We start from the raw sequence: 244,388 nt of genomic DNA on the forward strand, positions 1-244,388 counted from the left end.
CCCGGAGAGAGAGAGAGAGTAGTTATTGATGCCAGTGTTTATAGGTGACGCTTTCTCATGTGCCATCAGTGAGTTTGGAAGGCCCTCGAGGGAATCGTTGCGCGAAGCACACAGATGGACGCATCGCGAGGGTCACAAACATGAGAGACGTCCACGTAAATAGGACCATTAAAATGCTTTGATGTAAAAAGAAAAAAAAAAATCAATAGTCTGAATGTTAAATAAATCAAAACATCAACTGCCGTGGCATTTCTCGAGCGTTCTCATTCTCCTTTTGCCAAAACTGTTTGCGCTGTTGGTTAAGTAAAACGTGCAAGCTGACTTGTTTCTGCATAAGACCGTCAGTGAAGACGTTATCGTAAGAGTCAGCAGTGTCCCCCCCCCTCAGGCAGCCCCTGGGACGAGTCAATTTGTCCTATTCGGGTAGAGGACATCACTGGCGTGACAGCCAGGCAGGTTGGCAGACTGAAAGACATCCACGATATCTGTTTGCAATGAAACCCAAGGAGGCAGACACTTTGGTCGAATCAATAATTTACGAAGAGCAACCTAAGCAAAGTTGGACTGTCCGGGTGTGACAAACAAATGGGAAAATAATCAAATCTATATCGTTACCAGAGTCGCTTCGCACACTGCCCTTAACCACAACAACAGCCTGAGAGATATACGAGCATCCCATTGGGACAGGACAAGTCAAATAAACCTCCAGTTGCACTCATGGATACCTCCTAAAACGGTTCATGAAGGTGACTTCAGCCAAGAAACGTGCACGAGAATGTTTTAAATGTGGAGAACATTCAAAACAGTAATAATGAAGGAATAAAATTAGTTAAATGGATCCTAACGCGGTTGAGGTAATAATGACTCAAGATGGGCATTTGACTAAATTTCCTTATAGGACTATGGGAATATTTGGCAACTGATTAATAAATTATTTTTAATGGGGAGCGAATTAATTAGGATGAATAATTCATTTGAATTAGTCCGCGCTCAAACATGTTTGTTTTGTGACAATCGGACTTTGTCGACAGCAGCTTGAAAATATCACAATACTAATAATTAATTTAGTTTGTGAGTTTGTCAACTTCCCAGACCGTATTCTCATCCTGTACTTAATTTCGATGGGGGTTTGGATACTGCACGGGGGTCAAACTCCAGGCTCGGGGGCCAGATTTGGCCCGCCATATCATTTTTATGTGGCCCGCGAGGGCAAATCATTCGCAACTTCATGTTTCTTGCAAAAATACCAAAATTGCAAATTGAATTCAATTTTAATAACTTTAAAATATTGCTTTTTTTTTATACCAATCACACTTTTAAAATGGATTGAACTGTAGTTGCATAAACAGCATTTTCTTGGATTCTGATTTTAAAAATTAAATGGCCCACCAAGGGAAACCAAAACTATGACGCGGCCCGGGAGAAAAAAATGGTTTGACACCCTTGGGAGACTGCGTAGCCACTAACAATCAATGTCCTGTTCTGTCCTGTTCCGCCTTATTTTCTTCTCATTACATTACTGTGCCAGATAGAGCCCTACTCCAATGTAACACTTTTAGAACTTTGTGGGTTTTTCTTTCCTCTTCTCACTTCTCTCCATCTCTCCTCTCTAAAACCTCGTTCTGTCCGACTGCATTTTCTAATAAATATCCATCACAATCTAAGTAACCACAGAAGGAGTGTATAAAAATCCGAAAAACTGTTCTGGCATAAAAAGAACTGCAGATCCTCTTTTCCACATCTACACCACTCGTTATCATCGCTAATTACGAGGTTTGAATAAAGCCCCGTTCCACGATTTGGGCTTTTACTGTTCATACCCACAAAACAAGACAGATTTTGGCGATGCAAAATCAAACGGTGACCAGTCGCTTATCTCCAGCATCAGTCTGCTTCCAAACTGTATTGTCATGCAAAAGGCTTCCCATCTTATCTCCAGACTATTAAACATGTCGCTTTCTATCTTGCAGCACTTGCAGTAATCTGCTGTCCATCCGTCTTTCCATCCAGTCCTCGCCTGCCGATCTACCGCTGTCTGGTTTACTATTACTGCCACATAAACCCGTGCAAGATTTATTCAAGTGCTAAATGAGAATAATGACATAGCATAGGGGGAAGACTAATAAAAAAAATCTGCTTGCATGTGACTGTGTAATAGTTGGGATGGGAAAGACAAAGATGTAGGATTGGTAAATAAGAAACGAGAGCACCGGCTGACTCATCATGCCCTTTTTTTTTTTTTTTATTCAATGTTTGTCAATAATTGAGAACAAATGTGTGTGTGTGTGTTTATGTGGCTTGCTGGAGTCCAACGCTTCCCGCTGACTCTGACCTTCCGATCCGAGCAGGCAGCCCAACCCCCCTGACTTCCTTCCCTAAATCCCTCCATGTCATCCGTCCCTCGAGCCATCCATCATTCCCTCCATTCTCCGTCCTTTTGTCTGTCCTCTATTTAATCCACCGGTCCGTCTCTTTGTCTAACTGGATGATACTCGCACTCCTTAATCATGGACAGGGGCTTCATAAATACGTCATCCATCACAGTCGGCAGGGCTCGCAAACAGCAAACAAACACGATTGATCGGGCGTGGGAAGTCATGCGGCTTCTCACTGCAAGAAAAAACAAAAACAAAAAAACAACAAATCCGATCTATAACAGAAGCAATTCAATGAGCTTCACTTGTAGGAGTCCCTTCGTAATAAATTTTAGGCGCCAACAGTCAGCAGGAACAAGAAAGTCAGCGAGGTGAGTTCTTTCCGTTTTTTTTTTTTTTTTTGCATATTGTGTTTGCGCATTCATGTTGGGCCTAAGCAAGACATCCGGTAATTTCTTGTCCGTGAGGAGGTGTACATTTGCACAAGCTGTTGCCGAGCAAAAATACGCCAAAACTAGCGTATGTGTGCCCCCCCCCCCCTCCAAGTCTGATTGTTTAAACTGTGCAAATACACACAGCACTGCAAAGGCTCACTCATGCTGTGTCCGTGGAGCATTATGCATGACAGGGAGGTAAAATTACAAATTCAACATTCGATTTATTTTTTGGGCAGAAGCTGAACACGGCAAGAGAGAAAAAAAGCGATAAGAACATGGGTTGACTGAACAAAGAAAGTCTTGCAGACCAGAGGCCATAGATGTGCACGATGTTCGGAATTGTATCAGAAACACGAGCTGGTGAGTGAAGCAGAGATTCGAGTGGTGATGTCGCAATTATTTAAAGTGCTTAATCATGTGATTCAAGATGCGGAAAATTAAATTGTGGTTATGACAAATATTATATTAAAAGTCACATTTTTTTTTAGGGTTTTGTTGAGCAGTTCGGTTTGGAAAATGTCAAACAAAATTAAATCTAAATCTAAAACTAAATCATTGACTTCAACTGCCGCATTTCCGAGCTGTACGATGTCGCACTTACTCTCGCCCCCCCATAGCACACGCTTTCGGATGCCAATCACTTCCCACTGTGCCCCCTTTGTGAATGTGCATGCATTAGTATGGGAGAGCCAGCAAAAGTGAAAGGATGGAAAAAGACTGCAGACAGTAAAGTGTCACAGCAACAAAAAAAATATATATATTTGAAAGAATGCGCACAGAATACGTCTAATCCAGAATGCGTGTCTGGTTTTAATGCGTTTTACTCAGTGATGTGTGAGTGCCTAAGGTGCTAATAAGTCTGTCCGTCCAAAGGGATTATGGTTTGTTTCATCAGCGCAAGGACTACTGGGTGTTTGCCGAACACTGCATGATTGTACATCACAACAAAGCATGTGTGTGTCTGAGCTGAGGCGGAAGAAACAGATGGATGGGTAATGGCTAAGTAATGCACATGAGCCCGGGTTTCATCACGCGTACAGTACGGTTTGTGGTTTGACTCGGATCCGTGAATATCGACACGCATGCGCGGAACACGTGAATACAAATGCACCGGTTTAAGAAATTGTGTTTGCATGCATGTGTGCGCGATTATCTGCATGCTTGCGGGAGGAACGCGGGTGTCCCTGGAAATGTCAGTCAGTCTACTTGGGATGTGGTGGGGATCGATGTGTTTGAGGGAGGGTGCAACAAATGATAACAAAATGAGGGAGGCAGGCAGGCTTGGGGAGCCAAGCTGGCACAGGATCGCATGCTGCAGCCAGGGGGACAAGCGCGCTCTCCTCACGACAGGTCCCCCTCAGACAAGCTGCGAGTACAGAGACAACAGCCGGCACACACACACACTCACGCAATATCATACATGTACTCGAAATCAGAAAGGTAAATACATGCACTAAAACCAAGCTTGTATTGCTTGAACAGGAGTCTTCAATCCTGTTCCTCAATGTCCTGTCTGTTTTGCATTTCGCTTTGCTACGACACACCTGATTCAAATGATCAGGATAGTTATCCAGCTTCTGTAGACCTCAGTGGTTATTTGATCATTTGAAAACAGACAGGACTGCGGACCTTTGAGGAACAGGATTGAAGACCCTTACGCTAGAATAAGAGTTCGCTTCTTGTGGTTTTCTTTTCTTTCTTTTTTTTTTTTTTTTTTACCTCCTTGGTCGGGTCAGCGCCCTTATGATTCATAACACACTGACAAACATAAGCGAAAAATAAATTAATGGATCCCCGCTTTGATCAAACCCAGTCCCAAAATTTTATCTTGTCTATCTCCACAAAGCTTCATGCAATTTTGCTTCATCTGAGAACCATCAAATTAATCCATCAAAAATCTAACCTCGTGTAAAAATGTATTGGCAAATGGTACACTAATCTAACCAAGTGAGAATTCATCTAACACGCATTTATAAAACCCATGTATGGAATAAAACCTAAACAAACAAATCAATGTGGATCTCATTTAGATATAAAAAAAAAAAGGTTGAGAAGAAATGTACTTGGCTGATTGGAATACATTTACCAGCAATAAATCCCAGAAATGTCATCTAAAAAAAAATTATTCCGCAATATTTCCTGTCAAGGTCCCTTTCATAATAAGAGTGTTTGTTCATCGACGACGGGTCACCATCTTTTCATTTTCTCTACTGTTCGACTAGAAGAAGTACATTTCTCCAAGGTTAAGTGGGGGCAGATAGCTCTATACACATATCCCACATCAATTTTGAACAGATGGAAAGTTATTAGTGGAGGGCGAATTGGGTGTGGGGGGGGAGAAATGATTTAGGGACAGCAGGGCAATTGCTACACACTGGCCTCTCACCTAAAATGGATAATTTTTTAACCAATCCAGTGTTTGCAGACAGAGGGCAGTCAGGAAACAACCCTGTGGGTATGTAGTCGTAATAGTTAACTAAGGGTTTATTACATAGTAATGTGCATCTATTTGGCGGATAATTCCAACACTATCTAAGAGGGAGGCCGACAGAAATGAGGACGTCAGATCATGCGAGGATGCAAAGTGATTAAAGCCGGAGAGCCAACCTGTTCTTGAATGCATTCATGTCGACCGTATTTAATGCATGAGTCTGGCATGCAGGATTCAAAGTGGGACAAGGCGGGCGGTGGTAATGCGCTCTCATTTGCATGTTGAAGCCGTCGTCTCACTGGCTGTGACAAGTTCTCTCATCGCTACCCTCCTCCGCGTTTGTTTCCGATAACTCTCGGCTCTGCGATTCGACGCGGCCTCGGAACTTCTCTTATTAACACTGACCTTTTGTTAAACTTTGTTTTCAGAACCCTGAAGCTTCCATAACTCACTTGTTTTACTTCTACTCTGTGACGCTCATTCGTTGTTCAGCTTCTTTTCACTCTTGAGTCGCCGCCGCTGCCTCCTCTTTGCGCGCCGCCATTGCGTATGAATTTGTCCGACGCTTTTATAACTCATATTTTATGCATTCAGCTCTCTTGCAAAGCGACTCACAAACAGCACAAGAATTCCCTGACAGTTCAGTCTCCCCAATGTTCATCTCATCCACACTCATAATGACCCGTTTGTCTCTCGCTCGCATTCTTTCCTCGACCGCTTCTCTGTAAATAAAGGCAGGAGATGAATGAACGGTGACTCCTTAGCCTCCACCCCGCTCACATATTCAAAATCCACGATATTTCATGTGACAATAGGTCTGCATTTACATGAGAGTGAGTGAGAGTTTTCTGGTGAGTCTATTTGCGTGCTGTCTTGCCACATGTTGCTTGGCAGGCTAGCCAAACAAATATATCAGATGCCCTTCCCAAAAGAGCACATTAGATCCCCCCCCCGCTCCCCCCTCTCCCAGGAGAGTGTGAATTATTTAAAATGAAGGCAGGTGGAAGAGATGACTAACAGAAGTCGGGGGAAGAGATGGATGGGGAAGGATGGAGGGAAGCAGGAGGACCAGATGGGCAAAGCGGGCACCGAGCCAAGCAGATCTGGTATATAGAAAAAGGGTGAAAAATGTGGTGGCGAGAGAGTCACAAACATTTTGGATTAAGGAGGCAATTATTAATGCATTTTAGTCAATTGTTAAGAACTTCATGAAGTCAAGAGGCAAAAGGACGGGAAAGTTGGTTGGCAGACTTGTCGTCTTTAAAGCGCATATAAACGCGTGTCAGGGGGTGCAATATTTTTTGGACATAAGTATCAGAGCTCATTTGGCAGTCAACTACTTTGGCCACAAGTACCCTAATTCAAATGCAAATGGTCAAAAGAGGGCCCTAGGACCAGCTTCCGTTTATGAGAGATCGGGCCAAGGTGGGGGGGGGGGTCACTGAACTTCCGAATGTCACATCTGACTAGCAACTCCTTCTGTCTCCGTTCTGTACATCTGCGCTCTTATGTTGCCAAGTATAATCGAATCCTAAATTTATTTGCGCTCAGCTGGAATTTCTTAGTAAACTTACTTCAAGTATTACATCTAATCGTAGCTCTGCAATTTTAAAGGGACGCTATCTAGTTGTTCGCTGGTTTGTTGGTTGCTAGCTTGCTCCCGACTCAAACTCAAAAGCATAAACATTTATTTAGTTGAAAAGACAATTGACAGACGCTGTTAACGTTATGATAATATGCGCCAATACTTCACAGTTTTACCCCAAAAATACTTGCAGGCAGAAACTAGCGAAACAAAAGCTCGACATAGCTTTGAAAGTAACAATTGACTCAGAACAAGATGATTAAGAGAGAGTTAATGAGGTCACGAAGGGGGTAGAATGAGTGGAACACAGGGTACAACTTCAGAAAGAGGATTGTGCACCGGTGCCAAATCTTAATCACACAAACACCGCCAAATAAATCTCCAGCTTCAAGAGCAGATTTCAACCAGTTAACCTGCCTCTCCACCCGCCTCACCCTGCCACATGGTCCCAACAGGAGGGCAACGCGAGGGGGACGGGTGGAGCGGTAATAACAGCTTGATGGATAGGCACACTGAAAAAGTAGGAAAAAAATCAAGAAGAGTGGAAAGACGGCAAGCTCGCTTGAAATCAAAAAGTCGACATCCCGGAAGCGGTCGAGAAGCGTACCTGCAAAAATTAAGCGAGCACTTCTGCAGCGTCGGGAGTGCATGGGGGGTAAATAGGTCAGCGAAGTGATGAAGTGAAGTGGGGAAAATAAAAAAATGGGAAGAAGAGCGACAGGAAGGAACAGCAGGGTGGCCGAGGCGCCAGGAGCTGGATTGTTGAGCAGCAAACAACAGAAAGATAATAAGAGAATGTGCTGAAGGCGTGCTCCACACTCGCAGTAATTACACAACAAAGAGCAGGCCGCCTTAATTAGAAAAAGGAAGGAACTCGCGAGTGCGACAGAAACGCATGCACGGAAAACACGGCGTTTGCGAGGTGAATTATTACATAATTTATTTTGCCTCAGACCGCAGCGGCTGGCGGTGGTTCATCATTTCATAATGAGACCGGAGAACATGTGTGCAGCCATCAGTGTAAAGCTGGAGATATATGATAAAGAGCGCGCACGCAAGTCTTGCTGACAGCCAGTAAAACGACGAATAGCTCGCCTCCCTACTTTGTTTAATTCGCTATTCTTTTTTTTTTTTTTTCTCTATTTTACATCTTCATTTTACACGCAAGAAGCGGCGCAGGCGGATATGCAAATTTGCAGCTATGTCCTGCCGCATGTTTGCGTCGACGTTTTACTGGAGGCTGGTCAAGTGCCGACGCCGCCGCCGCCGCGACAGGGAGAAGCGTTCCTTATTCATTAACAGTCGACGAGATAACCTCCGTGGATCCATTCCTGACATACTGTACATTCATTTGTAGTTATTCAATTTCAAGCATCACAAGAAAATGACCCTGAGCTCTTTAAGGCCACACACATTTTCTACAATTAGCGGGGGAGCCAAAACCGAGAACGCGAAGGTTGCAATTTACTTTGTTTCTCAAGAGATTTCAATCCGAGGCCTTTCGAGCATGTTTTCACAGAAAGCCTTTGATTTCAAAAGTTTTTTTTTTTACAGCTCGAGTCACAGAGATAACTTTTAAGAGTTTTGTTTTCACTCGCAGCCAGTTATGCGAAAATATTTACCAGCTATAATTTGCAATTGTTGAGCGGGCTTCGTACGTGGCTAGCTTGCGTGTTTAATATTAGCATAATGCGACCGAGACGATAAGCATTTTGTCATCTCATCAGGTGCAAATTGCTTCACCGGAATTGTCTTCATGCATTGACTTTCACATTATTTCAACTCACATCGTATGGCTTACCGTGTTAAGGCCTTCATCCTGGAAGAGGACTCCATCTGTGGTCCCTTCTCAAGGTTTCACATTTTCCTCCCAGAAGAAGGTGTTTCGAGTTTTATCCTGTCATTAATATTTGTCAACTGTGTCGTTTGCGACTTTCTTGTGATTAAGGGCTATTAAAATAAATTAGAATTGCAGTAATCCAGTGTTGCCGGGACTGACGTGACTGTTACATCGCATGGGCTAGTAATCCTCTACTAGACAACACATCTCACGCCGTTATCGGTAGCTACTCACAGGCTCGTCAATATTATTGACCTGTGTTGAGACACTTGGTGCGTCTTACGCTTGCTTCGTTAAGCACTTGAGTACGGTCATTTTTTTTTAGAGTTTTGTGTAGGATGCTCGAAACGTTTTGGAGACTGGAATTTCACGGTTGTATAGGAGTAGAAATGTATCTCACTGGGCTTCCAAATAGAAAAAATGACAAATGCACAGAATTGACAATGCTTTCCTTGTCTTACTGATCCGGAAAGTGTACCTAATGGCGTGTCTGAGTAGAACAAAAAAAAAAAAAAAAAAAGAAAGCACTCCAAGTCCCAAAATGAATAGAATTTGGTGCCAAGAGAGGGAGACTGATTCAGAGTGAGCACTTCTTTTCACTCGCTAAGTTTCCTCCGCTGAACTGTCAGCTCTCCCTTTTGTTCCGACTCGTGAAAACAGCTCATTCAGAGACTCAAACATTTTCTATCCAACACCGCATCACACGATCTCTCAATTCTGTTACCACCTCCACAGTCTTAGCAATGGCACATCATATATCCATTTCAAAATCGTTTATGTAGGCAACGCATCAGTAGATTTGATTTTTTTTCTTTTTTTTTTTTTTTGTACAATCACCTGGCGGGGTGATGCTTCTGCATTTTATATCGGCTAAGTACCACACAGGCCGCACAATCGCCTGCCCATTGACAACAACTCCCACGTCGCGTTCCAAAAACAAAGCAAGATGAGCTGCGAAAGCTTTCACCGCGACAGCCAGGAGATTTCACTTTTTTTTTTTTTTTTGCTCGTCATTTTCGGACTCTTTTTACGTCAGCCGCCCTCCGCACACCACACATGAGTGGGAATGTGTGTGCGGGTGCTTTTTTTGGCTGGATGTAAATGGCAGAAGTGAAGCTGTGGTTTTCAACCGAATGAGGGCACAGTACATTAGTCACCATGTTCACACACAGAAACACACGCACATTCGGATTGTGACGCCTCGCATACCACGTCTTTGGAGATTTGCAACAATGTCTTTGGGGGCGTTTTTTTTTTTGCATCTTTTTGAATGCACACGTATATTTTCGCGATATGACTGATTGGGTGAGGCAGCTGTCATTGCTGGTGGCTATCCGGCCACCGTATTGTTAATTAAGAATTCTTCTTTATTTGCCACGTTATAATTATGTATCGTAAATTCCTAGAGAATTGCCTTGCAGCCTTATTAGATGAAAAAAAAATCTCCAATGGATTTATATCTACTCCGTTCTTGTAATGTGTTATCGTCATCAAACTCCAATACACCAAACCCGCCTATTAGTATTTAATACAACAAAAGGGAATTACAAAAACTCCGGTTGAGTCAAACCAACCAGCGCTAAGCCGACGTCCGTCAGCTAAAGTCGGGCGACGCCCGCCCTGGTTGGATCATGGCTTATAAATCGGTGCTATCCTCTCCTTCCAGGGATGAGCCGTCTTTTCTAATGTCTACGTGTAATTACGTGATCGCATCGCTATTCCGTGTCAAGGGCGTTATCAACTCAGCTGCTGCGTGTGCATGTAGGCTGCGAAAGCTGTAGCACACAAAAAGTTGATACGTTTCTCTTTATTTGACCTAACAGCCGAATTTCATATCTGGAAAATAATTTGATAATAATTGAATTTTTGAAGGAAAATCAGCACTATTGTATTTGAGAGGATGTCTTTGTTCTGTGGTTGTTTCTTTATTCTTCTGTCTCGCATTGTTGTCATGTAAAAGAACGTTTTTTGACATCAATAGACTGTTATATCTTCCACGCAAATCATCTTTTTTCAATTGGCCTTCCTCCTGACAGGAAGCTCATTGTGGCTGTTATTTCGTTTTTCAATCCAGGCTCATTTTCCCCAACGTTGTTGACGCATTCCTACCTTCACAGCTGCTGTGTCCCTCCTCGTAACCTGCACTGCAGCTGCATTTCCCAATCGGGACCAGCCATTCCCCTTCGGCACTGCAATGCATCCTGGGGGGGCTGTCGGCGTCCACCTCGGAGTTGTTGACGCAGCTGCCGCGCACCTCGACCAGCGTGGAAAAAGCCGCCTCGGCTACCGTGTCGGGAAAGATGGCCAGGTTCTGGACGGTGGCGAGGCAGCGCTTGTAGTACACCCGCACCGCCACTAGAGCTACGCAGGCTCCAACATCCTGGAACGCCAGGTGGAAGCCCCGACGGTTGAGGTGACCAATCTCCCGAACCTCGGTGTTCAGCTTCATCTTCCTTTCACCCAAATCACCCTGCGTGAAACTCTCGTCGGCAGCGATGGTGTCAATCTTAGTGTAGCGGTCCTCTCGGGTCACGCCGCCGAGGTCCCGGTCCGATTCGACGTACAGGAGGTTGAAGGTCTCCTTACAGGTGCCCGCCACGCCGGGAATGCTGTTGCAGTCGCGAAGCGTGAACTGAAGTTCCACGAAGATGCGCTGGCCGCCTCGACGTGCCACCCATCCGGTTTGCAACCAGTTGTTCTGCTGGGTCGGCTCCATCACATTGCACACTTGATAAGTCCGGATGGGCTTGTACTTTTCATCTACACCGCTTATCTCCTCCCACTGGAGTGGAGAAAAAAAAATAAAAATAAGAAACAATTACACACAAACTTGTCATGTCAAGTTACCTTTTCAAGCTTAGAATTAATCGGAAAGATCACAATCTTTGAATATTTAATATGATATGGTGCGTCTGAAATTATGCCTCTTATGTTATGGCTAGCGACTAACATGGCAAATGGCGGACCGAGATGCAAGAAAGCGGTGAGAGGAGTGACAATAAGAATTTTTTTCTCCAAAAACCAACAAAGGCACACGGAATCAAAAAAAAAAAAACTTTGTCAACAGATGTCCACAGAATAAGCATCAAAGTAACAAAGGGGTCCTATTTTCGTAGAGAAGCGTAAAAAATAGCTCATCTTCAGTTTAGTGAAAGTACAATTTCAAGTGACAAGTCTAGTTTATAGTGTTTGGGAATTACGATCGGAAGCCAACTTGACATTATCCGCAAGTGGAGATCTTGCAGTTTCTTACAAACCTATTTTGTGCACAGACTCCGCCATGTGCACTGAATTTAAAGCAAATGAGGGATGGCCGGGAATCAGGTCCACAGTGTTCACTCCCACAACGGCGCAAACGGCAATTTCTAACAGTGACAGTCTATAAAATTGCAAAAGAACAAAAATAAAATAAAATCCACCAGTGCACACTGAGCTTGATGTAACTGACAGGAAAAAGACAACTGTGAAGTTGTAAATATTCTAAAAACTTATTGACAAAAAAAAAAATACTACTCAAAATACGTGCATGAAAATTAATAATTTGGTCTAAGATGCACTATGCAGTTACAAAAGAAAATTTCAAAACCACAAGCCTGGTGTGTGGAACCTTGACAGATGGCTTCAATTTAAAATCCTGAACTGCTTCAAAGCGCGCCGTTGCGAATGCACAAACATACCGTATTCTAGATGGACAAGTATTGTGAGAGCTGCTGGAAATAAAAGCGGGATAAAATACGGAATCATCACCTCTGAGGGCACTCAACCTTTATTGACTTCTTTTGGCTAAGCTACACCGGAACAAAAAAAAAAATGTCCTCCCCCCAATATGTTCTCACAACGCTGTAAGCATAAAATTGTCCAAAATACGTCGCTAAGATGAAGAATCAAGATTCAGTGTGGGTCCAGGCCCAACCTATGATCGATTCATTATTGATGAAGCGTTCTTCTCCGACTTAGCGCGGTCGAGCAGCAAAGCAGGCATTGAAAAAGGCTTGTTAGTGCCGCTCTCGCACTAAACAACACCACAGCCACGGTGACAAATGTTCTTTTCAGAAGGGGAGCGATTGATGCATCAATTGATTCTTTCATCGAGCGGCCGATCTGACAGGCAGCACGACAAGTGGATGCAATCTCGTGAAACTTGTTGCGTTTGCGCTCGGCCTGCCAGCAAAATGTTCTCTCCGAGAGTCGAGCGGGTAAATCGGAGGAGGAGTGGATGAGAAACTCCATCAGGTTCTTGTGAGCCAACTCGTGTGAATGCAAAATGAGTCTGGAAATCCTTTTATGGGGTGCTAAATTCAGAATTTAAGGGATAATCTGAAAATTTGTTCATGACCAAAATACGGACAAAAATCAAATACTGTCACAAATCTAATCCCATTACGGTTTCTCTTTTCTTGGAGCTAACACCTCTGAGATTGGAAAATCTGATGAGTCGGATTGCAGAGCGGGACAGCTGTGTTACGAAACACAGCAACCCAACGAGACATGTCAACAAACACGGAAATAACAAAAGATGCCAACTCACCCCATTGGGGGGATACGAAGTCCAACCCAGCTCTGCCTGAGTCTCTTTAGAATTCAGCAGCACCACTGCAGGAAGAAAACACGTTGATTAGATAAATATGTTTGTTGATGGTGCATGACAACCCAAAACAAACACACAAAAAAAAAAGGATTCTACTCTCAACTTTTTAAAAGTGCAATATGACAAGCTGCAACCGGACGAATAAAATACGGATCGTTGACTCCGAAGCAGGCTTGTCAAAAATGGACCTATTGTGTTAGTTTATTATTTTATTGTTACCTTTTAATAGCGTCTGTTGAGGACTTTATCGTCATTGATCTGTGCCCGTTTAATTCGATTTCAGTTGCGTGGTTGTGCGCCCAGTGGGAAAAGTCCCAATTTCCAGCTCCATGGACAGCTCACAAGGCATCGTGAAAATGTCGTAAAATAATGACATTGCGACGTCCTATTATAAGTGAGCAACACAATAATAAGTCTCTTCCTACATTTTAGACCATCACATTCATCGGATGTCGACTTTGGCACGGCAAACACACGGTTATATTAAATCAAATTGTTTTTAATGTGGATTTATTGTGAGCAACACATTATTTCATAAAAAGACGAGACTCTATTTTCGTAATGATAATGAACATTTAAGTAACAGTCATGATGTGAGGTAACTGCCCCTTTAAGAAACTCTGACAGGTCTTAATACTATAAATATGAATTTCAGAGGAAAATTTTCAATTGTTTTGGGTGAAATGTTAACGGTTCAAAGGCACCTTATATTGCCAAAAGTGGGTTATATCTGCCTAACTTAGTTACTTTTATTTTATTTAATCATGTGGTTTAATTTCTGAGTACAGTGACACATTGGAATGTGTGAATAGCAATAAAAAAAAAAAATCTGTGTGTGTTTTCAAACTAGCATAACTCATACAGAGGTTGTGAATTTTTCCCAACACCTGCGGCCTTGAGGCAATACGCATGACAGCTGGCACCCGGGAAAAAAATATTCTTAAGGACCCTTTGCACGGAATTTTTTACAGTCTTGGGGGGGAATGTTTTCAAATCAAGCTTGTACATGAGCTGCTTGCCCGCTTATATTAGAGTAAACAATCCTGTGGACAAATACGTCTTCTGATATGAATTGTTGCATCTTAAATCCATGAAGGAATCGATTCTCTTATCACACCATGTGCGGGACTAAATTTTGATTTACCATAAATGCGTTGTATTGATGCAATAATTCAGGGGTTTTCAATCCTGTTCCTTGAGGGCGAGTGTCCTGTCCCTTTCCCATCTCTCCCTGCTGCGATACACCTGAACCAAATGATCAGAGAATCAGCAATGTCTGCAGAAGCGAGATCTGATCATTTGAATCAGGTGTGTTGCAGCGGGGAGAGATGGTAAAACAGGCAGGACACCGGCCCTTGAGGAACAGGATTGATGAACCCTGTAATAATGCATATGTGTCATTTCCACTTATATATGGGAGAATCGAGTTTTTTTGTTGTTGTTTTTTTTAAGTGGCTTTATCCCTACTTCCCAACCTGTAATTTTGTCAAACAAGCAAAAAAAAAAAAATCCCAGCGTTAAAGGAACAGCAGTTTACTTTTTATGAGGACAAATTGCTTAGCGGCTATTAGGAGAGTTTTTCTCTCATTTTTTTTTTTTTTTTTAAGGTCGCCCCTAAAGCCAACCGCAGAGCCTTGGCTAGAGCGCCGAAACTTGAAGCAATGACGTGCCGTGAGAGATCATTTACTAAACACTTAACTTTATTGTTTTTGGGTTAACACCAGCGGCTGCCCAAAGCATGCTTCTGTGCTTAGCAGATAACATGGAGCCTTTTGGAGGAGATTAGAGCGGCAGAGGGCAAGGTTGCAGGAGAACTGCTGAGGGAAGGCTGAGGCGAGACACCGGCAGAGAGAAACTCATCAGCAAAAGGGAAGGGGCGAGGAAAAAAAAGGGATGAAATGGAGGAAAGCTGGCAAACAGAGATGAGGGCGGGGGTGTGGGGGGGGACGTGAACATGAGCGCAAATGAATGAAGACATTGGTTAAACGCCAAGGGATAAATGTTCCTTAGTGAGACGTCATGTCGGCGACTCTGAGGAAATAGTTGGCACGATGATCACACAATGAATACAGAAGTCATGTAATCACAGTCTAGTTAGGCACACAAATGGCTCTTTGGGGTTGGAAACATACAACAAGGACTAGAGGCAGTAGTCCCAAAAAAAATAAAAAGGTAAAATGGGACATCAAAACAGAAGAGACCCAAATGGACAAAATGGGAGAACATAACCAAGGACATCGTCGCTCACTTTATTAGCTATGAGCAAAATAGCGGCCATGACTAATTCAAAGGTTGTTTCATAAATAATTGCTCATCATTAACAGCGATGATTTGGAGAGGAGAGTCGTCTTTCAGACTCTGAATCCAAAAAAAAAAGAGAGATTTTGCAAGACCCACAAAAAATATATTCTCATTCTCAAAAATGTGGGAGTCTAACTTTTTATTTTGGTATAGGATTCAGCAATAGTTCCAAGAAATTTAACAACTTTACCCAAAATCTGGAGATTAGTAAACAAAAATATCAAGAAAAATGCAGAATTAGATACCGTATGTGCCATTAAGAAGTTGTCATTGCTATGCACATTGAAAATTGAAAAAAACATTTTTTTAACGAAATAAAACAATATAAAAATATGAAATATAATGAACGGTTGATCTTAAAAGCATTTCTTTCGATATTAACGGCAAGGACGTTTTCCGGAAGAGGAGAAAGTCGAGCAGTCATGTGAGAGTTGTAGTCCACTTAGTTTCTGTCTCACGGAAGCGACGTCATAAAGCAGCACTCAACAAAAAGGAGCTCACCTGCTCTTGACATTTAACTCAGCCCGATCTGAAATGCTCCATAAAAAGTGCTTACTATGGTCTATTTTTTAATATATATTGAACAGGTAAAACTCTTAAAAAAAACACCAAAAAAAACTAAATCTAATTAAAACTAAGTGTTTTTGAAAATAAAAACTAAAACAAAAATTAATTAAAACCAAACTAACACTAAAATTCCAAAACTATAATAACCCTGACACACACACACAATTTCTAATTGATTTTTTTTTTTAATACAAAACATCAAAATGTATTCCGTGCACATTAACACAAAACGCAAACGACACAGCGGTCTCATCCTATCGTATCAGAATATATATTTAAATATTGTAAAAACTGGATATAGCGCTTGGGCGCTTTGCATTGCAGATGCACACTATAGCCAGACTAAAACAATACATCCCATGAGGACATTGCTTCGACGGCGCAAGACTCCTCACAACCCTCGGGACCTTCCGGGATACGGTGACTTCAACATCAGCTAAAAAGTTACTGGATGTTTGTGTCAGCAGTTTTGCGGCGCAGTTATCATTGTACAAGGTGAGGTGTGTGGATTTATTATTCGTATTCCATATCATATTCTCCTGAGAATTTGGCAGCAAATGAAAACTTGAACATTTTATTACGTTTAAACAAAGATTATTTTCCAGTAAAAGAGGCACGCTAAAAAAAAAAAAAAAATGGCAGCTATGCTTTGCTATATTTTTTTTATTGATTGTACAAAAGGTTAAAATATATTCTCACAAAGCCCAAGAAGGATTTAGTATACTCTTGATCCAGAATATTTTTTTGTTCTTCTGAGCCTGGTAATGAGTAAATATCATAGAAGTCTACTCGCAAGTTCCAAAGTTGAGACGTCGCCAACAGCAAAGCGCTCAAATAAATCAAAGTGCACCTTCTTTTTATGTAACAAACGCTTTCTTTTGCTTCCATTGCAGGCGGCTTTGTCGCAAGGGGCACATTTCAAAAACCAAAGGGGCCATTACACTTTCCGTTTAGAGGCTTTTTGGTTGTTTTCACCACATAAAGAGGCGAGGTTTTTACCCAACGTGATGCCGTGGAGAAAGATAGCTCTCTCTGGTGAAACATAGCTCTCGGTAACACAATGATGCCCACGCTAACAAAGGCAGACGGCTTTAATCCATCCCCACTGAAAGGGGCTCATTTTTATAATTCGCCTCTGTAATATTCTATAGTTTCACGCTGGGATTAGCGCCCGGCATTGGCTGTCCTCCCCGTGACCCACAGGCTACTTATCAGCCAGTCGACACTGAGCCAACTGCAGAGCTGAAAAAAGCTGGGGCGAGAGCACCGAGACCTGGATAAGCAGAGTCTGCCGATGCGTGGTCGGGCCAGCTATTGTCCAGGTATTATCCACTCCCCAACAACGGAAGAGTGGAAGAGGGCAGGGAGACTTTTGGAAAGGCTGTATATAATATGAGAGCAGGCAGTCGAAAGAACGAGACGTAAAGTAGTGTGGTGACCCTCAATCTTGGACTCTGACAAGAAATTGGGAAATTTGCAAAGTAATATCACTTCACAGAACATTTCAGTTTAATTTGTGTGCTCATGTGTCTTGTAATGAGTGGCTAAAGAGATTTAGTGTAAAGAAATCCTATTTTGAAATGTTGGCAGAACACTCTCAGACTTAATTTATCTGAGGTAATTGTCGAAACAGAAATGTGATGAATGGAAATTCACAGCGGTTCAGGTTCAACTCAGAATGATGAAGAATAGGGATGGAACGATTCACTCAAGGAACGATTCATTTTCCGATTAGGAGTTACCAATTTTGATTCAATTCAAAATCTTTTTCTTAACGAAATGAATGACATTTTATAACCAAAATTTGCTTTTATTTTTACATCTACATTTCGTCCTTGTTATGAAACATTTTGTGACTTTACAAAATAAAACGAACATGATCTCAGCATTTTTTAAATAAATGAAATATCCTTTTGCGATTCTTACATTTTTTTTTACATTGATTAATATTTTACGCAGCTCAAAACGATTTTATATTGGTTTTCGATGAATCGTTACATCCCTAATGAAGCATTTGATTAAAAAAATGAACATAGACCACTCAGCATGCTTAAAGACCCTGTAAAATAAAAAAAAATAATTGTCTTGTGAATTTAACAAACCGCAAAGCAATGGTAACACCATTGGTAAATTTGAAATATTTAATTGATTTAATTTAATAATATCAATCTGTTTCTTATCTTCTGAAATCATTGTTGATGAACATGATCCATGATTTTAAAAACATCATTCATGAATTGACTTACTGGTGTGGTCATTTTTAGATCACGCGCAATAACATGCATTTTAAAGCTTGGCAAGAAATCTGACGAGTGGCGTCAGCGTCTTTAAAAAAATCTATTTACCCAGTGCAGTTGTGAACAGGTAATAAAAAATATATATAATTAAAAAAAAAAATCACTCATCTGGCCAAAGACGTATATTTCCGACAATTCCAGTGAAATCAAATCTCTGAAGTCAAACCTTCACCGACATCGAGCCATTTAAAAAAAACATGCATCACGCATACAAGATGAATAATCGAGCCATTTTCAGCAGGATACTGTTGATGCCTGAGGACGCTACTTATTCACTTGCCCCCTAAATATTGAAGACAAATCAGACTTGAGCTCGCTGCGAATTTACCGCCATTCTTGAGCGCTACAGAAGCAGGCTGGCAACATGCAGACCCGGGCGGGCCTGAATCTTAGCACTTCACATGAGAAATTATCTTCCTGTTTACTACACTGCCCCGCTGCTTAAAGACATGGGAGGGGAGATAAGATGCAGCTGAACAAAAAGCAATACAGTAATACAGTAGTGCCGAAGAACAGATAAAAAAAGGATAAATGGATGGGGGATATGAAGTGTCACATAAAAACACAAACAGGCACATAAAAGATAAATGCGCTGTATAAATGGACACTGGCGCAAATCAAGAGCTTGCACGCACGCGCTATCTTCTTCGATAAATGGGGACAGGAAACCCACTTTGTCTCACGCACACACAGCAGGTCCATAATAGCAGCTGTAACAGCAGAGCACATTAACTTCAAACTGGGCTCTACCGTTAAAAGAGTCATTAAACTTTCAACTTGTGTAATGTGACATACTGTAAAGAGACTGGGCTGTCCTCTCTCTGAAGTCCGGCATGCAATTAACTTCATGATGAATGGTCGTATCGCCGCACGCCGCGCGCGTGTGTCTCTTTATCTATATAATGCGCTGAAATAAGCGGCTGAGGCGTGACACAACATAAGGGGGTGAACAATGACCAATTTCATCCCGGCTTGTTCCACAATAACGTTTGCAATTATGGATACAAGTAATTACTAACAATTATCTAGATTTGTGATGTTAACTCATTCACTACCAGCCCAAGTGGAAAAGAATAAACTGACTTCTATATCCGTCAATGGCACTGAATGAGTTAATTGTGGTCTGGGGATATAAGGTGAAGTCGACTGTGATGATTTGGTGCAACGGCCAAACGGACGGTGTACAAACATTATAATCTGTCGTAATGATATCGCACAAAGCAAAGTCAAAAGAGTGTTTTTCATTTTGTTTGTTGGATTTTTCTTTCAAATATTCATGACTGTCAAAAGGAGTAACCCCACCGGGCTAAATATGTTTGGCTTGTTTTTGCAAATTGCATTTGATCTCATCACGACTTCAGCGGTTATCATTTAAATAAAACATGAAACAGGAAAGTGGAGATTATGTTTGGAAATATTAATTTGAAGGAAATTAATCAAATAGAAGGCAAGGATGGAGGGCGATTATTTTTTTATTAAAGAAGGACGGAAGGGTAAGGTCAGAAGGGTGTCAGTTACCAAACTGAACAATTTTTGGCTGACACTATGATGATTCTCTGACAACCATTCAGTTTTTCCCCAGTGGCGGATGTAAAAAAACAAACTACGTTTATTTTGACACACTGTGCATGATTTGAGAATCCAAACTGCAGATTTTTTTTTTTTTTAAAAACCCAAACCCTGTTGAAGTGCTTAGTAGAAACAGACCTGAAGAGACAGGCAACCATTCACATAGGCACTAACATCTACAGGCAATTTAGTCTCTAATTAACCCAATTAGCGTGTTTTAGTGCAAGGGGAGGAAGCGGCAGCAGCCGGAGAGAACCCACACAGGCCTAAGGGGGAGAAACTTAGCAGCAGGTTCGATGTAGGATGCACTTCCTTTGCTTCGCGCCGCTAAACCGCTACCTGCAAAATGCTTTGATTTCAAACATGAGGGATTCTTTTAACGTTAAATATTTCATGTGGAAAACAGCAGCCACAAACGGGTATCCCACCGAATACATTCGTTGCCTTGATTTGTGCAAGGAGCTTCCGAGACCCAGTGGACGAAACGGTCCGTAATCGTCCTGAACTGAGTCAAGTACCACGCGTATAGAATTCAATTATTTTCACTCAGAGCAGAATGAAATCGTTTAACGCTGTTCCGTGTACTGGCCTTTTAACTGAGAGCAAGCGAGAGTGATTACAAAATTAAAAAAAAACAGAGGCGACAGGTGCGACTGTGTGAAGAAGCAATTGAGAGCCAAAATAAGTATCTTAAGTTGCGTTTAATTTCTCTTCAGTGTGACTCCGGTCCGAGCTGGTCTATGAATCTTCCATTAACAATAGTGTTGTTTTTTTTGGGGGGGGGGGCGGGGGACGCATCTCGATGGGGCAGGGAGACGGGCTGCTGAAATGCAAGGATTCTTTAAAAGGATGAGGATGGACGGGGACGAGGACGCAGAAAGATTATTTTGTGGACGGGACCCGCAAAATAGGTTCAAGTGCCCATTTATTTGAAGCATCATAGCCACGCCCCTCAAAGTAACACCCAATATATTTATTTTTCCTTCCCTCATCCTTCTGGTAATCTCTCCATGCTTAAAACCGTCATTGTCCTCGCGTCCACCCACAGTGCCAGTCCTGAATCTGAAAGACCACCTGCTAAGACTCCCCTTCAAGGGGGAGGAGGAGGAAAAGTGGCGATAAGGCGACTGGGCCGTCACGCGGGGGCGCAGGTTGCAGTCGAGGGAAAGAAAAAGAGTCATTGAGTGATTCAGAATATGTTAGGAGGAGGGAAGTAGGAGTGGAGAGAAACATGAGTCAAAGTCAAACAAGTTAGCGTTCAAACCATCACCGGGCGTGACATCGGAGTAGCTCACGAGACTTCAGACCAAGAAGCATCAGAATTGCTCAATCGGAACTGAAAAGCATTCTGGGATGCATTGTCGCTGTAAGAAATGACATCATTCCAACAGGGAGACAAAAGACAGGACGGCGAGGGCTTGAGCAACCAGAGGCCAAAAGGGACGAGTGTTTATTTGAAGCAGTTAAAAGGTTGTAATTAGTTGCGTGGATTAATATAGTGAAAATGTCAAGAGAGCTTCCGGATTTTATTACAGCTGAGTAGACGAGGACGGGCTTGAGGTTGCTGTTTCAACTGGTGTGTTTTCCGGGACTGTTAAGAATGGAGAAACTCCGGACAGTGCTTTGAAAGAAATCACTGAAATATTCAGAGTTTGATGCCACGCCAGGCCAATGTGACCAAGTCCTCAAATATAGACAAAAAGCGACCAGCGCGACGTGATTTCGCTCCATTATAAGCAGCACCGAGTTCACGGATGAGTTCCCAACATTGTCACAGGCCATTTCCGCCGATTTCTGTTCCCGCAGCGAGAACTTCATGAATCAGCAGAGCTATGTGAAGAAGAATATCCCAAAGAAACTTATTGGGGAGCCTATTCAAATCGCCAAAAGCGAAAGGAAACCATGAGTTCTGTTCTGCATTTGCATTAAGGTATTCATTCCGATGTGATATTAATAAAGTCCTCCAAAATAATTATTTTCACAGTATAACGAATTGTAATATAGTCCAAATTAAATTGCCTTTGGCTTCCGTGTGTTTCATCAAACGCAATCCAAAATCTAAACAGTCCAAATAACTCAGTTTTCATGTGAGGGCGACATATCTTGGTCCGGCAAATATAATGGAAAATAATTAATTATATAATAATAAAAAATATAAAAAATAATAATTATATATATATATATATATATATATATATATATATATATATAATTATATAATCATTTAAAATATATATATATATATATATATAATATTATTAATTATATAATAATTATATATTATGATCAAGATCATATTCCGAGCAAGAAGGTTGGTGTATGTCGATTGATAATCCGATCGGCGCACATGAAAACAGTTATTCCGAAATTTTCCCAACAAACCGTGTCGGCGACATCATGCGCGTTTCTATGATTCCCGGACGCTAGTCGAAGCAGAGCGAGCGAAAGACATGGCTGGACTGAACTGAAAAGTGCCAATCCGTGAGGAAGTGTTGAATTGACGCAATAGCGCAAACGACAAAAATACGGGAAATATATAACGCTAACTTATAAAGTAGAAATGGACGGAACGACGTTTTATCGCCACGGAAGTCGCGACTGGTGTTGGCTATTTCTTGAACGATTCTTTCAAAAAATCTTTTCAGTGAATGTGAGTGAACGGACTACTTCCTCAAGTGAATCGTTTCACTCAGGAACGCACATTTTGTCAATTTTTGCGATCAACCGATAAGGACGAGGGATTTTACGGAACATACTGCCACGCTATCGGCGCTCACGGAATCAGTGAGGTCATTTCCCGTTTGTGAACGATTCAGTAAGTGAACAAGCTGTACTGCCATTCTCGTTTTTTTTATGAAAATAATGATAATATAAATACACAAATTCCAATTACTACAACATCAGACTGATTTTTTTTTTAAACTCACTCCATCCTTTTTGATGAACTGATTCTAATAAGTCAGTTCACTTAACTCATTAACTGCCATTGACGGCTAATGACGTCAAATATCCATTTTTCTTTTTTTTTTTTTTACTTGGCTGGTAGTGAACAAGTTAAAAGAACCGTCATTCCCTTCATTCCTATTAGCGACAAATTATAAAATAATATTCCGGGTATATTTGGTCAATCTGCGCATCATGCATGAACACAAATGAATTTGTTCAGGGACCACGAAAAAATAAATTTCCTCCATGTAAATATTTCCACTGAGTTAAAACATTCTTCATTTTTGATTAGCAAGTTCATTCCCCCACCCGCCCCCCCCCATTGCATCATCAAGAGCCTGCTGACTTACTGTGTCTCTATCTGGTACGGCAGCTGCACCGAGGCAGACAGTGACGACAGTCAAAACATTTCATATTTAATTTTTATTTAATTATTTAATCTTGAATTCATTTAATTGATATATTTAATTAAATTATTTGTTATATTGCATTCATGCGTGTTGTCTCCAATCTCGTTGTACAATGAGTACAATGACAATAAAGGGAATTGTGATTCTGATCCCTTTCCCCCTTCTGCTTTACAAACAGCCTCCACCACATAACAGGAAGCTGGCCTCGTTCCACAACCTTTCGGAGGAACTGTTAAATAATACAACTTTGCGCCGCCGCACGACTTCCTCCCAATGCCGTCGATTTACAGTCCAGCCTGCTGGGCGGGCGTGCAGGTAGCAAACTACATTATTTAAGCGCACACTCATTCAGGCGGCTATCTCGACAGGAGCCTGCTGAGACCCAAAGACAACATAGTGACGGGTGCGTCATCATCTCGCGTTATCATTTACAACACCTTCATCCGGTTTGTCCTCACGCTTTCGTTTATCGCACGCTGGCCTTCTATACATCGTCGCCATTGTTCCTATCTCGCCTTTACAATCTGTTGCCTCAAATCTTTTTCCTTCACCAGGCTTCCTTAACATTTTCTTCGCCAATCACCACCACTCCCTCCACATCCCCTCCTGTTGGTGGAGCGGAAAACTCAAAAGTTTTCTGCTGACACAGTCTTTTCATGAACTCATGAACCACTTTAAATTAAAAAAAAAAAAGTGCTCTTCAACAATCACCTCACCCACCTTCAAACTTTTCCCTCGTGTTTGATCAATTTTGTCCCCATGTTTATTCACTAAGAGATAAATGATTGAGCAACGCCTGCAGCTGCGCGGACGCACGGATGGAGGTCGAATGTGCATACAAAACACAAAGTCACGGCGCAATTTGAATCTACCGACGTATTTTAGTGTTTTCCGACAAAACCGCCTCACGAAAATTCCCCGCGGGGTTCCGGAACTGACATTAGGCGATCGCATATGAAGCAACCTCGAAGACCTCCCGAGCTCTGCAACTACTTTCCGACTCTACTCAAGCATTAACAATAATGATGCAACGTTTCCCCCCGGGGGGAGAGAAAATAAATGTGTATATAATATTTGCATGCACGCATCATTACTTGCTTTTCATTACTTGCTTCTTCCTGGCCCGTTAATGTAAAATACATTTGGCTGGCGATGCGACGACTGCTGGGCTGCAGCCCATCCGCTAACAGTCGTTTCCAATAACCTGTCTTGAAGCTAGAATAGCGAGATCATATTTTGGGGAAAGAAAATGTCAAACTAGGTTAATATACGAGTAATAGCCATCTGGTGAGCATGTCAGTAAGAGTGGATTATTTCACCGGCGTCATCTTTAAACCGGCTTCACTTTTGGGCAAAGCCGATATTTGGAGTGACTCATGTTTAGGAACGCACCAAGTGCACACAAAATGACACTAAATCCTTTAATGCTAGGCTAGCATCAAAATGTCATCCGGCTACGTTAAAGTTTTTAGAACAGATCTCTAGAGGAAGAAAAAAAAAAAAAAAAAAAAAAAAAAAAAAAAAAATATATATATATATATATATATATATATATATATATATATATATAATTTTTCCAAAATGTACGTGGATAAATTACCAAGCATTGACTCCAACAAGTCATAAAAAGATTTCCATTTATTTTGCTTTCCGCTTCATCATCCACGTCATCGGATTTGACTTCCACGGCTCCGATCTCCGCCTCTCCTCCGCGTCATTGGCTAAAGCGACAGCGGCTCTTCACCTGTACGCATATCAATCATTTCTACTTTTTCTCCTTCTCATCCCGGTGGGGTCGGCGCTACGTCGGGAGATGCCAAAGCTGTGCTTCTATTATCTCCCTCTTTGATCCATGCTACATCCATCAACAATTGAGGGGAAAAGAAAGAAGGCGGGACATGAGAATTGGGCGAGTTGAAGGACAGGAAGATTGTACTCAAAGATAACATTAGTGAGCAACTCTATTGCGGAAGGTTGGCAGAAGCGATGCAAAGAAGAAGAAAAAAAACAAGACTTAAAAATGATGGCGAGAGGGTGGTGGGTCTTCAGGGGAACATTTGTCAATAGCCAGTAGTGTGACCTTGGAGATCGATGGGACTGTCAAGGCACTCAGTCAATAGCGTCTATAACTAGCTGCCAGAGAAAAGAGACGGAGATGGAAAGATGGTTTAGTCGTAGCGGTCGATCGGACGCACAACCTTAGAGCCAATCGAGGTTAACTCCAAAGGATGTCTGTGACGTAAAACGGATGTTTGTGTTGTAAAGTTAGCATAATTCTTGAAGAATAACGGTTGCTAGCAAGTAATAATATTATAGCTGTGGTACTGTGATATTAATTTATAGGTAGGGGCGGGGCGCAGGGCTGCATGATTAATCTCTTTGCGACCGAAATCGCGATATCTTAATCGTCCAAGCTTTTTTTTTTTTTTTTTTCCTGTCATACTGAGCAAAAATAAACAAATAAATAAAAACGCATCGGCTAAAATGGGGTTTAAAAAAATGCATTTTCATTGACACCATGATACACAAATACAAAATTATATTTGACAAGTAGTTTTGAAAAACATGAAAAAGAACTGCCCCCCCTCACAAAACTCTTTACTGTCCTTGCATTATTACAATAATTTAAATAATAATAATTTTTTGAGGGTATAATAGCATTTTCTGTCATGTTTGCAAATGTCACTGTAAATATTGTGAAGAAAATCGCAAATCAAAATCGCAATATCTGTCAGCTAAATCACAATAGAATTTTTTCCTACATCCACCCAGCGTGGCGGTAGATTGCGATCGTCACATCACATTGGATCCAATCAGAAAATGTGACGTGTTTTATGCTACACAAACACAAAATAAGCAAAAACATTTTTTGATATATTTTTAGCCCAGCAAATAATCACATTCTTAATCAACAGAGCGCACACACATTGAACACACTGAGGACTCTCGGTTATTAATAATCAAGCCAAATAAATAATGCAGACTACAACAGCAGCAGTAAAATGCGAATGGTCGGAATGCCAAACTGTGCCAAAGCGCAGCAGAGGAAGCAGCAGAGGAAGCAGCAGGTCAGTAATTAATGAAATCAACGAGGCACTCTAATGAGCGCCATAAAGTACATCCGGAACGGATAAACAGCAACCCAACGGGATGAAATACAAAAAAAACAAAAAAAACAGGTAACCCACACAAATCCTCACAGTATGCTCCCAAATATAACTTATGTGCTAACGCAGGGCTATGCAAATGCACCGGGAAAAAAAAAAAAACGATGCAAATAAAACAAGACAAACACACTTTAGTCAAAACACACACAATTTAACAAAAGCCTTTGCGGCCCCGTGGGAACACGCAGCCGGCTTATGGCCCTCATTGTTCCACTAGTTGTTTAGCGCCAAAAACCACGTCTCCCACCAGCCATTATTCCACGTAATTTCTCCACCACCAACTGTTAATTTGCTTATCGCCGGGCAGATAATAGAACAGAATTAATCTGCTAATACCTCATTTTTTTTTGAACAGACCAATTCGGGTGTTTGTGCAAACAGCAAGAGCGGTTTCGACGGCGCATGCTAGCTGACTGGGAGGATTTAATTATCAGGACTAATTACTTGTTTTCCGCTAACTGTTAACCACAGGTCTGCCGCTCCACTTCCCCGGGCGGCGACGTCGGGAAGCTGCTGCCGGCTCCATTGGAGGAACAGGGTGGTGAGATAACGCCACAGGAAAACGGGAGCGCGTCTCGGCATTTGCTTGACATTCCGATTCGCCGCGTGGTTGTCAGTCAGCTGGAGTGGCAGAGCGTCGTTTGGCAACGGCGGTTGGTCACAGTGAAAGAAGGGTGATTAGAGATTTGTCACAGTGCGTGATCACGATTACGTAGAGACTAGAAATTTGTAAAACTAGTTGTTGAGGTTGTTTGTCTTAGCGACACGAGTTCTCTCGTATCAGAGGCTGCATCCGAAGGACGATGATGTGAAAGTCGCCTTCTCTAGCGTGTTTTCAGGATGCATCGGGACCATCCGTCACTACCACCCAGACTAGGCTTCTGCGATTAATCGAAATTCAATTACGATTATTACAGCAACGATTACAAAATTGGCATAATCGTAAACAAAAACGATTGTTACATAGAGTATATATTATAATATATAAAATATTGTTAAATTAGTACTCATTTTATAATGTTTAATATGATAGTGAGTAGACTTAAGTTCAAAATGTGGGTGTTCTATTGAAAAAAATGTTTTAGATGTCACAACAGTTCTATGGCAATTAAGAAATGTATAGCAAGTGAAATGTTGGTTAATTTTTCTTTATTTTAAGATAAAATAAATTTGATTTGTCTTAATGTCATTTCCATTTGTACATCTTGTTTTGCACCCCCAAAAAATAATAAGAATAATCGTGATATCCATTATTAATTAAATAATCGTGATTAATTAATTAATATATAATTTTTAGAATATATCTAATTTTATATATGTTTTTTTTTTTTTTTTTTTTTTTATAATGGAGCACCCCAAATACAGACTGCAAAAATTTTGGACCATCAATACGCAGTCTTTTAAAAATATTTTCCTGGAGACTTGAAATATTTATCAAAAGTTGAGTATCAGACAAGATCATTTATCTGGATTTATTCTGCAATTTATAAGTTTAAATGCAGCGGAGTTTCATGTGAGCAAATACATGTCACCATTCATTTTTATCAGAGCTGAACATCAAATCTTAGTTTCATATTTGGGATTTGCCTGTTAAACATTTGTGAGGCCGCGACAAGATCAAAATGAATTCAATCAGATCCAATGATTAAACATTTGCTATAGCCAACACAACCGTTTGGAACGTGCTGATCCTGAAGAAGAAAGAAACCACAGATGTACTTCAGCAAGATATGTCAAACGGTAAAAAAAAAACAGAACCAGCTGATGATTAAAGCTATGTGGTAAAGAGTGCAGGTATCAGAATCATCTGGTTGCAGAAGACTTCACAGACAAAAAGGCCAAAAATTAGACCGGCCATTCGGGTAAATTCACTCATTTTCCCCAAAATTCCCAATGGCCACCCCACCCCAGACGACATTATATGAAGTGCATAAAAAAATGTTTAGCATGCAACATGCCTGAATGAGTCCCTTTTTTCTTTTTTTAGGTTGTCTTAGTGTCGCTGATGTAATGTTGCAAAAAATATTCTACACATAATCCCTGAACAAGCAACGCCATCATCATAACTCACACGCTTTGGTGACGCAAACTTAGTCATGACAACCGTCAGGACACACCGACGCGTCATTGTGAAGTGTCAGCGTGTTCATTTACGCGCATGTTAGCGGCTTGGCAACCGGCAGACACTTCACATTTTACCGCGTCCATCATGGAATGAGCAAGAGAGCAAATGAGTCATGTGAGACACTCGGCCTATGCCGCAGCGGATAATTAGAGTTCTCCAAGGCAATGCGCACACAGAGCAAAGCATGTCCAGTATCAACTCAATGAAATGATGACACATAATTAGCCCTTCGGAAAGATGTCCGAGAATGTCATTCATCTCCAAATTAATCTTGGAAATGAAATGCAATTCATAAAATAAGCCACAACATTTGTCACTTGCAACATTACGCTGGTGCCAGTCATGTTTTGGAATCGCAACAGGCATGATAATGGGTTCATTGATCGTTAAGAATTTAGTTAATGAAGTAGAAGTAATCGTTGATTAATCGAAAGTCTGAAAGCATGTGAGGCATACGCTACATTAGAGTTCCGAACATTAAAAGGGATATTTTTTCCAACAGAATGAAACAACTATTAATTGATCGTCAAGTTTACTTGATTAAAGCGGCTTATGTTCATCCTATTTTTGTCGTCTAAACTAGGGCTGCACTATATATCGAAAAAAATCCATATCGCGATATTGGCCGATGCAATATGCAAAGATGTGCAATAATTTTCTTTGAATTGTCTGCTTTTATTCGAATTTGACTATCAAAGCAAAGCTAAATGTTCATTTTCACACAATAGTTGGAAATAATCGCTATAATAATCGATATTGCGATAGTCAAACGCCATATCGCATGTTTTTCAACATCGTGCAGCCCAATTCTAAACAATCGCAAAATTAGACGATTTCTCTCACAATTCTTCTGGATTTTAAATACGATTTCTTCACATTGAATTCAAATTGATGCAAAAAAAAAAAATATCGACAATCTGGATCAAACGTGTGTGAAACATCAAAATTAGGATTTGATTTGTTTTGTTTTTTTTCAGCATCATGTCTTTTACCATTGCCGCCACAAAACATTTGGGTCAATCCCTAATATTTTAAATCTGATGAAGACATTTTGTAACAGGAAAAAAAAAAAAAATCCAGGAGGAAAAAAAAAAAAAAAGCCAAAAAAATCACGCAAGCTGCAACACAACAATTCTCCGCCTCTAACCTAATGCCCTGCCGTTGACTTGCTGACCTCGGACATGACCTCTCAAGACCTCCTTGGCACCGCCAACCCTTCCACGCTGCATGGAAATTAAAGGTCAACCCTGCAGGGTCATCGACCTATCAGAAGCGTCCGCATAGCTCAGCTTTACAGGAAGCAATCAGGCCACCCAGAAGCGACATTTTCGATTCCATGAAATGTACGCACGCCTTATTTTGCAACCAGGGGGAGCCTCCGGGTTATTTCGCAAACCTTGTTTGCAAATCATAGACGATGGAATGACTAAGCCATTTGTCACCAGGTGCTTTAGGCATCTGAGCGCAGATGGTAATAAACACCCAGATGCTGTCAAATGTTTACGGACAGCGTTTAAGAAAGCCCAACCACGGCGGCGCTGAGCAAAAAGCTTTGATTTTTCAATTTAGGATCTTTTCTTACAAGCATCTCGTCGTCAAAAAAAAAAAAAAAAAAAATCTCAACTGTTTGGCAATTAAGACAATTTTCTCGAGCATTCTGGTGTTTGTAACGACATTTTGATTGGGGGCGGCTACAATGGGTTTTAAAATTTGACAGAATGCAGATGGATGGAATGTTTTGGTATGATAAACCACAGTATTTAGAAAACAAAACATTTATTCATTTAATTTGTTTCAAGTTTGGCGGACCGGATTAAAACATGTAACGGGCCGCATGTGGCCCCCGGGCCGTAGTTTGCCCAGTCCTGGTAAAGCGGGATGGCATGAGAGGTGTGTGCGTGGCGGGAACCAAAAAAAAAAAAAAAAAAAAGAAAAATCAAGAATCGAAGGTGATAGAAAATAAGCAAGCGACAAAATTGCAGAGCGGCGGTCGAGAAAAACAAAGCGAGTGACGGTGATGCGGAATGAGAGACCAAGAAGAAGCCGAGCAAAGGAAACGGCCTCGTCTCCGGATTTGAATTGAGTACCCATCCCTCACGGAAGGGACGAGGCGCAAACAACGGGCGATTCCGCGGCGACACCAAACACGAACGCCTGATTGAGGGCAAATTAAAATGCAAATGCAACTCTTCCATTTCTTTTTTTTTTTTTTTTTCAGATTCCACCTGCGAGATAAGCAAAGGACTTCTGTTCATCTCATAAAGTGTCGACGGTGTGTGTGTGTGTTTATGCATTAATGTGTATATTTGTTTGTCTACTTTAGAATTAGAGAGGACGGGAGGGAGGCAGGAGGTGAGGTTGTATAAACAGATTAGATTCGGTATTGTCCTCCCCCGAACTGCATTTCAATCGTCGTCCTCCCCGCCGTTTCTTCCGCCCTTGTCAGGCAAGCTTAGGACGGACTTGGACCACAAATGCAAGACAGGAACATTTTTAAATGGAATTTATGAACTCATTCAATGCATCGCCGATGAACGGAGCGTTCCTAATTTAAACTGCCTCCCGTTTGGCGATGTTGGTTGTCGTTTCACCGCATGAACTCAAAACTTTCCAAGTCACAGGTCAGAAAACAGATTCAACGGTTTGTGGTCACATGACCTCGCCGACCGGAAGGTTTGGAAGCACAGTCGAGGAAAAGGGCAAATGTTGACGACGAATTGCTGCCCGGTGATCCGATTGGTGTGCCTCAGTCAACACCGAATGGAGAAAGTATAAAATGCAAAACCACAACAATTGAGGAGAGTAAATGATAGCCTACAACAGAAAATAAAAAGCTAGAAGATGATGAGCAAAACATCTTAACAGTCAGAAGCATAAATTTACAAACTTTGGGAGCAAGCAAAGTTTTTTTTTTTTTTATGTCCACTCTTAAATAATTGTGCTGAAGCTAACATCGTTACGGAAGGTTCCCGAAAAATCTCTTACAGGAATTATAATTTTTTTTCTTATTTTTTTTTTTTTTTTTTAAAAGCCGCCCATGCCCAAAATAAATAATTAATAACTCACACCACCTGAGACTGCATATCATTCCAGATTAATGCAACAAATTCTCTCTCTCTCTCCACCTCTATATCACGCTCTCTCTCCCACACTCTCTCACTCACTCTTTCACTGACTCTCTCTCTCTCCCACACTCTCGCACTCACTCTTTCACTGACTCTCTCTCTCTCTCACACACTCTCTCAGGAACTCTTTCACTGACTCTCTCTCTCACACACTCTCTCAGGTACTCTTTCACTGACTCTCTCTCTCTCACACACTCTCTCAGAACTCTTTCACTGACTCTCTCTCTCTCACACACTCTCTCAGAACTCTCTCACGCACCCTCTCTCATTCTCTCTCGCACTCTCTCACGCTCTCTCTCTAACTCTCTCACTCACTCTAACTCTCTCACTCACTCTCTAACTTTCTAACTCTCTCACTCACTCTCTCACTCTCTCTCCAATTCTAAAGTCTTGAGTGTTGAAAGCACTGAAAAAAAAAAACAAAAAAAAAAAAACGATTTCACCACACAAGCCGCTAGCCAATTTGCACTCATGTAAATCTGCACAATCCCTGCCAATGAGGAGAATTCATTGAGTGCTTTAGCGGCATTTAGCGATTTAATGGAAGGCTCCTTCAAATGACCTTCCAGCAAAGACCATTACTTGAACTCCTCTGAACACACACACACCACTATCAACTTGAGACTTCGTCGACGTAGGTAATTCGCCGTTAACTCCATCCACTCCATCCTTGAAACACTGCTCGCTTTAATTGTGAAAGAGTTCAGAGAATAAGAGAACGGGAACAGATGGGAAGAAAGACTTGAGAATGTGATCAAGTCTTGCCGCCTCCTGCGCTAAAACTGTTTCAACCTGACCTTGAGAGAACATCCATACATGCGGAAACATGTAACACATCACTCTTATGCAGAAGTCGATTTTCCAGCCAGCAAAAAAATAATGAATAAAACTACAAGAAAGAATGACTAACCCCCTAATTTAACATCAGGTAAATGAAAAATAGCGCCATCACACACACACACACACACAAAAAAAAAAATGGCACACCTCCATCAACCTCATAATAACCCTCGGTAACCCCATTTAAATCAATTTTTCCCGTGAAAAGCTGGACTTAATACTGGAGCACACACAAACACAAAAAGGCAGCTCGGACTCGCTAAACACACCGCAATCGTATTCAATACGAGGCCGAATCAATTACAGCAAATTTAAGGCGGCCCTTGCGAGAATGAGCGGCGTGCACGCGTCATCTAATACTCAATACGTCTGCAAATGTTGTAATAACCGTAGATATTGTTTAGCTGTACGCCACGGCGCGTGCGGTTACTGGAAAAAACGAAAAAAAAAAAAGTGTAATAATGTCAGGGTGTAGACACGGAAGGAGACGCAGAAAAAGGATTTAGAATAATAGAAATGAAGCAGGTGAAAGAGAGATTGGCTGATTTGGTTTTGATGGTGCTGATGGAAGCTTTTGAAACAACATTGTTGCCTTGTCTTTTAATGGTGGAGATATATATATATATATATATATATATATATATATATATATATATATGAATGTTAAAATAGTAAAAAAAAAATCTAAAAGCGGTAAAAAATCGATTTGAACTGCTTAAAATATGCATCGCTTTAAAAAATAAAAATAAAAGAATCGATATGGAAATTTTGATCGCAAAAGGATTCGGAACGATATCAGCCAGATGTATTGTACATTTATTTTCATGTTCAATTCTGGCAATAACAGAACACTAATGAGACGAAAATGTCGTTAAACAGTCAAAAGAATTTGTTCATTTTGCATTTTTTTTCTTATAACGTCAAAAAAAAAAAATTGCTCTTTGGAACAAGGACAAAACGCAGATGTTAAAATAAAAACACATTTTGGGTATGAAATTAGTTATTTTGGAGAAAAAAATAGATGAAAAAATAGAAATGGAAAATGAAAATCTATTCGGAACTTTAGTGAATCGTTACATCCCTAATATATATATATATATATATATATATATATATATAATGTAAAAGAATAAAAACATTTTGGTGATGAAATTAGTTATTTTGGGGGAAAAAAATAGACGAAAATGTTTTTATAGAAATCGGAACTAAAAATCGATTCGGAACTTTAGTGAATCGTTACATCCCTAATATATGTGTACTATTTAGTATTTTTCTTATTATCAATATATTCATGCAACAATCCATATTTGGACATCACCAGAATAAATTTTCCTCCAGATCCATTGAACACGATCCACTTGTTTTTCTGGATGTTGGCGTAGGATTGTTTCTCCCCCCCCCCCCCCCCCCCCCCCCTTGTGATTCCAGGCAGAATAATAATGACAGTTCAGCGAGATCTCCGTGCATTTAGCAATTAGAAACGCAGCAGGCACTGGGAAAGAATGCCTTTCATGCTCCTACTGTTGTGTTGACAATGACTCGCTTTTTCTGCGCTGGTCCTAATCAGCATCATCTTTGATGTGCTGATTGGCCAAATAGCGTCGTAATTGACCGCCTTCCTAAATAGCCTCTTGACCAGCTGCCGTAGAGGTGACTCAGTCACCCGACATCCGGCCAGCTGGTTATCGGACTAACCAATTGAGCGGCAGACTAATTGCCTCGCAAACAGGAAAGCAACATTTACGGCAGACGGGACGCCGAGGCACGGGAGGGGCGCACCTCGCCGACCACCCCGCGCTGATGACACTGATTGCAATCACTGCCGAGTGTGCATACAAAGTGCACGCTAAAGCACGCAAATATTCACAACCAGGTCCCGAGGCCAGGCGCAATCAGAAAGAAAATCGCAGGCAGCCGTCAACAACGTTGCGTTCGGAATGTATTAGGGTGAACCGTTTACCGGTAAAATTCTAAATAGATAGCATTATACTTTGAAATTGCCGTCATTAATATCGGATTTATCATCTCGGGGAGTAGCGATACAGCGTGTGCAGTCAAGTATAGACGTTAGCGATAGCATAAGCAGCTAACAGGATGAAGAGAAGTGTTATTGATATAGAGATCGTCCGGATAATTATTTTAAGTAATCAACAAACGCCAAATTTGCATTTTTTCTTTTTTGGTTTTATTTGCATATCACTCGCAACGAAACGTAATGATCTTCCTGTACATACTTATATTGTAACTTTATTACCGTCGGTTTTCACACACTGTTAGCGACATTTTTATACGTAGTTTTGATACCTAACGAATTTTCTTTTTTTATGCTGCACCTCTACCGCATTTTTCTAACAATTTTCCGATTATGTAAATTGCATAACTAACACAAATAATTCCGGTTTGAATCTATACTGAGGGCACAATCGATATTTTTGATCATAGCCGTGTTGCACCATTACCAGTAAAGCCAAACAAATATCAAATAATTTACAGTAGCATGTGTTGAAGTAACAACCGGCGGTCAGGTGATTTCATTGTTTTCAGTTTCACTTTTGCGTGACCCCGGAAAAGTGGACTGTACACCCAAGTCGATAAAATCCTTTGAGGAAAAAAATTTATATAACAAATAAAAGTCAAATTCTCGCTGTGGGGGAGTACATCGAAAAGCATTTCCGATTATGCTCAACGCAAATAATCGTTTCTGTTCCAATGAATGATCTTGAACTGAACTGAGTTGAGCCCAAGGCCTTGCTCAAGGGTACTTTGAGGGTAAAACCTTTCAATTTTCAGACTTGTTCATTTGGTCCACCATTCGATATGTGCATACAAAGACTCCGCTGCACTTTTTACTCACTTAAGCTCTGCTTTAATCCAAAAGGCCATTACAGAATTCTAATAAAGCAGGTGGAACAGGTCCCACGCTGCTCCGTTACATCCTCTCCCACCTACTGTGCTCTCAGCCCTCTGCCCTCGCCTACTGATAAACTCAGAAGAGTCCAAGAGACGTAACCTGCCTCGCCCAGTCAGCCTTATTACATTTGCTTGTTTGCGCCTCACCGGCCACTAACACCCTTTCATTATGGATAGTCATCGCCAAGGGGTGCTATCGCTTCAAAGACACCCCGCTTTCGTCTTCCGTGTCCATGCTTGCGAGGGTGCAGGTGGAGGTGTGATGAGGCGGATGGGCGGGCGAACTACGGGGGGCCGGATGTTGGTCAGGACGATTATCGTAAAAAAGCCGTGATTTATGTATTTATTCATCAGTGTATTAAAAGGTTGGGCAATTTTCTAGGTCGCCGACCAAAACCCGTACGGTGAGGAGAACGGCTGGTAAAGACGATACTTATACACGGATATTTGCGATTGTATAAAATGGAATAAGGATTGTGGCATATGCATACGTTGGCGTCTGTCTGCTCCGCCGGCTGCTGGTTAATGAGTTTGAAAGGTCAAACACCCCTCAGGAAGATTAATGGGGGTTTCCGTGACATGAGGGTAATGGTTTATGAGGCCCTGCCGGACACATTTCCAACATGACAGTCATTACCGCTGCTCAGCGGAGACGGGGAGGACGGATTACAAGCAAACACAAAGACGCGCTAAACTCCTGCGCAGCAGCATTGGATGATAAAAAAAAAAATACACTTGACGAGTGTCTGTCAAGTTGACGCAGGCACCCGCCAGCAGTGGGGCCGATTCCTCGAGCGTAATGCGACCCTTTTGGGACCAGGTGAAAATCAGAAAAGTGTTTAACAAAGCAGGCCATCGCTATTCGGAAAGTCCTGAAATAAAATTGAGGATATAAGTAACGGGTAGACTTATAAGGGAAACAACGGCATTTGATGAAAGATTTTGACAAAGCTACATTTTGATAATTAGCAAAACGAATAGGAATAAGTACAGAGCCAAACTCATTGCGGAAGAAAGTTTACCGTATTTTCCGGACTAGAAAAATAGAAAGCCAGAGCTTTAAAAAATGCAAACCGCTGCCGCTTATATCCAGGTGCGGCTTATAATACGGTAATTAACTGACAAGACAAATATTATGTCGTCTTACATTTAGAGAATCTTCTTAAATCGTGGATTCAATCGGAAGCCAGAACAAGAAAATACCCGAACGCGTAGGATGTAAAATATGTTAACACGCTTGACATGTTTCTTCCTCCCGTCGGTTCAGGACTTGCCCAGGCGCAGCTTGTAAGTTCTGCCAATGTGTCGAGTTCAGAAACGGTAAAGGAGAATCAGTGGACATGAAAAGTACATTATGAGGTCATGTTCACGGGTCGGCTAGTCTCAGACAGAAGAATAAGGCGGAGTTTTACGGAGAAGTTTTTTTTTTTTTTTAAGCATAGCTGTGTTATATTGTGAGACGCACAAGCTCAAAATTATGCACATAACGTTTGAACAAAAACCTTCACTTGTCAGCTCGCGTGACTGTTGCATAACGAGAGCTGGACGACGGGGCTCGATTTTGCCCGCTGCGGCCAGCGGCGTTAAAACATGATGGATGACCTTGCCTACTTTATCCAAAATGAAGCGAGAACACTAAAGGAAAATATTCTGCTCGCTTTGTATAAAATACAAACATAAATTTAGAGCAAAGGCATGATTTGGTTGTCAAACAGCCATTTTTTTTTCTCAAAATCGTCAAATCTTTGACCATTCCGCAAGGATTAATTCGGTTAGATTAGTCGATCTTTCCCAATTGTGACCGCAATTTTCGGCCACAGTTGGCCTGACAATTAATTTAATCATTTTCTACTCCGGCAACTATATTTGATTGAAGAAAGAAATGCAAAGAGCTTCTTAGCAGGCTTCAATAAAGAGTGAGTGAGTGCAGCCTTCAGACTCAAGAGCGACTTCATTAGATCAACTAGTCTGCCTTTTAATATTCAGGCTTGAATGACAGTTGGGGAGGAGGCAGACTTGCTTTGTACTCCTACAAAAAGAAAAAGGTACCGTATCAGTTTTTTTTTCCTTAGTGGGGTTAACTTTAGTCATGAGAAACACTTTCTAAGGATATGAGTATGATGTTATTTCTCTCGGATTATTTAACATTTGCATGACTTTTAAACAAACTACAAAAAGTTTAATGAAGATGAAGACATTATATGTAACTAATAATAAGTTATAATTGGGGAAGTAACGATTAGCTCAAGCCTTGATTCGATTTTCGATTTTCAGTTTCCGATTTTGATTAGGTTTGATTTTTTTTCAAAATGAATAACGACTTTTATAAGTAAAAGCTTTTTTTTTTTTTATTGAAACATCCTCATTGTCCTTGTTACAATTGTTTCTTGTAACTTTACACAAAAAAACTTGAAAATGAACGAATCATTTTGGCTGTTTAATTATATTTAGGGATTAACAGTTTTTTTTTAGAGCCAGAACTTATAATGAAAATAAATTAAGTTACACTAGAATTGACTGTTCATTAAAAATCCTTTTCTCATTGAAATGTCTATACCGATTCTTTATCGATTTTTCACGTCGATGCCTACTTTCGATTTGAAATTGTTTTCTGATTGAAATGTCGATACCAATTCTTTATTGATTTTTCACGTCGATGCCTACTTTCGATTTGAAATCGTTTTCTGATTTAAAAGTCTATACCGATTATCGATTTTTCACCTCGATGCCTATTTTCGATTTTAAATTGTTCTCTGATTGAAAAGTCTATACCGATTATCGATTTTTCACCTCGATGCCTATTTTCGATTTTAAATGGATTTTCGATTAATTCTTAAATCCCTAGTTACAATAATTCTAAAAATAATAAACAGACCACCACCAATGCCAAACGATCCTTCCTAAGGCATTTTGCTGAAGATCCCAAAATGCCGTTGTGTGATTTTGTCCAATACAGCCGCAACACCCCCGCCAACTTTTCTCACACATGCACACCCACGCATTTTGCCCTCATCTCTGCTTGATTCGTTCTCGCCAATCCAAGCATAAGTGCCTGCTGATGCTATAGTCTTTACCAAGAACAAAGGGCCTCACATCAACTTATTGGCTTCCAATAGTCACACAGCGTCTCCTTTACACGGATGCAATTTGTCAGTCTATCAGTCTCAGTCGATGTCTTCGGAGTGGACTGGGAAGTAAATAAGGATCTGGCTGTCCGGCTACACTGACTCGGAGGAACACACACACCGTTTGATTACACGCAACATACAGGAGCAATGACAGAAAGCAGAGGTGGCACCTTACAATTCCCTTAACGCACTTGGCGTTATTCCCCGTACGGTTTCACACCTCAGCAACTCTTTCCTCAAGCCCCTAATTTTTGTTTGAAGGCCCGCTTTCGTTTTCCTCCAACTGTCCGTGATGTATTGACGAGACAATGTCGTGCTGCTGCGCCTGTCATCAGCACAAATCGCTTTGACCTTTCATACTCGCAGAGGTCAGAGTTATCGAACCGAGCGCCCGCACACATAAATGTGCAGAACATCCAGTCCATCCGACCCGGGTGAGTGCAAATAACCTTGCGTGTATCGCGATTAGTCCCTGTTGATATGGAAAGTGCACGTCTCAGCATTTGTCACGCCAAAGCAAGATGTCACAACTTTATTTTACAATAACCTCTAAAACACTTGGGTTTTTTTGGCCACTTGGGGGCAGAAGAAACAAATTGTCAACATAAAAGCGGCAGAGCCTTTTAGAGATCAGCTCCGTTTTGGCACATTAAGATATGAAGAATTCAAATGTATAATTCTTTAGTGCACAACGGATGTGCATGGTGCAACTGCCTTAAAAGGGTTGAAGTGATCCGCATCAGTGGAGATGCTTGCAAAAGACAAGAGGTGGTTCACACATATATGCAAGTAGCGAAAAACTGCAATTTAAGTAAAATTATTGGAAATCAGTATATTACCATGAGTAAATATTATAAAAATTGAAAATGATTAAAAACTCAGATTTGGTTCTCATTTCCCTACAGATTTTACCCCGCCTCATTCTATGTGCACCATGCATGCCACGGAAGATAGAAATGCATATATTCAGCGGCTAAAAATATTCCCACAGTGGGATCATTTCTGTCAGATGAGAGCAGATAGCGAGGCTTATGGAAATATGCTGCAGCAAAGATGTCCCCATTGTGAGAGTGAAAGATGGCTGAGCTACAGGCTCACCTATGCACCAACATTGCTCACTGCAAACATGGCTGAGGCAAAAACCAATTACATGTTGTTTTAAGCTTTTGCCTGTTAGGCCGTCAAAGTAGAGTGAAACCTCGAAAATGGGATGGAACGCGAGCTAAGTCCCACATTTAGGACTTTGTTTTCACAGGGAATGCCCCATATATATATGTATATATACACACACACACAATTCCACCATAAGGCCAAACAATGGGAATTAATGTTTCGCTGTGCATCCTGTTGGAACCCATCATCTGAATTCACGTGACAAAGGAGGATTGGGCCGCAGATCCATACTGCATAATAAGACTGCATGTGAACAACAGCGCATGCAAAGCCGGGGAAAAAAAAAAAAGTCCCTCAAATGACTCCGGCCTGACAACTGAGGAATCACTGCAAACCGGTCCCACTAACAGCACCGACACAAACACAGCCTCAATCTCGCCAATCCTTGCCCTCACTGTGTGCTTATTGTTCTGCAAGCCGCTCGCTTCGTGCAGAATGGATGGGCGGACGAGGCGGGAGGTTGGGGTTGGGGAGGCAAGAAGGCATGTGGAAGTAAATGAGAGCCCGATGAGATGCCAAGGTGTGTTAGTGGTGAGGTGTGGGGAATGAGAAAAGCAGCCTGAAAGGGAGGGGAGTGGCTGGATTGACTGCGTTGGGGGTGATGGTTGCCGCCCGGCTTGGCCACCTCAGTTGTGTTAGTTTGTTGCTTCTGCCATATAACATACGTACGCTCCGACACAGCCGACACGTGCAAGACAGAAAGTAGGGAAGCAGGCACAAATAGGCCTGTCGTTAAATGGAAAATGCCTTAAAATGATTACATTCATTCTTACAAAGTATTGTTTGCAGAGGGGCGAGAAAATGACATACATACCCAAATGGTTAATGAACACGGCTCGCGGGATTGAGGAAGATTTTTTTTTAATATTTATTTTCTTTGTAGAGCAATTTTGCCAATCAGTGATTTTTTTTTTTATTCATTTTTTTTGCAGGTTAATCCCATGGATTTTTATCATATAATCAAATTATGACAAGATAATGAAAAAAAAATTGTTTTTTTTGTTTAGTTTTTTTTTTGTTTTATTTTATTTATTTTTTTAAAAATCAGCAGCTCAAATTTTTTAAAAGTTCACATTGTGTTGGCAGCAAACTTTAGTTTCTTTCTGACTTGGAAAAAAAAAAATCTCTCCTGGAATATAATTTGGACGACATTTATTGAAAAAAACCTCAAAAGTCAAAGTGAAAATTCAGGCCTCTATTGTGTAAACAAACAAATAAAATTATTAATAAATTAAAAATATTTTATACTATATAAATATACTTTTAACTTAATTACGCCATTCCTCTTCGCTCACGTACCTCATCACGGATGAGATTTAAATTCTGGTTTCAGTTCACTTTCCGCGTTTGATTTTCTTGCCAGAATCCACACACTTATTGTCATGCTAGATTCAAAACTGAAAAGTAAAAAAAAATAAATAAATAAATTTAAAAAAAAAATTTGATGTGTCCGCTTTAACGGCACACATGAAAAGTGTAACGAATCACCGAAGAACTTAATTGCGGGTTTAAACACGCTAGCCGTGTCCTTCTTAGCTTAGCTTAGCTTCTCCATCGTTTCTTCCGACCTTTGTGACACTTCATGACACTTATTAGAAATGTACCTAATTCGCCGCGACACAGGCGATGATTACCGACTTCGGAGTGACTGTTAGGCACAAAGGCTAGCTAAAGCTGTCGCTAGCTAGCTCCATCCGCGCGAGTAGCACGGAGCTATCCTCAACATCCCGACTCCTCGTGGTTGGTCACGTGAGCCCAGCGAAGCTTTTATGGACTTCTGATACTTTTTTTTTTTTTTTTTTTTAACACTTGTCCGTGTCAGAGTAAACATAAAAAAAAATCCATTATTTCTTAAACCAAGGAAATTAGCTTGTGCGCTTACTCTTCAATGTTCATCTCCAAAGAAAGATTTTCTTGGAAAATGACTTGACACTCCAAACTCCTGCCGCTGAAGTGCAGGCTTGTGTTTGCGCAAGTGCGTGAATGCGTGGAAAAGTGCCTCTTTAATTGCTCCCCCCCCCCGAACATATGTAGCCACATGTGCGTGCATGAGAGATCTCTTCAGCAGCAGTTCGGAAATTGTTACTTCAATCATGACTGCACACGAATGTTTCATGAACGCGCTTGCGTGCGAGCACGGCATGTACTGTATGTGATCAAGTGCGTGCGTGGATTAAATCCTCAGATGCACATGCGTTTGGGCCGTGACATAAGTGTGTCAACGACGGCATGTTTTGGCATCTGTGCAACTCAATATGATTGCAAACACTCACCGGCCACTACGTGAGGCGCACTTGCATGATCTGATGCAATTTCAGGCAAGATTTTTTTTTTAAACTCTTTCATTGCCATTGACGGATATTTACGTCATTTTTACCTGAGAGTGAATGAGTTAAATGAGAGGTTATGTGACGTATGAAATCAGATATATTTATGATGGTAGTTGCTTAAAGTGGGGGTGAAAACATCTTACTGGGACGCGCTTTGAAAATCGGATTTCACGAGGAATTTCAAACTCATTAGCAGTCCTTGACAAATATATTGACGGACATCATCATGCTTTTTTCCCTCCACTTCAATATATTCAAACTGGTTAGGGATCACTTTCTCTGCTTCACAAGCCAGTTTCCAACACTTTATGTGCAATGCTTAATTTATCGTGCAGACCTGAGCAGTTTTCTGGTTCTTTCACTTCTCATCTTTAGAGGAGCAATACAAAAAAACGTAAATCTCATATCAGCATTCATAAAATCTCTTTCCATCACATTGAATTGCTAAAACGCAACATAACGGAGCGACCGCAATTTATGGCAACCGCAACAACACACTGGGGGGGTGGGGGGGCATTAGGAGTACTCCAAAGTATTTAAACCGGGAATAAATCTGGAGTGAACAAGAGCAGCGAACGCATCATCGGCCGGTGAGAAGACAAAGAAACCAGTTGCACAAAGATGCGGGACGAAATCAAACCACGTCATTGACGCCATCTGATTTTTGCCTGCAGGAAACAGACTTTGCATTCAAATGTGTCCTCTTTGATTTAAATACGCACTTGTTGTCTTTCTGGCAAAATTAAACCTGCAGCAACAAACTCATTGCAGTCGCTATTTAACACAAATGCCTAAAACTGATTCCTGTCAATTACGTCCACAAAGTTGACTTGAAAAAAAAAATTAAAAAAAAAAAAGCTTCTCAATATTAACTACATGTGCACCTGCTTTCTCCAAACACACAACAATCAGACATGTGTCTCTTGCACGCCACACTGCCAGTTTTGCCGTCCAAATGTGTCAATTAACTCCTTCCCCATACCTTCCTCCGCGTGACACTCTTCCAACGGATTCAGCAAGAATATCCAAAGCAGCGAAATCATCGTTTTACTGAGATCCATGTTTGTCTGGCCAGTTCCGCGGGGCTCTTGTCATCTCTCTCCAGTCTGCCCGCGCGTAAAGCTCCGCAGCAGAGGCGCACTCCCGCTTGATGGGAACAGAAGCCGTCTGGGTAAACAGTGCTCGGATGTGGCAGGCGCGCGGTCTATTTAATACCTCGGGGGAGGGGTTTTGTGAGGAGATTGACAGCTCAGCGGTGCAATGATGGAGGGGGGGGGGGGGGGTGAAGCAGAGCGTGCGGGAGCTTCGGCCAATCACAGGGCAGCAGACGCCAGGTGTTCCTACTATAGTGGAGTCCTCCACAGCGTGACTTCGCGCCACTGCTACTGAAATGCACTCATCAGGAAAATGTAGAAGCTATAGAAAGCCGATGAAGTATTTAAATGAACTGAAATGGATCGTTGAAGCAGCTGACAAAATAGACCTGTGATTAAGCACGCTTTATATATACAGTCTTTTTTCAACTAAATCAATTTATTTGTTTCTTAACACCCAAACAGAAAAAAAGTTACACGACTTTGACATGAATATTTATTTATATTCAAATCTGTTATTTAAAAAAAAATTGCAAACGCAATTTAGTTGTCAAGAAAACTAATATTTACCTTATTTAGTCGATATTTTCTAGCTTCCGGGATGTCATGCTGGACTCCTGTTTGGAGGAAGAGAAAATTTCAATTTATTATTAATTATTAGTGGAGAAATCGTTATGTGTGTGGTGCAAGGTTAACTTAATTCATTTAATTTTTTTCCAGTTAATTTTAGTTTTGATTTATTAGTTTTAGCATTAGTTTTATTTATTTTTTAATAAATTGAGTAGTATTTGTTTATTGTGAAATAAAGTTAAGAAAAACTAAATTTAAAAAAATCATTTAACGGTACTGTTTTTAAAAAATGTTTTGTTTTTGTTGCTTCATTAATTTTTTTAAATTTATTTGGATTGGACAGATTTCCAAATTCAGTGGAGATGTGTCACATGGGATTCCATTTCACGTGGTTGAAAGGTGCAATACAAAAATGTCCTTTGCACTGCAACAAAGTGGAACTTCTCTCATCTCTTTATCTGTAATTCACTTTTTAATATTTATGCCAAATTAATTGGGGTTGATATCCATGCATGTTTACAATATGTTGAGTATAGAATAAATTACATTGGACATTGAAGTTTTTATACTCACATTTTATACTCACACTGCCACAAAGTGGAAACTGAATCCAGGCTGCCTAGTCGGCAAAAAGGATTTTTTTTTTTTTTTGCATTGCACTAAGCTGTGAAAAAGATGCAATAGGTATGTAACACTATGTAACGGTTTTCTAACTCAAATTTTTATTCACCAAACAGGAGCGGAATTTGATTTTCTAATGAACTTTTTCCAATCAATCCGACAACAACAAGCCAATCTCTAAGACGATCCCTTTCATGAGACTTGTCCTTTCCTCAAGTGAATATTGACAGAATGCGACATGAAGTGAGAATACACGTTTGGCATATTCCCAACCAAGCGAATATTGAGCAACTCTCTCAGCTTTGCGCGCACCTCGTGAGAATCAGGCGAACGATAGAAAATGCTGTTTCAAGGGTTTGCATCATGTGGCAACGCTTCCAGGTCGGCCACTCTGTCTCTCGCTGTCATGCCGACGGAACAACTTTGCACTGAATTGATTACTCACAGAAGTCGCGCACTGATCGGCATGTCAAATCACAATTTTACAAAGCGAAAATTTGTCATTTGAATGGAGATTAGGGCTTCAAAAATGAACACTTTAGCATATTCATTTCTTGATTGGGAAGAACATTTTGTTCAGGTTCTTCACCTTTAAGAATTAAGCATTTTATTGTTTTCTGCTTTTGAGTTAAATTCGCCCTCACAAAAAGAAATCTGCCAATGAATCACTTTAATGCTATCAAACCTCGGCAGTGTAGCACTTCAATTTGGACCACCAGCCTGTGAATGACAGCTTCATAAAAAGTCTATTTAGTACACTCCTTTTAAAGCAAATCTCCCCAAATCTGCACACGCTAAAAGAAAAAAAAAACATTTGAAAAATGGGCACTGCTCCTCCCTTTTGCTTCCTAAGCAATCTCACAGTCCACTATTAAGGTTGTCACCCTGGCACCGATGGATCCCTCTTCTATCTACTCTATAAAGCTCACATCCGTATGATTATACATTATGGGCCATCATCCTGACGGATCCACCCCAGTGGGCGGGCGTGTGGTTTTAGTTCTGCAAACTGAAGAACCCCGTCCTCTGCTCCTCTATAATGGTGATTTAGTAGCGCCGAGGCTAAAGGGTCCGCTCGTGACATTCTGATCCGGCTCACCTCATATTCGTTATATGGACACTTGGTTGGGATTGTGTTTTCTGTGATTTTCCTGCTTCTTCCACACACACACACACGCACACACACACAAAAGCCATGAACTTCACAAGATAAGAACAATTTTAGAAAGTCCAAAATATTAAGTCTGTTATTACTATGTTATTGCATTTTGGCAAGCTACCACAGGCGCCCACCCCCCACATTTGCGACGGAAAACTCACGATCGAGACAATTGGCCACCATTTAAAGAATTTAAGGGCTGGAGCACGTAAATGTGAGGCGAGAAGTTGAATGGAGATGAAAGCAGATTGAGTGGTGTTGTTTCATAAACAGTACGATACACGTCCCAGGTGAATTGTACTATAGCTGTTATTCCCGGAAGAGGACCCGCACTTAATGTGTCTTGAAGATGTATACGCCCACTCATACGGTGTATAGAGTACAGTTCACTGATAGTATAGACACACACACACACGTCCCATGTTCGTCTGAAAACAATGGAAACACAGTGTTTTAAATTTGGCGTCATTCCACTACTTTAGTCTACTGGGTTTGCGGTAAATTCTCACAGGCTTTATGAGCTGATTAGCTGCAAGGCATTAGTCACAATCACACCAACGTTTAATAATAAAATTGGGTCACAGATATGCCTCAACAATAAACGGACTGATTGTTTTTAATTAACGTAATATAATTTACATTTTTTTTTTTTTAATAATCACAATTTATGATCCCTGAGTGGATTTATTCACTTCAGACTTTATTTGTGCAAATGAGAGCATAACCTTGACGGGTGGTTTGGTTATAAATCAGAATTTTATATTTGATATCGACATAATCCATGATGCGAAAGTCGCAATGGCACTTTCAAAGTCTTCCAAAGATCCAAATAGACGCTTAATTTGTTTACATTCATCACATTTGAGAAACGACGAACAGAGAAGACCGAGCAGTGTGCGCTGGTAAAATGCTAAAGAGCCAATGGGGAAATTACCGCTAATGAGTCCTTGTGATGAAATTAGTTGCGGGTTACAAGAGTGTCATCAAGGTCATATAAATTTTGGCAAGCACGCTCACTAACTACACGCCATCCTAATGTCACCGCAGACATTAAAGGAAAATTGCTTAGATGTAAAATGTTCCGTATAGATCTTTGCTCGCTGCATGTGAACCGAATCCAGTTCACTGTAAGGAACGGAAGCTTAATCTGTTTTCTTTAGTTCAGAACAACAAAAATGTCTCTGATTTCACTCAATTCCAGGATATGTGCATGGTGTTCCAGGATAACTGCGCTCTCAATACGTTGAATTCCAGGATATGTGCATGGTGTTCCATGATAAATGCGCTCTCAATACAAACATCACTCGTTCTTGCATATGCCCAGACGAGTGAAAAATGTTTCGACTTTGCAGTGTCGGCCAGATGTCCCAGGAGACACGGATGGGAATTCATCACCAGAGACGTGTAATTTTTGTCACACACTCCCTTGCACACACAATCATGCATATGAAGGGACGACCGTGTCATTACGGGACTAGTTGAAGAACTCGGGCAGCATGTGGAGGTCGTTTCTAAGAGCGGTAGAACTCTTTGGATAAACCCCATTGTGATTATTCAAATCAACATGTAAAGTGATGACCTGCCACGTGGCATTGGAGAGTCAATGCAACACAATCTGTGATTATCAAATTGCGGGAAATATGACTTTTGTCCTCTGCTAACTCAAGTATACCTGGATTGGAGCTGCTATTTTTTTTGCCATTTTTTGTCAGTGACTCTTAGCCTCGTTTATGCTTTTGATGCATTCTGTTGAACTCTAAATCAACCAAACGGAGATTCTGGTCTTTGGGAAGTGGTGGCTGTGTCTTGTGTCATTTCAAAACACAATATCATGAGCACAATGCGCGGCATGTCTTGCACACTGTGTAATTAAGCGGCTACGCAACACGGGGGCACATGGTGCTTTGATTAGATTAGGGATGCTCAAATCAAAGTAAGTTTAATAATATCTCTTGTGTTGCAATTATGCCGTATAATTCTCCGTTCGCTGTAGTCATAGAGACATGCGCATAATCGACTCGCCAAACCCTCCGAACGCTCCGCATAATGAACCTCAGCAGATATGAATCGTTCTTTCTCACCCTCTCGATAAGTCTGCAAAACATCATTATGGGAAATCTGGAGTAGAGACAATAAGCATAAGAAAAGGCATTGAAACAAATTGATGAAACAAATGTAGGGAGAGATTCGACTCGAGAGTCTTTGGAATCACACATTTAAGCGTTTGGATCATCTCACAGGACAGAAATTCCTCCACGGGGGGGGGGCGAGAAGAACTACCTCAATTGCTCGCGGGTACCAGGTTACTCTGAGGCCAATGCTGGGAACTATAAATAGAGAAGTGACAATCATCCATCCATTTTGATTACTAAGCAAAGTCCAATACAAGTTACGGTTTTGAAACGACTCAAGCGCTTCCTTATATGCATGGCAAGTTGAAGCGTTCCCCTATTTGCAAGTGCAAAACCCACAAGAAGAAATGTCAACATCCTTTAGCGCCACTCGTCAACGTCAAGCATGCGTGCTGACGGTGCTCAATTTTGTTGGGACAACAGCGCTTATTTACATAATTGATTGGACCGACTGCTTATGGAGCCGGCGCCGAGCGGAAGAGAGGAGCAAACACCGTGATGATGACATTTGTTCTAGCGAGAGGATAGCAAGCTGTCTGCCAGATTAGCAAAATGTGATGTAAGGTGAGCAGGCCGAACGATGAGGAGCTAAGCGTATGCAAATCCAAAGTGGAATATTCATGTTCTCCTATTGGGGTCCCACACTCTGGGATCTCTCCAGGCGAGTGAATGAAAAATTGTTCCACAAACTTTCTCTGAACTTTCTCTACCCCCCCCCCGTTGGCATTAAATATGGAATACTGTGCTGTATGAAACCAGATTGGGGATATGGTCACAGATGAATCGCGTCTTCATTTGGGGATCTTGTTTAAAGCTGTCGAATGATGGCGCTTCCCTTTTTTTTTTTTGTTTACAGAAAGAAAACTTGATGCTTTAGCCATGGAATTGTTGGTTATTTGGAAGCGAAGAAAAATAAGCAATTAACGGCAAAATTGTGTATTACGTTACACGGTTTTAGGAATTGCATCTACATGTGTACTGCTTTCAGTCAATCAGTCTCCACATTACAGAAACATTTTGTTCATATTGTAATTCTCCCCAAAAATTCTCTCATTTTGTAATGATCAAAATCTGATTTATAATAAAAATTATGTTTAACGTTCAAAAATTTGCATTCATGTTCGGAATAATTGGAATTTTTGGTGCATTTTCAGAGATGCTTAAATTATTGCTGCTGTTTTCTCTTGATAAGGCAGCCTCGCTCTTTGTGATGTTCAAGAGGGATCCTTCTAAAAAATATTTAAATATTAAATTCAAGCAAAGCACACGAAAAAAAATAAATCGGCACCTTTATGTTTAAGAAAGAAAAACTCAAGAGTTTACGATCTGAGGCTGCATTGATTTGCACTCACTGATAGCTAAAAACAAAAAACCCGACTTAATTGGCTCCTATGAGCCGTGATCTGACTTGTATGACGTTCATATTTTCCTTTGTATATTTTTCTCAAAACGATTCATATTTGAGGTTAATTTCAAGTACGACTTTGCACTTTATGATGACCTGACGCACAAGAGAATTATGTAAATTCATCACTTTTTTCCAGAATATTTTTTTTCAACTGCTGCTCCATTTTTACACATTGATGTAATGATTTCTTTTTTTTTTTTATTATCCATATTTGTTTCAATGATTTACTGTGACTAAGCAGCGGCGCGCCATGCTGCGTTGAGAGTAAAGTTACTGTCCGAATTTTCCCAAGTCGCACTGGACGTTTATTAATAAAAAATTAAAAAAAAAAAAAAATCAAAATTAACTATCTGATTTTTAATACTAATAAGCTTGTTAGGTATCCAAGTTCTCTAAACTTGACGCATCAACATTTTTTTCCGCACTCACAATCTGCCTCGATATCACATTACCTCTCCCGCCACAGGCCAAAACATGAATCTTCATTCAGAGTGATTTGGACAAAGACGGAGAACAGAAGCAAGACGACACCAAAAACTGCAGTGACTCAGTGCTTGTAATATGATTTGTCATTCCCTCCGCTCTCTCTCTGATGCAATTACGAGACGGGCCGCAGCCGACGGTGTCAGCTGAGATGGTGGCCCAAGATAGCCGCAGCTGAGCACAAACCAGGAAGTGTTTGGCCCGCCTGCGATCTGTCTCTCCAGAGTCAGGCCCATCAGTTGTGGCAAGGTGACAGGTGCAAGAATTCTCAAATTCTTCTCATTATCAAGTTGTGTTTTGCTGGACAATATGTCATTTCAAGTTGCTGGTTAATGTATGCGATGATTAATCGGTGTACATCCTAATGCGTAAAGCTTGTCGCATACATCACTTTGTGTGGTCACGGTGCGTCCTGTGGGGAATGAAGCGTCTGTTGCACGCCACTTTTTCCCAAGCCTTTTACTGCGGCGCCCATCTGTCAAACAGCTAAATTTCTTCCAGGCTCTCATTAATTCTGCCACATCAGTCCCCCAATATGTACAGATATCAAACATTCCTATATAGTACACCGAGCTGCAACAGACACGCCATTCTGCCCTGAGAAAGAAGACTTACACTTTTTTTTTGTCATGTTGCCTACAAAAGCAAATATTAAAAAAAATAAATAAATAAATAAATAAGTGATGGGATGGTTTCATGACTTTTTTTATTTTCTTTTTTCCCCGCAATTCTCACATATTATACTCACTTTCGAGAATAACTGAAGCTTTATTAGCAGTGACATAACGAGGATTGGTTTAAATGAAGATGATGGTAACGGCACTAAACAAGCTGGTGTGGGAGGCTCTATTTTTATCCAAACAAGGGGGTGGGGGGGGAACAAGTAATGACCTTTGGGTTTGACCTCTTTTATGGAGTCACAACTCCATTAGGAGCCAGAAAGAGGTGGCTCCTACAAATTTAGATAATACATTTTAAGCAAAATGTATTTACAGAACAATTAACGAGTGACAAATCGCAACAAAAGCTGCTGGCAACGCAAGCGAGGAGAAAACTAAATAAAACTCCCTAGCAACCTGCACGGGGAAAAAATGACAAAATAACTGGAACCAAAATAATCGAAACCATGACAATTGGCTAGCTGCAAAAAACAGTTTGCTAACTATGCAGCAGAAACGTCCAATTAGAGGGGGGGCACTTGTGACCCTGGAGAACATTCTTTGTTTGTCGCTGTCCTACAATAAAGTGTAATTGCGCAGTCACTCCAGTAGTTGGCAGCGGCGCTCTCATTGCCCATTGTGCGCAGCGAGTATTAACGCTACGGTGTAGGTTTTTTTTTTTTTTTAAACAAAAATGCGATTATTTATAGTTCCGGTGGAGAGTGCGTGGTGGGGTGGGAGCGTAAATTATTTGCTTCTTGCTCTGGGGGGGCGTAAAATTACTGGATTAAGAGGTCCTCCAATTTGATCAGTTTTCTACTGACGACCAGTTTCCATTGTTTTAAACCAACTAGTCCGATAATTATTTCAATAAAAACAGTCTTGTATCATTCCCACCGAGATACTTTAATCCCCAAATGATGACTTCCCTGTTGCTGAAAGCCCCCCCAATTCCCACCCCTTTGGGCCCCCACTCACTAGTACACATCCTCCCTGATTTATTCTATTTCATTCTGTCAGTCCTCTCTTTTGGCTCCAATCTCCCCTTTCCCCCCCGCCACAATCGCTTAGCATCTCTCTTTTCTTCTTCCATTTCATCTGTAAATCCCTGTTATTGCCAATCCTGCCTTTTTGTTGCGCTTTCACATGCATAGCATCCCCCCACAACACCCCCCCCCGACCCCCAACTTCAGCTCCCTCGCTGACTGGTGGCTTAAGGGCTAGCTGGAAAGCCTGAAAGCGCTGCAGAATAGATGGTAGGGGGGCAGGATCCGATTGCCATGTCTTTCCCGCTTGGCACTGGCAGCCAGTAGCAAACTGGAAATCTAACCTGGTCCCAGTGCCAGGGTTTGGGTGGCCCTGCTCAGTTGACCCCCATAATGTTGACTGAGAGGGGGGGGAACTGAACATATCTAACCAGAGGGTATGGAAACACTCACACCACCACTGCATGCAAAACTGCACACGTGGGCCTCATTTCCACGCACATACCGCCATCACACGCTTTAAGTCCACTCGCTGATGAAATCGTCCCAATGACACAAATCCACATGCCATTTTTTGTTTCATACACCCCCTCCCTTTTTTTCCGCCGCTCTTTCACTTTGCCGCCACTTTGTCGCACGCACGTACCGTACATACTGAATATCCTCCTTCACTCAACTTAATCCGCGTTGATCCTGACATCACAACAACACGCTATCGTAAACCGATAATCAAACTGCCCAGTTACTCATATTCTTTTTTTTTTTTGGTCTTTGAATATGTTGTGGATTTTTTGCAATGGCTCTGCACTAGGTAAAACACACAAAGATACAATTGTCACTTCAGACTAAAATTGTTTGATTCATGATACTATTGGTTAGCACTGTAGAAAATCGGCAAACGGTTCTGTTTCTAACTCCAAAAGTAAAAAAAAAAATTTCTTTTTTTGCGCTTCTCTTTTAAAATCGACTAATCTCTATTTGACATTTCAGCTGTGATAGAAGCACTCGTCGCATATAATTGAATGGCACATCCACAACATGTAATGCCGTGCGATGATAAACGGCTATTAGCAGCTTCTCGTCCGACATCGTCGTTAAAGGAAGAATTTTAATCGTCCGGCTCTCGTGCTGCATCCCATCCGAGTTGATGTCGCTAATTTTGTGGGCATGCGAATACATGTCTTCATTTGCAAAGACCTAATTGCTTCGCACGCCCCCACAGGGAGGTGAGTGGTGTGGTGGAGGCAGGTGAAAGTGGATGGATGAATAATGAATCCACTTCACCGCTATGTTTAAACCTCGCAACCCCCCTGTGAGCTGACCTCAGGAGGGAAAGGCACGCATACCATTCCGGGAGTATTCTCCGTACTTCATACCTCCCTCATACTGCTTTTTATCTCCTGTCTCTTTTCAAATTCTGTACAAATTTAGCCTTATAAGTCGCGTTTAAACAGTCCCAACAAAAATTGGAGACTCCGAAACACCAAAAAATGTGAACATGCTTATACGCAGTCTCTTTGTTTAACTAACACGAGTTTCATATTCCAGACAGTCTGCACTTCCCTCTGCAGTCGAGCGATAACGGCTTGGCCAAACACTATAATCAACGAGCCAGAGAGGTCATTGGCTCACCTAGGAACACAGCAGCAGAAAAATGCTTATCTCTCCCTATCAGCATGTCAACCACCCTCACCTCCACCTCATGCTCCTCTCCCACCTTGCCTTCAACCACTTTCCTCAAAAGATTGTTGCCCTTGCCTCCTTCACCTCTGCAAGATGCGCACGGGTGTGCGTGTGTGTGTGTCGCACAGCTCAGATTGCTATTCCATTTGAATGTGCGTGAGGAAGAAATACGGGGAAACGATCTAATCCCGTAAAAATAACAGAGGTGGGAGGAATCCCATTCTCCACCTGCCATTCCTGGTCTTGGCAGGGAAATGGCAGGCATCCCGGCGCTGGGATAAACTGTGATAACAAATAGCTCAATCTGCTCCGTGTCTTCATCTGTTATTATTTGAGCACACAGCAGCAAAGTCATGGAATTAGGATTAATGACAGCATACCTGCTCAGGTATTATCAGGGAGCCTCTAATTTGAATATTCACACACAACAGAAGGATCATGGGGCGGTTGATTTCCTGAAAAGGAAAATCAAGGAAGAGGGCTTCGTCACTCATCCAGCAAGTAATCGCTGCAAAAACGATCTCAGTGTGTAGTCAGTGATAATTGTGGATATTTACAAGGAGACTCATTTTTGACACCTGGAGAGGATAAACACGGAAAGTCGTCTAAATTTTGTTTGTAATAAACTCACTACGTGGGGCTTTTTGGCTTCCTCATTATGTCACGTGAAAATATACTCCCGGCATTCCGGCTCTCAGGGACGAACGCTTATTTAGAGGACGGAGCCTGAAGGACGGAAGTGGGTTTTCGTCTGTTCCTTTAATGGTTGAACCAAACACTGACCAACATTTCACTTTAGAAACACGCCCTGCCGGTGAAAAGACGGAAGCACGAGAACTTTGTTATTTTATGAATAAGGGCGGAAGGACGATGACGGACCGGCAAAAAAAGTTAAAGTGCCGATATCTGCTGCACAGACTGTGTCACATTTCTTCGCTTTGGAGTCTTTAAGGGCTCTTTTTAAAAAAAGCAAATATCATCTGTTAAACTCATCGAAAATGTTCCAAAGTACAGTAAAACCAGAGCATCATATAACGCCGAATAAAAAAGCCACATTTTCGACTGCTGCAAGTCGTGACATACTAACTGAGATGTGCAACGGAACAGTCATCTACATGGACACTGAGCATTTGTCATCCATCAACGAGAATGGACAGTCTGCTGTCATCACCTCACGGGGGCCGTCAATTTCATTATTTCCGTCTCCGTCTGTCTCCCGCTCTTCCGTCCTGTCTTTCATCTCATCTTGGGCCTCACACTGACCTAAATATCTCCTGCTGCATGTGACGAGTTTACGTAATGGGGAAGAGAAGACAGGTCACGGAAGGGTGTAGCAATCACAAACACAAAATGCGACTATGCCATCATTCAGACACACACACACGCTGCACAGTCAGAGTAGCGCAGGTGGAAGTAATCTCCCATGAATATTCTATCCCAGCAGTAGCAAGCCATTTTAATTATCAGCCCCTCCCCGGCCTCGGTGAGGTCTATCCCAGGTAAATTAGCCTCGGCAAACATCCTGTCTTCAACCCAGCCAAATTCAATATGATGTCAAATAGAGCTCAGCGGCCACCACGCACACACAAAGCAGACACAAGTGTGCAAGTAAGAGAAAAAGAGTGAATGAAAAAATATAAACTAAGTGCCAGCCGTACAATAAAAAAATCAGACCAAGTATTGCAAAGGAACTACTGTTTGCTATTCATCCAATTTCTACCCGGGTTTGTCCTTGCTCGAGTCACAGGTGACCTGCACCAGCTGAGTGGTCGAGAGGTGGGAGTGCACCAGGGCATGGTTCTAAGCCACCCACAATTTTATTGTAGGGCCGTGCATTTCACACACCATTTATGAGACCACGGCTGGACCAATAATATACAGAAACACACTTCCACAGGACTGAGTGAGTGTTGGACGACCTAGCTTCTCTTGAAAGGTCTGTGTTGAACATTGCCTCGCAAGTGTATCTGCAATTAAATCCACATTTTTCCCTTCTTCTGTCATTGTGGTTTAAAAAAAAAAAAAGCAAAAATATATATTACATTTTCAAACGGTCGCCAGTTGCGACTTCGCATAGCGCTGCCCCCTCACGAGTGAAATCCAATCACCTTCAGGCTCAATGAAACCAACTCGTGATCTGATTGGCTATCGCAACTGTCTATCATCTCTGAAAGCTCATTGGCTTAGACAGAACAGAAATCTGAAAGTCACGGAAGTCGTGAAATCTGCCTGGCAACACGAGCTAGCTGAATTCTGATTGGATAAAAACTCTCAGCTAAAAATACAACACTAGGATATAATATGACATCAATGTGATGAATATGATCGTGATTTCTCAATTATGTTAGGCCAGCAGAGAAGGCCTTGATGACTGCTCGCCACATATGCAAAGTCCAATGGAGATTCAGATCCAGTACACACCGCCATCAATTATCTTCTACTTGACGAATCGACCATGACCTGCCTACCCAGACTTTCTTTCTTTGGCCTACTGGATAAAATAAAGTGCAAACAGACATGAAGCAAACACAAACCTCAATATTTCCCCTTTCTCAGCGCCAAGAGCTCTCCCAGGAGTGATTATGTCCGCCTACCCCTGAGTGGTGCGACTACATTTAGACCTACTAATGAGCTGCTCCCTGGGTTTTCTCCAACTCTGCTACACTTCTAATCACAAGGACATCCAGAGTCTGATCTGCAGAGACCCGCCTGCTTGGCAGTTGATTACCATAATCAGGACTCATAAGACAGGTATTTAATTAGCCACCCTAAAGAACAGAGGTCTGGAAAGTGTCTACCGTGGGCTTGGTGAAATCATTTTACAGGGAAACTCATTCATTACTACATGGACCTTTAGAAGAGGGCAGAAAGGTGAAAATTGTTACGCCTTTCATTCCTATAGTTAGAATTCTTCTCTTACCTGACCCTTTGTCCTGCCGTGTGCGCCAGCCGTAAATCCCAAAGCAACCCTGAAAATGAAAAGAAAAGTTGTAGTTTATGCGTCTTAGTTTCTCTTACAGGCCTTTCTGGAAACTGGTGACTCCGTTAAGATATTCAATCCGAGTCAGATATTCAATCCGAGTCCACTCAAACAATCGCACTGCCCATTTTAAAACAACTGTCAACAGAATTTCATTGCAACATAACAGCTAATAAGGGAAGTCGCGGAGAGTGTAAACCGCCTGGAGCTGTTTTGATTTCCCTCTGCTCCGAGGCCCCTCCTACAATTGTCCAGTGTTTTACTTACAATTTGACAAGCATCAATGTTTCAAGAAGAAATGCCGGAGAATTACAAAACATTTCATACCTGTTGATTTGAGTATTTATCCATAGTTTATTTGGAATTATATACCGACCATACCTAATACGACCACTACTCTAGTACGACACATTTGCAGCATCATGCAAATTGCCGCCAGTGGTGGCAATCTATCCGCAATGACCCCCTCCCCTCTAATGTCAGCTGACATGGGCTTCAGCGCTCCGCAACACTGCACAAGACAAGTCGAATAGAAGATGGATGGATGGGTGTAAAATATCGCTTAGTTCCGCACGGGGGATAAACTGTTCCGTGACTTTAATTCTGATGAATATTACAATGCTTTACATGCGGATGGTCATGACTGTCAAACTTCAGCTCCGATGTGGGAGAGCAAAGTGGTAAAAAGGACAATGGGGGTGCTGAGTATAACGAGTGACGGAAAAGTCACTACTTAATTATTTATTTAATGTTGGCATGATCTGATTGGACGCTTTTATGCTCATCAATTTCAAATCTTTTGTATTACACACAATATTTAAGGCTATTAAGGCTTGAAAAATTGCAACGCCACATAAAATTATTACTTTAACGCATGAGAAAACGGCATTACTTAAAATGATTAATGTAATGATCAGTAAATCCTCCATCAAGTGTATCCAGTTGGTCCAAAATACTGCTGCTCACCTCTTGACTGGTACTCGAAAGAAGTAACATAACTCCTACTCTGGCCTCTCCTCACTGGCTCCCTGTACATTTTTGAGTTCTTTTTAAGATTTTTGTTGCCGATCACTCTGCTTGGAATGATCTTCCGTTAAATGTGAGGCAAGCCCTTCTCATTTTCAAAAACTACTCTAAAAACACATTTTTATTCTTTGGCTTTTGACTCAGCATGAGGCTTGTTTTTTGTTTTTACCGTCTTCATTAGTTATTTGTTTTATTGTTTGTTGTTTTATGAATTACTTTTGCTCCATTTACAGCACTTAAAGTGCATTATAAACAGTTAAATTGAGATGTATTCCATCATGAATAATCTTTTGCCACCATCTCTCTACAATACGACTCGTTTTTTTTTTTTTTTTTTCTCCCTGCATGCATCTCGTGCTCGTGTGTGAACTTCAGTTCAAGCAACTCAAGTACGTCAGCGTTGGCATGCGAACACGAGCCACCCTTGAGTGCAACCGATCATCTCAAGGATTGTTTGTTTGCGTGAGTCAAAGTGTGTGCGCGTAAAGCATCTGCTCTCAATGGCCCGAAAGCCATTCAACACAACGCATCCGAGCTCTGCCGTTTGTGGATTTCGCAGCTTGCATGCATACATGTAGCCCGTGAATGCCATTTGAGGCGTGCGCATGCCCTAAATATTCCAGCAGGAAATCCTGGAAAAGAGTTGTCGTGTGACACCCACCCATCCGATGTGTTATGGCGTGTCGTGAGACCCCGCTTCTGTTAGCGAGTCGGCTGATGACTTTCCATTTGGCGTAATCCCAAACTCGCTTAAACCCTAAATGACAAATCCGATGTTTTATGCATAGATTCACATATTCTATACGTTTCTATATGGATTTTTTTTTTTCGTTTAAGTGATACAGTAGATTGATGCTTACATTTGACAACAAAGCAAATGCAAAAAATTGACCAACTAAAATTGCACATCTCAAAAAAATAGTTTGTTGGGCTTTTGGGGTTTAAGCAGCATTAAAGTCTTAAAAACACTTAATGCTCTCGTTGGGTGGTGACATGCTACTCTGTGGAAATAAAAGGCTGAAAATTAGGTCACTGATCATGACATGTGAACATGCTCGATTTGACCACAAACACTCGCTTTAAGATTGCTTCATGCAAAAAAAAAAAAAAAAAAGGAAAAAAATTTTTTTCATTTCAAAGACTAAATATGTCTTTATATTATATCATAACTGGCACTGAGACTGAACCAAAGTAAAAGTTTCTGGTTACACAGAGGAATCAAAATTTGTGATGGGAGCCAAAAGTGGGATTAGAAAACTCGAAGACTTTCAAATAATCACGGGAAAAAAAAAAAAAGGGGTGTGAAGCCAACAGGAGAGTGAGTTGACAATCGCAGTTCAGACTGGGACAGCTTTACAACTTTTGAATTTTTAATCAATGTTGCCAATTTAAATGAAGACCTGAAACAGTAATGGACGGTCAATTTATTGTTAGGTTCATGTAAATTTTGAAACTTGGAAGGGTTCGAATAACTTTTAATTATGGATGTAGATTAACCTTCAATAAGGGGGGGGGGATGATAATTGACTTGATTGATCAATTTTTCCCACTGGTGAAGATGTGGCAGTGACAGAACATCTAAAGAAATCCCCCTGGTATTTCATTTGGAAAAAAATAAAGGACAGCCTTTCATCTTGCCGAGCACTGAAAAGATAGCCATAGGACGGCTGGACTGGACCGGAGTGAGAGGTTGAAAGCAGATGAGACTTTAAAGTAGCACAAGATTGCACTTTAGGTCCTTTTTTTTTTTTTTTTTTAACCATTCAAAAAGAGAGTGTGGGTGTTAAGTGTGAGCACAACAACTGCCTCGTTATTTGTTCCCCATCAAGATTGCAACTCTTATCCTGCCTCCCTCCGCCCACTCGTGTTTTACAGTCATTAGTGCAAAACACCGCATCAGGTCGACAGTGCCAATCCCGGTTTCCGCTTTCACCTTTGTTTCTCCAACACGTTTCCATATTCTCCTCTCACGCCCTCGCTGGCAAAGCACCCATCCGTCGGTTAATCCCGCAGGCTTTTAAAAACCATCAAGCACGGCCATTTCCCGCCTGAGATTAGGATGGAACTGGTCTCATTAGTGCCTCATTAATGGCATCCGATAGCGCTTTTGACAGAGTTAGCACGGGTAGAGAAGGAATATTTTCTGTTAAAATGACTCAAAGGACATAAAGGGATTTGTAGATGCAAATGGTTCTGTTGATATATAAGAATGAGCTCCGAGCACCTTGTTATCCGGAGCTGCATCTTTTATTGAATGTTTGTATGTGTGGTGAGCTTCAAAAAAAAAAAGTAGCAAAGAGTGCGCCTCTGGGAGGAATGTATACATTATTAAAAACTATTAGCTGGGCAGGAGGGGAGGCAAGCATGGTCTGGGATATGAAGGAATATTTTTTTTTTTCCAGTATTCAAAAAGTGGCCATGTGCTTCAGACGGAGGAAGCTCGAAAGAAAAGACGAGGGCACGTGCACACGTTGGCCCCGGAAGCTCACAATTATCCTTGAGCTGATGACAAGTGTGTAACATCCTTCCTAATCATGCGTGATTCCTTGTCATCTGGGATCCCGCAGTAATCAGTGAGTCTTGTTTACACAAAATGAGCCCAGTTCCCAGATGAATTAGCTACCTGACATCGGTGACCGACCATCACACTTGTCGTCATTGTTGTGCAGTCGCTGCCCTATTAATGAGCTGACTAAGGGTTGTTTATGAATGTCACAAGAGCTAACCCAGAATTGTTTTTTTTTATTTATTTTTTTTATGAATTGACTAAGAATTGGCAGCTCGCCTTGCAAAGAACAAACTTCATAGTTTGCATTGGCCGTTTAGCGTATATTAACATGAATCGTGACTTACAGAGGTTAGGTTTACATTTTGGAACGATTTGCTTTGAGATATATTGTAATTGTACTCTAAAAAGACTATATATGGTTCCAGAAAAACAAAAAATTGTGATTAAAATATTCAGCGTAAAAATTCTGAATATTGTACTCTCAAAATGGTCTGTTTACTCGGATGTGATATCGTCTTTTTAGAGTAAAATGTATTCTACTTTACTATGCAGCGCTTTTTCCAGACTTGTTGGTACGAGCCCCCCCTCCACACATGGTCGCATTTTCTCCGTAGCGACAGAAATTAATGTGAAAACGGGGCGCGTCAATCAATGTATTAAAGATAGGCGCGCTAAGCGAGTGGCAACGCAAGATGGCCGCCAAAGTCATCACTTCTCGCTACACAGTAAATTTCGTAGAGCACATTATATTCTAAAAAGACTATATTTGTTCCGAGTAAGCAGAATAAAATTTGAAAGCAGCATTTTCAGCGAAAAACATGCAGAAGATAAATATTTTACTTTCAAGTTTTACTGTGCTCTTCGAACAAAATGGCCGTCCACTGAGATGTATAAAAATGGGAGGATTTTGTTGCTTACTTCAAATTCCACAAACATGAGCTGATCGATTCCAAGTGCTCTTGTATTTTTCTCCTCTAGCCAATCATGAAGTAGACTGAACAAATTATTTACATGTGTTATCCACCAATGCTTTTACTTTTACTTTTATGTGATCGACTTCCGCAGCTTGCCAGATGAGACAGCGATTTGGTCGAGCCAAACAGCCTGCAACTTGCCGAACAGTCCGTGTTGTGCCAGCGGGGATGTCAGCTGCCCTGGCACCCCTGCTGTTTTACTGGAGTAGCTTCATTAAAATGAAAGATGTGCCCCAACGGCTGTGTCAGTTTGATTATTTGTTTCTCGTGCTACCCTCCATAAACATGACTCATGCTTTCCTCACAGCAATACCTCTAATCTGGCCGTTCCTAACCTCTCTACCCCTGCATTTGTCCTGATCTCATTTTGCCAAAAAGCTTGACTTCTACTTTTGCACAAATACTATACGCACCAGTTAAATTGACAGATTTTGTATAACTTCATGATACGGTTGCCCAATACCTAATATTATAAGAATCACAATGTTTCATCATTGATGAGTTATTTTTGAGAACAGGCCTGCAGGGTGCAGCTTTAGTTATACAGCAGATTTCAGACACAACGTGCTTCACATTTCACAATTTAAAAAAGTACATTTACCAACAAATTAGTTTGTGAGTCAATGTTTTTTTTTTTGTGTGTGTGGATGAGGACAAACAATCCAGAAAATAATTACATTATAATAAGTATAATAATTATAATTATTATTATATGCATACTAATAATTATTATAATTATTATAATAACTATGATTATTATTATAACTTATACTAATTATTATAATATAATAATAATTAGTATTATGATAATTACTAATATTCTTATTTTGTAATTATTATTATAATTATTACAATAATAATTATTATTACGATTATTAGCGTTGATTGTCTTTGGCTCATTGTTTTTGTGGGGTTTTTTTTGTTAAAAATGAATGGTAAACGCGGTCAAGTTATTCAGTTATACTATTACGTAATCAGCCTGAAGTAATGGAAGACTGATATCTAAATCAGTTTGGGTCAGAGCAGCAGAAAGCGGTCCTGAACAGGCCAAATTCAGTTGCCTTAAGGCATTTGGCCTGGCACCCCCGACTGTACAGCCGCAGGCTTACTCTCCCCCAATCTAAAATAAATCTTTCCCTTGTGCAATTAGTAGCCGAGGCCTAATTCTCGTGTCCTCAGCTCCTACCGCCAACCCATTAACCCATGTAGGCCACTGCTGTGGCCGTCTGCAATAGAAGTCAGCAGGACGCAGCTCGCAGGCTTAACATAGACAAAATCCCCTCGCACATCAATGTGTTTTACACCGAGCAAGCTCATGTATCTGCTGGCACTGCAGGGGTTGAGACGATGCTGGTACCATGCCAGCTGGGACCGTCATGCCAACTAATGCGGATGTCATGATGCATGTCATCCATTTTGCATAAAAGAGGCAAAGCCGGAGTTTCACAACCAGTGGCATTCACAAAATCTAAACATATTGTTTTAAAGTGCGACTGTAATTAAAGTAGACAATTTCCATAAAACTAATACTTGTTCAATGTAATCGTGCCATGTCCATTGTATGTACTAAATATTTTAATTCTGACATTTGTCAGGTCTCCAGTGCCGAGTTCTGCCAAGTGAGTGTTGCTTCAGTTGTCACAAACAATCAGCAGAGACATCGATGAAGATAGAAAAGGCTTTGGCAATACACTGCCTCTATTAATTAAATTCATTCCACGGTAAAAGCTTCAACTGCAGATTTTCAGCAACTGCCGTGTTGTTCCTGCTCTAAAAAACAAAAAAAAGAGAAATAGCACCCATCCATTTTCCAGCTAAAGAGCTGCCAACTTTGTCATTATTGACAACCGCTGAATAGTTTTATTTCGTATTCGCCGAAATGGTCAGTCAACAGGTAGGACACCCACCGCTCCCCCAGTTAGACAAACAACTTATGTTCGGCGTGGTTCAATAGGGCAGAGTGATCAAGTGAATTATGGCGAATAATCACACGGCGCCAGCAGCCGTACAATAACTGCCAAGCTGCAGCACCTGTTATTGAATAATGACACAACTAAATGCAAGTTCCACACCGGCTGTAATTTATCATCGCCCATCGACAGGCAAGCTCACAGATGAGAGTGAGGGAACGGAAAGGCAAAGAATCAAGCCGGGAGAAGGTGAAGAAAGAAATGCAGAGGCATGAATAATGGAGGGAGTGCGGCGTGTGTATTCCCAGAGCTCACTGAATTACTCTCACTTTGCAGCATTTAATCAATGGCTCTCCTTCTATATTTTAAATGCCTCTCTCCTTTCCCCCCCTCCCTCTGTGGCAGTTTTCATTTGTGTAGCAATATGCTGTAATATGAATGACCTCCACACACACACACACACAAAATACACGGGTGCTATGAAAGCAAAAGCGGGGGAGAGGTAATAACATCTTAACTTTTAACTGTGAGATGAGTTTGTGGTCTTTTGAATTCTTTACTTCTTTGCTCTCACTCATCCATTACTTAGGCCTCTTCAAGACAGCATCATTTATAACCAGCTTTTTTTTTTTTTTTTTGGGTTACCTCTTCAGCTGCTTTGTTGTTTGGTTCTCTCATGTCGCAGCGACGCTTTGTCAGAACAGCCACAAAACAATAACCCGCGTGAAATATTGAGCTCGGGTGTAATGGAAAATACTTCTAATTATGTTAAATACATTCTCTGTTTTTCTAAGACAATATTTTTTCATTTGTCGGAGTGCAAGCGCCACAAAATACTAAGCGGTAAAATTAGCGAGGAGGGGAGTGGTGACTAATCTGATGCGTTGTTGCCGTGAATGTTCTATTCATTTTAAGTCAAGGTACCATCAAAATGATAATTCTATATATATATATATATATACATATATATATATATATATATATATATATAATTAACTATTATTTTATTATTTATTATTTTAACTCATTTAACTCAGTTTTATTTACTCCAAAAATAATTTGCATACTTTTTATATATAATTTCAACAATAATTTACATCTTTAGCACCTCATCTAAGAACAAAACATCGTGCTCAAGTTACCACTGGGCCTTACAAACCAACACTGCTGGAGTGAAAACGCCTGTAAACCTGACTCACTTTAGAGCGTATTCAAGGATCAAAGAAATTTATTTGAACAGTCTTTGAATTAAAATATACTTATTTGGTGTTTTTACATGAATTCCAAGATATTATTCAAGTAAATTAAAAGTTACAAGCGTCACCAAAAATTGTTGAAAAATGTGATTAATCTGTGATTTTCTTTCTGCGATTATATATATATATATATATATTATGTATTTATTTTTTGCACCGTATTTTTCGGACTTTAAGGCAAAATATATACTATATAAATACATAAAATGCTTACATTTTCATTTAAAAATCAACTGTGCACCTTATGTATGGATGTCAAATCAAATTTGAAGAAACTTTACTTATTTGCAGTCATTCGCCTTTTGTGCCGCCCTATATATGGAAAATTCTCAAAATATACCCGTACGTTGAAACTCAGCCTTATAATCTGATGCGCCTTATAGGGTAAAACATATCCTACGCGCACACACAACCTCCACTGCTCATCTACAACAGCATTCGACAAAATTGCGTTAATTAATGATGAGAGGGACACATTGGACACATTACATCTCTTTCCTCGGGTTCTCTTGACCTTTCGAGACGAGTAACCAACCGTCTAATAATACCAAAATCCTCAAAATATAACCACATTAAAGCATAAAGCATGTATAAATCTCTCTGTTCTTATTCTCGGAGGACTGCGAAGAGGCCATGCAGAGTTCAGCGTAGGAGTAAGATACTCCTGCTGCTGGATTTTCCTTTGCCGGGCTCAGATCCTCTACATCGTGAGAGAGTAAATTAACAAGGCCGCTCATAATTAAGCAAGTTTATTAGCCCCTAGGGAGTCCCTCCTCCGCGTAAAAATCCCATCAACCCTTATTTATATCCCTTTCTTCTTCTTCTATATCCTTCAGCCGAGGACTGTGCAATTTTAATCATGATTACATATTTAAAAGAAATGCGCTTTGTGCGCCACCTTTGTGTCCGTAGGCACACGTACGCAACGGTTTGTCTCACGCGTGAACGCAAACACCACACGCAGGTTTGCATGGCTACGAAGAAACGAGCAGCTAACGATGTGCATCGGATCACCTCGAAGGTTTCAACCCCCCCCCCCCAAAAAAAAAAATCACGCCTGTCATCGCACATCTCTCTTTCTCTTTCAATTATATATTTATCTTTGTTGTGGCGCACTGATGCGAGGAGGTAGATCTGCCGTTAATCCGAGCCGCAGATCCACCACGGATCGAGCGTCCTCCTTATCCGACGATCAGCTTCACTTCTCCCCACACTGTCACCATCAACGATATTCGTCCTGAGGCCTATGCAAATACTTTTATTTCATTTGCGTTGGTCTGATTGTGTGTGTGTTTCACCTTCAGTTGTGCCGACAAGCTGCAAATATGGGTGGAACAATCGGTTTAACTATTTTATACGAATGTGCTGGTAGAATGTTTTTTTTTTTTTACTCTAAAATTGTATTTGGTGGTTAAAAATTTGCAATTCCTCAAAATCAGGCTCATCTTGTTCATGTATTATAGTTCCCTGATGACCAAAATTATGCCGCAATTTGTTTTTTTCCGGCATATTCTCATTAATTATCATAAATTTTTTACCAAATTTCACAGAATATTGCAAACTAAAATGCGTGTATTCAGCATAGCAATTTTGTTTTCTATTACGGCATATTCTAATTTTGTGATGAGAAAAACAACACAAAACAATCAACCATATTGTTTGGTTGCCATGGCAATGACAAAATGCTGTTCTCAGCCAATACGATTTTTTTTTTTTTGTCAAATCACTCCATGTCCATTTTTACAAAATAACATATAGAGAAGATTAGCGATTTGGTATGGATTTTTTTTCATATTTTTTTTATTTATGACCTGTTGACAAAATAATCGTAACGATCAAGAAGTATAACAACCCTTAAACTTAGACAAAAAGTTTTATCGACGTTCTAGAATCGCCACATTTACAATGATGTCATGGCAAAACCACAAAGTACTTTCTCCCACTTTCTCCAGATGCAATTAAGCCATCAAACTGCTGCCTGCCAAGTCTGACGCCGAAACACAGAGAGAGTTTGTTAATGAATTAAACTAAAAACACAACACGGGTTAGTGTTAATTGGCCCTGACAGCAGTTCTAACCAGGTGATGTTTTTTTTTTTCCATTTCGTAATTGCTTTGGAAAGAGTTACATTGTGACGTGCCAACACGCCTCACGACATATTCCTACGCAGACCCAATTTGTGGAGAAAACACGATTACGAGGACGGTGAGCAAGAGAGGCTCTAAGTGGAAGGAGAGTCAAGGGAGGGACAAAAAGGAGTCGAGGGGGAGGGGGGGAAGAAAGCTTGGAAGAGCACGCAAGCAACACGATTACGGCCAACCTAAATGCTCGCCGTGAAAAAGGCTTTCAGCACGCACCATACTTGTACAACAACGGTTTAAACCACCGAAAAATCGGTATAATTGAAGTAAAGTGGTGCCTATGAAAAGGAAGCAATTTCCAAACATTTTTTTTATTGAATCATTTTCTGTATTTTGTTTGAAGTTGGAAGCACAGTTCTGCAAAAAAAAATAATAATAATTTCGAAAAATGAGTCACCATGGAATTTCACAGCAAAACCAAAAACACCTTTACATACTTGTGCATTCAGAAAAGGGGAATTTAAGAAACCATAAGCGGTTTATTTTCTGCATCTTAAATATAACCAAGTCCTCCATGCATTATGTTTGCAGCTGCACAAGCACGTTGTCGCTAATTGGTGTTTGCCGATAGTTCGCAGCGAATGTGACGATAGCCGCTTGTTGCTCAAGTGGAAGCAGGTGGACCGCGAGGCGCAAACAAACCGACTTAACTCGCTTCCAAACAAGCACAAAAGACCGACAGCATCTTGTCCAAACAGACGAGCAGAGGCGTTATTGCATTTATCCAAAATAGTCAATGAATGACTCCGCAGTGTTTACACCAGAGACCATCTGGTCACATTGAAACAGTCCCGTTGCCATGGTGATCGCGACAGCATCCCTGCTGATACAGGGAAGAAAGACCGGATGCGGAGATTCCAAGATTCCAAACGATACTATAAAAAAAAAAAAAACGATTTTGTTGTGTTTAAAACCACAAGCCATCTGCGTGATTCGGTCCATTACGTTGACCTTTCGCTTGTGGGCCGCCAAGGCAAACCCTGCGATAGAGCATCTCGTTTTTATTTGAAAAAATCAGTCATGAAAACAAGCCATGTGGGAAAAGGCCATGCCTCGCTCGCCCGCCCCCCCCTCCCAAACTTCATAAAATAACTGCAACACAGCAAGTACCGCTGCATGAAAAACAGGTCGCCCCTCCCGCCTCTGCACTGCTCCCTCTGGTATTTTGGTTTAGTACTTTACCCTCGGGATTCTCTGACACTGCTGTCTGCTCCTGTGATCCTTTTTTTTTTTTCTCAACAAAATCCCACCTCAAATGCAGGTTGTAGTCAAACAGCTGCTGTGTATGTGACAGTTAATTTGTGGCCCTTGTCTTCTGATACACATGCGCTCTTGTGGAGCAGTAACATGCTGTGAGCTTTCAATTAAATCCACGGGAGAACAATTCACATGAATGTGTCAGCCGCATCTTTAAACACAGTGTGAGAGACGATTACATATTTCCGTTCCGGCCTTGACCACATACTGGCCTCAAATGACTCCAAGCAAAATGAGATGAATGTATCGGGATGGCATTGGAAAATAAACACTGGTCCTGATTTATAGTTAGCACAGTGCACATTATTAACACTAGAACGACGATAGCCGTCATTTTGACGGTTTTTAAACTTTGATGCTCCTGGCCTTGATTTTTTACATTTCATATCAATGATGCATTTTTATGGTGATAAAAACAATTTAAAAAAATTTGTTACGAGTCATTATTACTATAAATACGGCATTCCCGTCAATTATCATATTGCATGTTGCACTGGGACGGCGCCGCCGGGTTTCCATAGCAACCCGCGGCTGCTTTGAGATTTGCTGCTGCTCACCATGATCTATAAAAAAAAAAAATTATTGAGTAGAGGAGGCATATCAACTGTAAAAAAGTCCACCCTGGCCAAGAGGAGCTGTGTCACGTGTAATAACATAGGTGTTAATGTTATTTGTGATAGTTATGACATTGTGGCCGAAACATACCAGGCAGTCAAAATTAAAAAAATTAAAAAATATACTAATAAAAATTAGTTCATATGGTGCTTGTTGAGCTAATTCCCACATGGAATAAAAAAAGAGTTCTGTACTATTTATTTATTTTTTGTTTTGGTACTCACACATTTTAGAACAGCGAACAGGCACGGGACATAAGGCGCTCCAAATTGGGCGTTTCTCATTCTTTTATATGACATACTTTACATTAAAATATCCTCACAACATATTTGTAATAACCAAAATAACTCGAGCAGCAAGCCCTAAACATTTTAGTCGATTACATCATTGCCAGGGAGCAACCCGTCAAAAAGACGGCTACGGTAGTTCTAATAGTTTCAAAATCCTGGTAGTCTTAAGCAAAACATAGACCAAAGTTTCTAGCAATGTTTTTAGCATTAGCATTCCAATTCCCGAGAATGGATGGACGCTAACCCGAAATCAACCACGAAAATGAGTGAAGCTTGTGTGAAAACTCCAAATTTGTAAATCTTTCTATCCAGTGTTAAAACTCACCGGGCTCACTTCAGCACAAGCTCGAAATGAAGTTCTAGAAGTGGTTTTACTTTGATTGTAATGAATGAATTTTGCCAAAGGCAAGACGATTTTACAAAGCACATGAAGTATAAAAGGAAATCCTTTTTTTTTTCTCCCCCCCCCGCTATGACTTTTTGGTGAACCCTCAATCATCTGACTCTCCCGGGCAAAGCTCGATTTCCTCCATGGGTGAAGGGTGTCTTCTATCTTACCATTGACAAGCACATAATCCCCTTTAACGTGCGCACCGGCACACCACTCGCCACACTTCTTTCACCTCTTAATTTTTTTTTTTTCCTTTTCGCGAATACTTGGCTATTTCCTCTCGTTTTCACACCAACGCCACCCGGAGTGAATATGCGTAAATATTTAATGATATAACCACTGCCGAAATTTTTGCAAGACTGGTTCACAAAAGTGTCAATTTTAAAACTGAGGCACCTTTGCGCCGAGAATTTGGGACATCAAAAAAAAAATGTGATCCAATGATAAAACGTACTCCGAGATCACTTGGAGGAACATGATAGCTGTAAAAAAAAAATAAGTAAATAATGGTTTGATTAATTTTGCGTCATAAAGAAATGATGGCGAAAAATTTACTCAATTTGAATAGAGCGTTAATGTCTAAAATGTTGTCGCTGATTAACAGCTCTTCAATAGTCACTTCAACAATGATAGCGCTGCAATATTTTTTTAATTCGTCAAATCATCCGATTGTAGTAATTAAAGAGTTCCATGATTAATAAAGAAATTTAGTCAGTGTCATGAAGGAAATGATTAAATTATGATTATTTTTTTTTTTTAACATTGCCCTCTGATTAATTCTCCCTATTCCCAATCTGTACCTCCTCCCTGTGAGCTTCCAATTGAGATGCATTATTGTTATTTTAAAGTAAAAAAAAAATGTCCAAGCGATGACATATTTACACACCTCAATATGTAAAACGTAACACCAGTTGATCCCCCAAATTTAAAAGTGCCAGAATGTGTCCCAGTAATGACAAGTTATGTTGCATCCTTTACTACTTTAGAGGCAATAAAATGTGTACTGTGCATGCTGGATTGAGTTTCTATCAATTTTCCAAATTGCTAAAGAAGCCCAAACACCCGAAAGAATCATTTTGAAGTGACTGAACGGAGGCGTTACAAAGATTTTTTTCCTTCCAGTTGAAGCACATGAATGAAATGAATGTGAGATTGAAACTAATTTAGTCAGTCGACGTTTAAGATTTTATTGTAACTCTCAGAGAAGTCATACCCGGTGCTTTGCACAGATTGCGATATTCACTTATGACAAGCACATCTGAATTCTCTTATGTCGATGTGGTGAATATGTTTTGCTTTTTTATTATCATAGCAGGGATTGTTTGTAAAATACATCAACAAAGGAGTCATTGCATTTGCTTAGAAAAACGAGGGCCTTGGATTTGGCGCCTTAACAGAGGTAACGTTTAGAATTTCCGTAATTCTCTCCCTGACAAGCTCGCCAAGAAAGCAGCAGTCAGGTTGACGGACAGCTGTACATTTTTAGCCTTATATGACTGACCTTTAAAAACGATCATTCCCTAAAATGGGTTTTTAATTTGTCAAATATGGGTAAATAGCACCTTTAGTCTCAAGCTGTATTTTTTGGGGGTGTTCATAAGTAAAACAGCTATTAATAATAATATTAATAATAATAATATATTGTGAGGTTGGGGTTTCTTATATGACAGTGAGAATAAAGAAAGACATTAAATATTACAAAAAAATGGAAGAAAACAAAATACGGCATTGGTGGAAAGATATCCAAAGCAATAAATAGCCGAGTGAGAAAAAAGGCCTACTTTAGGATGAGCACTTTAAGGTTACCGTTTCATTCCCTTTCAAATACCAACAAAGTAGTAGTGTGGCGGTGGAAGGGGAAGAGGAGTTGGATTCTGTAAGAAGATGAGTGGACATTGAAGGAAATGCTTTTTTGGCACACAGTATCCCACGGGTCTTTCTCTTCCTCACTGTTGTGGAACTTGATTGAGCCCAAGGATTTCAAGCATATACAGGTACATTTAAAAAATATATACGGGACGAAACGACACAAAGCCGCCTGAGCAGTGCCTGATCCCAGTCAAAGGCTCCACAAGAATACGTCTTCACTCCAGATCAGCTGGAGAAAGAAAGAAGTGCTAAGGGAGAAGCTCAAAGCCCTCCCTTGGAGGAGCTGAACGGATAGATGCGCCGACATGAAGGAAGATGAAAGTGGGATGGAGGCAAACAGAGAGGACAGCAACATCAAACTGTGGTGGCCGCTGATGTGGTATGCACAGGAATTTGGACACTGAAATGGAAAGAGGTCAAGAGGACAGATGGATGCTCAGGTGCATTTAGAGTGGTGGGGGAAAATGAAGTGAAGATTTTTTTTTTCCCGTATCAAATAACGATGGAAGTAAGATGGTTGAAAGTGTGAGTGAAAATCAACAAACGCATTGTAGTCAGTTTTCAGAAAATAAATCCCAACGATAATTGTGTTAAAGCCATGTTTTGCGTGATTTAACCCAAGGACAGGGCATGACTCCTTCTTGTGACTTCCGTTTTGTTTGTGCTCCAGACACTCATTTAACCAGACTTGTTGGTCGTATTCTGAGTTTCATTTTCGAGATTGCACCGTCAGTCTTTCTTAACCGTCGCGCAGAAAAACTGGAGAGAAGTGCACCACCAGGTAAACGTGTGTAATTTAGAAAATATTTTACCGGCAGCATGCTGCTGAACCTCTTTTATTTATCAAATCATGTCCCCCAGACCCAGGCTATTAAAAGATACACACAGAGTTTGCTGCTGCTGCTGCTGTTGTTTTTTTAAGCTGCTAATGTCTTCAGGGTGAAGTAGACATGCGGGAGATTAGTTGAAATCAACATGAAGATGCTTGAACTCCACGTGAACCTGAGCGTATTGAGGCTGCATTATCAAAATATGCTTGGGACCGACATTTTCCAAAGTTAATAAAAAAATAAATAAAAAATAAAAAAAACAGTAAACAACTCACTTCTCCAGCTCGTTTGCATTTGTGTCACTCACATTTCCTTGCTATCTTATCCAAACACCTGTAATGAGGGCTCCCTGCAGCGTGAGCATCAAAAAACATACACGCGCACTGAAGAGACAGAGAGGAGGGGTTGAATTCAATGTCAACCCAAACCTTCAGTTCACAAAGCTCAGGGAAAAAAAAAAGCTGAGAAATAAAATAAGCAGATTTTTTTTTTCCTCGCAAGCAAGTAGTCCCAGAGGAAAAAGCATGTTCAATTCACAATGGGACGTGGAATTGATCATTTATAAAAATGAATAATTATAGGTGATAAAGCAGTGGACACTGCGTACACCGTAATATTCACGTACGGTTTGATGCTGCATTCGAGACTACCGGGAAGTTGAAAAACCTTACATGCTGAGAACAAGGTAAGTCCAACAGATAATTGCAAACATTTTTTAGCAACCAGGATGACGTTTTTAGAGAGTTGGTAAAGCTATACATCTTGACGTCTACAGTATACAATATGATTGACGATGACGCGAGTATACACGTTACGGTAGGTTATACTCTAAAATATTTTATTTTTATTCTTGGGGGATGTGTGACATCTTTGTGATGAATCCATCTCACTGACACATATTTTTCTGAAGTAGGAACATTAACTTCCAAGACATTTCCCCCCAAATCGTACTTTCCATAAATACGGTACGTAAAATAAGCACGTATATTACCTACAAAAGAAATTAACTTTCCATGTACCTTTGTCAGCAGGTAAGCCAGACTGCACAAAGCAAGACTGTTTAAAAAAATTAATTTTCTAAAGGGATGAGGGCAGGTGTGGGCAATTAATTTTGCAAAGGGGTCATTTACTGCATGTACAGAACGATTTTGTACTGTGAATGCACATTAAGGTACGTATAGAGATTCTTAAAACAGTGCCTTTAAACAGGGCAACAACTTTGCTAATTAAAACAGAACAGAACCAAGAGAAAAAAAAAATCAAGTTTATTCAGCGAATTATCTGAACTATAGAGCGCCCCTAGTGGTGAAAGAAAAATCCACAGAAAAGCCGCACACATGTATTAGCCGCATGGGTCAAAATATAGGAAAAAATTTGCGACTTATAGTTCGGAAAATACGGTGATCAATTTTGTGCACCATCTGTTAACCGCTGGAAAAATAATTGCGCGCAAGCTCTGTGGGAAATAAAAAAAAAACACACCAAAAAAATAAATAAATAAATCGCAATTATGTTGCTCAATTGGCAACAACGCCTAATTCACATCTGTTATTTATTTTGTTCAGAGCTAATTTTTACTCTAATATTACAATAACCAAATTTCAAAAATGTAGTGCAGCCACGCTAGATTGTAGCTTAGCTCGCTTTATCTATGTCATGCATTCAGCAGACATGTGACCATATCCACGCGAAACTCCTCCCCCCCGTCGCCTGTTGCGTTGAAAGCAATTATTGCGGTGCGACAAGTACTTTATTTGCATCTAATTATCTGCTTGCTGAGCGGAGGTGCACACATTTGTCTCTTAAAAGGAAGCTGATTGAGCTGCTCACTCTTTGTCGAGCCCAATCACTTAACACAATTACAAGACGCGCCAGAGTACGTACTCATATTCGCACAAATCACTGCTTTCGCAAAAGGTTACTTCAAATAAAGTTCACGTTTGATCTGTTCACCACTTTCTTGAACCATTTCACACAATGAACGCCACGCACACATTCTACAGTGTCCGAGTGGTGCAGACCTTAAAGAATTTTTACAAAAATGAAGGGATTTAATTGTTTTCTTGCCTCGAGCTAAACAACAGGCATTAGTCACAGAGCTTTGAACTGTACACCAAAAAGAAGCTTCATGGTAAATTGAAGTGCTATGAAGTGGAAGTTTATGTATGTCAGGGTCATGTTGACCAGTGGAGGGGGGGATGCTGGAGCCCTACAATCACATTGCTGCTGCAGGAGGTGGTGAGCGGAGAAGGCAAAGCTCTCAATTTTCCACTCGATTTATTCCCCAAACTTCACTTAAGGTCACAGGCTTTGGACAGTGACCGAAAAGGATGCTCGCAAATGCAACCTGCCAAAATGAGTGTCCTGTGAGGAGTGGCTCGGGCTCACCAAACGGGGGGGGGCTGGGCTTCAAGAGCTCAGACTCCGGAGTGGTGGGCCTCACTGACATCCCGATGACAGCGGACAACTGCGACTACAACACGAATCTGTCGCTTAAACAAGCGGGTGAAGGTCACGCGTGTGTTTGCGAGACACGTGGATATGTTTCGTTTCTTACTGTGTTCTGTTCGCTGCTTCAAGATACAATATGTCCACGCAAATATAAGCATTAAACATATTTAAATATTTATTAAATGACAACGGATTAAATACTTATATGAATTTTCTTGACAAGTCTTCGTGTGTGTGTGTGTCTGGGGCTCTCGCTTACACGCTTATTCATAAAGGAGTTAAAGTGCTCTTTGCATGAAGCTTTTAAGTTGTCACGCCCAATTAAAGTACACGGCAAAACTCACAAAAAAAGCAAAAGAGAATTTCACATAGTAGATGAAAACAGCCAAATGCTCAACCAAACCATATGATGGTAACAAAAGTCTGCTAGCTTAATGCTAATATATTTGGTGCTAATTTCGCACCCAGTGCAAGTCTGGCTCAAGGCGGCGTTTAAATCTGTGCAGGGACGGGCTAGATTACGTCAGACCCGTACAAGTGGTCAGAACATGACATATTGGGAAAAAAAGGTAGTTTGCGCCAAAGTGGGGGTGAACACAGTTGACTTAATTCACTGCCAATCGACGCGACTTTTTGCATTCCCTTTAAATATGGTGAGGCAAGTTGAGAGTCATTGAGATGGCGGAAGAATAAACTGATTTTCCCGCGTCCTGTGGCAGGCCGAGGTGTGAAAAGTACGTTTGTAAGGAACTGCAAGCAGAACACGATTATGCTCATGCACGGCGACCTTCGAGGCTAGCAGGTAGAGATCTTAACCATTTCACCACGGCCGGATTGAGGAAATGGTCATCAAGTAGTTTATTGGTGAAGTGACGAATTTCCGAATATAACACAGCAAAAACTATATTTTTTCCTCACAATTTTGTTTTTGCTATATGGAACTCAATTTAAACTTATTTTGTTCCAGTAAAACGGGCAGATAAAAAAAACACAAAAAAACAAAAGTGGCTTTAATTGCAAACTTTAAGAATTTAAACATCTTAGTGATTTTCAAGTGCACTCCTGGTCAGCCTCGTGCCGAACAAGCTTCAAGTGTCAGGCCGTGTCAAACCGAACAAACCACCCAGCCGTGCAAAAATACACACAAAAAAAAAAGCCCAAAGGTGCAGCAAGTGACGGCTGGCTGGACAACTATTGTGCATGTTCTCTCGCTACCCATGTTTTGTTGAGCTTGACATGATTCCCAAAGCCAACGTACGAGCATTTAAAAAGATGCAAGCGGTAAATGTCTCTTCTTGCATGATCGCACACGCTCGGTACAATCACAACTCCTTGACTAAAACCATAACGGGTGTCCTCGCTATTTCTTGAATCAACAATAATGTACACACATTTTCGTAACAGTGCGTCACCTGACTGACCATGCAGAACTAACACGGTGCAACATCACAAAAAAACAAACTCCACACAACAAAAGCGCGTTTAGTGCCTTCGCAGGTATACGGATTTAATCGGAGTGTGCGAGCGGATTTTCTGCGGCCCTCAGAGGCACCAACACAAGAGTACGCTACATTAAAGCTTTATACTAATGGAGGAAATATTGAAGTTTGTTCATGTTTACATGAAAAAGATGAGAAACAAGAGGTTTTGGGACCCATTAAAAATATACGATTAAGCCGCATTAGCCGTTTCATTTTGGTGTTCTGATGACCGCGACTCGAGCGAGGCCCTTGACAGCATCCTTATTTTCCTCCTCTGTGGCTCCGCGAAAACGCCGATTGTGTGTGTGGCTGTGTTGACTGAACAAAAAGCTTTGGTCACATCCAACGACAAAAAACAATTTTTTTCATTATTTATTAGTGACAGACCGATGTGTTTTTTTTTCAGGGCCAATACCAACACTGACTATTAGTAGTCACGGAGGCCGATAACCGATATTTGGAGTAGACTGACATTTTCAAATTCGGGGAAACTCTCTTGCCTGTTGCCTCTCATAGTGTGTGTGACTCGAGGTGAAAAAGCAAACAGGTAGCTTACTGTTGATTGGCGGCTACCCACTGCATATGGAACCAATCAGATGGTGGTGTCGGCGGACCAATCTGCTTCTGCAGGCAGGGCCACCAGCACAGCAAAGGGGGAGAGAAGTGTGCTAAAGGGAGCCAAAATAAACCAGCTTTTAATTTATCAGCCTTGAAAGTAAAAAAAAAAAAAAAGGGGCGATGGCGATAATCATCAAAATGACAAATAGCGGCCTCAATAATTTGTCCGGTCAATCGGTCTATCACTATTATTTAAATGCCCTTCAAATTGAATCCATTGTTGAGAAGCTATCTGATGAACTTTGTAAAGACATTAAATATAGTGCGGATAGATTTCAATTTTCTTGAGTCTCAGTATAGCTTTGGATTTCAAATGACCAGGATGAGACAGGAATTGAGGGGGGCGGGGGGCAGATTTGCGATTGAATGACCACATTCTAAAGCATCCAAGCGACCTAACGCACTGATATTTTGTAAATATATGTACATTAGTTTGACCCTGGAGCGGAGGGATTTCACACCATGTGTGGAAAAAGTTGTTGACAAAGCGAAGGCAGTTTGCTGACTTTGTAAAAATGCAAATGCCTTATCGCAATGTTACCTTCACACACTGGGGAGCCGCCGCACAGGAACGGAACATCTGTCCTCCTCCATCATGTTTACAAATGTGAACAAATGACACATGCGCTCAAATTTGTGCTAGCTTGAGTATTTTTGAAAAGAATTGTGTTTATTACAACGATAAATCATAATCACATGGGACTCGCCGCCTTGTAATGTAAACTGCGTGGTGGACCCGAATGCAGACAGTGAGGTGACGTTGAGGCGGGAAAAACTCCGACAAAGGTTTATTTGGATATCCAGTCGGCAATTTTCACCATCCTCACCCTTACTGCTTTTATTTTTGTAAACAATATCGTCATTGGCAATCTGACTGTGGTAGTACCAGGACTGACCTGTGATAGGCAGTGGTGTGCTACACGGGATTCAGACAGCCACCACAAAAAATACACAGAAGAAATAGTACTAGATGAAAAAAAACTAGCTAGCTAGCTAGCTTATCGCAAACTGATTTAGAGGCATGTTATATCCTCTTCTTAAAGACACAATCGCGACATCTGGAGCTCAACTCGGAATTGACCACACACGTTCTGCGGTCGAGTTAATTTAGCAGGATCTGTCAATGTCAGTCAAAAAATAAATAAATATGAGATTCATACATATTCTGTTGGTGAAAATCCGCATGAACATAGCATGATGAAATTTCGGACTCATCGCGATAAATGAGACCCGAGGCGATTGGGCGTGAGTCTGATTCTTAATTAGTAATAATGAGTGCCCTAATTTGTGGCAGCAGTGCTGTATCCAAATGCTGGTCTAGTGCCACATATCAGGTCTTTAGTGGAGGCTTTTATCCGGAGCACCTTGCATTACAGTGAATATAAATATTGTCGGCATGAGTGGGTCCAGTGGGAATTATAAAACACAATTTCGAATGTGTGGTTAGTGTTAGTTTCTCATGTGAATCTTTTTGATCTGTGATAAAAAGTAATGAAGCTGGCGAATATATGAAAAGGCTTTTATGGGAGGAGATAAAAGTAACTCGCCATTATCAGTTGTATCTAATGGTGTTAGCCTTGCGGTATATACATTTTAGAGTTTGGTCAATGAACTTTGGGGTGACTGAAAATTGCACACTGCCTTTTAATAGCGCACTGATTGGATGAAATAGAAGAATGAAACAATCCGATCAATAGGAACGGCTAAGATTACTGGAACATTTATGACACATATACTGCACGTATCATAAACCTCGAGGATTTGATGATGTGAGAAACAATGTGCTTCCCAATGACCATGCCTTTCTTTTGTGTCTTAAAGAGCTTAAAATACAGTATTCATGTAGTGGACCTGATTGGGTGATGGGATGTACATTTATAACACTGTAATAGTGTCCAAGTGTTACATTTATTGGACCAATTGTTCATTGATCCACGCATGTTTTATACTTACGAAAAAAACCTGAATAACATGCACCCATGTATAATGTGCCCAACCCCTGAATACCAATGACGTGCAAATACGTAAATATGTTTGCTCACGCTTATCGTGTACAGGGTCACAGACTCGAGCCTATCCCAACAAACGATGAGAGTAGTCGTATACCCTCGTGATCAACGACACAATCCCCGGGTGGTTTTGTGAATCAGGTAGAGCATCAAATTTGTTTTGCACATTCAAGAAAATCCCTCGAGGAATATTCAAGACATTTTTCGGCAGCAGGCAAGCTCATCGTCAACATCACCTCAACCACACCTGTGCGCTTTTTTGATGATAACTGCGCAACAGAGGGAGCCAATGTCAAAGACAATGCCATGTTTCTTACGCTATTTCATGATTGTAAATCCAAACCACGATTATACTTTGAATCTACCCTGACCTCTCGCATCATCGCGATGGCTGTAGTTATTTGTACGCGGCTGAATATTGCCGGGTTGGTGTCAGCATCCTCCCTCGGGCCGGTTATTTTTAAAGGCCCTACGAATATAAACAGGCAGATGGAAAGAGTCCACGGTAGTTATGATTAGCGACGTTTTAACATCAAATGCGGGAACAATTTCACTTGGCTAACCCTCCCTTTAGGAGGAACACGGGGGTAAACAGTAGATTGCTTGGTGGCAGCGAGCCAAGCAATACTTTTGAGGCAGATGATGCTGGGGAACGTGTGCGTGTGAAGGGAACCGTTTTTGTCATAAAAAATACATTTCAGTATAATTCACCAATTCGACCACTTTCTTACCGAAGACCAGCTTATGGTGTGCATGGAGCAAATCACATAATTATACATTTGCTAAGCGAGTCTATTTTAATGGACTATTCTCCACGAGTTTATCACTGTGCCTTTCCCCCGAATGTCATTATTGCCACTTCATTGAAAATAACTATATATGCTCTGCAATTAAGATCAGTCACCCATGCAGGTCCGTTAGCTGCGAATTTAATGTATTCATTGTTTGAATTCAATATCATTGTGATTTTGTTCTAAAAAAAAAAAAAAAAAAGCATATCATATCAACATTGACCTATAGTAACATGAAAAACGCCAAAAACTTACAAACAGATGGAGAATGTCTTTACTCCAAAGACTCGGTTCTTCGGCGACAAGGCAGAACAGCAGACGAAAATACATTCGAATGGTGGTACAAATCCTCAATGATCACTGATTCAACACCCCCGGGAGAGTAATTGTGAGGAAAAATTCACTTTATCAACAATTTATCAAGCCACATGTTCAACAAGCCTTAACATACAGAAACACAATAGTTACAATTCCCTCTTTTTCCACTCTGACTTGTTATAAAGCAGGGAAAGAAATACAAGTACTTCCGTCCATCCATTTTCTATAGTGCTTTCTGAAATAAATGCCATCATCATATACATCTATATATATATATATATATATATATAATTATTTTTTTTAATATTAGGCTGACTGATGACCGCCATGTTAAATATCGAATATCGAAACATATGCGGGATATATCCCTCTAAAAACGCATTACACATTGACACACACAAATCCTGTTCCATATACAATCAAATATCCTCTAACATGATTACTCCCCCCCCGCACATACTCACGCGTGCATGCAACACGCTCACACATACCTACACATGTGGCCCCCGTACCCCGTGAACGGCGCAGCTGTTCTTTCACAGAGGCACAGCAGGGCCCAAGCAAAACTATTTCAGGCTGGGGTGGCCAGATTGAATTAAAGCCGGATTAATCCCTGTAGAATTTGTGTCATTCTTCCAAGCAACACTAAATCCAAATCAAATTACACAACACGTCCCCACAAGGCACCTCCCCCACTGACGCCGCCGCTTCCACCCGTCGCACTGTAGCAGCTAGCTTGAAAACCTCGTCGCCCACACGTTTTAGCTTTCACCCACCCTCGCCCGACCGATCCTTTGTTCCTCTCCAGCTGTGACTGACGCGATGAAAGTTAATTGATAGTGACAGTCCCTAAATCCAGATGAGGGATCGTTAACTGAAAGAGGATTTCAGGTCGGTCATTGGGTTCATTTTTTTTCCCCGGCTTGCGAATATCCTGTCAAAGGAGTACTGTACTCGACTAATACCAAAGATGCTTCAGTTATCTGGAATTCTAAAAAAAAGTGCGTCAGATTGTTGCATTAAGCTAGCATTTTAACTCGACGTAACGTGTGCGACGCTAACCATAGATACTCCGCAGTTTCTAGTAAAACCACAACTGGCTTTCACAGAGGATTAAGCACCTACGGATTACACCAAGTCAAGACTCTTCATCTCAAACTGGCTGGCGCAACAAAGAATCGTGTTTGTTGTTTGAGAAGCGGCTTTTCATCGCTTCTATTATAGTCCTCTGGGACCGATTTGTTGATCAATTGCAGCACTGGAGGCTTTGTCTTTTGTTCACGAAGGTGTTTGGAAAGACTGGAGGATTCACAACGGTTTGTCCTTCGGGAGTGTATGAAATCCCTTAAGAGAGATATGTTATTTGAGCAGCACATTCGTCGAATCTGTGAAAATTTTGTTGTGGCTCTTATCTGAGGTTCTCGCATGGATTTTGAATCATAATCAGACACCAACAGAAGATTCAGATCAGGGAAAAAGAACTAATGGAGTGACGTAAATTCGTCACGGTGTCCAGCTAAGAAGTCCCGACGGGTTTTGCACTTAAATCACTGTCACCCATTCAACTAATCTGTGAAACGTTAATCTACAATCTGCTTTGAATCACTCCTCTCCTGATGAGAATTCAAGAACCACTTTGCATGCGAGTTGACTCGGATTTACCGTCTTTCCGTGTTTAATTTGCACGATAAAAACGGCGGTCTCAGCAGAGCCGTTGTCATGCGTTGTGTTTAAGAGCACGGGTTTGAATTGGTGTCGTGTGTGTGTCTCTGTGCGTGTGCTCTTCTGTGTTTGCGGTTGAGGGACATGTCGTGGCTGTGGAGAAAGAGTGAAGGATGCGTGAGGGAGAAGCTGGAGAAGCAGAGAACAGCAAGCAGCCGGTGGCGTGAGGCATGTGAGATGAGTTCATTTCCTGACAGGGTTGACACACTCGGCCAACAGGGAAAAACCTGCTCTCTCTCTCTCTCAGTGTCTAACTCACACACACATGTACATGTTTCCTGAACTTAAGAGGACATTACAGTTTATAATCAGTCTCATCCCCATCCGCATCTAAATGTAAAAGGATGAGGTCATAAGACGACTGCAGAAAATCTGCCAGTCCATGGATGTATTACAATAACACTAATTTTAAATATGGACAACGCGCACATATGTGCAAAATACACGCTCTTAATATATTTCAGTTTTGATAATACATCACAAGAAAGAGTTTCAAGTAAACAACTAAATAACCACAAAGTGTATTTTTTTTTCCTAATCCAAAGTGCTCACTTGCGTAAAAATTACCATTCAAGAACGGCACAAAACTCCTGGACAAGAAACCAATATTAAGTGCAAGAACTCCATTTACTCCAAATTTTAATATTATTGAGGGACCATGTTGGTCCTTCATATCATTCCAAATGTGAATATATGCACGTTGTGCAGGTGCAACATTGACCTGTCTGCTGTCTAGTGGTGAGGAGTGCCATTACAACATCAAACTACAGCCGATTTTTTCACATTTTGGATTTAAAAAAATTTTTTTTAAACTTTTTTTTCCATTTCCCCACTACTCTTCATGCAAAACACATGTAAAATGTTGATCTTTTATTCATTTCTTTATTTATTTATTTAATTAATTTTACAGCATAGGAATAAAAAATCTAATTGTAATTCTAAAGCAAACTGTCGACAGTGCAACCAATCGCCAAACAATGTTGCCTATTTTTATATCCTCCCTATTCCATCTCAAGCAGATAAAATCATTGTAAGGGCATTGTGACGAAAATGGTGGAGGGTGACGAGAGAATGAGCTGACTTTTTCCCTCACAGTTAATCCTGGAAGAATTAAGGAGCCCAAAGAACATGAGTCACATTTTTACCAAAAACTGCATCTAATAGGAAGCGTTAAGGCCGTCATTTCCTTTTAATTTTTCTGTCATAAATCATCCACACGGTGTGCACAGTGTTCTAAAACTCTCATAGGAGACAATATCCGGCTCATAGGTGGGGTTTTTTTTGTTACCATTTATCATTAAAATATGAATCACATTACAATAAAAATAGATGCCTGAAACACGTCCAAAAGGAACGAGATTAAACAAATTGTATTTAACACAAAGCGCCTATTTAACAGCAGTTGTTTATGTTATAATAAAATGTGATTGCAAGGGACATATTACAGACAACGGCGAAAAGGTGAAGAAAATAAGCATTGTGGATAGACGCTGCCTCGAGTGCAATGAATGTCTCAGAAAATCAAGTAAAACAACAATAACACTCAGTGGGGTGTTCTTTAGCAACGCGTAAAAAACAAAATACCAGTCAAAGAGATGGGTGTTTATCAAGGAAGGTCGGTTGTTAATCAGGGCACATTTGAATCCTGCCAAAGCTTTCAAATAAGACATTTAAATTGCATGAAAATCAAGGTCACACGCTGCACTTGATTTGAAAACACTCAGCTTTCTCAATGGGATGTCAATACGCTTTACACTGCAAATACGCCATCGCTTAGGAAAATGCAGAAAGTAAACAGGAGCGGTGATGCATTTTATGAAAAAAAATACAATTTTCCGTGGTTTTCTTAATATTTAGCTGACAAAATAACAGAAACTGACTGAGGCAGTTTTAAAACGGTCATTTATCGGCGGGTGACTGACAACGTTTACAACTTTTTCCATAACGAGTTAGCATTGAGCTAGCAGCTGGGTTATAATTTTAACCCATAAAGCATTCATCACTAAGCTAGCAAATTACACTTTGGCAAACTTATTTTAGATTTTAGTAAGCTCTTTCACTTCAGCATTCCTTTAACTTTGTTTTTCATGATAGTAACCCCCAATGAGTGCTTCCCAAGAATTTGATTGCTGCTGTAGTTTTAATTTAACCGGAATATGGTTAGATTGTTTTGGATAGTTACCAATGCAATTTTCAATGTTCTGTGTCATGTGCTGCATTTGCTGAGGTGCTGAGTTACATCCACAAACCGCTTCACACTCAGCTGTCTGGATGACAGTGACTTGAATCCGAGTTCCTGTCGGCCAATTCTGACACCGGGTCATATCAGGGCGGGGGTAGTACCACATCCTCCCGGCACACCTGCCCACAGGACTCTCCAAATGCACAAAGCCACACCCGCTAGTTCCCCTTTTTAAAAAGTGGCACTGATGTCTACGTGATGTTGCTGAAGTGTGTCATCCACCCCTGCGGTTTTGGGATTATCGTATAAGCTATAAGGAGTCTACGGGTGAAACTATTAATACGGGAATTATAATGACTTTTGAGTGAGATTCAAATGCTTCTAGAAATTCTGTATTTACAGGACCTAGCCATCCAATATACTGTATGATTATATTTCACTCCAAGGCATTCCAAAAATATCCACATTAGCTTGATTGACGGCTCAAAATCCCCCACAGGTGTGTATGGCTTTCTATATTGACTCTCAGGTGTACCCCACCTTTCGCCCAAAGCCACCTTGGGCTAGTCTCCAGCTCGCCAGCAACTCTCATGACGCAAAAAAAGTTTTCACCCTCACCTTATGCTGCTGTTCCGTATTTAACACCCACACAACAGACTGCTCAGCCTCACATTTATTTTCATGTCAAACAAGTGAGTGGGCAGGCACACGAACTTTCCATGGCTGCCACAACGTTACACCGCCCTGGCTCTTGACAACAGTCTAATTGGTAATTATTCACATGTCTCCCTCTTGGGAACCAACTATCCTAATGAAATTGCTTCATGTGTCTGGGGCGCAGACAGGTCTTTAGCTCGCACACGCCCACGTGGATCCAACTACCTAAAGGGCTTGATGGTTAAAAAAAACTAAATACATAAATAAAAAAAAAACAGGGGTGCCAGTGGTCTGGAAGTGAGTCAAAGGCAACCCTATAAAAAAGATTAATTATTTAAATAAGTTGTATCAATAAAATATAACCTTGGAAGACGGCAAATATAAGGTGTATACGGTATAACGGACTCAAAATGTATTTATTGATTTTTTTTTTTTTCTTTTTTTTTTAGTCGTGTCATTTTCAGATCTCCTGTGAAGGCCATCATTTTGAAATGTTTTTTTTTTTTTTAATAGCATAAAAATGCTATGGATTATAAACTGAATGCTGACTGGAGATTTCTATGTGGTGTATAATGAGTCCCTCCACTGCATTTATTCCATGCTTGACTGTCATTTACACCGTCCGTAATAGGAGAAAGTCCCACTACGGTGGTAAGGTGACAAAAGGGCCCGGGTGATTGTTACGTTATAATCAATTTATTCTCACAAAAACATGCCGGATAGAATAGATTGCTTCACATACAAATATAACAACAATATCAGTTTTTAAATAGCAGCCAGTAATTGATGCAAAGCTGACATCGCTGAGGAAAAAGTCGACATCTCTCACAGTTTCTTGGACATAACCAATGAGTCCTCCGCCCGTTATTCAACAGAAAGCTCGAGAAGGTCGCTGTGAGACGGAGAGCCGAGTTAGTGCTGTCAGTCACAATAAATGAAAGACTGTGACAACGTAAATTGACACCTTGAAACAAGAATCCGTCGCCTCATTTCAATATGTGCTGACTTTATTCTTGCTTACAGACACTTTTGCTTGTTGTGTTTTTCCGCCAGAAAACTGCTCGCCTGTCATGCGCCGATGACAATATATTCACAAAACTCTGACTGTTTTGACAGGACAAAAAGGGTAATGTGATGGGTTGCTGTCAGGGGTACAGGACAGTTAAGTTTGCTCGTGTTAAATTGACATGGTAAGCTGGTGAGACGATTCACTCACCGATTCGATTCAACTCACAATACTTGTGTGAGAATTAGATTTATATCATGATTATTGATTGTGCTGCAATGACGTTTATTGCCATTTTTCTCGAACTTTTTTTATTATATTCTAACATTTATAATAATTTATTTTGCTCTGACTGGGTGGCCAATTCAGATAATGTAGTGACTCACTGCAACAGCTCTGCGCTGCCATCTGCTGGAGGAAAGTGGTAGATTTACCTTTGCTTTTGGAAAAATTGTGAAAAACGATTCTGAACTTTGACATTGATTTATTGAAACCTAGCAATAGTTGGGTGAATTTTTTTGCACAGTGCTACTGCAAACTGGAAATGCAAAGGTATTCGCATATTCCATTGTCTTTGTTCCACTCAAACCTTCAAGATCAATATTTGTAAAAATAACCTAAGACCTCTTCTCAAATTGAAGGGTGTGTCACAAAATACCCCAAAGCCTCCCAAGTTATATATAAGTACATGGACCTGGCGATGTTTAAGAATATGTGACGCGTTGGTTTTCGGTGCAACAGAAAACTACTACTTGCGGACGTTAAAGAGATAATCACAAAAATACAGTCTCATTTTGTCTTGTCAAAGGACGTCATGACTGAGGAAAACTGCGTGGTACACTTGCACGAAGTGAGGTGCTGCGGTACGAATACAATCTGGCTGAGATCAAACCAGAGTCGCATCCGTTGTCAGGCAAGCACTCCTCACCCTAAAATTGTCACGGCATCTCCATCTAATATCAAATGGGAATGGAACGACAATATATTATTGATGCCAACACTTACAGGGAGCCTGAAGTTTAGCCCTGCTAAATTGTAGATGAGGCGCCAAGGAGAAGAGAGTATTGCGCGCTGTAGGTAATATCGGCGGGAAGACATGTATTCCGCATCAGCCAAAAACAATATACGGTTCATGAATAATAGATATACTGGTATAGAGGCCTATAGGAAGGCAGGGGAGAAAAATGAAAATATGTATGAAGAGGTGGAAGAGAGGTGCCTAAGGTAAGGGATGCAGACGTAAGAATGAGCAATTCCCAGCAAACCGGAGTGGCAGGGTATGTCCGACTTATTTGACTTTGACGTGTTTGTCATGAATGTCGGGTATTCAATGAATATAAGCCTTGGGACCATGACGTGACAATCGGGGGGGGGGGGGGGTATAGCAAGCGTTCAAAATCAGACGGTATGGATGCGAAGGGGGGGAAAACATCTGGCACTTCACACGAAACGTGCGACAGCTCTCACAGATGTCGTCTTAAAGAATCACGCCAAACGAACACAAACATTTTGAAAGAAAATAAATATATATATACGTGGCGGTATTTTTAATCCAGTGCAGCATGAAAATATGTCAGATTTCCTTTGAAATAAATGTCTCGCCTTGCCATTAATATATTTATATGCGCTTATACACATTATTGAAAGCGCATCCAGTGAGACTTTGAGCTATATGAGCTTATTTCTTATCTCCAAGACAAGTGAGCATGGCAACCGCCCCCCCACTCGTGCTCATCTCCCAACGCACCCCCCTTTTATCCACCCCCCCCCCCACAATCTCAACACACTGCAGAAATGGGATTTGAGCGTTTGGGGTTCATTCGGCGGGCATTGAGTCTTGAGGACCAAAAGTTTCTGCTCCGTTTCAATCATTTAGTTTGCAAAAGTTGAAGCGTACCCACTCAACGCCCTGGAGACATGCAATATGATAAGAAGGCCGTCTCAGATCTGATAACCACTTTCATAAATACAGAGTAAAGTGAAAAGGACAAGCCTATGTCGGCTGATGGAACAGAAATAAAGACAACGATGTGCTGCATCTTAAATCACAGTCTTGCGTTCACATCTATAACGACACAACACACACCGGATGCTCATGCTGAGAAAGACAGCACGCATACACACACACACACACACACACACACACACGTCCTCTAAAGCCATTTCAGATAGCATATTCCTTATTTTTCTCCTCTGTCGACACAGAAAGGAAAATAAATCTCATTTCTGTAATCAGCATTTTAAGACGACACACAATTGACTCTCCCTCTCAGAATTGTATCATGGTTGCCTTTATTTTTTTGGGACATCCTCTCGGCCTCAGAACCAAAACAACTGAAGACTGACTTCTCTATTTTCCGCAACTGATGAAGCAGCATCACTTTCATGGTGTCAGTCTGCACTTTATGGATTATAGCCAGGATTATTCCACCAGCCGTGACAGTGGAAATTGTCAGATGGTTGTGTTCCGGGGTTATTAGAGGGGGAAGGTGACAGAGAGGTGAGGTGGGATATCTTTGTGTTGACGTGGGTGAACCCATCACGACATTTACGGAGGAAATTCCGCAGAGGCATCTTTGTGGACCGCAAAGCTCTCAGTTGTCTGTTTGTACATCTTGGGAATCAGTCAGATGTTGAATATTCTGATCAAAGGTGGAACAATGCTTGGGCGCAGGGGGGCATCAATAATGTAGCAAAGGAAAAGAAAGAAACCATTGCGGTATTTCAATCCTGTTCATAAAACCGTTTCTTTGACTGTTATACTTGACGAGCTTTGCTTAACGACATTTGGTGGAGGGTTACTCTGTCTACCTCCCCAATTCCAAAACACTCGGTTACCTCGACACTTTAAGACAGGGGTCCTCAACCCTGTTCCTCGAGGTCCGCTGACCTGTCTGCTGCAAAACACCTGATTCAGATCATCAGATAATCAGCAAGGTCTGCAGAAGCGAGATGACGATCCTGATCATTTGAATCAGGTGTGTTGCAGCAGGGAGAGATGGACAAAAGACAGGACCTCGAGGAACAGGATTGAAGACCCCTGTTTTAAGGGTTAATTTTAATGTCAATGGCTTTTTGTTTATATATGTCTTATGATTGTTTCTCCAACGCTAACGAGGACATGTGGTATGAAGAATGGACGAATGGATGGATTGATGGACTCAATCAATCACCCGCCAGGTGCCACCTCAGAGTACATTCCTACACGATCCAGAACTGAAAGAGCCGCCTTTACGATGAAAGGTGAAACAAGCAGAAAATGTAGTCCATTTGCCCCGCGTCCCACCACGACCCGGGTGACCGTTCAGTAAAGACATGTCAAGGCACATTTAACCAATGACATTTGACGGCAGCTTCCATCTTGACTTTTCCTCAAAAATCAATAAGTTTTGATACAAAGACATTTGAAGTAGACCGCTTGGAAATTGGACCTGTCAGATTGCCGACCATACTAATTTGAATTTGGAATTCATAGAAAGCTGGAATTATTTGAAATTTGAACACGAGAATTGTTCTGGCATAACATTCTCCAAAAATAGGTGTTGATCTGTTTAAAAGTACGATTAGAAGTCATACAGATCTGACCTTCGATAAGATTCTTCTTTTCATCCAGACATAATACTGTACATTAATCTCTGATTTAAGGAGGTATTTGGGTGAAAGAGAGCGTGCCAACAACAGATTGGCTCCTTGTAGAGGTAGATGGAAAAAATAATAATTCCCATAAATTGTTAAACAGCACAAGAGTGAAAACGCACTTTGCAAAACCCGCCGTCAACAAAAAACTTAAAAAGGCACGAACGGGCCAAAGCATGGAACGATCGAACTCGAACTGTCATTCTCTAGTTCCTTTCGGGACTATGAGAATGAACGGCCAAATTGCTTGGAAAACTATCTCTAGAAAAGGAACGTTTGTGAATTTGTCTCATGTCAATAGATGGAATTCTAAATTTTTGTGACGTGGAATTTCAAGAGATCTCTTGTCAATGGAACCAGAACTATGGACATGAACAAACCAACGGTGTTCAAAAAAAAAAACGAGCAAACTATTCATCTGTTGTTCCATGAATGTTTTGTGTCTTAATCATTCCCTGTCCAAATGGGTGCTCGCAAGATGCTGAATAGCAGCCAGGCAGGTGGTGTCAACAACAAAGGAAGCTAATGACACTTAAAGGTTTCACCACAGGGACATTTGCTGACTGCTCCCGTGTCAACTGCTTTGACCTTTGTAGTAGTTAGGCAACGCCTGCACACACACACGAATAACTACGAGCACATGCGCCCCATCCTTTTATTCTCTCCTATTGTGCAAGAAGCGGAAAGAACAATTTATTCAGAATATCGATCATCTGGCATCTGTGTCGTTTTTTTGTTTTTTTTTCTTCTGGAGTGCGGTGGTAGGAAGTAAGGAAGCGCGGATTGATGCGTTGTCAACCCGCAGTCGCGGCAAACACAGAAAGCCTGTCATTAATAATGCATAAATCATCATCAAAAATGACAGAAATAGAAAACTTGGCACTTATTGACTTACAGTATGTATTTCGTATACACTCGGCAGCTACCTCATTAGGCAAACCTCCCCGGCGCTAGTATAAGTGTTGTTTACGAGGCATACGGTTTAAATTAGAGTTGCATTGTCCTTTAGGATAGAACGGCACTGATACAGAGAGAGGGATCTGTTTTGGTTTCTTTTAACGCCAGTTACCGATTTAGAGTATCATGCCTTGCCCAAGGGCCCATTGGCAGTAATAAGGTGATCGTTATCGTTCCCGCATTGACGTAGCACGTAAACAGTCTTGGTACTCGACTCTTATTTCGTTCAGTCCGCTTTGGTTTTCCCGCATTTCTCTCATCTGTGCTCCGTGGGGAGAATCTCCCTTCCATCGGAAGCAGGTGACTCATAATGCCGCTTCCTAAGGCGAAGCACTTGCTGATGTGTAAGCATATTCCTTCTGTTCGCATTAAATATTAATTGCACAGGCAGTCTTGATGAAATGTATGTAAAGACAACTCCAAACTGTTACGTCGCAGAATATCGCCACTCTTGGCACGTCAGCACACAAGAAACCTGTTTTTTTGTTTTGTTTTTTAACACCAAAGTGGTGTTGACGCAAAGCAACAGATGACTTATTATCGTATCATTGTAGCAATTCCGGGATCAATTTGCCAGAGGTTTGTTTACTCACTAACTCCTTCTGAACAGATGTGCTGCTCACTCCTCTTCCGTTCACTCCGTTTCGCAGCAGACGAGGAGGTGTAACGAAAAGCGGAAGCGTCATTAAAATGCAGAAGAAAACGTAAAATATATTCATATTACCTTTTTGAAACTGTTTTTTTAGGGGGGGGATACATCTTGAATTTTAGCGTTTGAATAATTGCAAATTGCCTATTTCTCAAAAGCTGCATGGCAGGTAATGAGAAGCGAGGACACAGCAGGTATCAATTTGAAAGATCAAAGTTAACTTTTTTTATATACAGTGATACATACCAAACAGCGTGAACGATCCCCTGCTCATTCGTCCAAATAAGAAACAGAGTAATAATAATTTAAGCACATGACATGGAATGTTTGTGATGTCTGGTCAATTTAATTTAATTACTTTGCAGGTTAATATCTGGTCAGAGAGCACAGTCCTATAGTAAGAGGTCCACTCTGTCATCAATTATGCAGATGCAAATGCATGCTCATTATTTAATGCTGCTATCGATTTTTTTTTTTTTTTTTTAGCCGTCAAGTATCACATGACTGGAATCATCATCAGTAGATCTCCAACTTCTATAAAGCAGAAAAATCCTAATTTGGATGAGAGCCAAATTATGTATTGGTAGATATCCAGCTGCTCCAAACTTTATGGTCGGATTGTTTTTAATTAAGGGCAAAGCTAAAACATACACGAGAGTGGAAAACATCTTAGCTTTGCTGACTAAAATTAAATATTAATGTCGTTAAAAAAAAAAAAAGTTTTTCCCTTGGCCCATATATCACCCATTTTTTGTTAGTTTGTTAAAAACTATTTTCATAGTTATATTGAAAATAATAACGCAACACAGTTTACAAATATTAAAAAAAGAAAAAAAATCAGTAAGCAATCATAAATAGCTAAATGTAAGCAAGCATTCAAGAAAAGTAGCTAAATAATTTTCTTTCGGCAGTGGCGCCAGACTCCCATAGTGTACTTGACTAAAAAGAAAGGCTGTAAAAAATGTCAATGACCGCAACTAACTTGCATTCAAACATATACAGTCATGCTAGTAGTCAGTAGCACTCATAAATGGGGATAATCTTCAACAAAGGTCAATCAAAATAATTGCATTTCGGATGGATGCATTTGTAACTCACAAAAGCCGAGGACAAACACAAAGGGACTTAAATTCAACATCAGTGCCAAAAATATGTCAGAAAACTGCAATCGGCCATCACCAAAATATCCATGGACATTAATAAATAAATATATATATATATATATATATATATATATATATATATATATATATATATATATATTAATAATATAATAATAAATGAGTAATAACAAGGTGGAAGTCGGTAAAGGAAGTAAGATGGCTTCAGCTAAGTTACCCAACAAATATGAAATACTCCACACCGTTTCAAGTTAGTGTGGAAACGGACGTGAAATAATTAGTGGATACCAGCTACTTAATCCCCCCCTTTAAATTCTTCCCGGCGTGGTGCCTGCCAGCTGTCCCTCCATGACTGTGACAGCTGTAGAAAAATGTAATGCGACATGACACAGTGTTTCATGAAAAAGCTGAACTTCCAAGACCTTCATCAAATGTCGGGAATATCGGCGCGAGCAAGCGAGCGAGCCGCCGCCCCCCCACCGATGGCACCATGGGAGCTTTCGTCGGCGTGACGGCAGGACAAATAGGAGCAGGCTGGCTGCAAAAGTACACAGTCAGCACGGAATTTATTCTGACACCAATTTGAAATGAGCACAGTTGCTTTTTAAATAGAGCCATTTAAAAGTGATGATTTATTCAGCAGGATTGAGGTTTATTGGATTGGACAGAAGACGGAGGGAGGTTTGATGATGGGAGGAAATGTGTATTGGATGCATGGCGATTCATTTCATAGGTCATTACCTTCACAGGGCTGTTTGTTACCTCCACCAGGGAGGGTATACTTTGCGCTTGTGTTTTATTTGAGCAGGATTACAGACAAAAAAATACTTCACTCGGTTTCCATTCAACTTTATGGAGGGGTGGGGCGCGTACTTCATTTTGGGGACTATCTATTAAAGTTTGGATCCTCAAATATAAGCAGGATCATTTGTGTCGTCAATTGTGAATATTTCAGGATCGAAGTCTGTTCCTTTTGAATCTTATTATTCACTAAGGATTGAAAATGTAACATTCTGGGTACAACATTGAATGAATTTTACAACATAATTTTCATGAAGCCGTATATCTTCATGTTCTGCATTTGTACCAGTGCCTTATAACCTTGTGAGCTGGGCACTTTTGAAACAAAAATGCATTTATTCATAGTTTGGCTGATTTACATATGAAAGAGAAGTAAAAAAAAAAAGTTGTTTGTGATGGCACTGTAATGCATGCTTTGCCTTTTTCTATTGCTTCATTGTGACTTATACAGCAAACACCGTGCGGGTATATATCATTTTCTTTTGCTTTGCTTTGATTTGACTTAGCTCCTGAGGTTTATTGATGGCCAGGAGAAACTTCTTGAAAGAAATAGGTTTTGACTCGTAGAGACGGGGAAAGTGCATAAATAGAAGATGATTGATAGTATTAATAGTCACTCCGTTGCACTGAGATGTATGAGTAAGCAGAGCGTACATAAGTAGCATATTCATCACCCTCAAAATATTTAGACTGAGGATGATGCATTTGTAGCAACATTTGCTTACTTAGATCCCCATAAGAAATGTTATTGGATCAATATTAGACAACGCAGAGTTAATTATTCCTACATCCAGAGAATTGTTGTCTTTAAAGTTTGCTCATGACGAATGGCAAACATCTCAAACTATTTTGCTGAGCGCCGGCAGTTCATGCTCCAACTTTGAAATGCACTATCCATTATTTTCCTTCAGCGCTTTTAAACAGCCGACACTATTTTGCTGAATGCTAATGGTTTGTGTGGGTGTTCCAAAAAGGTTTGAGTCTTTCCTTTCTGTGTTCAAGGAAATTGCTATTGATGAGGCAAACAGTTCAATGGAAGCACATCGTGTTCATGTTAATTTGTCTCTTCTTCTTGAACAGCATTTAAAATTTATTCCAAGAGCTAAAATGGGAGGCGATATGTTTAACGGAGGGTAGTTTTTGTGGTATAAAGCAATTTGACATAAAGTGGAAACAAATGTAGATCAAGGGGTGGGCAACTCCAAGACAACTCATTCAAATGATCAGCTTAACAGCGAGCTAACGATAAAGATCTTGATCCTTTAAATCAGGAGGAGGGGGAACATCGAATAAATGCAGGATAGGAGTTGCCCACCCCGGCAGTGGATAAACAGAGGAATCTTCGCTGATTGTAGACTGATTGCTTAAACATTCGTGCTTGTTTTGAGTTTTGGGTTTCACCTGTGAAAACGGTATTTGCAAACATGAGGATCGGAGAGCTGTCTATGGGAGAAAATCGATCAGTGCTTTTGCACAAATATTGGCCAGAGCCAATAGAACAATTTGGAATGTCGTGAAAATGAAGGAAACTAGGGAATCAATGGCAGTAGATGACAGAAACATTGTGAGAGCGAGGAAACACCCAAAGACAACAGTCAGGGACAACACGGCCAACCGTCACGGGGCACGGGTAAAGGTAGCTCAACTCACTGTTGGAAGAAGACCTGATGAGGCCAAGATTAATCTCGAGCAAAGTGATGGAAAGGCTGAAGTATGGAGAAAGAAAGGATATGATCCAATACGCAAGCTAATCTGTAAAGCATGTCTTGAACTAGTATGGCTGCTTCTGAAACGGGTTCACCAGTTTTGATTTTACTCACAATAGAATCAGAATTGGGAGAAACTTCAAGACAATGACCCAGAACAAACTGCCAACACAACCATGACTTGATCAAGGTCGGAAGTGCAAGGTCTTAGACTGGCCAAGTCAATCACCAGAAAGCAACCCAATAGAGCATGCAGTTCAGCTCCTGAAGAGGAAGATGAAGACAGAATCTCCCAGAAACAAAAAAGAACTGAAAGAGACTGCAGTAAATCATCATGGCTGCAGTTCATATATCACAAGCACGCATTTGTGTAGCTCTGAGCCAAAGTGTAAAACAAGCAGCCAGTCTAAGATCCTGCAGACTTTCTCTTGTCCCAAGAGCACACCGCCCCACCCCACTCCTTGCTGTCTGAGAGACTGCCACCTAAGTCAAACCACCGCAGGGTGCTCCGGAGAGGACCGTGTCACGCGTCTCCCTGTTTTGGCTGCCACTCATTAGGAGACAACACAACTTGTCGAGCATGTAAATGAATGTGCTCTGAATATCGTGCGTGTGAATGGCGGCATGAGTGATGGAGAGATTGATCGATTGTGTACAGTGTTAACGGAAATTGTTATTGAGCCGGCGCCAGAACGGAGATGAGAAAGTGTTTTATGATGTCATTAGTTGTCAACCAATCAGATGTGTGACAGGGGTTGAGAGAGGCTGCGAGACAGACAGAAACGGGTTCAGATTAGGGAGGGGAAGCATCCTACCAATCATGTCATTCCAGTTCCATGAGAACATTGAAGTCCCGCAGCATCCAAAGTGGGTTCATCTATCAGTAGCACAGACTGCTTGCCTGCCAGAGAGTGGACGTTCCACATCTCGAGTGTCAGCTTCTGTTGCTGGGCATTGCACCGCCAAGCATACCGCTCAGGCTGCACCCGACGCGGTGAGCCCACGGAAAATGACTTTCCTCTTCGGACTGGGGCCAGTCTGGCCCAGTGGGAGCAGGCGCTCGCCATCGAGCCCCTCTTCCAGGCCAGAATCCAAATGGTGACCCACGCCCCGGCGAGGGAAAATACTGTCCATTTGTGTGGTGGTTTCTGAGCTCTATCAGTGCCAAACTAATGAAAATATAAAATTGAGTGTGCCAACTGCGACATGTGCTAGGGCCATTAATTCAAATTGCATTAAATCAAACTCATGAGTGATGGGAGCTGTACCAGATTGCATATTAAAAAATGACTTCTGTCAAGTATTGGAAGACATGTAGGAATAGACCAGACCAGAGGTATGTAGCTCGGGATAATTACGCTATACTGAAGGGAATAAAAATAGATTTTGTCGTCTTTTTCCATTAACCTTACGAGGCACACACAGTGAGCATTAACACGCTAATGACACTCAGACATGGATGCTGTAAATCATTATCCCCCGCATGATTTCAATGACAAATATACACAATGATGACTTTGTTGTGTTTGTAAAACACGAGAAACATATTCAGATGTGGATTGGCAAATATTGGTGAGGTCAACACTGCTTATCCTGATTTATTTATCGCAGTCTTTCAGTGGTGAGCAGATCTGCTTCACAATTAACTCATTTAATCCCAGAAATTTTCTCTAGAGGAAACCCCTCAATTGCTGCCTTTTTCTGTATTTTGACTGATTTGCGAGATCAACAGAATATTATGTTCTAATGCGCTAAAAAAAAACTGAGCTATGACACAAAAAAAAGGCTAAGACGTATAAATACGTCTTCGGGAGGCGGGGGACTACATTTATGAAAACAGATATGTCTAAAATTCACAGAAAAAACATAATTGCAATCAGATCTCTGGGATTTTATCCTGGCATGACTTGTCGATATTATATGAAAGGCGTTTTTACATTTCGCAATGCTGTGAGCGCTTCAGACACTCTTCAGAGTCTCTTTGGCTGGAGACCAGTGAGGTGCAAATGCCAACGGATGTTGTTTGCTCTTGAAATCACCAGCGGCTCCTCTAATCCTGCTGTTTTATTTGAGCCTCAGATGAATCCGGAAAGAGAACAGAACACTATCTTAGTGGAAAAATGTCATCGATATTTCAAGCTGGGCTTTTAATGACTATATTAAAAGCCCAATTAATCTAAGGTAATGATAATTCATGGTTATTACCTTGGCGCATATCAAACAAATCGTTTTTTATTGTCAGCTGCCACATTACAGGGGGCATGTGTTAACAATTTTGAAGATGACAATTAATATGGACGGTACTCTCCAGTAGATGAGAGACCCTTCACCAAATACAGATTCCCTCCTATGAGCCGTGTTTTTTCTTATTCTTTAAAACACGTTTTTCAAACATTTTATCGCCTGCGTTTTGCCTGTTTAAACATTCTGTCACCTGCTTTCCTCCTTGTTTCTTTTATTTCCAGCACTAAGGCCAATTCACAGTTTTTCCAACCAGAAAACTTTTAATACTACAATGACATAACATTTATAGTTCAAAGGACAGATGTGTTGAATTTATCGCTCCTGGCCACTGTCTCGCCATTAATTTAGAGAACTTCTTACTCGATGAAAAAGATTGGAACTCTTGGACTCCTCCGACTCGCAAATAAACTTTTCAAGTTTAAACCACAGCCCACCGGAAGCTCTGACTCATTCAGAAGAGAGTAGCAGACTGCCAAAGAAAACGGCTGGCAGGCGAGAAGACGCCAAGTATAATGGATGGATTCAAATTAAAAGAACAAGGATAAAGAAACAAGGTCCGAGAGAGTCCAGTCATTTGCAGACTTTTTTTTTTTTGCGCATGAGAGGTCAAACATCTCCAAGACCCTCAAGCAAATCGAGTAACCGTCGTACAGCACTTAGACTTACACTTGGAGAGACAAGGCAGTGAGTTGTTAAACTTTCAATTGCTCGGTAATTGAGCTTGAAATTGCCTTATATGGAACCTGAACAGCTAACTTATAGTCACCTTCACATATCTTATTTAGTCCCTCTGTCGCTTTCTTCTTATCCACCCTGCATCTTTTCTGCTTTCTCCTTCTCATGTCCTCTTGTTTGTTTAAAAAAAAACTTGACATTGAGTGGTTTTAAATCGGGCAAACACGGAAAGACTGATACGACTTATTATACACCGTAAATGCCGTAGAGTACATTTTACTGACTGAACTTCTCTGCAGAGCGTCATTGCCGTTGCGTGTGTGCCGTCTCCGTTTTGGACAAGTGCAGAGATACACACATACAAGAAAAGAGAAAGAAGAAGTATGGGATTATGAGCTGAACACAAAGCGAAAGGGGATCAAAGTATACGAGCATTTCCGTCACTGCTCAGAGTCCTATTTTTGTCGTAAAATCACAGCACTACAGTGGACTTATAAATCAGCCGAAACTGCAAAACTCGTGTAAATAGGATTAGGAGAAGATTTTCACTGTGTTGTGAATGACTAAACTAGTAAACAAACCACAGGCATGAATACATTGGATACACATTTGTTTTGTATGACAGCTTACTACCGCTTTAAGGAAGTTTGAGGACATTACTTATGTCAACGGAATATGCTAAATATTATTCTGGCATAACATAATGTTTAAATGGTAAAATGCTATGTTTTTCGTAAAACATGCTCATGGTGCCCCTTGAGCCTATTTGTGGAGCGTGTTGATGAATTGCTCACTAAGATCTTGGAGAGTTTCACACATGCTAAGGCTCACGCGGGTGTTGGTATGTTTTTTTTTTTATTAGAGTAGCTGCAGATGGATAATAAAACACATCACTCCTCTTGAGTATTTAGTTTGGCATTTCTTCTTTGGTACCAGGCCGGCCACTTAGAAGAACAGACAAAAAAAAAAAAAAAAAAAAAAAACGGATGTTGGCATAGAAAGTTCCCCCGGGTTTTTGCATTTTTAATGCTCGCGATATTATCATTAATTCTGAGAAAAGAAGAAAAAAAAAAAATCCTAGAGCCACTATGTAATGTATGCCAAACGGCTGTGGAGCCTTTTCTGCCAGATGTGGAAGAACTTCTGCCTTGTCCAGAAATGACTCTTGTCATTATAGCGCAGGGGTCCTCACTCCTGTTCCTCGAGGGTCGGCGTCCTTCCTATTTTTCAACTCTCCCTGCTGCAAGACACCTGATTCAAATGATCAGATAATCAACAAGGTTTGCAGAAGCCAAATCACGATCCTATTCATTTGAATCAGGTGTGTTGCAGCGGGGAGCGATAGAAAAGAGACAGGACAGCAGCCCTCTAGGAACAGGTTTGAAGTCCCCTGCTATAACATCTTAGTCACTCCCACACTAGAGCGCGCAAGTAACAATGTGCGACTCCACGGTCTTCAATAGATTCAAGTAGCACAGTTGTCATCCATCCTGTTCCTCGAGGTCCGCTGTCCTGCCTGTTTTCCATGTCCTTGCTGCAACGCACCTGATTCAAAGGATCAGGATTGCTATCCAGTGTCTGATCAGTTGAATCAGGTGCTGCAGGGGGAGATTGAAGACAGCGGCCCTCAAGGAACAGGGTTGAAGACCTCTAATACTAGTATGTGTGGCAAACAGGAGCGTGTAGAATGGCCAAGCAAACATATCAGATATTGCCCCCCCCAACATCAACAAGCACACTCGGCTGATTACGCCCGATAGCGACGCAAGACAAATACGCGCAAACTTGTACAGTGGCGAACACCAGGGAGACAGCGGTGCGCCGGATCAAAAACACAATGATTACCCTTCTCGCACAACCTCGAAATCCTCTCCAATTATTGTCCTCAGATGGTAACAAGAACGATCAATGATTAAGGCCCGAGACGGAGCTCTGTTTCGCGTTTGCCTTTTTCTCAGGTGGGCTTGCATGCTCCTGTCACATTATGCATGTTTAGTAATATATGTATGATTCCCAAGGCTTACACTAAATGTAACACATTTCCTTCCGGCATAGGATAAAAGGCACTTTTACAGCTAGCGAGCGGCCTGAAGGGCGCTCATGCAGAGCTCATCTCCCGATCATGAGACAGATTAATTTAGACATTTAATTTGAGATTTTTTTTATACACTGGCATCAATCGATGGGAGAAAAATAAAGTGGCGTTACATCCCCTCTTCCTACCTACGTTCACTCTATTATTGCACTTAGGACTTTAATCATCTTTTTTTCCACTCTGGGGTTTAGCAAAGTAATGATCTGGTGTGGCTATTAGGATTGTAGTGGAAATTTGATAATAAAGATTCTGAGAGGAGAAGCACTCTTTCGATCTTTATTAGACCCTCAAGGACTATCTGATGTTAAAAAAAAAAAAAAACTACAATGAAGGAAAATGAAAGAGTGAAGTATGTCCACCAGGATTGTGTTAATCTAAAACATCGGCTCATCAGGATTTTTTTTTTTCGAAAAAGCTTTTAATGTATACTCCTCGGCATGTACTTAGCTTCACACTAAGCAATAATTATTCAACACAGCAGTTGTTAACCGTCAGCTGAATGAACTAACGTGAATCGGAGGTCGCCCCAATAGAAAAAAAATTAAATTAATAAATAAATCACCAATAAAAAAATAAATCCCAAAATCACAATAATGCTTTTCTTTGCATTGTCGGTCATTTTCTGCTTAATTTGCGGATACACACCAAACATCGCGATACCATGGGAAACCGTGTGGACAGAATTGAAATTTACAAAGAATCATTTCCAGAAACGCTGGATACCAAAAGAAATATTTCACCATCGACATGCCTTGAGGTGTTTATTGATCCTTTCCGTTTACGCTCAGTGCTCTGTGAGCGCAGGAGCTCCGTCTGCACCTCTCAGGGAAAAACATTTCGGAAATAAGATGACACACAGGGGGAATTATCTTGACTTTGACTTTACGCAGAACTACACACGACGGGCGGCGAAGAAACCACCACTCCCTCACTCTTGCGGAAACCTCCACTCGATCTCGCTCGCCACTTTGGAGCGACGCACTCCACAACAACGACGCAACGCTATCTGCAATGTGTCAGAGAGGTGACCTCTGCTAGATTCATTTGCAAATGATGATTTCAGCGCAACGGACATATAACCGTAGGAGGGCAAGGACGTTGAGGTTTTGAGCACAAATGAGCCGATACAATTTATATTTTATATCTATGAAACCGGCTCCGAACGAGGCTCATCAGGGCCACGTGTCAGACCTTGCAGTCAATTACAAGAGACTTTTACAGTTCCAGTGCGTTAATGCGGCTGGTCGGACTAACAGACACGACTACTTAAGTGAGCCCTCAGCAGCTGAACAGGAGGGAGGAAGGATACGGAGGTGACTCGGTATCCATCAAGCTTGTCATTTATGCAGCATCCAACCTGCATTAATACTGCAGGCGCTGCCCTTGGTAATGTAGCTCAAGTCCTTCAGAAGTCTTTCCGAGAAGTTTTTTTTTTTTTTTTTACTTTAAACAAGAACTTTTCTTAAAAGTGCGGGTAAATGACAAGCCAAGAAACTTCAGTCAGATGTTGACTTTGATCGGTAATTAAATATGGGTGCACGAGTGTGACTTATGGGTGGTGGTGTGTGAAATCTTTATAATTTAGGAGCCCGGTTTCTTGTCAAATCGGCTATTAGATCTGTTTATAATTATGGGAAAAGCATTCAGGACTGTCAGCAGGATGTCAATTGTTACCCAAAGCAGTTCGATTGAGTTAACATGCATTTTTGTGAACTCCAATACGACACAAAAGCTGTTTAATGACGCCCATGAGAAGTTTGACGGCCACAGGAAATTGTCAGCTTAAAAGCACTTAATGTGTCAGATGTGCGTCTGTTAAGTTATGGAAAGTGGAGAATGCTTGGCTTTAAATAACTTTATCGAGACTTCTAGAGGAGAAGTACGAGCCATTTGGATTTAAAAAAAAAAAAAAAAGATTTACTTCTTAAAGCCAGCTCAAGAGAGTAACAAATAAACAACACACGCAAGCGATGCAACGTGGGCTCTCGCGTCATTTATCAACATTAATCTCCGTGTGCATCTTTCTGTTTTCCAGCCTCCACCTGCACTCGTGTCAACAGCTTTTGTATCCCCACCTCTGCTCTCTATAATGTTTGCACCTTTCACTCAACATTTCCATTATGCATCATGTGTGATGACGCGGCCCATGAATTATGCAGATTAGCGCAACATTTGCCTTCAAATGTATTATAGAGCCACGGTAAATGCCACGTAAATTAATACTATTCTCGTCCGCGCGCTTTTAAGTTTGTATTTATGTGAAGATTACATAAGAAATCCACAAGGGATAAAGTGAATAATCGAGTCCCTCCGCAGGCCATTTGATTGTCTTTTAAAATGCTAATTGCGCAGGAACTTTGAGCGCTAACTTTGGTAGGAGTTGCAGAGGGAGATGAAGACATAAGGGTAAAAAAAAAAAAAAAAAGAGTCGGAGCAAAAGTGACAAAAGAAAATGAGAGAAGTGGCTTGAAGGGTGTTTGGAGGGTAGTTCACAGTGATGGAGGGAGGCAGAGCAGAAAGCAGGGGGAGGGAGCCGTAAGTGTAGAATAAGATGTGATATTGTTAATGCTACAGTAAATTAATATTCGCGTGAGGTCATCCATCAGGAGGAGAGCAGGCGAGCCGTGAGAAACATGATAATGGAACCTGTCACAGGGAGGGAGAGAGGAGGGAAGGAGGAGGAGGAGGATGTATAGGCATAAAGAAACGAGGGAAAGCAGAAACAAGTGTCAAGCCAGAGGTGAGGCCAAAAACGGAAGGAAGGGGATGAGAAGGAAAAGATAACAAAAAGAGGCGTGTTTGAAGGTAAAAGGTGAAAAGTTGTCGCATCAGATAAGAAAAAAAAAAACAAGTTCAAAGCTTGATGGTGGAGTAGTTTTTGGTGTACCGGATATTTGATCTAAATATGATTGCCTTTGGATATGGAAGAAAGAAAAAAAGTTTACAAGTAAAAAAAATAAGTTAATGCTCATGAAAAGCAGGACTATTACATTAGGAGAAATACAAAATATGCGTACTAATGATCTGTGTTTCGTCTGTGCAAATCATCAGTCGTCCAAGTCACGGTAATACCTATACATTCTATTGAGGCAATTGGATTCTTCTTGTTTATTTAATTTTGTCCTGTCTTCCCAAAAAGAACATATAAAAATATAAATATACAGATTGTTTCATTTATGAATGCAATTAACTCCCAATGGCGGAAAAATACGTTATTTCCGCGTGGAATGTGGTGGCATAGTTCTGCAATATGTCCGCGCACTTTTTGGTTGCCACAACGGCCGCAAATTATGCTTGCAAATCGGTGTTAATTTTTTGTAACAGCATAAGATTCTTGTCGCATCCAATATAGCAGCAAGATCACACCAGAACGAGCTACAGTCATTGAAGCGTTTGTCGGTATACAGTACACACAAGATCGGAAATTGTGAGGTTGCAGGCTTCCACTTTCCACCATTTTACATGTGGTTCTTTGCTGTCCGCATTTGTGCTGACACTCAATCCTGTCTACAAGCAAAAGGCATCAGGTGAAACTCATCTAAACATCAATGCTTGTCATCAAAGAATGCGCCTAAGGTGGGAATTTCTGCCAGCAGGCTGCTGTTTGCCATCAGATGTGTTTTTGTTCTCTGCCAGCTGCTCCCTGATATCATGATATTTGCGTGGGGTCATCCATCAGGAAGAGAGCATTGTTGTTTTGAGTGCGGAGGCGGCAGATGTGGAAAACGCATCACAGATAGACAGACAGGAATATTATTGTAAGCATCGTCGCAATACTATCGTTTGTCATAATTCTCAATTAAAATCTCTCATAGAGGAATCTTAAAGGCTTTTTTTAGTCCTAGTTTGCACAGCGTATTCAAAGCGGTGTATGCAGGAATGAAGCACTATGCCTTTTGGGGACTTAAATCTGCTTACAAGGTCACATTGTGGACGACCTACCTTCCTTTTGTGGACAATGAAGTCCCAGTATCATAAATCATTGCATTTTAGTGTAAGGAGGGGCAAGGTTAGATGTAAAAATAGGTGCCAGTGGTTATGGAAACGATAAGACGGGAAATTAATGGATGTCAATGCAATGTCGTCTGAAGTCATAGAAACATGCGTCTCTGTATGTGTGAGAGAGAGAGTATAATCACGTGGAATTCAACTCCATCTATAAATTACTGTGAATAATTAAACCACAGGACTCCCATGAGGATTGCAATGTACAGCCAGGGAAAACGAAGGCATGCAGCGTGCGCTCAGCCGCCTGATGTGAAAGCTACCCCTGGCAACTCTTGCCACGAAACCCTCAGGGAAGAAAGCTGAGCAAAACAGGAGTCAAAAGACAGAGAGAGAGAGAAACGGGGTCGCCCGGTGTTCTCGTCTTAACGTAGCCAAAAAGATGCGGAGGAACCAGAAAGAAGCAAAATGGAAGAAAAAGGAAAGGATGACGAGATGAGACCAAAAATATTTGACACATGGAAGACGGGACTAAGTGACAATAATAGAGATTCGTGAAGGTAGCAGGGAGTCTTTGGGCCCTCAAGCAGCTGTTGCAGGCATCAATATTAATCTCGCCACTCTCCAATTTTGGAAGCACGGTCAAGACATTGGAAAATACACCATGTCACTGAAAGTCTCATTTAATTAGAATAATAATTGGAATCATTATTTATGATTATATATCTTGTCGGCTATGATGTTGCAGTGTTAACGTAGCTTATATGGGATCGACTACCACTATTATCACTGGACAAAATGTTTTTGTTCAAATAAACCAGGATAAAAAAAAAAATGAGAATATTAGCATGTTAAAGAGAAAAATGAGCACCAATTAGATGACAGAGTGAAGGAAAGTATCTTATTTTTACTCGTCTCAAATCTAACTTGTGATTTTGTAATAACACAATAATAACATCTAATATAAACATCTCCAATAAGTTGCCATTGAGTATGAGCACAAATTGGCATGATTCCAAACGACAACAAAAATGTGCGGGAAGCAAATTTTCAACTGAGACATACTTTTGGAAGATTGGACTGAATCTTTCAAAAGTAATAAAAGGAACACTCAGGTTGACCTTCCCCTCCGGAAGTTCTTCCCAAAATAGTAACAAATGTAAAATGGGTTCTTTTCGAACGGCTCCTTTAGTGACTTGCATGAAACTTAACTTGTGTGAAAGTTGTCTTATGATGTGTTAAACTAGGCCGCGATTCTGGTTCTGCATACTTGAACACGATACACAATATAAGAAGGTCATTGCGCCTGATGAGAACAGCGCTAGACCCGCCTGGTTGCGCACGTTGAAATGAAAGCGTGTGAACTTTTCAATATTTCCTCACACAAACTGCAGCGGGACATTTCACTTACTTTAGTGAACATCATATTACTACAAATTGATCCTTCACCTTCTTCATATGCACCGAAAAGACCAAGGTAGGACACATTGATCGCTTGGAGAGCAATGCAAAGCAACCAGATTAACTGCACAAGGATGGCAATTAGGTGGCATTTAAGTGATTGAAAAATATTGGAGGTTTGAACAAATCGTCCCTCATTGATTTTTGCACATCACCGCTAATGGGGACAAAGTAGACGACAAAGTCAACATCAGCAATCAGGCATAGGGAGACGACAACAGCACCCGCGTGGCACACGCAATACAGTACGTGCCCGTTGGACTTGCGGGTCCCTCAGCTCAGCTTGGAGACTTGTAAAGATAACAATAGGCCAATTGTCGCCTAATTACTACAGATAACTGGTTCAATAAATTCTTCTGGTCCAATTTCACTTTAATTGGCGGAATTGGTTTCAATTAGATGGTGCTGTTATTAGGAGAACGGTGAGAGTTAAAGCGTGCGCTCCACAGGGTATATTAGTTGGTCCCAACATCCCACATGTACTTTGCACTACATGTGTGAATGGCCATAAAAAACATGAATACACACAAGTGGGTTATGTACCGTGCAATAACACACGGCGACACAATCTCGTATATAAGCTACATCCATATGCTTCTCCACTGGTATTCTCATTATTTAATAACGCTAATCCAATTATAGATCGCATTGCCCAATATAAAAGGCGTTCTTGTCCAGAAATGGTGCACGGATAAAGATGATGCTCAGTTCTGATTGACACTGCCAGAGACATTTTTATTTCACAATTTATTATTGTTTGAGTATTTTGTAGCGATATAAAATCGCATTGCATCATGCTGAGAGCTGTTTAATATTTTTTGCTCAGGGCTAATACATGGTGTACGTAATACAACAGAAGCATACGAAAAAGTAAATAAACCTCACAGAAGAAGCGCAACAATAAAATACTGAATGATTTAATACCTCATCCACAGTCAGTGAAAACTGAGCATGTTTGCTTTCAAAAGGGCAGATTTATTTTTTTTATTCCGTGTGAGTTCTTCAGAATCAGACTGAAATGGTGTACCTAAACATTCGGCCTGAGCACAAAGAAAAAAAAAATGCATGAGAAAAACAACAGCTTATTTGACCAAGGGGTCATGAGTTCAAGCCTCCAGTATAAATGTGAAAATGAAAATGAAAAGCCTTTTCGAGTTGAAGATCTCTGCTCAAGGTGCCCTTGAACAACGACCACAACGAAGTTACTAGACGGCCACCAGAACACACAGTTGCCAGAGTCTGTCGTTTCCGGGCGTAAAATCCATCAATGTGTTCTCATGTGTTCGGAATACATAATGGACAAAAAAAAACAAGGCAACATCGCAGGGTCGGTACGCTTATTTAGCAAATATAATGTGCAGAATCCGGAATGACTACGATATGTTTCGCTTCCCGACATGTTCATTTTGATTAAAGATGTAGATAGTGTTTCAACTGCCTGCTGTTTTCATATCCAGCTCAGTTACCTACAGCCTGGGGGTCCAGCCACCACGGGTCGTGATAGAACTCTTAGACGGCGGTTGAGAGGGTGGATGAACAAGAAAAAGTACATATTTATGAGAAAAATATAGCCAGTCCTTTTATTCACTTTCGGTATTTCAATTTATAATACAAATAAACTGTTGTATATGTTGGGACTTTTCACATCAAACCATTTGAATCGTGAAGGATCGTTGAGGTCAAGCCTTTATTTTGAATGGTGTCAAGAGGACTTCATACAGGAACGAAAAAAAAAGAAGCAAATTGAAAATGCGAAGCTAAAATAGTTCTTGAGCGATTATCTTAGAGAAATGGTTCATGCTAACAGCTGACGTGAGTTTGAGCGACAGTCCGCATCAGAATAACAGGCAGCCATTAAAGGAATCCTGTGCATGAAGATGAGCGTTTTTTTTTTTTTTTTTTAAATAGTGAACACGATGGTACTTAATATGGAGCCTTGAGGAACACCCTTGTGAATTGGAAGGAGATGAAGACTGTCAGAGTTCATTCATGGGATGTTTAATTTTTCCACCCGAAAAGTAGCTTCTTGGATGTAGTTGGAAGGATAACAAAACCTAAATGGACAATTAATGGGTGGCGGACTGCCTCACACACTCTCTTAAGAAGAGACCGCAGAGCAACTTTAACATTTAACATTTTGCATTTAAAAACCATGGCAAAGATTCACATTCCGATTCTCTTGATACGTAGGCTCGAAAGTGATTTCAAAGAGAATGTCTCTTTTTGATACAGCTGCAACTAATTGACTCCATGTCACCAATAGCAGCGATTACTTTAATCAGAACAAGGTTATTAACATTATTTAAAAGCATGTTTTATTGCACTTTAGCACTTGAACTAATTTCTCATAAAAAGATATCCACCATGGTCCAGGATATGCATATTTCTTTTTTGAAAAAAAAAAACTATCTACAGACAGTGTGATACTGGAAATCGTCATTTTGTATGGGAAAGATTGTTTTGGAGCAGCCCCAGGACAGGCTGTGTTTGACCAGAGAGGTTCTGCATATTTTGCATCATCGTCCTGCAAACACGCCAAGGCTCATGACAAAGCGGGTGCCAAATGGCTCTCATTGCAAGCTTTACTGTATCATTGAGAGTATCATCAGCTGGATGACGATGAAAGATAAAGTGCAATGTTGTAAACGTAAACATTGTCGGACAAATTTCAATGGTGACATTTTAACATAGGTGTGCACGGAGTTTACTTCAAGCGATCCCACAAATGATAATTGAGCCAGGATGACGCCATCTGGCACACTTTATCTTCGGTCTCAGCCTCAGAGAAAACAGGTCCTGACACGCAGTCAACAGTACCTCAGCTTGGTTTGTCGCCAGTTATAAATTGCTACGGGTAATTAAAAAAAATTCTCTACCTTTTTAAAACAGGTCCTGACACGCAGTCAACAGTACCTCAGCTTGGTTTGTCGCCAGTTATAAATTGCTACGGGTAATTAAAAAAATTTCTCTACCTTTTTAAGCTGCCCTTCTCAACTGGCTTCTTGTCATTTATAGCTTTCGCACCACACTTTATCAATGTTTCACCCAGAACTTTTCTTCTTTCCTTACAGTCTTTGACTGTTTTTGTTTCTCGTAAATAAGCAGAGACACTCTCTCGTTTCGGTTTGTAGACAGACTGGATACTAAGCCGAGACACAAGCAGCGCAACTGGTTCTGAAGCAATACCCGACTGGATAATACAGAATAATCAAAGAGAACTGACATGATTGTCCAAGTGATTGTTTGCACCCGACACTGCACATTGAAGAAAGTCTAATGGTTTTGTTTAGCTGTATATTGGCTGACATTCACTTTGTCAGGTCATCTGGCCTCACAAGAAAAATGACCAGACAGGTCATGAGCGCAAATGGCGAAAATGACCTTTATTGATGTTTAAGTGACATGACTAATTTGGATCAGGGAAGTAGAAAATCGGATGTCAATATATACGAGACTAGCAAGGTGATAGTGAAGAGACTGGATGGTGGATGGCCTCCAGAATGGCTGGAAATACCCAGAAAAAATAAAGAATCAATGTACGTCTGATCTATAATCACTCTGATTAATATAATGCTCACACGGTATCTTTAGAACTATAGAGATCAATTCTGGCCCAGATAAATTCATGGCTGAAACAAACTGGGAGCTTTTGTTGTGTATACCGACAATACATAGACACCAAAGGAGGGAGGTTGCCCAGGAGCTGGAAAAGTTGGCATTTGATCCACCACAACTTCTATACCGTCTTTGTTTTTGTGAACTAACTGAACTATGGCTCAGCAATACACGATATTGATCAGAGGTGGGCATTCCCTTCGTACTAATATTAAGATAAGATAAGATAAGATGTCCTTTATTAGTCCCACAATGGTGAATGACGGGAAACTTTGAAAAACTGATGACTAAGCGTGTTTTCCGTCCATCATTGCTATGTGTCTCTCGTGTATTTGTTCGCCAATGAATTAAGAATAAGAAGAAAAGGTACAAGAATGAGCGAGAGAGAAAGCTCACATTTGATTTGACCACTTCATGACAGATAATAGATCGAATTAGCAGAGAAAGGAAGTTTACTGATGGGACTAAAATAGCGGCGACAAACTGTAGTTTAGTCATGACGGAAGCGTGGTTAATTAACGAAGGAGTGACCGGCTGACGACGGCACCATTGGTTCAGCTTGATATAATGACGCCCTAGAGGCCCGACCCACAAATGACGATCCGGCAAAATATTCTAACATACCCATCTCTGGTTTTGATAGTTTGACAGGTTTAAAATTCACAATGGTCTGCCCAACTCTTTACTGAGCCGTTAGGGCAGGAATTCCTTTCAATAGAATCCATACCAGGAGATAATTAGTCAGCATAATAAGACGCATCCGACAATTGAACTTTGATGAGATTATTTCAGGCACTTGACTTGGGGACCAGAAGACTTGATCAAGACTTGCTCCCGACCCAATAACAGGAACCGCTATGCAGGGAAGAAATTGTGTCTGGTTGCAGGGGAGGTGTCCTTGAACAAGGCACCAAACTAGTTGGGGCATGTCGCAAAGCGAAGAGGACATTGGAGAGTAGAATGAGAGCACAAAACTGGGGCAAAATGAAAAGAGGCCCATGTGGCGGAAGAGATTTAAGATTGGGAGGCAAAACGCCCACTTGAGAGGAGAAATAAGAAAACGAAATAATTATAGAAATGTGAATCTTTCACTCGTGAACTTTACTTAACCTCTTTTATATCTGTGGAGTCCAATCCACTCTATTCCGAACCGGCGTCCTTTCATCTTGCTTCTCCAGCCCTCCTCATGAATCCTCTTTCATTTTGACTTTTCCCACCCCCCCAGGTTGCCTTATTCACTCGCTTCCTCTCCGTCATGCGTTTCATATTGAGACGTCTCGCCTCCCTCTTGGGTCTTCCCTTCCCATTTTATCTCCTTTTCGCCTTTACCCCTTTCATCCATTCGAGTTTGCATTCTGCCTGATGACCATTCGGAAACATTAGAGGCACAGCACGAGGCTTGATCTGTGTTTTTTATATTTATTTATTTGTAAAAATTGCAGAATTAATATAAACTCTTCAAACCGTGTTTTACATTCTTTTTAAATGCTACCTTGGAAGAAGTCTTACCTGATTTGTGGTAATACAAACTAACATCCTTCACACACACAATGACAATCTATATCTTTTGAATTGATCTATTATGTTCATATTATGGGTATTTGGGTTTTCTGTAATCTTTGTTTCCTGATTTTAACCTATTGGACACACTGTCAGCCAGCACCAATCATCTCTATGTTCTCGCAGCCATGGCGAGAGAGACTTTTTCCTTAAATTACTGACAATGATTGACTGTCAGGAAGCACGAGAGAAAATTTGGTTTACCTGTGTGACTCACAGTCAAAGGTTCTATTTTATTGTCATGTACAGCATACGGAGCATCAGACCTCAGATTTTTCGTGAACTCTGCAACAACGGGTGGCTCCTCAGGGCTGCAAGTGTGTTTCTTAGAGCACTGTACAGATGCATTTCTGTAATTGAAGCAGAGAATGGAGGTGAAACTGCCCCTATCCCTATTAAGGTCCAGGGAATTTAATCTGGGACCCATTTGGTCAACGGCCTCCATCTTAACTCACTCACATATCTCCTTAACTGGTTACAAATCGTGTTATTGTGCGATTCTGAAGATGCACTAGCGATATTCTTTCTGAATGACATCCTGTTTACAGATTCTACCAAGTATAAAATTGTTAACATTTTCCAATGAAAGTATACCTGCATGAAAGTGACGATCGTTAATGTTCTTCAATCGGATGGATTGGCCTCGCAGGGTCAGGGAGTATCTTAGGGTCACGAGTAACAGAAGAATCAGGAGATCGGCACAGCCTACGCAATGACCTTGCACGATCTGTCGTGGCGAAGAGGCAGCTGAGCCAAAAGGTAAAGCTCTCGATTTTCCGGTCAATCTACGTTCCCACCCTCACTTATTGTCAGGAGCGCTGGGTCGTGGCCAAAAGAAGACCATGGGCTTAAGTGGCTGAAATGAGTTTCCTCCGCAGGGTGTCAGGGCTCACCTTACGAGAGAGGTTGAGAAGCTCGCTCAACCAGGAAGAGTTCAGAGCAGAGTCGCTGCTCCGCTGAAATCAGAGGAGCCAGATAATGGGGCGAGGGCATCTCGTTAGGCTGCCTCCTGGATGGCTCCCTGGTGAGACGTCAGGTATGAGTCTCTCTAGGAGGAAGCCCTGGAGGAGCTGGATGATGTACCCCGGGAGAGGATAGTCTGGGGTTCATTGTCTAAAGGCCTCAACACACTAATTTGACGTCGGTCGTCTGAAAGTAGGTACACGCCGTCGCAAAGTTGGAGCCGTAGTTGGGGTGTCTGGGGGGGGGGCGTGTTTGGTCGATTCAACATGTAGAATCGAATCAGGCCGTTGGATTAAATGAGCACTGTGATTGGCTGTTAGCTAGCTTGCCACTTTATTACCAATATACACTTTGTTAAATAAGATTTCAAAGTTGCGTGAAGCTTTATTTGTTATATTTCAACAGATGTTTGAGCAGGCAAGGCTCAAAAAGAGAGCCTTTGGGTCCGACAACCTCGACTGCGGTAAGACTCAGCTGCAAACCGTGACGCCAACTCAGCTTTTCTTTGAAATTAGTCAGCATTTTTAATTAGCCATTCACTGCACAGTTTGCAGCTGGCAGTACTTGACTCAAATGAGGCATAAATACTTTTTCTACCTCATGTTTTAAAATATGAACAATGCATTAATGGGGAATAATTGGATTATAGTGAATAAATTAAAAAAAAAAAACGTGGAGGTTGTTTAAGAGTACACTATTGTGATTTGACAATCCTTTCCCAGTGCACCTACGACCTTAACCACATTATTTGCTACATTTGTTGAATCCCTCCGGAGAGTTGTGTTATTTGTCTTTTAGATTTTGCATAATTCCGCTAACAAACAAACACTACAAAAATACTGAGGGCCATCTGATAAAGAGTCATAAGAGAAATCAGAAAACAGAGCAGTTTTACTAGAAGAACAATAACCATTATCTTTAGATCTAATAACCTACTCGTGTTATAAATGTTACGTGTTGGTGGAGGGCACGAGTGAAGGTCAAAAAGTGTACACACACACACACACACACAGAGAGAAAATGAGATGTATATTCAGTCCTTTGTTCTAAAATGATGCTGCAGCTTTCATAACCATCTGGCCTCTGACAGTACGAAACACGCATACACCCCAAGACACAAAGTCTTTGTGAAAAGCGCAGATATTCACACATACTTTGTCTCGGTGACACAAACACTCACTTCACAAACATGCATGCAAATGTTCTCTCCTTTCACCAGTGTATAAACAAAGACAGCCATTGTTTACTGAACAGTATGGCCTGGTGTTCAAGTTCTTCTTACAGTTGCGTTAAGTTAAGGCGCTGGGTTGAAATACTTTAACTTAGAGAATGTTTTGGAAATATATATACATTCCCCTCAAAAGTGTTGGAGGATGCCTTTATTTTTGCTGTGGACTGAAAACTTTCTGGTTTGAATGAAAAGACAAGAGAGCAACTTTCCAGATTTTGTTTCCAAGTTTTTCCATGTGAAACTGGTTCCCAATATACTCGATAGCTGCCTTTTGAGGTTACCCGCGCATGTTCAAAAATATTGTACATTCAAATAAATTCTTTTTTTTTCCGGATTAGAATTTTGCCTAGTCAAACGTAAACATTAGAGGCGTCATTAAAAATGTGTCTATGATGGGAAAATAGGAGATATTAGTCTGGCTAAGTGTGTCACTAGATTTAAAACCTAAAGAGCCTTTTAATCCTAAATAATGAACAACTGACAGAGGATATGACGGGAGATGAAAGTATTCTATTGGCTCGTTTGCAGCACCGGTTGGGCGTTAGTGGTAGTGCCCTGGAGTGGTTTAGATCCTAGCCTTGGTTGCTCTGAGTCCTACACTGCTCCAATGTCATATGGTGTTCCACAGGGTTCCGTCCTGGAGCTTCTGCTGTTTTCATTGCATCTGCCCGCTTTGGTTTCCAACCTAAAGAAACATAGTACTTCCTTCCACTGCTTTACGCTTGACAGTCTGATCTATATCCCGCTGAGCTAAACAATAAGACCTCACTACATTTGTTTTATTGTTTGTTGTTGTATGACTTATTTTCGCCCCAAGTGCAGAACTTCGGATACAGCGGTGGTTGTTTTAAAGTGCTTTATGGATATAGTTGAGATAAGTTGAATTTAATATCAGATCCTAATATTTTCAGTCGACAGCCAGAACTAAAAGAATTGACCTGACTGATTCAATAGCTGGAAATGCAGACGCGTGCACAAATGTAGCTGGCAAGACTTAACCATAGAGCAGATCAGTGGAAAAGTCTAGACTTTTAAGCAGCCTGCAGAGGGACAGGGCAACACATGCACACACACGTACGCGCACATTTTCCCTCAATACACTTATTCATCCCCAAATATATGCAAACACATCATCTTTCTGTGTGTCCCCACACAATACACAAGGGAGGGTGAAATGTGGAAGGAGAGAAGCGGAGGTAAACTCGCATTGCGGTCTCCATATCCATCACGGAATGTCAGGATATGGTTGCAACGGGACCATCACACCGCGCTGTCGTTTGGGGAAGGAATAGCTGCAGTTAGACACCATCCAATATGTATGTATGTATGATATAAGTAATATATGGGCCAAGACACGGAGGACAGGGAGGATGGTATGGAATAAGGAAAGGTAGGAGGTAAAATTGTGCTACAAGGCCTTGGGTGCTATGGTTAGAAAGGCTTTGAAGGGAAATAAACGCACTAAGACTGAGCATTTCTTGCCGAGTCGTTCATTAGCGTTATACTCAAGTGTAGACAAAACCCGATTCTAATTGGAAGCTTTCATGTCACAAAGACCCTGTGTCCTCAAAGGACAAGCAGCTGATTAAATCTTAGAGTCAGGGCCAGGTGAGGATGATATTTGCTTAAAAATCCTGACTTCACATATGTGTCAGGACACATTTGGACCACATGGAAAATAATGTCGGAAGAAGAGAGAAACACATTCTCAAGTTGGAAACACAGTTACTATTTTGAGTTTGTGTCTGCTTAAGAAAGTATTAAGATACGACGCACATTTTGTGCTGTCGACAAGGTGTTATCTAGCGTCAGAATTTTTACCAGTGATTCAAAGTAAAAAAAAAAAAAGAAATGATAATAAATATAAATAAGGAACAATACACATTTTGTGCTGTTGACAAAGTGTTATTTAGCTTCGGAATGATTACCAGTGATTCAAAGTAAAAAAAAAAAATGAGAATAAATATAAATAAGGAACGATACACATTTTGTGCTGTTGACAAAGTGTTATTTAGCTTCGGAATGTTTACCAGTAATTCAAAGTAAAATGAATAAATATACATTATGAACGATGCACAATTTGGCCTGTCGACAAGGTGTTATCTAGCTTCAGATTTTTTAACCAATGATTCAAAGTAAAATAATAATAATAATAATAATAAATATACATAAGGAACGATACACATTTTGTGCTGTTGACAGTGTTATTTTGCTTCAGAATTTATACCAGTGAATTAAAGTAAAAAAAAAAAAAAACCGAATAAATATACATAAGGAACATGGCATATTAAAGCTTAAAGAGAAATACCCACAAGTCTTGAGTTTTTAAAGTCAAGTAATCAGTAAAGTAACTAAGTTGCTCCTGCACTGGTCCTAATACAATCTGGCCACTGTGCAGCTTCTGTCACTTTGCCATCCCTAAAAGGTTAAAATGTGATGTTAACACCCATCCAATATTACCCAGCCTGATAAATGTCCAATTGTCCACTTACCTTGCAAACTAATTTAACATGGTTCCCTCTACTTCACTTTGGCCTTTCCGTTTGTGCGCTCCCTGATCCTCTCAGCCTTTGTGACATTTCATCCGTCAGCTACAATGTTTGCCTTTGCGAGCCTTCTTTCCCCACTCCCGTCCTCTCACCCACCGGTTTTCTCACAAATTTCCTCCCTTTTCCATCCTTTTCCTCTATTGAGCATGAAGGAGCTAATGTGACCTTTATGTGCTGTCAACTCCTTGTACGACCGTCAGTCATCTCCTGCTCTTTCGGTAGCTGTCAGCAAAATGGAGCCCCGTCATTAATGTACGCAACTGGCGCGCCACTGGCGGAGACAAAGCACGACAGCGAGGAGAAAAAAAAAAATAAAAAGTGCAACAGACATAAAATGACACATACAGTCTAAGGAAAGGACCTGACAGGCGACATGTCTAAACCATCGCTGCTCTATTATATCCAATTGGTTTGTTTACGTCAAGTTAACTGTGTTTGGGCCCTGAAGGACTTGATGTAGTCTGTATCTCAACCAGACAGGGAAAAAGTGAGGTACCATCATTTAGCTCTTCATCCCGTCATCTCATTATCACCTAAGTCGTAAAGGAAAAGATTTAGTCGTGCTCGTCCTGCTCTTCTTGTCTGTTTACCTGCTGCGGCAAGTCGCTATCTGCTCCCACCGCTGTTTTTTTTTTAAATTTCTTTCCTCGACTAGCCTCCTTCCTCAAGTGGCCCGCAGTCCCTCACTCCCTCCGCTCGGTATTTATTGTGATGCATGCTTACAGCCTTTACTATCCTCCAGCTCCCGGCATCGCTCGGCCCTTTTTTTTGTTTCTTTCCAGGGCTACCTTGTTAACAAGTTTAATTCACTTTCCTGTTTGCACTTGTCATCTATAATCTGCTGTAACCTTGATGCTCTCCTCCACTTCCACTTTCACATTCCTGCTTTTGTTTCTTTCCAAGTTGAAAGATTGGACGGCTGTTCGAAAAAATATTTTCAAATAGAGCATTAAAAGTTTGTATCGAGCATGTGCTTGAAAATTATAAAGCGGCGATGAGAATAAATATATTTTTTTAAATATTTCACACATCCTAATGAAATACAATTCAGGATACTGCAGTGATTCTAATCTTGTAATGTCATAAGTTACCATGTAATGAAGCTAAAAATCCCAGCAAATCGTCTTTTGTGATAATAAGGCGATTTTTTTTTTTTTTTTTTTTTTTTTTTTTTACTCGACCGTCTCAAGTGGAAATTGGAATTTTAGGAGTACAGAGCATCCGCGAGGAAGTGACTGCCATTTAATATGTAGAATTAATGCTTTGACATTTCAGGCCCAATCATACTCGTTATTAATTTCTCAGGAAATATTACATGGACTTTAATGACAATCCCGGCTCGTTTCTCGTTCGACAAAACGCAGGCCAGCACATGAAACGGTTTCAGCTGTAGATTTAAGCAGAAAAGAAGGTTGCTTTTTAAGAGCACTATGAGTGCACATCTCATTTGTGATTGAAGCTAATTAGGGAACGTGGGTGGTTGGCAGATTTTTGCCCTCAAAGCCCGCAGCCTCTCAACCAGAAATTCAAATCAGAATACGGGTGGTGTGCGCCAGCATGGCAGCGAGCAGCTGCCTAATGGTTCTCGTTGGCACGCAAGGTCAGTTAGCATTGTCAAAACCGGGCCAGTCGTCCCAGAATTAAAGAGGAACTCAGAGAAAAGGGTCCCTGTCTGTGTTCACGCCATATACCGTATTTTTTCCACAAAAATTAATATGAGTTGGACAGCAGAGGAAGAGGGCGATAAAAAGGGGAGGCGAGTAAACAGGGGTGCGGGAAATTTAGCCGTGAGTGACAGGCCGCAAATGGAAATAAAGAGGAACTATGACCCTGTCAAATGGATGTCGCCATCAAAAAAAAATCTTTCCACTTTCCTCCTACCTCAATTCCACTTTCATCTGCGAGCGCATTCTTCACATGAAGCGAATGAAGAGCACTTCAAAGATGAGATGAATCAGCCATTATCCGCGGCGTATCCTCCGATCGGAGACTGTCAATAGGATGAACTGACACACTGTCCTTCAACTTATGCTGACTTTTCAACACGCATTTCGATGATGTCAGTGGAAATCATTACTGAGGGGATGATAATAATTGTTTTCATTCTGTACGGTGTTCGTTGTAATTTTGCGTCATTTCCGTCAAAACTACCCAAATTCCGTAACAAATTCACCTCGCCGAATAGACATGCGACACCCGTCAATAAAAATGGATTACGGTTCCGCCGTGTGTGCGTGCGTGTTTCCAACTTCACATGTGTGTGCAACCCTGCTTGAAGGCGGAGCTGGAACCAGAACAGAGCGCAGATACCGGGCAGCTGAACAGATGGCGCTTCCGAACTTTGCGTGAGTGTTGTCGCCTCAGGTGGCTGAGGGGAAGTGATGTGAGGTGAGATGGTGATGATGGTGATGATGGTGATGCGCTGTTCTCATTACCGGAAGCCCGATGCTTGGCTCTCACACCACTCACCTCTGCCCTCGTTTTTTTTTTTTAAATAAATTAAAACGCCACATCTTTCGGATTTAATTTATACTATAATTACACCGCCTTTTCTTCACGCCTAAAGAACAGGATTAAGGCAAGGACACATGACCTTTGCATTCTCTGCTAATGAATGTGAAGCACTACTTAGATTTTATATCATCGTGTCAAGACTAACTTTTTTCCTGACGTCAACACAAAAAAAAAAAAAAGTAACCATAAAGCTTTGAAGCCAAACGAAGAGAGAATTTGAACAAGGCCTTGAGATTCTCAGTGTAGAATTTATTTACATCAAATCAGGGAAGGTCTTCACTTTTGGGTTTGAAGGCACAGGGACACGTGTGGCTTCCATCTGTAGCCGCTAATTTGAAACGGGATGCGCCATTATGCACAATAATCCATTGTGGTTACCTCAAGTAAATCATGCACAACCTGCACCAAGCTGCTGCAGTGCAGCCACACAAACCGTAGTGCCTCCAATCACAGCGAGATAATTAGTCATAAGCCTTTCTCCGATTAACTCGAGAGGACAAGGTGACAAATAGTTAAAGGGATTTATGCTTGGGAATTTTTGTTGCAATGGATACCCTAAAGGGGCAGCATGGGGCGTATCAATAGTTAGCATGTCTTCCCCACAGTCAAAGGGTTCCCGGGGTTTGAACCCGAACTTAGTCCAGCCTGGAATTTGCCTGCATGGCAAAGTTCCCCGAGCATTTTGCGATAATTATCATGCGCAAACCACCTCAAAGTGAACTCTCATTAGCAAAGCACCATGCTCTAACTTTGTAATCTCTAAATAAGCGCTTACTACATTAAAGAACACAGGTAAGATGAAAAACATCTTCAGCCCTGTGTGCGAGCATCAGCCGGTATCTCCACCCCTTTTGCCATCGAAGCACAATCATGAATAAATGCATGCAGAAACTCCAAACAACATAATTAAGATTAGTGAGATGTCTCAAGATGAATCATGATTCCTTTAAGTATGCATATCCAAAGTGGGCCGAAGGCTCAATACCTCTGGGTCGGCCATGACAGGGGCAGCAATATGTTTTAATGAGTCTGAATCCCAAGATGAGACGCTACATTTGTCGTTCAGTTCCTGGAAAAAAGGACACCGCGAGACATGCCATGCATCTCAAAAATACTTTATGAATTACGTTTTTAAATGAATAAGTGTTTTTATGAGACGGTTCAGCTGTAAGCGGTTCAAGGGGTGCGGTTCATTTGTCCATTGGTGCCTCTTTTTTTTTCGTGATTCTTATTCCAGGTTACTTTTTTTTTTAAGCATGTTGACTGTATGATGTGTATTTCCTTCGCTAACAAGGAAGAAAAATTCAACCTTGGAATGCGGTGTTATTTAATTGCTCAGTTAAAGAGCTACATGAGATGCAACACAAAGGAAGCAGCGAATAAATTAACTTTTAATTAGTCACATTATATTCCAATTTGCCCCGCTTGTTTGTTAAAAGCATCTTTGTACATTTAGCTAGCACACAATACCGAGCGAGCTGATCCCAACAATCTAAAGGTGACAAGGTTAACTAGAATCGAAATTATTGTCTGCGACAGCCAAATCGGTTTTTTTTTTCCATTGTTGCCGTTATCACGCTACAGTCTGTCCCAAAAATAATTCTTTTTCCACTCAATCGTTGTGCTCGGTTAAAATTTGTCTCTGAGCTTACCCAGCTAACTTAGCATAGCTTGTTGTCATGCTTAGCAAACCGTTTAATATCCGACATGATTATATGTGCAATTCATTGATGTATTTTTTTTTTCACAAAAAGTCTTAATATATGTAAAAGTCTACACCTCTTACATTCCCACAATAAAAAGGTGTCTTTTGAGCTGAATAATGAGGATATCTTAATGATGACGTCCAAACCGGCGGTACAGCAAAGTCAGCTGCAGGGCAAAGGCATCTCCCAGCTAATGGATTCGAGTTCCCAGCGGACATCTTTAGACGCTCTTCAGAGACTACTTGATGAAAGGCGCCACGCAGATTAAAGACGTATCCTCCGGTTCAAAGTTGGAGGATAAATGTGAAGTATTGAACCGACATTAATTTGTCCATGCATGTGCATGAGACTCTCCGACTCACTTGTTAACTTTCCCCGAAGCTGTGAAGTCGACCATTAGGCCGCCATAAAAAAAAAGCCGGCAGACGATCCCACGTTCACCTTTTAAGACCCAATGTGGCTCGATCAAATATTGATTACATTGATAGTGGCTGCTGGGGGGCAAAGTTTCCGCCAAGTAGCTGCTGTCCAATCCATTTAACTTCAGCATGATTGGTTTTACTACGGGATATGTATAAAGACATTCGGCCAAGGAACATAAACAGAGCATTCAAAAGATAGATGGCGGTCCGACGAAAGGTCTTTTGAAGGTATACTCACGCACTCTCGTTTACGCAGGCATTTCCCTTTGCTCCCTTTTATTCATATATCATACAGATCGGGACTTGCATGCCAAGAGGGCTACTTGTGTGAGAGTGGACCACGATGCCAGGCCACTGCCTTGTATCTCCGGGGATGGTTGGCTGCTAATTAGTTTTGTTCTAATGGCTACCTGGCAAGGTCAAGGGATTCCTGTAAGCCCTCCTCTCTCAGCTCACCTCCCCCCTCGCCTCTTCCTGCTAATCACGTTGACCCGTCTTCGCCGAGCTGCTTCTCTTCACCTCCCAACAACATCGCTCCCTCAAGAAATCACATGGCCCTCACTCCTTATTTGGCCCGACCAGACTTTGGTCCATGTTAAGCCCCGTGTAATGAATGCTCTACTTCTCCAGGTATTGCGTTTATTCTCTCTTTGCCTGGTTTCTCTACAGTTTCCCTGTCGACGCATAATGCACAATACCTCCCACACGTAATTAACACTATCCCAATTCTCCATCTGGATTTATTTTTTTCCCCCACTTTATCGCACCTCCCACATTTGGCTTATGCTGCTTCTCTCTGTAGTTCAGTGCAACTGGAGAACTTGTTTTCAAGACTATTCTCTTCAGTACATACTGAATAGTCGTTACACTGACCAGCATAGTATTTATATCAAACAAACAATAAAATAATATCACTAATTGACGACAAATGTAACATGATGTAACATTTTCCACTCAAATGACATCAACGGGAATATGTGAAGCTAAGGCAAACATTATGTCGCAATCTCAAAGGATTTATTCTTTTGCAAAAGGCGCAATAAACAGCACAGTTAGTCCGGGTTGTGGTTCGGATCCGGGTCATGGCACCAAGTGAGAAGTTATGCAGAACATTTACCAGTCCTTTATCTTGAATGCTCGCACAAGTGAAATATTCAAAGGACGCCAGAAAGATTGACAACTGGCCAAGGAAACTTATTCTGCAGAAGCAGATCTTCTTATGCTACCTTGGCCACACCCACGTAGGAGCGCAGCCGAACCTAAACAATGCGTTGGTATCACCCTGTGTGCCTCCACGGCCTGAACTGGTTTCAACTGGCAAGCTGGCAAGGGTGCAGATAGAAAAGGAAGTCCAAGCAAGGTGAAAGGTGAGAAAGCCTAATCGAACAACCAAGTTGCTCCAAAAATGATTAATCAACAGGGTTTGAGCGATGATTGTCCTTGGCTGGTCAGTCATCCAGAAAAATAGGTCACAAACGAGATGCTTCCAAGAAGGTCAGCTGATCACATGGGCTGTCCTCAAAGAACACACTTCCACAGGAGTGCACTGTACAAATCCATTTGAGAGTTATTTCAAGGTGAGTCATTTTCCGCCGCCTAAACCCGTTACTTCATACCTGAGGGTTCGGCCACGCACCAAATTCCACTTTAATCCCTGCTTCCTATTCTTTGACCCTTTCGTGACCCCTGATAATTGTTGACCCTCTCTATTGCTTACACCGTCAGTATCTCCTCAGCCCTCAGAAAAAATATAATAATAAAAATCCTGCAAGCCGCTTATGTGCGCCCGGCTCATGTTGCAGCCGTAACAAAAAAATCTGTTGTGTTACCATCTGATGAAATCACAAGAGTGGTGCAGATTGCTGGAAGCCGAGGCTGTATACACGGTAGATGTTGATTAAAATGCAGTCATACATTAAATACATAACACGTGTGTCAAAATCGCAATTAGATTTTCCGCGGATGGACTCGTATTTGCATTTCTTGTCCATCATCCCCTCCCATGTCAGCCAATTAGCTCCTTCCTTCCTTTTGTTTCTTGCTCAGCTGTCACTTGCCGTGTCGTTATTGGAGTGTGTCGACTTCTTGTTTTTATGCGTGGAGTGTCTTAGGTTTTTAGTGTCATTTTTAATGTTTTGTTCTACACCTGGCGCTGTTACATTATTCTCTCACCTGTTTTGAGATAGAATTTTTTTATTTTTTTTGAATGGGCAGCACGGCGTGAGATTGGTTATCATATCTGCCTTACAGTTCTCAGCTTCAGAGTTTGAATCTCAGCTACAATTTGGCATTTACACGTCCTCCCCATGGGGTTTTAACTCCGGCTCAAAACTTATAGACACAAGCTCACCCGAGACCAGAATGAGGACAAAGAGTAAAGAAAATGGATTGGGGGGGGGGGGGTGGGGAGAAAAGTGATTGACCACAAGTATACTTCCCAATGGGGGGAAAAGCCTTCTGCAGCATTTTCTTTTCATGACAAACTCTTCTCCCATTCTAATAAAAGTGCCACATAATAACAGCTGCCATTGTGTATTTTATAGTTTCTTCTTTTCCCACACACCCAAAAAAAAAAAAAAAAAAGTCTACTTGACCCATTTCTACCTCAACAGTATTCAGTTAGGTAGCGAGTAGTAGGTGGGTTCGTTTCGCCATTTTAAAAAATTCAATTAACAGGTTGGGATCTTATTGGAAATATTTTACGACCAGGAACAAACACTTTAGTGATCCGACATTTACTCACAATGTCATGCAGGACAATAGATCATTACTAATGACATTGAGAAAGAGCCAGTGTGTGAATAAATGAGACTCTGGTGTCTGGCACACCTGGTTCACTGAGCAGCTCATTTTGCAGCCCAGGATTAGGCCTAATTACCGCCATAATTAGGGAGTCGCTGAGAGCCACGCCACGCCCCGCCGCTATCGCCAACGGCGCACAGCTTCGCCAGCTCGGGCAGCGGGCGAGGGAGATCAAATGAGCTCTAATTGATGGCAGCTTAACATCATAAAAAGCTGATGGCGGGAAGGCTGGCGCACAGCTGAGTCATGTCCGAGCAAAAAGACAGGTGAAATAAAAAAAAAAAAAAGTCATTCATGTTTAATAGGAGTTAGAATGGGCAAAATAAGAATATTGACGATGACTCAAGGAAAGGGACGTTGGGTTTTGTGTAATGATGTCAAAATGTCAACAACACGTGATTCAAAAGTTCAGCCCATATTGTGGACTCAAGTAGTGTTATCCAAACACCGGGTTGCGGCCCGGTGCAGGACCGCGGGCCACTTTGACCGGGCCATACAGATGAAAGAATTTAATTTTTTTTTTTTTATAAAATTTATTATTTGAGGCTAAAAATATCTTATTTTGAAAATTGACAGATTTCTCAGCGTTGAATCCATCTACGATGGACTCGTGACTTGTGGTGCAACGGATCATCTTTGACCGTGATCCATACGGATCAAACGCCACGGTTTGGCCTGGGCACGATCGGCAGAAAGATGTTGAAAATAAATCTTTACGATCACATGAATTCAACATGACTAGTCCGGAATCATCATAATAGCACGGATAACGTAAGTCGCATGTATGGGAGCATTTAGTCAACTTCCGCAAATTAATGATACAGGATTTTCATTTATTTATTTATTCATTTTTTACTCTCTCTTGGCCCAACACTGCCATTTCAGACAAACATGTGAAGGTAGTTAATTAAACCACAATTGTATGACAAGACAAGTCTCCGATGTGTGGCTAGTACTGGCTAGCAGCTAGCTGTTAGCATTAGCAACAAGTTTCGGTGCGCAAAAGTTATGATCTTGTATGAACCAGTCCGCAATGGAAAAAATGTTGGGGACCACTTCTCAAGTACCTCTATTTTCTGAGTTGGGTCTGTGATGTCATTTTCATGCGACTGCAAGTGACAAAATGGCCGCCCTTGAGGTGGATAATTTTTTGCTGCTTAATTCATATTTCAAAAACGCGACAGTCTAACGAAGAAAAAATACTTTAAGCTCATCTCCAAATGATATTTTGTGTATGTGGCTGCTCACTGGAGCCTTAAACCAATCGAACATCTTCTCAAAGGTCCCGTGCGATGTTCTTTCTCAGAAGCCGCAAAAAAAAACCTCACTAATTTCTTTGATTCCAAATGTCAAGTAATTACGGCAGCATGAGGCAAACTGCTGCAATGGATTTTATGGATTGAAAAATAATTAGCGGGTCACCCCGGAGGTCTCACTTACATGAAATGTATTCTGTGCTTACTCCGCTAATAATGGGAATAATTGTTCAACCCTCTGGTGGTGCCGCAGTTGACGGACAGATTGACTGTCTGACAACATAGAAGGGGCCACCAGTAATGGACCTGTCTGGGGGGGGTTGCGTTTATTGCCTCATCCTAGAGTCATAATGGCTTTCAATGGACAAGACTGCTTGGATGTCTGACAGACACAATGTCTGGACTTCTTCTCGACTAACAGCCTCTATAAAGAGTTCTCAGAACATTGCTGGCCGTGGGACATTATAGACTAATGTCATTCTTTATTTGTCGCTATAACAAAGTAGTACGGCTATAAATTTGAAGAAAAAATACCACACTGATGCCAGACGCCCATTTTTGGGGCGGGGTGACAAATTTTATGAATGACGCCGGAGGGTCGAGGCCGGAACGGTACAGAGATCTCGGCCGGAGCGCGAGGGACTGATTGGCAAAAAAAGGGTCAAGTGCCCAGCTCTAAATATATAAGTCTCGTGACATGACACAACATGCGATGTATTTAGAGACTAACGGATTAAAATTCCGCGGCATATACAAGAAGATGCGTAGCTACATTTTGATTAAATTGTTATCTTGTTTGCCATTGGACTTCCTAATGGAGTTTTGGAGTAAATCCATAGTGTTATGAAGTCATTGATTAAAGAGTCCAAGAAATCAATTTGTGATCTTCCAAGCAGTCAATGAGTGGTCATGTAAAATAGATGTAGTCGTTCAAGGTCACACACACATCACTTCACTTATCAATTATATCAGTTATGCACACTCAACAAGAGGTCTTTGTGACTTTAAATTATATATCAAACATGTTATTTATGCATAATTGTATTTGTGTGGCAAGTGGACGCATGAAAGTTTTGGCGTTTGTTGCTCCGACAAAATCATTTTGTAATTCACAATTCTCTACTACATTAAACTGTCATGGCCAAATTGGAAATTCTTGACACAAAGAAAGAAATGAGGATAAAAAAGATTCAATAGTAGCCCTCTTTAGGATTTGTGAAGATGTTTTTTTTTTTTGCATCCCTATTCATACATATTTACACGGAGGGATGAAAGGTTACAAGTCATTACAGTGTGAAAACAGTAACTAGAAAAATCTGTGAACTACCACACACACACACGCATGCGACCTGAAATGAACAACCTTCAGAGTCAAGGAAGTGGGCTTCCACAGACCACGGAGAATGACACCGAGGTTAAGGACACACACAGCAGAGGGGCTGTCTATCTGTTTTGGTTCTCTGAGCAATTCCCTTATTTTCCCTCCCACTTCCATCCTAAGCACCTGACCTTTTTCTCCATCATTCCTCTCCTACCTCTTGACCCGCCCTCACAGGGAAGGAGGAAATGAGGAGGGGAGAAAAGCGCGAGACATCAAAGAGACGCCGGGCAAGACTGCAAATAATCATGGTGGAGTAAAGAACGAGGGTTTGGTGAGAGAATGTGGAGGGCTGAGGGGGAGGAGCAGGAGAAGTCAGGGAGGGTCAAGGTGGGAGACGGAAATGGTTTCTCTTTTCCCATCTCTCCCTCACTTTTGCTTTTTTTTTTATTCAGGTTTGTAAAAAATGCTGATTAAATCAAATAATATATACGTATACCATATATATACGTATATATATATAGCCGTGTATATATATATATATATATATATATATACACACATATACTTGTATATACATACATATATACTTATATATACATATATACAAGTATATATACAAACTTATATATACACATACAAAAATACATTTCCACATATCATTACTGGTTAAACCTATTTTATAAATTCGCTTTGCCCTTCATTTTGAACTAATACTGCGATGCTGCCAGAGGAGAACATTGCAGGTGGCTGCCAAAACCAAGGAGGCCCGTTGCTTCAATTCAGGGTTCAAAGTAAAAACTCGAGCGCAGAAATCTGGCAGCTCCGTTGCATCACGGGTAAGGTTTCGTCAGCACGGTTTGGGTTCACTCAAGTGTTTTGATGTCAGAAAACCAACAACACAATCAGTCAAAAAGAAATGAAGAGTGACATTTTGCTTGGACGTCTGCATGAGTGTGTATCTTTCCATCTTAGTCATTTCTGGGTGGCTTGCAATTCTGCGTGAACCTCCCACCCACCAATCGCTACTTCAATGGGAGCACAGCCGAATCTTGATTTCTGCATTTTAGCTCTCTATTATCAATCAAAGTAAATCCAAATCCCAAGCAACATGCCCTGTCGTCCAAAAACACTGCCTTAGGCTATTTGGGGCTTCTCGCACAGAAGGCCTAAACATCTGGCAAGACAACTGTCAGCCATCCCAAAAAGAGGCCGCTCTATAATTCCCTTTCATTTTCTGCCGTTCTTTGAGCGGTAGATGATGCTGGAAGAAACAGGTGTCACATGCATAAGCGACGGAATTTAATCTGATAAACACAGCTCCCCTCTATGATCCCGGCACTGTGTTCTACTCTCTTCGCTTATATCAAGACAAGATATTCCGACCCTTTTTTTTTCCTAGATCAATGTCCATCTCCATATCAGTCCCCCTTCCACCATCCCCTCTCACAAGGTTCAGAAAGATCAATCCTGAAAAGGATAAAAAATTAGAATCGAGCAGGGAACCCTCTCATTCCCGATCGTCCCGGAGGAGAATGCGAAGGGTGAAAATGTGTTGTGTTGTGATCGTGGGAGGAGGGAGCTGACAATCGATGCACAAATACAACTCATTTCAAGTACAGTACAAGATTAATGGACAAACAAATGGGTTTTTCTCCGAGACGTGCTGTAAAATTGATCCAGAGCGCATTCCAAGACGGTGAGAAAAAAAAAAGGTATTGAGACACGCCTCCAAATGACACTGAATGGCTGAACGTGCAGTCTTTAAGTACTGCAGGCAATATCCTAGAAAAACATTTATTCAGTGACAAAAAAAAAAAAACACCACTGGCCGTAAATAATGAATTTTTGAATAATGGTGACACTCACAGGATTTAATTTTCTAAAAGATAGTGGCCAGCATGAGAGCCGTTGGGGTGGACAATTTAACACTCACTGATCGCAGGTGTCAAAATAGCACAACTGCTTTCCATGTTTTAAATTATCCACCAATCTATTGTAATTCAGAGGTTAAGCCACCGCTTAAGGCCGGCCACACTGGCCAGCTCTCAACCCGGGTCGTGTGAGGTCACAACACTAAGCTACGTTTTTTTTTGTGTTTTGATTGATTTACGGATTATTTTTACCTTTTAACACCTGCAGCCAAAACGAGCGACGAGCGTCAGACGCCTGCCTGTCAATTTCCTGCCAGCTGAAGAGAGCTTTGTCTGACTGACTTTTTCGATACCTTTTCATCACAGGGATTGTTCTCTCTCGGCGTGAATAAGGGTGATGGGGCAGACAGAAAGGGGAATAAAGGAGAACGGATAATGGAATGATTAAAGGACAGCACAAAATGCAGAAAAATAAATCATCACACATGTGTGACAGCAGGTGAAAGGGAAGATTGAGAGGTGGCACAGAGAAGCGGAATGATGCGGGAGGGCAAAAAAAAACAGATGGACTGATGAAGACCTGAAAGAGACAGGAAATGGATTTATATTCACCGCTCATTTTGCGCTCCGTTTGACTTTTTGGAAGAGAAGCAGATGTGCTGCGGCGCACACGGGCGGCCTCGATAGTCGCAGAGCGATTTGCGGGCTTACAGATGAATATGGAACAAGCCAAGTCTGCGACATTAGCGGGCTCATTTCCCACAGAGAGACAGACATCCAGTCAATCCGTCACTTCTTCAGCATGGGAAGAGACGGAGGGTGGTGAGGGGATTGACGAGAAAGGAGATGGTTGTGGGGGGGGGGGGGGGGGGGGTTGAGATGACAAACCAAATAAAAGTTGGCTGAAACACAGTGAGGACCGAAATACGCTTAGTCAGCATGATTTCCGGCGACACCAACTTGAGGTCATGTGATCCTCCAAAAAGTCTCGCCAAGCGTCCTGAATGCCCTCTTTTATACTACTAACTGACATCTCGCGTGTTTGTGCGAAGCAGTCCGTCGGCACATAAATAGATTGTAATGTAATTAGTTCTGCGAGCCGCAACCTGGCGAGAACGAAACAGATGGCCAGGTTTTAAAACTAGACAACAAAGTATAACACTTCGACAGCTGTTTGTAACGTTTGTCAACTGACTCTGTAAAAAAAAAAAATTTAAAAAATAAATGGTAGGTAGATGTTGCAAAGTCAGTCATTTTAGAGGCTGACTTTGGCTGCGAAGGTTAAAAAAGATAATTAATTAACGAGCTAATTACAAGATTTTATTTTTTTTATAGCCAGTGAACATGAAACTTTCTGAAAGCGCACCTCACATTCGACACGGGTGTGAATCTCACACCCATGAGTCAACGCCAAGTCTTCGCCGTCCATACAACATACTTACACACCACCTCCCTCTTATCACCTTTTCAAAAGTTTTCACACCCCTTTTTTTGGGTTAATGAATATTATTAAACACTGTCGAGCCAACATGCTGAATCCAAAAGCACGCATTTGAAAATTGCGGTCCAAAGCCAATGTCGTACTTTAGCACCTCTGAAACGTTATGACGGTGTTTACGGCTCAAAAGTCATCCATAGGTTGCGCTGTTTATGACTCGCGCTCTTACCGACAGTATTTCACTCACTTCTAAACCACAGCGCGGTCCTGCAAAAGAAATAAAACGCTCTTGCTTGCCGTTAGACGCCAACGACTGGTAAATCTCCTATGTTCCAGTCAGTTCACCAAATAAATCCCAATTTTCTTCAAATTCTATGCGAGTTGGAAACTCTCAGGATGTAGCGCTTTCATTTTGCACCACTCCATTCCAATGACTCAGATTATTAACTCTGTACGGCATACTCAGCAGTAACGCTCTCACCATATGGCAGCGCTTACACAGCCAAGTAACCGAATATGTCACAACCCCAAACATGTCACAGCTCTCCACCTCCATGCACTTGTCTCTGTAGCTTACAGTTTGCTGCTCGGCAAATTACGAGAGACACACCAATCGCGGCGTATAATAACAGACATCAGATCTCGCCTCGCCATATGGCTTTGACGCGAAGCCGAGGGTGGCTACGCTATAATGCCAAATCGGATACGTTGGACAGCTAACATAAGCAGAACATTTGTTTGTGTCGAACGCGGTCGTCAACGGTGTGGGCAAGCTTTGTTTGCGATGGAAATAAAATGCTAATTAGATGCGCAGGGTTACACTTCAATGTGTCATTGACTTGCACAGTGAATTTAAAATCCTTTAAGCCCACACAATGCTTGATCGGACCTGCCTCGGAATTTATTCTTACCTCACATTCGCGACTCAGGGAAATTGAATGGAGCAGACGGACAAACAAACAAAACAATACAAGCAAAGCATAACCTCTCAGGTGACGGTAAATATCAAGCAAGAATGCTTTGCGCGGCTCTATGGAGGGCCAACGCGCGACATGGCGCGCACTAAGCTAGCCGACTTGTCAAGTAGAAGAGTCTGCAACTCCATCGGTAACACTTCTTGACGCATAAACGTGTGTTCTTCCTCGCGGTGGGAGTGCAGCAGGCGCTACACTGTGGAGGATGATAAACACACTTAAGACAAAGCAATAGATGTGAGAAACTGGAATGGAGGAAATAGAGATTTAAAAAAACAAAAAAATGACTCAAAAGTACGAAGCTGAATGGGAATGATAAGGTGAGACAGGAGACACGCGTGGGTTCTGCTTTGCGGCTCTGTCGTAATGTGGATGTTTATTGGAAATGACGGTCTAAAACCATGATGTTCCATTTCAGCATATACTAAGGAGGAAAAAATAAGATCCATAAAAAAAAAATAAAAAAACAATGGCCAGCATCAGAAAGAGGAAAATGATTATAGTAGTTTTGGGGTAAGCGTATGTTGTGTGTTACCATTTGCACGATTCTTCAACACGGTAAACATCTAATCGTGTCAGTGGTGATACTACCAAGTATATTCGGTTACAAACGGAATGCAGATCAAAAAGAAATTTGGTTAGTACTGAAAAGCACATCCTTGGCCTTTTTGCTTTAACAAAAAAAAAAAAAAGTTGTTTACTTGAACAGTTTTAAGAGAATGCATGCAATCTCCGCCAAACTGATCACTGAACAAATTCTAAAATGCTACCACTTGCTCATATTATCAAATGATGTGTATTCATTTGTGATCATCTTAAATCGTGCTTCCAGACATTGTCCGAACCAAAAAACAATTTTTGTTTTTTTAGTTTGCACAGAAACAATCTATATGGAAAATTCTGCTCGGTGTTTTGGAATCCTGAGGAGAAGTGCCTGAAACCATTTAACAAATCCGACTCAAAAACTTTAAAAACCAAAATATTACAAAGTAAAACCCTAATATATATATATATATATATATATATTTATTTTTTTTATTTATTTTTTTTTTCCCTAAAGGTAGAGTGCAAGAATTCTTTCCTTATCCAGCGTAAAAGTCCAAATTTGAACCACAAAGGCACGCGCCCACACGCAAGGTCGCCACTTTAAAAAGGTAAGACTAAAGGAATAAAAGCCTTGGACTCGTTTCCTGTTCAAATCTCATCTCAGTGGCTCCCATTTGGATCACCCCCTGCTCCTTAAAGAGCAAGTTGATGTGACGTTAGCATAGCCTCCCATTCAAAAGCAATTTCATAACGCTGCATGCTGCAGCACCCGCTGATCTGGTCAACCTCCCGATAGTGTGACCATTTTCTCCGTGGGATCACCTAAGTAAATATCTCACTTAGCTCTAACAGCCATGCCATTACAATAGACAAACGTCGAACTTAAAGCAGGACTTTGAAAATGTAGCTCTCTGCCAAGGCTTGAAGAAATAATAGATCGCACTTGGCTATTTCAAGCCTGCAAAATAAATTACTGAATGGATATGAAATTCAATAAAAATCCACAGGATGTTTACGTGGATTTGAATTGCAGGTAAAAAAAATATATATATTCATGACGCACATGCGCATATATTCACGAGCATGCACACCTTTGTTTTGTTGCTTTCCATCCTTCACCTGCTAGACTGAACGTAGCTTGAATAAGACAAAAAGGGAGAAGCAGGACACCTGACAAGAAAATGAAGAGAAGTGGTCGAGCGAGCACTAACATTAGAGGAGAGAGAGCGAGAGAGAAAAATGAAGGGGTTGCTGTGATCAGAAAAGAGAGATGTTGATGAGAATCCTGACAGTGCTCGTCTCCATCGAGTTTCACGTCCCGACAGCTGGACAGACTGCTTATGCAGCAATACCCTTCTGTGTCTTCCGCTTTCACACACACACACACACACACACAGTCTGCTCATTGTGGGTCCACAGCTCATCCTCCTCTTCTCTATTCCCAACTTGTCTCCCGTTTGCCTTGTCGTGCTGCCCTCGCCTCCCCGCCTCCCGCCTCCCCATCCTCTCAGCGCTATTCTTCCATTTTTTTTTTTCTTCCTGCACTCACAGGCTCACCTTCAAGAATTTCACATCTTTTTCTCGCCCCTATCTTGTTGAGATAACTGGCCACCCTCACCGGCATCTCCCTTAACACGAGCAACACGCCTCCCCTCGCCATGTCAGTCAGGGTAGATGTCTTTTTTTTTTTTTTTCGTGTGCACTGAAAAAGAGACGGGACAATGATGAAAAGAAAGTGAAATACCCATTCACGTTATATGGATTAATTATATCATACAGACTATATATGAGATTAGATCGCAAAGCGACAGAATTCTTGGTCAGTTCATTAAACAACCCGGTATAATCTGAATTCGACGCCAAATATATATTCACACAGGTTTTTGATGACTTCATTTTTTTTCAGAAATAAGAGTCACAAAATGCATAGTTGGACGGACTTGACTAAGAACCCTGACCTCAACCCCTTTGAACACCTGTGGAAGGAATAATCATGTTAATATACTAGGGCTGCAACTAACGATTATTTTTATCATTATTTTGCCAATTAATATCGAGGCAACAAAAGCACAGTAAATACTCAAATAAAAGTTGTGTACTTTTAATATTTAATATAATTGCCCCAAGCATGTTTTATATAATTTAAATATCACCAGAAAAAGTTATTTTGGGGTGTTGTGTAACTGTTTTATAACAATAATTATGATTAGAGGGTGACATGGGAGTGGATTTTTATTCACATCCCACATACCATGCTATTATAAGTAAAATAACAATCCTGTGCCGTCCTGTCCCGATGAAAATCCTATCCTGTCCTGCTCCCGGTCAGAATGACTCCCATTCCTGTACCGCTCCCAATTTGGCAAGATTCAATTTCAAATAAATAAATAAATAAAATGGTTTGTCGTCCTCTCTTTTTCTTGTGGACTCTCCCACCACTGGGGAACCTTTTATCCTGAATCGTCACAATCCCGTGATTAAATATTAAACTAAGGTAAAGTTCATTGCGTGCACGCCAACTTGTCATTTGCGTGGCCACATCCCGTTTCGAGTTAAACCGTGTCGCAGTGGATGAGAACTACTCACCGAATGTTGCTTTTGTAACCCCCACGGACGACATTGAGCTCAAGGTTTTCGCCACGAGGAAGAGACACCATTACACCTGTCCCCAAATTACTGCTTTCACATGAATTCAATTTATGGTTCCTTTAAGCTTGACCTTGCCGGTTGGGTTAGACGTGCCGGAAAACTGATCAGGATTCTCTCGGGAGAACTGTTGTCAAAGGAACTGCTGCCATTCAGAGGGTAAAAATCCAAATCCAGTCAAGCTGCCTTTAGGCTGCTTGGTTCTGAGGAGGTCACTTGTGGAAGAAGGGCAATGTACATTTATTGTAATATTTTTTTATTTTATTTTATTTTTAATAGGCCTACTACTATAGTAATGGACTTTTTTTTTAATAATAATCATCATGTTTATAAATATTTACATTGAACTGCACTCAAGTTTTTAATCCCATACCGAGTTTTCTATGAGGTGAGTTTTAGTTTTTGCATTTCATATTTGTGATATTGTCCTTGGACTCTTCAACAGTTGATCCTGATAATGAATCGGTGGTTTTGCACACTCAGCTAAAACTGCCGCCTGGAGCGTCTAACATATTCGTCTTCCTCTCTGAAGATTTGGACCCTGTCAGATCTGGAGCTTGGAGATGACCTTGGGTTCATCATTGCAGAAGTGCTGACCGAGTGTGGATGCTACAATGGCTTTTTACTGGTGACTCGAGTGCTTCTTCTCTGTGGTTCGCGTATGTCGATAATGTCTTTCAGAAGTCTTGAGACTGCAACCAAAAGCAGAATGTGGTCGGGCAATTTGGTGGGCATGGGAGGGAAAATACTGAACTTTATTGGAGAGCCTCAAAGTTTTTTGACAGTTGGAGACTGGGTTCAAGTGCTATTATGAAATATCGTGGTGACTTGACATACAAGTTAAATAAATTCCAAAAGTCACATTTTGTCTTCTGTCGGAAGCATAGTTATTATATTTAATTAAAAACTAACCAAAAACAATTACATTTAAAATTTAAAAAATAATTTCCGTGACCATAAAATACTGAAGCTACATCTTAATTATTTTGGATTCATTTTTTATTTATTTATTTATTTTTAATCATGCACTTGGCAAATAATTTGTATATTTAAAAAAAAAAAAAAAACTAAAACTATAAATCTAATACAAACTACTTAAAAACGCAAAAGTTAATATTAAATTAAATAAATATTTAAAATAAATATATATATATATATATATATATGTATATATATATATATATATATGCCCGCCTCCCTCCCAGTCTGCTAAGATGGGCCGCAGTAACTCACAACACTAATGAGCACAAGCGCAATTTGCATGCCAGGCAAGTGGTTGCATCAAGTCGTGAATCGCTCGTGATAAAAACACAGATGGTCTTCATGTGAATTGTTCCAGACCCGCTAATCTTTAAACCCGCGCCATTGTCTTCTGCTATAGTTTGCTGTACACGAGGTTATGCTGACATGCGTAAGGGATGCATTACCGTTTCCTTTTGCATTGTCCGACTCGATTATGCAAATAGGTTGCACTTCTACCCGACACGTGCGTGCGTGCATATGCGTGTCTACAGGCCAAGCCGACACACACACACACACACACACACAACCCTTATTTACATTTCCTCTTGTCATTTTGGATTTGTCATTAATCTACCTGCCAAATGCATTGTTTCCGTGCTGCCGTGCATGCATTTCTGTGCGGGCGCGACGGTTGAGTGCAATTGTCGCTTGCACACAAGGACATTTAGAGCGATTACAGAAGACAAAGGACATCAACTGTGCCTGAAAGTATTGATGGCTCCCGGGAGAGACATACATGCCATATGCCATGCTTCCGTGCCTGCTTAACCACTTCTCTGGATGATAAACAAATCTTTTCCTATCGTTCACATCTTGCATGATTTGGTGTTATGGATGTGTTCGGGAGCTAGCACAAGAAAAAATGAAAAATAAAAACCCAGCCGTTGCTCAGAATGCAGTTTTTTACCCCTCCTTTCATTTCACGCGTTTCCCTTCACTACAGTGAAGACATCCACCCAGCTGTGGCGTTTTTATATTTCGTTTTTTTAATGAAGGTAGCTTCGGATAACACAATCTCACCCAGGGGACTGCTTGTTTGGGAATAATTATCTCTTGCAGATGGCAGAGAGAAGGAAAAGGAACAAGGAGGGAGGGGAGAAGAGATGTATGATGCATGAATGTAGGTCCAGATTAATATACAAAGTCGTGAAAGTGCGCCGTGGGTGAAAGTTTTGGCGATTACACAGGATGAACCAGGAAAATTCTGATTCAGCTTTTATGGACCTTGCCTCGTCACACAAACAATTTAGCAAAATTATATATATATATATGTATATATATATATATATATATTTTTATATATTTATTTCATTTAATTTTAACTTTTGCGTTTTTAAGTAGTTTGTATTAGATTTATAGTTTTAGTTTTTTTTTAAATATACAAATTATTTACACTTTTTTTGTGTGTCTTGTCAAATCTCAGCTTGATTGATTCAGACCAGAAAACCTAACATGCAATTCTTAATCCAAATGCCGGCATTCAGTATTCATTATTCAACACGCAGCACTTCCACATGCACGTAAAACCAGACTTAAGAGTTTTATTGAAGTAGAACATGATTAAATGAAATTCTTAAAACACACAAAACATGGGATTTGGGATTAAACCCGGTTTGTGTTTTGGCATTCTGGCCAAGTAGTTGCATATATTTTACCGTTGTGTGTCAGCTCTCCGTGTATATTCTATTTAACCCACCTGACTGCAGCTTGTGTAATAGCACGCTACATTGGCTTATCTATTGAGGCTGACCAAATACAATCCTAACCAAAGCAAACTGCATCAATCCCCTGCTGCTGATGCCGTTTCCCCAAACGCACTCAAATGTAAATGACTGCGGATGCACAATGATGCAATGAAATGCCAATACCCTGACTGAACCAAACATCGCCTCCTAACATTTTATTTCCTTCAACCAACACCCCCCCCCTGCCAACCCCTCCTATTGGTTTCCTCTTTCAATGTTGATTCTGTCCTCTCTTCCCGGGCCATGTCTGTCTTTTCAATCTGCTGACAGAGCCAATAAAGAGGAACGGGATCAATGCTACGGATTCATCTTGAGACCAAGACGACTTCAAAGCCAGAGCCGAGAAGAGGTCCGAAAAAAAAAAAAAAAAAACGCTGGTGGAAAGAACAAGACAAGAGGAAAAAGGGGAAAAGATTGTAATAGATATCAAACCAGGTAGCATTACTGTCCAGAAGAGACCGGTACGTTAAAAAAAAAAAAAGCTAAAACAATTCAACCCAGTGGACACCTGGGTACATTATTAAACAGAAGAACAGAATTTATTTCCCCTGACATCATAAACTGGCGTATGAAACCAGAACTGAAGCAGTGAACATTACTATTTATCGGCGTCGCCCACAGTGGAAGGCAGTAAAGTAACACCAGAAGTTGTTACCACAACTGAGCCCAAAACAATTATTATTTAATTCCATTCATTAAAGTCAATACAATGCTATCTATTTAGTCAATTATTCAATAAAATAAAGTTGTAACATATGCATTCTTGAAACAGACAGCACCAGATATTTTTTTGTCTTGCTTTTCTTTTGAATTCTGAAGAAGAACGCAGTATCCGAATGCTGCAACAGCCCACGCAAAGCCACTGGTGAAAAAGCCCACAGCAGGTTTGAGGATACACAATCTATCAATCATTTTCTTGGGTCGGAGCTCTGACAGTTGTTTGCACTCATGTTCCAAAAAATGTAAAAACAGCATGAAGACGACCTCGAGCATAGCCGTTGTCTAATGACTCGCGCAAGGATTTCAACGCTCACATCTGAATTTACGGAGAGGCCCTGAAGTGCACTGATTAGGAGGCATGTTTTGAAGTGGAAGGATTACATAAGGATAAGAAGAATTAGAACCGCGGGTAGAGGAAGCGCCGAGGTTGAAGTGGGAAAAGACAAAATGGCAAAACATCAGGAGCATGAGATCAAGATAAACCAACAATATGTGAAAGCATGGCTCCTTCGCCCACTCACTCTGCTTTTACTCATGACCAGCTGTTAATTTATGACATCCACACCAGCACAGTGCCTGAGGGGCACACACATAAATCTACTTCAACACTCTTAAAGACAAGGTCACATCAAGGACTGTAATAAGCATGCACTGTCATCGCTATTCTTTCTTTTGACTATAATCACACCAAAGGACAATTTAAAACATTAAAATAATCTACTATGCATGTTTTTGGAATAATGTATTTACAAATATTTACCAGTGTAACAATTTTACGTTTGACAAAACGATGTGCACATTATTTAGTAGTAGTAGTGTTAAGTCGTGTGTGTGCATGAATGAATGAGTGCATGATGTCATCGTTTCTACTTCTAAATTTAAATAACCGCCACCATCATTTAACACGGACGCTTTGATCCATCACCAGCTACCCTTAACAATCCGATTTCCCTATGATCTTTCCTGAGAGCAACCATTTTTTGTATTTCATGATACAGGGTGAGACCCAATGCTGCCATCTGCTGGCCATTGTTTTTTTTTTTTACCTACACATTCACATAAAATGCAGTCAACAATTTTGTTCGGGTTCTCATTAACATTTGACACCAAGTGCACTCAAAGAGAGAGTCAATATGATGAGGTTTCAGTATGTGATACCAGGTGTGCAAATTCGCTCTCACATGTCACGCCGTCCGTTTAACAGGGGAACCAAAAATTAGAGAAAGCCCTTGATTGACAGGCAGCCTGGAAAAAAAGTATTTTCACTTTGCGGCATTGATGAGGTGGGGCCCGAGATCCCTGGCTGCTCCCCTGACTGTGAGTCAAACAGGTTCTGGCTCCTTATCACTGACTGCTGTTTATGCCAATTACAGAACAATGGGGGCCTTCAGAGCAATCAGACGATGAATGAAGGAAGCTTCAGTTCAGCCTAATTACCAGGCTACTAAAGAATTCAAATGAGGCTCAGAGATTCAACACGACATAACTCGTAATGTCACATTTGGAAAGAAGAACCTATCTTAAAGTAGGACAAGAGGAATGAAAAGAAATGGAAAATGAGAATATTAATATACTTGGCAGAGAAATCACGGTGCGTGACAGAAAAGGAGAGCAATCGGAACAAAAGAGGCAAAACAAAATGGATTATAGGAGTAGGAAAGGATCAGTTGGACTGATCTTGTTGCCCCCGCTCACTCCCCCTCCCCTCAGTGCGCTGTGCCTCGCAATGCTACAGGAAACAAAGATTAGCTCGGTTCACTATATTCTACAACAACGTTATCGAGTCACACCGGTCATTTATATTCACTCCATGTGAGAACGAAGCGGCGACACCACAGGTACAGGAAAGAGTCATGCAATCAAAAAAAAATAAATAGATACGGACTAAAACTCAGTAGAGCGCAGGCCTGAGAGATTGGTCCGCCTTGATTCAAGAATCATGACATATGATGTCATACCAATTCCATATGGCGCATCGCTAGCTGCCTGATTTTGTTGATCACCACACATCTTTGTCCCAATGGAAAGACTGGAAAGGTGAAAAGTGGGCAACTTCAATGATGGAGGCGGGGCCACAATTTGTCATTAAAAAAAACGACATTTGAAATATGGACAAAATGTGTACATATGAAAATTCATTAATTTTTTTTTTAAGTTTCAAGGATGGCACAAAACTGCTGAACAGCAAACCAACAACACGTTTTGTGTAATTTTTTTTCCACAAAAATCAACTCACTCAAAGTGTTAATATTATTGAGGTGTTATTCCAAATCCGCAAAGTGGAAACCTGTCTATTCACGGGTGATGGTGACCGAGCCAACTCACAAATGTCAAAAATCTGCATAGAAATAACACCATTGAAAAGCATTGGAATTTTTTTGCTGATAAACTCCCCAAAAGTATATACATCTTCCAAAAACACGAATAAATGGTTCTAACTTGACATATGAGCAATCCATCCACAAAGTACTTTTGTCCAACCCTGCTAACTAACAAATGAGATACAGAAATGCCCTTTGACCTCAGGCTTTTGGAGGTGATAAAAGCTTTCCACTGCGGCTTTAAGCACGACATTTATTGCATTTATGATCGTTAGCCCTTTCTTTTCCTACTTCGCCATGACACATCTCCCGTGACCCAACACTTGGACTGGTATGTATTATTCTAAGTGCAAAAAAAATAAAAAATCCAAGCATTTTCCTGTAATTAAACGTGCACATTAATCACACACATGCACACAAATGTGTCGCTTAAGCTCCCTTTTTGTCTTCATTCTCTTCGCTGACTTAATTGACACCCCCGCTCTACTCCCACCCCGACTAATAAAAAATAAGCAGTGCTAGTGAGTCTGGATTCGACTCAACAATCAACCCACTTTTGGAAGAAAAGGCTCCTCAGAGACGGGCTGGTGGTGGTTGGGGACATCCCATCTAATGCAATTTCTTCTATGTTCCAGCGATAAATGAATAAACTCCTCACGGCACGAGGCGTAATTAATTTAGAACGGCGAAAATGAAATCAAGACGGGATCGTAGGGCGACACAGAGGAGGTGCACGGATACTTTTAAGATGACGGAGGAGAAAGACGGGGTGTTACGTTGTTTGTACACAAGCATCTGCTGATGTAGGGGTCACGGAGCTCGTGAGAAGGTGACGTCTAATTATTGCCCGTGGAGAATACGGCAGATGAAGGGCTGCTTGTGATTGGCCAAGTCAATAAAGGCAATAATTGCGAACACGGCAATGGAGCGAGAGAACAAAATGTTTCATACTATTTACTTCTACATTAGAATTATATCAATGTTTAACTGGTATTTTTTTCCACACTTTAAAAAGTGATACAGAATTTCCTTGTTCTTAAACCAAAGCATTGTCTAAAATAAAATTATTGCTTCGAAACTATCTTCAAGTGAGGTTAGATTTATTTAGTCAGGTATCTAGAGGCAATTACAATCAATTAGCAACAAGACGAGGTCCCTAATCCGGCGAATATCGGTTAACTGTCTAATGCAGGGGTGGGCAAACTTTATGATTGGCGAGCCACAATGGGTTCTAAAATTTGACAGAGGGGGCGGACCAGGAGCAGATGGATGGAGAGTTTTGGTAACCTCATTTCATCGGAGAAAAAAAACTAAAAATTAATATATATATTAATATATTATTATAATAATATAATATAATTTAATTTTAAATGAAAGTGAACAAAAGCATTACAACAATGTATACGTCTTTGAAAAACCAGAGTATTTAGAAAATAAAACATTAACAATGTTCATTCATTTAATTTTTTTCAATTTCGGAGGGCCGGATTAAAACGTTTAACGGGTCGCATGTGGCCCCCGGACCGTAGGTTGCCCACGCCTGGTCTAACTTGCTAAACAGAGTCGCTCAGGATTTACACCGGGTAGCGAGGCCTCACTTGCCTCCCCAGCCTGCACATCCCTGCCATTTACAGTTATTTACTCAGTCTTTCCTGACTTTTCATCCAAAAGTGAAAGCAGCATGATTCCAACCTGCAGACGCATATGTAAATTGTCCAACTTCTGAAAACTGTCACGTTGACCATGCATTGTAAATCCATCCTAATCCTGCAGCAAGACAATCCAGAGCAAGACTTAAATTTCAAAAGCACCTCACAGGTAAAGTCAGGTTTCCCTTCCACTCTGCCGACGAGTGGAATTGCGGCGCATCTACAATATCTGATTTTACGACCTTTATGGGAGCACATGGGAGCTCAGCCCCCATTGGCTCCCACATAACTCAAAGCCTGATAAAGACATCCTGTTCACTATTTCACAAGGCCGTCTCCTGCTTGACAAAACACTTATCTTTATGTGTTTTACTTTGTGCAATAAAAGACAGGTACACTGCACTGACTGAGATTTAAAGATCGCGTTTGACCTTGGCGACTGGCACCGCCGCGAAGATAAGCATTCAAGAGACTCGCACCGCTCGTGGGGGGAGAAAGCGTCGAGCATGTTACCGCAGTTTGCCTCGGTCATTAAAAGGCTTTTTATATGTGGCCCAAACACCCACTGACTCATGTCTATGAATACAGTTCAGAGAATACATTATGGAAGATTTTTGCCTCATTTGTCTCAATTGTTGGCCGCATTAAACCCAAATCCCCTTCTCGTGTCGAACGTGCTAATCCTATGACATCAGTAGTGGTGGTTGTCAAGTTGTGGTTCCAGCTATTATTGGTGATTTGATTCCTCACAGCCACATTTTTTATTCCCCGAGTCGTGCCCAGCTGGCAGCCGCGGAGCTGGAACTAAGCTCATTTTCGCCTGCTAATTACAACGCTTCCTTAATAAACGCAATGAGCTTCACGGCCAATGTTTTACTGTGTTGCCTTTCATACAAGGGTGCAGACGTCACGCGGCAAGTTTGATGATTTTCCGTTTGATTTAGCAGAGGTGATTGATGGCGCGCCCCCCACCCCCTGTTCTGAACAAGGAGAAAATGAAAAATCACGTTTGTGTTGTTGGACCACGGGCGAAAGAGGGACAAGCTCATCAGACAAAAACCCGGGCACGGGCGCCTACAATCGCGTCTCCCTCTTTTTTGGCGCGGCGCACCTCCATGTTACACCCTCCTTAATGGATGGAGTGAAAGGAAGGTCTCATTTGCCAACGTGTCTGCTCTGGACTGATTGCGGCGAAGGTGATGAATGGCTGATGGAGGCTCGGTTGGGGTGCAGAGGAAACAATTAGTGCCATGTTGATCTCGCCTCTTCTCCTCTGCCCTCCATCCATCGCTTATCACCCCCCCCCTGCTCCTCTTCCTGTGTTCTGCAAGTCAATCATTCTCTATCTGTGTTGCCATCTCATCAGCTAAAGCATCTCGCTCGTCGTTTCTCTCCTCATCCCTCTCGCCCCTCTACAAATCCCCACCATAGCGCCATTAGTATTAATATGCAACAAGAGGCAAAAGCGGGAATGAATACAGATGGAAATAGGGAATAGACGCATGGCGACTGGCAAGAGGACAATGAAGCGTCTCATTTTTTTGGAACGCATCAATGCGAGCCGATTGGCGATTTTGTTTTTTGTTTTTTTTTTGGGCCTCATCATCTCTGTTGTGTTATTTACTTTGCAATGTCACCCTCAAAGACCACCTCGCGCCTACGGCAATTAAAGTCAGCCACCGCAGTGATTGCTTAGCAGACAAAATCTGACCCGCCTTTCACCTCTCAGGAACAAAAAGATATTATTCTGTCTTATTTCTGGAGGGAATTGCAGTTAGCCTAAGATGACGCCAGGCACTACGTGGTGCTGATAAATAGGACGTACCATTCGTTTAGAAATATGAAACTACCATAGAGTGTAACCGCAATGGTCAAACGACCTTGGGCTTGTCACTTCACATTTTTACGACAAATGGCCTTTAAAAAAAAAAAAAAACTCAACAAGCAGTGAGAGAACATAGCAAAATATCAATTTCAACTTGAAAAATAAATAAATAAAATAGTATATAAATAAATTTATATACATTATAAATAAAATCAATTAACCGTGGCTGCTCACAGTGTTCGTAGTTAACTTGCGATTAATCGCGCATTTTTTTCCCTCTCTTCTACGTTTACAATCAATCGATATTTTTTTTTTTTTTTTTAACCCTGGTATCAACATATGAGTGGACAAACAGGCTTAGGTTATTTTATGCAAATATATGAATGCGACATTTCATATATCTATTTAAGTAACGTAATAACCAGATTACACCAGAGTAAAGACAGCCCGTGAAATTCTTTCCTCATAAAGTGTAAAAGTCGGAATATCATCTCTTGAAATTTTTGCCGCACGATCTGAGGCTAACAAAAATTTTTGCTCTTCAACCCTTGTAGAAAACAAGTATAGACATTTAAAACACTTGCATGAAAAAAAAATGCCTTTCAAACGGAGTGAATTGGGTATTCATTCATGAAAGAGCTACCAGAGTGTGTGCAGAAAAGCTCTTCAGGCTTTTGCAAGCCATTATGAGGAGCTCTCCTGGAAATGAAGAGGGGGAAAGGGTCTTCAATGGGCTTTTTTTTTTTTTTTTTTTTAAAGATAATGCATGCAATGTTGTTATGTGTTTCAGCCATGTTAGCAGCACTCTCTTGAAATCCAAACACTGTTTGCAAAAAAGCTAATTCTCTCTAGTCGCAGTGGAGGCCCCCTTCCCTCTTTGACCAGACAGCTGAACAGGTCAGTTAAGATAAAAAAATATATATATATTGTGGCCGGAACACATACATCTTCATTAATCCCACTTGGTTCACACAGCTTCTAAAAGTGTCAGCAGCACACATGCAACTGCGTTCAAACGCGTGCACACGTGTGCCGCACCTACCCGCTGTGGGTCCTGGAACGCGGCTGACAATGACAGAGAAGCAGGACAGCGGGTAATGGAGTTTGTAGCAGCCGAGAGTGCATCACGGCGACAGATGCTAGTCCCCCGGGACGCTGTGAGGGACGAAGCACTCATTCACCGGCGTTGTCGCATCGTGGGAGGACATGGAGTAAGCCTACGGACACACACGGGTGGAGACAGTGATATGTTACGCGTTCGCAGATGGTCATGGGAGGGAGGGAAGTGGCTTGTCGAACCATGAACTGGAGGAAGAGATGGACAAAGCTAGAGCTGGAAAGAACTTTTTTTTTTTTCTATCAGGGTCAATTTTAGTTCGATGGTCGATCACGCCTGCTAAATTTGCGGAGAAATATAAATCAACAATAACACACGAGAAGGTGTGCGTTTTCAGTTTTTCAAATAAAAATGCAGAAGACTTGGTTTTTATTAGATACAAAATATGATGGGCTTTGTGGCACAGGGTCGTAGGTCGTACGCCACTGCGTTTAGGCTAATTGGGAGAATTAGCATTTAGCGCCACTTTAAATATTTTTCAGTTTGATATTTGTTTTATTGTCATGATAACCAAACAAAACTAACATATTTTCTCCTCATTTACTTGTTTGACAATCACTTTCTCATGCACTCTACTACCACCTGCAGGATGGGAGTAAAACATTAATGTAAATTGCGAGTGTCAAAAATAAATAAATGCCATTAGGTTTCAGTATTTTTTTTTAAATTCAGGTCATTTGCTTAGGCGACTAGTCCACTTTTGAGCATTATGACATTTTTTTTTAATAAAACGGAACTTTACTGAAAAGGCTTAACCGCAATTACAAATAACAACCAGGAGTTCCTTCCTCTCTATTTCTCTGCCGTGCTCTCTGGGCCAGTCCACTTTCCTTGCCGTGACTACCGTGATTGAAGCACATTCAGAACAACTTGAAAGCCCGCAGATTACATGTCCCAAAATATGATAAGCACCAACCTCTACTTCTCAAACACTGTACACAAATAATCCCGTCGACTCATTATCACAAACACTATGACGAGAATACACTCAAAGAGCTCTTTGTCGCTGTCTACCTGTCGCACTTTTCTGCAAAAAAAAAAAAGGGGACTCTCAGCATACGACACAAGTACACATAAGGGCCCCAAAATTAGCCTGCAGGTGTTTGCAGCCCTTATAAACACCGTGCTGCTCTGAAGTCATGCTCAGGAATTACCTTAAAAGGGGAGTTTTTCAGACTTCATGATATCAATTACACAAGCTGCATTTTGACATTGGACACGGATTTTAACATTTGTCGGAATGATCATTTAAATTCAACCAATTAACCTATTTTGCATTAAGATTCTCACGCCGGTCAAAGGTCAAATATTTTGCCATAATATGTCTGACCTTGCACTTTAAGCTCTCATCCAATGAAATGGCACTTAACGTGTGCATTTTAAACTGATAGACAGCCTCACTTTTGCCAAACTCAGTCATCATTTCTTGTTGGGGACAAAGTTGTCCACCTTTTTTTTTTTTTAAACTTATTTTAACCCTGGTTCAAGTGGACCATGGATTTCACAAATCTCATCGAACCATGCAAAAAAGTTTTTCATGACCTCTTCACATTATGTAAAGTGGCCCTCTCCATAGCAGCGAGTACAACTTCCTGTCAATGCAGCTTTTCCACACTTAAACTGGCCAAGACCCAACTTTCTCAACCAAGGACGGAAACGCCGCAACAGGGTCGGCAGACTTTGGCCCATATCATTGACAAATTTAAGACTGCGACGACAATCTACCGCAAGGCGTGCTGAACTACACTGACAGGACAACATTAAATAGAACATGCCAAGTAAATATTTGAGGCTGTTGACTTTTTAATGTCAATTCTTGACCCAGAGATATCTTTATGCCCTTATCCAGCTGTTTGCTAGTGTGTGAGTTGCCGGGCAGGGGGGTGAGGGATGGCATCTCCACGTTCCTTCTTGCCTGGGGCCCCCAGGGCTTTGCAAAACACCCCTGACAATGGATGATGACAGACTAAGCAATCGCGGAGTTGTATCTTTAGGGTGCAAGAAAGTCCCAGAATACAGATGTTGGTAGTTGGATACCCGCTTTCACAGATTCTCATTATACGTAGAAAAACTGCAGTTTGTTTGATTTGGTTGTCAAAGGCTATAAGCGTAAAAACGTGATGCTCATGCTATCCAAAGCATCCACTGACTGGAGCTTTTTCCAGTGCAGCACTTAAAAATTGACTTTAGCCTGCTAGAGGAGTTTTGTGTTTTTACTGGCGGTTGGGAGCTAGCATCTCAAGAAACTTGCAATGAATAGCGTAACTTGTACGCCACATCGTAGCAGTGTGAAGGTTTCTCACATTGGCACTGAGCTGTCGTCAAGGACAGAAAAACCTTTGGAGAGTTTTGAAACGCGACTGTTGTCAATTGGCGAAGCGTTGCTAAAATATGCTTGAATGGTGACTGGATTAAATTAAATATAATAAACCCACAATTACTGTAAGGCATAACAAGTCATTATCATATATAATATCTACAACCTGTACACAACGGGGCGGTGGGGGAAATCCTACTCACAGCAACATTTAAACGCATCATGCCTGAAGCAAAACGTTAGCATCAAATATTGGAGACAAAAAGAGTTTGAATGAGCAATTAGCTCTTTTATGACATGACTATAGAACTCCACACGCCATTTGTTTACAGCAGGTCTTGCTAATGAGTATTGAGGTGGTTAATTGCAGAGCATAACTAGGAGGCTTTATTTGAACCGTCCTTTAATTGCAACAAAAAAATGCACTTGTATTGTTCGTTCACGTTTGGTCTGGCTGTCAATGAAGCCAACGGCAGTTTGTTCTGGTTTGATCACACTTTGTGCGTCTGTCAAGTGTTTTGGCCGAGCGACGTAGAAATGTATAATTTGAAAAGAACTTTTCTCTCTTTCCTCTAGTATGCAGCATAAAGCAAGTTATCTCTACATTTGTGGCTTTCGCACAACATGCTGCTCTTGCCGTGTCCCGCCTCATTACCATAAAGTTCCATCGAGTCCTCCCAATTTGAGGATGCACTACCTTCTGTGTGCTCTATACAGTTGCTTGCTCAGTTAAAAAAAAAAAATGACTTCCAGTCATTTGCATGCTCTCACCGTTTCACGGGAAGAGGTTCAGCGGTAAAATGGGAGTGCAGTTGTTGTAACTCCATCCATAGTGCGAAAGCGAGAACATGCCGAGGTAGCTGCCTGAGGTTTTGAATACAAATACAAGCCACGATTTTATCATGTATAAGACTACCTGATTTAAAGAGAACATTCCTCTTTGCAATGCAGTCATTAATGCTGACTCTTTCAGTTACTCTTGACCGTTTGGAAAAGGGATGAGAAATAAAGCCAGTTCTACCTCTTGTTTTTCTTTTTTTACCAATTTGAGTTTACTAAATAATTAGAATTGACACAAAAATAAAAAAAATACTTTACAGAAATCAGTCAAAACATTTTTTTTCTGTTCAGATATAAGTTAATTATTATCACTTCAGACCTTAAACAATAAAGAATGTGCATTTTTTAATTAAAAATTTATTAATTACATATTACACGTATTGTCTATTAAATACAATGTGGACCAATAAAAAACAAAAAGCAGACCACAAAAGGGCCCCGATCCCTACTTTGGACACCACTGTTTTAGCCCATGTAAATGTATGAAAGCAGCGAAATTATGCAGCCAATTTATTCCTTATCCCAGCCAATTTATTTGGCTCTGACCGATATATTAAACCGTATGGGACGTAAATAGCTTAACGCGACACAACTACAAAACACCGTACATGCAGAAGCACATTTTTGCAGCTCACATTCGCGCAGTAGAACGTCCTCATGCAAGCAGTTAAACATATCCATCAAAGACAGGAGGTGTCGTATTTGTCTCCCTTTGTGCCATTCCGGTCGGCTACAAAATCCTTTATTGGCATGACATTGAAGTTCATTTTTGTGACCATGTAGGAACCTTATAGCAAACTCAAAATAGCCTGCACACACACACATACACACACACACACACGCACGCGTACACACACACACACAAACAGGCAGGAAGGAAGTGAAGCCCACCGTAATGTAATTTTGTCTCGATTAAAATGGTGGGAATTGGATCTGAGGTAAAAGGCCATGTCAAGAGAGAACAAATGGGAGCAGCGGCGAATGGCGGAAGATGAACGAGTGTCCGGGAGATTGAGAGTCGGGGAGGAGGGAGACAGAAATGATAGTAGGGTGAAGGGAAAGGGGAGGGGGGGGGGGGGTCGGGGGGAGGAGGTGGAAGTGCGGTGATATGGGTCTATATTAATCCGTTATGGAGAAGGCGCCTTGCCTCTCGACGCGTGATGACCTCCTTGTGGGGAGGGGAGGTCATTAACTTCCCACATGGTCATTTACCACCATTATGTGTTGCTCCTCTGTGGTGGACTACAAATTTACCCGAGTGTTTGTTTCCTCTATTTCTGCTCGACGATTTTATGTTTGTATTTATACAACGCGACAATAAAGGTACAAGTGGAACTTGACTGTATGGATGAGGCTCTAAGTGTGCATAAACGACTATTTTCTGTTTGTGTAAAAGCTGCAAGGAGAGTGAGAGCATAAATTGAGAGTGAAGTGTCACTCGCTGAATGTGGAAGGTAACTTTGTACTCGCGTCGAAAGAGCCGCTGAATTTTAATGATAGTTTTTATTTTGTTTTGAGTTTTTTTATTTTTTTATTTATTTAATTTTAACTAGTTTTCAGTACGGATTTGTTAGTTTTAATTAGTTTTAGTTTTTTCAAAAACTCTTGGGTTTTAGGATTATTTTTATTTTATTTTTTTTTAAGTGTTTAACCTGTGTTCAAGATTGAAAAAAAAATCTATGTTAATTACTGTTCAGTGAAAATGTAACAAAAATATTTTGATAATACAGAGTACAGTTGACAGATTTGACAGACATTTGCGGGCACTTTTTTTATTCGCTGCTGCGTGGTGAAAAAGTACGTCAACGCACAATACTGCTGACCTGAATTGTCTACAAAGGACAAAAGTAGACCAGCAGACTTGCGGGCATACTCGCGCATGCACTGACCAAATGGGGTTCTGTCTCACCCGTGACCTAAAGGCGACAAGCGGCAAAGAAAAACCGAAGGATATGTGCTTATGCTAAACAGGACTCACGCAAATGAAACCTCAGGATCACACAAGCCGTTCACGGTCCAGGGGACCAAATCAAAAAAATTCTCATGCCTTTCATGTTTTATGACCTCCCTCGGATTTCAATCACCCTCCCCCTCCCTCGACGGAGCGTTCACATGTGCAGTTTTGACCAGACGGCCATTGATCAAATGGCATTGTGTACCTCCCAACAACAAGATCAACAACGGTATTGGCTTGTGGGCTTCATTGTATTCCACACAAGCCAATTTAACAGAGTGTCTCTCCACGCAGACAGAACACGACAAGACTGATTAGACTGTCTTGCGTCTGCGCTGTTTACATACCGCGTAGTGACCCAGAGTCTATATGACATTCTTGTCAGGATAAACACATGCCATACATGAGTCACTGACACACAGCCAATACTGTAGATTTACCAGCGAGGGGAAAATGAACCCTTTCCTGGCACCGAGATCCACCAGACGTGACAGAGTGTATTACTCAGATACGTCAGATTTACAGAAGATTATCAGGGATGATATCATCACCTGGAGCATATTCCTTTTTAGAATACAGACGCTCAGTATGAGTCGGCTGACAGTGGGTTTAAAAAAAAAAAAAGAACAAGGAAGGGGCCTCAGTACACAACATCAATCAGGTTTCTTTTCAGCAACAATGTTCTTCAAACTTGCATATGTAGATGCTTTATTCATGACAAGTCAGCTTTCAAGACTATTGAGTTCGTCTTGGAACTTGGTCTTAAGTCGATTTTCCAACAGAAAATGTTTAAAAACTATCAACGCAAAAAAAAAAAAAAAAAATGCTTTAAAATTAGTAAAGCTACAGTATGTGGAACTCAATCCGTTCATTAGTAGCAGCAATTAAATTCCAAAATTATTTCTCATATTTGCTCAAAGAAAGTTGGCCGAAAGACGCCTCGAGAGAAAGACGCTTGTTATTCGATGAAGGCCATACGCCCTGTAATGAGCAGATCCCAATGGGGTGACTCCGGGCAGAGAAAGTCATCTGTGATGGTGAATAATCTGTGATCTCTTTCAAAAGGTCAATACATAATATCAGACGGGCCAGATTGTCTGCGGTCATTTCAGCCTGAATGTTTCAGTGGCATACAAGGAGCAGAATCGGAGCAATGACAATTTTAGGACTTGGGACAGGCAGCCAAATGTGTCATAAAACCAATTAGAAATCTACTCAAGTATCTGTAAAATGATAGTCATGCAAGGTAGAATTTACAGTAATTAAGAAAAACGGAGAGCGTGAATACAGCTGGACCACAAAGCAGATGATGAAATTGCAGGAACGGCAGCGGCCCTCAGCGTTGCTCATGGAGCGTACACACCAAACCAAAGTACCCAATCTCACTTGGCTAGGGAGGGGGAAATGAGAGGGACGGCTTGGAAAATTGAAGGAGTCGGAAAAGAAAGTGACACCTAAAGAGAGGCTATATGTTTATGAAAAGCAAAAATGAAGGCAGGCAAGGACAAGTCGGGGAAATGGAGTGAATGGCTCTCGGATTTTCTCTTTGTTTCCCTTTGATGAAATCCGTGCTATTAATGTATCGATCTGGGACGGGGACCACTGAAAACATTTAGGGAGTCATTCAAAGTTTAGCCTGACTCACACTCGTCACCGTCATAGACGATGACATCTTAAAGTTTGCATTCAATCCCAAGAGCGTTTTACTCCGTCTTTTTGTTGCTGTTGTTGATATCGGCTCATCTAAGATTTGACATTAAGAATCCTGTTTTGGGCTCATATTTAAAATTGTATTTTATTTTTACAATTCTGCGCATCAATATGCTCCATGCACAAGTATTCAAAGTGCATTTAATTTTGAAACACAAGAAGAGTTTATTGTAAATTAAATAAGATGTGAATCACGTCACAATTCTCATTTTTCATGAAATCCGACCAGGATGAATATCAAATCGTTACATTGTGTTCCTTCTACGATCTGAGTCGTGAGTTCCTCATTTTAGAAGCGATTCGTCCCATGATTTCAGACGTATTTGATATTATATGTCAGAACTGTAGCACTCAATCGATCTTTTCCGACGTTCCGGGATTCATTCCTAATTTATTACTCAATGCCAGACAATATTTGATTTCAAAGAATATTCACCTCAAAAAAAGGCCCGATCTGTATATATTCCATGGAGCTCAATATTTCAAAAGGATCCGATTCCTAAGTAACTTTAGCTGGAGTCACAAATAATGTCCTACCTATTTTTTGACGAACCTACTTCCCTCAGTATTCCCCACTTAAAAATATTAAAATGCACATTAAATATTAACGCAAGGCCAATTTCTGGGACTTTTGTATTGTATTAGACCTGCTAGAGTACGACGCCAACATCTGATCTGCCCAGGCAACGTTATAACACGATTATCTTCGAGGATTTCAGAATTATAATATCTAACAAAACAAATTGGACCTACAGTATCTGTTTTAAGTGCAAATAAAAATAAACAAGACTGATTCTAGCTTTCTGACACCGGGGGAATGATTATAATGTTAGCCACCCTGTCTGAAATCAGATAAAAAATGTTCAAATAAAAAATGTCTTCACTAGGCGGATGACACGGTCGCAGGTTAGTGGAAAGTCATCGAGAACTTTTCAAGGGGCATTACAAGACCATTCCAGAGACAATGGACAGCATGACAAGGAGTCATTATTGTGTGTTTTGATGATATCACGGTGAACAATGAAGGATCACCCCCCCAGAGGCCTCTGTGGTGAGATAATGGGAGAAACTACAGGACTTGTGCTGATAACGTCCCCCGAGGTTGTTGAAGACGAGTCTGTTTTTGGAGACATTTTCACACACCGTCTCTCTCGCGCTCACACACACAAACAGAATGCATCTGGGGATGTGAGCTTCATCGATTCCTTAAAACACCCAGCAAACTAAAAAAGATAACTTGTTTGTGTCGGGAAGAAGCCCCGGAGCGGAGTATGATAAAGTATATTCATCCAAACACTCAAACAACCATAATAAATAAGCATAAACGGAGCGACTACTGCCGTGTTGCAGTTAGCATTTTGGATAACGCGCATAATAAAAAATAAATAAATTTATTAAAATGATTAAATGGATTTATGTCCTTAATGTTCCTTTTGCTATAGTTGTTACCTACTGTATGGAAGAAAAAAAAAAAACACATTACAAGATGCTAATTGTCTTGGCCACTTTATGCTAATAGCAAACGCGCAAGCTAGCGAAATGAGTAACGATAGCACGTACAAGCGAGCTCGTTTCACTATTTTATTTTATTTTTTTTTTAAAAGTGCACTTAAACGGTTTCTTACTCTGACAATGAGAAATGGCATCTTAAAAAACACTTGTAAAAGTGTTTAAAACAAGCCCCCTTGACGGCGCTAACGGTATAAAACATTCAAATAACGTTAACACCATCTTTCTTTCTCTTCCGTGTTTCATGCCAGTAGTTAATAAAAGCGGACACTGCTGTGGGGTATGATGATATTTATGTAGCACACAGAGATCATTTATTAGAAGAAAAATGACTTTTTACTGGCCGTGTATGATAACCTGATTTATCCTCTCCTTTTCGAGCCGTAAAAATCACCCGGATTCGCACTTGCTTTTCTCTCCTACTTACAAAATCTATAAATTTCACCTCGCTAACACTTGCAGGCTCCATCTTCGCTCCTGCTCAGGGCTGATTAACTCAGAGGACAAATTGCAGCCTTGTATCTATTTGCGCCATCCAGGTGCTCGAGCCTATCGAGCAACCCCCGGACTTAAAAAAGGTCCACAAAATACGCTACTGACAAGCCACTTGGATTTTGATCCGTTTGCGGCAACGAAGCGAGCAACACCTTCCGAGACTTCTTTTTCCCTCCCGTTCGCACCTGCTATCTGCTCTGTAGTCAAGCCGCATTATTCTAACCGACTGCTCTCGCTGTCCTTCTAAAATAAATATGATTGCACGCAGGGGGTAGATTTAATTTGTGCCACACCGAGTCCCAAGTCAAATTAAACGGAGTATTTACTGGCAGTACATGCAAAGCAGGCAACGGAACAAAACTTTGGGTGTCAAATGAATGAAAAGTGAAAAGGCACTTGCACGCTCTGCTGGGGATTTGAAGGAGAACCATCATGCAATAATATTTTATTCCACTAGCATATATGAAGAGCCCTCCAAGCTATTGCTTTCATATCTGCTGTAATTTGGGCTTTTGTCCTCATTTTTTTCCCCCGCTCATCCACTGGGAATTGAAAAAAAAAAAAAAAAAAACCCGATGTAGTTGTTGTTAGTGACAATAAATGAAACAATTTCTCCGATATGATTCAGCTTTTGTCATTTTAAGTTAAGAATCGGCATAGCGATGCATCTCATCCCCGTGTTGCCCGATTGATTACAATATTCCGTCATTGTCTTGAAGGCCATTCATATGAAAAGGAGATGCTTTCTCGTTATTCAAAAGGACCGGATTGAAATTGAAAATGCATCGTTAGGGATGCTCAAGATGCAGCCCAGTCAATTCTTTCATCCATTCCAATCCACAAATAAAATGTCGCTAGTCCTTTGACCCCCCCCCCCCCCAAAAAAAAAATTACACGATTAAAACTAAAGAAGGCAATTCTATTTTTGTCTCAAAGATACAATTTGAACATGTTCCAATTGAAACTGTCCCGCGCTCCGCTCACCCGAATCAGCAGCAGTGGTCGACTAGATAAAATATGAATACAATGTATCCCCGTGGGATGCATTAAACGATGTTTCAAAACGCTCTATTAACCTTGCAAGCAAGCCGAGGCATCTTGCCAAGCAGCCTAAAGCTGCTATGATAGTCTTTTGGCCAAAAATAACCGCGCCAATCGGTGTCCTTGGAATAGCTGAGAGGACCGCTCTCGTTGACGAATGACAGCCCCGAAAACTCAGACCTACTTCTTGGGCGGCCACGGCGGAAAATAAATAAAATTAAATGAAAATAAATAGCTGATCGACCGCATGGTGGCCGCATCAATTGTCTCCCAAAGCCTCCGCTGGAGCGTCGAAACCTGTCCTTCCTCTGTCAATCACAAGTCTGGAAGCCGTCAACATCACTGTCATTGATTGGCACTCGGCCAGCTTGCCGCACGCTCATCAAGTTGGGTCCAATATTCCGTGCCTTTCCGGACTTTTCGTGAGACCGGCAACCAGTTAAAAGTGACAGCAGTCATTATTCACCAAGATGGTCCAAACAATGTACAGAAAATTGGTCAGGTGACATTTATCGATTTTGAATTGACAGTGACGGGAGATAATCTGCATGTGAAAACCCCCGAACAGAACAAATTGGTATTTTAAATGTCCTGAAATAAACATTTGAGCGCACCATGAGGTGTGTGGGCCGGCCCACCTGTATTGTCTTAGAAGTGATGTGGGGTTGCCATGGCAACAACACAGATTGTATTGTTCCTCCAATCCAGCGTAGCATGCAAATGATTTCACGCTTTTTATTTTCGAAGGATTTAAAACAGATCTCACTGATTCGGAAGTTAAACCGATCATAAAGTTTCAAGTTCATCAAAATTCAACAATCTGAAGGAAACGCGACAAGCCAGCGAGACAAAGCGGTGAGTTGATATTGACCATATGGTTCTGTTTTATTTGGCTTTTTGGATGTGACCATCTTGGAATTTTAACAAATAGAAATAAATTAAATGATATTTTCTCCAGATAAACTTCAGTTCGTATTTACATCTAGAAAACATTTTCAACATTTTACATTACAATGTTACTTAAACACTCCCTGTTCTAAACTCATAATAAACAAATTGGACCAACAGAACCGAAGCATCCAATGACCATTATTTCCTCTCAAATTCAACCAGATTGCGACCCCTTTAATACTTGACCATGAAACGGACTCTCTTGCGTGCACTTCCGATTTTTATATACTTCCACATGTTCTCCAGAGCGGCTCCGGTGGTTTTCAAGTAGCCTTGCATATTATTCCCCCATCAAAAACATGACATTTACTCAGGCACATCTCTCGCTCTCATCCTCTCTCACTTGCCCGCGGTCACCCAAACACGTGACCCGTCAGCTCACCTGCAGAGACTATAAAGAAGTCATACATCTGAATATGATAGTATATGCAAATGGAAGACATCTCGGGTGCCGTCATCATATGGGCTGAAATTAAAAAGAAAATTGCTCATCTGTACCACACTGGAATGGAAGGCAAATTAGTGTAACCTAACATTAACACAACACGCACATCCCAAAAGGCTCCGCCGCTGCTCTTTCATTACTTATTAATTCTTTCAGACAACCTCCCTAACTGCCGAGCTATTTCAGGGGGCACGATGATCTTCAAATCATGTGCCAGTGAGCCATTCTCTTCCTGGCCTCATCACTCCCCCGCCCCGCTCGCCCTTTCTTTCCTGAGTGCGGGCGGGGGTCGGCTGACAGCAGCCGCGGACGGACAGGGTGGAGGGTGTTTGCGTGCAAGAGGGGAAACGAGACAAATAGAAGAGACCACAGTGCGCCACAGATGGCGGATCAGGCAGTCACACAGCGCCCTCTATAGGTCACTAACAAAACTGCGGTGATGCAAAGGGTCAAGGAGGTTAGAAAAGCAGCAAAACATTTATGTTAAACAGCAGAGTAAATAATTGTAAGGATTTTTTTTTCATTGGTCTACTTGAATCAAGTGTTAGATATCCACTTTGTTGTGTGCGGTACTTATTTTGGCAGCAATATTTCCTCTCTGAGTCTTATGTTGCTTCACTGCACTGCACTGCGGTGTGTGCATGCGTGCGTGTGCTGTCACACACGTCACCCACACGCTTTGCCTTTAGTTCCCGCCAGGGCTCCCTGCAGGTACCGCTACACTCTTCTTTCATTTCTCTCAGCATCGTGATTCCTACCCCTCTCACGCATGCGTGCCCTTGCCTGCTAACTGTTAAGCTGCTCCCCCAACCAACTGAATCTTCTACAATGAGAAGCTCCTCGTGGTGCAGCGGGAATGAACAAATAAAATAAATTGCGAGTGCTCACTTTGGTTTGTTGGGAATTTGTCCATCTGTTGTGGGATTTGGCGAGTACTGGGGAAACAAAAATATGAATATGCACACGCATTAAAGGCATCTTAAGAATGCCGTGGGAAAAATAAATCAACACGACAAACAAATCAATTATCACAATAGCGTTTTTTTTTTAAAGAAGAAAACACTATTTAAGTCGTATAAGACAAACTTGTGATTTCCTTAATAATTTTCCTTATTGTTGTTCACGTAAAGCCATGTCCCAATACTTTTGGTTCCGCAGTAATCCTGTTCGTTTCAAACAAATGTTAAACGTCTAAAGTCTTGTTTATTTATTTATTTTTTTTAAGTTTTACCTACAAAATTTTGGGCAATACCAATTTGGTGTAATTTACAGCTATGACATTTCAGAAAAAAATCCATAATTTTGCTGATATTTTTATTTTTATTATTTTATTTATTATTTTATTATTTTATTATGAAAACCTGATATTCTAAAGCAAGGGTCTTCAATCCTGTTCCTCGAGGGCCGGTGTCCTGCCTGTTTCCCATCTCTCCCTGCTCCAACACACTTGAATCAAATAATCGGGATCGTTTACCAGCTTCTGCAGACCTTGCTGATTAACGGATCAATCGAATCCGGTGTATTGCAGAAGGGTGAGAAGGAAAACAGGCAGGACACCAACCATCGAGGAACAGGATTGAAGACCCCTTTTCTAGAGAAAAAAAACAAGGGCAGATTTGAATTCATAAAATATCAAGAAAAGTTCTCTCATTAAAAAAATGCTTTTGACCCGTGTCATCGTACCCAAAGATGCACATTATAAAATACATAAAATTGGTAAAAAAAAATTTAAAAAAAAGGACTGCAGAGGATTTGACTTAATCTAAAATACTTTAATACCTTTTTATTCTAATTCTTTCAAATTTACCATCCAAGGAAATACCATGCTGCCATCAAGTGATGGACAGTGGAATTGCACTGAAAAGGAGTACTGTATAGTGTATTTTGATGAATTATGTCGTGTTGATCTATTGGTTTTCTCAACATCTGAACAACTCGAAGCAGTTTACTGACAGTTAAGCAGGAGGATATACTGCGTAATACCAAGTCTATACAGTACAGGTGAAATGTGCAAGGAAAGCGATTGTGCAGCCCCATGCAAAAGCTCCCAAGTGTCTTAAACCCCTGCGGGTCCAATAGCAAAGCTCAAGCCTTGCGTCCGCCAGCTTTTTTGGCAGCTTGTTATGTTCGGTCCACTGTGTAGAAAAGGGCCGAGGTGACTATCACGCTCTGCCTCAGTCGTGAAGTGGCAATTGCACTCCACAGTAAGGAAGAAAAAGCGATTCGCTATCTCGCTGATTGCGTGAGTCCAGGCCAAGCTAAGGCGCCAAGGCCAGCAGACATGTTGATGAGCTGCTCGTCATTTTTTTTTTAAAGGTATGAGTCAAGACTCTGACTTGACGCAGGAAGGTCCGCATTTACACCTGCCTCTTCATTCTGACTCGTTTTTCATGCCTCCACATAGTTTAAGGGCGGATAAAATATGCCAGCAACTCGAGCAAATCATTTTCTGATTAATAAAAATGATTTTTTTTTCCCCGACATAAAACCATATTTTTGTTCAGTAATTCATTTCCAGGAAAGTCATGTTAAAAGGTTTAAAGCGTAGCTAAATTAAAATGGAACCGTTCAGGCTCTGGTGAATCGCAACGTATCACTCCAGATTATGTTGCACCCCAAATTGAAAAACATGCAATAGAAAAATTCCCGCCGCATGAAACGCATCAGTCTCAGTTGGAAAGGCATTCGTCTGGATTCGGTTACAAAGCAGCAACCTCGCAACGCACACTCATGAATATGAAACAAGGGCATCACGATAGAGGCTTAGTATTGCCAGATTGTCCTCTCGCTAAAAGTATTTCTTTAGATGACAACATATAGTCCAGTCGGAGTCGCCGTTTTGCTATAAAAGGGATTGATTAATTAGGAAAGAATTTAGTTCATTATAGAAAATTGTTTAGAACAACAAAGACAATATATTTTTTTCTATGTGCTATGAATAGAGAAAATTTGTACCGATTACCTCATTAGGAATAAATGAACTAATTAAATTTCATGGGTGAATAAGAAACATTAAGTTGGGACGTTGTGTGAGATATGAATCAAAACAGACTGCAATGATTTGCAAACTATGTTCAACAACAACAAGATAAATATTTTAGGCTTCGTAGTGTGTCGCACATTTTCAATGGGAAACGGGTCTGGACTGCGGGCAGACCATTTTTACGATGAAGCCACGCTGCTGTAACGCGTGCAGAATGTGATTTGCCAATTGGCCTTGCTGAAATAAGCAGTGAAAGACATTGCTCGGATGGCAGAATGTTTCGCCAAAACTTGTTTGTAGTTTTCAGCAATTAATGTTGTCCGCAGATGTCCAAAAACTTTGAAATGTGGACTCGTCAGACCACAGAACACTTTTCCACTTTGCGTCAGTGATGTCAATGAAAGAAAGCCGGCACAGTTTCTGGGCGTTGTTGATAAATGACTTTTGCTTTGCATAGTCGAGTTTTAAGTTGTGTTTAGCGAAGTGGCGCCAAACGCTTTTTGCTGACATCGGTTTTTGATGCTTTGCTGCCCTAGGGACGGAAGGTCGTAGGTATTCAAAATTGGATTTCGGCCTTGCCTCTTACATGCAGCGAATGTTTTGATAATTTTCTGGACCGTAGATGATGAAAGATTTTAAGTTAATGATCATTTTGAACATTGAATATCATGTCTTTGTAGTGTATTCTATTTTTTTTTCATGACAGCAAAATCGCGAGGGGAAATGAATTGCTTTGATTGCTGTTCATTTCGGGCTTTGTTCGTCGCAGGATTTTGCAAAGAGCTATTCTTCATGAGTCTAAAACGTGGCCTGTTACTGACATTTGGATCATCACGTTGACCTAAGTTGCCATCATCTTCCATCACCACTGGGATTTGGAATCCTGATTGGACAAATGAGTAAATTTCTTGTTTACAATGACTCAAAATTCTGGAAAAAAAAAAAAAACGGCTACCCGTAAATTTGTCGAAAAATGCAACAACCGTTAAAATGAGATAGCACGAGCCGGCATCGTCTTCTTCCTTGTGGCTTATTCACGATCCAACGTGATTACAGGGAAATTGTTCATTTCAGCGATACATATTGCAGCCTGTGATTAGGCCTTGAAGACAGACGAGGGCAAAGCACACAGAACACGATATATGACATCCGTTTCATCCGCGTGGCTGCCTTCGGCTCTTTTTTTTTTTTTTTTTCCAAGAGGTTCTGTCGAATTACACCAATAGCCGCATGAGGGCAAGACTTTTGCGATGTAGCTTAGCGTGCTGCAAGGTGAGTACACAGCCACATCTAAAAGGATACTGCAGGGCAACAATAAAACAGCCACGGAGAGACAGAAGAGGGGAAGCTGAGGTGAGGAGAGGAAAAGGCTGGTAAATGAGAAACAACACCAAAGTGCTCCAAAGACAGGGACAAAAGAGTTTCCCCCCTGCAGCATCTTCCTAGGACATGACTCATACATCACTTTCAGTCCATCAATCACAGGACTCAAACCATCGATCCAAATGTCTTTATAGCTTTGGAAAACAGAGTAGATGCAGTGTTCCTCTCGTGTCATGTATCAGGCAAGCATACACACATTATTTTGCCACTGATGCCGCCATCTATCAACTCTGCATTTTCGACAAATACTACTAATAGAGACGCTGCAGTGTAGAGCAGCCTTTTTTTCTACTTTGGAACGATTCAAGAAAGTCTATAATTTTTTTTTTTTTTCTTTGAGAGGGGGGGGGGGGTTCATACAACAGGGGGTGCTTGCCACATATTCTGCAGAGCGGTCTTCATACATGGTCTGTTTTTGGCTCATTTTGCTAGCTTGCGGTTTCAATAATGGGGTAATGCAATCGAGACAATTAGCATCTTGACGTGCCTCAATAAGAAGAGGAAATCTGGTAAATTTTCAAAATAAAATCTTATTCAGCCTCGAATAATAAATTACAGAGCCCTTTTAGTGGCATGGGGAAAATAAACATTTCTCATCCTAACTAGAACCTCTCCCGATTAAACTGGAAACTTTTTTTTATCCAAACCAAAAATTTTCTGGCTTGTCATGACAAGAAAAGGTTTTCTGGTTAAAAGAAAAAAAGTTTCTGAATTGGATGAAAAACATTTTTTTTCCCCTTCATGTCACTTTTGCGAGTCCATTAACAGAAGTACTCTTTTTTTTTTTTTCTCATCTGTGCGTCCTGGTCCAAAGTGGCCCACGAACCGGAGGTTGGAGACCACCGTTTTAGAGGATTCACTGATGAATCATCAAATTCCAGCAAAGACTAATTCCTGGAACGATTTCTACTAAACTGTTAACTAACGGATTTTCAATACTTCCTCTACCGTTAAATCACTAAACGACCGACAAACAGATACAAATTAATCCGTTTTTACAAACGCGTTTAAACCAACACGCTCATGAAGACAATGCGTCACACGTTCTTCACTGTCAGAAATAAATATTGTGTATCACACACAAAAAAGAAATCACACACCCACACACAGTGTCAAAGACGAAAAGTGTTTCCCCTCGGCGCCTGCTTGCTTTTGGATACCTTTAGTATGGTCGATACAGCTCATTTGTAAAGTTCCCTTCCTAAGAAAGGAAGGGAACTTTTTTTGAACCCTGAACTTTTGTTTCCCTCCGGACAGCAAGCAGAACATTCTCTGTGAAATTAAGGAACTCTTTGGTGCAATTCTCCCTGCAGCAATGCAGGGGAGAGGCATTGGAAGTTTTGCGCCTGCCTTCAACTCGGTGGAGGTAAATGTTTTGAAAACAAAACATAAAAGAATGTATTTTTGGACAGAGACATTTTCCAAAGCTTAACAATTAAACTGCAGTCATGGAAAAAAAAAAAAAACACAACTCGCGGGAGGGAGCCACAGTTGTCACATGCTCGGCTTCTCTCAACCATGCAGTCCAAAAACAAACACTTCTGACAGTTGGCATTGAGCTTCAATGTTACTGCTGCAGCAAGCCAAATAAATATGCGTGTGTTTGCGAGAGATAGCGAAAAACACACATCAGTCTATCAATGATTTTTTTTTTTTTTTTTGCCCCTGTGACTGATTCAGCTCAACAACGCAATCCCACACGCAACCCAGCCACAGCTCCACTGCACCCAGTCACGTGATTGGACGTTGGCAAATTGGCGAAAGGTCATGTCCCACGCGGCGAGAGGGATGAGAGGATGGAAACAGCTCGGTTTGACTACACTCAGGGAGGCGCTGAAAACGAAGCTTGTGAAGAAGATGCGATGACAACAACAAAGTTTGGAAATCTGCCTGCGTGCTGCCATTAATCTCTTTGACGCCCACTCTCCGGAAAAACATTGCAGCTCACTACAAAGTCAAAGAAAAACTGCTTTAGGATGTATGGTAACATCCTCTCCATCACGGGCTCAGGATAATTCTCCTCTTGACTACTAGATAAATTTGAAAGAAGAATGTAGAAGAACCTAGTAGTTAGTTTTGGTTGAAAATTATTTTTTATCATCCTCTAATCTTGCTTTTAAACGCTATAACAGTAGGTTCATTTTACAATGTACATCTTTGTAGGGCTGTGCAATTAATTTAATTATCTATTATTACAAATATAAAACATTAATAATATATTTTTTGCATTAAAATATTTTTTAGAATTTTTTTGGGGTCAGAAAGGAACTTATTTATAATAATAATAATCAATAAAAGTAATTAAAACCAAACTGCTCAAAGTAAAAAAAAAAAGATTTGAAAAATAAATAATAATAATAATAAATAAAAGTAATTAAAACCAAGCTGCTCAAGGAAAATTTCATTTAAAAAACAATTTAAATAATAATAAGAAGAAAAAAACCAAATGAATAAAATTAAATAATTCTAATGTTTCAAAGAATTTTATTTTTGACATTTTTTTTTCAGCCAAAAAGTTTCAATAATCATGATTTCAATTATTACCAAAATAATCATGATTCATATTTTCTTCTTAATTAAGCATCCCTCCATCTTTGGGCAAGAACTTAATGTAAATTGGGAGCTAAATTTAGTTTGTACAAAAGCGTGGAATTGCCAAGGTAGAGTAAACAATTTTGTGTGCCCTATATATGGAAATTTCCGCACACAAAAAAAAAATTATTGGGACTGCGCCTTATAATCTTAAACCTTAGTCCTAAAAATGTGGTAAGCCAAATGCTAAATCCAGTCTTGACTTGCAGCCACTTTGCAGGTGGACAGAACGAAGCTCACTGACAATGAAAATTAAATGAGTAAACATTGTTTGTAGAAATATGTACGAACGACAGACTACTCCACGTTGTCAAATCCACTTACATTCGCTCTCAAGAAATTCAAACTCTGCTTGGATTAAAACCGAAGAATTTAATTGGGAGCCGTCTTTCTGCAAATCTGCCTCCTTGTCTGTTATGACGCTCACAACACTGGTTGCGATTGTAAATATCCGGACAATTTTTCATCTGCACTGAATTTTACTGGCCCGGTGGTATGACGATAAAAGGACAGTAAAACTTAGTTTGTCAGTTGGTTTCCTCTCGAGGAGACACAAAAAAAAACAAACGACTGGTGATCATGACTTTATATCGCGGATATAAATCAGGAGAAAAAAAACTTGCTTGGTGCCCCGTGTGGGGAAGAGCTGTGCAAGATTGAGCTTTTGGGGGTTGGGTGGCTGCTTCATATTCCATCACTGTTGTGAGAGGTGGATGACCTGCTACATCAGGGATAGACTTCTCTGAAATGTATTCCTTAACCCCATTCACTACTTTCCCCATCTCTTAATTAAATCCCCCCCTTTATTCACCTTTCCCCCCCCTCATTCTTCTCATTCCTCTTTGTGTCTTTCACTCCAGCTCTCAATCTCTCTGCCTGCTGCGACTCCGCGGCGGCCTCTGATTGATGACGAGACAAATCTCTCAAGGACAGGCACCTTGTTAAAGTCCAACCAACGTGTGCTGTCTTTGGGACCAAATGGAGACGGAAGGACTAAGTTAGTCTGATTAGGGGGGGGGGGGCGCTGTCTGATAAAAAGTGATTTCCGGAAAATTTCCAGAAAATTTCAATGGGTAATTTTTCGAAAGGGGAACAGAATTTGGAATTTTTGACAACTTATAAGAATTAAATGATAATTTCCAAGAACAAAAACTAACATGAAGAGGCAAATTTGGACTCCAATTTGCTTGTGAATCATACTATAATTAATCTCTGTTGAGAACCACAGATTCAAGGGAAACCAGTGTCAGTACATGTGCTTTGGGGACCTGGCAAAGGTGTTCAACTTTGCCCTTCAGGAGCCGTACGGAGGGTACTCCACATGCGTCCAGGTCCTGAAGTAACAAAGCAGCCCCAAACAAAGATTTGACTGTATAGAATAGACTTTGTCTGTCTATTGTTAAAACTTAAATTTTATGACCAGTTTATGCAGAAAATGACATACTTTTCCCTTGCAAGAGTATTTAGAGTAGCGCAACCACCCGTTCCTTTTTTTAGCATCCCCGCAGAGATGACGCCACCAGAGGGCTTGCAGGATGGGGGTGTCAACTGTCATGTGTAAAGAAGTGCCGGCAAAAGGGAATAGGAGGGATCTGCAGTCTGTGGTACGCCCCTCAAGGGTCATTTTGGACAGATAGCGACAAGCTGCCGTCTGATTAATGATGAGGTAGTGGATGTATTTATCACTGCTTCACATCGGCCCGGAGAGAAAGACTGGTTTGGGGCGAGATTTGAGAGTTTGTAATAACGGCAGATGAGATGGAGCAGAGTTTATTAGATTAATAAGGAGGATGAGGGAAAAGGTTAAATGTAAGTATTCCGCCCAAAATGTTGGTGCTCTGAAGCGAACAAAGGATCAGGAAGCAGCTGACATGAAATAGCCCATTTTTATCTCGAAGTCTGCTTTAAAAGTTCCAACTGCTCCGCCACATGGAAACCAAGATCATGGCTGCCGCCGATTACGGTCGATTGTGTTCAGTCTGCGATTTATTATGCTTCATTATGCACAAGGGATGAGCTGTTCAGTCGAACCCTCTTGGGAAGCTGCAACGACTTTAAATGTGACATCACATGACAGTCTGGGATTTCATGGGTTGTTTGACGATTTTGGGGATATAACTAATTCATGTAAATATATGTTTAACGTCCTCCTTAACGTTTACTAATTTCGGCCTCTTTGTTTTGAGGATTTACCGTTATTTTTTTGGTTTCATTTTACGCTGGGGTAAACAGACCATAATTGAGCAGCCGGTCAAACAAATCTAAATAATTGCAGTTAGATGATGGAGGAAGGTGAGGGATGAACGATGGAAACAAATCGGAGCGGCAAGGCGATGCCACATCTGCATTTAGAAAACAAGACTCCTTGTCCAAACAGATGATTTCTCATTGCGTTCCACTTGCGGGATGAATAAAACAAGCACTCAGTGGCGGGCCATGAGTACCTGAACAAATTGTGATGAATTGGTGTCCTCCACAGTCAAATCAAGAGAGCTTGTTTTGAAATCAGCCAGCCACTCACAAATGGAGATTAATGTAAATAGCTTTGATTTAATGCAACCTATTGAGCACTCTGCGAGTCTGATCATGACTAAAGCGCGGTCGTTCAAGCCAGTTGGAACTTTGATGAACATTTCCCTCCTCTCAGCAACATTTTGCTCATTACTCCTCGGGGCGATCAGAATTTCAAAAAAGGATTTCATTGCGTAAGAGACTTTTATACAAGGCTAACATCATTAAACTGCCTTTTAATCCACATGTAACGTAACACGAGCAGCATTTTTATTTGGTTTTACAATGTCGATTAGGGCTGAAGGATTTATCGATTTGGGACCGAAATCGCGATCTCAGACACGATGCGGGTTTTTTTTTTTTTTTTTAAAGGACTCTTGTGCCCCATACTCACGACGAAGGTCACATTAACCATTATCGCATCTTCTGTCATATTTATAAACGCCACGCTACATTATGAAGAAAATCGCAAATTCAATCAAAATGGCAATATCTGTCAGAAAAATCGCAATACAAAATTATCCTGAAATCGTTCAAGCGCAGTGTTGACTTTCCAAACATGCAATTTTCACTGCATTCTCTATCGCTACTCTGTCCTCTTTTTCTTCCCTTCCTCTCCCCAGGCCTTCCACCGACTCATTCAACATTTATGGCTGTCTGCAAAATACGCTGGCAGCAGAAAAACTGAAGGGCGTATATTCTTATCCTAACACCAGCAACTAACACGGGTTATTTGGTATCTGACTAGGTGAGTTTCTTTCCGCCGCCAACGCTATATTACATCAATTCTCCGGTGGCATCTCAGGGCTGAACACTTTTACTGAAGCAAACACTGTCTGGAGCTCAAGACAAATCTCCCCCACAGGGGCGTCCTTCCTAATCTTGTCAATTTCGCCTGTCATTTGAATGGAAATCACAAGAATCCTTGTCTGCTTTGGATCACTAATGCGGTGCAGGGTGCAGGATGGCGGCGGAAGCACTGCGATAATCTTGAGAAACGTGCAACTGCTACACCAGAACAGATTATTACTTCTTTTTTTTCCTCCCCCAAAAAGGAGCGTTATGAATGTTCCCATCGTTAGACACATATTTCTCCGCTGAAATTGAATCAGAGCAGCTTCCCTTTTTTTTTCTCTCCAAGATTTGCACCCACAACCACGGACGGGGGTTGATGCTTCCAGATAGCTGTGGCGATAAAGAGTCCTATGAGAGCCAAGTTCACAGGTACACAATTGGCAAGGAACACCCAGCCGAGTGACATTTGCTCGACTGAATTCTCTGTACCGCCGGGAAGCCACAATGAAAGCGAAATGTATTTGATTAGCATGCGATGGAGTGAGAATGAGCCACTCTTGAAGATTGAAAGAAAGGCGATGGACATTTTTTTTTTTTTACAACTTCCACTTCATTGAACTCTTTTTATGCGGTGCCGAGTCTTAATGGACAGCCATTGACATGCTAAGCACATCAGTAGTGCAGAAATAGAGATTCAGCAGTTCATATTTCAGAGGTTCTTTCATCTCATGCCTTCGGCGTGGCCGTTACGTTTCGATCAGGTGTGTTAATAATGAAAGGTGGTTTTCTTTTGTTGCTAATCTTTCTTATTTGCTATTCAGCCACTTAGGGCAATTTCACTAGATCTTGTGTTTGAATACTTGGCCCAGTGGGCATTAAAATGAGATGAAATGGGATTATTATAATAATGTGAGAACCCTCAAAGAAGGCAATCCACGCGCAGTGCTCCTTTTTTTTTCTCTCAGGCACCACGGCAATCACTATGGGGGAATATTAATTACTGTCAAAGCACTGTGAATGTTATTAGGATTTCTCATTATGCATCTTGCAGGCGCTGGTATGAGTAAAAGCACACGAGTGGGAGCCACTTAAAAACCGGCAAGAACATAGAAAGTGGATCCATTTTTATGGACAGCGGAACTTACAAAGTGGGAACATAATCCATTATGAGACGGTTTGACTTTGAGTGTTCCGATTTAAAAACTACTTTCTGTACAGAGTAATAGAGAATGACTGGTACGGCTGAATGATTTCAAGGGGGGGTTGGATTGCGATATTTCTGACAGATTTGATCTGCAAATTCTTTTTCACAATGGCACTTACAAACATGACAGAAAATGCAACAAACAATAAAAGCAACTCCTGGAACACAAGAGGTTTTTGGAGGGAGGCAGTTCAAGTTTTTAAAAACTACTTGCCATCAAGTGTATTTTTGTATCTGTGTGTAATTTTTTATAGGAAAAAGTATCATTTTAAACCCCAAAATATTTTAAATTGTGTACGTTATTTGTACATATATACAATTATTGTCCCTTAGTAAAGCTAAATTAAAATACATCATTTTGTGTAGACTTCAAAACTCAGTACTCTGTGGTGCAAAATCGTGCAAATATTGATGAGATTATAAATATTTAATTTAAATTTGACATTGAACCACTTCGTCAGGATGACGTCGTCCGTTTGTGTGGCCAGGTCTGAGCATGTCTGCTAAATTGCTAACGTAGCCGACATCTTATTTTATTTTACATCTAGATACGTATCGATTGAAATACAACATTTCCGTTTACTGCTGCTGGCTCGCCGCCCTAACGCGGTTCTAGCCAGACTTTTGTTAAAAGTCGATGCATAATTAAGCACTTATTATGGGTCTTTCCCGACTCAGTATTTCACATTAGCGATTAGCACGTTTAGCACCTCAATTAAAACGCTACTTGTTAGTGGGGTAGTTTATTTGTCACCACGGAGGAGAGGAGCCGCATCACGCAGCTCGTTGCTGCCATTCTGCACGGACTTGCATATAGAACAAAAAGCAACTTGTTGCTAATCGTTAACTGTAAATTGCGATGCTATACTGAACTTCGAAGCTGGAATGAGTGATATCGTCCTCAATTTCTCACCCAGCGCCGAGCAGCATTCAGCACAATGTCGACTTTTTCCGCGGCTCATTCTTTTCAGATTTCTTGGCTTTTGTGTAACTTTCTTCTCCCTCCGTCAACTTCGGCCTTCCTCCCACTCTGCCTGTCTTTCCCTCCCTCCCACAGGCACAGTGGATCAGAGCTTTTCAGGTGATAAATACCTTGGACCAAGGGCTCACCAGCCACCGATTCCTGCCACTTTACTGTGTCACATTGTGGCCGAGGCCTCATTAAAAAGGCATTAGCCTCCTCTTGGTCCCATGATGGCCATGTCTGGTTCAGTCCCTGCCGCAGGGATTTATTTAAAAGTGGCGGCTGGAATAGATAAGGACAGGAGAGTTAGTAGAAGAGAGAGGAAGGTGAGAAGGAGGGAGAGCAAGAGACGGAATGAAAGGGAATATTTGGTCGGAGCGAGTGAGAGAACGAGAGAAGAGTGGAGGGCGTGGCATGTCTGACGATCAACCCAAAGTCGGCTCGTCCAGGGACACAAAGAACGCGGACGCCGGGATAACTAAAGGGGGAGCCCTCCCATGACTTCGGATGCTATCCCCGCTCTAATTGATGCCAGCCAATTAAAGCCACCCCAGGTCTCACCTTGATGAGGTCAGGAGGAAGGATGTCAGGGGCAGGGAAGAGGATGAAGGGCGATGCGAGAGGTGAAAAGCTGAGGTCCAAGGAGAAGAATGAAAACACAAGTGTAGGCATTTGCTGCACATCATTAGTAAATAAGTAGTCTGAGGGGAGGTAAGAAAGGAGAGATGAGGACAAGGTGGAGAGAGGAGGAGGCTGAACAGGTGGGAAGCACACCAACTTGACGACTGGAAGCAGTGGAGCCAATCTTAGGGATAAAGATGTGTGATATTCAAAGACAAAAACCAGATCAACAAACCGCTCGCTCCTGTCACAATCAAGTTTGCTAACGAGCCAGGCGTGCCCAATGTTGTGACCAGTTGATGTATTTTGGTTTACTTTACAAGGTGAGGACGGTATAAAAAAAGCACGCTCCTGTTAGAAGAGGCGCCCTCGGAATAAATGTGGGAGGAAAAAAAAGATGGGCCGATAAAGTCTAGAAAACATGAAATACCGCGACAGGCAGATAAGTGTCGCAAGCCGACTTGGGGTGGGCCTGACAAGAGACACAAGGCGACAGACTATTTATCTAAAGCTCCGATTCAAATGGCACCGCCCTCTGCCCTCCTCCGTGTGATGGATGGAAGAAAAATAATTGCATGGTTACCTGTCACCGCCAACGCATGTGTGTCCGTCCAGCCATTGACAGGTGGAGGAAATAAAGCACGGGCGCACGATGCTCAAATGCAGGACGGGGTCAGACAGTTGAGCATTACTCAGGTGCTGAAGAATCCGGTGTCGGTGGTGAAATAGCTGCAGACAGACGGATCGGGTGTCAGTTGTCAGACGCACCTCAATCTACACACCGTGGGTGGTTCAGAGATCAGACGGGAGGCATTGAGGGAAACCCGTGCACCAATGCAGATCAGAAAAACAAGGTCATGTCGACACGGAAGTCTCAGGTGGAAGATCAGCTAGTTGGTTGTTTTTTTTTAATTTCTTTTCTTGTACAGTCATATACAGAGAAAAACACAGTTTGCAGGCTAGTGTCTTTATGAGGTCCTGAGAAGTTTGACTTGACTTTTACTCGAGTTCAATACAATGTGGCCGCATGTAAATTTAGGATGAAAATCATACAAGTGATTGACATTGACACGGCACGAGTGAACTGGAGGATATTCCTGCAACATGAGTGTCACCCTCGAAAACAAAAGTGAGCGCATATCTCGGAAATGCTGCAGGGTGCGCTATTGGGCTGGGTATCGATTCAAAATTCCAAAATCGATTAGATTCGATACACAACGGCCCGATTTGATTCACGATTCATTTTGATTGATTTTCGATTTAATCAAGGATTTCATTCAGTTCCAATTTTACTTTAATTTTTTGATTTTATTTTACACTTTCAAGAGCTACAATTAGTACATACTGCTTGCTGTAACTAGGTGCACTCGTAAAAATATTTATATTTACATTAAATGTAGTTACATTAATCATTTTATTTAACATGACTTCACTGCTTCCGCTATTTTGTTTCGATACAATATTTTTGCATAGTGACAAGATTAAGTCATGTCAATTTATGGGGAAAAAAAATAATGTATTAAAATTATCAATTTTTGGTTTTAAAATTGATATTGGGCTATGAAAAGGAATTCAATCGATATCGATTTTTTTTAATCCTACTGGCCTACAAAAAAAACACTAGAGTGGAAACTCTTAATTTTTTTTTTAACTCATTCACGACCAGCCCAGTAAAAAAAAAATGGATTTTGACGTATTTATCCGTCAATGGTATTGAATGAGTTAAGAAACTAGCAAAACTCACACATTTTTTTTTTTTTGTACTTCTACAGTGCAAATGTACCCAGTGATTATCTCACCCGAGGTCAAGGAATCACCTCACCCCTCACCCATATTCAGCTGTGATAGTCTCGAGCACAGCCACCACCCTAACGATGCCCAAAAACTAAAGAAAATTAACTCGTTCACTGGCTTCCCAGGTAAAATGAATGTACTTTTGGGCTTCCCTACCCGTCAATGGCAGTAAATGAGTTAATGGAATGCTGTTTATTTTGGACCAAATCCGACTCAATTGTTTGAATGACAAACACGGAGTAAAAGAAAGCTGTTCACGCGCTAATTTGTCCGTTATCGTTTACGGCATGATTTGCTTTACTGCCAGTCTGTTACTCTCTAATTGGAAGCAAAATCAAAAGTCAGTCTTTATTATTTTTTTATACGCGTGCACAGCTGGCTCTGCGTCGAACTAAACTGCCATTTACGTAGCAGCATCAGCACAGCGAGCCCATCAAGAGGTAGTCCACGTCGACAATATTGCACATCCCAGGATAGGAAGGGTTTTTTTTTTCTCAGCAGACAATTAAAAGCATTCAGAACATCGACAGTAACCATCTAATAAACATTAGCGATGCTCAGAACATAAACGAAATGTTGAGTGCAACCGCAGCACATTCAGCCTTCTGCTTTCCTAACGGTACATGCCGTACATCTGTGCTGCCCAAACATTAGACCACAGAGCATCCCACTGCTTTGCAATATGAAGCGGTTTTATTTTTAATACTTATTATTTATTAATCCATCCATATCATGTTTGCTGCACTGGGAGCATCAAATAAAGGGGCCGCAAACTTAATCTCCTCGTCTCGCTGTTATTTCCGTTTCCCCACTGAGGGTTCTACCTCCAGCCCGCAAACTGCATCTCCTCCCTTTTTTTTTAAGATTATTTCTTGTAAACGAATCAGAAATGTGTCCCTTCTGCGAACTGTATATCGATCGGGTCCCTGCGTGCCAACCGGAAAAACTTACTTTTAAAACTTTGAAAGATTCTTACGATTCGAAACATATATAATTGAGATTTAAGTTGATGTTGAGTTCAACATTGTGATCGTGTTGTTGTGACTTGCTAAGTTTCATTGTTTTTGGTAGTTGTATTATTTATGTGGTACAGAATAATAGACTTTAAACAGATCTGATTGGCTGGGTCGCATTTATATGCAAAAATCGGCGATCGAGTGTAATGTCATAATTTGCCGATCAATCAGTGATGTCATAGGTCAGAATTTTGAGCGTTTCATGAGGGCTGTGCAGTTAATCGAAATTAATTCCAATTATTACCCAATTATAAGGCACAGTCTCAATGAATAGGTCTATTTTTAGAATGTTATTTATTTAGTTATTTTTTTTAAACTCGCTCATCTGTGATCGCTTTCAAAATCGGGATCATGCAAAGCCAACAGAAAATGGATGGGTGACGTATTGTTTTTGTTTTATATTAAACATTACATGGAACAATATACCCAGGTGTCTGGTTGTTATGCCAACAGGATAGCTTTGACTAAATGCGAGTTAACACATCACGGTGACAATTCAACTCAATGTCTATAACTCAAATTACATATTCGAGTAAAACCAAAGGAAAAATGTTTGCGCTTTAATTGCGACAATTGATTACGGTTGAAAATAAGAAAAGCTTCGTATACGTATACAGCAAATGCCTGTTTGCAACTTGAGGCAGTTTCTTTCGACAGACTGCCTGATATTTTATTAATACGAATAAACTTTTCACCATACATATTAATATTTAACTGCGGATGTTTGTCACCAGAGACAAGCGTGTATGTTTTAATCAGCAGTCTCGCAGTCACTTCAAGCTTACTTACAAATTCATAACTTCTCCTTGTTTATGTGCAACATCTTTTTAATAATCTCACAGCACATGGAGAACAGGATGGGGACGAGGAGGATGTTGCTGAAATAGCCGGACAGTAATGAGACGACAAGAGCGCGGACATTTTCGCTGACGCCTGTAGAATCCCCCAAAGTAATTAATAATAGGCTTCCTTATATCCCGCTATTCCTTATGACTTAATTCCTGCTCGGCAGGCATGACGTTCCCATGAGTGCACTCCTGTATCACCCTCCCCAAAAAAGGTCAAATAAAGTTGAAAGGCAATCAGTCCGCAACCTTATTCCCTCACAGGTGATTTACTTCCCGTGTCTGCATGCCAGAAGGACCCCCGGGGGGATTTGCATGAGGAGAGGTGGGCCACTTTCCTGACACGATGGTCAGGGGGCTTGTTTATGAAAATGAAAAAAATGGCTAGTGGTCGTTGAGAGAGACCCTCATATCGGGGTTAATGACATAAAATCTTAATGGAAAAAAAACGGAATTGATGGCCTCTCTGGATTACAATTTAAGAAGTACTTGTCGTCAAGTCTCAATAACGGTGATTACGAATGTAATTTAGAAATGGGAAAAGCCCACCACACCGCAGCCTCTAAGCACTTTATGGCGAAACAAGGCTCCGGTTTATACTAATTGAGCTGTTATCTTTATTTGCAGTGGTCACTGGGATATTACAAGCTGCAATGAATATGTATTAAAATGGTAATTGAAAAGGTTTTACTAGTTGCAAGATTAATTAATTTGTTTATATGGCCACTCAACGATTGCATCCAACCAGCTATTATTATGCAAGTCTGGCGATCAACATTCAGTTTTGACATCAACACCACAATATCAGGTGAGGACTGCATTTACCAGAAAAAAAACTCACACCTGATAAAGTCTCTCACTCACTAGGTTTGAGGTTAGATGCAAAACACGAAGCACACCCCATAGAGCAGGGGGTCTTCAATCCTCCAAGTCCACTGTCCTACTCGATTTCCATCTCCACTTCTTCACGTGATTCGAATGATCAGATGATCAGCAAGGCCTGCAGAAGAGCCTGATTATTTGAATCCAGTGTGTTGCAGCAGGGAGGGTTGGAAAAAGGGACAGGACAGCAGACCTCGAGGAACAGGATTGAAGACCCCTGTCATGGAGGAAGGCCCGAGATGAGATTTGAATCTGGATCTCTCAATTGAGAGACACGGTAGCCACTTGGCTCGCTTTCCAGTCAGTGTTTTTATCTTGAATTTAAAGAACAAAAGACATTTTTTTCTTATTCATGAAACCTTTCAACAAACCGAGCTATCAGGACCCATCATATTAATTGAACAATTATCTTATTTAATATATCCCCCCACACAGATTTCCATCTTTAATCTGCTTGCAGCTGTGACATTGATCGCATTAAAACATTATTAACAAACAAAATCCCAGGCGAGTATTTATTCATCCAAGAACACGAGGAAAATGCTGCGTTTGCGGTCTATGATTAGTTTGTAATGAGAGCTGTGCCCTTGTTCCCCCCTCGGTCTATTAAAATACAATATTCCTCAAATTCATCCTTACATTATGCCCCTTATAACATAACGTCTATCATCCCATTCTATATTGTGAAGAAATACAGTTGCCACTGAGTGCTTATTACAACCTGGTACTCTTTTTGAAACGGCGACTTAAAAGCTCAAAAGTACAGCGTCTTGTAAAACTGAGCAACCGACTCTCCTGACATTTACAAGCACTCCAAAATACCATGGGTACACCCAGTGCCCACACTAAACTACACTTGCTCGTAGCAGTGAATAATACACACTGAGCTGGGGTAAGGCCAAACGCTACTGGTTTATGGCAGAATACCCTTCGACCCCGTTTTTAGTCAGCTGTGGCGCGATCTTGTCAAAACAAACCTGTAGTGTACAGCCGTGAAAAATCGGAGGTATGATGGATTGTGATCGTTCTGATGCAGAGGTAAGCCATTGACTTGACGTTTAGCGGACGGTGTGGCCTGACAGCCGCTGATAACCTTGCGAACGTAAATGGAGATCAAAGCTAAAGAAGACGGCTGAGATAGCCTCCACCACCCCGAGACCCGAAACAGGCATCAAAAATAGATCGAAGGATATTTCAAGTCGTCACTTACAAAAGTTGGATATTAGCCCCCTGCTGGCCAATAGAAGAAACTAAATCCCTCATGGATGAGTTTTCCATCACACCGCCGGTTTTCCAATCTATTGCTGCCAAAATGTAATCAACTCCAGATCTTGACAATATTGACCAGTCTGTTGAATTATGTCAAATTCTATCGACCTGCACCCGAAGTCGTATTCGTGAAAACGCTGCGCGCGCGTGGAAGCTGATAACGTAGTCTAATGTATTCCTCAGCCAGTTCAATTAGATTGTCAATTACACAAACTCTCATGCTCTTATATTTGCCTTTAATACGCGCGCGAAATGGAACCGGCGCGGCGAGAACACTTTCAAAGTCTTTCAACCCCCCCCCCCAATTGAAAGTAATAACCCTTTTCATTAGTGTCTCGTCACTGAAAGCGCACAATGCAAATAAAAGAGACAGATAATGTTAGTCATTATAAACATGTCACTGCGTTTTATCCCGATGGACAATAAAAATGGAACCTGTCGTAAAATGAATCAACCGACAATCAATTGAAGAATCTATTAAATGCGATATGCACCTCATTTGCAACGTGGTGATTAATGAGGGCCGACTTGGGAATAAAAAAGGTATTTTTACTCAGCAATTTATTTTTTTTTTTTTAACTTTCAATGCCTTGCACACCTTCATTTCCTCCATCTTGGGTACACCTCGCCCCACCCCCTCCGGTGTAAAGCCTATAAATCATATGGTGATAGATTAGCCCCGCTGGGGATGTCCCAACCCAAAGCTCCGGCGGGCCTCGCTCACCAGATACACTCCTCTGTTCTGAACCCACGTCACCTGGGGGGCTATTTACATAACGGCCACTGATCCTAGTCATCCTGGCTTGGAAAGGGAAAAGAACAGGTTGTATTCACAGAAAGACTCCAAGGACAATAAAAGACAACGATAAGATATTTTCAAGGGACAAAATTCCAGGTTATATGGAGACTCGTAACTCTGGTGGGACAAATGCTACAATATATTGCAGCTTGGCTGTATCCTCAAACTAAAGTCTGTGTTTGGGTACGAGGGGCGTAACCGGGAAAGTGAAGCATGCTGTCATGTGGAAGACGCACCATTATCATAGTTTGAATCTGCGTCGTGAACCCGGCGCTACGTCCTAAACGAACAAATTAAATACTGGTCACACAGCAAACTCGAGGAAATCTGCTGCCTAAATAGACACAGATGCTGATTTGCATAGAAAAATAAAGAAAAATGAGTCATTGCAATCCTTAACTAAAATAGCCAAAATCCGAGCGACAAAAAAAAAAAAAAAAAAAAAAAAAACTTCATATGCAGCATTTTTTATTAGATTGTTCGTCACTTTTATATGATGGCTCGTCAGGGCCAATTTGTGTTTATCTAAACTTCAACTACGGTTAGCAAAAGTCAATCCCGGCAGAAACAACAGAAGCACAAAAGCAACCACGCCATTTTTTTTTTCCGCTCAGACGACAAAGCGCAAAATAGACCCAACGATGGCTAGCAATTTTAAACACTCAAACTGAGACAATTTTTTGTCAAGGTACCATTTTACTCTAATAAGTAAGTCTATTTTACTTTCTGGTTTCTCTACTGTATAGCACAGTTTTGCATTAATTGCAGGTGGCTCTGGAAATGGGTTGTTTGTCGTCAAGCTGCTTTTAACTCCTCTTCAGCGCACTGGCATACCATGTGATTTTCATCCCGACATGCTTGTCAGTTGCCAGCAAGTTGTCAAGTCGCAAGGGGCCTCCCGGCAATCATCACACCTAACAGCAAACGCTTCCATGCCCAACAATTCCAGCCACTAAAATTCTCCTCCCGATCCAAGGATGCCAACAAGTAACAAGGTCACCCGCCAACATGAGAATTCGACAAACAAGAAACACATCAGTCAGTCATGCTCAATTTTAACTGCGGGCAACTCTCACAATAAGATTAAATATTTATGCAACTCGTGAGCGTTCACAGTTGTGACAAAGAAGTAGCATAGTTTGACACATCGGGCAGAGTTATCACCTTATTGTTAATACCTCGTGACAGCTGTTATGCTCTCCGAGCCACCGGAAGGTGCTTACTGCCACCTCTCCATTCCAGACTGTCGATCTTCATGGAGCACACTTGGTTCTGCTTATGGTTTGCGCTGTCAATTTTGACTTTAAATCCATCCATCAGTTTTTAGTATGTCCACTGGGTCAATGCCAGACATCTGGTTTGGGCAACAAGATTTGTGTTTGTCCGTGTGTGTGGCATGCTGAGTTGGTCATCTCGTGCATGCCACACATTTCGGCACCGACAGTTGGATGTGTGCCCTAACTACACAGAGGTGGCAAATCCAGGTTCAGAAAGTAAAAACTCTGCCATAGTTCGGCTTTAGCCACTTTTCGGCTTTAGCCACTTTTCGGCTTTAGCCACAGGGGGTGGTTGTGGCTAAAGCCGAACCATGACAGGGTTTTTAGATTCTGGACCTGGATTTGGATCGAATGAATCATCTTTGGTGGTCTAGCAAAAATTTCCAAGTTACACATTTGTGGATGTTTCAGACGGAGAATAGCCACGCCTTGAAAGCGCGCAAAAAAGCCGCAAAAGGAATTGACTTAAGCAGGAATGGGAGAATCTGCACCCGACGGTATTTTTCTTGCCACTTGTGGGATGTTCAATATTAAATCCAAGTATGCGAGTACCCATATTAACTAGCAGGGTACTGAGAACATCAATTTAAAGGAAGTTAAGATTAAAGTGAAGGTTGTGTCTTTCCAGTGAGACACAAACTTCAGAAGGACACTTTAAAAAAGACAAATAATATGTAAAAGTATCCCTGATAACCAGCATTAAGGACTTTGTTGTTCTTTAAAGTCCTGTAATTGCATGCATTATTAAATAACCAAAGGCAGAATTTGACTTTTAGTAACCTGGAGTTTTCTTCTCCCCTTTCTCAGAGCCTTCATTCCTTTCGGTTTAGCGGCTCGATTTCCTCAAAGAGATCACCCGCAATCATGTACAATTCTCAGTGACAAGCTATACGGCTTTTTAATAAATGAAAATAAGAGGAAATTTCTGCCGGCAGACAGGAACCTGGAAGCTTTTTGCTGCTTGCCTGTTAAAAGTGTCTCAGTCTGTATTATACTGTGGCGTTTTTCAGGGACCGCTCCAGATAAGAGTAAATAAAGCTTTTATTGCCTTGATTCCTCCAACGATAGACCTGGCGGTGTAATATAGCCACCAGGATATCAGGGGATTGGTGGAAAAATAAGGATGAGAACAAGGTACGATGATTTTTTTTTTCCTCCATCCCCTCTGTGGTGTAGCAGACAAAACAAAAAGCTTGCAGCAATATAGAGCGTAATTTCTTATTATACATCGCACGCAAACATTAAATAGTTGTAAATTAACATTTAAATGAGGTGTTTGTCTAATTAAAAAAAAAAACAACAAAGCGCTTTCTCCACTTGAGACGCGCTTTAATTAAACGAGCCTTGTGCTAAACATACAAGCATGCATTTTGTTTGCGGAATGCCGACATGACCTGCGAAATTCCCCGCCAGCCCATAATAATAAAGGTCATATGTGACAGAAAACCATTTCCCTTCATCCCCTCCATCTGCTGGCTGGCGTATAGTACAGATGACACGTATCGATCCAGTATTAAAACTGCTAAAGACCCGGCATCTAATCAATACTTTTCCACCACTCCGAAAATACCTTTTGTGCAAGAAAAGCTCTCAAGCGCTTTGATTAATTTCTGCCAGCATGGCTGAATGCATTTCGATTTTTTTATTTTTTTTTTTAAGTTGATGTCCTATCAACATAATATGAGAGCCACTCATTGCTTAACTTGACTTTATTCATGCGTATTTATGACAAACAGCCATCGCTTCCCCCCCCCCCCCCATCCTCCGCGGGTCCGTTTTTGTATTTCCTGCTTAAGTAATAGCTTTCAGTCGGCAATTGCGCTACGAATTGACGCGGATGATCATTTGCCACTTTGCATTTCCGTCATGTATTTGACATTAAATGGTCATTCGGGAAGTGAAAGCACGACGTGATGAAAGGCAGAATTGCGTCTCGTTTTGTAGCTTTTATTAAGCTAGGAAAACATTTGGGCTGATGTTGAAAGGGGATAATTAGCATAAAACAAACACCTAAAAGCAGCCATTTAAAAAAGATTTTACGAAAAACATATTACAAATATAAATAATTTTTCCGCATTTGTTCGTGTTCACAGCCTTGATACCATTTCTACCGGCTAATCATGAAATGTACCACTAAAGGAAGCTAGCTAGCGAGCTAGCAAGCAAGCTGCTCATTTCACATATTGATGCTAAGGGCTTAATTTTCGTCAAAACGAACTCACTTGTAAACCCGAGATTGGATTTTGAATTGCAACAAAAACTATCATCACAATGATAACGATGATGATTATCATTATGATTATCTTACAGCCTCGCACTCGGCGCTCATTTTGATTGTGCTGGAGTACCTGGTTCAGCAGGGGAACAAACTCCCGGGGCTAATTAGCGCCCTGATGGGATGACGGGTGTTTATTTCAATTAATTATCAATTCACAACTGAAATCAACACTTCCGCGCAGAGTTAAGTATTTAAAAAGACGACACCCATCCCAGAGCGCCGGACTGTGATCTTCCAAATTTCAGTGCAATTGTTTTATCCTCCCCGCGCGACGTGTGGCTTGACAAAGAAATGTTAATTACGCGTGTATATTAGACGCGTTCTCTTGTTAACTCTTGACTCCAATTTGCACATCAGTGGATTGTGATTTTTCTCCCTAGCGCCGCAATCTTCTGAAGGCTTTTTGGAGGGTGGAAGGAATGAGGAGCTTGCAAACTTGCTTCAACCCCGCCGCAGGCTGCGAGTCACTGTGGAAAAAGCCAAAGAGGTTTGTTTTGTTTTTTTGGAGGCCATGTTGATCTGTTTTATTATAGCTTCCTGTGCTTGTGAGGGAAAAGTCCCAGAGATTTACGTATCCAGGAGGAACACAGGGCAAAAAAATAAAAAATAAAGCATATCAGAGGAAAAAGGAGCAAGCAGCGTTATGATTACTCGGCAAGAAGCAAGTCTTGGAAAAGATATCTAACGCAAGATAAGAGTTGTCTGTCATTAGGGAGCATATCAACAGTGCCGCTAATCAAATTAAAAGCAACATTTCCATCTGAGGCTTGTTGCGTTCCTAGTAAAAAACAAAAAACGCTCAACTTGAGACTTGAGTGCTAATAAACACTTCCCGCATTTTAGTGGTCACCCCGACAGGATGTGAAGGTCAAAAGCTCTTTGATGTATAACAGCCAAACTGCCCGCTCAGCATTTTGCGCGCACGCCGCAGCCTCCGCGAGCGGAGATAAACATCAGGAAAATGATGGGAGCATCACCCTGACTTCACACACGTCCGTTAATCTTTCTGACACCAGATCTTATTAGATTCAATGTTTTTACACTCACACTCACACACAAGTCGGCAGTACCGCCATTCATTCGTTTCTAGCGTTCTAACTATTCATCCGAATAAATCAATACTTTGCAAGTCACTGTTCCCCCGAGAGCAATTTTGGGATTGTATGATCACTGATTAGTCCAACTAATTATCTCTTTAGGGCAGAAACTGAAACGAGCCAACTGGTCAAGTCAAGAACATTTTGTGATTAATGTGACGCGAGTATCCAATAGAATACAAACAGGGGTCTTCAATCCTGTTCCTCGTTGTCCGCTGTCCTGTCTGTTTTTCCGTCTCTCCCGGCGACAACACATCTGATTAAATGATCACATAATCAGCAAGGAGTGCAGAAGCAGGATAATGATCCTGGTCGCTTGGAGCAGGGAGAGCTGGAAAACGGACAGGACAGGATTGAAGACCCCTGGAAAGGAAGATACGGCGGCGGAGTGAGATTTAGAGTGACAGCAAGAGAAGAAGGCACAGGCAGTCACCGAGCTCGACAGGTTCATTACTTTGAATGTACACGGGCCTGCTTGACACTCAAAACAGCAGGAAAAAGGCACCGGGCTACTTCCTTTTCGGTTACTCGGCAACCAGCCAGCGTCAAATCTGACCAAACATTCAGGCACCACGCAAACCAACCTGAAGCGTTACTTTTGTTTCATCACATGACTACACCCCGGGCGGTGTACATTTGCCAAGTAGCGTGACTAAAATTCAATTTTAATCTAATTAAAATAAAAGGGTTATCCCAGGATATTAATCAAACAGATGACAAGCGAAGCCGTGGGAGCCAGTAGACCATTCATAAGTAAATAATTTGAAATACGCACCGTGGTGTCACTCAAGTTATATTAATTAACATCTTCGTTGGCGTGTGTGGTGCGTGTTACTGGAACTGGAGAGATTATTGTGTTGTAACTTTTGAGGCAGCGCCCCTAATCATATCACTCGCCAATGCTTCTAATAAAAAGAGGGGCTGGAAATGAAGATAAATTGATCCCCATCCAACTTATTTTATCAGAGGGCCGCTGCCACAAATCCACAAGACAGGTGTTTCTCAAGCGATCCAAACGGCTGGCTGCATTTTTTTTTTTTTGGGTCTCACAGCACCAATATAAACATCACTAGCTGTTACATGACATATTCCAAATCCAGGCTCTGTCAGGAATAAAATCGTTGACGATGCATTTATTTTTTATTTTTTTAAAAGCAACGTCATGTTTTATTGCAGAGCAAAAAAAAAGATATGGATGACACATGTTTATGGGTTGTGAGATCGTGCATCCAAATGACACCTCGGGGATGCGTTACAATAGCCATAAAACATTTGAATGACCACACAATGATTAAGATGCGTCACTTTTGAGGGGCATTTTTCACATATGACGAACGGCACCGGCATTGCCTGAAAATCTAATTGTTTAATCCATATGCAATTAAATGCACCACTACCCCCACCTTGATGATTAATAGTCGCTTATGTTAGCACAATTTCATCGTCTGCTCGCTTTTTTCACGCAAAGCAAATATATGCCATTAAAAAAATTAGGACAGGATCGTATTAATAAGCGGGATTATAAAATCCTTGCCACAAGCAGATTTTTTTTTTTTCACACTCTTGGACTGTGCTAAAAATAATGGCTGCATTCCCGGAAAACTTGCAACGCGAGGATGAATATAAAGCACCTGCACAAGCCAACCTCCAACAAGGTGAACAAAATACATCTGAACTTTAAATAAATAAATAAATAAATGAATAAAAGAGGGACTGTTTTTGTTCAAGGACAGAGTGGGACCCTTTGCGTCCTTCGCAGCCTCCTAATGAATTGGTTTTAGCCAGTTTCGGAGCAAATTATCCTTCCCTCCCCTCCTAATTTTCCAATTTGCTGTGTCATTTATACCTAATTGAGGGCCGCACGGGGCTGCATTACTCGCACAAATAGGGCGATATACTTCATTGAAGGTCTGCTTTATACAAGAGGAGCTGGTAAAGCAAACATCAATTGCAAGACCATATAGAAGATGGGGATTTTCCCCCCAGAGGTTCTTGCAAAGAGGCTTTAATTATTTCTCAAAGGCAATCCCCGGCTGTTGCTACTTGCCAACGACCACTACTCATTTTATGGCATCACTCCTCCTCTTTTTGTAATGGAGATAATTAATGAGGTGAGAATTCACTTTATTTCATCCCTGCTCTGTCGCCTTGCCTGGAATTTGCATCACATATTCATTGAGCCAAATAAGAAACGAGTTTTTAGTGGCGCCCAAGTCCAGCGTGAAAAGAATGAAGACTTGGAATATTTGGAAAAGTTATCCGTCTATATTGTACGTCGTCTTGTGTGATGGTGTTGCAAAATACGTCAAACAAGAACGACGCCATCGCGAACATGAGCAAATACAGCTGATGTAAGGAAATGAACATGATGTCCTCTCGTTAGTCGCGTTTAATTCTTGATGCCGGTCGCGGGGTCGTCGCTTCTTGCGGCTGTCGACCCGTGATTTGATTAACTTCACACTGAACACACGCTGCGTTCTTTACACCTTCAATTATAATCACTCTTCACCTGCTTTCCCCTGTCACGCAGGATGTTATTGTCAATGCACTGAGGTTAAAGTTAAATAAAAAATTTGTAATCAAGTGTATGAAAAAAAGGGACACTTTGAAATGTAATTAATTCAGGAATAAATTATTTATACACTATTATTATTTACAGATAGCCATAAGGAAATATAGGCACTCACAGGACAATTCCTCAGCTACAATATGAATCTAAATCAAACCAATGCAAGCTCACGTTTATAAAAAAAAAAAAAAAAAAAAAAAGCTGTACTGATTGCATTAGTGCATCCACACACACACAAACATGGTTTGAAGTCACTCTTAGAGGGGAGGAAAATTATGGAGGTCAGGACCATGGGGACGTCATAGCTGACGACAGCCATGATGTCTGACGGGGACATTTAAGCGAACAGAGGAGGGGGAAACACCAACAACCTCAGGGCGGCTGTTGCAATTCTTAAATTATTTTGTTCATTAAATTATTGAGTACATTTTAAATTATGGCCACTAGTGCTTCACTTGACAAATTTCTTCTCAATCATGAAACAAAAAAAAAACAAAAAAAATCAAGCAGTTATCCCCGCTCTCAAATGCTCTGGAGGGGTGACCATTGATTGCGTTGATCTTGCTCAATATCAAATGTCAATCAAATACTAGCATTATAAAATTGATACGACTCCATCAAGCATTTTTCTTGCATGTTTGAGCCGTGAAAGAAAACATAACAGCAACCATGAGGCGCTCTGAAGCGGCCACTCCAGCCCCAAAGCCCCAGGTCCAAACGCTGGCTGTCAAGTCAGCCATTTTTATTTTTAATTACCTCCTGCTCAACCTTTGTCTTCAAAGTCAACAACGAGGCACTCTAAAAAAAAAAATGTTTAAAAATCAAGTAGTAACCCCCGCTCTCAAATGCTCTGGAGGGGTGACCATTGATTGCGTTGATCTTGCTCAATATCACATGTCAATCAAATACTAGCATTATAAAATTGATACGACGCCATCAAGCATTTTTCTTGCATGTTTGAGTCGTGAAAAAAAACATAACCGCAACCATGAGGCGCTCCAAAGCGGCCACTCCAGTCCCAAAGCCCCAGGTCCAAACGCTGGCTGTCAAGTCAGCCATTTTTATTTTTAATTACCTCCTGCTCAACCTTTGTCTTCAAAGTCAACAACGAGGCACTCTAAAAAAAAAAAAAAATCAAGTAGTAACCCCCGCTCTCAAATGCTCTGGAGGGGTGACCATTGATTGCGTTGATCTTGCTCAATATCAAATGACAATCAAATACTAGCATTATAAAGTTGATACGACGCCATCAAGCATTTTTCTTGCATGTTTGAGCCGTGAAAGAAAACATAACAGCAACCATGAGGCGCTCTGAAGCGGCCACTCCAGCCCCAAAGCCCCAGGTCCAAACGCTGGCTGTCAAGTCAGCCATTTTTATTTTTAATTACCTCCTGCTCAACCTTTGTCTTCAAAGTCAACAACGAGGCACTCTAAAAAAAAAAATGTTTAAAAATCAAGTAGTAACCCCCGCTCTCAAATGCTCTGGAGGGGTGACCATTGATTGCGTTGATCTTGCTCAATATCACATGTCAATCAAATACTAGCATTATAAAATTGATACGACGCCATCAAGCACTTTTCTTGCATGTTTGAGTCGTGAAAAAAACATAACGGCAACCATGAGGCGCTCCGAAGCGGCCACTCCAGTCCCAAAGCCCCAGGTCCAAACGCTGGCTGTCAAGTCAGCCATTTTTATTTTTAATTACCTCCTGCTCAACCTTTGTCTTCAAAGTCAACAACGAGGCACTCTAAAAAAAAAAAAAAAATCAAGTAGTAACCCCCGCTCTCAAATGCTCTGGAGGGGTGACCATTGATTGCGTTGATCTTGCTCAATATCAAATGACAATCAAATACTAGCATTATAAAGTTGATACGACGCCATCAAGCATTTTTCTTGCATGTTTGAGCCGTGAAAGAAAACATAACAGCAACCATGAGGCGCTCTGAAGCGGCCACTCCAGCCCCAAAGCCCAGGTCCAAACGCAGGCTGTCAAGTCAGCCATTTTTATTTTTAATTACCTCCTGCTCAACCTTTGTCTTCAAAGTCAACAACGAGGCACTCTTAAAAAAAAAAAAAAAAAAAAAAATCAAGTAGTAACCCCCGCTTTCAAATGCTCTGGAGGGGTGACCATTGATTGCGTTGATCTTGCTCAATATCAAATGTCAATCAAATACTAGCATTATAAAATTGATACGACGCCATCAAGCATTTTTCTTGCATGTTTGAGTCGTGAAAAAAAACATAACGGCAACCATGAGGCGCTCCAAAGCGGCCACTCCAGCCCCAAAGCCCCAGGTCCAAACGCTGGCTGTCAAGTCAGCCATTTTTATTTTTAATTACCTCCTGCTCAATCTTCATCTTCAAAGTCAACAACGAGGCACTCGAAAGAGCTCGAGTTGTTCAACATTAGGTTCACGTGTGATTAGAGAACTAGCGTACAGCACCCAGGGACATTCACTATACAAACGCGTGTTTTTATTACACAACAACAATCACTATGATGTCCTTTGCTGACAACCATCTTGGTTTTTAGTGTCACCCAGGGAGCTCAAGGAAAAACCTCGTCCCTGCGCCATCAGCAAACCTCCTGCTTCTCTTCCTTCCGACACTAATTTCCACAGGATTTTTTTTTTTTCTTAATGGCAGCAGATGTTCTTTTCAATCGCACCTGTCATCCGGGACCGCCCATCAAAACACCATCAGGACGCTGCCGGCCACCCGGCGAACGCGTGTCTAGAATGCATCACGTGAGGCCCGTCCGGTCCCATTTACCAGTCAGTCGTTTCGCCACATCATCACTTTTGGCGTCGCCAAGTGACATTTTTATTTATTATTATATTTTTGCTGACAAGCTCAGGAAAAGAAGGTTATTTCACCGTGGATTGAGTGAGAGACAGTGGCAGCAGGCAACGCAAGTATGTGAATAAATTGATTAGGGGAGCGCTTGACGGATGGGATTTATAGGCGGCCCTGACGCAATGGTGAATTCATTTCTCCGGGAGAACATGCCCCCACCGGGTTCATCCGTCTTCGCGGGAAATTTGGCAGGTTCCCCAGGGGTTGGGAGCTCAATTAACCAAAGGGCTCCGGCCATTAGGGAGGGGAATAGCTTTGTTGAGGAATACACACTTTACAGAGAAAACCAATTGTGAGGATGAAAAGTGGGGTGAAGATAAAAAGCGGAACAAGTCGACAACGTAAACAGAACTTACTTCAATGGGTTGCAGAGGAGTGAACATTTTCAAGAAAAATAATAGATGAGCCAAATGCAGGACCTGGAAGTAAAAGAATTAAGAGTAAAAAATAAATAAATCATGACCGAGTATGGCAAAAGCCACAGGTGCTTCCACTCAAGCTCTTGAGTAGAAGCACCTGTGGCTAAAGCTAAACTGGAAAATAATGCAGTTACTTGCAATATAGTCGAAATGTAGTCATTGGTGCAATATTTGCTGTGGGATTTATTTATTTTTTGTCTGAATATATTAATAAAAAATAAATTAAATCCCGACTTAACCTCTTTATGGCAAATGGCACCAACATGTATTGAGTGTGAGTAGCCAAATGTCTAACAAAACTGCCGATAACATAACCTGCTTTGCAGAGGCATTCATGGAAATTGTAAATTAAAAAAAAATATGAGTAAAATATGTTGGTTTTTTTTTTTAATTCAAATAACTTAGACCATCGGTACATTTTAGAACTTAAACCCCTGGCCACCCCTCAAAGAATTGCTTGTGTGGTACATTAAATTTTAAAAATAATAATAATAAAAATGAATTAATTTAAAAATGACTCAAACCATCTTTAGCCAACATTAATTTGTACGCTTCCTAAGAAAACATGATGTACGATTAACACAAATTTGTTTTATACACCCTTGAATAAGACAAAAGATAAGATGTATGCCAATGCAGAAATTTACATGTGCATTTTTTTTTTATTAAATCCTATTGAAATCACTTCACAATATTATTTATATATTAATTTAATATTCCCTTTATTAGTCCCACAATGGGGAAATTCAAGATTCGAACCCAGGCCTCCTGGGGAGACTGGGTCCTGAACGCGGCGCCTTAGACCACTCGGCCATCTTGGCAATTTGAGGACATTTTACAGAATAGGGCAATTTACATTTTAATCTGGGAATCCTGCTCCCCAACGGCTAAATTGCGGTATAGCTGCGATCACTCAAGTGAATTTGTGTTTACCTGCGTGAGATGTACTCAAGTCGAATTTCAGGGTTTGGAGTCCGTTCTCAATATCTCCGGTTCCAATCGTTCATCCCGTACATCTCCGTGGATGATTTATGCGGAAGCGTTGCTCCGTGACCTCCAAATCCGCCTCATTCATACACAGCACCTGTCACTGCACCACTGCCCACGTGCTTTCTGAAAACCGAGCCATCCGTGCAATATGGCAATTTTCCACCCACCTAGAGAATTAAAAAAAAAAAAAAAAAAAAAGCGATGCCACCGATTCAGAGGCTAATCTGCGAAGATTCGGATATGTAGAGCAGGTGTGCAAAGACCTAGCTAACAAGGGAGTTAAACTGCATGCACTGCTGACCACAACATCTGTCGTTTTCAGGGATATGCAGGTGATTTTTTTTTCTTTTTTTGCACCACGGTAGTTTGCACAGTGAGTGACAGCAGATGATCAAGTGCTTAAGATGGCTACAGATGGAAGGGGGCACGCTTTAGTCTCTGTTTGGGGCAAAGTTCCAGTCCCACTCCTTGGTAGCATATGACGCATGTGAAGCAAGCCGGGGATAGCTGGAGAGCATTTTGTGCGCTCGTCTGCGGAGACCCAAGGTGAGGCTCGGCCTGACCCGACGCCTCGTCCCTGGTGAAAACCCTGACGAGCTCTTTTAGGCTTTAGATTAGAACGAGCTTCTAATTGGCAGTTCACTTGTCCCTGAAGGTCAGAGTGCATGTTCCTGTGCCAGCAGCGGGAGAGGCTGCAACTTCCTGCCAACGGTCGTGTGACGCCACTCACGAATTATCCCTCTGTGCAAACAAAGTCACGGAAGGACAAGGGAACTTGGAGCATAAGCAAAAGTTCACTGATGAGAAAGGGAAAATGCAAAGTAGAATCCGCCAATATATTAAGAGGCAGCGTGCAAGGATTTTTGGGTGGAACATTTAACTTGTAAACTCGGAACGTAGCGATAAAATGTTAGCTTAATGCTATAAAGCAGCATTTTTTTCCCATGATGCCACGGGGTATTGACTTGCATAAAAAAACGCTTTCCTTTTAATATTTTCATAAATTTAATTCAGCATACATTCTTCGAATATGCACGAAAATTAAGGAAACATTTTTATTTGTAATTTATATGGTTTTATTATGCCTGCAGTTGTATCTTTGAGCAAGACACAGAAACCTTCACACCTCCAGTGTGTGCCATAGTGATTATTTTGCGGTGTTTACTACTCAAATAGGTTTATATTTTGTGAATTTTAACGTATTCATTAAAGTCATAATAAAGTTGATTCGTCTAGAAATATTCTACAAATTTACGAGCAGTGGAGCCAATAGATGAGCAACATACCTTAAGATATTCATCTTAAAAACTCTAGCATGGATCGCATGAGGGTGAATGTTGTCAAATTATTTAAAGAAAATATCCTAAACGTGTTCTCAAAAGTAGTCGTTCATTCGTTGTAAATATCAAAGGAAATCAATGAATAAATGCTGCCATCTAGTGGCGTTTTGCCGCAGTGCACCTAATACATTCTAATCTAAAGTGCCTCCTCTTGCGGATAATAGCAGGTATTGCAACGCAACCCCAATAGTAGTTACCGTGACCGCTTGATAAGTAGGATGAATAAATATCCACATTTATTCAACTATGATTCCAATAAATGTTATACAGTCAATTTTGGTGATGAATACCTTTCTGTATTATGTACATTCAAATGAAAAGTCATACAACCAACAACACATCAGTATAAAAGAACATGTGACTAAAATCCAGGCTTTAAGAGTGTGAAGCAAAAACAAAAGAAAAGGTAGAGTGCCCCCCCCTCTCAAGGATTAAAGTAGAAATTCAAGCCAAGACCATTGACATCGCAAAATGGATACAGTACACAAAATAAAACGTACACATTTAAAATTCGCATTTGCACACGGACAGCAGTCAAGTGAGTGAATTCCGAGGGAACACGTTGGAAAACAAACAGATGACAAGCGCCCTACAGCACCAAGACGGTCTTTTTGAAATAGCCACCACCAGGCAGCTGAAAAGCATCCAAAGATAAAACTATTTTACAAATCAACAGGAGACAGCTGGGTCAGATCTAGAATTCACACAGTGATGTGAGACGATTCTGTTGGAGAAAGAGGGGAGAACACAGATTGTCAAAAATAAAATTAGGGCTAAATGTACCCCATCCATCTGCGCTAAACTGTACTCAGCATAATCAAACATGGTGTCAATTTTCTACATTAGAGGTGTGTCAATGTTTTAAATAAATAATAATCAGAATCAGAGATGTGGTGGGCATACAGTACCTGCAAACGGCGAATGCTCCTCATGGCGGTTTCACCCAGCTGGGACAGATCCATTGAATCCACCTGACTGGCCAGCAGCTGAATACTCTGCAAATAAACAGTCTTGGTGTTATCTCTGTAATTTAATTTAAAAAAAAAAAAAAGCGATTAAAGAGACATTTTATTCAAGGTCACGTCACCACGGTTCTAAAGTGCCCTCACCTCTCCGTTACCAACCGGGACATTTATAACAATTTCTCCGTTGTCGGCTGAGATGGGAGAGCCGTTGGCGGAAATGCTGTAGACCCTCTCCTGGTGGCGGGGTACTCTCACGGCCGGAGTCTTGGGAAGCCTGAGGAATCCAGAATGCTTGAAAGTTAGTCCGTCGATTGGACGGAAACGAGAAAACATCAGGTGCAGTTACCTCGGGTCAAAGCGTGGCGTGATGAGGGGCGTCGGGCCCATCAAGGAGGAATCCAGCAGGGTCCTGGCAGGAGTCACCATCGGATTCTTTGATGATCTGAATTTGGAAAGACAATATGACCTTGTAAAATAAAAATAAAAAATACGATGAAAGTTTTTTGTCGGAGCATAAAAGTGTGTCTTACCTTCTTATTGGTACATTTTGCTGGCTGATGGACAGAGCTTTTGCTCGCTTTGATGTCGTTGGAGGCTTCCTTGCAGTTTTCCCCTGAATGCACAACAAGCGGTTACACACAAGACGCCGCAAAAATGACTCGTCAATCAAAACGAGCTATTACCTTCCTCAACGTTCTGGGTGTGTTTTCATCATTTGAACTGGATTTGGCTGTGCCCTTCTTTTTCGACACTGTGTTGGAGACACACACTTTTAATAAGTAGACAATAGTTTGACAATGGAAAATTGAATCTATACAAATGTGATTGAAAGGCGACTTGCAAATTGGAAAAAGCACGTCTCCTTTAAGAGCATCTCAAAATATGGTGAAAAAAAATTAAACTGGCATACTTTTCTTGACTTCTTTCATAAGAACTGCGTGGTCCTCAGCCACAACATTCTCTACAATCGCTGCCTCCTCTTGTCTCTGCGAACAGAAATGAAATATAAACAAGGGAATACAAGAAGAATGGGACACTCAATTGAAACTCACCTCAGAAGAATCCACTTCCGTAGACTTGAGTTTCTCAACTTCTGCAGTGAGACAAAGAAGAAGATATATTTGTGTTGAGTACATATATCCGAAAAACTTAATGATATTTTTTGCACAATGTTGACAAATTCGAACAAAATGTAGACAACTGGATGGCTGGTCATGCTTACTGAAATGTTGCATCCATGTCATTTTCCTAACACTGGCTGGGAGTTTAATGAGAGCCACATTATAACTGTTGCGAAGATCTCTCGCTAGCTGGTTCTTCCTCTCTTGCAGTTGTTCAAGTCTTGTTTTTACTGCAAAAACAATACATTTTTAATGCTTAATGATTAAACGGCAATGCACACAAACGGCAAGGAACTTACTCAAGTGCACACAAAAAACAAAATGGAATCTATACATAGTGATAGGTAAGCATTATTATGAATAATGTTTTTCATCATATTAACACATTTTACCTTCACTGTCGAAGTCATCCAGAAATGCTTCGAGTTTGACCATCTTGGGTGTTTTTTTCCCTTGCTTTGTGGTTCTTTTCCTAGGAGCCATGACTGGATGTCAAAACAAGCAAATGTAAAACGTTTTAATCGTACATAGAAATATGCATCGAGGAAATAGGCTCCAGGAAATCTGCTTTTCAAAATGTTAGCGACATGAATGCGAGTCTTTATGCTCGTGCATGCGCGTTTGAGGCTATCTTGAAAGATGCAAGGCAACAAACATGACTTTAAACCTTTTCGATTCTGATAGTCAAAAACGTTTCATTCTACTAAAAAAAAATTGTACGTTCCGACATTTGTATTATTACCTGAGTTTTTTTCTCTCTGTTATCCCTTGTAAAATGCGTTTCTAATGTCACTTTTTCGTTCTCAAGGCGGTTTGCAAACTGTAATACAATTTGAAAACCCCGTCGGGGAGGAGCTCATACGCGAAATGCACCAATTAGCAATCAGAATGTTTACGTCACTTCCCTTGGAGGCCAAACCAATAGGAGTATTATACGTCATCTATTTACAACAAGTAGCCGGAAATCGACGAAAAGTAACGTAAAAACTTGTGGAAAAGATGGCGACTTGCACACGTAGTTCAATAGTTGTTGTTCGAAAATAAACACGACATAAATGTGTTGTTCTCGAGTCGATGTCGACTTATTGTTCAGCTCCGTCCCGAAATGTCGAAACCTGCCCTACTTACCATCCATCAAGCATTGAGGAGAAGCTTCCAGAGTCTGGAAAACAACCAAAAAACATGGATGAGCGTGTTAGCAGAGTGCATCCCTCTGATGGCATCTTTGGAGAATTTGGCAGAGCAATCGAGGGCGCTTTCAAACGTCCAGATCTCCAACACGCCGCTGAAAGACTTTGCAGAATTGGAAGAACTACTGCGTTTCAAGCTCTCGCAAGCCATGGATACGATGTTGTGCAAACTTCACGAACATATGTAAGAGCATCAATCAAGCAATCGAAGACACTGGGTGAATTGCTGTATCAAAATGCTTGTTGATGACGAATGTAATAATTGACAGGTTATGTCAGTGGGACGACCCTAATGATACAACTTAAATGCTATCGAAAACAGATGGATGGATATCTGTCTCATTATCTGATTGTCTCCCTCTTTCCCTCAGGACTTCACTTCAGTCACTGAGAGACTCTATGACCAACCAGGTCTTGACACTCTTCCAGTTGTATGAGCAAAACACAGACACTCTGGATATGGTCACAGTCACCGAGCGCTCAGGCACCATCCCATCAGTCGCCGACATGCTGGAGTGGCTGCAGGATGCCGAGCGTCACTATCGACAACAGTATCCTCTTTGCCCAGGTTTGCGTTGGGATTATATCGCACTCTCTGTCATGCCCTTCCTCAAATCATATATTCAGATTCACGAGGAGGAAGACTCTGCTGCACGCACTCGGTTCAGGTAACCTCAACCTTTTGGGATCTGCTACCAAGAGATGGAAAGACTTGGACACGCCCAGTGCAGAGGATCAAATCACAGGTTGATGTCAGTTATTACTGAGACGTCACTTAAATTCATTCTGTTCACGTTGATAGACCATGAGTGTAATTATTCTGGATGACCCGTAGAGTCATACTTGACTAGTTAACTTAAAAAAAAAAATTTAGATTGAAATAATTGTAATGAAGTAATTCCTTCTTTGTCCAATTTCAGATACGCTTTGCAAAGTGTCCTTCTTCGTGGAGTCTGGCTGAGAGAAGGGAAATATTTTTCTTGATAGAATGTCCTCAAGCTAAATATATTTAATAATACACACAAACTGAGATAAACAGATTCACACTTTAACTGCTTTTATTTCACAGTTTGGAATTATGCAAACTTAATCGAAGATGGAGATGACGGGAAATAACTAACACATCAAACAAGCATCATGGAAGCCTGAATTTTTTTTCCTGGCTACGGTAATAGAAGCTTTTTCAGGCACTCATTTTAAAATGTAAGGAATATACAGGAAACGAATACACAAAAAAATTGATGTAATCGATATCGGGAACAAAGGATTAAATTTTCTTTTTTGTCATTTTGCTATTGCTTCTTGACTGATGTTTTCTCTCTACACATACTCCTTAAGTGGGAGACTTGTCGATGTGATGGTTTTGGGGATATTCGGTGCAGAAGCAGGTGAATTTGCAAAGCTGCGCCCCACGTAGCCCCTGCGGTACCTGCCGCCCCTCTCCACAAGAGGACACGTGCTGCTCAGCACGGCTCCGCTTATCATCAAAATAACCGCGGCGGCCCAGCCCAGATAAATCGCCTGACCGAGCTCTCGTTTATGCATTAAGGGCACGTTGGGGTTGTAGAAATCCTGAATGACCGTGTTCGCGGTCCAGGAAACGGGAATGAGAACGCACAAGCCCGTCACGATGAAAAAAATCCCACCGGAGAGCGCGATGCCCGCCTTTGCTTGGCGGTCATCCCCGGCGCAGGTGGTGCACTTCATCCCGCAGCAGGAGACGGTGCAGGAGAGCCAGCCCATGAAAATAGCCAAACACATAAGGGCGCGGGCGGCTTGGATGTCGGGAGGCAACGCCAGCATGGAGTCGTACGTCTTGCACTGCATGTGGCCTGTGGTCTGGTAGATGCAGCTCATCCAGATGCCCTCCCACTTGATTTCTGACGTGAGGATGTTGCTGCCGATAAAGGCAGACACCTTCCACTGAGGCAGGGCCGTGACGGCTATCGCCATGATCCAGCCGGTCACGGCGCAGGTGAAGCTGATTAGTTGCATGCCAGTGTTCACCATGGTAACAACTGTGTAACGCTTGTGTTATTACAACAGTTTAAGGATGAAATTATCGTTCGTCTTGGTCAAGATAAAAATCTCCCTAAGTCTTTTTTTTTTTTTTTTGCTATTGCACTCAAGCGGCTTCTTCTGTCAGCATATGCTCAGTGTCCTCTTCTATCTCGTCCAGGAGTAATCACTCCCACTTTCTCCTGGTAATCGACATCCATCCGGTGAAAAGGATCACAGTGCCCCACACTTTCTCCTCCCTCTCATTCCTGCACTTGACTCAATGCATTATTGAGTAGGAGACGACCGTGCAGCCACCTGTGGCAGCCGATGCGTGTACAGTGAAATTGAAGTTCGGCACGTCCGATCTTTATGTTTCTAGTTTAACAATGACACTTGAGTGCGTAGCTTTACCTTGATAGGTCAGGCTTATAACCTCACATCAAGCAAGGTTGAATCTTGGAAGAAAATATCCACATGGTCTTGTGCGGAATTCCCATAAGAAAGTCTTCCAAAAAGAAATTAACTTGCAGATTTCTACTGCAAAACGTGCAGCAAGTCTCTTCATCCGTTGTCGCTTTGCAGACCAGAAGCACTCAGGGATCCAAGCCTGGAAGCCACTTCAGATTTCAGCTGCTGCTCGGCTTTACCCTCCCCCCCCTCCTACCAACCGTTAACAGAGTACCCGAAAGGGTCGCAAATGTGTTGAAATATCAGGTCGAATGGAACATCAAGGATGACCTACTGTCTTTGAGTGTGGGCGGAGCAACACTGAACATGTTCCAATTCACAAGGAGGCAGTGGGTGGGAGGAGAGTCAAAGGGGTGGGGGCAACAACAGGGAGGGAAGGAATAGATTGATGGTAGGTGGATCAGTTGACAAAAACAACACGGGGTCCTCTACAAAAGGGTAGAGGTAAAAACGTCACCCATTGTACCCTGCCTGTACTCATATTGTGGTGGAAATGTTCATTTTAATCGTAAAATGTCCAATAAAAATTAAGGGATTTATTTTTATATAAATACTGCTCTTCTCCCCAGCTGCATTACATCCACTCAACTCCAATGTGCTAATGAATTAAATATGCCATCAAGATCTGTGTTTCGGGTTTCCTTTCTTCTGTAGCACAGCTCACCGAGGTAACAGTAGTCATGACAACAGGGAGCGGGACTGGGGGTGCTAGAGGGGGATGATAATCAAAAGTGAAAACAAAAAAGGTACATTTAGAGGATTATTTCACTATGTATATCTTTAAGATGCTCCTCTACAGTAATGACCTATTATGAGTTATGGGCCAAAAATAAACACACAGGATAATAGTGTAAAATGATCAGAAGACACAATCAATGTTACAGGCATAAAATACCAATTTATTAACTTTGCACATAAACACAAGAGTTCCCTGCAGGCTAAAATAAAAAAAAAAAAATGTATTTGAGCATTTCATAATAGCAACACTGCGTGAATGGCCCAATACAGGAGTTTCAACAACATGCGCCACCTACTGGTCAGAAAGTGTTGGACAGCCCCATTCATTGAATTGAAGCATTCCAATACTTTGTATTGCTATTAGAGAACACTAGCTGACAAAAATTATAGAGCAGAGCTAAAACGACCCCCTCCATAAAAAAAAATACAAAGAACTCCATTAAGATAAGTAATATAACAAAGCGATAACGGGAATTTAACAGTTGCTCATGCTTTCCCCTTTGGGATAGAAATAACTTTCGATTTCTAATAGGTAAAAAGAGGTAACCTTTTTGTGACTTGAGAGGGGTGTTGCCATGGCAAAAGGAGACACCCTAAAAAAAGAGGCTTGGCCACAAGCATAAAGTTGGAAGGAGACAATGTGGAGGCTCACTACTGTAACTAGGCAAAGAGCAGAGGGGGTATGCTCTTAAAACGGGCTCGTGTGTGAACAGAGTACCTCGTTTGAATTTGAACACGGCCCAAAGAGCAGACCCGCCATTTACATCTTCGCCTGACAATAGATAGACATTGTGTGGGAATCTTAAAAAAAAAAAAAAAAACACGAGATTAAACAGATATTGCTAAACAGTCTCAACAAAGTGATAAACATTTACACCAAAAAAAAAAAGATTTATATTTTGTCTTTATCCTTATAAATATGATTCCAAAATGTTTTTTTTTTCCTTTTTAAGTAAAATACTCTGGCATGCAGGCAAGCAAAATCTAGTCAACATAAATGGTCTCTAAAGGCTAGAACTATACCACCAAATGCACATCTCCACTGATTGATACAAGCAAATGAAACATGGATGGGGGAAAAAAAAAAAAATTACAGGGACAACAGTAGACCAAAAATCACAAATGGTGAGAATTATAGCTTTGTTTTCCCGCATTTCAACCATCAAACTGGGTTATATTGCTTTGCGCTGCCATTTTACAAAACAGCACTAAGATAGTTTATCAGACTTGAGCTTCGTTAAATAGTCAATTTGTAAAACCAGATAAATATTAAACCACAGCCTCCCATTTGCCTCATAGCGCCCCCCCCTTTCACGCAATTCCAAAAATTATCGCATGCAATCCCCGGACAAGCCTCCCATTCTCGGCTTAAGCCCGTCGCGCACGCCTTCAACAGGTGAGTGCCCAAACTCATTCATAATAAACCTGCTGCTTTACGGGTGGTTTATTACAAAAGGGTTTTACCTTGAGCTGTACCCCCCTGATGAGGCGTGCGCGGCGACCGCCACCCCGACGCTCTTGGCTGTCCGGAAGCAACACTCGGAGGCGCCGCTCGTGCAACTACAGAAGGCAAGTGATGGTTTAATGAGTTAATCGAGAGGGGCAGTGCTCATGCTAAAGTCAATTCATTCAATCCAGTGTGGAAAAAAAAAAAAATGAGAACAAGGAACTCACACGTATCGCAAAACTTTTAAGAGTAAGAGGGGTATACATCAAATACACACAGAGTAATTGAAACCATTAAAAAAAAATTAATCTCATTGCCTATCGCAAACCGTTTGAAAACAAAGCCCCGCCCCCAATCTAGATCCACTACAATAACGATCCCTGATTGTCTCCAGCTAACCGATCAGAACCGACAGACGGTGACACACAGAAGCAGAGCTGCTTCATCACTCTGGAGTGCTACACGGAAGCCCCACCAAGCTTCAAGTTGTCCTTGAACCCGACGAAGGAAGCGTGACTATCCACTGTCGCCATTAGCCGGGATGCTACCACAAAGTTCCAACCAAAAAAAAAAAAATAAAATACCTCAACCGCCCTTGCCCTGCAGCCCCTGAACTACTTGGAAAAAGATTTCACCGCAACTGACGTTAAAAAGGTCAAATCACAACAATTACAACAATGACAACCACGATAACGACATCAATGGTAGCACTAAATTCTAAACAACAGTTTTTAAGATGACCACAAAACATCCTTATATTAAAATTTTTACAAATCTGCTTTATTGATTCGTATGTATAAATGCATAAAGGTAATAGAGATCGAGAGTGCCCTCTGTTGCTTGCCTAGCGTCCCGGGTCAGTGCAATGAATTGGCCATCGTTTGCAAATGAGACCTAAATTGAAAAAAAAAAAAAAAAAAAAAAAAAAAAAAAGGTCCTAGAAATTACTACTAAAGATATAAGTTTAAAAAAAAAAAAATCCAGCAGAATCAGATAAACAGGTCCAAAGCAAAATCCTATTCGCCACACCGAAGGCAGCGCTGATACGGCTGCCCAGATGAAATGTCACCGACGACCGGAAATTAACCGTTGCATGTGTGCAAATCCCGTCCATCAAACTATTTGAATCAATAAGAGACCCGGGGGCTGCTAGAAATCCTCACAACGCCTCTACGAGGCCCGTTTAAGTCATTTCTCTCAAAGCTGCTCTAGAGATGTAAATATACGTTTATATGTACGGTATGTGTGAATATAAAAACAACAAATCTGAGGCATTTACAGCAGTTATCTCCTCAATTTCCCTTTACAATTCAGTGGCCTGCCATGAAAGCACGTGCGCACACACACACGCTCTCACACACACACACAAAACAACAGTACATGTATTTACAGAAGACAAACACGCATACACCGGCTACTCTTTTGCAAGGATGGGAGGAAAGCAGTAATGGGTATGGACACCCAGGTCACCTCGTTTGTAAAATACCGAAGGAAGAAAAAGTTAAAACACACTCCTAAAAAGGAAAAAAAATATAATATATATATATATTCTCAAAAGGTCAACCCCACCCCGACTCCATCACTTCATGTAGAGTTCCCTCCCGACCACCCAATAAAACCCAAGACCTTGTGACAGATTTTGCCCTGGTAGGCTTTGAGGTAAAAGTAGATCAGAGTCCTGCTTAGCTGGGAGAGCAAAAGTGCGTCGTCGACACAGGTGGTGCCAAAACACTCCATTGCTCAGTGTATCTTAAAAAATACGAGCGCAGACATTCAGATTCAGAAAAAAAAAAATTACAATAAAAATCAAACACAAAAATAATGGCTCAATTAGTAGTATGTGTGGGGGTTTTTTTTTTGTTTGTTTTTGTTATTTTCCTGTCATTTTCCGTGCATTGGAAACCCCCCTGCGGGTTCGCAGTGCTAAATTGCTGGTTTGAAGGGCGACCTGACTGGGAACGATGGATTGAGCTTATTTCATTCAAAAGCTACCGGACACAGAATCCCCGTCAAAGTGTCGCTTTGGTGCACATTTTAGGAAAATGGAGGGCAAAATAAAAAAAAAAGTGACTGATGATAAAGACAAGACGACGAGGAAAAGACGAGCAGATAATGGTTAAGAATACAGACGGGATGGACGTCCACGCGTTGGACGGGCAAGGTAGGCTCGCGACTTTAAGCGAAGTACATGGTGTGTTGGGTGTCATAGTGGATCTGAACTGCCTTGGCCAAAGCCTGGGGGTCACGACCGTTACTCTGGCCGGACACATGGCTGCCCTCAGCACTGCAAGACAAAAAATAAAAAAAGGGGGGGGGGGGGGTTGTCAATGTTAGCCTAATGATACAAACTAACAATTTCAGACACAAGCCAGAACTCACCTGTCATGGTCTTTGTCCACCAAATGGTATCGGGCCCGGAAAGCCACAAGCCTAGCGTAGTAGGCGGGTGCCGGGATGGAGACGGAGCGCGTGCAGCGGACGTAGGTGTGGCACAGCTGGTAGGTGAGGAGCTGCAGTTCATCGGCCGTGAAACAGTTGTCATCCCACAGGACGTGGTAGTGGGATGGACGACTGGTACCCTGGGGAAAATTAGTAAAAATGTTATGCCAAATTTGCTTTCTCGTGGATTTAATAGTATGTGTGGCTCACCTGAATTCCAGCGTGGCTGCACAGATAGAAATCAAACTCGGACGGATGTGTGATGGTGCTGTCGACTGTGGTCCCAGCGGGAACGTTGCCACTCTTCCCAACCTAAAAGCGCCGCACAGAAAGAACATAGAGTTTATAAATGTAATTGTACAAAAAATAATTACAAAAATTCTTACCCTCTCAGCTTTGTCAGAGCAGAAAAGACGAGTGTGGTGGCGTTTCTGGACCACAATGTAGGTGATGCCGGGCCGGTAATCTTCCTCCAGACTGATGCACGCCTTCCTGATGGCTATTAACTCCGGCCACGCTACCTGAAAAGGTACAACAGCAACAATTGGAAAGGGGTTGATCTATTTATTTAAGGAAAAAAAAAAAAAAGTCACGGCCATTTTTTATTATCAAACTGGTATAACCATTTTGAGATTTATATCATTGCTACGTTTACAAGGACAACATTTCTTTATCAATGCTACATGCATAATAAATCGTGTGGCACCTGTTTCATCTGGCCTTCAGACACGCCGCCCCGATAATAGATGATACGAGTGGGCTTGAAGCGTGTGGACTTGTAAAACTGGATCAGGAGCTCCCGCACCATGTTGGTCAGATCTTGAATGACCTCCTGACTGAAGAGCTGCTCCTAAAAAAAGAACACCCAAAAAAAAAAAAGAATTAACAACCTTCAGGTTTTTCATCCGAATTAATTTCCTCTTGTAAGAAACATTAACCTGTCCCCTATAATACTGCAAATGGAAAGGATTTAAAAACCTGGGACATGTCTTGACGGGACGTCTGGACTCGCACTGTAGCGCAGTAACGGCTGGGATGGCCATCCATGCTGCCCACCACTGCCGCGATAGATGGCTTCTTCCCATCACCTGCTGGAGGATGAGTGACATCTGCACCCAGGAAGATGACGGGCTGCTGGAACACGGACGGTCTGGACAAGACATTGAAATTCATTTTTAAAAAATTGCAAGATTATGGAGCTTCAAGAAGTCATTCAAATCAATTGATTTTAGTTTAATTATTTTGGGCTACACCACTGATATACTATGGACATATTTGATTGTTTACGTGGTTTGAACAGCTGCCATATAAAAAGATATCACGTTATTTTATTCGAAAATAAAGACAACAGACAGGATTTAATACAATGTCTAGAAATTGAATCGGGACTCTGGATTGGCAAATAGACAAAACCAAGTGACTCTGTGACTTGGGTACGCCCAAAAAATTAATAGAATTTTTTTTTTTGTAATGGATCCAGACCTCTGATGCGGCACTAGGACGTTGTTGATGCCTCCCAGCTTGGCATTGATCTTGAGGCAGAGGTTGGAGAGAGTTTGTGGGGACGTCTTTACAACATTCTTCACCTGAACGCACTGAGTGGCCATGCCGAGGAGGGTGTCTCCCACCCGCTTCACCTCCGCTGTGGACAACAACGCAGGGTTGACCAAATCGCCCAAAACAAAAATAAATCACTAAATATTCTTCAAGCCTCTTCTAGTTTTGCCTCATGCACTGTGACATAAAACAAAAAAACAGCGCACTTACCATAAACGGGCGTTTTGCCAGGCAGGATGACAACAATGAGCTGCAGCCCCACATAAGACATCTTGAGGTGCTTGAACATTGGCTCCACACTGTCCGCTCCTTGGGCATATTTACAGAAACATGGCTGGCCCTGAATGGGCATCCCAGCATCCTTTGAGATCTTACGCAATTGGTCAGTGAAGCTCCTACCAAAATTAAGCCAAGCTCATTAGCGGTCAGCAAGAAGCAGAAGACATCCAAAGCTCTCCATCGAGCGCAACGTAGCCTGTCGTAAAGCGTGCTATAAAGACGACCAAGAGCGTTTGCGAGCGATGCCACTCACTTCAACAAGTCCTCTCGGCACTGTTTCTGCGGCGCGAAGCACGCCACAGCCCAGACCTTGATCTCGATGCCGGCGTAGAACTGCTTGCCCCTCATGTCCCACACGCCCTGATTGGGCGTGGCCACCGTTTTATTCTGCGGAGAGAGTCCCTGACCTCTTAGTCAACCCCCCGGTTGGACGAGCCGATACACGAGATTTACTGAATGAATTCCAAGCCAAGAAGATAGCCACATTCAACTCTTTTGCAGTTTCATGCTTTGCACAGATTAACTTAATCTGTACATTTACTTTACGCTTGATAGCATGACTTAAACAGAATATCTCGCTCCTACTTCAGTATGATTGTAAAGACAAAAATACAAAAGGCCAGAAGCTTTCTTCCTCGGTTAACAAGCTTTACCAAAGTCGATTAAGAGCCGAGTAGGCCCCTTAGCAAATGACCCGAGTAGTTAATTGAGTTTCTTTAACCCATGTACATATCGGTATTGGTAAAGGATTATGTCAGCAATAGCAATTCAATTATTTCCAGCCTTTCCCATATTAAACATGCACGCAGAAATTCGAGGCAGCGGTGTAGTTTTTTTAAACAACTGCCGCATGCAAGCAAAACCAAACAGCACGCAGTTTCAAAATGAAATCTATACAATTCATTCAAAGCAAGGAGAGAAATGGGAGTTCACATTTAAAAAAGGTTTTCATTGGAAGCCGATTAGACTTGCAGTCCCAGGAGGCAAATGGCCAAGTGTTCAATTGAAAGTGGAAGAAAGAGCCGTGTTGAGCTCTTAAATCAAACATCGGGAACAACTGCAAATCGAGTGTGCAACAAAATAGGAAATCCATCCCAACGCTACTACAGAGAGATCAGAGGGGTGTATTTTGTGTCAGCAGAATTGGAGGGTGTTTTATTTCTTGAAAGAATGCCAAATTGCAACTCAATTGGCTTGTAAAAAAAATATTTTACCGCCGGACACGTTGCGCTGGGTGATAACAAGTCTCATCGACATCCTGATGGCCACACTTACTCGCAATCCTTGGAATCTCAATTCAGCCATTCTCACAGACGAGGGCAGTACGTTGACATTTTTTCAAATGGGTTGAAAAAAATCGTGTTGGAATATCTCACCATTATGATTTTCACATGGATCAACATAAAAACATTTACAGATAATTTGAGCATCAATCACACAACTTGGCTCGCTCTCTCCAGATGCGGACCAGCTGGCTGAATTGAGATTCAGTGGGTGAACCAGCAGTCTTTCGTGCTTAGGATTTTTGGAAGGGATTTGATTTTTTCCCCATGTCCTCAATGTGGGTCTAATAAAAAGGTCATCTTTATTAACAAATAAAATTCCATAGCGCCACAAATAACAGCTTATTAAAGCAATTAAATGTGTTAAATAAATTAAATTAATATGGAACCCAATTGAGGACGTTGGCGCGCCCTCGCCAACTGCTCCAGTTTCTCACATGACCCCTTTGTAAAATTAACTGCCCGCCCTTGGTATCGAGGATGTGCACACTGAGACTGCTGAGGTGCGCCACAGGATTTCCCCACACAGGACTCGTTCCAGGTTTACTTCATATTTAATTCCTCCTTGTTAGTTTGGACGGGATTGAATATTTTTTAGCCGTTAGGACCTTGATGCAGCAATGTGTGCTGTTATTTTGGATTACTATATAGATAACTCAACTACTCCTGCAAACCTGGAACAAAAAGCCCTTTTTTTTTTTTCCATCATTCATTCTGATGCCCCCACCAGTGCATTCATCATTTGGCTTTGCGACCCCAAAGTGTAGCCCCGTCCCGATACTCACCCTGCCACAGTCCCGCCCTGTGTCTGTACTCACCCGGCCCCCATACTGTAGCATGGGCGCTGGGAGCACTCGTCCTGTCACCTCCGTCATGTCATTGTGCACCACAATGCCAAATTCCTTCAGATACGGGTCGGGGCCCCCGACCATGCTGTTGCTTTTGACCTGGGCAAGGAGAAGGGAAGATTAGGACAAAAAGAGGCGAAGGAAATGAGGGCCAAGTGCATTCTTTTCATGCCAAGAGAAAAAGAAATGGATGTTTAGTTGAACACAAAACTAATTGCGCATTCTGCCCTCTTGTGGATGAACATTAAATTGTTCTTCCTGCAACTAAAAGTCACTGGCATACAAAGATGAACAGAAAGACATTCATGTTAATAAAATAAATACAAATGTACGGCAGCCAATCCACTGCCATCGATGCCCACTATTAAATTCGGCACCACAATTGTTAGTCAACTAAATTTTTGCAATACACGGCAACAATGCGACTCATCCTCGGCAGCAATTAAGTTACTTAGAGAACCCCGACATATGTCTTCACTCACCAGTCTGCTGATCTCTTCTTGTCTGTCAGGGGCCGAGCGAGCGGTCGCTTTGATCATGGTGGACGTTTGGTTGTCGGTCAGCTTTTTGATACAGCGTTGTCCGGCTACAATGTTACACACCTGCAAGCGCCCATACAAAAAAGGTGAGTGATCATTAAGAGGAACTTTGTGAAAGTTGCTTCATGACATTAAAGAGGAAAAAGAAAAAAATAATCTCCCCCTCACCTCCAATGGCAGATAAGTGTGCTTCTGTTCCTGTCCTACTTGCAGACATGGTAAATGTGGATACTTGAGCTGCAGATTGTACTTCTGCTTGAAATACTGAGCGACTGTGCACTCCATTGCCTGGCCATTCTCAAGCTGTAAGGGGAACCTGTCGAGAAAAGGACAATGTGGATAAACTGCAAAGAACCAATACAGGCTAAGTATTTTTTTTATTCAAATTCGCCAAAAAAAAAACAAAACAAAAAAAAAAAAAACCCGAGATCGAGTAATCTAAAATGGCAAGAGCTGCAAGTAAATTACGTTTGGTGGCTGGCCGGCCGGCGCGTAACATTGCACACACGATACTTCCTCTTCATCTGACCACAGTGTGTGACCTCCACTTTCAAGCCTGTTAAAACAAGAAGACAAGTGCTACAGCAACGCAGACGCGCAGGTTTCAATTTCCACACATTTTCACCGTGCTCGTCGGAAACACAGTGATCATTTGCACATCTCGCAACCCCTCTGACAAAAACTTTCATACGACACCATTTAGCCAACACTCACCTCGTATTTCCTTGGTAAATTTGACACGCTGCGAATCAGTCAGGGGTTTGGTCTGTTCGTTGATGTTCTGAATATCTAAAACTTCGCACATGAACTCAATCACAGGCTGTGCACGGTAGAACGCAGTGGCCGACACTGGGAGGGGTAAAAGAGAGACGCCACTTTATTCAATAGTCCCCCTCCATTAATTAGTAACTATGAGCAGAACAATTTCATGCATGAAATATCGCGGGCTGAGCACGGGACCAAATGGAACAGGCCAAAAGGAATGCGGCATTGATTATGTACAGATGCTTTTAGGGGGCTTCAAACGGATTGCAGGCAGGCCCTATTTCAAGAACGTGAATTGGGTCGAAATGGTGCATCTTATGCACATAGCAGGCCCCTCTTCAAAACAATCTAATCGCCCAGAAAAAGAATGTTTCTTTTTCCGACCAGCCTTACCATCGATGTTGAGCATCATGTTCCACATAGCAGGACGGACGGACTGATGAAAACCAAACCACACTTCCCTGCCTCCACCCAAAGGATGGTAGTAGCCTTCAGGAGGAGAGAAGAACGAGCGCCCTACTGGAGTGTATCTGTGGAAAAAAAAAATTATAATAAATTGGGATTAATCAGTCTGGAATGATTTGCACCAGCATTATAAGACAGCGACATATTTTGAAAAAGCTCTTGTCATAGACAAATAAATGAAGACCTCATGGAAGGGAGATGCCGCGTGATGACATCCAGAGCCTGAACGGAGTCCTCCGGGACTTCGTTCAGGTGACCGGACAAGGCTTCAAGGAGCATCTGAAGACTGACAACTGACACCCACTGCAAGGACACCTTGAAAGTTTGATCTTTCCCTTCACCGGGTAAGGTCACCTCCAGATCCACCTGAACGTGACGGAGAAAGTGTACAGGACAATACTTTCAACGGGAACAACTTTTATGGAACAGGATAATATATTATTTTGAGTGGGTGTGTCTTAGTTTCAGGAAATGTGTGATACGAACCCTGTCTCTCCCTATCGGCAGTGGATGCGCCGTGTACATGTTCCTCTTCCCATCATAACCAGGCTGTCGGTCTCCAAATATTTGCATCTTGAAGTGCCGCACCATCGTATCCACCACCTCCCTGCAAGGCAACAAAAAACGGGCGCTAAGGCGCGCCAGCAGGCTTCTCCAAATTGATGCAACGCTACCTGTTGACCCTCCGCGGCCGCTTCTCAGGCTTGATGTCGATATCATAATGATAGACATCAATCTTGGGAATCTGCACTTGGAAGTGGTTGGCCAGGAGACGGATGGGTTTCCCCACCGTGCCGAGGCCGGGACGCCGCGGAGGCTGGAACAGAGAGGTAGGGGCAGGCGGGCCTGCAGACAGGAAAGGAACAACCATCAATGACGCACTGCCCAGAACATAAGAATGATGAGGAAATCATTGAATTGCAGATTTGTTTCCAATTTCAATAAAGCGTCTCAACACCAGGCTTGTTAACCATTTCATGAGGGTCACCTGCATTGGAAATGGGCACACGTGCTGTGATTGATCCCCAACTCTGCGCCCCTGATCATGTGGGTCAAAGAGAGGCCAGCGAAACAATGACCTCCAATTATCAGTCGGCCCACCCCCAGCTCCACCCAGACATACGAGGGCACCCGCCCCAAACATTGAGACAAAGCCGAGGCTTCTCTCAGACAGACAGCGGCAACGCCATATGGAGGGGTGGTGCGCCGAGTCTGGGATTACCGTTACATTTGACACGGGGACGCAGATATCGCCTTATTGCAACAATATATACACATCATATAAAATTTTAAATCAAATCATCCTACCTAAATATAGTGTTGCAGATATGACCATTTATGTCACTGTCATCAAATTAGACCACAAAGTTTATCGGAAAAGAAGCTAATGACGTGAATGCCGCCGCCATATCGCAGCTCCCTCCTCCAGATACTGACTCATCCACCCCACCCTCACATGATTTCACCAAAAATGGGAAGATAAATGCTTTGTGATAGTAGTTCCGTCTGAATGCGATCAGTTTGTTTATCTTCACGTTGAATTCATTGGACATGCATGACAACATTCAATGTCATCAGATTTGGTGTTTTTGAAGGAGGGTCGAGGCGAGGGGGGGGGGGCGGTTTGCTTAATGCTTTTGTCAACTGACAGCTAAAGGACTGTGGGGGTCCTGATGAACTCCATGCAGCCACACGCTCCAGTTAACAAGTGAGGCGCGAGAGCACAGACAATCAGGACCCCATTGCCTCACCAAAACACATTCGCCTGTATGCCCCTATCAAGAGTGGGCCCCAAACGACACACCCGCCCCACCTCCACCCCCACAGCTAAACACTCTTCCAGCATAGTCGCAGTAGTTTGATTGCTGCCTTGCTATTGTTAGCTTTGTATGACTGTCTGCGTGTGACTCACCCTTCTTGACAATGCGAGGCGCCTTTATTCCCAGTGTTGTCTTTATCAAATAGCGGTACGGTCTTGTCGTAACATGCGAGTTTAGTTGACGCCAGCGCCCGACGAGAAATGGGCCACAAACTCATTGGGGTCGAGCATTTAGAATTCATTGGTTTTTAGAGCTTTAGAGAGTTTTGTTAAATGACTGCGCTCCTTGTAAATGCCTTATTGCTTAATATAAAAATGCCATTAAAAATTTAAAAAAATATTTTTTCCTAATCAGTAAATTAAAAATTATTTTTAAAAAAAATAAAGATTTTTTTTTTTAAAAGCTGCCATGCCCCAACTTGGAAAAATGGATCATCGCAAACTGACTATAAAAAAAAAAAGTGACTTCACTAAGCAGTCTGTGCATCACAATATATTTTTCATACAACAAACTAAGCGATCACTTATTCAGAATGAAAGTGAAAAACACTTTTCCTCATCTCCGCAGTAAATTCGGCAATCTTTCCAATGATCATGGAGTCAGTGTGCACCATTCAGCTTGCATTTAAATGGCCACCTAAATGTCCAAAGACCACCATAGAAAACGCTTGTTAACTGCTAAGTGGTACAGTTCTGAACCTGCTTTGCATTTCCATCATGGGGAGCGTAGGAGGAATTGGAGATACGCTGACATTCTGTAGTCTGCTAATGGATTCAACAAAGACAACAATCGCGACGATGTGGTTTACTGTTGCTATAGACACACACACACACACGTTTCAATTAAGTTATTTTGGTACTCAAGTACCAAACTAATGTTTGTTGGTAATGGGGCTGAAAAGACACGCATTTATTTTATTTTTTTCCATCCACATTTACCGCGATGAAGGTACAAATTTGCGTTAATGTGTCCCTGGTAACCACAGCGTGATCACGCAGTTGGACAGCTGGGTTTGTAGTGAGCATGATGGTCGGGCCTGGTGATGACTCAGAGACTGAACAGGACTAAGCGGCCTGTGCACTGACGCCCACACCTGCAAATACCTGGCTTAAGGAACTGCAGTCGACTGCGGGAAAGCTTCATTTATTACTTCAAGAATTTGGGTTACATTCGTGCATACTCAACCATCAAGTTACCTTTTTTTTAAGACTCTCATTTGCCTCAGTTGTCAGTCCTTAGAGTAAACTGGTCTGTTTTTTTCCTCGTTGCTTAGTTCATTATTTAAGTAGCAAAACAGGTGTAAGCAAACATTTCCAATGTTCTAGCCAAAAACAGCATGAATCTCTCTGTAGGTCAAAACTGACAACTGAGTCATATTAGAAAGCGGAGGACCAAATTAAATTTACCACAGCCGATGTTAAACGCAACTGCATTGTTTTTTTAGAATACTTTCAAATCCACAATTTCAATTGTCAATCTAAAATTGATGGGGCTTTCTTTACAAGAGTTTATCTGAAGTTTTGTTTGTTTTTGCAAGACCGACTGAAACGTTGAATGGTCCAAGGCCCGCCGCTGACAGAGACGCGGCTGACCCCGAATGGCCTGGCTCGGGTTCAGCAACTCGTTTGTAGCTGTTGGGCACAAGTTATGATTTGGAGATATTGCAAAAATGATCATACCAAACCAGTATGTACGGCATAAATAAATGTCAATTGTTTTACAATATTATTTAGAATTTCATACAGGATGTAACCATGGCTAGAAAGCAAAGAGTGGAGAGTCTTTGTCACTGATATGCACAGGTGCTGTCAGTGGAGGGGTGATTAATTGATTGCACACCCTGTCAAAAAAAATTATATTCCCTCTCCTCGTGTTGCGACAATCTGCGTCTTCCTTGACAATTGCAACATGTTTTTACAGAAAAGCATACCGTATGTGGAGCTTCAAACGCAATAAAGGGCTGTAATTTTTTTTATTTCAGTGCATCTTTAGAAGTGCAGTGCTCAATTGCTTGGCACGCACGTGTGAGTTGCCCATTTTTTTTTTTTAATTGGCGACCACTCCAGTCTGCTTCAATACTCATGGTGCAAGTTTGCTAAAATTGCAACAACGCATCATTTAGTTTGATTACAATTTAGTGGAAATCTACATAATAGTCGACCCAAACAAAAACATGAAAGCTTCCACGGGGTGTGAATACACACACCTGTGGATACTTGTCCAATTGATTTTCTCCCTGCATTCCATTGGCCCTTCCACAAACCCAGCATCTGTTAACACATTTACAATTTCCACTGCAAAAAAGTGCACCAATGAATTACTGTAATGCCGCTCTTCTTTGCTTGCATGAGTGAGCAAATATATTTTGGGAAAATGTTGATTATGCTCAACAAAGCAGTCTATCGCAAACAAGAGGAAGGATGTGTTTATTTGTGTTGCAAAAAAAAGGGGGGGGGGGGAAATCGCAGCTTGTAATTGTTATCGCCTGGTGTTAAGGTGCACGCTTCCTCCAGACAACTGCACAGCCGGGAAGTGGCTTTGTTATCATGTAGCAGATGAGTAACATGGAGCATGCCTGCAGCCGTGTGATGGTGAAAAGCGCCATCCATCTATTCCCGCTGTGTCCTCACATACGCATGGCTGCCGGCCAGGCAGATGAGCCCGTCGCAATAACACGACCACTAAAAATCACCAGCGACTTCATTTTCTTCGTTTTTTTTTTGGGGGGGGGGGACGAATCTCGAACAGGAGGGCAGCCCAGAAAGCGAGCACGCTGTCCTCAAAAATAAAACGGCTCGAGATTAAGGGTGGAAAAAGATGTGGCACAATTTAACGAAGATCGACCAAGACAATGCCCCCCCCAAAAAATCGTGGTTTTGATCGACGTGGGGAAAAAAAAGTGTCGTGTAAACATCAACGTGAACACGCTACGACGCGGAAGGGAGGAAGGAGGTCCTAGTTAAATCCCCACTCACACAATACCAGCTCCGACACGACGAGACGTGCGTGCCTCACATAAATAAAAACCAAACGGGCATGTCCGCGGAACACGCACAATTCACAGACATTCGACGTTCGAGTAAAGGATTCCACTCCACGTCAAATAATGTCACGCGGGGTGGGTCTGCGTTTGTTTTGCCGTCAGTGCTTCGAGGCCTCAACGCAGCCGCGGCCCCCAGTGAACCCACACACCTGAGCACACGCGTAGCATGCGCGGCTCATTCCGCTTCACGCTCGCCCTCTCATTTCTACTCATTTCTTACCGGGTCCGAGCGCTTCCATTGCCGAGGCCTCTCTCTCCGACTCTGTCCCGGCCTGGCGGCTCCGTACCGACGCTGAAATTGGGGGCGGTATCGCGAAGCTTAAAGTGGCTAATTTAAGAAAAAGGAATAAAAGACAGCGAGGAGTGCTGTTGACTGGGCTGGCTGACCCTAACTACTGATACTGCCGCTTCTGGCGCTGGGGATTTGTAACTGCGCATGCGCGAGTGGGAAGCAGGCAGTCGCTTTGTACGCATGCGCGAGTTCATCAATCGCTCATAAAGCCAGTAAACACTAACACAAAAATAGTCGTTTTAGAAAACAATTTAACCGCATGAGTCTAATTATAAAATGAAAAGCTTGTGAGTAGATTATGGGCTGAATGCAGTCAGATCGGAATAATCTTTATTAGCCAAGTATTTGAGGCAGGGCAGCAGGTAATTCAATACTTTACAATAAACTACTTATTTTAGTAGTTTACGAAAATAACAAAAAGAAAATGAAGCGCAAGAATATAATATAGAAATACAATAAAATACCTTAATCGTAGGGGCAGCGTCAATTTTTAACCTGTATTTAAAAGCATTTACACTGAGATCTAACTTCAGTTCTATTGGCATCTTAATCCCTTTGTGATCTGAATGTTTTTTCAACATGTAAAAGGCTGTTTTAATGTGACAGAAGCCTCACTTGTAAAGCCTTGCGTTCAACAACTTTCCACTCGCTCTTTGTATTTAATATTGCTTGTTTAATCTAATTTATTGGATGATAGTCTCACCTGACTCAGTTTTGCCAATCTAACGTTACAACTAATGACATTTGACGCGATTTGACTACTGTCAAGCAGTCAGGCAAAGTCAGGCAATCACATGACCACACACAGTCTGCAATGTAAAACGTGGCAGAAATCGATACAATATTTCCTAATTGACCTGTTCCAACTCACTTGAACCAGACAAAGTTGGAAATAAAATGAATGGATGGCCTGCAAATAAAGAACAGCAACATGCGCTGTTACTTGAGTCTGCCTCGATGTCAGCATTTCGGCCTACAAGAACTCTAATTGGAACTTGATAAACTTAAATTATTGTGTTGGTCTTTGTTTGCAAAATGTAATGCTCTGTGCAATAAAATCAGTCTCTTGCATGAAAGATAAATCTAGTTCAGGGATGGGCAATGGTCCTGCTGCAGAATGCCACAATTTTTCATCATTCAGAGGCCACATAGGGCTAACCAGATGTATGCTATTTTAAATATGGATGCATACATGCAAAATATATGCTCTTGACAGTGTTCATTTTTGTAGCTACTGGGGGGCAGTTAGCCACATGATCGCTTAATTGACAGGCCTAGAGCTCAAAATGATAATTTTCTGCGTCCCTTGCCTGTGGAAAGGGGGGAAATTAAATAGAATACCTGCAAAATGGGTCAGTCAAAAAAAAAACAACCCCTAAGCGTAGCCTATATAGCGTTAAAGTTTACAGTAAGTACTCGCTTACGGCCATACTACCCTGAGAACGCCCGATCTCGTCCGATCTCGGAAGCTAAGCAGGGTCGGGCCTGGTTAGTACTTGGATGGGAGACCGCCTGGGAATACCAGGTGCTGTAAGCATTTTGCACTTCAAATGCAAAACCAAACTTTTAATAAGACATCAAATACAGTAGCAGCCACCACACACATTTTGTAGTTTGTAAAACAAAATAAAAAGAGTAATAATAGTTTTAAATAACATGTCGGTTAACTTTTACCGCAGTATTTGAAGCACACTAATTATTAGAATCTTGACTGGACATTGCACAGTGTAAAATGTTATACTATATCTTTCACCTAGTACAAAGTTCTGTGGGTTTTTGTTCATATTTATTCCCTCCAAGCGAATCATTACGCAGAATAGGAAAACATTTTCCTGGTATAAAAACATTTTTATACTTTTTTTACACGCCTCGATCCCGCTCGCCGAAAAAGTGCCGAGACTTAAATCACGCACGCCCTCGCGTTGTTTAAATGTAGGCGGGACATAAGTTTCCTCACGACCAATAGAAAGCCAGATCCTCACTGATTGGCGTCCTGGCGACGAAAACTGTGTCGCAGCTGTCACTGCGCGCGAAAGATAAAAATTTTTACTCACAGAACAGGCGGGAGGACGAAAGACAACCGAGCTAAAGGCGATCTCATTGCACCTTAAATGACCGAATTGACCGCCCCGCCGTCGTCCAGGCATGAACTTTTGTTCCATTTTGAAGCTGCCACGAGTTGACGAGACTTTTGAATTCCCTTTGTTGCTTTCTTTGTGACAAGCGTCGAGTAGCGAGCGGGCAACGAGATGAGCCTTGTCCTTTCTCCAAAACAGGTGAGGATGCTTTTCACAAGGCGACATTTTTGAGTATTCAACTAGATTTTAATAATTCCAACGTGTGATCGGTGTTTCGTCACTATTGTTAGCTTCTGCTAGTTAGCGAGCGAGGCGACGAGGTCGCAGCTAGCTAGATTGCCTCCTCCTTTTCTCCAGTCTCGGTTGAACAACTTTACTACAATCAGCAATCGTGGTTAAATTCCGTGTTTATACGATATACCGATTATCCAGAATGCCAAATCAACATGGACGCAAAACATTTTTTTCCTTTTTCAACTTCATGATGCGAGGCCATCGCCAGCTAATGTGCTCATTGTTTGGCTTGCTGCAAGGCGCCACACATGTCCTCAAACGAGCTTGCATGCCAAATTGCATGCAATCTGTAGTTGAGAACGTGTTTCTGAAAATGATTACCTCTTTGTTTCTAGTTACGTTGTTAAGGCTGTGGATATCACCCAAATGACGTCATAATGCAATACACAATATGTAGTGGACATTTCATTTGTTGCTGTATGTGTCAGTTCTGCAGACTTAGCAACGTGTGACACATATGAATGTTATTTTATGTGTTCCACCCAGGCTGAAGGTCTTCCGGCCGTGGCTCCCACAGTCACCGAGAGCGATTCAGACAGTGGAATGGGCTCTCCAGCAGAGGAGATTGTGCCAGAGACAACAAACAATAGAGAGGAGCAACCAGGTGAAGTTGCACGACAATAGAGGTTGAATGAGCCACAGATACGACAAAAGTGCTTTGCATTTGTGTGAATGGGGGAGTCGTGAAGGTTTCAAATAAGACACCTTTGTCATGGACCAGAGGCCAAATCACAACTGTATTGTGTGAGTGAATGTTGTTTGCGTAATAGTAATACCCGATGTATTATTCCAGACTCTGATGAGGAAGAAGACATTCAAATTCGTCGAAAGCCTCGCCGTAATGCCATCAGCGACAGCGAAGAGGAGGAGGCGGTTGAGGTGGACGCATTAGTAATGGCTGCTTCAAGTGGCGAGGAGATGGAAACAGAGGAGAGACCAGAAGTTGAAAAGAGCAAGAGAAGAATTTCTGTTCTCGTAGACGACGAAGACGGCGAACCGGAGCTAAAAGTGGATAAACTGCAGCAGAAAACTAAGAAGGGCACTAAAACCACAAAAGATTCAAAGAAGAGGGAGCTGAGCCAGAGGCACCGAGACAAAAAGGAGAAACGTTGTAAAAATGTAGAAAAGTTGAAAAAGAAACCGAGATTCTCTGACTTGAATGAAGTGAGTAATCTTTGAGTACACTCTTGTTGTTTTTCCATCTGCAATGCACCACTTCCTTCTTCTCTCAAACATGGCGTTCACAGCAGCCCTTTAAGTTTCCTCGAATGTGCATTTGTGCAATAATCCCGCTGACAAAAATGAACCAACTTCCTCACAATTTGCGCAGAGACCAAAGACTGTTTCGTTGTTACATCACACCGATATAAACAAACCTTTTTGTACCCAGGATACGCATCTCCCTGGTCCTCTGAATGACAGCGGCTGCCTGTTAGGTGACACGGATCTCTTTGACGCCGGCATCGATGACGAGCTGGAAGAGGAAGAGTCTCTCGATTCAATTCGGGCGGCTGTGAAACAAAAAATGAAAAAGCACAAGGTACAGTGAGCTGAGCATTACTATCGAGATTTAAATGGATTCCGATTTCAGCCTTAAATGTGATTATCATCAACTAATGCAGGAACCTTTCCTGGATGAAGAAGAAGTGCAGAAGCCCCAGCGCGTGGTAAGCGCACTTAAAAATCCCATGAACTAAAAAATGTGAGTGACTTATTTTTTTTTGTGCTCTTAGGAGCGAAAAGCTGCACGTGCGAGTAAAGAGGCGATGAAGCAGCTCCACAGTGAGTCTCAGAGACTGGTCAGAGGTCAGTTGAGATTCTCACACACACAATATTTGTCATTAATCAATCTGAGGCCTCAATTTTTGATTTTGTCTCCGTCTCATGTAGAGTCAGATCTTGGCTTGCCTTACCACGTCCCAGAGCCAAAGACCATCAGCCAGTTTTTTAAGAAGAGAGCCAGGCCCGACGGACCTGCCATGGCTTTGTTGAAGTAAATGCAAACTTGTTACGCTAATTGATGACAAGCATCGTAATGGGGGAAAAAAATAATAATTATTTTTTTTTTTTTAATAGATCTAGACAGTATTCTGCAGTAATGTTGGAGAAACCAGCGCCACCGGTACCTCCCTCCAACCCCACAAGTGAAGCCGAGCAGCGCCCCGCAGACCACAACTGGACTCCAACTCCACACGACTCTTTCTCTCAACGCAAACCGTTATCCGAGCCTGCCGCCGCATCGTCGCCGCAGCAGGAGCGCCCGAGTCAGACGCGAGAGCCCGCCGCCGCCGCCGCCGAGAGCTTCGAATCCGCTCCGATGCTTTATCTCTCCGAGAGTCTGCGGGAGTCGATTGCGGGGAACGCTGCATCTGAAGAAGAGGTTGTCATGAAACAAACTGAAGGTCTGGCTGACGTCCAGCGAGCAGAGGTTGGAATCGCAGCTGAGGGTGAACAGCTCGCCGGCAAGCCCAAAATGGACAAATTAGCTCGACTAAAAGAGCTCGGACTGGACCCGCCGCCCGTTGCTAAATTGTGTGCCAGCGCGGGAGCTTTTGTTCTCCTTGAACCAGCGTCCAACAACCGAGGTCAGCCATGCATTTTTTTTCTTTTTAATTATTTATTTATTTTTTTTGTTTTTGAGAATTGAACACTTCATAGCTGTCATTCCCCTTACATTTGTTCAATCAGGTGTCGAGGCTCTAAAGAAGCGCTACCTTTGTCACATCCATGCTCCGGTGCGGCCGCAGGGAGAGCATACGCTGCAGCTCAACATCATCCGAAAAGACGGCACCCCGTCCGGCAAGGAGGAGTTGTGTGCCGACTCGGTCACGGTCACTGTGAAAGACGGACAAGAGGAGCCGGTGCCGACCAAACCTGGTATGGAACAAAATCTGGGGATTGTGAAAATTCTCACGTCATGATCCCGTTTCTGTTTTGCCGCCAGCGTAGTTCTTTTGACATTTAGTGGCTTGTTTTCACAGGAGAGAAATTGTTGACCCTGAAGCAGCGGCTGCAGCTCGCCATGGCGCAGCGCAGACAGGAGGAGCGGGCGCGCAAGGCCGAGCTGAATCGCCTCGATAATGAAGACTGTGGCGAAGAAGAGGAGGAGGCCGAAATGACAGATGACGGCGACGAAGAGGTCGGCGTTTTTCCTTTTTTTTTTGGGGCTGTTTTTTTTTCCCCGTCTGATATTTACCTCCGGATTTATACATCGCAGGGTTTAGATGACTTATTAGGTGGCGATGAGGACGAGGAAGATGGCAGCGTGGTCCAGAGTATCCGAAGTCTTTCCCCCGTGGCGCTGAATTGCCCGCCAGTGACTCCAGATTTAATTAACACAGACGGAACACTCATACTGTTCCCTGGCAACTCCTGCTCTCGCACCGGGTGAGTTTGTTTGAAATTTGTCATTCAAGTGTGGAGTCATTTTGTTTCGAGATGGCTAAATAATTTGAACAACCAAGGTTACATTTTTTTGCTGCCTTTCTGTTTTGTGTTGGAAATCATTTTTTAAAATTTTGGACGAGCTGGCCGCAGTCATTCCAAGCATAAAAATTTTTCGATAATTTATTTTTCTTTTATACGGCTTGAATACGTCATCCCATGTCACATGACATCCTCAGATTTTTTTTGTTGTTGTTGTTGAGGTGTGTGCACCTTCAAATATTTTGTTTCCCTTTAAGTGACGGCGGAAGGAGATCTGGTGCTGGGCAATACGGCGCGAGTAAACTGGGTACGCTTATCCAATTTCAAAATTGATGACTAATGCAACATTTTATTTATTTATTAACTTCCACGCAATGTCTGTCTACATGTGGTCGTCTCCAGAAGAGGACGACTCGCTGTCTCTGATGAAGGACATCAGCCACAACAGCAGCTTTGAGCTGGCCGGATCCATGATCACTTCTTACCAACCGGTCAGCCACCAGCGCATCGGGCGAGGTCCTTACAGCTCCAACTCCAACTCGGTGTTCCGTTCGCCGTCTCCGTGCCTCTCCAGGCCCAGCGTCCTCAGCTCTGCTTCCAAGGTGAGGCAGTCCGCCGGAGATTAAACGACATAATGAAATGGATTTTACGACGCGTTTCTTTTTTGGGACAGAGCTCTGGTAAACTGTCCGAGCCTTCGCTGTGCCTCCCCGTCGAAGACTCCCAAGATTTGTACGCCCCGCCCTCCCCAATGGACTCTGAGCCCACTGGGGAAACAGCCGGACCCGGCGGTCCGGGCGGAGACTCTCAAGGTCGCTTCTCTCTGGAGGACGACGCCCACTCCCAGTTACTGGATGCCGACGGCTTCCTGAACGTGGGTCCGCGACCCGGTGCCGTCCGCTCCCACAAGAGGAAGTTGATCCTGGGCAGCTTGGATGAAAACGCAATGGACGCCAACATGGGGGAGCTTTTAGGAATGTGCTCGGGTGTTTTCGGCACGGCGCCGAGCGGCTTCAGTGGCGACGCGGCACCGGTCGGCGGTGAAACGCAAACGGAAGAACTGCTCGGGTTATGCTCGGGAGCGTTTCCAAAGACGCAGGCGGGAGAGACGTCACAAACCGATGAGAACAAAACGCAAGAACAGGATGAAGACCCCGAAAACAGCATGCATCAACTTCTTGCTTTTTGTTCCGGCAAATTTCCGAGCTCAGGTATAATCTTTCTCACCTTGTGTTGTAAATTACGCCAAACACTTTTTAAAACTATCGCTGATAACGTTACTATTTTCTGGTACTTTCAGATTCTTCCCACATGGGTTCACCTGCACAAGACGGGTAATGTCATAATTTCACACCTCGATCTATTGAGAATAGAGAAAATTGTATGAAAATGTTGTCATTTTTATGGCGTCTTCTATCTCGCAGCAAAAAGACACCACAGGATGAGGAAGAGGAGGCGGAAGAAGAGGACTGTGATTTTCGGCTTCTGTCAGATGTGGTATGTCTCACAGGATGTTTATCCAAAAAGAGAGCAAAAAAAATAATAATGGGCTAAATCTGGATTTGTCTTATAGGAAGATGAAGAAATTGATGATGAGGAGGAAACAGATGAAGATGAAGAAGAGAATAATGAGGTAGAGGAGGAGGAGTTGAATGGCGTCTTTGCGCCCAGTCTGGGTCCGAAGAAAAAGAAGAAAATGTAAGTGAAAAATCAAGCTGAGGTTTGCAGGTGTTGTTAAAAAGTCAATCCACTTACAATATGATTTTGTTTACAAAAATAAGTCAGTTTTTTTTTTTTTTTTTTTTTTTTTTTTTTTTTTTTTGCAGGCGTCTAACCGACTACGTGGACTCGGAAGCTGAACTGTCAGGCAGCGACGAGGGCAGCGGGGACGAAGATGACGACGGAGGGAGCGAGTACGAGGAAGAGGAACTTTTGGAGGAGCTTCCCTCCGATGAAGAGCTGCACGACCAGGTCAACAAGATCCACATGTGAGTCAAATGCGCCAATGCATGGATAGAAAAACGAGCCTCGGTCCTAAATATATTTTTTGTTTTATCATTTTTGAATAAAAATTTTTTTTTAAAAAAACAATCAGAACAAATAGACTCAGAAACACAAGTTATGACTTCTGCTTGGCTAAATTTGTTTAATTATTATTTTTTTTCTGCATATTGAGTGATTTTTAATATACATATAATTAATAAAAAAAAATTGAAATAATAAATAAAAAGAAAAATGAAGACTCTCCTTTTTACTAGCGAGTCTACAGTACTGTATAACCAAAATTTCAAAGCAGCAATTTTAAGTCAAAATGAGAACAAAGTGCTTTAAAGTCCTCGCGTAATTACAGGAAGCAGGTGATGGATGATGACAAACGACGCTTGAGGCTGTACCAGGAACGTTACCTCGCCGATGGCGATTTACATTCAGATGGCCCCGGAAGAGCTCGCCGCTTCCGTTGGAAAAATATCGGTTTGTTCCAGGAGTGGTCATTAGTCAGCTCGAGCAGACGGAATTTGTACCAATTCCAATTTCTCACACGATGGATGGTCACCCCTTTCAGATGATGGCTTCGACGCAGACGGGACCGGAGCTGAGGGTGAGGAGGCGCATGATGATGAGAATGCCATCGATCAGATTGAGATCCAGAGGAGCAAGGAGAGACTGGAGAGGGAACAGTGGCTCAGAGAACAGGTAGGCTGGGAAAAAAATAAATAAATTCCGTCACCCAAAATTTGCGCTCCAGTCTGTCATGAAGCTACGCCAATGCGTCATAATTCCAGTAAATGTTTCATTCTCCATGTTCCTGCCTTTCCTCAGTCCCAACCGAAAGGCAGGAAAGCGACAGATTTGGATGAAGAGGATGTGGAGATTGGAGAGGAAGATAGTCAGTTCCTGAAGTTGGCCAAGAAGCTCACCGCTAAGACTCTGCAGAAGAAAGGTTGGTTTGGTACCAAACCTTTTTCGTGTCACCTTGATTTACAAACTTCTAATTACACGTTAGGAGCTGTCACTCAAAGCAGATTATTGTTTATTTATTTGGAACACAAATCTGGCTCCTTATGTCTTGCTAGACCACGCCCTTTAAAGGCACACCTCAACAAATACGAAAACAAAGTTATTTCTTTAAAATGTCTTTTGTTTGTATTTTTTTTTTTTTAAATACAGTTCTGTTTTTCTTTATTAGAAACCTTCAACACAAAAAGAAAATGTGCTGGGCTGGACAGATTGATTTTTTTTTTTTTTTTCATGTCAAGAGTAAAATGTACAACTGTATTGTAATCTAATTATCTAAGCGACAGAATCCAAAGGCAGTTGAATCAAATGTCTTAAGATAGAAATACAGAATGAGTGTATTAACATTAAATTTTTGCTTTTTATTCCTGATTTTTACAAAGCAGAGCTTCCTGTGGCACCGCCGGCACAAAAGACAACAACCCTCAATCCTTTCCTGCGACCCTCACTGGTATGTCAATGTTAATAGAGAGAAAATACTTCGGTGTTCTGCTCCTTTTAATTTAATGTCCTCCTTGCCTGTTTGACTTCTGGCTCAAAGTGTGCATCTGCACTGCTTCATATTTTAGAGGTGGTTCGAAAGAGCAGCTGCGCTCACCACGACTTCGCCATGCATTCTAGTTGTTGTTTGGGTTCACTGTCCGATAACAAGAGCGCATCGTGTCTCCGCCAAGGTTAAAAGAGGCTCCCTCCTGAGTCGGCCGCAGTCTGTCCTTCAGAAATTGGCGTCCATATCCGAAGGCAACCCACTGGCACCCAGAAACAGTCGCGGTTTCCTCTTTCAGACGTTGTCTCCAGAGAAGGAGAGTGCAACCGGAGAAACTTCTCCGAATCATGTGAGTAGACCAAAAGAGCACTCAAACAAATGTGTCATGTCCTTTTGTTTCACACAACAGCGCAGACAAAGGGAAGCTGGAAACTTGTTTGGAGGGATAATATGAAGAGTGCCAAACAGCCCAGAGTGTGCATCTGTGCCGTGGAAATTAAATTTCAGTGAAGGGAGTTATTTAAAAAACACCGTTCGATCAATATGATACACAAAATTGCTTCTTAAATGTGGTGACTTGTTCTTTTGGAGCGGCACATGACTTTCATCCTACACATGTTTAATAGCTCATCAGTACATGGAATTGGAACCGCCAATTATTTACGTTATCGTGAGGTTTTTTTTTTTTTTCTACATTCATCTTGTTTAACACTTTGGAAATTAATTTTATGCAAATAATTATATTTATATTATTATATATATTTATAAGATTATATATTTAATTATATAATATTTGAAACAAAAATGTTACATATATTGTTGTTTAACTGTTTACTAAATTTATTTACAAATATAACTTTTATTAAAGAGCATTATTTTTTTTAAATTTGGTTTGTTTAACATTTATCGAGTTTAATTTGATTAGAAATCCTAATGAAAAAAAATTATGTGATGTACATTCAATTTTTCTCCCACCAAAAATGAATGAAAAACTGATCGAATAGTGGATGGATGAAAGGTAAACTCAAGCAATGTAACATTCCGCCACTAGCCGGCGCCAAAGTCCACCTTCTCGAAAAGCAGACACCCGCATGAATATGCGACTTTTTTTTCGTGTTAGAGGTTAGATTTTTCTCCAAATTGAAAACTTGTGTTTCAATGGACAGATTACGAAGAGGAAGGGCAACACTGTAGCAGTGAAGCCGGCCGCCAAGAGGTTCTGCAGGCAGGACACATCTGCCGGACACACTAAGGGACCCCAGAGAAGTATTTTCAGCTTCTTGGACCACTAAATTGGGAGCAAAGGCTGATGAGTATTATTATTATTAGCGACATGAGTACAACTCAAGTTAGAATTTTTAAATTCATGTGTTCAGTTGACAACCAACTAATTGTACAATTAACTTTTTTTTTTTTTTTGCTTGCATGTATATAGGGATGTTTTTTTTCCTAAATTGTCGGGTTTTGTATAATGTATTTTACATGTAAATAAAATTTATATTTTAAGACGTTTATGGAGAATGGTGTTTCTTTTAGGCTCATTTTCAATCATATCCGAATCTTGCCGTTTGACGCCTAATGTTTTAAGTGGCTAATAATAGGCCGACCCTTTATGTCTATCCACCTCATTAGTTGCTATGGCGATTATGAGACAGAGTGTCCTGGGGTTAAGATGCCACACAGGAGGGCCCCTTTACACGTCATTAGGAGCCAATGCTGAGGGGCGGCTTCACTTTTAGATTTTTATCATATTTACAGTATTATTAACCCTTTTAATGTTTTTTTTTTTTCAGCATATTGGACTATGAAAATTATTATTTAGCCATTAGTGTGCAATTAATCGACAGAGCTGATTCCAAATCCTGAGGGCCTGTTTTGTGGGGTCAAGCAAGCCAATCTAATTAGATTTGAATAGGGTCTTGAGATTTGTATTCCTTCCGTTATTCTCATGCTGTGTCTTCCTACATTCCTCCGACGTTGATTTTCACAACTTTCTTCCCCCGCGAGAAGGCGAACCGAGAGGTCAAAGGTCGTAGAAACTTAACACGAAACCTCTCTGAACTCCCATTTCGCACAAGAGCGGGAAGGTTACACGTTTTGGCATGGAGGTCCGAGTTTTTAAATATCCAGAGGACACGGATCCGCTTCTGTTCTGATTATGAGGATAAGAGAGGGCAGAGGGTGGAATAATTGAAGAGAAACAAAAGCCGAAGCACCCAAGGGTGTTTTTTTTTTTTTTTTTTTTTTTTTGCTGTGTGCCACGCAGCATCCACTCCATGCATCTGAGATAAAAGTGTAATTATAGTGCAAAAAAAAACAAGCTCATGCGGGATTTCACTTTAGCACGTCCAAGCTCATTTGGCTCATTTTGTAACAGCACTGGCTCGCTCTCGTTCTCTTTTGTTTGAATTTTACACTCTCTTTGTGCATCTCTTCTCCGCACTGGCGATCTGACAGTGTGGCCCGTGGGTGCTGGCCGCCCTCGGCCGCTGTCACAGCCCGAGACCGCTGGTGGAGCTGAAGCGGAGGGAAGTGGGTCACGGTGCTGCAGGCATTCAAAAACAAAGCGCAAGGTAAGTCCTTTTTTTTTTTTTTTTTTTTTTCTTGAGCGTTTGTGCGAACATTACGGTAACAGGCCTCAAATCCGCTGATATCGCTCTCTCCATCCGCGGCACTGTTTTGTAACTTGTTTTAAAAGAGTGAGATGGAGAGAGTGATGATTTTGCGTGTGACGAGGCCTCGGGCGCGGGGCTTGTGTTTGATGTATTTTTTATGGGCTTAGGCTACTGGTGAACGATGGAGGGGAGGGAGAGACGGAGGACGCCTGGAGCTGGTGTATTTGAATGTGGATGTTGTTGAAGGAGAAGCAAGGAGGGATGGAAGTGTGTGCGTGCGTGTGTGAGTGCGTTCATGCAAGCGGGGAGTGGGAGAGGGGATGAGTTTTTCCGCCGCCAGCGACGACATGTCAGGGGGACGAGAGCGGAGAGGAGAGAGACACTGAACACTTGTTAAGTCTGTCTGATGTAGCCTCTCGATACTAAAAAAAAAAAAAAAAAAACACTTGCGACTAACTACTGTGTGTTCTTATATCTGATTGGTAATGAGTTACAAGAAGAAATGCACAGCACCTCCTGGAAATTATTTAAGGGATTACAGTTGCATTATGGGTAACATCACCTTCTACCATGGGTGGGGAAATTTTTTTTTTTGACATTTACATTCATTGGGTCAATAATTATAGTTAATGTTGTGTTTTAAGATGAGTTTAATTTGGCTAAAGAACTCAATCGGTATTGCAAATCGTTGTTCCCCATTGAAATGAATGGAAATGTAATTAATCCGTTCCAGAGTGCTGCGCAAACCCTAATATTGTTTTTTAAATGTTTTTTTTTTTTCAGGAGAAAAATTGCCCTCTGTGGTACTGTACCGTATGAACACATTGAAAAAAAAATCCAAATCACTAAATAAATAAATATACTCTGCTACAATAAATGAAATGAACCCAAGTAAATTAAGTTGGACCCAAAACTAGAAATTTATTTAAATGAACCATAATAAATTTTGTTGACCCAACCCAAATACATTAAGAGAGCAATCGAATTTTTTAATAATTAACAACAATTTAATTATGTGGAATTTTCATTTTTAATTTAGTGCAGAAAAATGTGATCTTAAAACACAATTGTTCATGATTTATTATTATTATTATTATTAATTATTATTATTTATGATTATTATTGTCATTCCTCAATATCCTCTCAAGTAATTGGTAAACCAGTTTCATGGAACACTAAAAATATTGACAAAATATTGCCAAGCAACCGCCCATATCTCAAAAAAATTCTTCAGTCAAGGAAAATATTAGATAATTCATTTTACGTTTATTTCCGATGACTGTTATTTTGAAATGACAACTTGGACGTCAAAAAGCTTCAAAGAACCACTTCAGCATCTACGATTACTTTAGTTCTTTTTCTTTAGTAATGGAGTTGAATCAGACTTTTTTTTTTTAATAAACACAGCATGAACTGTACTATATAAGTACAGCGTGTGAGTACCTTTACCCCCTCAGGTGATTTTGTTCTAATTTAAGCCCGAAACTGTTTGCATAATTTTGAATCATCAGACCAACGATGGCTTAACTCGAGATTCACACTGTGCTTTTTTTTTTATACGATTTAGTATTTCCTGCGGACAAAGATGAACTCCAGCCTCTTGATGCGATTGTGTAACTTATCATGTGGCGGTTTAAGTAGACGGGCGATAAGGTGAAGGAAATAATTTTTAGACATTCTGCTGATTTTGTAAGGGTTGGCCACTTAATATTTTGTTTAAAATAATGAATTGAAAGTTTGATTCCCTAAAAAAATGTCAATTAGCTCACCAGGTTTGCACGCTGCTCTGAAAGATTTTGGTCCACTTGCCATTACAGAAACTATAAAGTTTTTGGTTTTTTTTGGGGCTATTTTCTTGCTGGTGTGTTGATCTATGTTTGGTCTCGTCAGACCACAGCACTTTCCCATATGACTTCTCAGTCTTTTTATTTCTTGCTGTGTTGTGAAAATACTAAGATTTAATTTGACATTGACTGTCAAACCGAAATTTGATTCCTTGAACACAACGACCACATAGCTCTGCCACTATTGTTGATTGGCTCAATCGAGATTGTAAATTGGATTAGTGGGGTGCTACCTTGGCCTTTTAGGGGGGGAAATGGGTGGGGAAAAAATTTTTTAAATAGAACCTGATCCACCCCAAAAGATCCGAGCCCACCGGGCAGTTGCCCTATACTACAGATGACCAGCCCCTCCTATTTAAGGGTTCGAATCTCTGCAGTGGCTTTCCTGTGTAGAATTTGGGCTCAAAAACTTTATGAAATAAATTTTAAAAAATTAAATTATGTGTACTGCAGCACAGTACGTCACAGCATTACCAGGTTGCTCTTCTTTCGTTGCCTGCCCTCCCAGCCCAGACGTCCACGTCTTTTTTTTTTCTCCCCCTGGAACCACATGAGTCAGGAAAAGGGAGGAGGAGGGGGGGGGGGGGTGAGAGAAGAGGAGGATCAACAACACCGCGACGGAGGAGGGGGAAACGTTGGAAAAGGCGCAGCGTCGGTCCAGCCTCTCCACCGAACAACGAACCCGCACGAAGGTAAGAAATCAACCACAAGCGCATGCAAATGAGGCTGAAATGACAGTCAAGTGACTTAAGCGAGCAACAAATAGGAAGTGGAAGGGAGGTTGTGTTGTTTTTTTATCCAGGAAGGGAAAGAGAGGAAAGAGCACTGAGATGGGGTGAGTGTTACATAATGCGCAAGAGGGAAGACGCATTTGGATACGTTTTAGTTCTTTGCCATACAAGATATATATATATATATATTTTAAATTCCTCGCTGGTGGTGAATTTTAATCTCCGAATATGAAGCAAATGGGCGCCATTAGTCGTCGTGTTTCTGCTTTCTATAACCAGCTAGCCAAATCGACGGAACCTCCGTTAAAGAACCGGAACGTCCATCCTGCGTCGATTCTTTTTGGGTATTTTTCCCCCTCATTATTTTAACGGTCGTTTTATTGTACTGATGTTTGTTTTCTGGTCCGCGCGTGCCCGGTGATGAGCTGTCCTTCAGCACCGCGTGAGCGCGCATGCACGCGGAGAGGAGGGAGGGAGGGCGGGGGAAGGGGGGGGGGGGTTGACAGCAGCCCCAAGTCAGGATTACAGAAATTTCCATTCCGGGGTGACATGTAAATGTGTGATGCTAATAGATGTGGAGTGCAGCACAGTCGCCTGTAGTTATTATAAACAGGAAAGTATTTTGGGGTGACCCACAAAGGGTGATTTAGAGGTGAGAATTCGCGATTGTAGATAGAGGATGGTGATTGAAGTTTTTTTTTTTTTATTAGCATTTTTATGTTAATGTTATATTCATTTGGATTGCCCGACTTAAAATTGTATCCAAGTTTGTTGCTTTGAGCTAATGCAACTTTTTTTTTTTACTGTGTAAATACAGACGACTCGGCTTTATTTATTATAATAATATAAATGCAGAATATGTCTGTCTTAGTGTTTTGAGGTAAAATGTTATTCATGGTAATAATTCTCAGTGTGCCTGAGACTTTTTTATTTATTTTTTTCAAACATTGCAGCACTGTACTAATTGACTTTAATGATCCCGTGTCATTTCCAGTGAGAATCAATCCAGACCCGGAATGCTTCATCAGGATCAACCTCTGGCCTACAGAGGTAAAAACACCAATAATCGCTCCTCTTCCTCATTATCAAGCAGGAAACACGATCAAGATGGCAACTATAATTTCCTGACAAGCAATGGAAGAGGAAGAGGAGATGAAAACCAAAACCCGCAGCGGCCTTCGAAACTGGGTCCTCTGAGTCCCGACCTAAAAAACTCCCACGGCAACTCCGCTATCCTATCACCTCGCTCCCGCCTGCCCTGCTGGAGCACGCTGGAGCCACTTCCCGAAATCGAATATGGGGATGACGGTTACGGCCGAGTGCCTCCGGATGGAGCTGAGGAGAGGAGGATGGAGGAAGAGGAAGGACAGATGATGGCCAAGCACAGGGAGAAGATGGAGTCTCAGAGGAGGAAAAGCAGCAACCGAGGCAGGGAGGAACTGGAGGAGATGATGAAGCTTGAAAACGATGACGAGTGGGGAGACAGCGGCTCGGACTCGGACTCCGGCGGGAGCATGTCGTCCATCCGTTTGGAGAGGGGAGGCAACTGGTTATCTACGGGAGGCTTGGAACGTATGAGAACAAAAGCTGAGACGAGCCACCACGACTTAGAGCCGACCAGAAGCAACTGTAGAGAATCACCCGGAAAACGGAGAAGCTTCAGCCGCAGTTCCATGTCGGGAAGTCACCTGGAAGACCTCCTGGAAGAAGGCGCGGAGGAGAAGCGTGACCAGTCGTCGGATTCTGACGGCGAGCTTCCCGAGATGATGGATGCCGTGTGGACTCTGCGGGACCGTGAGAGGTTCAAGGCCCAGGAGATGGAGAAGCACCAGGTGCAGCTGACCATGTACCGGCGTCTGGCGCTGATCCGCTGGCTCCGCACCCTGCAAGGCCGTGTCGAGGAGCAGCAGAACCGCCTGCAGTCCAGCTTTGACGTCATCCTCACGCACAGGAAGGAACTGCTGCGCATGGGGGCTGCCGTCATCAACGCCGCGCCGCCTGCCGCTGTGGGACAGTCATAGAAGCAAAAACGAGAAACAATGGAAGCTATATTTATTTCTTCTGAGATAGAAACATCTGTTGACAAGAATTGAAAGCATCCAAGTTTCTTTTGTGCATGGCCTCATTGGAAACAGGCAAAAGCCATCAGCCAATCTCACGGCAAATAGAAACCAACCATTTACGCTCCCACCAACGAGCCGTTTATCTGCCAAGCATGTTTTTGGAATGTGGAAGGAAGCCGGAGAAAGTTCCACATAAACCTAAGCCAAGATTCGAATCCTGAACCTCTCCACTGTGAGGCGGACGTGCTAACTGATAAAAAAAAGACATTTGTAGAAAAGCCACCCCCCCCCACACACGCCTCCTCACTCTTAAAACTGCTGGGTTAAAAGTAACCCAAATTGGGTGAAATTGGCGCTGTGTCAAAATGGACCGAGCCAATGCTGGGTTATTTATTCATCGGGTTGAAGAGTTGACCCAGCACATTGGGTTAAGAGTTTGACCCAACAAGGGGCAGAAATTACCCATCCCAATGAGGTAAAGCTACCAACAAAAAAAATTATAATAATAATTTTATATATATATATATATATATATATATGAAAAATAATAATAATAATTATATATATAATTATTATTATATTATATATATATTATTCAATATAAAATTATTATTATTATTTATTTAATTTTTTTACCACACTCTTAAAACTTCTGAGTCAAATAACCCAATTTTGGCCCAAATACTAAAAATCTTAAACCCAGTCTGCTGGGTCAAAAATAATGAACCCAATCTGCTCTAAATCCTCAACAACCCAGCGACTGGGTTCAGAAAATAGCCCATCTTGTTTGAGTGTGCAAAAAAAAAAAACTACAGTTTGATTAATGGTGATTAATCAAATTTAAACTGTTAAAGTAACGTTAAATATAAATGACTAAATTTACACACTGTGATAACATATCAAGACGAGTCCCCCCCAAATATCTTTTTCCCTTCTAATTGCACTTTGAAAAAAATGACGTTATAGTTGACATAATCTGTAGAATTGTATGCTTTTTTTTTGTTGTTTTTTTTTTTTTTTATTTAAGTGTTTGCGTCACTGGAAACAAAGCCCAGAAATGAAGTCAATTCTGTTCCATGTTTGTTTCTTTTTACATGTTTTGTGATTGTAATGATGCAAAATGTTGTTGATTCGCCATCTGACTGCAGTTTGTATCTACCAAAGTGAATGATGTAAATCAAAAAAAAAAAAATGCATTTTTTGTCCTTGATTGTAATCATGATTTGATTCTGTTATAGCGATGATTTAAAAAAAAAAAAAATAAATAAAGATAATATCAAAATAGTTCCTGTGTTTTTAGATTCTGGCCAGCAACAAAAATGAAGCGGTTTGTTTATCGTTATATTTCCACTGAATGTCTGCTTTGAAGAGGGAGTAAATTTAGCACACAGTCTTTATTTTATTCCTAATCAGCATGTTTATCGATGTTCTGCTCTATCTGCTGCGCACACTGTAATCCACCCTCGGGCCAAATGTCCTTTTAGCTCACAATTGCCTCTTTGTCCTGTGAATAAAAGTTGGTTTGTATGGCCCCCATCACACGGGCTCGGGCAGCGTGCGTTCTGCAGACAGTGTGATTGCCGTGTGAGCCTGTTGCCCCCCGGCAACCGAGATCATCTCACCTCTGTGTGTGTGTGTGTGTGTGTTCGCATAGATACCAGCATCTTTGCCACCCTTTAATCGCTTGTGAATTTAAGGGGGCGGGGGGGGCTCGCCCTCAGGGGATCATGTCAGTCTGCACCCCCGGGGCCTTGCACCCTCAAAGAAAAGGTCCCACTTGGTAAACAGGCGTCAGGTACAGGAGAGAGGCCAAAGCCTCGGGCAAACCCAAAAGAAAATCCACGGCTAACCCTCCTACGTTCATCTCTTATCGCCTCTTTGTGGCGAAAATCATTGCAGTGAGTGGAGCAAATTTCCATATTGATCCTCAGTTTGCTGGCCGGGTGTACGAAAGACATCAAAGCGAGTGGGGATAACATGTTTACAGCGGTTACAATGGTTTGTCTGCCATGTGCATGCGACTGCCTGGATTAAAAAAAAAAAAGGGACATTGGGAGAACAAACGTTGCTGTTGATGGGGATTTGTAAAACACTAAAGATAATTTCAAGGTGGGCTAACAAGCGATACAAGCGACTGAAGACAAAAGGCAACCCGTGTGTGTTGTTGTACAACTCATATGAGACTGAAATGTGAAGAGGCAATCTCAGTTCTTTTGGGGGATAAATTGGACAGTTTTTGTTCACATTAGCCATATTTGCACAATGGTATCACAGATTTTGCCTTTCCAAAAGTGATAATGTCAGTCACTGATCATGAGTTGCAATTTCTTTTCCTCACTATTGTGATTGCAATTAAATATGCAATTATGTTTTCAACATCCCCTTCTCATGCATTTTCCCCCAAAACATTATTACAATCAAAAATGTCAGATTCAGGGTACATAATCACGCTAAAAAAACGGCAACCATGAATCAATATGAAAAAAAATTGTTAACTTACTACTTACTTGACTACTTGTTAGTACTTTGTAGACTTTTAAGTGTTCACTCCAACTAGTTAATATTCATGTTTATATTTACCTGAATCAATATGAATTACATCTTCCGTCCGAAGAATACATTAAAACAGAAGATTTAAAAGATGAGGCTGTAGTGTTTATTCAATAACAAAATTGATATAATATAAAAAATGGTTTATTATGTTTATCAGAGTCATTCCTCCATTGAAGGAAGACGACTGGAAGGAACACAAATTTGAGATTAATTTTAGGGGTAACTCTGTTTATAATTACTGATTTTTGTACTAGATTGTTTTTGTTGAGCCGGCCAAACCAATCCGAAATAACATGATTAATGTCACATAATAAAAAAAAAAATAGCGTGAAATAAAAAACGTGCATAAACAAAAAGCGCCTTAATATCCACCGTGACTTGTAATTTAATCGTGTCAAGTATAATTAATTATTTTTTTCCCAAGTTTGAAGCAGCTACATCCACTAGAGGGCGATCTTCGCTTATAGACGCAATAGCATTAGCATACATTGCGGTTCATATGAATGGACTCCAAAGGGCAACATTGTGAACGAAATACCACTAAATCAAAACAGTAATATAACAGGCAAGTATTTTTATTTTATAATTTCGAGGTGACTGACAAGAAAGTATAAACACAAGACAAATATTTATATATTTTTTAAATTGTTTTATTGTATAAATATATGTTGTATAGCTGTCTCAGGCTATGCCTGTAAAAAAAAATAAAAAATAATAATAATAATAATCATTTTCAGCATAAAAACTACCATATACCATAGTGAGTTCACATTTCCTCAATTTCTACTTTTCTCCTTGCACCTTTTCGGATTAAAGGTTGGGCCCTTTGTATTTTTCAACACTAAAATGGCATGTTTGGCAACTCTTGGATCATCTCATCCAGAATTTTTGAAATTTGGCAGCTCAGAATGTCTTACTTATCACAAGCCCATGAATCTTTCTTCTTCTTGCTAGTTTTGTATTCTGCAATGCATACTGATAGAAAACCTGCAAAAAAAAACGTATTTTAAGTGGTATTCACCTCTTTCTTTTGGACAATATTCATCATATTACACTCCTGCTGTGGCCAAGTCTTCACTTGGTGTGTGTGGGGGTCTTTTTGAACATAGACATGCATATAGAAACTATCATAGTCTCCCTCGCCCCTTCTTTCCTCTGCCTGATGTAGTGTGACAGTGTGTTAGCCCGCAGCACTCTGCTGGCTTGGAAACAATCAGCTTTGACAGAAAGGGGGTGGAGGAGGTGGTGCTGGTGGTGGTGGGGGTGGAGGGGTGGGGGGGGGAGCTCGGGGAGGGGGGGGCAAGGAGGGGGTGAGGAAGGGTGAGTGAGGGTGCAGGGAACTTGCGGCCGGAGGCCTGGGTATGATGAACTGGATGAAAAGAGTTGTCGACTGAGGCAAAAGCTGGATGGACGGAAGCGCGGAAGGATGGATGGACAAAGTGTGTTTGACAGAAATGAGGATTGCAATACTTTGCTACACAGTTGGGTACCAGTGAGAGAATGTTAAGCCCATAGGAGCGGGGGGGAAATAACTCGTAGGACGCTCCTGTGCTGCCTGCTCAGTACTACAGAGCTGAAGTGACAACGGCAGAAAAACTGAAGAACAGAAGGAACATGACCTGCAAGATGGAGTGAAGAGTGCACACTGTGTGTTAAAACGTTACATCAAATAAGCAACAATTTGTATTTCTATTTCCAAAGGGAAGAATTGTGACATGATCATTTAAAACATTTTTAATGCAATCATTGAGGGCACCCATAATTCCAAGTTCCCTTGAACGCCTCATGAAATCTGATTACTACATTTTCCTTCGTTTTAACGCATTTATTTTTGTTTTAGCTTTAATTCACACTCTTCAAAACACGTTATTAATCATTTATGTGTATTTTAAGGACAGCAAAACTTAAATGTTTTTGTTGAATTGCCCAATGAAAATGCGATAGAAGTTTGTTGCGTTGCGTTTTTTTCCTCCAGCGTAGTCCTACCATTGTTCTTTTTTTATATTTTGAGTTAGCTCATATTAATACAAAGGTTTATTCATAGTGTATATCCCAATGAAAGAAAAAAAAACTCACCATATATATATATATATATATATATATATATATATATATATATATATATATATATATATATATATATATAACTGCACTTACACATAATATAAATGATAAATTATTGTTTCGTCATACTTATACATGCAATTTTCATGTCAATCAAACATACATTGTTCCAAAATTTCTGCAGAAAACCACTTTTTACTTTTTAGTTAATATTCCAAATTCCAATTGCAGATGACGACTTTGCCCCATGACTTGGTCTGCCTTGGGCCGTAGGATGACTAAATATGCCTCTGGACAAAATGTATTGGACCAAGTCTTTTTTTCCCATTTAGTTTTAGTACTCATTTACTCTTTAATTTTGTCATACATCGGTTAAAATAGACCAAAGATCAGGCAAAATGAGATTAACATTGACCCAACAAGGATCAGCATGCTTGAATCTTGCACTTATATCGTAACAAAACCTGTTGAAGTGAGCCAAACCGTTGTTGTCACTTAACCACTTGACTCTCTCGGTTAATTTAGTTAGTAGAGCAATTGGGTCCTTTCTGAAATCCCCTCTCAAGTTTCAGCCACTTGTCACTCACTGTGCGTGCGCATGTGTGCATGTGAGGCTCAGCTGCCTCGCCCGCTTTAACCAGCTAATAAATATGAAAACAGCAGGTTAAAGTTTTTATGTCTGAAAGGATTATCGTCTTCTATAGAGTCCCGTGAAAAATCCCCCAAACCTCATAATGCTCAATGTTGTCCCATAAAACCGTGTTGGACAAAAGAGGGAGAAGGGGAGCTTTTTCACGCATAAGAGGTTTTCTCAAAAGCACATTGAGTGGAGCCGAGGCCTCGGACCCGCCCATAGATTATGTGGCTGTCAAATGAAAGCACGGCTGGGAGCGGCAGGTGTGTGTGCCAGGCACGAGGGGAGGAGGGGTCACGGGGTGGGGTGGGGGGGCGTTCTGGTGACCACGCAGGGAGGAAGTGTGTGTGTGTGTGTGTGTGTGTGTGCGCGCGGGGAATGCTACGCAGCTGCCGGCAGGAATGTTTGCACATTGTCACTTTCATTTAACTTGCTCTTTTTTTCTTTTGTCTCCGCCGCTCACACATCAACGTAGACGGCCGTGGCTGACCGGGGGTCCCCTGTGCCTCTTCCTTGGTGCAAAGATGGAGCTAAACGGTGACAGTTTGTCCACAAAGACCACATGGGGAGCAGGTCATGCACATTTTGAACGCTGTGAAATGGAGATTTGAAGTGATAAGTTACAAGAGTGATATTGCCTGCCGAGTTTTCCAGAACGCAAGACGCATATGTGAATCCCTGCAGGCCTCTTTGTTTTTATGCAAGTTATCGGATTGGGATTTTTTTTTGAAAGCTCCAACGTCAACATATGGCGGCCTGTTAGACGAAGCTGTTTAATAATGCGCCTCATGAATTTAGCCGCGCAACTTTGCCAAAAAAAATCAATCAAATAACACGCACGGTGCAAATCGGGCCTCACGCTGAATTCGCAAGGTAATCTCATGTCATGTGGCTTTTCACGGAGTCTTATCTTTTCTTCTCATGCATTCACAATAAGGTCAACGCATTGTTAGCAGACGACCGTAAGCGATGGAAGACAGTCATTTGCCACGCTGACCCACGCTGCATCTTTGCCCCCCACACCCCTCAAAAAAAACGGGCTGTTTGCACCGCACCTTGCCGTCTAATCTCTGCCGTCCCATTCCAAACTGTGGCCTAGGGCTATGTGTGGGTCCTCGCTTAATCCCCCCCACCACCCAAGTCTCACATATTCCGCTGGGATTTGGCAAAACTGTTACATGTCAGAGCTGCACAAGGCCGCTTTTTCACACCATCTTCAAGCAAAAAAGGGATTAATGGCTCCACCATTATGTGCAATGAAAATGAATAACAAACAGCCGTCTGTTTATCCTGCATTGAAAAGTGTGTCCTTGTGCTTTTTTTTTTTTTTTTTTATCAGCTCATCTTTGCGGAGGTGACACGCCGGAAAAAAAAGCGTGTTAAGTTGCCATCTGATGCGTTAAGTCTCCTTGTCGAGAATTAAAGTTTGTGTAAAGGATGACTCCAAATGTTCAAGACCAAGTGCCCACTTTCAGTACAACAATCTCATGATGAATGAATTTGACTTTACTACATTTGTGTGGCTGCTGTTAAATGAAAAACGTAACATTTTATATGGCACATAATTCCAATGAAATGATTGTAGTAAGACAAACTTTACTCCAACAACCTTGCAAAATTGCAATCACCATAAACTTTTAGAAATTTGCAGAAGACACTAATATATACATATATATAATTTTTCACTTCGATCATGGCCTTTCTTTATTGATTGGCGGGAGTAATTACATAATTAAAGTGAGGCTCCAGGTTCTAAGCTTAAACTAGCAAATATAGTTTTCCAAAAAATATCCAGTGATTGCGCAACAGGATTTCACTTTTTTTTTTTAGCTGTTTAATTTTCTTATATTCAAATTTTGAGCCCCAGGGCTTCTAAACTTGGTAGGCTTAGATCGGTGTCACTAATGCTGTGCCAGCGGGCACCAGGTGCCCTCTGAGGGTCATGTCAGTAGCCTGTAGCCTAAAGATTAGCCCCAGCAGTGATGGAGGGCAATTGTGATTTCCTAGGAATGTTGAAGTAGTGACCATTTGAAGATGTGAACATCGACAGATATTTATACAAAAATAAATCAAATAAATTGTTTTGCAAAAAAAATCATGAACGTGGGTGTCTTCACATGTGTGACTACTATTAATTTTAACATATAATTTTAACTACTGCAAGACCAATACAGATTATTTAGCATGATGCTGATTTCGATATTTGGCAGATAAATGAGTAATTGGTCGATTAATTGAAAACATTGAACATCATTATTTTTGTCTTATGTTGAAGTGAAATAATGTCGTTAAAAAAATAAATTACTAAAAAAAAATCTGCCATTTTTTTGCAGATTTTTGACTATTTCAAAAAAAGCTAATATCAGACGATTAAATACAGTAGGTGAAGCCCTAATAATTCAGTTTGTAAGCGTAAATGAACACATTTCTTATTTCAGAAGTGAGTATGAAACTGACATTATAATCACTTCCTGAGAAGTAGCACTCAGCTTCCAAAAAGGTCGTGACCCCTGGCTTAGATAAATGTGCGATACAAACAAATGTTTAGAGCGTATTACAGGTCATCATGAATAAAAATTGCTGATCTCACAATATTTAATCACATTAAATGTGCATTGTGTCAGAGGCCAAGCCAATTCATTATTATCACACCATGGGGAGGTGTTTTATTGCTCTCATCGAAGGAAAATGATCAGATGCCCCATTATGCTTAAATAACTTCAAAATTAAAGAAATACATTTGACCAAATCTTCCACCCCTGCATTATTTCTCCGCATTGCACTATTTTTTTCCAGAGCAAAAAAAAAAAAACCCTCCTTCCCCGCAACTGCCAAGACAGACTACTCGGCTCGCACGGAACATACGAAAATGAAATATGAAACAGTATGTGTGATAAACTGGTAGATAATCATCTTTTCATTAAAACTTTCATCCCGAGTGACTTAAATATTCAAGGGGCCAATTACGGCGCTTTGTATCTCTTTCTCTCACACTCTGGCTATCCTTAACAAGAGCAGTCAGCGCGCGAGGGAAGGCTGTGTGGCTTGAGGGGTTGAGTGAGAGCATCATTACGGAGTGGTCCAGCGGAGGGAGGGATGGAGAGGAGGGGGGGGGTGGTGTGACCTACCGTCCCTCATTGGGGGAGACAGCAAGCAGCAGGCCTATAACGCAAGCCTGTCCAAATACAGTGATAGGGACAACCGCAAGACAAGATGTTCAAACTTGTCGTGCAGGTGCGATGGGATGGAGGGATGCTGGGGAGTGAGAAGAGACAAGATCGAGCCGAGACAAGTATAGATTTTCCACGCAGATAGTGGAGAGATGCGCATTGTGATGAGTGCCGCAAATAGGGTGCACGATTCTCTTGTATGCGGAGTGGGTGTGTGCGTGTGTGTGTGTGTGTGTGCGCGCGAGTGTATTAGCAGTCGGCGCACTGAAGCCCACGGGCGATTCCTGTGTGAGCTTGCGATAAAGGGGGGGGAGTACAATGTGGGGGGCTGTGGCGGAGGGGGGACGGGTGGGTGAGAGGAGGAAGTTAGTTGGTTGGGTGGGATTGGGGTGGGGGAGAGGAGAGGAGAGTTCTTCCTCTGTGCTTTAAAAAGCCTCTGGATCATGTCCCCGTTGGTCCTTCTCTTGTCACACACACACACACACACACACAGAATCCCTCATCCAATTCCTCTTTTCTCCCCCAAACACCCACCCTCCTCCCTCCCTCCCTCAAAAAGAGTGTCTTGGCAGGGTAATTAAGAATGGCCTCTAAACACAGGCGTAAGGCAGCCACGCTCCAGATGAAAGTAAATGATTAAAATAATTACAGGCTGCGAGATGACGAGCCGGAGTGTGGGGTGGCCGCCGGACATTTGTCAGTAATTAGATAATTAATCTGAATGCAAATGATGAGCCCTAACGAAGCAGTCAAGCTGAACCGGCGACAACTGCCGTGAGTGAAATGGGAAGGGTGGATGTGGAAGGGGGGGGGGGGTGAAAAGGCTTGAGAGGGAAAGAGGAGGAAAAACACATCTATATTGAGAGTGTAAAATATCCACCCTGTTCAAAAAAAAATCTGCATGAAGACACTCCCGAGCAAAAGGCAACATTTTCATTTCGTTTCTACTAGTTGACAGCTCCCGTCTCATTCTGTTTGGCGGCTTCAAGTGATGGTGACAAGCACACATGTTAAAAATATACCCAAAAAAAAAAGGGGGGGGGGGGCTCGTGCGAAGCGTTACATGCTCGACTCCCAGGCAGCTGAAATGTCAAATGAAGGGTAGCAACACAATGTGGCACCCGAGGAGGCAAACAGAGCGCGTCCTTAAATGGATGAGCAAATTGTGGATTTACTCTCTGGCTGCAAACGGCATTGCGCACATTCAACTAGTGTAAACCTCGAACGTGATACTTGTTGTATCGTGTAGAGAGGAAGTTGCCAGTAATGGTGATCCATTTCAAATGAGGGATTCCGAGTGCCATTTGTTACCAGTGTTTTCTTCAGAATATGTGCAGCAACTTAAAGGGGAAGTCGACTCTAAAATTTTCCTGACAAAAACATGTCCTATGTGCTTCCACTAGTCTAAATGGCATTCTGATGAATAAAATAAATAAAACAGCTGATCAGGTCATGAACAATCACCTGTTTTCTGAAGCTGAGCCATGATTGGTTGTTACCTGTGATGTCATTTTCAGTTGACAGAAAGTGGCAAAATGGCCACCCTTGAGATGGATTTTACTGCTTAACTCACATTCCACAAATGTAATATTTATCATAATGCCGTGAATAAACTAGGGGGGTAACTGGAATATAATATTATTAAGACAATTTATGGGTTGAATTTCCCTTTAAATATTGGAGGAGGCCATAATTCATCATCAGTCCTATTGGGGTGCCACAGAGAATTTACCTTATGTATGGCACAATTGTTATTTTAAATATGGACAAAATACATGCACTTAATATATATAGTATAATATAAAATATATCATATTACATTTTTCAAAGGATGTATAAAAGATCCACGATCCTGACCCAAAAACATAGGGTTTTAACCAAACACTGTAATTTGTTTTTAAAATAATGCAAAGGTCTCTCTGGTATAAAAATTGCCATTCAAGGATGGCACAAACCTGCTGAACAATAAATCAACATTAAGTGAACATTAACTTACTCCTAATTTGAATATTATTGTGGTACAATGTTTGTCATGAATATCATTCCAAATCTGCAAATAAAAAATATTTAACCTACTCAAGTTGGAGTATTGGGCAGTATAAGCAAAATTAAGAAATTCTGCCATCTAGTGGTGAATGCTGTTATTACAGCTTACAACTACAGACGACTAGTCTTTTTTTTCAGGTATCGTTCCTCCCTATTATCATAATAACACACCTTATGGACAGAAGCTTGGATAAGAAGACATGTGACAGTGAAACACGCCCCCGTTCGAACAAATTAAACATCCATTTAGCTGTTAAAAGCCTTGAGAGACATTTTTTTTACCTGCCCACTCGTCGTTAAATTTAGACTGATGGCTCTCTCATTCAGCTTGACATAATCACTGGAGACCACTATCGCATGAAGGAATGTTGTATATTTGTCTAACAAGTCTCGGATGGACACGCTGAGCAACAGCGTGATTGTAATTTATCCTGAAGGGAGATATGAGCGTTCATTGTATGATAGTATTCAAAGCTGGAACTCCAAAGTTGATCACAAGCTGATCATGAATCAGAGTTAATATTCCAAAATATGTCAACCATTTTTTGACAATTGTTTAATTGCATATTTATTTTAAGTGCAATGTGTCATGTTTTTGTTTGCATTTTGTGTCATGACTTTTTGTCAAAGATTTGTCATTAAAGCACATGCATTCAATGTTGTTGAAAAATATTCCACTTGACAACTAAATAAAACAATTCACTGTGTACAATGTCACAAGCCCAGATAACAAAAATCTGGAACATTTATTCATGAACAGATGAAGAAATACAAGATTTGTTTCGGTTATGGCCGAACTGTCACATTATGAACAGGTTCTTAAAACGCCGGGTTTCTGCAGTCACTTAAAATAAAAGAATGTGATAGAAAAACAATGTAGGCAACTTTGCCTTAAGTCCCGTCTCTGTACTTGTGTTTCATTCTAAATGCAAGTTGTTTCCACAAGTACTATTTGACATATGCAATAAGATAAACAACACAAGGGAACTAAAAGTAGGGGAAAAAAACAATTAAAAGCAAATTTGTACAAAGCTATTCAGAGAGAAATAAATTTACAACCTTACGCCTGAATTTACACAGAGGAAAAGCTTGAACGTGTGAAAATATCCAACATGATACATTTAACAGAACAGAACTCAACTCTTTCCCTCTGTTAGGAGTTTGTCAGTCTCCACATTTATTTCACTCCACAACCAACTCGAACAGTTCAGCCTCCTGAAACTCGGCGTTCATCTTGGCAGAAAGTGCGTCGACCTCCGTGACGTCGATCTGCTGGACTTTCCTTCGGCTCTTCTTCTTCTTCGCCAACGCCACTCCGGGGATGTCAACGTCCGGACCGCAGTCCCCGGCGTCCAGAATGAAGGCACTGAGGCTAGATGCGGTACTTGAAACCTCCAGAACCGCCTTAGATCGACCCACCCTTCGGCCCACCTCGGGGGTTTGCAGCATCTCAAACCCGAAAAGAGTCTCTCGGGCGTCTGGGCTGTTGAAGGAATTGTCGCTGATCCTTGTGTAGGAGCGACGCACTTTCTCTGACCACACCGCGTCGCGTGGATCGTCGGCTGTCAGCTGGGGGCGAGGCTGGACCGGCGTTGATGGCGAAAGTGTCGGCGAGGGTATGGCGGCCTTCTTCTTTGCACCGGAGGACCGCCCACTCCTCCGAACGGGACCAGGAGTGCAAACCTTTTGCCTTTTCTGTTGACTTCCCTCTGATCGCCTCGGTGTGTTTTCTTTATCATGCACAGCTGCAGCAGTTGTTTTCCTAGGCATTATTTTCCTCACGGTAATGGACCGCTTGACTGGCGCATTACTGGCAAGCGCCATGTTGTTGTTTTCCGTATTTACCAAAAGAGATGTCAGCCGCGGCGACCGTCTTCGCTCCGATGAGACGTTTAATTGTTTAGAATCCGTCATTGTTTTGTGGCTCGGGGGTGTTCGTCCCTTCATTCAATCTCCCAACGCATTAAAAAAATATCAGATATTCCACTTTTTTTAGGAGAGCAGGGCAAGAAATGCACAACCAGCAGAGTCCGCTCAAAATGCCCGCCAGAGTCGCGCGCAAAATACGTCATTCAATTTCCGGTGACGTTTACAGTCTGCGCCGACTACCCGTAACTTTTGCTGTGTAATCTGACCAAGCGAGGCTCGAGCGCGTCTTTTATTTTTAATTCTCTCTATTAAAATAGTTCTCGTCATAGAGAATGGAATATTTAATAGGTATTCAGGGAGCAGATTTTGTCCTCGTCGCTGCCGATAATGTCGCGCTCAGCAGTTTATTTCAGCTGAAACAAGGTATGTGGTAATGTGTTTGTTAGCTTAGCATTACTATCCGGCTAAACTGTCAGAATATGTTTATGTTAAATGAAATGCATTTGTGTGTCAGGTTTGACGTTAAATTCTCTGTTCTAAAACTGCTTCCATTAATTTAGACGTTTGTCTAGCCAGCAATGTGAAATTTGCACGTTTATTCATGACGAGATTTATGTATCTCCTTTGCAGTCTTTCATTTGGATTTCGGCATTTATAAATGTATATTGCATGTAATGTAAATATATGAAATATATCCACTAAATCTTAATAACGTCGTAAGACTGTAGACACATTTGTCATAAATAAATAACGAAAGTGAAAGTCATTCCTTTTTTTTTTAAAACCATTCCATGTACAGTAATATTGTATTGCTTCCAACAATGATTCCCTCCCCTTATGCTCCAGACGATGACAAAATGTTCAAACTAAGCGAGAAGATCTTGCTGCTGTGTGTGGGAGAGGCAGGAGACACGGTGCAGTTTGCAGAATATATACAGAAGAATGTGCAGCTCTACAAAATGAGAAACGGTAAATAGTTCATACTGGGGTTATAAATCTACTTGAGGAAAGCATTGGTCAAATTGAAGGTGCATTTTTCAAATGTTTGGTTTTGCAGGCTATGAACTCAGTCCAGCAGCCGCAGCAAACTTCACGAGAAAGAACCTGGCAGAGTACCTTCGAAGCAGGGTAAATATACTCGACAATCTTTTTTTATTTTCATATAAAAGTACATTTTAGGGAGAGCATCGTAGTCCTCACCCTACCCAAACCTGGTTTGTAAACCCGGAGATCGATTGGTAATTCCTCAAATTAAATTGTCATTTGGCTTCACTGTTGAGGTGTTAAAACATTAATACTGAAATAAGTTTGTTAGTTATGAATTCAATGAGGATATATATACTGATACTGTATATACAGTACTTAATTTTTATAAACCTTCACTGTACTGTATACATAGTCTCGAAATTAAAACTGTCACAAAGAAAATATCAGTTTTAAAACATGAAATATTTGTAATTTTTCGTCTTTGACTACTAGATATTTACAGTGGCAGCCATCAACCATTTTTTTGCAACAGACTGGTTTCACATTAAGCAATATTTTTACTCGCTTAAATACAAACAAACAATATATTTAAAAAACTACAATAATGCACTTTATGCTAAATGTAATTTTTGGGATTAGTGGAAGGGAGCTCTGCACTTGTTTCTCTTCAACCAGTTGGTCCCATCTGGTGGCAATGACAGACATTTTATTTTTGTAGTTTTGATTGCTTCATTTGCGAGCCAGCTTTAATTATCTTAATTTGCAGGTGCTTCTGTCTTACCATTTTGCCTTTTCACCTTTCTGAAGAAGCTCGTGCATTGTGAACTTTCGCACGCAGTAGTACATCTACTCGGCATTAGATGAATAAATGTAGTCGAAACGTATGACGATTGGTTTCGGTCACCTTCAAATGCCAGTCCACAGCTCACTTGTGCGCTCACTTGTGCTGCTATTATTTTTGGATTCAGCATCTTTATATGCCTCAAACTACTGCATACTAGTATAGATGATTTAATTTAGTATGTTGTCGTGGTATGCAATGTTCTCAAAACACACCTTATTTATATATTATGCAACAAATGATGTTAAAAAAAAAAGAAACATTTGAGCTCCACCTCAATGAATTTTGAAATAATTCAATGGCAGTTGTTTCTCTCGTTAATATCTCTTGCAAACACCTGAGCCCACTCTGAGAGCTTTTTGCCTCTGAATCTAACACAACAGAGAGATTTAACGTGAAATCCGATCTAGTGACTGATGTTAAGCCACTATATCGCAAATACTCAAATTGTTCGTGACCACGTCTTAATTTGACTTGAATTCTCTTTGCTCAAACAATTTTCTTCAAGTCTGATCATTTGCAGATGTCACGATGCTTGCGCTAATTTGTTAGGAGTTGTGCAGCTGCTTCCTTTCACAATAGCAGAAGGGTGAAAATAATTACAAAAAACAATTAGTGTGGCCGGGATGGGAATGTGGGACACATCGAACCAGGAATAGGGGCGGGGTGGCGGGAGGAGGCGAGTCCCAGCGGGGACGACGTATACTCTCAGTAGACCCACACTGTACAAAATGGAGTGTGAGAACCAGGAGGAGTCAATGTACACATGACTTTAAATTCTCCCGGACAGCTGGGAATTACTGTAAACGGCGTCATATTTCTCGCCTCCTGTGAATGATCCTTTTATCTATTAATTCCTGTTCCATCGACGACTTAAAAAAAAATCAAATTAGCCTGCTGTTTTTGTAGTTCAAAACTTGAAGCCTTTGTATCACTGTCTCCCTCCCAAAACACAAACGAGAACTCTTGTTCCCTCAACAAACAAGGTTACTGAAGATGGACATGGTAAAGGTAGGGTTATTTTTCGACCATTTGCAACATAAATTCGTACAAAAACAAAACTGCTGGATGGAGACGAGGCTTTCCGCACCCCAAAATGTCTCCTCAAATAATTTGCACATGGAAGAGGGCTTCGGGATCATTTGTATTCCGTCAAGGTTGGAAAATGTTGAACAGGAGAGCATTTTTATTCATGTCTTGTCATCCGCTGCGAGGGAATCTTTATTTTTGTGCCTCTTGGTTACAACTTTGGCTTTGTGAGCTCAGGATTTATCAATGCTGCATTCTCAGGAGTGCTGAGAAACCAAACCAAAGCAATTTTTTTTCACAGCCAGCATCCCACACCTTCCTCCAGCTATGTTTCCTCTTACATTCAGCAACCTCAAGAGTATCCGGACATTTGCAATTTTGTTGGATTAACAGTTTTTTTTTTTAGTCTTGAGTATAAGGTCTTTCAGATCTGGAACATCAATATTTCGCGATCAATTTTCTTTTAATTTTGGCTCACTGAATTGTTTTGGAAATTTTATTTAAAAAAAAAAATCTTATCCGGTGGACTCTTCCTTATTTTTTATACTCTGCATCTGCCAAAATTTGCATCATGTACCGCACTAATGAACTCGGCAGTTTAAGATGGTTGGCGGAACAAAACATCATTAAGTATCGATTTATATGAAGCTGCCTGCAGTCCTAACCTTTTGTTCCGTTAAAGTCTGGGCAACTGTCCCAGATATTTGCAAATTCGTTTTAATTAATTTGATTAAATCACAGCAGATTAATATCCAGCCCCTGCAAAAAAGAGGACTTATCAAGATAATGATTTGTTTTGTATCCCAATTGTTACTCCTCGATCCTCAAGTCATCTTCTGAGTGCAAAAAAAAAAAAAAATGATCACCGCACTTCCTTCGTATCCAAAGCCCTAGGTTAAAAACTACTGGCGGATAAATTAATCAGCGCTATATTGTTAATTCTTACGGCCTTATTCCCGCAGGATACAATCCAGATGAGTTCTAGAGACTGAGAGATGTCATACTCCAGTGGCTGCCGACCACCGGGAGGTGTAGTTAACTCTCGTCAGCCGAGCGTGTCTGAACGCGGGAGGCCAGACTCGGTTTGCGTAGCTCTCCGCTTCCCAACCTGCCGTCCAGGAAAACAACTGGGCCGCGTGATTAACCTCCGGAGAACCGCATTTACTCCAGCTTCAGGGAGAGCGAGTGAGGAACGAAACAAAGAGGGGGAGAAAAAAAAAAAAATTGGCGGTAAACTTAATCACCGGAGGCCTTGACAAGTTCGCATCAGTAATGAGCCAAATAAGAAGTTCAAAGCCGATTGTCTTTTGTGGCGTTTTGGAGCGTTGGCTGTTATGTCCACCATCTTCCATGGGTCAATATTATAATTTCCTTTTTCGCTGTGCTTAGTAGAGTAAGTTTTTTTTTTTTTTTTTAATTGACAGTGATTAACAGCTATTGTAGCAATTAAACATGATGTTCGCATCCCCCCAGCGGTGATAGTGCCACACTAACCTGTTCTGTAAGGCCACAGCAACAGTTAGCCTCGACACAGCGGCGTTCTACAGCTGGGCGCATGTGCGTCAGTGATAAATTTCGAACACGGGCACACAATGGGCACAAATAATTACTGGTACCATATTGCACGCAGCTCAACGGCTCCTGCACAGATGAACAATTAATACAACAGATTGAGGAGAAATGCCAATAACGAGAACATGCCCGGGGGCAGGGTGCAAAAAGGGGGGAGTGGGTGACAGGCAGGAGAGTTTGGTGCATTGTTTCTGCGCTCGCTATGAATCTGATCCATAAATATTGAGAAGACATTTTCCGTCCTTTTTTTTAGCTCTAAAATCCACCAGGATTGATTTTGGAAAGAAACAAACAAGATCTTCTTTTACTGCAGTTGGACTGCATTTCCATCCCGAATCAGGTGGCGTATTGTCCATGTGCACTGGGAAGCGCCGTCCAATCAGTTCAGAAGCATTTGCACTCTGATGGTGATTCAAAGTTAGTCACACAAATCACATTTTTGGGATATTTTCATTTGGATGCGATTCATTTGGATTTTGATGCGAGTTACCACTGAGGATTAGACAACCTTTTGTCTTGTGCATTAATACAAAAGTGTATTTGTGTCGGGGGGGGGGGGTTGATCCGATGATGCATATTGTTTGTTAACGTGAATCGAGGTGTGAGTTCAGGTGGCGGGGTTAACAAGGTGCCTTTGAGGTGACATGGGAAGGTTATTTTGATGCCAGGTCCGTATTATTGTTACATTGTAACCAGTGAGGCAGGTGTCTGATGGGGGGGGGGGGGGGGGGGGGGGGTGATGCCACTGGGGGCGTTCGCAGGCTCACAGAGGAGTTAAAGCGCACGTAGAGACACACACGTGCGCGATCGACGGCCGTACCTGCTGTGCACCAACTCCCGCACACACACACACGTTCTGCTTTCGAGTAAGTGTGTGTTTGTGCGGGGCCGTCATTAACACTCACACTAAAGCCCACTCCGCGGGGGATATAACAATCATCCCCCTCGTGGCAAATATAACGCCAACACAAGTTAGAGAAATAAGCAGGTCAAATGTGAGCTCAATTGAAATGACAAGCCAGGTGTTTGGATCGTAACCCGCCCGGCGTGAATGAATCGCGAGCGAGCGTAATATTATTGTGTTGTGTTTCTATTCGCTGCTAATCGAAAACACCTTTTGTCTGCCGAGCATTTAGGCTCCAAGTTGTTTTGAAGCCCTCCAAATTGTGTTCTTTTTTTTTTTAATTGAGGAAAGAAATTAGTGTACTGGAGGGAGAGAAGAGGCTGGAAGCGTGGAAGATGTAATTTCTAAAGATGGAGAGGGGCTGCAAGAGAAACGACTTTAGAAGTTTTTAATGAGCCCTGGCGTGACTCGGGGGTGAAGGCAGCGGGAGAGGAGAGGAGGGGACGAGCAAGCGAGCGAAGAGGGAGGGAGGGAGGGTGCGATGGAGGAGGCAACAGGGGTGCTGACTTCCAGCAGATGTCACACTGCAAGTGACTAACCCCCCCAACAAACAAACACGCACTTGCACACTTTTGCCCCTTGTCCCTTTTTCACGCTGTAGAAAATGGATGAAAATCCTCCCAAGCGCTCTGAAATGTGGAAGCTCCCTTGTGCAATATGGAACTAGTCAGCATACTTTTAGAAAGACGAGTCAGTGCTGCTGTGTATCGTCGTCGGGCATCCTCACTTATTCAAAATGACAATTTTTTTCTGAAATTGTTTAAAAAAAAAAAAAAGCAAAAAACTGATTTCATCATCTCCCCAACCTCCTTTTCAAAGGGCCACAAATAAGTCAAACAACATTTTCCTTCATAACTACAAGTTCAATCTATAGGCGACAAAATGTTGGAGGGAAGAAGTTTGCAATACTTCTCAAAGAGTTGAGCGCTCAAAAGAATTAATATTAGGGCTCGAACGATATAGAGTTTTTGAGCCTGATACGGATTTTTGGCAGAAAAAAAATGCAGGTTAAAAATGAATCGGCCGATTAATTTAAAAAAATATTTTGGTTGGTTTTGTAGTGGTTCCCATAATTAACTTAATAAATGGATTGATAGAAGGTGCTTTTTAAATCGACCCGATATTCTCCCTCCAGAAACAATTTGCTCCATTTCTCCGACCTCACGTCTTTGCGCGGTTATTTCAAGCTGGAGACATTTATCACAGCTGAGCCGAAAGGCGCGAGTCCGCGGTGAAATGTTTGGACACGGGCTCGCCGATAAGTGAGCGAGGCGAATGCTGAGTCGCCTTGATCCTCTCCTGTCTTCAGACACCGTATCACGTCAACATGCTGCTGGCGGGCTACGACGACGCGGACGGGCCGGGTCTCTACTACATGGACTACCTGTCCTCGCTGGTCAAGGCCCCCTTCGCCGCTCACGGCTACGGCGCCTTCCTCACGCTCTCCATCCTTGATCGCCATTACAAACCAGGTGTGTTCGGCCTCCAAAGCTCGTTGTAATCGTCTCTTCTTAATTTTTCGCAATTCATCGTCAACTTATTCTTCTCCTAGATCTGACCAGAGACGAAGCAGTGGATGTGCTGAGGAAGTGCGTCGAAGAGGTTAGTTGTTTAATATTTCACTTTGCTCTTTAATACCATAACTTTTCGGAAATTAATTGCTATTCCTCAGTTGATTAGGTTTTTCGTTACAGTTTCACTCGATCTGTTCTGTTTTTTTTTTTTTTCTGCCTCCGCCAGCTGAACAGGCGCTTCATCCTGAACCTTCCCTCCTTCACCGTCCGTTTGATTGACAAGGAGGGCATCCATGACCTGGAGAAGCTCACTCCCACCAAGTGACCGTTCCCTGCTTAGCTACCAGCAAATCGCAACCTTCTTTTTTTTTTTTTTTCTACCACTGACCTCCTTGTTCTTTCTGTTCCAATAAAAAGTGACGCGCAGTTGAGATATACGCTCTTTGTCCCTGTGGTGCTTTTCGCTACGCTCTCTAGTTTACTCATCTGCAACATGGAAAGAGAACACGCTCCTGGCTGTGTACTTTTGTACTTGAATTCAGTCAGTGTGCAGTGGACACTTGCTCATGCTTATGCAAAAAAAAAAAAAAATATATTAAGTATGTCGAGAAAGGGCAAAGGGACTAAAAGCATTTAAATGCTACATAAAAAGGCCAAATGTGTCGTTTTTTTATTTTTTTTTATTTTTTTTTTTTATTTTTAAATACAGTTAATAACATAGCTGGTGTATCATTTTAATAACATACTTTTTGCTTATGAAAATATGATTAGAATATATATATATATATATACATATATATATATATATATATATATATATATATATATAATAGTAAATAATAAAATATATATATAGATATATATTCTAATTATGAAATAATTAGAAAGTTTAACTCAACGGATATACTTGATTGCTTTTAGGAACTTGATGGAAAATAGTTTTTAAAAATCTAAATGAAATGTTTAAGAATCTTTCAACTTAATTCGAATCATAATATCTCATTTGTGCATTTGTAATAGTGGATATAATGGATAAGAACAGTGGCTATAAAAAATCTATACGCCCCTATAAAAATACCATATTTTTTATGTTGAAAACAAGACCAAAATAAATCACAATAAAACTTATTCACACCATTTATTTATTTATTCTTCTGTCACAAAAATAATTAATAAAAGTTTGAATAGGGGTGATTTTGAATTTAGAAATCATGGCAAATAGCAAGCAAAAATACCTTGGTTAAAGGAAATAAAGAAATTCTTAACAGATTTAAGTAAAATAAATAGATTGAATTCATCTAGCAAGCTTCATAAAGTAGATTCTATTTGCTTGAGTGGGCCTCATAAAAATATTTCGTGAGCAGCTTCTGGCCCCCAGGCCTTAAGTTTGAAACCTATGATTTAGCAACTTCTCTTGGATTATTGTTTAAGATAAACAATATGAATCTCTCTAAATAATGTTGCTGTAATTGTAAAACCAGGACATGCTGGCAACGTCACTGAATAGACGTGTGTGTGCGCGTGTGTGTGTGTGTGTGGCTCCATCGCTGTCTCGCCACCCCATTCCACAGACAGGTGATTAATAAACATTAAACAATCCCTCCTCTCTCAAACACACCGGAATCTTCTTGACGGGAAGAGGAGCATATGTTTGCCTGCAGGCACACACACGGAGATGGAGAGCGGCCCTGCTGAGTGTCAGATAGAGGGGGGGGGCACAAAGTGGGGAGTTGGGGGGGGTGGGGGTGCAATGGCTGGGAGAGCGGGTGATGGAGGAGGAGAGCGGAGGTTAGGTTACTGAGAGGCGTAATGAGATGGGAGGAGACCGAGGGAGATAAGACAGGTATCGGAGAGGATGCGTGCGGCCCCTGGAAAGCTGGAATAACGTTTGGTGGAGCGGGAAAGGCGGTCCATTGGAAGTCGGTGACTCACAAACAGATGGTTTCAGGGATGAAGCTGACTTGCTTGGCTTATTGGCCTCTGGGGGTCAAACCTCTGCATGCGCCCAACCAGGTATTGTTGAAGGCTGCAGATGGAGCGCATCCCCCTTGAGTCCCTTTTAAGCCCCCTTAGTTTCACCATAGTCACCATTTTAAGAGTTTTTTTTTTTTTTTTTAAATATGAGAAAAGTTAGCTCACCAAGGGAAGCACAGTTTGATGCTGACGGAAGCACGAACGTGTCAACGACTTTTCTCTGAAATGTGAACCTGCAGGGCATCACGTTAAGAAGTCATGAAAGCATTAAAGCGCATCGTCTGGAGACCTCGATGGTCACTGGGAATAATCCATCTTGTAAAGAGATTTTTTTTAAGGTTAGAG

The 244,388-nt window shown here is 41.4% G+C and overlaps 10 protein-coding genes and 1 non-coding gene across 21 annotated transcripts in view; 5 read left to right on the top strand and 6 right to left on the bottom strand.

Moving 5' to 3' along the window:
- LOC148320842 (gamma-aminobutyric acid type B receptor subunit 1-like) overlaps positions 1 to 2,410 on the bottom strand; it is a 50,085-nt gene extending 47,675 nt beyond the window's left edge. Inside the window, exon 1 of the mRNA XM_088319442.1 lies at positions 2,333 to 2,410. Within this exon, the coding sequence (XP_088175568.1) occupies positions 2,333 to 2,410 (78 nt within the window). The remainder of the gene's footprint in view (positions 1 to 2,332) is intronic.
- Positions 2,411 to 10,731: 8,321 nt separating this feature from the next.
- On the bottom strand, positions 10,732 to 184,315 carry LOC148320843 (ephrin type-A receptor 10-like). 6 transcript variants are annotated; one of them, XM_088319272.1, is made up of 8 exons: positions 183,997 to 184,315; positions 183,677 to 183,900; positions 182,681 to 182,743; positions 166,225 to 166,370; positions 141,252 to 141,426; positions 55,860 to 55,908; positions 13,197 to 13,261; positions 10,732 to 11,450 (listed from the first exon to the last, which is right to left on the bottom strand). In XM_088319272.1, the coding sequence occupies exons 5-8, from the start codon at positions 141,384 to 141,386 to the stop codon at positions 10,734 to 10,736; spliced, it is 966 nt and encodes a 321-aa protein (XP_088175398.1). In that variant the 5' UTR covers positions 141,387 to 141,426; positions 166,225 to 166,370; positions 182,681 to 182,743; positions 183,677 to 183,900; positions 183,997 to 184,315; the 3' UTR covers positions 10,732 to 10,733. The 6 variants fall into 6 exon arrangements, with proteins under 6 accessions (XP_088175398.1, XP_088175400.1, XP_088175402.1 ...); XM_088319274.1 differs by lacking the exon at positions 166,225 to 166,370; XM_088319276.1 differs by lacking the exons at positions 141,252 to 141,426; positions 166,225 to 166,370.
- A 968-nt stretch (positions 184,316 to 185,283) lies between these two features.
- Positions 185,284 to 188,047, bottom strand: LOC148320844 (borealin-like). Of its 2 annotated transcripts, none has more exons than XM_088319251.1 (11): positions 187,902 to 188,047; positions 187,552 to 187,644; positions 187,261 to 187,389; positions 187,091 to 187,131; positions 186,949 to 187,024; positions 186,722 to 186,789; positions 186,569 to 186,651; positions 186,385 to 186,480; positions 186,183 to 186,312; positions 185,982 to 186,068; positions 185,284 to 185,797 (listed from the first exon to the last, which is right to left on the bottom strand). In XM_088319251.1, exons 2-11 carry the CDS (start codon positions 187,640 to 187,642, stop codon positions 185,768 to 185,770), a joined length of 831 nt encoding a protein of 276 aa, XP_088175377.1. In that variant the 5' UTR covers positions 187,643 to 187,644; positions 187,902 to 188,047; the 3' UTR covers positions 185,284 to 185,767. The 2 variants fall into 2 exon arrangements, with proteins under 2 accessions (XP_088175377.1, XP_088175378.1); XM_088319252.1 differs by having other exon boundaries at positions 187,552 to 187,631; positions 187,902 to 188,038.
- An 87-nt stretch (positions 188,048 to 188,134) lies between these two features.
- LOC148320845 (AFG2-interacting ribosome maturation factor-like) lies at positions 188,135 to 189,636 on the top strand. Of its 2 annotated transcripts, none has more exons than XM_088319289.1 (4): positions 188,135 to 188,533; positions 188,721 to 188,900; positions 188,977 to 189,101; positions 189,270 to 189,636. In XM_088319289.1, the coding sequence occupies exons 1-3, from the start codon at positions 188,265 to 188,267 to the stop codon at positions 189,098 to 189,100; spliced, it is 573 nt and encodes a 190-aa protein (XP_088175415.1). In that variant the 5' UTR covers positions 188,135 to 188,264; the 3' UTR covers position 189,101; positions 189,270 to 189,636. The 2 variants fall into 2 exon arrangements, with proteins under 2 accessions (XP_088175415.1, XP_088175414.1); XM_088319288.1 differs by having other exon boundaries at positions 188,977 to 189,095.
- LOC148320846 (claudin-4-like) lies at positions 189,312 to 190,436 on the bottom strand. The gene has a single exon (XM_088319287.1). The coding sequence runs from the start codon at positions 190,357 to 190,359 to the stop codon at positions 189,670 to 189,672; it is 690 nt and encodes a 229-aa protein (XP_088175413.1). The 5' UTR covers positions 190,360 to 190,436; the 3' UTR covers positions 189,312 to 189,669.
- A 1,260-nt stretch (positions 190,437 to 191,696) lies between these two features.
- On the bottom strand, positions 191,697 to 206,443 carry LOC148320847 (protein argonaute-4). 2 transcript variants are annotated; one of them, XM_088318686.1, is made up of 19 exons: positions 206,262 to 206,443; positions 201,853 to 202,024; positions 201,665 to 201,785; positions 201,363 to 201,544; positions 201,107 to 201,243; positions 200,663 to 200,797; positions 200,417 to 200,504; positions 200,117 to 200,264; positions 199,892 to 200,011; positions 199,347 to 199,508; positions 197,532 to 197,665; positions 197,210 to 197,394; positions 196,925 to 197,084; positions 196,421 to 196,592; positions 196,149 to 196,292; positions 195,829 to 195,963; positions 195,653 to 195,754; positions 195,383 to 195,582; positions 191,697 to 195,287 (listed from the first exon to the last, which is right to left on the bottom strand). In XM_088318686.1, exons 1-19 carry the CDS (start codon positions 206,278 to 206,280, stop codon positions 195,179 to 195,181), a joined length of 2,625 nt encoding a protein of 874 aa, XP_088174812.1. In that variant the 5' UTR covers positions 206,281 to 206,443; the 3' UTR covers positions 191,697 to 195,178. The 2 variants fall into 2 exon arrangements, with proteins under 2 accessions (XP_088174812.1, XP_088174811.1); XM_088318685.1 differs by having other exon boundaries at positions 197,532 to 197,680.
- Positions 206,444 to 207,751: 1,308 nt separating this feature from the next.
- Positions 207,752 to 207,870, top strand: LOC148320848 (5S ribosomal RNA). The gene has a single exon (XR_015839539.1). It is a non-coding gene; the product is annotated as a 5S ribosomal RNA (ribosomal RNA).
- A 669-nt stretch (positions 207,871 to 208,539) lies between these two features.
- Positions 208,540 to 217,147, top strand: LOC148320849 (claspin-like). 2 transcript variants are annotated; one of them, XM_088319032.1, is made up of 24 exons: positions 208,540 to 208,609; positions 209,192 to 209,309; positions 209,499 to 209,869; positions 210,096 to 210,245; positions 210,328 to 210,372; positions 210,439 to 210,511; positions 210,596 to 210,698; positions 210,782 to 211,290; positions 211,394 to 211,582; positions 211,687 to 211,844; positions 211,923 to 212,092; positions 212,389 to 212,438; positions 212,534 to 212,733; positions 212,805 to 213,342; positions 213,432 to 213,465; positions 213,556 to 213,628; positions 213,705 to 213,829; positions 213,958 to 214,119; positions 214,482 to 214,603; positions 214,695 to 214,825; positions 214,952 to 215,072; positions 215,530 to 215,597; positions 215,821 to 215,982; positions 216,800 to 217,147. In XM_088319032.1, the coding sequence occupies exons 1-24, from the start codon at positions 208,583 to 208,585 to the stop codon at positions 216,923 to 216,925; spliced, it is 3,825 nt and encodes a 1,274-aa protein (XP_088175158.1). In that variant the 5' UTR covers positions 208,540 to 208,582; the 3' UTR covers positions 216,926 to 217,147. The 2 variants fall into 2 exon arrangements, with proteins under 2 accessions (XP_088175158.1, XP_088175159.1); XM_088319033.1 differs by having other exon boundaries at positions 215,533 to 215,597.
- Positions 217,148 to 220,797: 3,650 nt separating this feature from the next.
- Positions 220,798 to 224,425, top strand: LOC148320850 (uncharacterized). Of its 2 annotated transcripts, none has more exons than XM_088278668.1 (2): positions 220,798 to 220,927; positions 221,818 to 224,425. In XM_088278668.1, the coding sequence occupies exons 1-2, from the start codon at positions 220,923 to 220,925 to the stop codon at positions 222,842 to 222,844; spliced, it is 1,032 nt and encodes a 343-aa protein (XP_088134794.1). In that variant the 5' UTR covers positions 220,798 to 220,922; the 3' UTR covers positions 222,845 to 224,425. The 2 variants fall into 2 exon arrangements, with proteins under 2 accessions (XP_088134794.1, XP_088134793.1); XM_088278667.1 differs by lacking the exon at positions 220,798 to 220,927 and adding an exon at positions 220,965 to 221,167.
- A 9,635-nt stretch (positions 224,426 to 234,060) lies between these two features.
- LOC148320851 (sororin-like) lies at positions 234,061 to 235,469 on the bottom strand. The gene has a single exon (XM_088319536.1). The coding sequence runs from the start codon at positions 235,298 to 235,300 to the stop codon at positions 234,536 to 234,538; it is 765 nt and encodes a 254-aa protein (XP_088175662.1). The 5' UTR covers positions 235,301 to 235,469; the 3' UTR covers positions 234,061 to 234,535.
- On the top strand, positions 235,411 to 242,506 carry LOC148320852 (proteasome subunit beta type-2-like). The gene is made up of 6 exons (XM_088319538.1): positions 235,411 to 235,645; positions 236,069 to 236,191; positions 236,280 to 236,350; positions 241,865 to 242,027; positions 242,108 to 242,157; positions 242,296 to 242,506. The coding sequence occupies exons 1-6, from the start codon at positions 235,555 to 235,557 to the stop codon at positions 242,392 to 242,394; spliced, it is 597 nt and encodes a 198-aa protein (XP_088175664.1). The 5' UTR covers positions 235,411 to 235,554; the 3' UTR covers positions 242,395 to 242,506.
- Positions 242,507 to 244,388: the final 1,882 nt, after the last annotated feature.

The sequence above is a fragment of the Idiotropiscis lumnitzeri genome, chromosome 16 (assembly GCF_059441095.1).
Source record: "Idiotropiscis lumnitzeri isolate Australia: NSW breed Sydney's pygmy pipehorse chromosome 16, RoL_Ilum_1.0, whole genome shotgun sequence".
Classification (NCBI taxonomy): Eukaryota; Metazoa; Chordata; class Actinopteri; order Syngnathiformes; family Syngnathidae; genus Idiotropiscis; species Idiotropiscis lumnitzeri.

Coding starts and splice junctions, on each gene's coding strand:
- LOC148320844 (XM_088319251.1), bottom strand. CDS start 187,642: ATGGCTCCTAGGAAAAGAACCACAAAGCAAGGGAAAAAAACACCCAAG. Junction 186,652..186,721: donor CACCCAGAACGTTGAGGAAG/GTAATAGCTCGT, acceptor TTGTGCATTCAG/GGGAAAACTGCAAGGAAGCC. Junction 186,069..186,182: donor TCCCGGTTGGTAACGGAGAG/GTGAGGGCACTT, acceptor GTTTATTTGCAG/AGTATTCAGCTGCTGGCCAG.
- LOC148320851 (XM_088319536.1), bottom strand. CDS start 235,300: ATGAAGGGACGAACACCCCCGAGCCACAAAACAATGACGGATTCTAAA.
- LOC148320850 (XM_088278667.1), top strand. CDS start 221,052: ATGAAGCAAATGGGCGCCATTAGTCGTCGTGTTTCTGCTTTCTATAAC. Junction 221,168..221,817: donor CCTGCGTCGATTCTTTTTGG/GTATTTTTCCCC, acceptor TGTCATTTCCAG/TGAGAATCAATCCAGACCCG.
- LOC148320847 (XM_088318685.1), bottom strand. Junction 201,545..201,664: donor TGCCGATAGGGAGAGACAGG/GTTCGTATCACA, acceptor CGTCACGTTCAG/GTGGATCTGGAGGTGACCTT. Junction 195,964..196,148: donor CTGAAGGCCAGATGAAACAG/GTGCCACACGAT, acceptor GTACCTTTTCAG/GTAGCGTGGCCGGAGTTAAT.
- LOC148320843 (XM_088319274.1), bottom strand. CDS start 141,386: ATGAGTGCTTCGTCCCTCACAGCGTCCCGGGGGACTAGCATCTGTCGC. Junction 55,909..141,251: donor CGTTCCAGGACCCACAGCGG/GTAGGTGCGGCA, acceptor TTTCATTTTCAG/GGTTGCTTTGGGATTTACGG. Junction 13,262..55,859: donor ACGGCAGGACAAAGGGTCAG/GTAAGAGAAGAA, acceptor TTCTTCCTGCAG/TGGTGCTGCTGAATTCTAAA.
- LOC148320845 (XM_088319288.1), top strand. CDS start 188,265: ATGTCGAAACCTGCCCTACTTACCATCCATCAAGCATTGAGGAGAAGC. Junction 188,901..188,976: donor GAGCGTCACTATCGACAACA/GTATCCTCTTTG, acceptor TCATATATTCAG/ATTCACGAGGAGGAAGACTC. Junction 189,096..189,269: donor TGCAGAGGATCAAATCACAG/GTTGATGTCAGT, acceptor GTCCAATTTCAG/ATACGCTTTGCAAAGTGTCC.
- LOC148320849 (XM_088319032.1), top strand. CDS start 208,583: ATGAGCCTTGTCCTTTCTCCAAAACAG. Junction 211,845..211,922: donor CAGATGACGGCGACGAAGAG/GTCGGCGTTTTT, acceptor TATACATCGCAG/GGTTTAGATGACTTATTAGG. Junction 212,093..212,388: donor AACTCCTGCTCTCGCACCGG/GTGAGTTTGTTT, acceptor TTTCCCTTTAAG/TGACGGCGGAAGGAGATCTG.
- LOC148320846 (XM_088319287.1), bottom strand. CDS start 190,359: ATGGTGAACACTGGCATGCAACTAATCAGCTTCACCTGCGCCGTGACC.
- LOC148320852 (XM_088319538.1), top strand. CDS start 235,555: ATGGAATATTTAATAGGTATTCAGGGAGCAGATTTTGTCCTCGTCGCT. Junction 236,192..236,279: donor GCTCTACAAAATGAGAAACG/GTAAATAGTTCA, acceptor TTGGTTTTGCAG/GCTATGAACTCAGTCCAGCA. Junction 242,028..242,107: donor TGATCGCCATTACAAACCAG/GTGTGTTCGGCC, acceptor TTCTTCTCCTAG/ATCTGACCAGAGACGAAGCA.